At 52.2% G+C, this 277,898-nt stretch overlaps 5 protein-coding genes across 15 annotated transcripts; 2 read left to right on the top strand and 3 right to left on the bottom strand.

Annotated features, from left to right (window-relative positions):
• The first annotated feature begins 38,809 nt into the window (after positions 1-38,809).
• Positions 38,810-62,041, top strand: ADA (adenosine deaminase). The gene is made up of 12 exons (XM_062204247.1): positions 38,810-38,921; positions 49,631-49,692; positions 53,216-53,338; positions 57,325-57,468; positions 57,631-57,746; positions 58,448-58,575; positions 59,162-59,233; positions 59,320-59,421; positions 59,646-59,710; positions 60,744-60,873; positions 61,307-61,409; positions 61,812-62,041. The coding sequence occupies exons 1-12, from the start codon at positions 38,889-38,891 to the stop codon at positions 61,820-61,822; spliced, it is 1,089 nt and encodes a 362-aa protein (XP_062060231.1). The 5' UTR covers positions 38,810-38,888; the 3' UTR covers positions 61,823-62,041.
• A 199-nt stretch (positions 62,042-62,240) lies between these two features.
• Positions 62,241-166,114, bottom strand: PKIG (cAMP-dependent protein kinase inhibitor gamma). 4 transcript variants are annotated; one of them, XM_062204248.1, is made up of 4 exons: positions 166,040-166,114; positions 97,188-97,257; positions 64,664-64,837; positions 62,241-62,961 (listed from the first exon to the last, which is right to left on the bottom strand). In XM_062204248.1, the coding sequence occupies exons 3-4, from the start codon at positions 64,809-64,811 to the stop codon at positions 62,882-62,884; spliced, it is 228 nt and encodes a 75-aa protein (XP_062060232.1). In that variant the 5' UTR covers positions 64,812-64,837; positions 97,188-97,257; positions 166,040-166,114; the 3' UTR covers positions 62,241-62,881. The 4 variants fall into 4 exon arrangements, with proteins under 4 accessions (XP_062060232.1, XP_062060235.1, XP_062060234.1 ...); XM_062204251.1 differs by having other exon boundaries at positions 62,241-62,958; XM_062204250.1 differs by lacking the exon at positions 166,040-166,114 and adding an exon at positions 121,605-121,686.
• A 6,503-nt stretch (positions 166,115-172,617) lies between these two features.
• On the top strand, positions 172,618-191,469 carry SERINC3 (serine incorporator 3). Of its 2 annotated transcripts, XM_062204246.1 has the most exons (11): positions 172,618-172,773; positions 179,736-179,897; positions 180,823-181,016; positions 182,609-182,688; positions 183,320-183,457; positions 185,631-185,800; positions 187,580-187,670; positions 188,414-188,594; positions 189,699-189,926; positions 190,526-190,697; positions 191,031-191,469. In XM_062204246.1, exons 1-10 carry the CDS (start codon positions 172,735-172,737, stop codon positions 190,662-190,664), a joined length of 1,422 nt encoding a protein of 473 aa, XP_062060230.1. In that variant the 5' UTR covers positions 172,618-172,734; the 3' UTR covers positions 190,665-190,697; positions 191,031-191,469. The 2 variants fall into 2 exon arrangements, with proteins under 2 accessions (XP_062060230.1, XP_062060229.1); XM_062204245.1 differs by having other exon boundaries at positions 172,619-172,773; positions 190,526-191,469.
• A 4,065-nt stretch (positions 191,470-195,534) lies between these two features.
• On the bottom strand, positions 195,535-212,758 carry TTPAL (alpha tocopherol transfer protein like). Of its 3 annotated transcripts, none has more exons than XM_062204244.1 (5): positions 212,665-212,758; positions 206,861-207,305; positions 203,549-203,640; positions 200,966-201,076; positions 195,535-199,685 (listed from the first exon to the last, which is right to left on the bottom strand). In XM_062204244.1, the coding sequence occupies exons 2-5, from the start codon at positions 207,288-207,290 to the stop codon at positions 199,407-199,409; spliced, it is 912 nt and encodes a 303-aa protein (XP_062060228.1). In that variant the 5' UTR covers positions 207,291-207,305; positions 212,665-212,758; the 3' UTR covers positions 195,535-199,406. The 3 variants fall into 3 exon arrangements, with proteins under 3 accessions (XP_062060228.1, XP_062060226.1, XP_062060225.1); XM_062204242.1 differs by lacking the exon at positions 212,665-212,758 and adding an exon at positions 210,897-212,329 and having other exon boundaries at positions 195,536-199,685; positions 203,447-203,640; XM_062204241.1 differs by having other exon boundaries at positions 195,537-199,685; positions 203,447-203,640.
• Positions 212,759-252,445: 39,687 nt separating this feature from the next.
• HNF4A (hepatocyte nuclear factor 4 alpha) lies at positions 252,446-277,404 on the bottom strand. Of its 5 annotated transcripts, none has more exons than XM_062204236.1 (11): positions 277,207-277,404; positions 273,433-273,607; positions 272,286-272,380; positions 267,091-267,197; positions 266,205-266,360; positions 262,947-263,034; positions 261,939-262,094; positions 259,621-259,857; positions 259,017-259,166; positions 256,385-256,537; positions 252,446-255,551 (listed from the first exon to the last, which is right to left on the bottom strand). In XM_062204236.1, exons 1-11 carry the CDS (start codon positions 277,319-277,321, stop codon positions 255,409-255,411), a joined length of 1,575 nt encoding a protein of 524 aa, XP_062060220.1. In that variant the 5' UTR covers positions 277,322-277,404; the 3' UTR covers positions 252,446-255,408. The 5 variants fall into 5 exon arrangements, with proteins under 5 accessions (XP_062060220.1, XP_062060221.1, XP_062060222.1 ...); XM_062204237.1 differs by having other exon boundaries at positions 256,415-256,537; XM_062204238.1 differs by lacking the exon at positions 277,207-277,404 and adding an exon at positions 275,474-275,553.
• Between the last annotated feature and the right edge of the window lie 494 nt (positions 277,405-277,898).

Below are 277,898 nucleotides of genomic sequence, written 5' to 3'. Positions count from 1 at the left end.
AGGAACAGGCCGTGCCAGCCCCGGAATCTTCCAGCACTTCGCTCCTGGGCGTCCAGCCTCGCGTTTCCGCTGTCTGTAAGTGACCCAGTCCGAGGTCTGTTGTTAGAGCTCCGAGTGGACCAAGCCGGGGGAGGCAGAAACAGTGGCAGGGAACAGCCCTAGAGGCAGCAGCAGGGTCAGGGGGCCTTGCTCACATGCATGCAGAATTCACTCTGCCCGAGAGCTCGGGAATGCTCTCTCCGGGAGGGAGTCTCATGAAACCCAAAAATGTATTCTCCACTTTGACCCATGCTGCCCAGGGTCAGCAGGTGCACTGCAGTGTCCCCTCCTGAACACGGCACAGATGCGGGGGGGGGTGGGGGTGGCTCATGCAGCCTGGGGCTCCCAGGATTTTTCTTTTTAAGATTTTATTTATTGGCCCGCGCCGTGGCTTAACAGGCTAATCCTCCGCCTTGCGGCGCCGGCATACCGGGTTCTAGACCTGGTCAGGGCGCCGGATTCTATCCCGGTTGCCCCTCTTCCAGGCCAGCTCTCTGCTATGGCCCGGGAAGGCAGTGGAGGATGGCCCAAGTGCTTGGGCCCTGCACCCACATGGGAGACCAGGAGAAGCACCTGGCTCCTGGCTTCGGATCAGCGCGATGCGCCGGCCGCAGCGGCCATTGGAGGGTGAACCAACGGCAAAAAGGAAGACCTTCCTCTCTTTCTCTCTCTCTCACTATCCACTCTGCCTGTCAAAAACAAAAAACAAAAACAAAAAAAAAGATTTTATTTATTTATTTGAGAGGTAGAGCTACATAGAGAGAGGTCTTCCATCCGCTGGTTCACTCCCCAAATGGCTGCAATGGCCGGAGCTGAGCTGATCCAAAGCCAGGAGCCAAGAGCTTCTTCCAGGTCTCCCACGTGGTGCAAGGGCCCAAGCACTTGGGCCATCTTCCACTGCTTTCCCAGGCCACAGCAGAGAGCTGGATCAGAAAAGGAGCAGCTGGGATCAGAACCGGTGCCCATATGGGATGCCGGTGCCACAGGCAGAAGCTTAGCCCCTACACCACAGTGCCGGTCCTCCCAGGCTTTTAATGTAGAGCAATCTTAGGTTAGAACATGAGAGAATGAGACTCTTGCAGCCACAGATTTCCAGACCTGAATGGCCTAAGGACCCAGGATCACTTTGCATGCAGGAACTACCTCTGGAACCTTCTTCGAAGGTGGCCACCAGCCTCTGCTCGTCCCCTCCCGGGGCTAGGGGGCTCATCGCGTCCCCAGGCAGCCTGGGCCCTCCTGGATCCACTCACATCGCTCCACGGCTCTGCTTTGCAAAGTGGGTCAGGCTTTCTCGTTCTCAGGAGCTCCCCACTCCAGGTCTTTGTCACTGTCCGGTGGGGGGGTGTGGGGATGGCCTTGGGGCTGGGCTGGGCTGGCGACCAGGAGCGGGAAATGACTTCAGGAGCCCCTGGACAGCTCTGAAATATCGGAAAGGATAAAGGGCCTGGATTCCAGTCCTGCCCCTTGACCCTGCCCAGAGGCAAGCCTCATCGCCTTGCTGAGTAGTGGTGCCCCCGACTTTCCCATGGGAATAACCACAACAGCAGCAGTACCCGTAACATCTCCTGTGCTGGATTGCTGGAGCATCTGATGGGATAGTAGGTGCTCAGTGAGACCTGGATTCAATTCCAGGCTCCTATTATTTGTACGTCCTTGGGCTGCATAACCTTGAGGGGGAGAGACAGAGAGGAAGGTCTTCCATCCACTGGTTCACTCCCTAAATGGTTACAGCAGCCGGAGCTGGGCCAATCTGGAGCCAGGAGCTTCTTCGGGGTCTCCCACACACGTGCAGAGGTCCAAGGACTTGGGCCAACTTCTACTGCTTTCCCAGGCCATAGCAGAGAGCTGGATTGGAAGTGGAGCAGCCAGGACATAGACCGGTGCCCACATGGGATGCCGGCACCATAGTCAGGGGCTTAGCCACTACGCCACAGCGCCGGCCCCTGCTCAGGACTTTAAAGCTCTTGTTTCCTGATCGTGCACTAAGCACTTGACCCGAATTGAGCAGTCGATCCTCTGGCTATCAGCTACAGCATTTATTGCCACCCCAGCCGCAGTCATGGAGAAAGCTGGGCTCGGTGAGGTGCAGGAACCTTGCCCAGGCCGCCTGGCTGGCGAGGTGCTGGAGCTGAGATCCGAAGCCAGCGTTTTACCCAGTGTGTGCTCTGTATAGCAAGGACCTGGCAGGTCCTAGCTGCTCACTTTGTGTTCGAATGGTCTCGGCCTCCATCTCCCTGCCTCCCCTAACATCCCCGCATCCAGAGCGGGCTTCGCCGCATTCAAACCCGAGTGCCAGCCAGTTAGGAGGTTTTAGGCAGTAGAAGGCCGGACTGACCCTGATTCCCTCAATAAGGACCAGTGGGCAAGAAATCCGGGGGCCGAGGGGCTCCAGGACGGGCTCATTTGGAGGCTCAAGGACGTCACCCGAGACTTGTATTTAGGCTCCAGCACCTTCTGTGTATTGGCTTTAGCCCTCAGGCTTTATCCCTCATGGTCTCAACACGGTTGCCAAATTTCCAGACATCACACACACCATCACAAAACCACTTAAAGTGAGAGAATAAGGGGACTCTCCCACACTTTATAACGGAGCCCAGGGCTTCTCCACACCGCTCCCCTACTCAGCTAACTTTCCTTTTTGCCTCATTGGCCAGAATTGGGTCACATTGTGGAAGATCCAGTGCCCACCAACAGCCACCATCTTCTCTCCTTTCTGGGCACACAGCCAGGTTACACTTCCCAGCCTCCTTTGCAGTGAGATGCAGCCATGTGACAGTTCTGGCCAATGAGATGTGAGCAGAAATGACTGTGGCACTTTCAGATCTGGCCTATGCCCATGTCGCTCCCAGTGCCCCGGCGCTTATCCCCCTGTGCCTGTGGGTCAGAGAGGACTCGGAAAACAGGGAGAGCAGAGCCAGGAAATGTGGGGGGGAGTCCCAGGCCACAGTGGCCACACACGGCAGGCTGGCAGCACTGTGGGGTGAGAAAGAAGCCACTCACGTTTTGGAGCCGTGCGTTAGAGCAGCTGGCGTGACTGACCCTGGCCAAAGTGCACGCCCTTCCTAAAAACCAGCCGAGGGGGCGCCGAACACTGGTGTTCAGCTGTGCACCTGCGACTTGACCAGGGCTCGGCTGGTAGGGGCCCTGGCCGCGACCGTGACTGCTGGCCGTCTCGAGGTCATCAGAATTGTGGAATGCGGCTGGAGGACTGTGAGTCCAAAGGCTCTTAGACCAGTCTCTGTGTGAAGGGTGCGGTCCCACCTGCCCGCTGGGGACACGTGTCCCTACCACCATGCCATTCTCTCTGATTCCACTGCTCCACTGGCTGTGTGGCTCTGGACAAGTGCACCGCCTGCTCTGAGCCTGAGACTGGAGGCTCCACCCTGAGAACCCCGTGACTCTGACAGCATGGCGGCCAGTGGCCCAGGAGGGAGGGTGTAGCTCCCCCAAAGGCTCAGGCTCAGGCTCTGTGGAATGCGGGCTGCTGCCCAGAACGCCCCTCCTGACGCCTGGAATTCCACCGGGGGTGACTCACGCCTTTGGGAAATGACTGCCCTTGGCCCACTGAGTAACAGCAGTCACAATCCCTGGTGGCTTCCCCGTGCCGGGAACGCTCCCACCAGCCTTCCGCATGCTCCTGCAGGCCGTGCAGGTGAAGCAAGGGAGGACCAGAGAGGGAAGCAGCGTGAACAAGGCTGCACAGCTGGCCTGGGGCCAAGCCTGGGGCCACCCTTGTTCCAGCAGCTGCCCCGGACATTTGCACAGCCAGCAGTATTGCTCGTGCTGTTATTCCCAGTAGCCAAACAGGGGAGGGCACCCCGAGGCCCCTCTCGGTGCAGTCTGTCCCCACATGGGAAGATGACATAGCCTTGAAGCGGGAGGGAATCCTGACAACCTGGGTGAATCGTGGGGATGCACACTGGGTGTCACAAGCCGGTCACGAAGACACCCGAGGTGTGCGGTCCCGCCTCCATGCACGAGGCCACTCTGTAGCGCTGTCCAGCTCACAGGGGCAGAGGCTGCATAGCTAGGGGCAGGGCTGGGGGACCTGGGAGCTACTGCGGAACAGTAGGAGAGTGTGAGTTTTGCAAGATGGGAAATGTTCCCTGAATGGATGGTGTGGCAGTGGCACAATCGTGTGACCGCACTCGAGGTCACTGAAGCATACATTTCAAAATGTTAGGAGGATGAATTTTATGTTAGGAGTATTTTGCCAACATCTAAAAATCAGTGCCGCTTAAGAGGAAGATGGTCACGCTGAACATTGGGTCCGGTGACTCAGTTCACCCTGGTTTGTATAAGTCAGGACGGCGAGGCCCCCAAATCCAACTGCAGAGGCAGGCACCTAACCACCGCACCTAACACCCTTCCTTGCCATACACAACCTCCACCTGCTCTGTCTGCACCCCACGCCCAGGGTGAGACCATGGACTCAGACACACTTGGCTGTGACCGGCAGTAGGGCTGCGGGCATGCCAGTGAGCCTCTGGGCGTTCAGCTTTCTCATCTGGGAAATGGGCACAAGAAGAGGACGCACCTAGAGGGGAGACTTTGAGGAGCGTGGAGGTGCTTGGCGTGGTCTAGGGCCTGCTGTCGGGCAGCATGTGGCACCCACGCGGGAGCGGGGTGAGCCTCAGCCACCCCCGGGAGAGACCCCGCCCTCCAGCCGGGCTTGCATCACTACTGGGGAATGGCAGACAGTCGTCTCGCGCCTGGAATACTTTTCTTCCCAATAATCTGTTTTCAATCTCTCATTCTTGATATATTTTTTTCCTTTTTCAAAGCCCTCTTGCCAAGAAACAAGCACGCCAGTGTGCGTCACCCTCAGCCTGGCCAGCCTGGGCTCCTCGGGGGGTTTCTCCCACGTGCATGCCAGCCTCACACCTCAGCAGGCACCGTGCACCGCCTGCCCCGACTGCAGCTCTGCTAACGCGGCCTCCACAGGCTCACCAGCTGGGGGCACGTCTGGAATTCTTGCCTCCCCTAATTATGCAACCCCTCGGAGTGGGGAGACAGCATCGTCTGATGCTTTGGGAAGTCTGAGACGTTAGTGAATTGATAGCGTGCTTTGATCACCACCGCATCCGTGAGAGACTGTGATCGTTACTGGTGCGCCCATTTTGCAGATGAGTAAACAGAGGTCCCGAGAACGGAAGTGGGTCACTGCCCAGAGCTGGGGAATCAGGACCTCTGTCGCCGAAGCCCTTGGGCCACCCAGCTGGGCTGAGCCCACAGCCGGCCTGGACATAAATGAGCCTCAGCGCGGGGACCTGCAGAGACGGCCGGGACCGGCGAGCTCTCTAGACTCGCTTCTGCCTGGACACACAGTGACTGCGCCTCCAGCCGCCTGCTGGTGAGGGGAGGCCTTTGGGAGCCGATTCTGAAGGTGGGTCCCGGCCCCCAGCCCTTCCTGTTTCCTGGCCCCTTTGCCCCAGCTCCACCATGTAGGATTGGCTTGGGGACTCCCCTGTGGTCAACAGGATGGGGCAGAAATGACCCGGCGCTCGCTCTGCGCCCAGGCCCCAGGAAGTCCTGCAGCCTCTCTCCTCCCTCTCCCCCGCTCCCTCCCTCTCTGACTGTCCTGCGGTCACTTCAGAGTCACAACCTGGCCTGATGGGCGCTTGAACCTTCTCTGCTCACCAGGTTCCAGCAGCTGAGGGGAGGGGTGGGGCCACTCCTTCCCTACTGCCCCTCCCCTCCCTGCAGGGGCCCAGGACAGAGAGGGAGGGTCTCCCCTAGCTGCCACCATCCTGGTTGGCTGCCAGCTCTCTGTACCTGGTAGATGTTGCCAACTGTCCCTCTGTCATGGGACACCACTGGGGGCTCCGCAGAGGTGGCCGTCGTGCAGGTCCCCCTCACCCTTGGCCTTGGCCGGCACCGCTCCTCCTGGGGCTCCCTTACCACTCCTTTCTGCTCCCCACCCCAACTTCTTGCTGCTGCCACCCCTCGGCCTCGTCCAGGTGGCCCTGCCAGACAGGACCCAACCCAGACCACTGCCGGCTTCCCACGCCCACATCCCATCCCCAAACCCGCCCAGGTCCCCGCCCAGCATCTGGAAGGGCAGGAGCGCCCCCTGCAGCCTCCTCCTGGGAAGCAGCTGCTCCCCCTGCAGAAGCCCAGCCCCAGCCCCTCTCCCTCCCCCTGTGTACACCCAGTGATCTGGCCCGGAATTTCGCTTCTTCCCTCTGCAGTGCCGCTGGTCGCTCACTTGGATGTGTTTCAACTCTGGGAGGCACCCCTTACACGGTGTTCTGTTGCTTCGCATCACCATTATGGCCTGTCTTCTCGCCTTTGCATACACATCCCATACAGGCCACCTGGGGAGCACGTTTAAGTGAGCAGTTCCGTGGCATTAAGCACAATCACACGTCGTGCAGCCATCACCACGTCGTCTCCAGAGCTCTTTCCGTCTCGCACTAAGTCCCCATTCCTGCCCCTCCCACCTCTGGTGCCACCCTTCTCCTGCCTGTCTCTGGGAACTGGGCCCCAACCCCAGACCTCATCCAAGCGCAACCCTGCAGCCTTTGACCTCTGGTGTCTGTTAGGAAAAGAGGCGCAGAAGAGAGGAGGCAGTGCACGAATTTACAGCCCGACCGAATTCATTCAGAGAAAATAAGTTCTCGGAGGAGGGTGACCAGCTGGCCACATGCAAATGATGGAACCCGGGGCAGAAGGCCCCTTCCCCCAGGGGCTGGGCCGGGGTTGCGGGTGGGGTAGGAGGCAGCAGGTGCAGAGGAATTCCTGGAACTGGTCTTTCAGGTGGCCGTGGTGGGTGGGGTTTGAAGGCAAGAGGGTGTGAGACCCAACTGAGGTTCAAGGGCAAGGAGTACATCCAGTGTTTACCTATCTCCTGAGCAATGAGCGAGAATGGCTGAGGCGATGTCTTTGTTCCATCAGTGTCCGGCGGCTTCCCTGGGTGGCACATCCTCCAGGTGCACCAGGTGTCAGCGTGGCCCCTGCCGTAAGGCTGAGCAGCGGTCCTGCACGTGGCCACAGCACTCTGTGTGCAACCACGTGTCCACCGAGGGACACTGAGCCCCTTCCACCTTTTGGCTTTGGGAGTGGTGCTGCCGCGAGCATGCGTGTGGAACACCTGTTGCACACCCTGCGTTCAGTTCTGGGTTCACACCCAGGAGCGGGATTAGGAGCTGCCATTCTGTCTTCTTTGTGTTTATCCGAGTTTACGCTCCAACTCTTAGTGTGCAATGGTCCTATTGTCTCGATATTCTCTGCCACACTTCATTTTTAAGGTTCCTTTCTTGAAAGAATTACAGTTACAGAGAGAGGAGAGAGAGGAGAAAGAGGAGAGAGAGGAGAGAGAGAGAGAGAGAGAGAGAGAGAGAGAGATCTTCCTTCTGCTGGTTCACTCCCCAAACAGGCACATTGGCCAGGACAAAGCTGGGAACCTGGAACTCCATCTGGGTCTCCCACGTGGGTGCAGGGGCCCGAGCACTTGGGCCACCCTCCGCTGCTTTCCCAGGTGCATCAGCAGGGAGCTGGATCAGAAGTGGAGCAGCTGGGACTTGAACTGGTGCTCCTGTGGGATGCTGGTGTTGCAAGTGGCACTGTAACCCTGCCCTCCCCTCTTTTCCTTCAATAGTAGCCGTCCTAGGAGGTGTAAGGTGATGGATGTGTCTCCAGTCTTTTGCACAGTAACAGCTCCAAGTGCTAATCTCATACACGCATTGTTGTATCTGTCGTTTAATTTCACAAAGTGGGACTGCAGAATCAAAGCGTGTTTTGGGAACTTCCTACAGAAATCGACGCGCCTTCAAAACCTGGCTGCGGCTGCCGTGTCTGGCGCGGTGAATCTCCGTGCGACGATCACACTCCCGAAGTGGGGCCCAGGTGGTGGAGCACCGACATCCTGGCTTCCAACATCCGGGCCGAGTGTTGCCCTTTTGACCTTGTGTCAGTGGAATCGTTCCGCATGACTGCTGCGTGGGTGACTTCTTTGGCTCCACGTTTTGGCTGTGAATTTCGTCTACACTGCTCTACGTAGCTGCTCATTCACTTCCATTGTACTGCGGCATTCCCGGGTATGAATATGCCACAGTCTCCTTGTCCATCCTGCTGCTGGTGTGCACTTGGGTAGTTCCTGGATTGAGGGTATTTTAAATAGTGTGTCTAGTACAGTGCTGTCTACTAAAATACAAGATGATGTACACAAAAGACTTAGTGAATGGACTTGAACAGGTATTTGTACACAAGTATTCACAATAGCCAAGAGGTGGGAGCAACCCAAGTGTTCATCAGCGGATGAATGGAGAAGCAAAAGTTTATGGAAGGGCCGGTGTTGTGGTATAGTGGATAAAGCCACCGCCTACAGTGCCGGCATCCCATATGGGCACTGGTTCTAGTCCTGGCTGCTCCGCTTTTGATCCAGCTCTCTGCTATGGCCTGGGAAAGTAGTAGAAGATGGCCCAAGTCCTTGGGCCCCTGCACCCATATGGGAGACCCAGAAGAAGGCCCTGTCTCCTGGCTTTGGATCGGCGCAGCTCCACCACTGCGGCCAATTGGGGAGTGAACAAGTGGATGGAAGACCTCTCTCTCTGCCTCTCCTTTTCTCTCTCTATAACTTTCAAATAAATACATAAATAAATAAATCATTTTTAAAAAAAAAAAGTTCATAGGAATGTATACTAGGAAAACCCAGTGCCTGGATTTAAATTTGTTTTGCACCAGAATAAGTTTTTTTCCATTAACTTTTTGATTATACAGTGAGACATTTTAAAATCATTGTTCACGAGGCAGAGATGGAACTTTCATCTACTGCTTCACTCCCCAGATGCCTGCAGCAGCCAGGACTGGGCTGCGCTGGAGCTGGGAGCTGGGAACCCAGTGCAGGGGCTCTATGTGGGTGGTAGAGACCCAAGCACTTCCACATTACCTGCTGCTCTCTAGAGTCTGCATGGGCAGGAAGCTGCAGCTGGGCACCAGGGCCAGAAATTGAACACAGGCACTCTGGTGTGGGATACGGGCATCTCAACCCAGGCCTTGACTGCTCAGCCAAGCACCATCCCTAATGGAATGTTCTTCAGTCTTAAAAAAGGAAAGGGTGCTACGGTGCAGAAGGTGAAGCCTCCACCTGCAGTGCAGCATCCCATATGGGCGCAGGTTCATGTCCCCGCTGCTCCTCTTCCCATCCACTTCCCTGCTGTGGCCTGGGAAAGCAGTAGAAGACGGCCCAAGTCCTTGGGCCCCTGCACCTATGTGGGAGACCCAGAAGAAGCTCCTGGCTCCTGGCTTCGGATCAGCACAGCTCTGACCATTGCGGCCATGTGGGGAGTGAACTAGCAGATGGAGGACCTTTCTCTGTGTGTCTCTCGCTTTATCTTATCTCTGCCTCTCAAATAAACAAATACATCTTTAAAAAAAAAAAAAAAAAGGAAGGAAGGAAGGAAATTCTAACATTGTTATACTGTGGATTGACCTTAGCCTAGATAAGCCAGGCACACAGAGCAGATACTGATAATTCCACAGAAGCGCTTCTAGACAAGGAATGTTGATCCAGGCAGAAAGGAGAGCCGTGCTTTCCAGGGGCTCTGGGGTGGGGAAATGGTTTTTTGATGAGCACAGAGTTTGAGTTTTGCGAGATAAAGAAGTTCTGGCGATGGTGTCCAGCGGCGTGAATGTGCCTACTGCTCCTGAACCACACATTTAAAACGGTGCCTTTTATGCTGTGCGCGCTTTACCACAACAGGACAGGAAGCGGGGCAGGTGTTCGGTGCACTGGTTAAGTCACTGCTCAGGATGCCCACATCCCACCTCAGAATGCCTTGTTTGAGTCCCGGACCATCTGCTTCTGATCCAATTTCCTGCTAACGTGCGCCCCGGGCGGCAGCAAGTGATAGCCAAAGCACCTGGGCCTCTGCCGCCCACATGGAAGACCTGCGTTGCGTTCCGGGCTCCTGCCTGGCCCCCAGCCCTGGCTGTGGTGGTCATTTCAGTACTTGAAGCAGCAGGTGGAAGATCTCTGTTGGTCTGTCACTCTGCCTCTCAACTAACATTAAATAAGAAAAATAGAAATCATGGGAAAACATGAATTTTATGCTATGTATATTTGACCAACAATAAAACATAGCCAAACATGCAAGCCATTTCCGTGATTTTAAATTTTCCAGCAGCCGTATTTAAAAAAGTAAAAAGGAATGGGTAGAATCAACTTTAAAAAGTATTCAGCGCATTCCACCCAGAATGTTACCATTTCAACATCATCAATATAAAAGAGGTGTTATTTTACATTTTTTATGTAACAAAAATCTGTAAATATTTTATGCTTCCAGCACCCAGTCACCCCTCATGGCTGGCGGTGACTCCCGCTCGAGCCGGTGCAGGCTCCGCCCAAGGCTTTCGGCAGGGATTGGGATTGCTGCTGGAGGCAGGTGCATCGTTTGTTGTGATGGAGCTCACCAGATCGCCTCCCACCCGGCTTCCATCAAGTTTGAATCCTGCCGGCCGGCCGGCTGTGTAGGAGGGGATGCTCCACGCACCCCCCCCCCCCCCCGGGCTGCTCAGGTGGTGTGGCTTTAGCATATGTTTCTCTTATTGGCAGGGAAGCTGAGCACCTGAACTCATTTGAAAGCCACGGCACTGCCTTTTCTGTGCCCGTGGGCTCCCCTCAGGGAGGGCTTTTTAAACCTCCCTGTGGCCTGGGACCCCCCCTCCCCGCCCAGGGGCTGGCACTAAGCCGGTGGGCTTGCAGGTGAGATGTTTGGGAATCTGGCAGCCGCAGGACCACGGCCAGCTGGGAGAGCCGTTGGACTAGAGGTCCGGGAACACGGCTATCTTTGAGGCCACACCACCCCCTGCTGGCGAACCCGACTTTCTCCTCCTGGAGGTGGACCAAGGGAGGCTGCCCGGCAGGAGGGGGCTGGGTTCAATCTCTCTTCTACCAGTTCCTGCTGGACATGGTCCTGGGTGAGCGACTTCACCTGCCTGGGCTCCCCCGCCCTGCCTCTTCTGTAAACCATTCCACTCACTCTCAGCTGCTGGAGGCACCATCACGTGATGAGACGTGAAGACGCTTAGCAAAGGGTGTGGAACGGAACAGGTGCTCCTCGGTGCTTGGCACCTGGGGGGTCGCCGCTCAGGGAGGAGCAAGAGAGCAAAGGAGGCTGCTGCTACCGCTGGGCCAGCGTCTAGACCTCGGCTTCCTCTTCTGTGAAATGGCCACCTCGCTTTCGAGCAGGGGGATCTGTGTGCTGCAGCGCTGGGACGCCCATGGGTTTGATCCCACGCTCCGTCGGGTAGCCCACAGCGGGCTGGGCACCCCCTAGACTACTGAGCAAATCTACACTCAACGCCCACCGAGGCATCTGGACCCCCCTCCCGGGCATCCGTGGACACCCCAGGTAGGGGCAACCATGCTTCTCCCTGAGGTCCCCCCAGGGAGGCCCCTGATGACCGCCTGAGCCCCAGCTGCTATTTGGCTCAAATCCATCCTCTGCTCTGATCCTCCCAGCGTGCCTCTGCCTGCCCAGGGAGCCTGCACCTCGCCCTGGCATGCAGGGTCACTGCTGGCCTCAGCTTGGTCCGTCTGTGGAGGGGATCCTGAGACACACTCTCTAAACTCCCGCCTCCCTTCAAGCTTGAACTACAGGCTGCTTCACGGGCTCCTCTGTCCGTCAGTCACTCACCCAGCACAGTGTGTGAAGCGCAGGGCTGACTTGTGAACACGTTTGTGAACTGCTTTGTGAAGGCTCGGGCGCTGGGGGAGTGAGACCCCGAGTTGGCGGCCGGCTGCAGCCTGGACGCCTTAGTTTCCTACTTTGCAGGAAGTGGGCCTGTAGATGCACTGCGGGGGGCCTCTAACGGCCTGGGGGCAGGGGGTCGTGCTGGAGAGTGGTCCCCAGGCACCCCAGCCCCGTGGGAAATCCGCATCTCTGTGCAACCAAGGGCTGCCACCCACTGGCTGTGTGACCTCGGGGAGAGCTTTTTCCCAAGCCTCCGACTGTTCCTATGAAGCGGCAGAGGGCCTCCGTGGAGGAGCTGCCTGTGACAGCAGACCAGCGGCAACCGCCGATCTCAACCCGAGCTTGGCTCTCTGTCCACCAGAGGGCACACACACCTTGGACCTGCCATCCGGAGCTCTGCCCTCCACCTGAGACCCCCTCTGGTAGCAGGAAGAGGCTCCCGGCCTAGGTGAGTGTCCTGGCTGCCCATGGAGGGGTGGGCGGCTGCTGGCCCATAAGGGATCCCTGAACCCTGAGCTCCCACAGATGGAAAGGCACCCGGCCCCCACGCCCAAGGCTCCCAGGTCCTTTCCAGGCTGCGTCCCACTGCTCAGGACAGTGTGGGCCAAGGTGCTCCGGGGTCTGGAGCCAGCTCTTGGCATTTCTTTCTTTCTGCGCGACCTTGGGCAAGTGCGTCGGCCTCTCAGACTTCTTTTTCCTTTTCTATAAAATGTTGAGCAGAGCCCAGCTGTGATGAGTTGTGCTGCTGTCAATCAGCTACGGTGTAACCAGATTTTCCTGCTCATCACAAATGTAATGAATTCATTCACTCCAGCATTTTACTGCGTGCCTTTCCCAGGGCAGCCCCAATCTGAGCTTATGAGATGGGCAGAAAGGAAGCTGGTGATGTGTCGGGGTCCGGGTGCCGGTGATAGCATTCCCCGCCTCAGCACCCGCTCTGCTCCAGACTCTGCGGAGTTAAATGGCCTTTACAGGAAAGGAAGGCAGCGACACTGCTTGAGCACCTACTATGTGCCAGATGCATTCATTTCACCCTTCCCCTAACTTCTGTGGACTCCAGGCCAGGGCCAGCCACATCGACGCTGCTTGTCACTGTATTCTCTGTGCCTCGCAGGGCACCTAGCACATAGTAGGTCCTCATCGGGTGCTAGTTTAGTGATCAAAAGGATGTTTTGTGCAAAGCTTACAAATAAGCAAATTGAAGTTTAAGGAGGTGGCAGGGTGCAGGGCCCAGGCCAGAGGGCCCTGGGTCCTGAGGAAATTGTTCCTACTCAGTGCCTGTCCCTCCCCGTCCTGCGTTGCGGAAAACAGCACAGCGTCGAATCCAGGCAGCCTGCCCCTGACCACTGGGCCTCTGGGTGGGGCTGGGGAGGGTGACTCTCATCCTCTTCACTCCCCCGCCCCGCCCCGGGAACTTCTTGCCCTTCCTTGCTTTTCTTGTCTGTGAATCTCCCTGGGGGTGATGTAGAAGCTCTGCAGAATAAGAGCTTGAAAGGCACTGGCTCAAGAACTATTTCTCCTCTCTTTCGTAGGCCCGCAATTGTCATCGCAAACGCACCAGAGTTTGGGAAACAGAAGTGGGGAAAGGTGGGGGGATCTGTCACCCAGAACCACCACCACCACCACCACCACCACCACCCCCGCTCCCAACGTCAGCAGGGGTTTCACATTCCCTGCCTTTTCCAGCCTTGTTCCTGAGCTTGCATGGAGCATGGCACACCATGCAGGGTCACACAGCACCTGCAGAGGCAGCAGGTGCTGGCTCAAGTACTTGGGTCCCTGCCACTCCCATGGGGGACACCTCGGCTGAGTTCCAGGCTCCTGGCTTTAGTTTGGCCCAACCCAATGTTGTAGGCATTTCTGGAGTGAACCAAAGGAGCACCTTCTCTCTCTCTCTACCTTTCAAATAAATAAAATTAATAAGTAAAAAAATTTAGATCAGAAAATTTTAAAAGTAGGGTTGGATGTATTAATAAGCACGTATTAGCTATGATGACTAAACTAAGTATTTATTCATCCTGCTTTTACTCACTTGTCATTGACATTTTCCGTGTGATCACCATTCTTTGTAAGTATTAGAGATAATAGAAGAAAATCAGGAATGACCCAAGGCCTGGGAAGAACCTTTCCCTCCCTCCCTCCCTCCCTCTTTCTTTCTCTCTCTCTCTCTCAGATGCATTAGTGTTTCCACCTTGGGAATGGAGTATTCCAGGATTTGTCTGCTCCTGGATTCCACAGAAGAAGATGGGAATTAGCTGCCAATGAAATGCAAACCAAAACCACAACGTGGCAGCGCTGCATGTCCACCGGGGTGGCCAGGGACCGTGCAAGTGTTGAGAAGGACTGGGGGGCTGGGAGCTCCCAGACGCTGCCACTGGGAATGTCCAGTGGGTGCAGCTGATTTGGGAAGCAGTCTGGTCATTCCGCTAAAACGGTCAATGCGAGCAACCCTGTGACCCAGCAGCTCCACCCCTCAGTGTTTACCCAAGAGAAATGAAAGCTGTCCACGAGGAATGCTCATGACATCATCGCTCCCAAGAGGTGGAGACAGCCCGAGGTCCCTCAGCGGATGAGCGGCTGTCACATGAGGTCTAGGAGCCATTGTTTGGCAGAAAGCAGTGCCATCTGGTGCTCTTTTTTTTTGGGGGGGGGGGTGCAGAGTTACAGAGAGAGAGAGATGTCTTCCATCTGCTGGTTCATTCCCCAGCTGGCTGCAATGGCCAGGACTGGATCAATCCAAGGCCAGGAGCCAGGAGCTTCCCCACCCGTGGTCTCCCACACGGGAACAGGGGTCCAAGGACTTGGGCCATCTTCTGCTTTCCCAGGCCATAGTAGGGAATTGGATCTGAAGAGGAGCAGCTGGGACTCGAACCAGTGCCCATATGGGATGCCAGCACTGCAGGTGAAAACTTAACCTGCTATGCCATAGCACCGGCCCCTTTAGTGAGTTTCGGACACAGTATGCTGAGAGAGAAAATCAGACACAGAAGACCACCTAGGATACGATGATACATGAATGTGAAAAGCCCAGAGCGGGCAAACCCCAGAGATGGGAGGTGGGTTGGCAGCTCCCTGAAGCTGGCGAACTCTACACCTTGAGTGGGTGAGGCACAGGGCATGTGCCTTTTATCTCTGTCACACTGTAGAAGTAACTTTTTTTTAAAGACGGAGGCCCACGGTGACACCATCGTTCACTGGGAGTGCTGGCGGTGAGCCGGGTACGCCTCGGTCTCACTCACCATTCACAATAACTGCGGTAGGTTCTTGCCAATTTGTCAGACAAGGGCACTGAGACTCCAGCAATCCAGGAAGCCCAAGGTCACACAATTCTTTAGTGGCAGAGCTGTGACTGGAACCCAGGTCCAGGCTTGATTTTTTTTTTTTCTAAAATTAAATTTTAAGAAGTCTACTTTCATTTATTTGGAATTGCAGAGAGAGAGAGAGAGAGAGAAAGAGAGACCGACCCATCTTCTATCCTCTGGTTCAATTTCAGCAATAGCCAGGGCTGGACCAGGCCAAAGCTAGGGTCCTGGAGCTTAATCGTGGTCTTCAACATGGGTGGCTGGGACCCAACTACTCGAGCCGTCACCTGCTGCCCACCAGGGCGCACGTGAGCAGGAAGCTGGAATCAGAAGCAGAGCCAAGACTCAAACCCAGGCCCTGTAGCGTGGGCTGCAGGTGTCCCACAGTATCTCACCTGCTGCACCAACACCTCCCCCACCCCCATGCTCAGTGTAAATGCTCCTGTGGCCTCCTTGGCAGGCACCCAGGGCAGGTGCTCCAGGCCGGCTGGACAGAAAAACGCAGTTGGCAGGACATGTAGGGCCCAGGTTCTAGGGTTGCTGTCTTCCCTGCCCATTATCTGGACTGGGCCAGCTGGACTGGCCAGCTCAAGGTCAGAGCTCTTTATCTCTCCCTTAAGCCTCTCCCAGCATCTTCCCAACTGTTCAAGGAGAAACAGAGCTGAGGTCTGTCCCAAGGCCCTGGGATGTGTTTGGAAAGCAGCCAGTTGGCCCCTGCTTCCTGTCCAGATTTCCCAATGTAGAATGTAGTAGGGACCAAGGGCCCCTGAGGCAGGGTTAGAGAAAAAGAATGGGTGTTGGGCAAATTCCAGCAGAAGTCAACTCCTGGGAGGGGGTGGGGCAGGGACACAAAATGTGAGAAAACACGATTCAGAACAGATCCAAGGGAGGGGTAAGGGGTAAGGGTGTGGGAAATATTAGCCAGCCATAGGCCTTCCCCCACCCCCCATAGATCTTTCCCCTACCCACTGTGGGCTCAGAGGTGGGGGAGCAATCCAAAAGCGACCCCCACCGTGTGCTCTCTAGGGAGGGGCTGGTATGTCACAGATAAGGGCAGGGACCCTCCCCCACAGCCCCACGTGAGGCAGCTGTGGGACAGCTTTTGGTTTCTGGAAGATAAAGTGGCTTTGTTACCAGAGAAATTGCAGGGTTTTTGTCTTCGCGCAAGAAACTCTTTCGCACTTTTCTCTGTTTCCATACTGGACAACAAGTCAGGGGAAGCAGGAGGAGGCAACACCATCATCACCAATCACAAAGAGTCACGCATGCGCTCAAAGACTAACGGGTGAAGATGTTCATCATGGCGTTGTTTATAACAGGGAGAAACCAGGAGGAAACGAAATGTCCAACCCTGGGGCATTGGCTACGATGTGACAGAACGCACAGCCTTAAAAATCCTCCAGGGGATGTTTATACTAAGTGAGAGCAGCAGGCCAGCCTCCCCGCCCCCGCCCCCTCTCCTCTCACAACCTCCCCACAGTCAAGCTCCTGTGGTCGCTGAAGCCCCAGGCTTGTGCCCTTCAGGTCTCCTCCCCTGGGGACCACAGGCTGAGGCAGGCCCTGGGCTGTGCTCTCACGGCAGTGGTCCCACTCTGCGACTGGCCGGTCCCCTGACACTGGACTCAGTAAGAAGAGGCCAGGCCGGTCTCGCAGGCTGCTGGGTTCTCGGCATCTGCCTACAGTGGCTTTCTGGCAACCGGAACAGGAGCCAGGCTCCTTCCCACGGGCTGCAGGGCCTTGTGATATTGTCGCCAGAGAGAAGAGCCATGGAAGCTGCGGGGTTCTTGTTTTCATGCAAGAAAGAATTCAGGCGTGAGACAGAGCGCGAAGTGATAAGGTTTTATTAGGGACAGGGCATCGTCAGAACGGAAGGGACAGAGAGCGGACTGGGGGAGAAGAGGTTACATGGTTGAATGGAGAGAGGCGAGAATCCACCTGGGCCGGCAGGTTGGGCGGCTCAGCAGAGAGCGGAGTGCACAGTCATTGTCTGGTTTTTAAGGGAGTCTCTTTACCCCCTCCCCCTCAGGACAAATGATGGGGAGCCCTGGTGGAAGGGTTTTTTAGGTGAAAATTAGCAAATTCCTCCCAGGATGTGCTAGTCCCCCAGCAGAGGGGCTTCCCTTAGGGCGTGTCTGAGGTTTTATTGTTACCAGGTCAGGTGACCGATTTGGTCCTGAGGGGAGAGAATTCTCCTGGGAGCTTGGGGGGGGGGGGGCTGGGAACACCTGGGAGGTTATCAGGGTCTGAGCAGGACTTTGAAGTGCAAAGCCTGGGGCTTCTGGAGCTCCCTGAGGTAGGTGCTGGTCTTCAGGCCGCTAGCACACACAGAGGCTCTTTTTGAACTTCCTACCTAGCAACATGGCTCCCGTCCCTTCTCCAGTGGCTCCCCTATAACCTCCCCCCTGCCTCTGTCCCCGTCTTTCGGGCCTTCTAAGGGGTCCGCCCACATTTCTGCCTTCAGAACCTGGCTTTTGCTGTGCTCTCTGCCTGCACCGAATGATCAGAGGATCGAGACCCAGTGTTCCACCCTAGGAGCTCGGAGCTGGCAGCGAAGGCAGCCTAAGCATCTGGCCCTGGCTGCCTCACCCATAAAGTGGAGGCTGCCATCTGCCTGGTCTCTCGCTCCCCTCCCCACGCTCCCTGCCAGGCCATCCTGAGTGTCCCATGGGGCAGGGGGCGGAGCCTGTCTGGTGAACCATGCCAGGCAGAGCAGATGTGAATGGCTGTTGTTATAGCGGCCTGGAGAGCGGGGGACCCAGCTTCCTGGTGTGCCAGGAAGGAGAGCCAGGCCGGAGCAGACACAAAGGCAGGCTGTTTCCCACTTTGCCCCAGGGTGGGGCCTGCTAGGCTTGGCAGAGCCTGCCCAGAGACCCCTGCTAGCAGGTGCATCCGCCCATTAGCAGGGGCAGCTGGGGCTGAGCGGGACCTCTGTGGGGTCAGGCGTGTGCAGTGACCGCTTCTCTGGCCTTCATGGGCCAGCAGGGCCTGGGGCAGCGCTGCCATCTTTCCCCTTATGGGTCTCTCTGTTGGCCACAAACGTGACTTGCTTTCTGTCCAGGAGGAGCTCCGGGCGTGGTGGGTGCAGAGGCTCCAAATAAGGAGCTCCCTCTGCCTTTCTGACTTTTCCCCTGGGCCCTGGGTACTTAGCCGAGCGGCAAGTGCAGCCTTTCCCGGCCTCATCTGCGCTGCACTGCGGGGCCTTTTAACTCCCGTTTCCCCAGGGGAAAAGCGGATAGGCACGCTGTAGGTTTGTCTGGCAGGCTGCTGATGGCAAATTAAAGCAGTATGTGGGGTTCCTCGGCTGTAACGAAAGGAAACTGAGCCAGGGGATTCAGAGAAGGGAGGCCTAGCGCTCAGCAGGTGCCCAGCATCTGCCGGCTCTGGACACCCAGGGTTGCAGTCAATCCTCCCAGCCATCCATGTCTTCCCGTAGTACGTGAGGAAGCTGGGGCTGAGACAGGTGAAGTGGAGTACCAAGGGCGCCAAGCACAGTGGTAGGTGTGGGACTCAAAGTCAAGTCTGGCCAATGTCCAAAGCCAGCGCCCTCTGCCACAGCGTCTCCCAACTCCGTGCTGAGTTTCAGCTGCACCGCACCCCAACAAGTGGGCCATTTGCCACGCGCCTCTAGAGAGACAACTGAGGCAGTGGGAGAGGAATAGGTCTGCGTCCCTCATCTGGCAAGATCCAGCATTCTGATCCTTGGGGTAGGTTCCGGATTAGAACAGCAGAATTTTAAAAAGTCGTCTTGGGGTGGGCGTTCGGTGTGGCAGTTAAGATGGTGGTCACACCTGCACCCCACATCAGAGTGCCTGGGTTCGAGTCCTGGCTCTGCCTCTGACTCCAGCCTCCTGCTCACGTGCAGTCTGGGAGGCAGCAGGTGATGGTTCAAGTGCTTGGGTCTCTGCCACCCACATAGGAGACCTGGACTGAATTGCCCGCTCCCAGCCACGGCAGGCATTAGGGGAGTGAACCAGTGGAGAGAAGCTCCTTCTCCCTCAGGCTCAGTCTCTCTATCAAATAAATAAGATAAATAAATGTAAATCATAGATATTCTTGTTTACTTTTTTTTTTTTTTTTTGACAGAGTGGACAGTGAGAGAGAGAGACAGAAAGGTCTTCCTTTTTGCCGTTGGTTCACCCTCCAATGGCCGCTGCAGCCGGCTCATCGCGCTGATCCGAAACCAGGAGCCAGGTGCTTCTCCTGGTCTCCCATGCAGGTGCAGGGCCCAAGGACTTGGGCCATCCTCCACTGCCTTCCCGGGCCATAGCAGAGAGCTGGCCTGGAAGAGGGGCAACCGGGATAGAATCCGGTGCCCCAACCGGGACTAGAACCCGGTGTGCCGGCGCCGCAAGGCGGAGGATTAGCCTGTTAAGCCACGGCGCCGGCCTTGTTTAAATGTTTTAATGAGAGAAAAAAGGAGTTCTTGTTTTTAAAAAATTTGTCTAACTCTCATTTTACAGATAAGAAAATAGGATCTAGATAAGGAGAGTGTCACGCAGTCAGCGGGGCCACACTTGGGGCCCTCCCTCTGCACTGAGTGGCTGGATTTTACCCTACAGGGACTAAGCTCCTCACCAGCTTGCCCCAGTACTCCTCCAGCCCTGCTTCGTCAGCCTCCTGCCACCAGGAACACAAGCCTCCGTTTGGTTGATAATATCGAGCCGGTGGGCCTTGCTCATAGGAAGGGGTCAGACCTGATCAGCATTCTCAAGAGAAACTGAGCCGAAAGCAGATCCACAGGGTGCACGCTGGTGTGCGTGTATATTCAAGCGTAGATGGATTCGTACGTACACGGGAGAGATTTTTATTCTGTGGATCAGCTCACATGCCTGTGGGGTTGGCAAATCTACAGCCTGGAGGGCAGCCCCGCAGCCTGAAAACTCCGGCAGGCTCTCCACTTCCCGGCCCCAAGCACAATGCCTTGTTGTCTGGGAAAACCAAGTCTCTGCACGTATGGCTTCAGCCATTGGAGGAGGCTGGCCGGTGCTCCTGAGGGCGAGCGCTTTCCTTCACAGTCAGCGGGTGCCAATGGCCACACATCTACAAAGCGCTTCACAGCAGCGTCTACACTGTTTGACCACACTCCTGAGTGTCGTAGTCTCGCTACGTGGCACGTAAAATTAATCAACTAGGATTCTTCCTTGGAAACACTCCCCCTAGCAGAGGCAGAAGGGATTGGGTTCAGGATGTTATTGTTTTTAAGATTTATTTATTTAATTGAAAGAGTTGACAGAGGCAGAGACAGAGTTATCTTCCATTGCTGGTTCACTCCCCAAATGGCCACAACAGCAAGAGATGGGCCAGTCTAAAGCCAGGAGCCAGGAGCTTCTTCCAGGTTTCCCATGTGGGTACAGGGGCCCAAGCACTTAGCCACTTTCTACTGCTTTCCCAGGCCATAGCAGAAAGCTGGACCGGAAGTGGAGCAGTGAGGACTCTAGCTGTTGCCCATAAGGGATGCTGATGTCACAGGCAGCGGCTTTACCAGGGCAGGGTGTTGGAGAGTGTCTCCAGGAAGGCCTGATGGGACCTTTCTGCTTGTCCTAATAAGCATCTAGAGCTCAAGCCACTCCGAGGACTATCTTGGGCCCAACCTGCGAATGGGGCTGTGCCGATTTGTTAGGTAGGAAGTCAGAAAAGAGCTTCTGTGTGTATGACAAAGGCCTAAGGAATCGACATCTACAGCGGTCCAGCATCCGCATCTCAAAGTCATCCCTTTAACCTTCCAGGTGCAGCCCAGTATCTGCACTTCAAATGTCCTGCCCGGATCCCGACCTTCCAGGGGGTCCTGCCCCTTCTACCCGATAACCATCCTTCCTCTAAGGCGGGCAATGCCAGCCAGGCTTCCCGGCTGATAACTTGGGGGGGGGGGGGACTCAGAAAGGAATTTTTCACATTTACATCCAACAAGTCCTTTGTTCGGGAGGAGAAGGAAAAGAGGCAGGAAGGCAAGACCCACCCACTTAAAAACCCCAGCCTACATGTGAACCATGCGTTCTCCCAGGTCCTGTGTGGGGAGGCGCCCATCCGTTCTTACGAATGTCCCTGCCCTAATCAACCTTGCTATTTTGCTTTCCATTACTCTCTGTCTCACGCCTGAATTCTTTCTTGCTTGAAGACAAGGACCCTTTGCTTCTCCGGTAACAATTTGAAATCTTTTCTGTTGTCCCTAAGCATCTCTTCTTGGATGCATGGGTTATTTATAAATACATAGCTTCATTTCAAGGCATGTGGGTTTTTTTTTTCCTAAATACTGTCATTGATGCCCAATTCCATGGCCCTGTGGTTAGAGGACCTACTCTGGGAGTCCAGTGTTTGGAAATGGGCTCTGGCCCAGTGCAGAAGTCACTTGAACTTGGAGAGAATGTGAGTCTGCAGGTGTTATGGAATGAATGATTTATTTTATTTATTTTAAAGACAGAGTTAGAGAGGTAGAGACACAGAGAGAGGTCTTCCATCCTCTGGTTCACTCCCCAGTTGGCCGCAACGGCCAGAGCTTCGTTGATCAGAAGCCAGGAGCCAGGAGCCTCTTCCGGGTCTCCCACATGGGTGCAGGGGCCCAAGAACTTGGGCCATCTTCCGCTGCCTTCCCAGGCCACAGCAGAGACCTGGATCGGAAGAGGAGCAGCCGGGACCACAACCGGCACCCATGTGGGATGCCAGCACTTCAGGCCAGGGCTTTAACCCGCTGCGCCACAGCGCTGGCCCTGGAATGAATGATTTATGTCAGTCAGGGCAATGGGGAGGCTGGCAGATCTTTGTGTTTTTACTGACTTGCTATTTGGACTAATTGACCAATGACTGAGGAAGAGGTATGAAAATCTCCAGCTGTTGTTACTTGTAAAGTTATGTTCACAGTAGCCAGAAGGTGGAAAGCACCCAGACGCCTGGTGCATACCAGGAACTGGTATTCAGCCTCTGAAAAGAAGGAAATTGTGACATATGTCACAACATGGGTGGACCCTGTGGACACTGTGCTGAGTGAAATAAGCCAGTCACCGAGAGACAAACACTGCGAAGCTCCGCTTGCCCGGGGCCCCCAGGGCAGTGAAGCTCACAGAGACAGAACCATGGTTGCCAGGGGCTTCGCGGTAGGCGAATGAGGAGTCCTTTGATGAGGCAGAGAGACGGAGATAGACAAGATAGGCCGATCTCCTGTCTACTGGGTCACTCCCACATATGCTCACATAGCCAGACTAAGCCAGGCTGACGCTAGGAATCAGGAACTCAGTCCAGACTCCCCTGTGGGTGGCATAGACCCAGCTCCCTGAGCCATCACCTGCTGCCCCGCCTGGGGTGCACATTAACAGGAAGCTGGAATCAATCAGGTACAGAGCCAGGACTGGAACCCAGGTGCTCAGATAGGGGAGGCGGCATCCCACGTGGTGTCTTAACACAGCACCAGACAGGCACCCTAGACTTGATTTTGTAAGAGGAAGAAGTTCTGGGGATCGGTTACCCTACGATGAGAATGGATCCAACATGAGTGAACTGTACCCTTAACAATGGTTAGGGTGGTACTTTCTATGTTATATGTGTTTGCCACAACTAAAACTGTGTGTTGTTTTTAAAAAATCTTCAAGTATTACTGGGACTTCTGCTTGTCCCCTTGATTCTGTCAACTCCCGCTGGGTGCACTTTGAAGTGTTGTTATTGGGCACATAATTCGGACTATCAAAACTTCTTGATTACACTGATTACAGGTCAAGTTGGTATTATTCTCACATGCAAACTGGAATTCCCTCATTCCAGCTGTTTAGTGTGGTGATGAAAAGCAAGGGAGAGAGTCCAGTTCTACCACCCACATGCTGTGTAACCCAGGCAGGTTATTGAATCTCTTTGAACTTCAGTTTCTTCATCTGTAAACTGGGCTTCATAATTTTTTACCGATTTCCTAGGATTACGGTAAAGAACAGCATGTTTAGCACCCAGAACAGGTCCTTGAATATAGTAAGCACTTACTACTTGTTAGCCGCCATCACCACCATCACCACCATCACCATCACCATCACCATCACCATCACCATCACCATCACCATCACTGGCTGGGTGGCTGGGAAATCTTTGAGATGGTGATGAGAAAGGCTTTGGAAGAGGAATCTTTGAAGGAAGCCAGGTCATTTGGGGCTAGGACAAGAGGCTTGAGCACTGCCTTAAGTGTCTGCAGGGGCTCCCATGAGATAGGAAGAAGCAACCAACTGTTTCTGGGGCACTGGGTGATCAGGAGGTGAAGAGGAAGGGCAGCAGGGGTAGCCACCTAGCAGGACTTCCCACAGCCAGTGTTTTGACCCAGGAAGCTGTAGGACTTGGGGAAAAGGTGAGTTCCTCGTCCCTGGAGGTGTGTGCAGCTGTTGGGGAGGATTCTTGTGCTGCTGGAAGGTGGAGGGAATGACTTGCCACTTCCAGTCTTTGGCCTTGGTCTCTCTCCATATGGGTTTCAAGAATCCCTGCCCTAATTGGCCACATAACCAAGCGTTCATAACATAATAACAACATAGTATGCCGTTCAACATGTCAATTTCCCTAATAACATAATAAACATAACATTTAGGTACATTCTGTTACATCTATGGTATGTAGTTACATAAATTAAAATTTGCATGGGTGGTTACACTAGGATGAAAGGTCTCTGTAACAATTTCATGCCCCTCCCTTGGTTCTTTTACTTTTGTGAGGTCATCTTCTGCAGAGAGAATAGCGAGATAACTAAGCCACTTCTCTAGCACAGTTGGCCCCGACTTCTTGCTCTTCACAGTTCAGAAAGGTCCCTTCAGCATCACACTCATTGTTGGTGGTGTCATAAAGTTTTAGGGTTGCTGCCGAATTTAGGAGAAATAAACCTCTATCAAGTTTCTGTCGTACAGGAGCTGTAAGATTTCAGGACTTTTCGTGTGTCCATGAGCACTAAAAGTTGCTTCTGCGGGACACAGGGGTTTGCTACCGTGGCTAAGGCACCGTGCAACACCCGAATCCCACATACACTGCCTGGGCTGAGTCCTGGCTCCTCTGCTTCCAATCCAGCTTCCCGCTCACATGCCGCCCAGGAGGCGGCAAATGATGGCTCACATAGTTGGGTGCCTGCCACCCACAGGGGAGACCCGGATGAAGTTCTGGGCTCCTGGTTTTAGCCTGGCTCAGCCTGGCCAGTTGGAGGTATTTAGAGATGTTACCGGAGAAATTGCAGGGTTCTTGTCTTCGCGCAAGAAAGAGTTCAGGCGTGAGACAGAGTAGTGGGAAGTAAAAGTAGCAAAGTTTATTAGGGAAGGGATAGGACCTAGGAGAGAGTGCCCAGTTGCTTGAACTGGGGGTGGGGGGGAGGTTACATGGTTGAGTAGAGAGATTACACCTGGGCAGGCCAGGCGGGCGGCTCAGCAGAGAGGCAGAGAGCTGAGCGCTCAGTCCGGTTGAGGCCGGGGGTTTTTAAGGAGATGGGTCTCTGTCTTCACACATCTCCTCCTGAAACAAAGGATTTTATGGCTGTAAATATTAAGAAGCTCCTATCTGAGTTTTCCCTTGAAGGTATCAGACAGGAGGAAGCCTAGCTGGCACCATCCTGGGTTCAGAGGAAGGGTGAGCAGGACCGCCTAGAGAATCGGGATCTGGAGCAGGGTGTTTGAGATGCAGATACTAGGCTGCACCTGGGAGATTGTGGAAGATTTGTCAGGCAGAAGGGGCGGGACCTCCACCTGGCAGGTTATCAGGTAGAAGGGGGCAGGGCAGGATTCGAGGGCCAGGCTGCCCCTGAAACATTATTGGGATGACTTTGAGATACAGCATATGCTGGACATAGATGTCTTCTCTTTAGGCCTATTACACACACATAAGCTCATAACGGACTTCCTAGCTAACAGAGAGAGAACCAGCAGATGAAGATCTCTGTCCTCTCTTGTCTCTATCTCTACTTTCAACTAAAATGAAAACAAATAAAGAAAACCTTAAAAAAAGATATTTGCACCAATGCCACCTGTTAGCCAGTTTGCTGCCAGTCTCTTCTTTGCAATGGCATCTTTCAGATCCAGATCTCCTGAGCTGCCCCCACCTAGCACATGGCCCCTCCTGCAGTACCGAAAGGAAGGGGCGTGGCAGGGGGTTGGGGAGGCAAGAGGCAGCATTCTTGTCCATCACAGTTGAGCTGCCTTCCTTGGCACACCGCACCCCAGCACGTGACCCCGAGTGTGCACGGCTCGGCCTCCCTCCCACCTGTGGGAAGGTGCCTGGCACATGAGGGGACTGGGGCTGAAGCTCTGACTGCCACAGGAGGTCTGGGAACTTCCAGGGTGCAGCCTCGCCCCTGCCTTCCCCCTCCCCCCGCCAGTGGCTCCTGGACGTGTGCACCTCCCCCAAACATCACTTCTTCCAGGACAACTCAGCTGCCCCCCCACACACCGCCACTGGCCCCGGGAAGCTGGAGGCCGTGATGCCTCCATCCTTGTGTACCGTCCAGAGAGTTAGGATCACAGGACCTCGTAGGCTGGGGAGGCTGAGGCAGTCAGCTGGGGAACCAACCTGCAAAGAGCGAATGAACAAACAATTGAACAACCTCCAGCTTCCCAGGCTCAGACAAAAAACTTCATTTTATATAAAAAATTTTTAAATTTTCTTGGAAAGTCATAGAGACAAAACTCTTTCATTGTGAGTCAGGCTGAACCCAGGAGCCAGGAACTCTGTCCAGGTCCTCCATGTGTGTGTTGGGGGGGGGGGGGGGCAGGGACACAAGAACTTGACCCACCAAGGGTGCCTTCTGGGTACACAGTGGCAGAAAACTGGGTCAGAAGCAGAAGGGCCAGTGCTCGAACCACGTACTCCAATGTGGGATGTGGGCATCCCAAGCAGTGCCTTAACCAGCGTGCCAAACAGCCACCCCGAGTTCTCCATGGCCTGCCCTTCATCCCTCACCCATCGGGAAGCCGAGGTGCTGCTCGGAGCCCTGCAGCAGGTGCCCCCGGCCGTCCCCTCGCGTGGAGGAGCAGGGCAGTGAGCCTGGGGGTGAACTCTGTTGGCTGTGGAGCGTCCTGCAAGTCCACTTTGCCTCTCTGGACCTCCGGGCCCTCATCCGTAAATGGGCTGATGCCCGCGCCGTGCAGGATTAGTGCTACCTGCCAAGGTGACTGCAGGCGGGCCTCAGAACCCAGTGATCCGCAGCAGGCTAATTTTTAGGTTGACCATCTTGTATGGACCGCAAATGATGTCACAAGTATCCAATGACTCTTGGCAGGAAAAAAGAGCGCTCTGGCCAGGGCTCAGCATCAGCGAGTGGGGCTTCATCTCGCCAAGGGAGGCCTGAGCTGCAGGCTCCCCTCCCCGCCCCGGGTGGGCTGTACCTGTGTCAGCCCCCACTCTCAGCCACGCCCCGGGCTCATCCCAGGCCCCTCCGGATGTCCACGGATGTCCACAGGAGAAGATGGGCGTGTTTGTCATGACGTGTTGCTCACGGCTCCCTCCCTCCTCGTGCCTTCCTGCTGCCCTGCTCTGTGACTTCCTCCTAAGAGGCCAGGCCTTCCTCCCCGCCCGTCCCCAGTGCCCGCGGGGCCTGGGCAGGGCCACACTCAGTAGGTGTTGGCTGAGAATGCGTGGGATGGCCCCCAGCTCCCACGGGGCAGCCGAGGCCAGGGCGGTCATGCCTCGCCAGTGTGCCAGGGTTTTCTGTGTTTCCCTTGTTTCCCAACAGCCCTGTCAGGTGGCTGCCATGACACGGGACCGAGGCTCAGCCAGGAATTATCGCATAAGACATCATTCTCTTCACCCGTGTCACTTTCCTTGGTTAAAATGTAACACTGTGGCACAGGGAAATTGAGTCTTCAAATCACGGGCGCTCTTCTCCCCCAGGGGAGAAACAGTATGAGCTCTGCTGGGGAACCATGTGGCTATGGCTGACGCTCAGCTCCTGGCCCTGCCACTTCTTCATAGGGCTTGGCATGGAGCAGGAGTGCAGTGGATGTTTGTTGAGTGACTATGTGAACACGCAAGCACCTGAGAACTGCCACCTCACTGACCATCGGCCCGCCCTGTAAATTCTCTAACGTTTGGGTGCGATGAGGCTGAAGTTGAGCCCTGGTCCCTGGCACTGTTGTTGTCAACTTTATCAGGCCCCAGACTCCCTCCCTTAGTTTGCTGTTCCTTTGTCCTCACTGCGGTGGTTGGGGGCAGGTGTTGAAAGTCAAACCCTTACTAAAGATTAACTCACTGAATTAAGGGAGTGATCTGGCAGTCAGGATCATTGAGCCACGATGGTGAGACTCGGAGCCCTGCGCTCAAGGCATGGCTGATGCCCTGCGTCAGAGTGCGCTTCCACAGGTTGCAGGAACTGCAAAGCCTCATTACACCGACTGAGAACCAGCACACCTGCTCCCCCCAGACGGGCAGAGCCCACTTGGCTGCCACCGTGGCTTCAGAAGAGTACAGCAGCCGCGTCACTGACCAGTACAGGGCCGCGAGCACCGTGGACCGGCCAGGACTGCTCAATGTGTTTTTAAAGATTGAATTGATTTATTTGAAAGGCAGAGTGACAGACAGAGGGAGACACAGAGAGACCTTTCATCTGTGGGTTTGCTTCCCAAAATGGACACAACAGCCAGGGCTGGGCCAGGCCAAAGTCAGGAGCCTAGAACTCCATCTGGGTCTCCAACATGGGTGGCAGGGGCCCAAGTGCTTGGGCCATCTTCCACTGTGTTCCCAGGCACATTAGCAGGGAACTGGATTGGAAGTGGAGCACCTGGGACTGGAACCAGGGCTCACGTGGGATGCCAGTGCCACAGGTGGCAGCTTAACCAGCTGTGCCACAATGCCGAGCCCTTAACCCCCTTTTTGACCTCTAAGATGCACTGCTCTTAATCCCTGAGGGAGTCCAGAAATGGAGTGAGAGCTGCCTGAGTCCTTGCTCTCTGCATTGCAAAATGAGCACCTACTTACTTCCACCCCCAAGGGGGCGGGGGTAGTGATTGGCTTGCTGTGTCCCAGGTGAGCTGACCCAGTTTTGGGGGTTCTAGAGCAATCCAGCCAGTTTTGGGGGGCATCTATAACTGGACCATCCAACGCAGGAGTCACAAACTGATAAGTGTGACCTTGATGACTCACCAATAGGTGCTTTATAATCCATACAATACTTTTTTTTTTTTTTTTTTGACAGGCAGAGTTAGACAATGAGAGAGAGAGAGAGAAAGAAAGGTCTTCCTTTTCCGTTGGTTCACTCCCCAAATGGCTGCCATGGCCGGCATGCTGCGCCGATCCAAAGCCAGGAGCCAGGTGCTTCCTCCTGGTCTCCCATGCAAGTGCAGGGCCCAAGGACCTGGGCCATCCTCCACTGCCTTCCCGGGCCACAGCAGAGAGCTGGACTGGAAGAGGAGCAACCAGGACAGAATCTGGCGCCCCAACAGGGACTAGAACCCAGGGTGCTGGTGCCGCAGGCGGAGGATTAGCCTAGTGAGCCACGGCGCCGGCCACAATACCATTTTAAAATTTGAACTGATTGCCAATATTTAGTGGCTAGAAGATGTCGCATCAAATCTCAGTGTGGCAGCGATAGGTGAGCTTTTACCAACCCTTCCCTTTGCTTCCTGCCACACAGCTGGACTCTATTTCCCAGCCTCCCTTGCAGTTTGCTGGATCCATGGGACCACATTCCAGCCAATGGGATGTGGGCACAAGTAAAATGCACTCTTTCTTGTCTGGCCCCTGAAGCTTCTCTCCCAGTGCTGCATGCCCCCTCCCCTGTGTCCGGCCAGTTGCAGGGTCCCAGGAGAGGAGTCCTAGGCCTCCAGAGGTGGCAGAGCCACAAAGCTAAAGGAGCAGGGGCTCTTCTGTGGCCACGTGGAGCCCCTGCTGGCTCGTGCTGGGTGGTGGTGACCAAAGAAAAGCTCTCAGGTGTCCTGATTAAATTCCCAATGGCTGGAGAGGGTGCAGAGGAGGAGAGATTGGGAAGTTAATGAGTAACAAGCTATAAGCTGCAAAGAACAAAAGATTGTTTCAGGTTCTTGAATGCATGTTAACACTCCATCCTGCCCCACCCCTAGGTGCCTGCAGCCCCAACCAACAAGTCTACGTCTCCCATGGACTGATCTGTCCTGAGGCTCTCCTGCTTCCTGTGATCCCAGGCCTTACCTGGGGCCTAGGTAGGTTCAGCATCAATAACGTGGGCCCTCCTTTCACCCATTTCCACCGAGCCGTCATCCCACTCTGGCTTTTTTAGAACCTTTGGACACTTTTGTAGCTGCTTGGGCTCAGACACTTGGCAGAGAAAGGACAGGTCCGGCCGGCGCCGCGGCTCAATAGGCTAATCCTCTGCCTTGTGGCGCCGGCACACCGGGTTCTAGTCCCGGTCGGGGCACCGATCCTGTCCCGGTTGCCCCTCTTCCAGGCCAGCTCTCTGCTGTGGCCCGGGAAGGCAGTGGAGGATGGCCCAAGTGCTTGGGCCCTGCACCCGCGTGGGAGACCAGGAGAAGCACCTGGCTCCTGCCATCGGATCAGCGCGGTGCGCTGGCCACAGCGCGCTACCGCGGCGGCCATTGGAGGGTGAACCAATGGCAAAAGGAAGACCTTTCTCTCTGTCTCTCTCTCTCTCACTGTCCATTCTGCCTGTCAAAAATTTAAAAAAAAAAAAAAAGAAAAAGAAAGAAAAAAGAAAGGACAGGTCCTTTCTTCCTGGCTAGCATCTGCTATGGTTTAATAAATCGAGAGATTGGGTTAACGGTGGAAACAGGACAATACACCCTGAGCCGTGGGACTGTTTGTTACAGCAGCCTATACTGACCAATACAGCTTGCATCAAAACTTGAGAACCCTGGCAAGGCCAGGCTCATGAGCCAGAGCATGTGGCAGTGTCCCCTTCAGCCTGGCTGGCATTAGATTTTTTTTTAACCAATTAATTTATTTGAAAGGCAGAGACAAAGAGATAGAGGTCTCCCATCTACTAGTTTAATTCTCAAATGCCTGCAACAGCCAGGGCTGGGCTAGGCAGAAGCTGGAAGCCTGAAACTCAATCTGGTTCTTCCGTGGGGGTGGCAAGGACCTAAGTACTTAGGGCATCGCCTGCTGCCTCTCAGCTGCACTGGCAGGAGCTGGAATCAGGAGCAGAGCCTGGATTCAAGGCCAGGTACTCCGATAGGGTAGGTGGGCATCCAGAGCAGCATCTTCGCTGCAGGGCAGGACGCTGTGGCTGGCAGTTTTGAGCTCGTGTCATCCCTGACAGCAATCTGCCTGATTCCTAGGATGATCTGGTTTGCAGCTCCTGCTCAAATTCTCTTCCCTGCTCAAATATAAGGGGAAACTGAGGCACAGCGAGGCCAAGGGGCCAGTTCACGGTCACCCGTGTCAGGGGCAGAATTCAAACTTGGACTGAGGCCTCCTAACTGCTACTCCGCTGCTCTTTCTCGGGCTCTTTCTGACCCATGAGCAGAGCAGGCTTGAGGAGGGAGGGAGGACAAGGGAGACGCTCATGGCTGAGGGTCTTTCTGGGGTGGAGGGAGAGGTCTGGGCTGAGAGGGGAAGGTGCACTCTGGCAGTGGAGGAGTTCAACAGAGGAGGTGGGAACCAGGACGACCCTAGATCCCACCCTTCACAGAGGGCTTGGAAATGCCCAGGAGGTGAAACAAGGCTCCTGACCCCAAGGGGCCAGAGCCCCATCCTCAGCTAGGTCCTTGCACATCCCTGATCGCTCTCACTCACAACAAGCAGGGACCAGTTTTCTCTCCCTCCCATCAAATCTCGAAACAATCTGTGGAGCTATGGTGGCTGCAGGGAGGGCTCCTCCTCTTCCTCCTCCTCCTCTTCCTCCTCCTCCTCTTCCTCCTCCTCCTCTTCCTCCTCCTCCCCTTCCTCCTCCTCCTCTTCCTCCTCCTCCTCTTCCTCCTCCTCCTCTTCCTCCTCCTCCCCTTCCTCCTCCCCTTCCTCCTCCCTGTTCTCTTATGTGTTTCCACACTGCTCAGAAGACACGCAGCCCCTGGGATTCCCTCGGAGGCCCCTGGGTCTGCCACAGAGATGCCTGGGGGGGTCCCGGGGCTGCTACAGGAGACAGGAAGCCTCCTTGGGCTCCATTATCTCCCCTGGCCAGACAGGGGCACCCACTTGGAGCCCCCACCCCACCAAGGCTTGACCAGAGGGAGGCCCACTTATCACTGCCCACCCCTCCCCAACAGGCTGGGGAAGGCCCTGGGGACTTGAATTTGCAATGTACCCCTCCCCCAGACACCGGCCACCACATTGGAAAGAAGGAGAGGAGAAAGGGAAGGGCCCCCTCAGCCTTCAGAATTGCTTGGAGCTACTGCTGCAGAATGGATGCCCTTCTAGAAAGTTGCGGGGCCGCAGGCGCCTTGCACACAGAAGCTCCGAGTTGCCTGAGTGGCAGTCACGTGGCACAGTAATAACATCAAACCTTGCCCAGGTCGAGTGCACACCTTCAGGGCCAATAATCAAAGTTCGGCACCAAAACCCATCCAGTGGCAAAACCTGACTGGAACAGGTGTTTGAGTATTCACACGTGTTATGTTCTGCAGAAATGTCCACGTAATTCATTCTGGGTGTTCACCCAGGCCCGTGCTTGGTAAGACCCCAATCTCACTACCCCCTGAAGTGTTCCCAGGGCTGAGACACAGGGCTTCCGTGGCAGGGCTGTGGCCTTGCTGGGCAGCTGGCTCGGTGACAGGCACCCTGCTAAGGGCTTGGCATCTGTGATCTCACGCCTTACAATAAGCCTCTGGGGTGGAGCTTCTGTCATTGCTTTTTCCTTTTTGTAGATGAGGAATCTGAGGCCACAGGAGGTGACATGGCCTGCCCAGAGCCACAGAGCACGTGCGGTTGGAGATGGGGGTGGTCCCATCTACTCTGAAGCTCTCGCTGTCTGCCTCCCCTGACATCCGAGGCTGGGTGGCGAAGAGGGGGGAGATGAGCAGGAGGGGACAACCATGTACCACTACGCATGGCCCAGGGGGTGTGTGTGTGGGGGTTAGTCTGCTGTCCCAGCCATTCTCACAGGGTGGCAGCGTCTTCCCTGGCACTGCTGTGGATTTAGCACTAGACACCTGCATCCCAGGAAACTTTTCGGGAAACCAGGGTGCTTGGACCCCAGTTCTCAGTCTCCCAGTGAGGATCATGGCCTATTGGGGGGAGTCTAAGTCCATTGTCCATGGAATGCAGTGTCTCAACCTGTGACAGGGTCCCCAAGATTCAGCAGGGACCCCTGGAGAAAATGCTAACACATCCACTTGCCAAGGGGCCGAGTTTATCTTCAACTGGTGCCTTCTGAAGAAGTTTCCAAGGACAAGTGGGGCTCTGCCAGGCTTCCCCTGGGAGCGTTGATATTGAACCCTATTGTAAAAAATAGGGTTGTGGGGGTCACCTCTGATATCCCAGGTTAGAAATGAGCGGCTCTCATCCCTACCTTTGAATTTTTTTAAAAAAAGATTTGTTTATTTATTTGAAAGGCAGAGTTACAGAGAGGCAGAGAGAGAGAGAAAGAGAGAGAGGTCTTCCATCTGCTAGTTCACTCCCCAAGTGGTCATAACAGCTGGAGCTGGGCCAACCAGAAGCCAGGAGTCAGGAGCTTCTTCTGGGTCTCCCATGTGGGTGCAGGGGCCCAAGGACTTGGGCCATCTTCTACTGCTTTTCCAAGTCATAGCAGAGAGCTGGATTGGAAGTGGAGCAGCCAGAACTCGAATCTGGTGCCCCTGTGGGATGCAGGCACTACAGGCAGGGGCTTTACCCTCTAGGCCACAGCAAAGGCACCTTAACTTTGAATTTTAACTCATTAAAGCCCAAACTGACTTCTCAGGAATGAGCCATCCCAGGACTCATATCCACCTGTCTGAACTCGTCTGGTCCTGTCTGGGTGCAGAGAAGGCACTGCCCTTGGCAAGCAGGTGTGTACCTTAGAGGTGAGGCAGGACCATGGAAAACGTATTATGGAAAAACTAGGCATGGGTTTCAAAAGATTTTGCAACAGAGTAATCTTACCTTTTAAATCTCACTTTTCTGTGAACACTCTGTTTGTGTATTATCCCCACTCCACAGATGAGCAAATTAAGGCTCAAAGAATTTTCCCCAAGCCCCGGAGCTGAGCAGCGAGATGAGATGCAGGTCATCTGCATCGCACGCCTGCTGTGTCAGGGTCTGACTCAGCATCATCGACTTCCCAAGGCCTTGCTCAGGGCTCCGGAGAGCAAGACTCCCACCCAGGAAGAGGAAATACTTGACCGAGGACACATTGTGTCTGACTGGTAGGGCTTGCTCCCCGGCCGCACTTTGAGCAACTGAAGAACAGGAAGAGAGGGGTTTTCTTCCACACGTCAGGGCCTGGTGAAGAGCTGACCTAGGGAACTGTGCTGGGCTAGTGAGCAGTCCTGCCCACAGTCACACAGCCAGAGCCCAGCCAGGATGCAAACCCAGGGCTCCTTCCCTAGTCCTGGCTGCTGTCCAGCCTCACCTGCCTTCACCTGGACAGCCGCAGAGGTCAAGTGCACAGGCTCTGAGGTCTACATACTCACACCCAACCCCAGCTTCACCTGTCAGCTGTGTCTGCTCACAGCCCCAGCTCCTCCCGCAGTGATGGGGCCAAGCACCATGCCTCACTCGCAGGGTCACTGGGAGGACCAGATGAGGTCTCTGTGGGCATCAAACAGTAGGTGTTCAATAAACAGGAGCTGTTGTGGCTCGTGTTTTGTACGAATGTGTATGCGTGGGGGTTGTCTAGGACAGAAATCCTTGCCCTTGGGTATTGCCTGTCCATCCTTATTCCAATGGGGCTGAACAAAGACCTGTCAAAGGCCTGGAGGCTTCGCATGGGCCTGGGAGTTTGAGAAAAATGACCCAGATTACCCATTATCCCCCAAGCTCCTGCTCTATACCTGGTCCTGGGATAGGGCTGGAGATCAGAAAAAAATAGAATCCAGCTACCTGGCTGGAAAAGGCGCGTCGCTTTGATACCAGGAAGATAAGAAGTCTTGTGGGAAGGGGAGTGCTCATTCCCACTCCAGATGTGCTGGGTGCTGTGGAGCTACATTTCCCAGGCTCTCCGGCAACCAGACAACTAGATGTGACCGCGGACTGCGGCCATGTGTGCCGCTCTGAGCTTGGCTTCCCCCCTCCCCCCAACCTCACACTCTTAATTCTCTCTTCCCCACCCGGCTGGCTGGAACAAGGAAGGGCGACACCTGGACAACCTGGAGACCTGCATGTTGAAGACTCAGCTGGACTCTGAAAGGACTAAGAGGCAAGTTGCTTATAACACTTTGTGCTGCGGTAGCCAGGGTGTCCCTAACCAATGCAGATGCCTTGAGAGCCCGATTTGTGTCAGCATGTATCTTTCCGCCACCTCAACTGCAACAGTTCCACTAAGTTGCCAATGTCCCCACCCCATTCTTTGTTTATCTGGAGATAGCAGTCCTGACCAGGAGTCTTTCAGATCAAGATCCCTCAGTTCTCTATTGTCATTCATTTGTGGTTGGCTGGAATCTGATCTTGAGTTTTCCCGGAAGGTTATGAGAGTGAGAATTCCCCCACCCATGTTTGAGAATGTATCTCTGGTGTCTTAACACATGAGGGACAAGATGGATAGGGAATTTGGGGGATGCGGTCTCTCTCCACCCCTCCTCCACCCCTCCTCCACCCTTCCTCTGTAGACCCTCATCCACCATGGGCTGCTGTGGCAAAGCCCAAGACCAGTACAGATCACCCAGGGGCCCAGCTGAGAGCAGGTGATGCACTGGATCTGCATAATCCAGGAGAGTTTAATAGTAGAATTAGCTACAACAGTGTGTGCAGGTGTAGCTGCGACCACAGCATCGACTCTGGCAATACCTACCTATTGCTAACACCTGAGTGCGTGCCACCTTGTCCCCCCCCCCCCCCCACAGCCCCCTGCCTCCTGCAGGTATTTTCTGGCTGCAAAGCAAACCTTGTGGTTGTGTTGAACAAACTAAGAGTGCCAGGAAGTTAATGTTCTGGAAGCACCCTGAGATAGCACCAGAGAGGGGTGGGTGGGTGGCTCCCAAGCTTCCCCACTCCACAGTGAAGCTGACTCCCAGGCAGGTTCTCCATCACCTCTGAGTGCCCCAGGGGGGGACCGAGCTCCAGGTGCCCTGTGTGGACCTGTCCCATTGCCCTCTTCTGTCTCATTTCTGCAGTCCCCTTCGTGTGCTCGGATCACTTATCTTGGGCTTTGCTTGGAGGGAAACCCCAGCCCCAGCCCGGAGAGTCCAGTTTAGGGATGGCAACAAGGGGTGGTGCAGTGCTGGGGGCTAATAACCCATGGCACCACTGCCCTTCAGGAACCTGGAGGGGGAGGGACTGTGGGGTGAGGACAGCCTGCCAGGAGCCTTGACCTTGGTCAAGGTAAGCCAGCCCACTGCAGGGGAGGGCTCAGGGAGGAACAAACAGCTGGGGCTCTCCCTTCTGCCCCCTACTGACCAAACCAAGGAGACGTGGAGGGCAAGAGAGTGTGTGCTGGTACCAGGCACTGCGTGTGGCTTCGGGCAGAGCTGGTGTGGGAGGGGGAAGGCGCCCCTGGCAGGGCAAACGGAAGCCTGGCAGCACACAGGGCAGCTGTGTCCTGTGTCTGTGACCAGGTAAAGGCGTCACGCTGGAGGGCTGGGCAGGTAAGCAGCCAGTATTCCTGTTACCTAGTGTTGTACAACGATCCATCTATGCACAAACATAGTGGCTTGAAATAGCTCCTTTCTATTAGCTATCACAGTTTGGAGTGGGCTCAACTGCTCACTCTTCTGTTCCCCTTGGCTTTGACTGAAGGCGGGCTTCCGGCCAGCAGCTGGTCTGGAGAGCCCAGCGTGGCTTTGCTAACAGGGTTGTGTCCTGGTGGGGATGGCTGAACGACTGGCTCGGCTGCTGTCGATCTCGGTGGCTGCCTGCGAGCTCTAAGGATGCTCTCCAGCAGCTCAGCGTTCCTGGAAAGTCCAGGAGGCCCCGAAGGAAGCACACTCTGGCTCAGATGTCCAGGAATGCTGCTCCCAGCAGGTGCTATCAGCCAAACAAGTGCAAGGGGAGCAAAATTAGACCCCACCCTGCATGTGAAAAACAGCAAAGAACTGTGGTTCTCAATGGACCGGCGTTGACTTGTAATGACCTGTGTTTTCTGGAAATGCCTGCAAGTGCCGGGACTGACATTGGAGAGGGAGTACATGTCACAATAGAGGCTGGGACATGGTCACCCATGGCCAGTGAAGGTTTTAGAGTCAGATCCAAATGCAAATTCCAGCGCTGCCACTGACAGCCCCTGAGCACACATGTGGGCTCTCTGAGCCTCGGCATCTCCCTCCGTCAGAGGGAGGAGCAATGTCCCCAGGCAGGAGGGCTGGCAAGCCTCAAGAGGAGGCTGTGCAGAGCACCAGGGCCATGGGCAGCAGCGGTGACCATGACCCTGAGCGACGAGACGGCCGGCAGAGTATCACGCAGAAGCACTCTGGCCTTCTGACCGACGTCACCAGGAGCCTTTTTGAGCCACTCTGTCCCTCAGGCCCCATCTCCAGCCCGGCTGACTTTAGCTCCTCCTGTCACCACCAGTGCCCTCCTGGATCAGTAGCTTCTCCTGGGTCTCCCACCCTCCCTTGGGCCCCCGTCTTCCCATACAGCCGGAGCTCAGCTCCTCAAACAGCCACACGCACATCAGCTGCCAGGGCACCCCGTGAAGGCGCAGGTTCTAGATGGCTCAGTAGCTCTGGGACAGGGTCCGAGTCTGTCCTAACCACTCCTGGTGGTTCCTGGAGCACTCTCTCAGTTGCTGGAGACCCCATTTTTTTCCAAATCAAAGTTTGACCCTGTCTTGCCTCCACTTAAAACCCCCCACTGGGGCCGGCTCTGTGGCTAACCTGCAGTCTCCAACACCGGCATCCCCTATGGGTGATGGTTCAAGTCCCTGCTGCTCCACTTTCCATCCACCCTGCTAATGCACCCAGAAAAGCAGCAGAGGATGGCCCAAGTCCTTGGGCCCACATGGGAGACCCAGAAGAAGCTCCTGGCTCCTGGCTTTGGCCTGGCCCAGACCTGGTCATTGCAGCCAGTTGAGAAGTGAACCAGCGCTTGGAAGAAAACTCTCTCCCTCTCCCCCTCCCCCCTCTCTAACTCTGCCTCTCAAATCATTCAGTCAATCAATCAAAACAAAACAAACCCTCCACAGATTCCCCAGAGCTTCTAGGTCAAAGACCAAACCTCAGCACATCCCCTGGCTCATGCCTCTTTCTTTCTTATTGATGAATTTGTTCACATATTTGTAATGGAATGAAAAGAGACACATCCCAGCCCAGTACTGGAACCTTTCCCATCACCTGAATGCACCTGTTGGCTCCTCCCCCTCCGTGCCCATTCTTGTCCCATCTGTGCCCATCTTCTTCCCTCGGTCTGAATGTCTCCTGCTGGGGCACGTGTCTAAGACATTTTATAAGGAGCCCCGTGGCACACGTGCTTTCCTGCACCGCAGTTTTCACTTGGTGTTGCTCCTGAGGTGGACCTGCTCTGGCCTGAAGCTCAAGTTCAGTTCCTTTCACTGCTGAGTAATATTCCACTGTGTGATCATCCCACTCTTGTTAGGAGAAATGCAAGAGAATCTTGTCTTGTGCAAGAACGAATTCAGACCTGAGATGGCAGTGGTGAGCAAGGGAGCAAGGTTTAAGGGGATCGGGCACCCATCAGAATGGATGGACCGCTCTCCAGATGGAACTGAAACTGTGCCTAGCCATTGAGAGTGGGGTGAGCAAGGTTACATGGTTTAACGGCGAGAAAACTCCTGACAGGCCAGGCGGGCGTCTCTCAAAGAACGGAGAGAGCTGAGCTGAGAGAAATCATCGACCAGGCAGGCATCTCAGGAAAGACTGGGGCTTGGGGGGGGGGGGGGTCGAGCTCTTCCCATGGTTCTCTTGTTCCTCCAAGGCAAAGGGTTTGCTGGGGGTGAAATAGGAGAGATTCCTCCTAAGGTTTTATTACCCATTGTTATCAGGCCGGGTAGCCCACCTGGCAGAGAGGATCCTCCTAGGGTGCCTTCCTTGGGGGGAGTCTGGGACCACCTGTGAAGTTACCAGGGTATGGGCAGGACTTTGTAGTGCAGATTCCTGGCTGCTTCCCAGGCTGCTGGAGGCGGCTTCATTCTTCCCTCTCAGGTGCGTTGTTGTCCGAGGCTCCTCTCTCACACACAAGCTAATTTCTAACTTCTGCCTGACACTCTGCCTGCAGGCTCTGGGTAGATGGCGCGCGCCGTGCGTGTGCGTGCGTGCGTGTGTGTGTGTGTGTTGCCAGTGTTCTTGTTACTAGGGCCAGCGCTGTTGTGCGCGCTGTACAGGGCTCTGCCTGCACCGGGGCAGGTGTCTCCAGGGTCCATGCGTAAGAGGGGGTTTCGGCGTCTCTTTCACTCCCATTCATTCAGAATGTTCCCCCGCCCGGGCTGCCCGCCTCTGAAAGCTCCCGATCACACTCTGTGCTGTGGATTCTGCCACAGCGCCCGTCGGGCCCAGCAGCGCACAAGTCCCCGAGGCTCCCCGTGCGGGACTGGGGCCTGGCACACCGTGGGCGCCCAGAGGGCGGCGGGAGAGAGGCCGAGCCCGGAGAGGCGGCGGGCGCCCCGAGCCCACCGGTGGCTCCGCCCGGCGTCCCAGGGCGCGAGCTTTCGAGGGGCCCCAGCCCGCCCGGTCCCGGGGTCCGCAATTCCAGGAAATGCTCTGCCCGGGCCGAGTCGGCGGGGCGGGGGCTCGGCCGGGGGCGGGGCTCGGCCGGGGGCGGGGCTGGAGGCGGGCCCGGCCCGGTTAAGAGGAGCGTGGCGGGCCGCGGCCGCCGAGGGCCCCGGAGCGAGCGGACCGGCCACCGACCCAGCGGGATCCAGCGGCCTCGGGCGGACGGAGCAGCGCCGGGGCGCACGCTTGGCACCATGACCCAGATGCCCGCCTTCGACAAGCCCAAAGTGAGCGCGGCCGGGGGCTTCGGGAGGGGCCAGCCCTGCGGGTCCACACCCCAGAGGCGGAGCGGGGCTTCTGCAGCCGCTGTCTGGGCTCGGCCCAAGCCGTGGCCGGCCTCCAGGCCGCCGAGCGAGGGACAGTGAGGGTCCAGAAGTCTCAGGCCGGCTCAGGGGTGCTGCTCTGTCCCTGACCCGGCTCCTCCGAGTGTCGGCTTCGCCATCTGTCAGTTGGGTATCCTGGCACCGCGGTAGCCAGCAGCTGTGGGAGCCCGCGCAGGGGACTTGGAAGGGACTCCCACGGCTAAGCTAGCAGGCACCTGCGTTGTGGCCGGCCGGTGAGGAGCTCTCCGGGAATGGAAGCAACTTTAGATTCGTTAGGCTGCTGGGAGCGCCCGGGAGTCCTGGTTTGTGGGTGCACGGGCGGGAAGAGCCATGAGCCATGGCAAACCGGGAGGGAGGGGAGCCGGCACGCCTCTCGCCATGCTGGGCAGAAAGGCTGCCTGGGCCCCTGTAGGGTTCACTCAGGGTGCAGCTCCCGCCACTGGCCTCATGGGCGAGCCCTCTTGAGGCTGCTCGACATGTTGGGCTTGGTGGGTTGGGGGGTCTGGGCTCATGGGTCCTGCTTGGGAGCCAGAGACTGTCTCCAGGGAGGGAAGGGCCAGGTGTCCCGGGCAGAGTGAATGGCCAAAAGGGTGAGACTGCAGTGGGAAGAGGCGTCAGCTGCCCTCGGCCTCAACTTACCCTCTGGGAAACAGGTGTGAGAAGGTGGCGTGAACCCAGCTGCCTGGCTTCTGCGGCCACCCCTCTTGCCCCCACCCACGCCCTGCCTCCTCTGTCTGCAGCCCGGGGCGTACTCCCTGCTTAATGCTCATTAGCACCTCTTTGCTTTGAAGGCTTTTTATTTTTCTTCTTTTTTGATGCTTTGGGTTCCCTGTGCCCAAACAGACTGTGGAGCCTCTCCCTGGTGTGAGCCCTCGGGCAGTAGGAGAAGCCCCTGGACTGGGGGTGAAATGGGGTTAGGGAGATAAACAGTAGGTTTCCCATCTGCAGTACTTGCAGTTCTGGGCACTAATGTTTTTGTCTGCCCTGTTTTGGCCTCACCCAATCCTCTCATCTGATTCATGCTGCTAGGTCATTTCCTCCCTCAGGGCCTCAGCTTCCACACCTGGGGAATGGGTACCACCTGTTTGTGGGATGCTTGGGAGAAGAGGTGGGGAGGCAGTGTGAACCCCAGGGCCGGCTTCCTGCCTTCCTGCGGGTGGGGCAGAGAACAGCTCTTAGGGGCTGGAGAAGCTTCTGGTGTCAGCCGCACTGACCTGAACGCGTCCACGGCGTTAGTCCATTTGACCCTGCAGTGACCCCGTGAGGAAGCTGTCATCTCCCATTTTATAGATGAAGAAACAGGCACAGAGAGGTTAACTAGGCTCAAGATGACACACGTGGGAGGCGGCCAAGTTGGGGTTTGAGCCCAGGGCAGGCTGGCTGCAGTCCCGTGCCCCTCACCATCTTTCCTGAGCTACTTCTGTAGCTGCCTTGGGGTGGAGGCAGCAGTGGCCAGGCGCAGGCATCCCCAGGACAGGAGCCTCCGGTGACTTCCCCAGGCACTGGCCTGCCTTAAGTCAGAGGAGGGAGGGGCGCATCGGATTCAAATGTCAGCTGAGATCCTCTGACCCCTGTCTAGACTGATGTAGGAGGCCTGGGGGCAGGGTGGTGGGAGATGCTGAGAAGCTAGCACTGACACACACACACACACACACACACACACCCCTACACCCCTACCCCTCCCGCTCCCCAGCAGGCCCTGGGCTAGCGTCTCCTGGACTTAATTGAGTCATTCCAACAAATGCTTCCAAAGCACCTGCTAGGCACTGGAGGAGGCAGGAAGAAGGGCAGAGGGTAGCCCTTCTATGTCTACGTCCCTGCTGGCAGAGCTGCAAACTCCTGCCTTGAAGGGAATGCTGCCCCCATGCCTGTCATGGGAATACCAATGGCCGTCCTTTGAGTGGCTCTGAGTGCCAGGTGCCCCCGGTGATAGGATCTTCTGTGTGGCTTGATGGTGCAGATGGAGCAGCTGAAGCCTAGGTAGGTGAGGGACTTGCCCAATTCTGCACCAAATCCCAGAGCCTCAAAGCTGGCGGCTGGTGAGGGGTTGGCCCAGGATGGATGGCATAGTATCTTGTCTTTTGTTTCCTGTCTTTCTCCCTCTCTCTCTCTCCCTTTTTATTTTTCACATTTAACTTATTTATTTGTAAGGCACAGAGAGTGCTTTTCAGAGAGAGAGATTTTCCATCTGCTGGGTCATTCCTCAAATGGCCCCAAAAGCTGGGCTGGGCCAGGCCTGAGCCAGGAGCCAGGAACCCCATCCAGGTATCCAGTATGGGTGACAGGGGCCCAAGCACTTGGATCATCATTTATTCTTTTAGGCACATTACCAGGAGCTGGCTCAGAAGTGGATCTGAACCCACACTCTCTATGGAATGCTGGTGTCCCAGGCAGCAGCCTAGCCCACTGCGCCACCATACTGGCGCCTGGATGGTGTCGTTTCTGAACCGCCCCTTCCTGCTGCACAGGGGCCTTGGGGTGCATCACCAGTGTGCTTTTTCCTTCTTAAATTTGCACGTTGACTCTGCAACACCGCTGTTACAACTGCTGTGCACCTGTCGACTCAGCTGATGCTCACAGCAGCCAGCTGACAATGATGTGGTTATTATCTTCATTTACATACGGGGAAACAGAGAGTCAGGAATAGGAACCTGACAAAGTCACACAGCCGGAAAGCGACAGAGCTAGACGTGAACCCAGATCCACCTAAAGTCACAGCGGATACTATTACTTGCTCTGCCAATTTCTCCTGCTCTCTCTCTCGCTCGCTCGCTCGCGCTCTCTCTCTCTCTCACACACACACACACACACACACACAGTTGAGACCACCTGGGCCTTGAGCTTTCTCAGATGGCCTGGGGTAGAATCCCTGGGGGCCTCAGGTTGGACAGGGCCCGAGCCTGAGCTTGCTCCTAGAAGATGGCTGTTCTGGGGCTCCTGGGGGAAGGGTTAGGCTGACCGGGCAGGCCCAGCTGTTTCCTCCCTGGGACGCCGGTGGCATTTTCTCACTTCTTGTCTCCCAGACACAAAGCCCCCAGATGCACCACTCTGGGTTTTCTCTGTGCCGTTCAGTTACCAGAGCCACCTGTTAGGCAGAACCCCGCCCTCCCACCCCTGGGGAGGTGTGGCATCTTGACTGGTGTGGCAGTTGGAGGGGGTGGGGCCCCGGGGGAGATGGGGTTGCATGGGAGCATTTTGTTGGCTGAAGAGGAAACCAGGGCTGCAGAGGGGAAGTCGTCTGTGGTCACACAGGGAGTCCTCCCCCAGCCTAAAGGAGGCCTGGGGCCCTGTGGCCAGGAGGGATGTGTGCACCTGCCCAGGTGTCCTGAAGGGTGCCAGGGGTGGGAGAGGTAGGACTGCAAGACTGGCCTTGGACAGGGGAGGCCTGGAGAGGGGTTTGAGTGGGCCCTGAGGCAGGCTCATGCTGTGCTTAGCGTTCTGAGGCCCTAGGATGGTGTGGGGGTGGGGAGGTAGCCTCCATAGTTCTGGTAACCAGCGAGGGAGCATGGCGAAGAGTTTGAACTTGGGCACTAGCTGGAGCAGGTTGCCTGAATCTGAGTCCTGGTCTCCCACTCAGGAGCTGGAGGAGCTGGAAGGGGTTACTTAACTGCACTGTGCCTCTGTTTCCCTGTCTGTGAAATGGGCTTACAGCTGGAGCTGCTTCATGAACCCCAAGAGCAGGCCTGGCTCTGAGCGGGCTGCACCATGTAGGCATCTTGGCCCTGCACCTGTCTGTGCAGGATAAAGGCAGTGCAGAGTCTGGCAGCTTCGTGGCCGTGGGGCTCAGTAGCCTTTGCGACTGCAGGCGGTTCTTAATCTGAGCGCCAGTCTGTGAGCTCCTGGCTGTTGCCCCACAGGGTTTCCCTGGGGAGGAAGACAGACCTTGCCTTCTTAGGAAGCTCATGGCTCGGCAAGGAGACCCCCGGGGACTTCCGCTTTGAGCCTTGGAGCTGTAGGAGCCTAGGCTGAGCACTGCAGGCTTCCTGGAGGGGAAAGGGCTGCTCTGTCTCCTGGCCTCACCCTCAAAGTCTGCTGAGAGGTCATGGGGCACGCAGCACTGACCCCCGCCCTGGTGCCACCCAGTGCATTGCTGACAGCAGCACTAGGAAGTGAAAGGAGCCCTTGCTGCTTAAGCTGGTCATGGCCATGGCTCCCAGGGGCTGGGGCTGGTCGGGCAATCCTGGATGCTGTGTCCCTGTCTGCACCTCCTGCCAGGCCTGGGGAGGGAGATCAGCCCCTTCCTCCCAGCAGGGAGAGGAGAAAACAATCATTTGCTCATTGGGCACACATGTGGTGTGTTTTGCTGTCCCAAGCGCTGTGTTAGACCCTGGCAAGGTCCCTGCTCTTGGGAAACTGCCAGTGGGGGCTGCAGAAGTGCCCATTGGCCGAGCATGGAAAGCCAGCAGGGGGGAAACAGAAGGGAGCCCCGGGCGGTGGGGGTGGGGTGGGGTGAGGGGTCCGTGGGGAGTATGTGAAGGGTGGGCCCTGCAGGTGTGCCTGTGAGTGAGATCTTGGACTATCTGGCTCAGGAATCCAAGACTGGGGTCCTCATCTCAGCTCTGCCACCAACATAGCAGATGACTCGGGGTGTCCTCAGGTGACCCCTCAGGGTATGCACACACCTGCTGCCTGGCATCTCTTGAAGGAGGGTGGAGGACATCCCCGCAGTGGCTCTGTGGTGCCTGGGGAGGGAGGGCTTAGCCAGTACCTGTTGGTGTTGGAGGCTCTAGGAGCACTCCCGCCCTTCTGACAGATGCTGCCGGGCCAGCCGTGAGCCAGAGGCACTGAGAGCAAGGACAGGACAAGTAAGGTGGAAGGGATGTGAGATTCCAGGGAGGCCAGGCAGGGCCACGGAGCCGGGTGGTCTGCCGGCTGGGCTCGAGCTTAGAGACAAGGATTGGTTTCAGCCTGGCTCTGCTGCCCTCATCCTGTGTAACCCTGGGCAGGTCCATGAACTTCTGTGAGCTTAGCTGGCAAGTCCTTCCCCTGTGTGCAGCACGGGCTAAAGGGTGCCTGGGCTAGAGGTCAAGATGAAGGGAGATAAAGGGTCCGATCCTAGCAGGTGGCTGTCGCTGTCCCATTCACTGCAGAGGCAGTGTGGCACAGTGGTTGGGAGGTCAGGAATCGGACACGGGTTTAAATTCTGACTCCGACACTACTGGGTCTCTCTAAGACGTCTGAGTGCCAGCGTCCTCACTTGTAAGAGGAGCAAGGCCTTATGGGGGTGAGCAGCAAGCACCCTCTGCATGTGGGTGGTTTAGCCCCAGGAGGTCCTCAGACAGCCCCTTCCCACCCTCCCCTCCTCCTCCAACCCCCTCAACAGTGCCAGGAGCGCAAGGTCCCCCTCCCCCCACACCCCACCTCCAGTGGGCACCCCTCGATCGTCGGGGTGCAGCAGCTCCTCCATGGCTGCTGAAGCTTCCTGGAAAGTTCCCTGGGAGGCCTCCCTGAGCACCGGCTGCCTGTGGAGTTGGCTCTTGCCTTGGCTCCTCCCCTGAAGCATGTCTGGGCAGCTTCCCAACTGCCCAGGGCGAAGAGCTGCAGATCCTGGCGGCCACGCTGACTCTGCCAAGATGCTCTTCCTGGAGGGGCTGTCCCCTGCCAGGCTCTCTGAGCGCCGCTGTTCAGGCACGGGGCAGCCCCTGTGTCTGGAGCCCAGTAAGGCCTCCCCCTCGGTCCTCATCGCCCATCTGCACCGCCCGCAGCCTCCGCCTCCTGTCCTGGTTTCCCTCCAGCCTGCACCGCACAAAGGCCGGGAAAGTCATTTCTGAGGCAGCTCCTCTTGTATTGTGCTTCCGTGGAAGCCGGAGGAACGTGGCCTGCATCTCCCGGCTCCTCTCTGCTCCACTCTCACCCTTAACCGCGTTCTCTGTTCCCAGCTGATTGCTGGTGCGAACCCTTGGCCAGCACGGTTCCCCCGCCTTGAACCGCCCTCCACTCCTCCTGCTGCATCCCCGCTCTCTAACTCCTTCTGAACCCCCGCCTCCTGTATCCTGGTTCTGCTTCTTGCCCCACCCCACGGGGGCACACTGAGCTCCGAAAGCTGTTTGTTCAGGGACAGGCACGAGAGGCCGGCCTGTGCTGTGGTGCCATCTGCCCGTGCTAAGCGGAGGGGCCTGGAGCCCTGCTCACACGCTGGTCCCTCGCCGTGCTGCATTGCCTGGGAAGAGAGGGCTCTGGGGGCCTGGCCTTGGCATTGGAATGCTTCAGCCCGGAGTAGCCAGGCAGACTGCGCACGTAAGAGTGCCACAGCCCCTAGCGACCACCTCCATGATCCGCTGCCTGGTTTTCTGCTCTCAGGGCTCCTGGTTGTGTCTCCAAACTTCCTCCCTTCCTAGCATCCTGGTGCAACACTCACTCTCAACCAGCCCCTCCCTGTGAGCCTCCACACACCTGGCCCTCCTGCCTCAAAGGAGGACCCCTCTCTCCACACACGGCCTCCACCAGGCTCCCTACAGGGCTGGAGCTGTGGAAAGGGCGGAAGCCTTCTGGACCTCACCTGCAGCTCGCCTTATACCCGAGGGACTGTGCCTCCCACCCCCTCCACCACCACGGGCCTCCAGGGGCTTCCTCCAGGGTGGGTTTTCAACCTTGAGTGTACAAAAAGAAAGGGGGCTTACATACCCTGCCTGGACCACCCCCGGAGCTGGGGCGGGGGCAGCATTCCCTGGCAGATCCACTCCTCCCAGGTCCCTGGGCCTGGGTTCTTGACTGACGGCCGGGTTTTTGCTTTGCTGCCCTTGACCTCCAGCAGGGCCCCTCTGTGCGCCTCCTGTGATGATGTGGTCATTACCACCTGCGGGGAGGCTTCACGTGCCAGGCGCCCATTCCCTCCATTCCGGAGGAGATCAAGGTGCCAGCAGGGCCGCAAGCCCGCCCGAGGCTCCCGGGCAGGAGTCCATTGCTGGCAGCACGGGGCACTGCGGAGCTGCCTCCAGGGGTGTCTGTCTCCGTCCAAGAAGGACACCTGTGACGCGGAGGACCCCCGATGTGTGCTCCCTCCCAGGTATTTGACAGGCAGGCCTTTAGCCATAGAAGGTGATATTTCCAGGTTCTGGGGGTTAGAGGGAGCTTTCGGGGGTCATGGCCCAGCCCCCCATGCCAGCCAGTGGACTGCTGCTATTCCTTGCCCGCTGATGGCCTGGCTTCCTGCGTACCACGGCGCTGTTCCTGCCACCTCTGTCGGAGCCACCAAGTGTGGTGCTGGCACAGCTTCAGCCCTGGTCCCTTCCTCCCCTCCCTGGACACCTTCTCGGTGACTCATTCAAGGCCACACAGCCGCCACCTTCCACGTCCTGCTTGCTGACGCTGGCATCCCACTGCCTCCTTCCATTTCTACTGGGTCTTTCTGGACAACATCACTGAGACCTTGCTCCCCCATCCCCACCCCACACTGACCCCTCTCCCGGGGCTGTCTCAGCTGGTGGGAACCGCTCCCACCCGGGCCAAACCTGAAGTGCTAGCCTCGCCATCTCCTGCCCCCCTGCTTGCCCCTCACCCACTTCCTGTGCCTGGTCCAAGCCACGGTCCTCTCTCACACACATGGCGACGGTACCCTCAAACCGGTCTCGCTATGAGTCATTCTCTCACCTGCTCCACACCCTGGAACGGCTTTTCTGTGCGCTCAGGCTCAAGTCTGGCTCCTTGAGGCTGCAAAGGTTTGTCTGGGTGGTCCTGCCTCGCAGCCTCCCCAGGCTCAGGGCCCCCCTCTCTTCTCTGAACTCACACTCCAGTCCCCCCCCCCCCCATCTCCTGCCACTCAGCTTTTGCACATGCTGTTCCTGCCTCCTGGAATGTTCTCCCTGCCTCATTCCTCACCCTTGCCTGGTTGTGTTGTTTCTTCTTCCTCCTTCAGATTGTAGCCTGAGCTCTGCCTTCTCTGGGAAGCCCTGCGGGTCTGCTGGTTGGGTTTCATTCTCTTGTCGTGTACCCTCTTTGGCAGACTGTACATCTGCTGATCCAACATTGGCTGACACCTCTCACCCAGCTCCACTGTAGGTGCCATGGGAATGGACTTTGTTCCTTTTGCTCAGCTCTGCATCCCTAGCACCCAGCAGGTGCCCAATATATATGTGTGTGTATATATAATTTTTTTTGGTCAAATGGAAAGTCTTGTTTAGCATCTGTGTGCCGAGTACGCCATATACATTACATGGTGGACCTCCACGAGGTCTTGGGAGGAAGGTATGCTATTCTCCCCCATTGACAGGTGAGAATACTGAGGCACAGAAAAAGAGCGACTCCCTTGAGGTCATCCAGGGAGTGAATGCAGTTGTGGGATTCCAGTCCTGAGGGGGTTAAGGTTGAGCAGCTGGAGGCTCAGAGAGGTGAGGTCACTTGCCGGAGGTCGCCCAGCTGGGTGGCGTTCCCTGGGCTGGGCGCCAGCGTCGCTAATGCTGAGTGTATTTTGAGAACCCAATTAAACTTTAGCGGAGTGGGAATTGAACTCATTCTGTCAGGGGACCCAAAAACTACATTGGCCCCAGACCCGGGTGCATGCTCTGCCCTGGCCCTGGGCAGCTGGAGGACTCGAGAGCAGCGGGTGGGAGGGCCTGGCGTGTGGCCAGGGCCGGGCTTCCTCTGCGGGAGTAGTTGTGTAGCGTCTGGAGGATGCTCTGGGGCCAGCAGCCTCCTGGCTGCCCTCTCCCTGGCTGGGGCCGCCACTCCTCGTCTAGGTCTCCAAGTTCGGGGTGTTCTGGCTCTCCCTCTGGCCTGCAAAAAGTTCATGATCTGGAACAGGCAAATGGCCCAATCCTTTCTCACTGTCTCTAGCGCCTGTTGGGCTTTTCCTACCAGCTGCTTTTCTGAGGCCACAGGTGTGCACCTGCATTGTCTTTCTAAATGTTTATTTTTGAGAGACAAAGAGAACTTCCATCTGCTGGTTTTACTCCCCAAATACCCACAATAGCTGCAGTAACTGGGGCAGGGCCAGGCTGAAGTCAGGAGATGGAACTTAATCTGGGTCTCCCACGAAGGTGACAGGGATCCAACCCCTTGCACCATCACCTGCCGCTTCCCAGGGTGCACATCAGCAGGAGGCTGGAATTGGGAGCAGAGCTGCGACTCGGACCCAGGCACTCTGAGGAGGGGTGCAGGAGTCCCAACCATGGCTTAACTGCTGGGCCAGGTGCCCACCCCACCCTGATTTTTTTAATCCTTAAAATTCCTTTTTGGTCAAGGAGGCCAAAAATTCCAGTTTTTCAGTTGAGGACACTGAAACTGAGAGGTCGTGTCTTGTTTGAGATTGCAAGGGGCAGAGATGGGCAGAGCCAGGAGCCACGTCAGATGGGCTGTCTGCTCTGACAGCTGGTGATGTGCTAGGCGTCTCCGGTGTGGCTCAGCATGGGGCAGGCGACCACAGGAGGCCGAGGACGGGTGCCCTCCCTAGCGTGCTGGAAAGATGAGCCGTGCTTCCGTGGCACTTGCTGGCGAAGGCGGAGCTGCAAGTGCCCTTGGAGTCCCCCTGCCCAGAAAGTCTGCGGTCAGCCCATGCTTTGAAAGTTAGACTGGCGGTCAGCAGACGCTGTGGCGCGGGGGCTGGGCTGCTGTTAGGGGACGCCTGCATCCCATGTCGAGCACCTGGGTTGGAGTCCCTCCTCCACTTCCAGTCCAACTTCCTGCCGCTGCAGACCTGGGGAGGCAGCAGTTGATGGTTCAGGCACTCGGTTCCCTGCCACCCACGTGGGAGACCCAGATGGAGTCCCTGGTCCCTGACTTTGGCCTGGCCCAGCCCTGGCTGTTGTGGACATTTATGGAGTGAACCAGCAGCTGGAAGACATCTCTCTTTCAAATAAATATAACTTAAAAAAAAAAAAAATTTGGCCGGCACTGTGGCTTAACAGGCTGATCCTCCGCCTTGCGGTGCCGGCACACTGGGTTCTAGTCCCAGTTGGGGCGCCGGATTCTATCCCGGTTGCCCCTCTTCCAGGCCAGCTCTCTGCTGTGGCCCAGGAAGGCAGTGGAGGATGGCCCAAGTGCTTGGGCCCTGCACCCGCGTGGGAGACCAGGAGAAGCACCTGGCTCCTGCCTGCGGATCAGCGAGATGCGCCGGCTGCAGCGGCCATTGGAGGGTGAACCAACGGAAAAAGGAAGACCTTTCTCTCTCTCTCTCTCTCTCACTATCCACTCTGCCTGTCAAAAAAAATAAATAAATAAAATAAAAAAAAATTTGAAAAAAGTTGGGTTTGGTTTAGTAAAGTGGCTGAACGCGGGAGCTGTCTATGTAGTGGCCGGGGCTCAGCAGTTCCTGTAGGCTCCTGGCTGCTTCGTGGTTGAGACACAAGCTTCGGGGTGGGGCCTGGGTTAGAATTCGCTTCCTGCCACTCCCCAGCTGTGGTTAGGAACACATACCCTAGGATGGAGTCCTGCTTCTGTTACCTGCTTGCTGTTTGACCTTGGACAAGACAGTTAACCTCTCTGAGCCCCAGGGTCCTCTACTGTGAAAGAGGTAGAGATCTCCACTGAGCCGACCCCACAGGTGAGGGCTCGACCTCTGGGCCTGTGCAAATGGGGAATGGTGGGCAGGTCGCCGTGGTGAGCATTAGCATCCATGCTCTGACAGGTGCTTCGGGCACTCACGGGTGTTTCTCTCTCTTCCCTCTGCCCTCTTGCAGGTGGAACTCCACGTCCACCTAGATGGAGCCATCAAGCCTGAAACCATCTTGTTCTATGGCAGGTAAGTCCACTGCCAGCCCATGGTCCTCCTGAGGATGTGGGCAGCGTCCACAGCTCTGCCAGAGGGCCCCTCCCTGCTCCCTCCTGTATCCCTGTGGAATGAAGCCAGTCCCCAGCCAGAGGGTGATCTGTGGGGACATGGGGACCCACTGCCTGGCAACCAGGCCTGAGCAACCTGTCCCCCTGACCCACGTGGCCAATGCAGTGTCGTATGGGGGGTGAGTAAAGGTCGCTCCTGGGGCTAGGTCAGCTGCTGGTTTCTGACTGGCAGGTGCAGGGGCATCTCCCGGTGTGGGGCCAGGCCCTGGGCTCCATCCTCGAATCCTTCCTCACCTGGAGGAGGGGCAGTGCCTCTCCCTTCCGCTGTGGGGGGCGGCTCGGGGAGAGAAAGCAGCTGCCCTGAGAAAAGGATGCGTTCTTGGCGGAACCTGGAGCAGAACCTGGGGTCGTGGCTCCCCGCCTCCGCCCAGCAACGGTCACTGGATCACCATGGTGATGGCCTGCCAGGAGTCATGGACAAGTGACTTCCGTGGGCCCACACCCCCTCATGCTTCCCGCCTCTCCGGCTCTGGCTGGGGGCGTGGGGAGAGGGGCGCCTCTCCCTGGCCAGAACTCAGTTTCTCAGTGGCTCCTCTCGTGGACGCCTAAGAGCAGGGCTGGGAGCCCTGTGGACCTGGCTTTGAATCTGAATGCATCAGTTTTTCTGCAACCTTGGCCTCCAGAGTATGAGGGTATGAACAGGGCCTTCCCGCAGAGCCGCCTGGGAGGTAAGGGCGCGCCTCCCGCCCCACCAGGCAGTCCCAGCTCTTCCCTGCTTGCCCCACGTTCAGCTTGTGTGCAGCAGGGGGGCCTCGCCTCTCCCTCTGTGTCTTGAAGTTCAGCCCTGCACCCTGACTTGAACATGCTGCTCTATGCCAGAAGCCCCTTGGTCATGCAGGCCCCTGCTCCTGGGGACAGAGTGGGTGGAGTGGGGGTGCCAGCGCCCAGCTCTGCCCTGTAGTAGCTGTTGGTTTACTTTCCACTCAGCTGGGAAACGTAAGCACCGTGGTGTTCACTGCACGCCGGGCACTCCCTCCAGGGCATCCCCAGGGTTGGCTTCTCGAATCTTCACACACAACGCGGGGGGCAGGTGATCGCACGGCCCCATCTCACAGATGAGGAGACCGACGTGGCAGGTGGAGTCCCGGGCTTGGCAAGCACAGGGCAGAGGTTAGAAGCTGGCAGGGCTGGCCCAGAGACCATGCCCCTGACCGTTACCCTGCGGGTTCCAGCCGTGCCCATAAAACACTTCGCTCAGGGCCTCGCACACATCAGCGGCTGCATAGTCAGCACTTACTGATGCTGTTATTAATATTAGAACCGCGCGGCTCTTGGCTTATCTTCGCCTGTCCTTTGCCAACCTGAATGACAAGGTTGCCCCAGGGCCCCTAATGAGGTCGCCCGGGTGGGGCACCGATAGCATCTAACCAAAGTGCTGCCTGTCATGGGGGTCATCAAGCGCTCATTAGTGGGAGTGCCGAGGCAGGGGGCAGGAGGGGTGCAGATTAGCTGACTTCCCGGCTCTCGGTGCCACCCTGGCTGGCCCTGGAGAAGGGTGCGTGGCAGGTGCAGCTGGAGTTTGACCCAGAGTCAGCAGGCAGGGGCACTCAGATACCGGTGGCCTATATGTGCTGGGGGACGGGTGGGAAGGAGCAGGGAGCCCTAGGCCCAACCCAGAGGCCCCCGTCTGTCCCTGGGACGGGCCTGCCCCCGTTGGCTGTCCTCGCCCACGTCTTCAGCTCCTGCGACTCTGCCTTTTCCAAGGCTCCTCGGTTTTCTCGGCGTCCTTCATGGCCCCAGCTTCTCTCCAAAGCTTATATGAACCTGGCCGCTGTCTCCTTCACGTCTCTACCCTGCTCTGAGCCACCATGTCCCTCACCTGACTGTGACAATGGCCTCTTGACCAGTCCTAGGCCTCCACACTGGCCTCCCAGTCTGCTGTGTGCGCAGTGCTGTAGTCAGAGCAATTGTCATAGAACCCAGCGGGGGTGGCCCATTTCCCCTGCAGGCTCTTGGACAGCGCGGTGCCAGGTGGGGCCCCTGGGGGTGGCCTTGGGGCGAGCTGGCCAGCAGTGGACAGCCCGGATGCAGGAGCCGGCTGGCGCTGAGCACCTGGCCTCTGGGTGCTGGGATGACAGTGGGGCCCCCTTCTCCCCCGTGGTGTCTTGTGGGGCTCTAGAGTGGCACCTGGGACCCTTTGTGGTCCCTCCTGGGCTCCCTGGTGGGGAAGGAGGCACACCAGGGCCCTCGGGGCACAGGTGTTGATGGAGGGAAGTGTCGTTGTCGTGTTTTAATAACAGAAGCTGGGAAATGACCGAAACACCCCTCGTTCGCATGTCTGGTTCTCCCGGGGTCTTCTCCTTGCGAACTTTTGTCCTTGACTTTCGGATGAGCCAGCCCCCAGCTCCCGATTTACGCTTCTGGGTCTCTGAACTGCTCCTGTCTTCACCTTCTTCCCTTTGTTCTCCTCTCTGCAGGCCTCCTCCCCCCTCCCTCTCCCCTGCCTTCCTTACCCCCTGCCTGTCGCCTTTCCATACTCGCTGAACGTCCCTGCTCCGGGGACCTCCTCATAGGAGGACGCGGCGTCTTCTCGCCTCCTTGAGGGGTCTGTTTCAGGTGGGTCGTTCCCAGTTCTGCTTTGTTCCCTGTGTTGCTTTTTTCCCCCGAGTGCCTTTGCCTCTTCTCTTCCAGCATTTCTTTAGCTCTTATCTTAAAAGTGGGGAAACTGAGGCTCAGGGCGACCCCCCCCCCCCCCAACACACACACAGAGGGGAAGGGGGTATGGGATTGTAGAAGGGAGGAAGCCACTCTGAGGCCTGCTCCCTGCAGCCAGGAGGGGAGGCAGAGACCCTCGCAGGGAGACGGAGGCTCTGGGCTGGCTGTTGTCAGCAGGCTGTGCCGTGCGTGGCCTGTGCCGTGCGTGGCCTGTGCCGTGCGTGGCCTGTGCAGGGGCTGTGGGCAGAGCGCTCTGAGCTGGACGCTAAGTCACCAGCAGTACCTGGGAGCCCGCACCCCGCCCTCTCCCAGCAGCTCTGATGTGCTGGCCAGACCGGGGCGGAGGAGGACGTCCTGGTGCTGAGCCTGCCCCGGGAATTGTGATACTGCGGCGTCCACCCCTCGTGACCCCGGCCTCCGCCTGCTCCTGGGGCTGAGGAGGAAGTAGGGGGCTGACCCTGGCACTCGCCCTGTCCACCCCCCCGGGAGGGGGAGGGAGAGATTGTGGATGTGAGTGTGAGCGCATGAGCTTGTGTGTGTGTTGCACAGACGCCAGCCGGTGTTTACTCCCCTGAAGTTTGCTGACTTGGGCGGCTCGGGAACAGACAGTGCTGCAAGGTTCCGGTCCTGCTTCTCAATGCCCCGGGCCTTGGTTTTTGCTCTGTCCAAGGGAGGGAGTGGGGTGGAGAGATGCCCGCCTTCCCTGGGCGCGGGCCCTCGTCTGCTCCAGCCTGCCCCGGCTGACAGCGCGCCCTCTGTTTCGTGCCCAGGAAAAGAGGCATCCCGCTGCCGGCCGACACGGCGGAGGAGCTGCAGAAGGTCATCGGCATGGACCAGCCGCTCTCGCTCCCCGGCTTCCTCGCCAAGTTTGACTACTACATGCCTGCCATCGCGTGAGTGCCCCCCACCCAGGGCCTGGGCGCCGCGAGCCCCGTGATGGCCCCCAGCCCCAGCCTGTAGGGGCTGTGGCGCGTGCTCTGAGGTCCCAGTTCTGCTTCCCACCAGTGCAGGAAGTCTCTCCAGGGCCTTTAGGCCTTGGTTTTCCCTTCTGCAAACGGGGTGTGATGTGCACTGAAGTGGCCGTGACCGCTGCCCGGGTAATTCAACAGGTTCAGGGAACACGGAATTAAAAGACAAGTTCCAGGCTGGTGTCTGGCACAGTGGTTAAGGCACCGCTCGGGATACCGATCTTAGAGTGCCTGGGCCCGAGTCCCAGCTCCACTCCCGATGCTAGAGCTTCCTGCTGGAAACGGGCTCCCTGGGAGGCCGCAAGTGATGGCTCAGTGGTTAGGGCCCTGCCACCATGTGGGAGACCCGGATGGAGCTTCCAGTTCCTGGCTTTGGCCTAGTGGGGCCATGGCTGTTGCAGGCATTTGGGGAGTGAACCAGGAGTCAGGAGCTCTTTCTTCCTTTCAAAATAAATGAAATAAGTAAAAAATTTAAAACTTTTTTTTAAAAGAAATGCTCTTCAATTCCTTTATTTTTAAGACATTTATTTGAAAGGCAGAGTTACAGAGAGAAGGACAGGCAGAGAGAGAGAAAGGTCTTCCACCCGCTGGTTCACTCCCCAAATGGCTGCAATGGCCAGAGCTGCACCGATCCAGAGCCAGGAGCCAGGAGCTTCCTCCTGTTCTCCCACACAGGTACAGGGGCCCAAGCACTTGGGCCATCTTCCACTGCTTTCCCAGGCCATAGCAGGGAGCTGGATCAGAAGAGGAGCAGCCAGGACCTGGACTGGGATGCTGGTGTCATAGTGCCAGCCCCGCTAAGTATATTTTGATGCCCAAAATCTTAATCTATAAGCGGGCTCTTCAAACTTGCATGAAAAGTGGGTGTTACTGAAAGAACTTTGCATGGACTTCCAAATTTGGTGTCAGACAATCTTTTAATTTCATTTTCTGTAAACCTTTAGAAGTGTTCTCGCACAGAGAAGTAGCAGAATATGCGTTGTTAAGAACACAGATCCTGTCCCGTCAGACCTTCAGGACCTATCTGTCATGCCTGCCCAGTCGCCCTCTCCAGGCCTCAGTTGGCTCATCTGTATAGTGGGGCACATGGGTGGTGTCTGGAAGGGACCCAGCATTGTCCTCAGCGAGCAGCCTGGAGCGGTGGAGTGGCTGCTGCCGCCCGACAGCCAGGCAGTGACTTGTGTGTTACCTTCCACGCTCCCACTGCTTCAGGGTAGGATCTCCGCCGCTCGGCTGATGGACTCCCACTTGCCTACTGTGGCTGCCGACCGTGGCCAGGTAGACACAATCCTAGGCAGAGGCCGAGGTAGAGGCTCAGGGAAGTGAATGCCTGCCTGGGACTGCGGAGCTGGCCAGGGCCGAGCCGACTCCCACCAGGTGCCACCTCCAGCTTCCTGGTGCAAGGCCCGGTTCCCCATAGCAGGCAAGAATTGGGGCCTGGCAGTCAGGGCTATGGGAGCTCAGGGCGGTGTGAGGTTTGGGAGGTGGGGGTGGGGGAGGAGGAAGAAGCAGAGGAGCTGGGTGCAGTCAGGGAAGACTGCCTGGAGGAGGAAGGGTGGGCCAGGCTTCAAGAGGAGAGTGTGATGCTGTTCAGGAGGGTGTTTGAGTGAGACAGAGGCCACTGGCTGGGTAAGTGGCAGGGCCGCTGTGAGGAGGCCTGGGGAGGAAGAGGTGGCCCAGGCTGCTGGCTTCTTACTGGAAGCTGCTGCCCTCAGCCTGGCCTCTGGGGAGCGGACACTCAGGCACACGTGCGTTCCGTCTTCCTGAAGGCTCGCACGGCACCACGCAGGTGCAGGTGGGGGCTCCTGTCCCCGGCTCAGGGCTTCGTGTCGCAGTGCTGGGAGGGCCTGGCTGTGGTGTGGGGAGACGGGGAGGCTCAGGCTCCAAGGTACCGTTTTCCTGTCTGGGTCGGGGAAGCCTCTGCTAGGGACTGCCGAGGCCCAGAGCAGGGATGGGAGCGTGCAGAAAGGCTGGGCCACGGCCCCTTTGACCCGAGCCCGGGACCGGGTCCCAGCTGGCAGCCCTTGGCGTGGATTCCCTGCTCTGGCTCCTGACCCCAGCTTCCTGCTCAGGGCGATCCGGGCAGCAGCAGCGATGCTCAAGGCATTGGGTTCCTGCCACCCACACAGGAGACCTGGATTGCTTCTGGCCTCCAGCTGTGGCCACTGAGGGCATGTGCGGAGTGAACTGGAGACAGGAGCTCATCTCTCTGTCCCTTTGCTCAGTCAGTCCCCAAGCCCAAGCTCTGCAGTGTCTCCCTTAGGGCAAAAGCCGAGGACCCCAGCCTTGGTCCCCGGGCCCGCACCTGCTGCCACGCCCCTCTGCCGCCTCCCTGGACACCAGGCACCCCCAGCTCAGGCCTCTCTGCTTGCAGGGCTGCGCCTTGCCTGCTTCCTCTCCACTCCAAACTCCTTTCCTTTCCCAATCGTATTCAAAATCGCAGCAGCCTCTGTGGCTGTGGCCTGCGGAACGTCTTCCATCTGACCTGCTTCAAAAAGTGCGTGGAAAACTTTCCTGCCTTAGGACAGGCTGTGCATGGAGCGCCAGTGTTTTTGTGGCAACTGTCACCTTGTCTTTTGAGCTCCTTTCTCCATGGACTTGGTGGAAGTGTCTCGTGTGGTTTCACTTTGCCTGCCTGCCTCTCTTGCTGGCCCGTGGGCTTCAGGGTGGGGTGGGGGCAGGGATCTCATCGACCTGGTTGCTACATCCCTGGTGCCTGGATGGCGCAACCCCAGTGTGGCGTGCACAGCTTCCCAGCAGCAGGGCCCAGCGGGGCAGCCAAGCGCCTGCAGGCAGGGTGAGCGCTCTTGTCCCCGGGAGACAGCTCGCCTGCAGCAGGTGGCGGCCAGGGACGCAGGCAGGGCCTGCCCATCCCCATCCCCTACAGCAGCTCGCTGGTGCCAGCAGCCGGTTTCTGCGGGCAGGGCCGCGCCTCCCTCACGTGTTCTCGTGAGCGTCCTGTCTTCACTCTGAGATGCACGCCAGGCCCTGGGCCAGCGCACGTTGTCACAGCTGTGATGCTGGCAGGGGCTGCTCTGCTCTAGGCGCTGGCCCAGGGGAGGGTCGGGTGTGACTCCCTGTCCTCACAGTGACCCCCCGATGCAGGTGGCAGAGAGGGGACTGGCTAGCTTGGGTCACACAGCAGGCAAGTGTGGGAACAAGGGCTCAAGTCCTCGCCTGAGCCAGGGGCAGCCTCTCAGGATGAAGCCACGTCCTCTTATTTCTCTGCCCTGCCGGCCTCAAATGTCTGCTCACAGTGTCCTGGGTACTGTCCTTGTCAAGGCAGTCAGGCCTCTGGAAGGCTGCATCCCAGGTGGGAGATGGGAAACCGGCCAAGACCGGGACCACGTCCTCCACAAGGTGGAGTGATGAGGACTACCACGGGGGGAAAACCAGGAGGAGGGGTGCCCGCCCTGCATGGTGGGGACAGTGGAAGACCGACGGGGGGAAGGGCGGGGACTCGGGGCAGGGGCTGCCATCACAGAGGCCCAATGTGGGGACAAGCTGGGCCGTCCTGGGATGGAAAGGCGGCTGATGGTCTTGGGGTGAGTGTCGGGAGGACACTGAGGGACGCTCCTGCAGGCCATGGGGTGCGGGTTTCCCTCTGCGGTGGGGCAGTGTGCTTTGACGGACATTTTAGGGAGCCTCTGCCAGCTGCTGTGTGAATGGCATTACAGGGGCAAGCGTGGCGCCAGGGACAGTGGTCAGAGAGACCACCAGGGCGGGAGGCCAGAGCCGCATGCACTGTGTGAGGACCTGGCAGGACGTGTGCACACCCAGGGTCTCATCCCGCACCTGCCCAGGGCTGGGGGCTGGAAGCTGGTTGGATCTGCCGTTAGAGGCAGCCTCGCCTGCTTCTGGAGCTCCCAAGGGACCAGGGAGCTGTCCCAAGCTCGCTCTTCCCTCCCCAGGGGCTCGCGAGAGGCCATCAAAAGGATTGCCTACGAGTTTGTAGAGATGAAGGCCAAGGAGAAGGTGGTGTACGTGGAGGTGCGCTACAGCCCGCACCTGCTGGCCAACTCCAAGGTGCAGCCGATCCCCTGGAACCAGGCCGAGTGAGTGACAGACCCTGGGGAGACCTGCAAGACTTGGGCTTGGCCCTTGCTCAGGTGTCTGTCACGCGGGGCCTGAAAGCAAGCTCTGTGGGCTGGGGGCTTCGCTGTCAAAGGGAGTGGGGGGAGGGGTCCTCAGGCCCAGCCCTGCTCTTCCCCTCACAGAGGGGACCTCACTCCGGACGAGGTGGTGGCGCTGGTGAACCAGGGCCTGCAGGAGGGGGAGCGAGACTTCGGGGTCAAGGTCCGGTCCATCCTGTGCTGCATGCGCCACCAGCCCAGTGAGTAGGATGGCGGCCGGGCCTGGGCCTGGGCCCCGGCGTCCTGGGTCCTGCCGTGTCCTGTTAGCCCACCAGGATTCCGGGGCCTCCTGGGCAGACTCGGAGCTTCTGGGTGACACATTTTGCTCAGCAGGAGACTGGGTCAAAACCAAAGGCGCCCAAGGCCCTGTGGGCCCGGCACATCCTGGCCTCTGGGATGGGAGGGGTCTCTGGGGGCCTTGAGCTCCCTGTTGAGGTGCCCCCTCGTGCGGCCTTGGGCAAGTCAGGCCCCTCTTTAGACTTGGTCCCTGTGCGCACCCGGGGCTTGCTCTGTGCAGGTGCTGTGCGCGCGCCGTCCCCTGTGTGGCAGCCTGGGAGGTGGGACTGTGTTTGCCGATTCCCGTCTGACAGATGAGGGCACTGAGGCAGGATGCCAGGAAGCTGCCTGCCTGGGCCAAAGCCTGGGCCCAGTTTCTCCCTCCTGACCTCTACTGGGAAGGAGGCAGTGATAGGCGACGAGACCAGCTCTGCTTTGCATTACTGGGCAGGCCCTCCCTGCCCCCTGCCCCCGGGTACAGCACAGCCTTGCCACGCCCCTCTGCAGCACTCCCATTCATTAGGGGTAAACTAAGGCATGCGTGGTCTGGCCGCAGTGCCTCGTGCCGCGGGCAGGGGTGTGTGTGGCGGGGCGTGCTGACAGCCCTGGCGGGTGCCTTGCCCAGCCTGGTCCCCGGAGGTGGTGGAGCTGTGTAAGAAGTACCGGCAGCAGACCGTGGTGGCCATCGACCTGGCAGGGGACGAGACCATCACGGACAGCAGCCTCTTCCCAGGACACATGCAGGCCTATGAGGTGGGTCTGGGGGCAGGTGGGAGTTCGTCTCCCACCCACAGCTGGGAGGTGTCACAGGGACCAGGGAGTGCGAGGCCCCGAGTTCCCAAGTGTGCCTTGGTTGGCCTGGGAGCTCGGAATGGGTATGAAAAGCCCCACACGGTGGCCGCAGTCCTGTGTTCCAGCTGGCATCGGCCTCTGATGTGCTGTGTGACCTCGGGGAGGTCTCTGGGCCTGTCTGCTCGCCCGCTTCCTCTGTCAGGCAGACCTTGCAAAGGTCCCTCCAGCTCTGTGACGCACTGCGTGTGGGGGGGGCGGAAGAGGGGGCCCTCACTGCCCAGTTCTCCATGGGCAGTGTCCCACGCCTGCTGTTCCACCTTGGTTATGTTGCCCAGCTCCCCTGAGCTCTGCCCCCATAAAATGGCTGGCACCAGGGTTAGAAACATTAGACGATGTGTAGAAACCATTCCGCCTAGTGCCTGGCATGCGGGAGCTGCTGTAAATACAGCTACTCCCCGGGTGATGTGGCAAGAAAAAGGCCCAACTCGGGACGGGAGGATGCTCCCAGGCTGCCGGGACGCCCCTCACCCGGCCCGTCCCCTTGCAGGAGGCCGTGAGGAGTGGTGTCCACCGCACTGTCCACGCCGGGGAGGTGGGCAAATCCGACGTGGTGCAGCAGGTGAGGAGCTGGCCGGCCGCGGGCCCCTTCTTCCTGCCTCCCCCTGTCTCCTGCCTCCCGCCTGCCTCCCCCCTGCTTCTCCACAGGCTGTGGACGTCCTCAAGACAGAGAGGCTGGGCCATGGCTACCACACCCTGGAGGACGAGGCTCTCTACAGCAGGCTGCTGCAGCAAAACATGCACTTCGAGGTGCGGCGACCGGCAGTGGGCGGGCACTGTCCTTGGCTGCCCTGCCCCGCCCCGGGCAGAGGCAGACAGGCTGGGGGGGGGGGTGCACGCGGGAGGGGGCAGCAGGGCACAGAAGTCCTGGGTGTTCAGGAAGCAAGGCTGGCCCCAACGCTGGTTGCCCCAGCCCCGGGGAGGGATCGGCGCGGCCTGGGGCTGTCGTGCCAGCCACCCACCTGCTCTTTCAGGTCTGCCCCTGGTCCAGCTACCTCACTGGAGCCTGGAAGCCGGAAACAGAGCACGCGGTAGTCCGGTGAGGTCTGGGCCTCTGGCCCATCCCGTTTTGTTCTGGGGAAGCCAGGGACGGGAAGCACACTCAGGGATGGGGCACCAGCGGTGCTGGGTCTCTTAGATAAGCGACCTCTGACTCCCCAGGGAGCAGGCAGTGCTGCTCTGAGGTGCTGGGACCTGACCGAGGTCACCCAGCCCCTGAGCAGATGACCCGCCACTCTGGTCCCCCACCCTTGCCTCCTGGGCATAGGAAGATGGTCCTTTCTGCCCCCACATGCTCCCTCCTGCACCTCTGGGTATCGCCCACCCCCTACAATCCAACGGGCCAGGAGTCTTCTGTCCTGTGACTGAGCGCTGGTGGTGGCCTCAGGAGGGCAGAGCTGCTGTCCCTCGACACAGGATGACAGCAAGAACTCGGGGCGACCGTGGACAGACCTGCCCTGCTCTGGCTGCTTGGGCTTTGACGTCCTGCTGACAAGGGGAGCCCGAGGCTGCCATGGGCTGCACAGCTCTGGGGGTTGGAGAAGCAATGGCCCTAGGAAAGACAGAACCCTGGACAGTGACCTTTCTGGACAGGCAGAGGAAAGCTGAAGGTGTGACCAGAGATCTAGGGCTGGGGTCTCGGGAGCAATCCACTGGGTCAGAGCAGGCGCCGGACCCAAGTGAAGCCAGAGCTAGGGAAGAGGCGGCCGGGGCTCAGCCCGCGAGCAGTTCCCATGGTGTACTGGCAGGGCCGGGTCGGGTCCCAGGGGCACTGAGGAGTGGCTGGGGCAGGTGCCGCCACCTCTCCCAGAATGCTGGCTGTGAAGGGGCTGGCAGCTAAAGGCGGTTGCTTTCTTGGCTGGCTCTGGACTGGCCAGACGGGTCTGAGTTCCGAGTTGCTACCTCCCTGGCCTAAGACAAGTCACCTGAGCTCTCGGAACCTGCTTCCTCCTCCGGACCAGATGAGACGTTTCAGGCCTGGCCAGGTTGCCGAGGGCATCAGGAGGGCCAGAGCTGACATGTCAGGCACTCTGAGGCCGCTTCTGCCCTCTCTCCCCTCGCTGCTCACCCAGGTTCAAGAAGGACCAGGCGAACTACTCGCTCAACACGGATGACCCGCTCATCTTCAAGTCCACCCTGGACACAGATTACCAGATGACCAAACGGGACATGGGCTTTACCGAGGAGGAGTTCCAGAGGCTGGTGAGTGGGTGTGAGCTGGGTTGGTCTTGTCCCTGGGCCGTGGGGCCCAGGTCTGCTTTGACATAAGCAAGGAGCCTCCCCACACGTGTTCTGTGCTGACCTCTGGACCTTGGGCCAGCTATTCCACCCTCAAAGAAGCCATGGAGACTGTCGCCCTGCCCCAGGAGGGTGTGACCAGCTATGAAATCTCCAATATGCCCTTTAGGCCACTCCCAGCTCGCAGGCGAGCCAGCCCCGGGAGTCTCCCATGCTCTCCTGCTTCCTCCCCGTCCCTGTGTCCTGTGGGGCCGCATTAAGACCACAGACCCTCAGGGTCGCTGCTCCAGCGCTCACTGCTGTGTGCTCTCAGCCACGTCCCTTCCCTCACCTGCGGTGACGTGGGCCAGCCCCTGCCCCCCTGCCCACGCCCTCCCTGCTGCGCTGGTCTTTCCAGAACATCAACGCGGCCAAGTCCAGCTTCCTTCCAGAAGACGAGAAGCAGGAGCTTCTTGATCAGCTCTACAAAGCCTATGGGCTGCCCCCGCCGGCCTCTGCGGGTACGTTCCTGCGCGACGTCGGCACGCGCCCCCCCACCCTGGGCAGCATCCTCCATAGTGCTGAGCCCCTGGTGACCGCGCCGCGTGCATTTTCTGTGGCCGAGAGGCTGGGCTGGGGCGGGTCCCAAAGGCTGCCCAGAGCCAGGGGCAGGTGGGCCCAGGTCTCCTGGCTGTGTGGCCTTGGCAAGGCATTCCCTTGCCGAAGCCTCAGTCTCGCCAGCTGTGGCAGGGCTCCTTTCTGGCTTTGGAACTTTGTCACGCATACTGATCCTTGCCTCTCTGGCCGGGCAAGCAGGGCAGGACCCCTGAAGAGGCCACGCCGCCTCTATGAGCTCCCGCCCTGTGGGTGGGCTCTTCAGCGCTCTGGGGGATAGAGCAGCGACCCCTCCTCATTCCTTCCAGGAAGTCTATGATTTCAAGTGCCAGCTGCCAAGGCTCTGGATGCCAGTGCCCGCTTCGTGCACACACATACCTCGGCATGGCTGCATCTCTCCTTGGGTCGTCCTGGGCTGGGGACCAGGGCTCTTGCCAGTGGCGTGGATGGAAGCTCTACCCAAGGCAACTCAGGCTGACACCTGGTACTCAATAAAGGGGCCGGTGGCTGGTGTCACATGTGCTGGTGATCGCGGTGGCTGGGCTGGCATGGGGGGTGGTGAGACTGGGCAGCAGGGCCCCGGAGAGCTCCTGGGGCAGGGCCTGTGAGGCCGGGTGAGCCCCTGACGCCCCAGGGCTCAGAGGGAAGCCCTCCCTCGGGGGTTCCGGAGACAGCAGTACACTCAGCCGGAGCAGCCCCCGCGGTGGCTGCTGCAAGGAGACAGGAGCCTCAGCAGGTCACACGGACACCAGCGTTTATTTCCTGGGGCCTGAGCATCACTGATGTGGGCAGAGGGGTCAAGACAAACGCATGTGGTTTTGAGCCAAAATCCTTTCCCTGAAAATGGGCTTGTGAGGCTCCCAGGGGCCTCGGGGCTGCGTGGATGGCGGAGTTTAGCTTAAAAAGGCTTTACAAAAGTGAATCCACGGTCAGTACCCACCCAGTCTGCTGAAAAAGGTTTGAAGGTTTTAAAAAGGTTAAAAGTGTTTTTTTAAAAAAGGGAGAAGGTGTGGACCTGGTTGGAGCTCCAGAGGGGGGGTGGTGTTGGGAAGAGGTCCCTGCCCAAACCATCCACAAGAGGGCACTCTGGGAGGGCGGGGGCAGGCCCAGCCCCTGAACAGGGCACCCACTGAGTGACATCCTGGGGCGGCAGTGTCTGGGGAGCGTACCTGGGCTCAGTGAGGAGGTGCTGGGAAGGCGGAGCCTGGGGCTACCGCCAGAGGGCGTCCCCCGGGGGGGGGGACCCCAGAGGCCTCAGGGGTCGCTCAGTCTGGCCTGGGGCATGGGGCTCAGAGAGGAGGCTGCCAGCCAGGGCTCCTGTTCTGGGAGGGACAGCGGTTCTCTCTTCCAGCCTCCTTGGACAAGGTCAGGGTCAGGCTCAAGCTGAAGCGGTGCCGTCGCTGCTCTGGGGCTGGCTGCTGGCCTCCTTGTCTGCGGTGCTCACCTCCCCCTGGCCTGCTGGAAAGGCGAGAGAGGGACAGGTTTCTCTGGGCACAGAGACGCGGTGGGGGGGGGGGGGGTGGTGATTGGCTAAGCCCAGGGAGCAGGACAGGATGAGGCTGGGCAGTGGTGGCCCAAGGGAACTCGATCTGGTCCGTGTTTTCCCAGGGGAACGCACACAACTGTCAGCGTAACACTTAGGATGGGGGTGGGTGCCCTAGAGCAAGCGGGCCAATGCCAAGTGCCCAATGGGTGCTCACAGGCGCAGGGCTGTGTGGGAGCAGGTGGCTGGGCGGACCTGGAGGTGAACTGGAGGGAGCCCTGCCTGCTGCCTCAGCCACTGTCCCCCCACCTCGCACCTCCTCCCAGGAAGCAGCAGTCTCTAGGTTGTGGTCCCCCCTGAGTGCAGCGTGCCGCCCCAGCCAGCAGGAAGACTCTGCAAGCTGCCCAGCGAGCTCCACCACGCCCTCCCCAGGGGCCCTGAGTGAGTCACTTCATCCCATGCACTCTGCTTCCTGAGCCAGAGAGAGGACGGTGACATGCCCCCAACGCCAGGCTCCTCAGCCATGGGGCAGGCCCTCGGGCACTTCCTTCTGCCACCCGCTGGGGGCCTCGTCTGTTTCACCATCAGGCAAAGGAAGGAAGCACACGTGGTCCCTGCAGGACCCTGCACAGCGTGCTTGGCGAGGCTTCAACAGGACCAGGCCACAGCCTTCCAGGCAGCTAAGACAGGGGCTCCTGGGGCTGTGAGATCGGAATGTTTAGGGTGGCGCCTGGAACTCTGCAGTCCCTCTCCCGAGGCCTGTCACTCCCGCCCAGACTCTCCCCTGGCGGGCAAAAGCCACGGACCCAGAGGACCCACATGCCATGGGTCCCAAGTCAACCTCCTGAGGGCCCGGGGCCAGTGCTAGGGTGGAAGGAGATAAGACCGAGTTTGCTGGAGCCGAGGGTGGGGACAGCGCCTGGAGAGCACCATGGCAGTGTGCCCGGCGGCACAGCTGGGCTGCTGGTCATGCAGTCAGTTGGCAACCAGGCCTCTCTCCCATGTGCCCAACACCACCAGGCACCGAGGGCACGGGACCCAGACCCTGCACTAGAGGTTGAGGGGGAGGGGCCGCATGCCCCTCGCGATAGTGGGGGTGAAGGGGCGGAGGAGGGGAGCGAAGCGAGAACCACGGGCGGCTGTGTTAAGGACCAATAGGGCCTTTCCAGAACGTACAGGGCTTGACTGGAGCAGGGGGAGAGGGCAGAGGCTGGAGACCACTGTGCCTGCAACAGGCAAATCACCCGGCTCCTGTGGCCTGCAGCTTGTCCCTATATAAGGTGGGGGTGAGGGGCATGCCCTGTCCCCACCCGGGCCTCTCCATCCTCTCTATCCTGTTCTCAGTCCTTTCAGGCCGGGGCTTTGCGCTAGGGTTATATGGGGAAAACAGGGTCCAGGTACTCCCAGAACAGCAGGCAGCTGCCAGGCAGGTGGGGGCCACGTGACAGTCACAGCCTGGGGGTGCAGGGAGCAGGAGCCTCTGGCAGTAGCAGGTGTCTTGGGTGACACCAGGCTGGCGGGTGCTGCGTTCCCCCTACACACTCCCTCGGCCAGGAACACAGCACCTGCTGGGCTCCTAGTCAAGCAAGTGACTCCTCACCTGAGACACCTGGCGCCCTCCGCCCTCAGCCCTGCAGACTCTCCAGCCACCCCCAGGCGGCCCCTGCGGCCTCTGACCTGTGCCCTCGAGGGCCAGTTCGCCCATGGCTCCAGCCAGCTTCCTCACGCTCACAGCCTCCGAGTCGCCCTGGATATCGGGGACTGCATTCCGGCGGCCCGTGCGGTCACAGGAGATGAAGTCCGAGTAGGAGGACTCGACCTCCATCACGCCTGTCGCATCGCTCCGCAGGCCTGCGGGGACAGGGACCGGAGGGCAGAGGTGAGAGCAGTGCGCCCTGCAGGCGAGACGCGGTTGGGGATCTTCTGACAGCACGGCAGCTGGTGCCTGAGCAGAAACCCTGGCACAGCCGAAGGACAAATACAACCAGACAAGCACTGTCCCATCGCTCCGAACATGCGGCCGCTCTCGAACCAGCATCACTGGCCCTGGGCTCACAGCTGCGGCCTGCTAGGGGCAGCAAAACTCGGCGAATGAGGGCAGGAAGAGCGTGGTGGATGGAGCAGACCGGGCTAGACCGACCGTGGCTGGGGTCAGAGGTGCCATCTGAGCCGAGACCCAAGGCTGAAGGGTGTTACAGAGAGAGGGGAAGAAGACTACAGCGACGGGAATGGCCAGAGGAGGGAGGCCCCGCCCCCAGTGACCTGCTGGGGCAATCGAGGCAGGATGGATTCCGGATGCCATGTGGAGGACCGTGTGCAGGCAGTGGGGAGTTAGGTGTGGGCCACGGGGAAGAGGAGTGACGGAGGAGGGTCCCAGAGTGGAGCAGGGCTGAGGACTGCAGCTCTCTTGGGCCAGGCCTGAGCCTTCCTGCGAGGGTGGGGGTGGATAGGCAGGCAAGAGCAGAGAGAAGACGCACGCTGTTCCTACAGCGACAGTGGCTGACAGCCTAGGGAGAGAGAACCACAAGTATAAAGAGCCACACCCATGGAGACATACGATGGGCGCACGGTATGAGGGGCTTCAAGACGGCGGTGCCATCACGGGTCGGGATGCCTCTATCCCGTATCACAGTGCTCCCTACTAATCTTCCAGTTGACGGAAGATCTGGCTGTCGAAACTTCTTATTTCTATTTTTCATGGACTCCCCGAAGTCCCCTCACCTACACTATTTCATACCCTACTCTGGAACATGGCACCGTGATTCGTCTATCTGCATACTTGGGTAAACAATGATTGATTTGATCGGCCCCCTAGAAATGAACATGGGCCTGCCTGAGAGCACTAGGGTTCTGTAGAAATCTTTGTGCTTGCTCACTGGTGCAGTGTTGTGTCACAGTGGATTAAACCACTGTCTACAGTGCTGGCATCCCCTATGGGTGCTGGTTCGAGTCCTGGTTGCTCCACTTCCGATCCCGCTCCCTGTTGCTGAACCTGGGAAAGCAGAAGATGGCCCACATTCTTGGGCCCCTGCACTCATGTGGGAGACCTGGATGAAGCTCCTGTGTTTAGTTCAGCCTCAGCCCTTGGGGCCATTTGGGGAGTAATAAAAGCATAGCAGATGGAAGATTGCTCTCTCTGTAACTCTTCCAAACATTTCATATAAAATGAATCTTAAGAAATCTCTGGGGGCTGGGGCTGTGGCGTAGAAAGTAAAGCCGCCGCCTGCAGTGCCAGCATCCCATATGGGCACCAGTTCAAGTCCCGGCTGCTCCACTTCAGATCTAGCTCTCTGCTGTGGCCTAGGAAAGCGGTGGAAGATAGCCCAAGTCCTTGGGCCCCTGCACCCGCGTGGGAGACCTGGAAGAAGTTTCTGGCTCCTGACTGGCACAGCTCTGGCAGTCACAGCCAATTGGAGAGAACCAGCAGATGGAAGACCACTCTCTGCCTCTCCTCCTCTCTCTGTGTAACTGACTTGCAAATAAATCTCCAAAAACAAAAACCACTTTGTACTGATTCCTGGTTATTTCCTTAGAGTATCTTCAAAGTAGTAGAATTCCTGGTGAGACAATTTTTAGCCTTCTGACACATTTCCAAGTTGGCACAGTGGTATAATTATGAGAACTAGGATTAAAAGAATTTTAAGTTGGGGCTGGTGCTGGGGCATAGCACATAAAGCCACTGCCTGCAGTGCCGGCTTCCTATACGGACACTGGTTTGCATCCAGGCTGCTCCACCTCGGGTCCAGCTCCCTGCCAATGTGCCAGGGAAAGCAATGGAAGATGGCCCAAGTGTTTAGGCCCCTGCACCCATGTGGGAGACCTAAAAGAAGCACCTGGCTTCGGATTGGCTCAGCTCCAGCTGTTGTAGACATTTGGGGAGTGAACCAGCACATCGAAGATCTTTCTAACTCTGCCTTTCAATTAAAAAAAAAAAATCAAATTCAGGGTCCAGCATCGTGGCACAGCAGGTAAAGCTGCCGCATATGGGCGTGGGTTTGGGTCCTATCTGTTCCACTTCTGATCCAGCTCCCTGCTAATGGCCTGGGAAAATCAGTAGAGGATGGCCCAGGTGCTTGGGCCCCTAATACCTTGCCTTCAGCCTGGCCCAGCCCTGGCTGTTGCAGCCGTCTGGGGATTGAACCAGGGGACTGAAGATCATTACCACCCCGCCCCATAACTGGCTGTTCCAGTTTGTATTCCCACCATCAGCACACAAGTCTGTCCATTCATCTGCAGCCTCACCAACAAGAGGACACAGCTGTCATATTACTGAAAGGCTACTCTGAAGGGGGATGCTAGGATCATTGAGCATTATGATTTTCCTTTTAAAAAATGTATTTGAAAGGGAGCCAGCACAGCAGGTTAAAGCCCCAGCCTGCAGCACCAGCACCCCACATGGGCGCTAGTTCAAGTCCTGGCTGCTCCACTTCCAATCCAGCTCCCTGATAATGTACCTGGGAAAACAGCAGAGGATGGCCCAAGTCCTTGGGCCCTTGCATCCACATGGGAGACCTGGAGGAGGCTCCTGGCTTCTGATCAGCTCAGCTCCAGCCACTGCAGCCATTTGAGGAGTGAACAAGCAGATAAAAGACCTCTCTCTCAAGGAGTTCCAAGATGGCGGAGCAGGGAGGGAGCTTACTGCTCTAGTCCAGGAGAAGATAGTTTAAAAAAAGTGGAGAGAGTACAGTCTCAGGGAAGTTGGGAAAAAATGGCAGAAGAAATGCTACAGTAATTAGAGACACTGTGCAGACGACAGCCTGTGCACCAGCATTGTAAAGTGAGACCAAACTGCAGCAGCCCAAACCACTGATGCTAAAGCTGCAGGAGCCTAGAGGGAACCTGGCTTGGAGCCTGGGGGGATAATGTACCTGCCAAACTAGAGGAGAAAGAAAAAAAAAAAAAAAAAAAAAAGAGGAGGGACACATTTCTTTCTCCCTGATCACTTTACAACGGTGTCCTGTAACAAGCCCATAGAGCAGGCGCCATTTTGGACATACGTAACAGCTGCATCAGCTTGTGCCTGGGCCCAGCAACCAGCCGAGTGGAGACTCCTGACTCTGGTGGGGAGAAATAACAGGGGGCTGGGGGCTGGGAGCTTGGACTGTGGGAGGCTTCTGCACTGAGACTATGAAAAAAACTGAGGCTGTGTGGGAGGATTCACAGTGTGGATGGGAGTCAGGGCAGTCACTGTGGGAGACCCCACACACTCAGGGCTTCCTGGTTACCTGGTGAGGGACACTGCAGGGGAACCTGAGCTGACACTGAGGACTGCATAGATCCTTTGTGTGGTCTTAGGCCAGAGTGGACAAATATTATGCCTACTGGGGCTAGTCAGGTACTGGCCTCCTTTGAGGTGAGGCACTCAGCTGAGCAGAATAAACTTCCCTTCTGATTAAAAAAAACCTGGGTGTGTCACCTTAGGCATGCCCTTCACCTTGGAGAACTGAACAGAGCTCCCTGGCCACACCCAATACAAGCCTCTACCTATTCACTGAAAACAGACGTTCCACTACAGAGGGTTAGTACAAAGACAAAAGCCACCACAGCAGAAAAAAGAAAGCTGACGCGCACCTCCACAAACACAACAACAAGGCACCAACTCAAGAAACAAGAATAAGGAAGACAACATGACACCCCCAAAAGAACACAACACTTTCAATACTAGATTGTGAAGATGATGAGATGGAAGAAATACAAGAACTGGAATTCAAAAAACTGATAAGATTACACAGAAGTAACCAGAAGCAAATGCATGAACTACTGAAATCCACACAAGACATGAAAGGAAATTTCCCCTATGTATTTGAGATTTTAAAGAGAAATCAAAATGAAATGAAGAATTCAACAAAACAAATTAAAAAAATGCAGTGGAAAGCCTTAGCAACAGAATATGTGAAGCATATTGGACTTAGAAGACAAAGCACAGGAAATTATATAGTCAAACCAAAAACAAGAAGAAGAAATTAGAAAACTATAAAACACTATTGGGAATCTATAGGATACTATCAAACAACCCAACATATGGGTTCTAGGAGTTCCTGAAGGATTAGAAGGCTTTATTAGTGAAATAATAACAGAAAACTTGCCTAATTTGGAGAAAGAAAGGGACATCCAAGTACAGGAAGCACAAAGAACTAATAGACATGACCAGAAAAGATCCTCACCGCAACACATCGTAATCAAACTCACCACAGTAAACATGGAGAGAAGATTCTAAAATGTGCACGAGTGAAACACCAGATTACTTTCAGAAGATCTCCAATTAGACTCATGGTGGACTTCTCATCAGAAACCCTATGGGCTAGGAGAGAATGGCGAGATATAGTCCAAGTCTTAGGAGAAAAAAACTGTCACCCCAGAATATTATACCCTGCGAAGCTCTCATTTATGAATGGAGGTGAAATAATGACCTTCCATAACAAACAGAAATTCAAAATATTTGTCACCACCCATCCAGCCCTGTAAATGATGCTTAAGGATGTGTTGCAGAGAAACACAGAACCATGGTCATTAATAAGAAAGAAGGTAAAGGAAGAAAATCCCTCAGTAAAAGATCAAAGGAAGCTCAAAGTATAAATTAGGAATGTCTTTGGAAAAATGGCAGGGTGAAGTCATTACTTATCAATAGTCAACCTTGGCCGGCGCCGTGGCTCACTTAGCTAATCCTCCGCCTGCAGCGCCGGCACACCAGGTTCTAGTCCTGGTTGGGGCACTGGATTCTGTCCCGGTTGCCCCTCTTCCAGTCCAGCTCTCTGCTGTGGCCAGGGAAGGCAGTGGAGGATGGCCCAAGTACTTGGGTCCTGTACCCACATGGGAGACCAGGAGAAGCACCTGGCTCCTGGTTTCAGATCGGTGCAGTACACCAGCTGTAGTGGCCATTTGGGGGGTGAACCAATAGAAGGAAGACCTTTCATTCTGTCTCTCTCTCACTGTCAACTCTTCCAGTCCAAAAAAAAAAAAAAAAAAAAAAAAGTCAACCTTGAATTTTGTAAATGGCCCTACTCCCCAGTTAAAAGACACAGACTGGCTGAATGGATTAAAAAACAAAACCCATCTATTTGCTGCCTACAAGAAACACATTGCACCAACAAAGATGCACATACACTGAAAGTGAAAAGATGGAAAAAGATATTCCGTGCCAACCGAAACCAAAAAGGAGCTGGTATAGCTGTCCTAAAATCAGACAAAATAGACTTTAACACAAAAATTGTTAAAAAAGAGGCAAAGAAGGGTACCATATAATGATTAAGGGATCAACAGGAAGATGTAACTATTATAAATGTATATGCACCTAATTACAGGGTACCTGGCTATTTAAAAGAATTGTTAAGGGATCTAAGGGAGACATAGACTCCAATACAATAGTATTGGGGGACTTTAACACTCCACTCTAAGCAATGGACACATCAACCAGACAGAAAATCAGAAAGGGAACAGCAGATTTAATCGACACTATAGACCAAATGGACCTAGCAGATATCGACAGAACTTTTTATCCTACAGTTGCAGAATACACATTCTACTCACCAGTGCAAGGAACTCTCTCTAGAATTGACCACATGCTAGGCCATAAAGCAAGTCTCAGCAAATTCAAAAAAATCAAAATCATCTTGGACCAAAATGGAGTGAAGATGGAGATCTGCAACTCAGGAATCCCCAGAGCACATGCAAACACATGGAGACTGAACAACATGCTCCCGAGAGAACAGTGGGTCATGGAAGAACTCAAAAGAGAAATCAAAAAATTTCTGGAAACAAGTAAAGATGACAACACAACATATCAAAATTTATGGGACACAGCAAAAGCAGTATTAAGAGGAAATTTTATAGCAATTGGTGTCTAAATCAAGAAATTAGAAAGGCACCAAATAAATGAGCTATCAATGCACCCCAAGGATCTAGAAAAACAACAGCAAACCAAACTCAAAACTAGTAGGAGAAAAGAATTAAAATTAAAGAAAACAAAATTGAATGAAAAAAATACAAAAGATCAGCAAAACAGAGAGCTGTTTTTTTGGAAAAAAAAATTAATTAGGGATTAGCGGCAAGATGGCGGAATAGGAAGGAGCACATTGATAGTTCAGCAAGACACACAGGTTAATAAAAGTGGAGATACTGCAGGGTCAAGGAAGAGTAGGGGAAGAAACAGCAGCGGAAATTCTTCCGGAACTAGTGATTCACAGTGGACCTGCGTGGAGAGCGTGGGAGCCCAAGTTCGGGACACCAGCGGCAGACTCAACGCACCAGCGCTGGAACGCGAGGTGAGCCGAATCTCAATAGCCTGAGACACCAGCGGGCAAGCAGAAAGAGGAGACTAGAGGGAACGAGGCTTGAAACTCCGTGGGGAAAAGTTCACCAGGCTAACTAGAAGAGAGAGAGGGAAAAAAAAAAACTGATACGGACACGAGTTTCTCTCCGCTCATCCCTCAAAGGCGAGCAAGACAAAGAGCAGGCGCCATTTTGACATACGTCATAAGCAGGGCGACCTCAGGTCTGCACTGGCCCTGAGCCTAGCAGAAAAACCTGACTCTGGGGGGAGGGGTGAAATAACAGGAGATTAGGATCTAACTTGGCAATCCATTGGGAGACTGCAGGAGAATTGGAGCCCACACCGAGGGCAGCAGAGATTCCCTGTGTGGTCCTTGGGAAAGAGCTTCCGATCTCTGGCTCCTGTGGGTATGTCATTTACCTGCTAACTACCTCCAATTACATTCAGCTGTGCGGAATTACTTCCCTTTTGAAGCAAAAAAAAAAGAAAGAGATTTACCACGCCTAACCTGGGAGTGTCATCTTTGACACACCCTTAACCCTGAGGAACCAAACCCAGCTCTCAGTCCACACTTATCTCAAGCCTCTAAGGCTCCACCGAAAGCAGACAGTCCACTTAATATAGAGCCATAGTGTAACAAGAAAAAACACCACAGTGAAGAAACCAAATATCTCCAACATGCCACACAACAAACGCAAAAACCAAGCTAACAAGAACAAGGAAGACACTATGACGCCCCCAAATGAAAAAGACACCCCAATTCAAGATTATAAAGATGATGAGATCGAAGAAATGCAAGATACGGATTTCAAAAAATTGATAAGAACATTAAGAAGTTCTCAAAAACAAATTCTTGAACTACAGAAATCCTTAATGGACAAGATAGAAAATATCTCTCATGAAAATGAAATATTAAGGAGGAATCAAAATGAAATGAAACAACTAGTAGAACGTGAAACTGTGATAGTGACAAAAAACCACAATGAAATGAAGAACTCAATAGATCAAATGACAAACACATTAGAGAGCCTTAAAAACAGAATGGGCAAAGCAGAAGAGAGAATATCAGACTTAGAAGACAGAGAACAGGAAAGGAAACAGGCAAACCAAAGAAAAGAAGAAGAAATTAGAAATCTAAAAAATATTGTCGGGAATCTACAGGATACTATTAAAAAACCTAATATTCGGGTTCTAGGAGTTCCTGAAGGCATGGAGAGGAAGAAAGGATTAGAAGGCATTTTCAGTGAGATACTAGCAGAAAATTTCCCAGGTTTAGAGAAGGACAGAGGCATCTTAGTACAGGAAGCTTATAGAACCCCTAATAAACATGACCAAAAGAGATCCTCACCACGACACATCGTAATCAAACTCACCACAGTGAAACATAAAGAAAAGATTCTAAAAGGTGCAAGAGAGAAACGTCAGATCACTCTCAGAGGATCTCCAATTAGACTCACAGCAGACTTCTCATCAGAAACCCTACAAGCTAGAAGGGAATGGCGAGACATAGCCCAGGTACTAAGAGAGAAAAACTGCCAGCCCAGAATATTATATCCTGCAAAGCTCTCATTTCTGAATGAAGGTGAAATTAAGACTTTTCATAGCAAACAGAAACTGAAAGAATTTGTTGCCACTCATCCTGCCCTGCAAAAGATGCTTAAAGATGTGTTACACATAGAAACACAGAAACATGGTCACCAATATGAAAGAAGGTAAAGGAAGGAAACCTCACAGCAAAAGATCACAGGAAGCAAAATTCCTCTTTGTCATAGAATTAAACTCTGATGCTCTGTTAAAGCAATGTGTTAAAGTAATCTAAAAACAAAAAGCAATTCAAATCAATTGGCAATCTACAAAAAGAGTTAAAGATTTTAAAAGCTATTATTAGAATTGCTATATTGGTCTATTATGCTATGTTATATGTGTGTACATATTGTATGTCCACATAGGAAATTTTATTAAGAGTTTTATTTTAAATGGCTTATAGATAAGATTGTCCATAAATTTAAGCTGCTAAAATCAATCAAAGATACATTTTAATTCGTGTGACCTGAATCTGTGTATCATATGTTTTAAACTTGTTGGTAGAAAGAAACTAAAAACATTTTAGATGGTTGTGCTAAACAAACTACACCATGTTAGATATTTAAGAGGTGTTTTCAAATACATGATTCTTAAAATTTATAGAAGGCATTGGACCTTCTGGTAAATGTTTTCTTAAGTTGTTATCTAATGGTTGAAACGGTTTGCTAAGTATTCATGTAACATTGCTATCGTCAGCAAGCGATCTAGGACTTGCTCCCTCATTTCTCTATTCTAAGCCCAACTTATTCTTTCATTTCTCTATTCTCTTCAAGGTAGGAAACTAATTCTATTATGAAGGAATCTGTAGGACGCACAATTTAATCTTTAGACCTTATAAAAGAGATGGCTAACATTTTTCTGTAATAGCATAGCCAAAATAAGAACTTAAATAATAATCTCATAGCTAGATTCACTTCGCCATCAGCCAAGTATACAGTAAGTAGAAAAAACCTCCCTTTCAGACCAAAGGGAAAGAAAGTTTTAAAGTGAGAATATAATTGTCCTCATGGGCATGGTCTACCTTAGAAAAACTACTACAGAACATGCCTGTGACTATAGACTTGTAGTTCAGGCCACCGAAGATTAGAGATGGGATACAGGCACTCCCTTGACTTGCATCCTCTGGTCTACTTTAACACAAACCAGGAGGAAAAGAAAGCTAGGCATCAGAAGCAATGGGTGGCAGGCCTATTAATGGCTGATCTGTACAGTGATCTGCCCTCAAGGAGACCCAACAGGCCAGTCCACTGCAGTGGCTTTCAATGTGGTAAGCCTGGGCTTCAGCAGAAGTCAGCTTGTGAAGAGCCCTGGCAGCTCTGCCAAGAGTTGGATCACTGGAAATGGACCTGCCCTGGAGTCGAAGGATGCCCAGGTCAGAGCCACAGATCTTATTGGCTCTAAGCTGAAAAGCCCTTCACTCAGCCCAACTTCCAAAGTGACCACCGCAGCTGAGGGTGTGGTCAAGTAGGGTCAGCAACATTGCAGGCAGAACTGTAAATTTCTTGTTAGAGATGCCCCCTGCCTTTACCTGGCCAGCTCTCCTCCCAGGCCAGCCAAGTAATGTAAGTCAACAGAGTGCCTTCCCCTAGGAGGTTCACACCTCCCTTAGGATATACCCCATGTGAAGAGATAGATAGGTCTGGGCCTCTTAACTTACAAGGCCTAAAGCCCACCAGATTATTATCAAGCCCCTTCTATCAGGTTCTATTTGCCTCTCAATCAGAAAACTTAATTGTAGCTTAGACAGCACCTTTCTTAGCTCCTCTAATAATGACTCTGTCCTTTGTTCTAGACCCTGTCTAGCATACTTGGGCCTCATTCCTTTGTAATCATAACCTCTACTCTACCACCAATGGCTCTACTCCCAACCTGTGTGTACTGATGGTCCTCTTCCCCACTTAATGCTGTATAACTGTTCAAACCTGGAAAATGCCACTCTTAGGATCATTGGTTACTATCCTCACTCTGTCTTTTATGACTTTGTCTAAATATGATCAGAGTCGGCAAACTTGGAAGGCTTCCATAGCCTTGGCAACTCATGACAAGAACCTAGGGTGGTTACTGGCGCCATAAACTAGAGTGTCAATTTGTTGGGTCAACAACAAGAGCCACTGTGCAGTTGCTCCTCATGTGGGATCTCTGTCCTTAATGTGCTGTACATTGTGATTTAATGCTATAACTAGTACTCAAACAGTATGTTTCACTTTGTGTTTCTATGTGGGTGCAAACTGTTGAAATCTTTATACTAAATTGATCTTCTGTATATAAAGAGAATTGAAAATGAATCTTGATGTGAATGGAAGGGGAGAGGGAGCGGGAGAGGGGAGGGTTGTGGGTGGGAGGGAAGTTATGGGAGGGGGAAGTCATTGTAATCCATAAGCTGTACACTGGAAATTTATATTCATTAAATAAAAGTTAAAAAAAAAATTAATTAATTAAATTGACAGACCATTGGCCAACTAACCAAAAAAAGGAGAGAGAAGACCCAAATCAATAAAACTAGAGATTAAAAAAGAAATGTAACAGGCCCCACAGAAATAAAAAGAGTCATCAGGAATTACTACAAAGAGCTGTATGCCAACAAACTGGGAAGCCTAGAAGAAATAGATTCCTGGACACATACAATCTACCTAAATTGAACCATGAAGACACAGAAAACCTAAACAGACCTGTAACCTAGATGGAAACTGAATCAATAATAAAGGCCCTCCCTGCAAAGCAAAGCCCAGCAATGGATGTAGTCACTGCTGAATTTTACCAGACATTTAAAGAACTAACTCCAATTCTTTTCAAGTTATTCAAAACAATTGAAAGGGAGGGAATCCTCCCAAATTCTTTCTACAAAGCCAGCATCACCTTAATTCCTAAACCTAAAAAAGATGTAACAGAGAAAGAATTACAGACCAATTTCATAGATGTAAAAAAATTTCATAGATGCAAAAATCCTCAGTAAAATTCTAGCCAATCGAATCCAATAACACATCAGAAAGATTATCCACCCAGAGCAAGTAGGATTTATCTACTTATAATCTACTTATACATATCTTTGGTATGCAGGGATGGTTCAACATTTGCAAATCAATCAATGTGATAGCATCACATTAACAAACTGCTGAACAAAAACCATATGATTATCTCAACAGATGTGCAGAGAAAGCGTCTGATAAAATACAACACCCTTTCAGATGAAAACACTAAGCAAACTGGGTATGGAAGGAACATTCCTCAACACAATCAATGCAATTAATGATAAACCCATGGCCAGTGTCATACTGAATGGAGAAAAGTCAGAAGCATTCCCATTGAGATCCAGAACCAGACAAGAATGCCCACTCTTACCACTGCTATTCAATATGGTCCTGGAAGTTTTAGCCAGAGCCATTAGGCAAGAAAAAGAAATCAAAGGGATACAACTTGGGAAGGAGGAAGTCAAATTATCCCTATTTGCAGATGACATGATTGTATATAGGAATCCAAAAGACTCCACTAAGAGACTACTGGAACTCATAGAAGAGTTTGGTAAAGTAGCAGGATATAAAGTCAATACACAAAAATCAACAGCCTTTGTATACACAGACAATACCAAAGTTAAGATTGAGTTTCTTTTTTAAAGATTTATTTATTTGAAAGTCACAGAGAGGAGGGGCAGAGAGAGAGAGAGAGGCAGAGAGGCAGAGAAAGGGAGAGAGGTCCTCCATCTGTTGGTTCACTCTCCAGACAGCTGCAATGGCTGGAGCTGCGCCAATCCAAAGCCAGGAGCCAGGAGCTTTTTCCGGGTCTCTCACGCAGGTGCAGGGGCCCAAGGACTTGGGCCATCTTTACTGCTATCCCAGAGAGCTGTATCGGAAGAGGATCAGCCGGGACTAGAACCGGCGCCCATATGGGATGCTGGCGCTTCAGGCCAGGGCATTAACTCACTGCGCCCCAGTGCTGGCCCCTAAGACTGAGTTTCTAAGATCAATCCCATTCATAGTAGCTACCAAAAAAAAAAAAAAATCAAATATCTTGGAATAAACTTAAGGAGGTCAAAGATCTCTACAATAAGAATTACAAAACATTAAAGAAAGAAATAAAACACCCAAAAATGGACAAATCTTCCATGTTCATGGATTGGAAGAATCAATATCATCAAAATGTCCATGCTTCCAAAAGCAATCTACAGATTCAATATGATACCAATCAAAATACCAAAGACATTCTTCTCAGATCTAGAAAAAATGATGCTGAAATTCATATGGAGGCACAGGAGACCTTGAATAGCTAAAGCAATCTTATACAATAAAAACAAAGCCAGAGGCATCACAATACCAGATTTCAAGACATACTACAAGGAAGTTATAATAAAAATATCCTGGTACTAGTGCAAAAACAGATGGATAGACCAATGGAACAGAACAGAGACACTGGAAATTAATCCGAACATCTACAACCAACTTATATTGGACCAAGGAGCTAAAACCAATCCCTGGAGCAAGGACAGTCTTTTTAACAAATGGTGCTGGGAAAACCGGATTTCCACATGCAGAGGTATGAAGCAAGACACCTACCTTACACTTTACACAAAAATCCACTCAACATGGGTTAAAGATCTAAATCTACAACCCGACACCATCAAATTATTAGAGAACATTGGGGAAACCCTGTAAGATGCTGGCATAGGCAGAGTTCTCGGAGAAGACCCCAGAGGCACAGGCAGTCAAAACCAAAATTAACAAACGGGATTACATCAAATTGAGAAGTTTCTGTATGGTAAAACAAACACTCAGGAAAGTGAAGAGGCAACTGATAGAATGGGAGAGATTATTTGCAAACTATACAACTGATAAAGGATTAGTAACCAGAATATACAAACAGATCAAGGAACTCCAGAACAAGACAACTCAGTTAAGAGATGGACAAAGGACTTAAACAGAAATTTTTCAAAAGAGGATATTCAAATGACCAACAGACACATGAAAAAATGTTCAGGATGACTAGCTGTCAGGGAAATGCAAATCAAAACCACAATGAGGTTTCACTTCACCCCAGTTAGAATAGCTTTCATACAGAAATCAACAAATAACAAACACTGGTGAGGATGTGGGGGGAAAGGTACCCTAATCCACTGTTAGTGGGAATGTAAACTAGTAAAGCCACTATGGAAGACAGTTTGGAGATACCTCTAAAATTTGAATATAGATCTACTACGTGACTCAGCCATACCATTCCTGGGAATTTACCCAAGGGAAGTAAAATCAGCATATGAAAGAGTTATCTGTACCCTCATGTTTATTGCAGCTTAATTCACAATAGCTAAGACATGGAATCAACCTAAATGCCCATCAACCGAAGACTGGATAAAGAAATTATGGACTGTGTACACCATGGAATACTACACAGCAGTAAAAAAAAAAAAAAAAAAAGAAATCTGGTCATTTACAACAAAATGGATGAATCCGGAAAAACATCATACTTAGTGAAATAACCCAGTCCCAAAGAGACAAATACTATGTGTTCTCCCTGATCTGTGGTAACTAATAGAGCACCTAAAACAAAATCTGTAGAAGTGAAATTGACACTTTGAGAAGGGATGACTTGAGTTGCCCTTGTCTTGACTGTCAAGAAACAGTTTTTTTTTCCTTCATAGTATTTGTTGTACTTTTTACTTAATAGAGTTAATAATATGTGTATAAAGTCAATTGAAAATAGATCTCAGTAAAAAATAAGAGTGGAAATAAGAGAGAAAGGAGGAATTTTGTAATTGTAAAGCTGTATAGTTCTGCATACATTCCTATGGACTTACTTCTAAGGGTATAGTTTAAAAACTTGTCATGGGACTCTAAATCCCATTAAGCTTGGTGGTAAAAATGCCATCTTAATTGTTAAAGTGATCATAGTAAGTGTTAAAGTGAACATATAGATAGGATTAAGTGTTAAAGTTATCATATTGGAGCTGGCGCTGTGGCTCACTTGGTTAATCCTCCACCTGCAGCGGCTGGCATCCCATATGGGCACTGGGTTCTAGTTCCGGTTGCTCCTCTTCCAGTCCAGCTCTCTGCTGTGGCCCGGGAAGGCAGTGGAGGATGGCCCAGGTGCTTGGGCCCCTGCACCCACATGGGAGACCAGGAGGAAGCACCTGGCTCCTGGCTTTGGACTGGCACAGAGCCGGTCATAGCAGCCATTTGGGGAGTGAACTAATGGAAGGAACACCTTTCTCTCTGTCTCTCTCTCTCTCACTGTCTATAACTCTACCTGACAAATAAAAAAAAAGTGATCATATAAATAGGATCAAGTGCCTGGTAATAATAATAGATAGAATTAAAAAGAGAGAGGCCGGCGCCGTGGCTTAACAGGCTAATCCTCCGCCTTGTGGCGCCGGCACACCGGGTTCTAGTCCTGGTTGGGGTGCCAGATTCTATCCCGGTTGCCCCTCTTCCAGGCCAGCTCTCTGCTGTGGCCCGGGAAGGCAGTGGAGGATGGCCCAAGTCCTTGGGCCCTGCACCCGCATGGGAGACCAGGAGAAGCACCTGGCTCCTGGCTTCGGATCAGCGAGATGCGCTGGCCGCAGCGGCCATTGGAGGGTGAACCAACGGCAAAAAGGAAGACCTTTCTCTCTCTCTCTCTCACTATCCACTCTGCCTGTCAAAAAGAAGAATTAAAAAGAGAGAATATTCCAACATGGGAAGCAGTCCACACAGTAGACTCATAGAATGACAATCAGTTTAAGTAGCACTTTGACCTCAGAATCAGCCCTTAAGGCATTCTGGTTTGGCTGAAAATACCAGAAGAGCATTTCAGGCAGGGAAAGCCAAGACATTGTGGTAAAAAATGTCCTACATGAAGGACCTCAGTAAGTGAGACCCCAGTGGAAAGAAGTGGCCATCAAAGAAAGAGGTACTTTTCTCTAATGTGCCATTGTTAAATTAACAAGTCACTGTGCACTAACTGCCAATGCAGGATCTCTGTTTTCAATGAGTTGCATTATGAGAGTTAACTGTAAAACTAGTTCTCAGTTTTTTTTCTCTCTCTGTGTGTGTGTGTGCAAATTGTTGAAATGTTTATTTAGTATAGAGTTGGTCTTCTGAGTACAAAATTAATTGAAAATCAATCTTAATGGAGAATGGGACTGGCAAGGGGAGAGGGAGGAGGAAGAAGGTGGGAAGAATAACTATATTCCTAAAGTTGTACTTATGAAATTTGTATTCCTTAAAAAATAAATTAAAAAAAAAAGACCTCTCTTTCTACCTCTTTCTGTAATTGTCTTTCAAATAAATAAATCTTTAAAAAAATTATTTGAAAGGCAGGGAGAGAGAGGGCGAGAGACAGCGAGCGAGCGAGCGCTCTTCTAGCCACTGACTGGTTCCCCCAAAAGCCTGAAGAAGCGAGGGCTGAGTCAGACAGAAGTCAGGAGTCAGAACTCAACCCTTGAGTCTCCCACATGGGTGACAGGGACCCAGCTACTTAAGCTAGCACCTGCTACCTCCCTGGGGACCTTCCCATTCCAGGAAGCTGGAATTGGGAGTGGATCCATGATTTTAACCCAGACACTCCAATGTGGGACATGGGCATCCCAAGCAGCATCTTAACCCCTGTGCTGAACACCTACCCCTGTGGTTTTCTGAAGCCAACTAAACCACAGTCACCTCATGGGCAGGGGCTGCCAGCAGCCCCTGACCAGGGAGTGGAAGGGATGGTCTGAGCACGGGCCTGCCGGGAGGGCTCACTGTCCAGGGGCAGATGGCCCAGGAACACCCAGTGACCTCTGTAGTGCGGCGGGGTGTACCGGACCAGTCAGTAACAGTAACGCCACTCACTGCCCGTCGAGTTGGGCATTTCAGGAACTGTGAAGCATGCATCAAACAGATGAGCTCGATGTGCCTCTGTCGGTATAGCGAGACGTCTGAGACCACCTGATTGAAAGATGCGGGCTACCAATAGCACCTCATATAAAACTCACTTCTTGGGGGAGAAAGAAAGTAGATACATGAAAAAAAAAAATCTGGGGGCCAGTGCTGTGGTGTAGAAGGTTAAGCTTCCTCCTGCAGTGTCGGCATCCCATATGGGCAATGGTTCAAGTCCTGGCTGCTCCACTTTCCAATCCAGCTCCCTGCTAATACGCCTGGGAAAGCAGAGGATGATGGTCCAAGTCCTTGGGCCCTGTATCCGCATGGGAGACCTGGAAGAAGCTTCTGGCTCCTAGCTTTGGATCGGCCCAGCTCCAGCCCTTATGGCCATTTGGAGAATGAACCAGCAGATGAAGACAGATTCCACTTTCTCTCCCTCCCTCCCTCCTTCTATTTCTGCCTTCCAAATAAATGAATCTTTAAAAATCTGAAAAAGCCCCACAAGTCAACATTGTCAACCATGGTTCTTTGTAAGAGGATCTTTCACTTTCAACATCTGTTTTCGTAATGCTTGAGGTTTTGATAAGCCCAATTATTGTGTAATGCTTTCCGAAGGTAACTGATGTGGGCAGGAAGTACCCGCAGAGCACCCAGGGTGGGGCTCGGTAAGCGCTGGGTGTATGTACCTATGTGTACAGGGAAGGGCTGACCATATGGAGGCTGGGTCCACGGCCTCCACAATACCTAGCTCAGAGGAGACACCTTGAGAATGAATTGGGGGCAGTGGGTGTTGTGGCACAGGTCAAGCGACTGCCTGGGATGCCTGCACCCCAAAGTAGAGTGCCTGGGATCAATTCTCACCTCTGCTTCTGATTCAGCTTCCTGCTAACAAGCATCCTAGGAGGTAGCAAAGCGAGGCTCAAGTCCTAGGATCCTTGCCACCCATGTGGGAGCCCCAGATGGAATTCTGGGCTCCTGGCTTTGGCCTGGCTCAGCCCCAGCTGTCGTGCCATTTGGGCAGCAAACCAGTAGATGGCGAGACCTCTCTCTCTTGCTTTCAAATGAATAAAAATTAAAAAAATATATAGGGGCATTTCAAGATCAGACAGGGAGACAAGGAGGTATCCTGGAGTAGAGAGGAAAAGATGAGAACACGTGACCTCAAACCCCAACTCCCGGGACTGGCTTTGGGGCATGGCAGGTTAAGCCCCGCTTGTGTCGCCGGCAGCCCGTATCCGAGGGCAGGTTTGAGTTTTGGCTGCTGCCTGCTAACACACCTGGGAAAGCAGCACATGTGGGCCACCCACATGGAGACCAGGATGGAGTTTCTGGTTTTGGCTTGGCCCAACCCCAACCACTGCAACCATTTGGGGAGTGAACCAGTGGACAGGAAATAGCTTGCCAGCTCGTGTTCCCTTTCAAACAAAAATAAAAATTAAACAAAAAACAGCTCAGCCACTGACCCTTGGGGCCAGACCCTGTCCTCTGGGACCGTTTCCCTACCTGTAAAATAAAGGTGGGGCCAAACCCCAAGGCAATTCCCTCTATCTCCAGAAGATGGCGCACCCAGCCTACGGTGGCTGCCTCGAGAGCAGTTGTCCTAACCAGGCTCTGTGCTCGGCTGAAAGATTTCCAGAGGTGGTTCCCACTCCTGCTGAAAGCAGGGAGGGGTCAGAAGAGGGGCTCGGCCCGCCGCAGTACTGCAGGCAGGACGGCCACGAGGCGTGCTGCCAAGTCCGGAAGTGCGAGCGCTCACGTCCCACGGCCAGCACTAAGGGCCACAGCAGCTCCAGAGGCAGGTTCCCAACCACACCCTGGTGCACGGCCTACCAGCACCACCGCTCCCTCCGTTCTTAACCTTCCGTGACAACAGGGGTTTCCGTCTGGACCTCGTCAGCCACACTGCAAGGCCTCACCCTGGCCACTGAGCCAGCACGGGGGGCTGCTCAGTCCCCAGCTCCCTGAGCGTCCTCTGAACTAAGTTCTCCTCTGTCCGCCATCCCTCCTCTCCCCCCAGCCTGCCTTTGAGGAGCGAGCCCGGCCAGGCCCCGGGCACCCTGCGGGGCTGCATCTCCAGGACGGCTTCCTGCTGAACAGCCTCCCCGGGGCTCTGCCCTCACCTTTGCTCCGTGTGGTCTCATACACTGCCCAGTGCTGGAAGCTGACACTCCTGGCACGGGGAGAGAACTGTGCCAAGCTCAAAGGCCAGTCCTGGAAAACAGCAGCGGAGCCAACACGCTCTGGCTGTGCCAGCGCTCAGGGCGCAGGGCCCCGAAGGTGAGCCTGGGGTTTCTCCTCTCCCAGGCGCGCTCCGGCTTCACTGTTCTCCCACATCTGTATTCTTCACTCACCCTCTGCTCTTTACAATCAGCACAAGGGGGAAGGAAAGGCTCTGCAGGAGGGGGAATCCCGGCAGACAATGGCCGTCCTCAGACCCACTGCCGCGGGCCCGTCAGGCCTCTTGGGGAGGCTCAGTGCTGGCAGGAACCCTGCGTTCTCCACCAAGTCAGTGCACGGTACCTCATTCCAACGGGCAATGCAGACACGTGGACGCGTTTGGCAAACCCATATTCAAATGAAGTTTCAGGCATCAAAATTAGGTATGAATATTTTTTAAAGACACATATACCTGTTGTTAAATGGGAAACAATTCCAATGATATAATTATACATCAATTATGAGTGATTTATTTCTAAATTTTTTTTACAGGGAAAGTATTCATTTGATTTTTAACTTAAATTTTTGAAAATATATGCAATATTATAAACTTAAATGGTACAGAAGGTACTTGAGTCCCTGCCAGCCGTGTGGGAGACCAGGGTTGAGTCTGGGCTCCTACCCTCAGCCTGGCCCAGCCCTGGCAGCTGGGGAGGGTGCATTTGGGAAGTGGGCCAGCAGATGGAAGATCTCTGTCCATCTCTCTCTCCTGTTCTTTCTAATAAGGTACAAATTTAAAAAGATACATGAAGAAGGGGCTGATGTAGCATAGCAGGCTAAGCCACCTCCTTCAACGCCTGAATCCTATCTGAGGCCACCAGCCACTGCTCCCCAACTGCCAGCAGGGAGCCAGTAAGGAGTGCAGCGAATCCTGTGGCAGCGCAAATCCCCCGCCATCCGTTTTCCATCGTGGTCTTTTCAATTTAGAAACACTTCCAGATCACCCTGAAGCCACCCCAGCACGGATTATACCAAACACTGGAAACAAACCCAGAGTCCCTAAAGCACTACACATTCTTTTTTTGGCTGTTTGCTATCGTGAGGTCTCACCAATTCAGTGACTTCCCCACTGAGGGACTTCGGAGTTGTTTCCACAAAAGCAGAACGCCCACATCGGAGGACCTGAATTTTAAAACTGCACTAGGATTGTCAGGCTGCCCTCCGCAGAGGTGAGTTAAGACAGCTCGGCCGTTTTGTGCTACGACAACCCAGCACCCGAGACGGGGTCATCTGTACAAATCAGGGACTTCTTACTGTTCTGGAGACAGAAAAGTCCAAGATCAAGTTCCAGTTCATGAGAAGTGTGTAACAATCTCAATGAAGGAGATCCCAGAGCTCATCCGGCCCATGGTTCCTCAAAGCAAGGTTCCCAACCCTGGTCCAGAGTTCCTCCTCCCGACCCCCACCCCGGGGCCGGGAGTCCCAGAGAGAACCACACATCTGAGGTGGGTGCGTGGTGTGTGGAAGGCGTACGTGCAGTAGTCCCAGCAGCGACACCGCAGCTCAGAGCTGTCGTGAAGATCCGACGCCTTGACGCCGCACACACACTGCGGAAGTCACAGCGGGCACGGGAGGCGTGCAATCAGTAATCATAGCACTGGCCCTCTGCAGATGACAAAGTAAAATTTCCCTTTTGACATTTCAATCAACTCCGCTGTTGTTTCTTGCTACAGAGGCCCAAACTTCTACTTCCACAAGCGTCGGGCCCCTGGCTCATGTGCACTGCTACAGTCGAAAGGCCTAGTTGAAGTTTAATGAATATTTAATGAATGAGTAAATAATAGAAGATGCTCTAAATTCTCAGGTAGAAAGGCTGTGCAGCCCTGTGTCATAAAGGTGGCTGCAAGACCGGCTCCACCCGCACGCAGCGCGTGACCTGACAAAGGGTCCCTTCTTGGTTCCCAGCTCCCTCCCCCCATCTGCAGAATGAAGGTTGAAATATGACCACAAAGTCTCCTCCAGTCCTAGCAGTTCATTCACTGTCTACTGAGCGCCTTCTAAATCCCAGGAATTGTGCCAGGTGCGGCCTACACATTAGATGCTAAAAAAGTCACTTAGGACCTGACACGAGAGAAAAGGCATTGAGCCAGTCAAGGAATGGATCGGCACACGTGGCGATATATGCCAGGCAAGAACAGGAGAGGGTTCTCTGCAGGCAGACGGGCTGTCCGAGGTCAGATGGTTAGGGAAGGGTCCTAAGGAGGTGACTCTGGGCTGAAACCTACAGAAAAGGGTGAATAAAGGGAGATGCAGGCAGAGCCAGCAGACAAGGCGAGACCGAGAGCGATCGACGATCTCCTATCTCAGCTCAAGTCCCGGGTGCTAGAGAATGAAGCTGTCTCTCTCCCTTGTCTCAGGAGGTCTGGCACCTTTGTGGGGTCTGGATGCTTGTATGGCTTCGGGCTGACTCTGAATGCCCAGGATGGCAGAGAGAAGCCCCGGGTCAGAGGCTGTGGCGCCTGCAGGTGCCTGCTCTGGCCGTAGGGTCTCCCCACAGGAAGCCACTTCTCCCCGGGGTTTTTGATGCTCCCCTCACCCCCAGCTTTGTAAACTGAAGAGCCCCGGCTCTGCCAAGCGCTCCACGGCCGTTCCAGTCAGTGGCTGTGAGTCTTCATTGCTCAGGCAGATTCCGTTACAGCTACAAGCTGCTTTCCAAATATACTAGAAAGGTCATTTCCTGTTGTTTTTTCTTTCTAAAAAATTCAATATTTGCAGAAATCACACAAAAAACAAGCAGGCTTTGCAGAGGACATGAGCACAGAAGCGGGACTCGGTCCCAGGAGACAGGACTCGTCAGGGGTGGGTCCAACGTTCTCCAAGTCTTCCTGGATGGAAGAAGGGGCTGTGGAAACCTGGTGGCAATGCCAGGGCCCACTGAGCGGGCACTCCCCAGATTCCAAGGGCAACGGCCTCTCTCTGTGACGGGAACCCAAGAAGCAGGGAAATGCTGAGGGGAGCGGAGGCCAGGCTCCACGCTGAGCACACGCCCAGAACCTGGAGAGGGCAGGGCTGCTGCCTGCAGCCATGTGGGGAGGCTCTGGTTCCCCGGGGCACGCCCAGAGCAGAGGCACACCCAGGGCAGGGTCATCGCAGAGGAGCCTGTCTCCCGCCAGGACAGAAAGCCTGGGCCCTGGCCCCTGCACTAGGTGCAGACGGAGGAGACGGGCTTTGAGAGGGCGTGTGGGGAGTCCTGCTCCCCAGAGGTTCTCGTCCTTTCCCCTAGGTAGTACCTGCTGACGGCCCCCAAACAGCCCCAAGGCCCCGAGGAGAGCTCTGGATGTGTGATCCTCCTGCTTACCATGGCTCTCCCACCAGCCTCGCAAACCGCCCCGTGCCAGCTCCCCTCCAGCCTTCCCCAGCTCGGTGGAGGCCCCACCGTCCGATAGGCTGTGCAGGCTCAGGCTGGGCACCTGAAGCCGTTTGTGAGCCTCCTCCTTCACCACCCCCAAACAAGCCACCACCAGTGTCATCCTATGGCAAAACAACTTGGATTTGCCCTGACCTCCTCCACACGCATCGCCCACCAGGTCCCGGTACGTCTCACCTGGCCCCTCCTCCACACGCATCGCCCACCAGGTCCCGGTACATCTCACCTGGCCCCTCCTCCACACGCATCGCCCACCAGGTCCCGGTACGTCTCACCTGGCCCCTCCTCCACACGCATCGCCCACCAGGTCCCGGTACGTCTCACCTGGCCCCCAGGCAGAGCCCCTCACGGCAGTCCTGCTCCCGTCTCACCTCCAGCCCACCTTCTACACAGCAGCCAGGAAACGCTCTCGATGCAGAAACTGGGTCATGGGACTCCCCTCCCTGCTCCATCCACCCGTGGCTGCCTTTCCATTCCACATCTAGCGGCGCCCCCATGCCTATGTCCGCCCCTGAAGTCTTGCATTTTCTGGTCCTGCCTTCCTCTGCGACATTTCCTCTTGTGCCCCGTCTCTCCCTGGCCCAGCTGCTCTGGCTACAGTCACCTCTCCCATGCCTCAATGGAGCTAAGTTCTTCCTGAGCTCAAGGCCTGTGGTGCTGTCCCCTCTGCGGGCAATGTTCCCCATCACCCTGCTCTCCACAGAGCCTCAGAAGTGGATTCCTGGCCTGGCTTTGCGAAATCTGCCCTGGAACCTGCTCCAGGGGCCAAGCAGGGCTGGAAGCCTGCAGCGTTCTCCTGCACGCACCATCCTGTCCCACGGCACACACGGCCAGGGCACCACTCCTGTCCCACGGCACACACGGCCAGGGCACCATCCTGTCCCACGGCACACACAGCCAGGGTACCATCCTGTCCCACGGCACACACAGCCAGGGCACCATCCTGTCCCACGGCACACACGGCCAGGGCACCACTCCTGTCCCACGGCACACACGGCCAGGGCACCATCCTGTCCCACGGCACACACAGCCAGGGCACCATCCTGTCCCACGGCACACACAGCCAGGGTACCATCCTGTGACACAGCACACACAGCCAGGGCACCATCCTGTGACACGGCACACACGGCCAGGGCACCACTCCTGTCACACGGCACACACAGCCAGGGTACCATCCTGTGACACGGCACATACAGCCAGGGCATCATCCTGTCCCACGGCACACACGGCCAGGGCACCATCCTGTCCCACGGCACACACAGCCAGGGCACCATCCTGTCCCACGGCACACACAGCCAGGGCACCATCCTGTCACACGGCACACATGGCCAGGGCACCATCATGTCCCATGGCACACACGGCCAGGGCACCATCCTGTCCCACGGCACACACAGCCAGGGTACCATCCTGTGACACGGCACACACAGCCAGGGCACCATCCTGTCCCACGGCACACACGGCCAGGGCACCACTCCTGTCACACGGCACACACGGCCAGGGTACCATCCTGTCACACGGCACATACAGCCAGGGCATCATCCTGTCCCACGGCACACACGGCCAGGGCACCATCCTGTCCCACGGCACACACAGCCAGGGTACCATCCTGTCCCACGGCACACACAGCCAGGGCACCATCCTGTCCCACGGCACACACGGCCAGGGCACCATCCTGTCCCACGGCACACACGGCCAGGGCACCATCCTGTCCCACGGCACACACGGCCAGGGTACCATCCTGTCCCACGGCACACACGGCCAGGGCACCATCATGTCCCACGGCACACACGGCCAGGGCACCATCATGTCCCACGGCACACACGGCCAGGGCACCATCATGTCCCACGGCACACACGGCCAGGGCACCATCATGTCCCACGGCACACACGGCCAGGGCACCATCCTGTCCCACGGCACACACGGCCAGGGCACCATCCTGTCCCACGGCACACACGGCCAGGGCACCATCCTGTCCCACGGCACACACGGCCAGGGCACCATCCTGTCCCACGGCACACACGGCCAGGGTATCACTCCTGTCCCACGGCACACACGGCCAGGGCACCACTCCTGTCCCACGGCACACATGGCCAGGGCACCATCCTGTCCCACGGCACATACGGCCAGGGCACCATCCTGTCCCACGGCACATAAAGCCAGGGCACCATCCTGTCACATGGACACACAGCCAGGGCACCACTCTTGTCCCATGGCACACACAGCCAGGGCACCACTCCTGTCCCACGGCACACACGGCCAGGGCACCATCCTGTCCGACGGCACACACGGCCAGGGCACCACTCCTGTCCCACGGCACACACGGCCAGGGCACCACTCCTGTCCCACGGCACACACAGCCAGGGCACCACTCCTGTCCCATGGCACACACGGCCAGGGCTGTGCAGGCTCTATTTTTCCTCTACACCTGCACCAGACCGTCGAGGCCTCTTCTGGGAAACAGGAGTGCTCACCAGTGCCGTAACAGGCGGTCGTGGGGACGAATCCCAGCCAGTGCTTACAGCCCTTTCTGCATGCCAGACTGTGCTGAGCATTTCACAGAAAACTTGTATTCCAGCAGCTCTACAAAATGGGAAGTGTCGTCATGGCTGCTTTACAGAGGCCACGTACCCAAGAGTGTGGAGCAGGGGAGCCTGGACTACTGACGCTAAAGCACGGGCATGGATCAGCAGCAGCCTGGCACAGTGAGGGTCTGGTCAATAGTGTCCATGCGTCCACTCCCCTTTCTGCTCTTCCTTCTCCCTGTCCCCAGCCTCATTATAGACTAGTTCTAAAGGAAAGCCAAGAGAGCAGAAGTCTCACGAAAATCCACAGTCTGGCTAAACCACGTACCCAGATGCATTTTACCTGTGCTTAAGCAAAAGTCTGATTTGGATTTTCAGCTGGAAGTAAAAAAATCTTTAGAATCTTTTCAGTGACGCTGGGTTGACTCTCTGATACCTGCTCCCAAATTCTATTTTTTGGTATCTAACTTCACAGCAATAGTAAAAAGAATTATTTAGGGCGATAAACTCTCACCCATTCAGCAGGATATAGGATATAGATAGGATAGAGATACACACAGGATATAGCCTATCCTGAGGCAGGGCAGTGCGACTCCGTTATGTAGCACCAGGCTGGAGACCGGACTCAGGACACAAACTCTTCACTCCACGAGAGCCTGTGCTTCCACAGAGGTCTTGGGAAAGGACTAGAATGGTCCTGCTGGGTTACTGCTCAGTGTCAGGCACACTGGGTGCCTATGGGCCTCCTGCCGGTACCACTCGGTGGCCAGGCACACTGGGTGCCTGTGGGCCTCCTGCTGGGTATGCACAGTCTAACGCTGGAGAGGGCCCACTGCTATGAGAGGTTCCCAGAGAGAAGGGAGGGCCAGGAAGAGAGGTGAGAGCACTTCCAATCAGGCCTGCCAAAAGCCTGTGGCTGGGCTCAGCTCCACCGCCACCAATGCCAGGCTGCGTGCCTCTGGGCAAGGTTCTGCCCTCCAACCTCAGGGGCCTTGCATGAGGATGAAATGAAGGGGTAAACTGCACATGGCTCTGGTGGCCTTGAAACCGTTGGTTCTTGGACAGCACTCGTATCGACAGGTGTAGTCCAACGCGAACCCTCTTCAGTGCCTGGTCTTGGGGGATCAGCTGGCTTGCTCTTGGACAGTTGCCTCTGGAGCTCAGAGCTGCACATAGGCAATTTGGGGCTGCCATGCCATGAGGAAGTCCAAACTAGCCCATGCGATGACCATAGGGAGAGGCCTCAAGCCTGCGTGGAGCGACACAGCCAGCCCCAGCCACTCCCCCTCTAGCCGCCCTACCTACCTTGGACTGTGGCAAAGCTCCAAGTCAGAGCTATGCAGCCAAGCTTCCCCCAAATTCCTGACCCACAGAGGCATGAGAGAAGGCACGATTGCCATTTGAAACCACCGAGCACTGGGGTGAGGAGCTGTGCAGTGGGTAACCAGCACACTGTAATGTCACTGCCAGCTCTGGGCTGCCCCTCCACTCTCTCTAGAATTCTATGAAAAGCATCGCCAAAATACACGGTAGAGAATGAAAAGAAGTAAATATTCTCTCTATAATACTCATTCACTCAACAAAGTTTTACTGATCACTCTGTGTACCAGGCTTGGGACAAGATGCCACAAATACACAAACAGCCACCTTCCTGCCCCTGCGGGAAGTTCACAGTCTGATTACAGAAGTGGACGCCCACACCCATTGTTAATTAGTGGCAGTGGGGCATGAGCGGCACAAACCAGAATCCCTGGGGACACTTACACACCGTTCCCCCTGCCTTCCCCAGCGGCAGGCCAGGCTGGCGAGCTGGGGAGCGGGGAGTGATGCCCCTCGGCAGACGGTCCTTGCCCTTGTCTGCCTCTGTAACTGTCCATCACAGCCTACACACGTGATGAAAGAAAAGTCTAGGGACCGCTTTGCATATAAATCTTTAAAAATCTTGGTAGCTGGCCGGCGCTGCGGCTCAATAGGCTAATCCTCCGCCTAGCGGCGCTGGCACACCGGGTTCTAGTCCCGGTTGGGGCACCTGATTCTGTCCTGGTTGCCCCTCTTCCAGGCCAGCTCTCTGCTGTGGCCAGGGAGTGCAGTGGAGGATGGCCCAGGTCCTTGGGTCCTGCACCCCATGGGAGACCAGGAGAAGTACCTGGCTCCTGCCATCGGATCAGCGCGGTGCGCCGGCTGCAGCGCGCCAGCTGTGGCGGCCATTGGAGGGTGAACCAACGGCAAAGGAAGACCTTTCTCTCTCTCTCTCTCACTGTCCACTCTGCCTGTCAAAAAAAAAAAAAAAAAAAAATCTTGGTAGCTGATGTCTGTGCAAGGCAGAGGGTGCTCGGGAGGCGGTCACTTCTACAGGTCACTAATTCGAAGGAAGTCACCCCGGGGCCTCCTTCCTTTCTGGTTACCCTGTTGTCCAGCACACACTGGGACTCAGCAGCCAACTAAAAGGCCCCACCCCCAGGAAGCTCACATTCCAAAGGAGTAACTCGTACTAACAAACAGAGTGATGTCTGGTTGCACAAGTGCTATGGAGGCGAGACAGGAGGATGAGATCGTCTAGCGAGAGGGCAGAGAGCTGCTCAGACGGGACACTGATGCAGGGGCTGGAAGGCAGCGATGAGGGGACTGGGGGGATGCATGGTATCCAGCAAGACTATCATGGAGGCCACAGGGCTGGGGAGCAGGGAGAGCAAGGGTGGAACGTGGCTGGGAGCTTTTTAGGGTGCTGGTGGGTAAGGGCAGGCTTTGACTCGGCACTGATTTTTTTTTTTTTTTTTTTTTTTGACAGGCAGAGTTAGACAGTGAGAGAGACAGAGAGAAAGGTCTTCCTTCCATTCGTTCACTCCACAAATGGCTGCTATGGCTGGTGTGCCGCGCCATGCTGATCCAAAGCCAGGAGCCAGGTGCTTCCTCCTGGTCTCCCATGTGGGTGCATGGACTTGGGCCATCCTCCACTGTCCTCCCGGGCCACAGCAGAGAGCTGGACTGGAAGAGGAGCAACCAGGACAGAATCCGGCGCCCATATGGGATACCAGCGCTGCAGGCGGAGATTAACCAAGTGAGCCACAGCGCTGGCCCCGGCACTGATTTTGATGTTACAATTTTCACTGGCATTTCCAAATGAACATGTTATGCCTCCCTTCCGTTCTAATTTCAGGGGCTTCTCTCTAGTGTAGGGGTGAGTGAAAGCCTGGGAGGCTGAGAGGGGATCTCTGCACATGCTGCTCCCAGGCACAGACACTGGGGGCTCATGGGCAATGCCAGCAGGAGTTGGGGTCCTCCTGTCTCAACTGAAGGAGAAACCAAGTTCTCCTTCCATTCTTCCCACTTCACGGCAGAGGCAGAGTCCAGAATCCAGAACACAACACATGGGTAAATACTCATTAAATGACAGCCCCTCCTGGAACCCGGAAGAGCAACACCTCCAAGTCAGGGCCCGCCATTCCTGGAGCAGGTGTGGATGTTGCCTGTACTTCTGGGCCACACGGACTCAGTCCACACAGGACCCCTGGTGTTCTAGGCCTCCACTCCCACCCAGAGGGACGCAGTCTTTACAGGACTGCCGACCCCCAGCTCAAGAAACAGAAGAACATAAGTGAACTGATTAAGGGCTGGTGCTGGCATCCCATATCGTTGCCGGTTCAAGTCCCAGCTGCTTCACTTCTGATCCAGTTCCTGCTGATGGCCTGGGAAAGCAATGGAAGATGGCCCAGGTGCTTGGTCCCCTGCCACCCATGTAGAGGACCCAGAAGAAACTCTTGGCTCCTGGCTTCTGATCAGCTCAGCTCAGGCTGTTGTGGCCATTTGGGGGAGTGAACCAGTGGATGGAAGACCTTTCTTTCTGTCTCTCCCTCTCTCTGTCTGTAATTATGCCTCTCAAGTAAATAAATAAATCTTTAAAAAAAGAACTGATCGATCAACCAATCCATTAACCAACAAAGTAAGAACTTAAGGATATCTACATTCTCAAATGTAGTTATCTCAAAAGTCATTACAATACTGAGTCCCTTTTCTTCACCAAATAAATAATAACACTGGCAATTTAAAATAAAATAGCAATTTTAGTTAAAATTCACTAAAAATAAAATCAGAATGGCTACCCTTAGGGGGCTGCATCCACACATCGGCTCACACAGGCTTCAGAGCAGCCCTGTGTCATCAGATGCTTTGACGCACAGGGAACCTGTGTGGGAGCCTGGCCTTCAGCTGGGGAGACAGAGGCAGCAGGGGATCCTGGGAAAGGTGAGCTGCAAGGAGCCGAGGCAGCAGGAGGGAAGTGCTCGGAGCTCATCCCGTCCCCGCCCAGCCACAGCACCTGCTGGCTGTGCTCTGGCATTGAGAATCACAGGACGTTCCCTCTCTCCTTCAGTCATGCTCTTGTCATTACTAAGTACACCCTGTCTCTGGCGGTGATCCTGAGGCACGTCTTCAAGGCACTGCATCATGGGAGCTTGAGTGCTGTGCACCACCCGGGTCCTTCTACCAGCTGCTGGCGACCTGGGACTTGGGCTTCCAACTCTCCACTCCTTTTGTGTGCTGCAACAGTGCCCAGCATGGATGCTGTGCCCTGTCTCCTCTCTATTAGAGGACGGTTCTGTTACCAAACTCCCTGGTCCTCTGGCTTTTCTCAGCTCCAACAGCCATGAACTAAGCCTCCGCACTGTAATAACAGTTGCTGAGCACCTGGAGGGATTCACTGAGCACCTAGCACCGTGCTCAGTGTGAATGCCTTCTAAATGCTTCCTAGAGGAATGAACCAGTGAGTCAGGGGAGACACGTGATTGGTATGACATGCAACATGAGACGGCTCAGGAGAGCACCCAGTTATCCGTCCTCTGGGTGCCTGCCATTCTGGAGGGACTAATGGGTTGGTGTGTTCCCGAGAGCCCTTTCTGTCCACAACTACAGCAAGACAAGAAAGAAGTCGACCAGGGATTCAGACGACAGAAAGGCGATTCCGTGCAGAGCAGCCCCAGGTCTGACTGCAAAGGAGAAATGTGGCTCCCACACCATCATTATAATTAATAGCCATTCACTGAAAAGGCCTATTTGACAGGAGAAGCTGATGGGTGGGAATTACTGTCTCCTGGGCATGAAAACCCCAAACCTAAGCATATCAGACCCATGCTTGCAGCTTCGTAGCAAATAAAGCCTTTTTTAAAATTTATTTTGACTGATAGAGTTAGACAGAGAGACAGAGAGATAGGTCTTCCTTCCACTGGTTCACTCCCCAAATGGCCACTACTGCCAGAGCTATGCCGATCCGAAGCCAGGAGTCAGGTGCTTCCTCCCGGTCTCCCATGCAGGTGCAGGCGCCCAAGCACTTGGGCCATCCTCCACTGCCTTCCTGGGCCACAGCAGAGAGCTGGACTGGAAGAGGAGCAACCGGGACTAGAAGCTGGTGCCCATATGGGATGCCGGCGCCGCAGGCAGAGGATTAGCCAAGTGAGCCATGGCACCGGCTCCAAATAAAGCCTTTTAAACAGTACATTCAAGGGGCTGGTGCTGTGGTGTAGCGGGTTAAGCCTCTGCCAGCAATGGCATCCCATATGGGCGCTGGTTCGAGACCTGGCTGCCCCACTTCTGATCCAGCTCTCTGCTGTGGCCCGGGAGTGCAGTGGAGGATGGCCCAAGTGCTTGGGCGCCTGCACCTGCATGGGAGACCGGGAGGAAGCACCTGACTCCTGGCTTCGGATCAGCATAGCTCCAGCCACTGTGGCCAGTTGGGGAGTGAACCAGTGGATGGAAGACCTCTCTCTCTCTCTCTCTCTCTCTCTGTAACTCTGACTTTCAAATAAAAAACAAAAACAAAAAAATAGCACATTCAAGTCAAATTTCATTTGTCTAATTACTCCAGAAAAGGACTCCAGAAACCAAGATTCCCACACTGGTACTGGTACTCTAATACTTAAGTACGCTTAAGTATCTGGAGGTAGAAAGCTGATTAGCCACTACCTAGGGCTGCAGAGGAGGGAGAGGTGGGAGGATATGGCTATAGAAAATCAGTTCTCAAACTGATTGCGGTGATGGACACACAGCTCTGACTGCGTATATGAAAGGCCGCACTTTGAATGGGGGAACTGCACCGTGTGTGAAGTCTACTTCAATAAAGCTGTAAGAAACAAACCCACGGCCGGTGCCGCGGCTCAATAGGCTAATCCTCCACCTAGCGGCGCCGGCACACTGGGTTCTAGTCCCGGTCGGGGCACCGATCCTGTCCCGGTTGCCCCTCTTCCAGGCCAGCTCTCTGCTGTGGCCAGGGAGTGCAGTGGAGGATGGCCCAAGTCCTTGGGCCCTGCACCCGCATGGGAGACCAGGAGAAGCACCTGGCTCCTGCCATCGGATCAGTGCGGTGCACCGGCCACAGCGCGCCTACTGCGGCGGCCATTGGAGGGTGAACCAATGGCAAAAGGAAGACCTTTCTCTCTGTCTCTCTCTCTACTGTCCACTCTGCCTATCAAAAAAAAAAAAAAAAAAAAAAAAAAAAAAAAGAAGAAGAAACAAACCCACATCCTGAATGCCAGTGGGGGGTGGGGGGTCTCCCGTGCTGCGCTGATGCCTCAGCCACCCCCTCTGCTCAGTGACTCGGGATACCTGCTGCGAATGCAGTTTTTCCTATCAGACGCCACACAGCAGTGGTCTCAGGATCGCAACACGCAGGGCCGTCCGTGCTACATATCTGCCCTGAAGCTCACTTTCAACTAACGCCTTGGCAGCTAAGCACGCGCACTCACGCCACACACGACCTACTCACTACGGGTTGTGGGCTCTCAGGCGGGCCACTCCGTGTCTCGGTGTCTCCGTATGTAAAGCCGGAGACCAGGCTCACTGGGGCACTGTGTGGCTCACAACAGGCAGCATGTAGCAAGCACTAATGCTGTTCTTGCGAGGGGAGCCAGACAGAGCATGCGCTCTCAACACTTCTCCCTGCTGTCGGTGTTGCTGCCCACGGCAGCTCTCCTGAGTTCTGGACCAGCAACCAGAAAACACGTGTGTTCGGGGCACTTGGTGTGTTCAGCAAGACGACAGGGGCTGCACTCTGGGACACTGCACAGGCCAGCTGTGAGCTGCAGTGGTATTGGGCAACTTATCCCTAAACAGGACCCCTCTAGAGCCCAGAGAGGCCTCCTGACATCTTGGAGGCTGGAGCCCAAGGGCACACAGTGGCCCACACACCCTGCAGTCTCTCTAGACCACTGCTTCCGAAACTCCAAAGGTCACCGACATTTGAGAGCAGGAGGAACTCGCAGGCCCTCGGCTCAGCAAAGTGTACGCACATGATGACGGGGGTGGGGGTTTGAATCCAGAAGGCCTAGCCAGAAGCCCCTGGTTCAAGACCCCAGCTCCAGCCTGTACGCAACCCCAGCTCTCAGGCGCTGGGCTGGACGCTCCCACAGCAGCTAGACACAAGCCCTCTGGAGGCCTGCCAACACCACCCCCACTCTCCACCCCCGGCTTTGGCCAGAAAAACAGTCCCAAGAACAGACTGCCGCGTCCCAGCCGCTGTGTCCATCTGCAGCCAGGGGATTCCCAGGGGCCCGGGTCAGAACAGGATGCAAGCTGGTGGCTTGAGAAGCTACTGGAGGGCAAAGCCCAGAAGACTCGCTGATAACAGCCGGGGAGTTCCAACCTCAAGGCAGCTTCCTGCCACGTGAGACCCTCCCTATGCCAGCAGGGAACAGGAAAACTCAGGCAGGGGAGCCAGGGGAGGGAGCGCGAGGAGCTGAGGGGCTCCCCAGACTCCAGGACAGAAAAACCAAGGCTCAGGACCCTGTGCCAGGTCCGAGTGGAGGCAGCCGGGGGCAGGCGGGGACAGGGAAGGCAGGTGGGCTCCGGACCAGGCCCCCGCACCACCAGCTGTGTAACGTCTCTGACCCTTACTTTCTTCACCTGTGAGACAGAGACAACAATCCCAACTCTCAGGTGGTTGTGAGATGAAAGGAAACTCACTGGGCTTTTTCTGAGTCTTTGTCTCCCCGACGGACGCAGCAGTAAGGAGTGAGGATGACCAAGATGAAGGTGAGCGCTGGCTCTAGTCTCAGAGGAGCCTTGGGTTCCAGTCCTGGCCCTGCCACCTAGTTAAGTCTTTCTGCAAACAGCTTTACCACAAACACTCGGGGGCAGAAAGGCCGGCATCACGCCCAGAGTTGGACACTAACTCCTGTGCGTGACGCCACCTGCTAAGTGTGCAGCTCAGGAGCCCCTGAACCCTCTTCTGACGCAAGGACTGTGGAGCTGCAGCGTGACGTCACACAACTTCCGAAAAGAACCATCCTGCCTTAGCTTCCTGGGGCCCAAAATTCCTCTCTAATTTCATTCGGAACCTATTTCACTTCTTCCTTCAGATAGAAAGAAACAGATATTTAGGTAAAAATTGCTGGCACTATGGTAGCATGGTATGAGGGCTGTGGCTGCCCACCTGGTTTAAGTTCTTTTTCCAGCTTGCATCTCCTCAGATTCTTCAAGGTTGATCAATCAGTGTGGAAATTCTAAGGAAACAGAAGAAAAAACAAAAACAAAAACAAACATCAGACAGACTCCAGGGTTGTAAACTGAAGCGATCTGGGAGGGCAAGTCAACAAAATCCATTCTGTGAGACATTAAGGCATTTATGCTACAGATGTATTCCCATAAACAGGACAATCAGTGAGCACACTGCATAACAGCAGAGAAAAAGGAAATGATTTACATCTGTGTCAACAGAACAAGAATTACAGTGTATCAGTAGGAGAAGTTATACAGCTGCTTCAAACAATGAGGAAGACTTCATCATACTGACATGGGAACACGTACACATTTGATAATTACACTGTAAAACTGCATAGATGGTCCAAGACGTGTGCACATGAATTTATGATTAGAGAAAGTCCAGCATTTGTATACATATACACTTTTAAAGGTATACACACTTTACACTTTAAAAAATTTTAAGGATATGAGCATAGTTTAAAAAGTCCATGGGAAAATCTGATAAAAAAGTGTTTTATTTCTTAAAAAAATAGAAATATAATTTTAAACTCTTCCAAGAGAGCTGGAGGAGGATGGGGGAAAATATGTTTATTTTGGTGCAAAAGCATTTGAAAACTACATACACTTTTTCCATAATACCCATTTTCCATGAACGCTTAGAAGACTCCTTGTATGTAGAAAATGACAAACAGTAAGTGGTAAGCAAAGGTTCTCTCTGGGACTAAATGAGATTGTAGGGAATGAAATGATAGACTGTTACCATACACACAGGCAGTGACAGACTGTCCCAGCGTACACAATCTCTGTTTTGACTGTAAACTTAGAGGCATGTGCAACCTTCCTAATCACGATATGCTGTCCATGTAACATTCCTTCTCCAGAGAAAAGATCAGGAGGGAAGGCAAAAAACATCTTCAAACAAAGATTGGGCAAATGTACCATTACAGACCTTAGACACGCTCTCCAATAGAAAGGACGCTGACCACAGAAAGTGAAAATTTACAATCAACAGTGAGCAAATAAATTTGCAAGCATTTGGTAAATTTAAAGCAGCACTGTTTGAATAAAACTAATCAGAGATGAAACCAAATTGGATGACATTAAATATTCAATAATAAAGATATTGAGGATGATGGAGCAGTCAAACTGTGAATTTCCTCAATTATCCAGGACGAACACAGAAGCACTGTTTATGGAAGACAGTATACCCAGATGTACAGGAGCACTTTAGGACAAAAACAGGAACGCCATTTTATTTCAGGTAACATACCCATGATATTATGTTAAAATTTTAAGTATAAGAATAACAAAAGTAGAAATAGACTACATATGTGCCAAACCAGTTAGCATATTTTTGTGCAGAAAAGCCTAATTATCAAAAAATGTCAATCCTTCCTAAGCCATTACATAATTTTCATGAGATTTCAATATGAACACCAACTGGTTTATTTTGAAGGAGAGGAATGAATACAACTATAATTTATATAGAATAATACATGTCCAAGAAACTAGCCAGGAAAACATCAAGAAAATTATGAAAAACGGAGGATTTAAAAATGTACTATAGAAACGAGGTGTTAACATGAGAACAAATAGGTCTGTGGACTATAATAAGTCTAGAAATAAGTAAATAAAGGAGCTTCTTTTTTTTTTTTTTTCCCCAGGCAGAGTGGATAGTGAGAGAGAGAGACAGAGAGAAAGGTCTTCCTTTTTTTTGCCGTTGGTTCACCCTTCAATGGCCGCTGCGGCCGGCGCATCTCACTGATCCGAAGCCAGGAGCCAGGTGCTTCTGCTGGTCTCCCAAGCGGGTGCAGGGCCCAAGGACTTGAGCCATCCTCCACTGCCTTCCCAGGCCACAGCAGAGAGCTGGCCTGGAAGAGGGGCGACCGGGATAGAATCCGGCGCCCCAACCGGGACTAGAACCCAGTGTGCCGGCGCCGCAAGGCGGAGGATTAGCCTGTTAAGCCACGGCGCCGGCAAGGAGCTTCTTTTTTAAAGAGGGATTTCAATGCAAAAGAGAAATGAAGATTTATTCAGGAAATGGTGTTGTCACACTCAGAACAATTCACGACCACCATCTCTTACTGGATGTAAACATAAATTGCAAAGGGATTCACAGTTCTGGATTAAATTAATTAAGACAATAAAAGTATTATTAGGACATTTTAGGAAAAGATTTATATAACTTTGGGGTGGAGACGTTATTCCTAAACAAGGAAGAAATCCTGACCCTCTGAAGAGAAAAACAACAGGCATTCATTTTACAAGAAAAATTCTATGTTATATAACAAGAAATAAGAAAATGATACATTAGGAAAATTATTAACACATATGAAATCATTAATACAGAAAACATAAAGAGCTCCTAAAACCACTTGAGAAAAAGGTGAACAACCCATGAGAAACAGAGGTAGAGGTAATTCACAGACGAGGACAGTGAAATAGTTAACACGAACCAACGTTCACTCTCACCAGAAGTGAGAATACACAACATAAGCAACTGCGAGGCAACATCTTCCCCTAATAGATCAGAGATAAAATAAATCAACAGAGAGAGGGAGGGAGGGAGACGGGATGGAAAGAGGCAAGAAGTTGAAGAAGGGAGAGGATACTGGATATTGGTAAAGACTTAGGGAAGCCCAAGTACTCCTATATTGCTGGTATATATAACTTTGTAAAGCCGGCATTATTGCGGCACAGTGGTTAACATGCCACCTGCAGTAACAGCATCCCATATCAGAGCACTGGTCGGAGTTCCGGCTGCTGCTTCCAATCCAGCTCCCTGATAATGCGCCTGGAAAAGCAGTGGAAGACGCAACCCACATGGGAGACCAGGATGGAGTGCAAGTTCCTGGCTTTGCTATCGGCCCCGGCTGTTGTGACTGTTTGGGGAGTAAATCAGAGGTGGAAGATATCCTCTCTCTCTCTCTCTCTCTCTCTCTCTCTCTCTCTTCCTCTCTCCCTGTTTGTTACTCTGCCTTTCAAATACATAAGTACATTAAAAAAAAAAAAAGTAGTATAATGTCTATTAAAATGTGAAATACAAATATTCTTTGACCCAGAAATATTAATTTTGAAAATATGACCTATAAAAATAAAAGTACTAGTAGAAAAGGATATGGATCTAAATATGTTTCATGCAATGATGTTTCTAGTGGGGAAAAAAGCCCCAGGGTCAGCCCGTTTGCTGTTACTGTAACAGAATACCCAGATGGAGTCATTTATAAATCAAAGGTTTCTTCTGGCTCAGGGACCTGACTGTCCAGCAGTGTGGCCCAGCATCAGCTCAGTTTCCAGTGAGGGCCTCACGGGAGAGCAGAAGGGGAGGAAAGTGAGTGGAGGGCAGGGAGGAGCTGTTTCCCAACAGCCCACCCTGGAGACAGTGAATCCACTCCCCTTAGGGCCCAGCACTCCACACTGCTACCCGGGGATAGACCACGGCCAAACCTGGCGCCTGGTAACTCGGCTTTCCGTCAAAGGAGAAGCGGCCGAGTACGTGGTGGCACTCCTAAATGGACAGGCCGGAAGTTAGATCTGTACCTACCCATGATGTGCTTTCTAGTGAGAAAAATAACCTGCAAGGTAACGGATCAAATAGGATTCCGCCTGTGAAAAACAGTCACATACACCCTAAACCGTACATGCATTTAAATAGCAGCTTTGAAAAGGTATGGAAGGACAGACAGCACACTGATAACACAACCTGTCTAATAAGGATGGAACAGGGAGTAGGAGGGAGGAGAGAGGTTACAGCTTTCCCTATGTAGCTTCGAACTGTTGGCTTAGGGACAAGGAGCACATGTATTACTTAAGGGAAAAATTAATAAATAAAAATAATACCACAGAAATATAAACATATGAGAGCAAAGACAGAACACTAGTAACCTATGCCAGACACTACTTTTAAATTTTATTTATTTATTTAGAAAGGCAGAGTGATAGAGGAAGAGGGACAGACAAAAACATCTGCCATCTACTAGTTTGCCCCCAGATGCCTCCAACAACAGAGGCTGGGCCCAGCTGAAGCCAAGAACCTGGAATTCAACCTGAGTTTCCCACGTGTGTTGGGGAGAACTCCAGTACTTGAGTCACCACCTACTACCTTCTGAGTGCATTACCAGGAAGCCAGTGCTCTGGTACAGAGGGTTAGGCCATCACCTGCAGAACTGGCATCTCATGAGTGACAGTTTGAGTCCTTGCTGCTCCACTTCCAATCCAGTTCCCTGCTAATGGTCTGGGAAAGCAGTGGAAGATGACCCAAATACTTAGGCCCTTGCCACCTACATGGGGGACCAAGATGAAGCTCCTGGCTTCCACCTGGCTCAGCCCCAGCTGCTGGGGCTATTTGTAGAGTGAACCAGCAGATGGAAGAGCTCGCTGTCTGTTCCTAACTCTGCCTTTCAAATAAAAAAATAAATAAATCTTAAAAAAAAAAAAAGTAGGTGGGACTTGATCCTGACATTCCAACATCCCAAGAGATGGCTTAAGCTGCTGAGCCACACTGCCCATCCCTACCTATTTACTTTTATATGGAATAATAGGATACATTTATTATTGTCCTTTAATTTTTGGGGGGTTAAAATAGAAGAGTATTGTGGCGCGGCAGGTTAAGCTGCCATTTGTGATACTGGCTTTCCACAGCGCAGCAGCTGATTCCAGTCCCAGCTGCTCTGCTTTTGATCGAGCTTCCTGATAACGCACCTGAGAAGGCAGGGGAGGATGGTCCTGGCCACCCACAAAGGAGTTCAAGCTGGAGTTCCTGGCTCCTGGCTTCAGTTTGGCCCAGCGTGTGAACCAGTGGAAGGAGAACTGATCTCCACTCCCCCCATTTTGTCTCTCCCCCTCTCTCTGTAAGTAAAGTAATTAAGTAAGTAAGTAGGTCAATAAATAAATAAATCTTTAAAAGAAAACAGAACAGGCCTCCCAACATGCTGTTCTGATAGTTGGAAGCAAGGGGAAAAAAGCTCATGGGAGAAAAAGTAATTTATTTCCTAAGCATTTATGACTTTTATTTTTAAAAGGTGAAAAAAATCCTTACTTAAAAAAAAATTTCCCCCTTTCAAGTCCAAAAGAAAGCCTATAGCTTTTGTTTGAAACTGCTCAGTGTTCAGATGGTGTGGGGGCTGACTCCGGGCTGTTTTCTGATCCCCTTCATTCCCTCCAAAGCCAATTCTCTACTCTCTAGGGAGCGACTGGGAAACAGCCCCACCAACCGCAGGGGCTCTGGCATCTCTAGCACAGGGGGCCAGGAGTCCAGGCAAGTGAAGTAAGGTGTTCTGGGAATCACCTTAATGGGAGGAGAAAGGCAATGAGGACATACAGGGGAAGAGCAGGAGAGCATTCCCAACAGGCCCTAAGGGACACCGCCTCTGCTAGATGTGCCACTTCACAGTTACCAGGAGGACGCCTTCCACCCTCCCCTGCTGGAACGCTTCAAGGCTTTTTTTTTTTAAAAATGTACCTGAGAGAGAGGGAGAGAGGGAAGGAGGGAGGGAGAGAGGGAGGGAAAGAAAAGAAAAAGAAAAGAAAGAGGGACAGGTAGAGAGCTCCCATTTGCTGGTTCACTCCAGATGCTTGCAATGATGACTGGGGTGAGCCAAGGGTTGAAGCCAGGAGCCAGATTCAAGTGTCTTATGTGGTGGCAGGAACCCAATTACTCACGCCATCACCATTGACTCCCAGGGTCTGCGTTAGCAGGCAGCAGCTTGAACCAGGAACCAAAAATGGGTATTGAACCTGGGCACTTTGAAATGGGTGTGGGTATCTTAATTAGCACCTTAACTGCTAGGCCAAATATCTATCTCTGCTTTTAACTTTTTAAAATATATATTTATTGGGGGTGGTGCTGTGGCACAGCAGGTTAACACCCTGGCCTGAAGTGCTGGCATCCTATATGGGCGCTGGTTCAAGACCCAGCTGCCCCACTTCCAATCCAGCTCTCTGCTATGGCCTGGGAAAGCAGTAGAGGATGGCCCATGTCCTTGGGCCCCTGCACCCACATAGGATACCTGGAAGATGCTCCTGGCTCCTCGCTCCTGGCTTCAGATTGGCGCAGCTTTGGCCATTGTGTCCAATTGGGGAGTGAACCAGCGGATGGAAGACCTCTCCCTCTCTCTCTCTCTCTGTCTCTGTCTCTCTGCCTCTCCTCTCTCTGTGTAACTCTGACTTTCAAATAAACAAATCTTTAAAATTTATTTATTTATTTGAAAGAGTTACAGAGAGGGAGGGAGAGACAGAGATCTTCCATCTGCTGGTTCACTCCCCAAGTGGCCACAATGTCCAGGAGCCAGGAGTTTCATCAGGGTCTCACATGGCTGGCAGGCACCCAAGCACTTGGGCCATCCTCTGCTGCTTTGCCCAGGCCATTTGCAGGGACTGGATCAGAAGTGGAACAACCAGGAAATGAACCAGCACCCATATGAGATGCCAATGTCACAGGTGGTAGCTTTACCCACTAAGCCAACATGCCAGCCCTAGCTTTATTTTTTTCTTAATATTTATTTATTTGAAAGGCAGAATTACAGAGATAAAGTCAGAGAGAGAGAGAGGGAGGTCGGACTTCCATCCGTTGGTTCACTCCCCAAATGGCCACTATGGCCAGAGCTGGGCCAATCCAAAGCCAGGAGTCACTTCTGGGTCTCCCACGTGGGTGCAGGGGCCTAATCACTTGGGCCATCTTCTACTGCTTTCCCAGGCCATAGCAGAGAGCTGGATTGGAAGTAGAGCAGCTGGGTCACAAACCAGCACGCATATAGGATGTCGGCACTGTAGGCGGTGGCTTTATCCACTACGTCACAGTGCAGGTCCCCAGCCCCAGCTTTTAACTTTTAATTCTACTTTACTGATAACAAAGGTTTCACTGAAGTAACAATACTCCTGATTCCCACAGGTCTTCCTGTTTTACAAAGCACGTTTTGCAGCAGCAACTTTTTTCTGCTCCCACTCCTGCCTTCTGATGCACTCTCAAACAGCAAATACCAACCACAAAAGCCTGTATCCCCGGGCCCTGCCCACTTCTCTTCCCTTCCCCTAACCCTCAGCTTTGCCCATCTTTCTCTTCCCTCTCCCTCTGTGCTTTAGCCACAGCGATGGCCTCTGAGTTGCTCCAACCTCTGCACGCTTTCTTGTCTTGAGCCTGTTCCCCCAGATAACTCACCCTGCCTGCAATATTCTCCCCACTTCGTAGCACCCCTCTTTCCCCTCTCTTCCTTGGTTCTCATAAGAATTGGCTCTGCACCTCAGGCTAAGAACCATGTCAAGAAGGAAGCCCCATAACCACACCACAGCCTCTTCACTCACCCAGTTTACCGACTTCACACCACCACCATCTGTCCTTGTCATAGGGTCATGCCTATGGTATTTAACATCATCCACCTATCACCTTGCCCAGTGCCTGGCAGATATTAGGTGCCCAATGTATACCAGCTGAATACAGGAGAAATCAATTGACGTGAACTGAGGGCTCAGGAACCGCTCCTCCACCTTCTTGCGCGTTCTGTGGCATTGTACCCACCTCCCTTGGGGCACATGATCATACCTGGTAGTCACCCAAGTCTTGTTTTTCCTACCACACTGAGCACCGTTTCCCACAGCACCCTGTAAAATGCCCAACACCCCAGAGTTCTTAACAGTGGACATAGATGAAGGCTGCAGCCCCTAACCAGTCCCAGATGGAGCTTCTCCTTCCCAGCAGACCGCAGCACAGCAAGCCAGCATCGGATGGGATGCAGACCAACGCGAGGCTCTGCCCAGGAGACACTGAAGCTAGAGCTAAACTGGAAACGCGGTGGCGTGCGTGGGTGGGGGATGGGGAGACAGGCCCTTATCCAAAAACCAGAGAAGGGAAATCACTGAGTGGGGACTTATTTTAAGTATGTTTCTCTGTACTGTCTAGCCTTGCTTCCTTGAACAGGTTCTAATTTTATAATCAAGAAAAACCACAATAAATGTTATAAAAACAAACCAACAGAAAATCCAGCCATGATTTCAGACAGAATCACCCAGCCCTATGCTGCTTCCTTACTGCACCTTGGGATTCTCTATTCCAGGCCTTCTCAGTATCTCTACTCTGTAAGAGCGCTTTTCAGTCCTCTGAGGCCACGGGGGACAGGAAGGTGCTAGGAAGAGAGCTTCAGCAGGGGGCTGCTTGCAGTTGCTCCCCATGCGCAGGCTGGCCAGCTTTGGGTGTCAGGAATGGGAGAGGTGGGGTGGGAGGAGTGGGAATGACCAGCCAGCTCAAGACCAAGGCTGGCACCCGAGCCAACCCCCACTGACTGGCACTCTGGAGCACCCCTGCTCACGGATTTCTCTGAGAGCCCTCTCCACTTGCCACTGTAATGATTCATCCACTCGCCTACCCTCCCCCGTGCAGAGAATTCAACAGTACCAGGGGCTGCATCTTTAATCACCCTGTCCATCTAGCCCAGTGCTTAGCAGGACAAGATCCTCTCCACACGTCCACTAGATGGTCAGCCTGCACCCATAAAGGACAGAACCTAATAACTGACCTGGGTCTCTGGAACACAACAAGAATGCACAGACCTCTAAATACTTCATCTCTTTAGTGCCCTGAGGGTCTATTACTCAGCTCTGGAGCACCAAGTTGAAGCCAGCAATATCTTGCAAGATTAAAGAGGCTTCCGGGGCCAGTGCTGTGGCGTAGTGGGTAAAGCCGCTGCCTTCTGCAGTGCTGGCAATCCATATGGGTGCCAGTTCGACTCCCAGCTGCTCCACTTCTGATCCAGCTCTGCTATGGCCTGGGAAAGCAGCAGAAGATGGCCCAAGTGCTTGGGCCCCTGCACCCGTGTGGCAGACCTGGAAGAAGCTCCTGGTTCCTGGCTTTGGATCGATGCAGCTCCAGCCGTTGTGGTCAACTGGGGAGTGAACCAGCAGATGGAAGACCTCTCTCTTTCTCTGCTTCTTCTCTGTGTAACTCTTGACTTTCAAATAAATAAATCTTAAAAAAAAAAAAAAAAGAGGCTTCCTTTAAAGTTAGAGAATGCAGGCTTCCTCAGCAAGAGCAGATAGTTTCTTTTTTCTTTTTTAAAGATTTATTTATTTATCTGAAAGTCAGAGGTAGAGAGGTAGAGAGAGAGAGAGAGAGAGAGAGAGAGAGAGAGAGAGAGAGAGGTTCTCCATCCGCTGGTTCACTCCCCATCTGGCCGCAACGGCCAGAGCTGCGCCAATCCGAAGCCAGGAGCCAGAAGCCTCCTCCGGGTCTCTCACGCGGGTGCAGACACCCAAGGTCTTGGGCCATCCTGTACTGTTTTCTCAAGCCACAGCAGAGAGCTGCATCAGAAGTGGAGCAGCCAGGTCTCAAATGATATCCCATATGCCCATATGGGATGTCAGCGCCTCAGGCCAGGGTGTTAACCTGCTGTACCACAGCACCAGCTGAGCAGATACATTCTAATCTGCAATGCAGAATCACTCAGGGATAGGTGTGTGGCCTAGCATTTAAGCCCCCACTTAGGATGCCAGGGGATCCTTATTAGAATGTCTGGGTTTGAGTCCTCCCTCCCACTCCCAATTCCAGCTTTCTCCTAAGGCAGACCCTGGGAGGCAGCACTTGTTGGCTCAAGTAGTTAGGCCCCTGTCATCCATGCAGGGGGCCTGGACTGAGTTCTAAGCTCTCAGCTTTGGCCTGGCCCAACCCCAGCTGTTGTGGACATGTGGGGAGTAAACCAGCAGATGCGCAATTTCTGTCTCTGCCTCTCAAAAGAAAACAAAAAATATTCTTAAAAAAAAAAAATCAGCATTGCAGTTGACTACAGCTTCCCAAGGAACCACTCTTGGAAGGAGCATGGCTCAAAGTTTTCATAAAGCATTTCTGATGGGCTTCCAGGAGGCAGTGAGCTCAGCCACAGGTCAGGATTCTCAATCTGTTCCCAAGAACTTTAAGTTTTCTACCCCTGTCTCCACTTATCTGGTCCCTTGTGACACCCCTCAAGGTTCATTGGGTGAGCTCAGCTTCTTGTCACACACAGCACCTGTTACCAGTTTCTTCCTTAAGTGGCTGGGCAGGGTCCTCTGGACCCAGGAGGAGCACCCATTTCTGCTTTTGACCTTAGCACTGGCTGGCTGGTTTAAGGTTCATTTACACCCACTGGGTGATGACAGGAAGCAGCACTGAGGCTTGGTCAAGAGTCAAGCAGCTCCAGGGTCCATCACAGGTGCCTTCAAACTCATAAGGTCAGAGGACTTCAGGTGTTCAGACAAATGCCATCCCACAACTGAGCACCTACGACGTGTGCACCTGGCTAACCTTCTCTCTCTGGAAACTGTAAAGCAGCTAAGCTAAACCTGAGCACGTATGTTTGTACCGAGGAGGTGCGCCACGGGCCACATGCCGTCTCATCCCCGGGTGCCTCTGTGAAGTGGGGACAGCTGTGGCTCTGGGAGGCGGTGTGACTTGTGCCCGCGATTTCCCAGCCAGGAGGTGATGAGGACAGAGCTCTTCTTACCTGCTCTCGCTAATCTCTCATCTCTCGCTGAGTCCTAGTTTCAGTGTGTCTGAACTGACACACTGCAGACCCCAAATGCCCTCAGGGGCCAGGGGCCAGGCAGGAGGCTAGAGAGCATAATAAACCTAGGAAGACACACCTCAGGGCATTCAAGTGAAAAACAAAATCTGACTCCAACTTCCGCCTCTAGTCAATCGTCCTCATTTGGTAGCTGGAGAACCCGAGGTCCAGGTTGGTGCTGTGGGGAGGAGGTACAGTGCGACAGGACCCCCATCACTCCTTAGTCACAGCGGCTCTAGCACTGAGACCTTGCACAGTCACATCACCTCTCTGTGTCTTACATCACTTCTGCGAAGATTAAAAGGAGTCAGCATATCCAAGGTACCCAGCCCTCTACATGACCCACATTCCAAGATGCAAAAGCCAAGTAAGAATTCTGGACACAGCAGTCTCTCTAGAAACCACCTCCACCCTCCACCATGCCCTCAGCTCACTGCCAGCGTGGAGGGCTAAGGAGAGGTGTATCAGCAAAAGCACACTGACTCAGCACAAATGAGGGACCAGTCGCCCTCCTGGGGTCCATGAGGGTCTGCCCTGGGGGCTATGCGGCATTTCACCACATCGCCATTCCTTCCCTCCTAGCAGGGACCACAAAGTCCAGGCCTCTTCCTTAGAGAACATCACCCCTTCACCACCACCTTAGGAACAGGGATGACTTCCTTCATTATCCAGTCTCAAGACTGGGGGGGGGGGGGGGGGGCTGGAGTGAGACAGGAGGAAGCCCGGGGTTCCCACTGCCCGTGCCAGCGGCTGGTTCCACACAGCAGGGGGCTGGGAAGCCCTTAGAGACAAACACCCCTTAAACCTTCAAGCCCTGGGACCTGGGAAACACAAAATCCAAGCTCTGACTTCTGCTGTTCTTTGTGCTGAGGGCTGTGGTCACCTTCCCCTGCAGCAGTGTGGCTAGGCTTGGGTTCAAAGAAGCGAGCAGGGAGGCCAATCTCTTGCCAAACTAGGAACAAGGCGGCAGGCCTGTGGTGAAAATTGGGTGAGCTGTATTCCTGTGTACCCATGTTCCAGGCTCTCCACATGACCACGGGCCATGTGATGGGCAGGACAGACACACACACACAGGGTGCACCCAGTCAGGGGAGACACAGGAAATGGAAGTTTTGCTAATAATTATGTACACTTTAGGCGAACACTAGGAAGGCGCTCATGTGTGGCAGCATGTAGTAGACAGGGGCCTGCAGTGAGCGAGGTTAGGCAGTGAGAATGCTGACCACCCAGTGTGATGGAAATGGCAGAACAGAACACAGGGCCTGTCTGCTGCAGTGCTCAGTCGTATTCTCTCCTCTCTGTTCAAGCGTGCCTGCTGGTACATGCAGGTACACACACACATGTGCACACGCACACACACCCCGCTAAGACTTGTTCTCATTCTTCAGAAACACTAAACCTGAAAAAAAAAATCACTAAAACTTAGAAGTAACTTAATAATGCTGTCTGCTTCTTGTCCTTTTCAAAAACTGAACAAGTCACCAGTTTGTAGCCACTCTGAGATACTGAAAACTCTGGATACTTTTACTCCTGAAGCCACAGGAGTTCCCAAGGGGAAAGAAATACAGAGTTCACATCAAGCTAAATTTAGAAACATCAAAGTTGTCTCCCCATTTAGGTGCAAAGGAAGAAACAGATCCAGAGAGGGTGAAACACTTGCTCAAGGTTACCTAGTTTCCTTGGGTGGCCCTTCTGATACACAGTAGCTTTTGCTTTTTTAAAGTGAAATCTTTCTCCATTAACTAGCACTTCTCACTAACAGCGGAGGTGGGTCCCAGCATGCACAGGCTACTTCCAGCCTTGGGAGAGCCCTCAGCTCGAGGACTTGCCAGGAAGGGCCCTTTATCTTTATGCACAGAGTAGCTTAGCTGCAAATCCGGAAAACAGACAGCAACAAACAAATGCCTAGGAGCTTAGGTGTTCTGTTTATTTTCTAGGCATAAACAGCGCAATTTTTTAAAAGGAAGCAATAAAAAGATCAGAGCCAAAGTTAAAGATTTCCAACCCTCCCTCTGTCTTGGAGACCCCACCACCCAGCCACCACAGCGCTGGGGTCATCTGTGGCGACTCTGAGACCTAACCCCACCTCTAACAGAAGCTTAGCACAGCAACCCTGCTGTACCCGTGCGAGCAAGGTTATCAGGCATCTCCACTTTCAGAGACACTTCTTTCTAGAACGTTTAAGATTTTCTGTAAGATGTTTGCAATCAGAAAAAAGGGGGGGTTTTACAGGCACCGCCCTCCCAGGCATGATTTATTTCTTCCCCTCTATTTGGGGCAAGGAGCTGCTCTGAGGCTCTGGGTGCTCTGTCAAAGTTCTTTGGTAAGAAAGTCAAACAGCAGCTGAAGGGAGCCCAGCTGTGACTCCTGAAGCCCCAGCTCTAGCCCTGGGCTGTTTCAGACCAAGCTCGCATAGATTATAACATAAAAATAGACACTGTGTGACCAGCAGGCTGGAGAGCGAGCTCTCCAGAGAGCTCCGCGGAGCAAGTTAACTTTTACTTACAGGAGCACTTTCCTCAAAGCCCAAGAGGAGACAGATGTCAGAAAGCAGGAGTCAGAATCCGCAGGCTGCCTGGGCTGCGGGAGGATCCTCTCGCCCTTTCTCCCTCCCCTGTGTCTCCTAAATGAAAAGCGCTTCGAGGTTTTAGAGGGTGTTTCCCACGTCTCGGGCCAACTAAGTCCCCATTTGTTGTAACCCAACACTCGGCCTGATGATGTCAACCACTCAACTCACTTGCTCAGTTTCCACTTCTCCGTCCACGGGACAGATCCATTTCCCTTGGACAATGAGCCGGGGGCTGTAACTGCATCCCAGGCCCGTCACAATTGCCTAACATCCTTCCTTCAATTTTCAACCCCGCAGCCCCAGTGACAAAGGCTTCCTATCTGCTCACCGAGCCCGGGCTCCCAGCGTAAACCCTTGTGCCTCTGTTACTGCCGGCTGTGGGCTACCTAGTTTGCTCAGCTGTGCTTTAACTCATTTCTCTGGTGCTGAACACACTACATAATAATATAAGAGGAGATCGACACCCCACCCCATCTCCGTCTCTTCTTTCTGTGCAACTTCCAAGTAGTTAAATTTCTCCATAAGTTTCCTAGGCACAGGCTGGGCATGACGTGTGAGCCTGTCCTTGGGCCCAGAGGAAAGGCTTGGAAAGAGCACAGCTCTGCTGCCTGGGGTACTGGATGCGACCCTGGTCAATCCCCAGCTGGAGGAATGGCCTCCACCAAGGCAGCTCCCCCTCGGGACCCCACCTTCCCCATCAACAAAACAGCCTTACTGTTTCCCACTTCGGAAATCCCAGTGCCCGAGGAGCTCATCAACAAATGCCTTAGAAGGCCTTTTACCAGAAACTACCCAACTACAGGCTTGAGGGCGGGCAGAACCCTGCAGGAGAGAGGCCACAGCCCCAAGATACAAGGCTCTGCCCAGCTCCTTTAGGCCCCTGGGCAGTGGAGCAGAACTATTTCTCTGGGAGAGGACGAGTCCCGGAGAACACCAAGAGAGGCAGCATCACTACCAGACTGAAAAGGACAAGGATAAGAACGGAACCGTCCTTAGGGGCCCACGTGGAATAACCGTCATCTCTCCGTGGAGTGCCTGGTGGTGAAGACGCACAAAACCTCTCTCCCCACCTGTGTGTCCCATGGGAAGCAATGCGGCATGCAGGAGGGGGACATCTCACAAGCTGGAGATGAAGATCTGTGTCCTGTGTGACTTAGTTTCTCTGAATTTCAGTTTTTAAGCTGCAAAACAGGCCACGGTAGTGCTTCTATGACCGTGAGACTTAAACACCACAGGTAAGGGGACTGAAAGTGGCACATACGAAGTGCTGAAGAGATGTTAATAACTGTACATAACCTCACCTGATTCTCCTAACACCCTTAGGAGAATTAAGTACCCAATCTGTCTTGGACAGGAAAACGAAACACAGAAGTAACTTGCCCCAGGTCACACAGCTCAAAGTGAAAGGGCCTGAGTTAGAAATGGAGTCTCTGAACCCCTAACTAGGTCAGCACCCGCCCCCAGTACCAGAGATCTCTCTCTAAAGCGTTACTCTGCCCAGCCTGAGGGCGGAGACACTTCTGCCGCTGGGTGGAGTGGCTGCCTACCTTCTTTGCCAGCAACACACGCGTGCCCTAATGCAAGTCCCACTTCGCTGCCTGTCCCAAAGGGGCAGATCTGAAGCCGCCCATGCTGCTGGGCTGGGGAAGGCAGTCAGGGCTGGGTCTGCTCAGAAAGCAGCTCCCGCCCAGGAGGGGCAAGGCCGCGGCAGTTTGTGACTTAACAAGCACTTCAATTTGTTCTCAGAAAACTCTGATGCTACCCAGGGAAGGTCCAAGCAAGGGGGCTTTTCTACCAAGGTGAAGGCTTTTCAAGCCGGTGTAGGCAGGACTGTCAGGGAGTAAAAAGCGCATCCAGCTGGGAACTGTCTCCCGCTTTTAGGTCTGGCTTTCCTCTGGTCCCCCGGGGTTCTCGTGCGAGTTGGCACACGCTGTAAATTCACAAATCCGCACAACAATCCGCTGCCCAGTCTCCGCAGCAGGGACACTACTTTCTAATCCTGACAATTTCACGTCCTCTGCCCTGATGGTATGACGATGACAAAGTCACGAGTGCCAAGTGGTAGCTTTGGGATCCGCATGGAGGGAAGGCCTACACTTCCGGGAATGGAGAAGTCCCTACCTGTACTTGCGGGGAGGAAAAGTCCTTGTCAAGGTCCCTGCGGGTGCCTAAAGGTCAACCAGTGAGGATCAGACCGCCTCAACCTTTAACCCCCATGCCCTGACTCTATAAAAGAAGCTCTCCCAATCTCTAACGCGCGACTCCTTTCCCCTCCCCCCCCCCCCCCCCCCAAGCTCTGTTGCTCTGTTGGGACCAGGGAACCTGGGAGCGAGCGGAATCCCAATTAATTGATTCGTCTGCCTGGGAAGATTTGTTACGTGCCGGACACCTTGCACTGAGGACGGAGGAGGGGCCTGTCCTCTCCAGAAGGGAGAAGAGCGTGCTCTCTGAGCGCGTCAGGCAAGCTGCAGGGACCACACGTGGCTGCGCCTTTACTCCAGACCCCGGGCCCTTAAGATAGGCGACTTTACACCTGATGCTTTGAATTGTATTATTTGAACAAAAACAATGGTAACGAGCCCATTCATAAAAACAACAGTACCATACACCATTTTCCTCCAGGACACGTACTCAGTAACGCTTGCCTCACGGACGGAACAACCCCACAGTTGTGGCAGGATCCGTGAGCACAGGCACGCTCCTTTGGGATGACCAGGGACAACAGTGGATACACACTGTGGACTGGGCCCCTGCACTGTGCCGAGCACGTCACGAACACCGCTCTGCAGCACCCTCCCAGCCGTCAGGCACAGGACACGTTACCATTCACACCTCCGGCTGCGGCAAAGACGCAGGCGAAGCTGCCCAGGCTGCTCAGGCTCAGGGCTGCCTGGGGCCGGGCTGCATCGGAACTAAAAGGGCTTTTCCACAGGAAATGTGGGCTGTGCTTCAGACAATCCCAGGGTGCAGGAGGCAGGCTGCGTGTGTGCGCACACGCAGCCCCGTTGTCCCCCCACACACACCAGGACCAGGTCTTCCCTACCTCTGAACGTCCTTACTCCTCACATGTCTCTCTTACGAAACATATCCCTGGGGCAGGGGTTGCAGTGCCCACATCCCATACTGCAGTGCCTGCTCCTCTTCTGGTCCAGCTTCCCGTAATGTGCCTGAGCAAGCAGCCCGCCACCCATCTGGGAGACCTGGATGGAGTTCTGGGCTCCTGGCTTTGGCCTAGCTGCTGCGGGTATTTGGGGAGTGAACCAATGGACAGGTGATCTCTTGCTCTCTGTCATTCTGCCTTTCAATCAGATTTAAATATTTAAAAAACTAAAGAAACATATCCTTTTCTCCTCTGAGACATCTATTTAGTTCTGGGCAGGTCTTCTGCCTCTGCTAGCATCTGATCTTAAGGGAAAGATCTGTGTCTAAGTTAGCAGCATTTTGTAAATATTGAGGCGCTTAAATAAGGACATCATAAACAAACCCAAACTTCTACTGAATGTGAGCCATGTGCAGGTAATGTTCTCATTGCTTTATATAAGTTATCTCACTTAATCCCACAGCGATCCTGATGCGGTAGGTGTGATTTTATCTCCACTCGACACATGGGGAAAGTCCAGACACAGATGAGCCCAGTAATTTGTTCAGCTAGAGGATCTGTTGAACGGAACGCATGAATTAATCGATTCTGCCCACCATGACCCACTTTCCAGCACAAACTGCTGCTGTGAACTGCAGTCGGCCCCTGCCGTCGCGACACTGCCCCCACTTCCTCACTCTGCCATGGTCAGCCCGGCCTTGCTTTTTCTAGTCAACTGGGAAGCATACTCACGGAGATTCATAAATCTTTTTAGATTTAGATTTTTTCTTTTAGGTTTTGTTTTCTTTCCAATTACAAGAAGTGCTTGTTGTAAAAGAGCAAATACACAGAACAGGAAGAAAGGGAGGAAAACCATTCATTATCCCACCACCCAGAAACAACCAGAGTTAACCTCCTAGTGCAGCGCCCCAGAGGAGGAACCACACTTATGCTCTGCTCAAGATGGTTTTGAAGTCAGAAACCTTTGTTATTTTGCAGGGGCAGGGAGTGGAGGAGAACCAAGCACCCCCCCCCCCCCACAAGCCACGTCTGCTGAGTGTACGTAATGTTGGCTTCCGAGGGCACTTAGCGGTTTACAGTCAGGTGCGGGGTTCTGAGGCTCTGCTTCCTGGCCCCCAGGAACTGCTGATGCAGTGTGTCTGACGGACCGCTGGCAGGAGCCAGGAGGCCTGACCCCAGCGAGCCTGCACCCAAAAAATGCACACCCTGGAAGACTGCAACACTGTCGTCTTCTTCTTCTTCCCTCTTGTTTTGTTCAACTCCTGCTTGGTCATCAGATCTCAAATTCAAGGTCACTTCTTAGGGATGCCTTCTGAGTCACCTTGGCTCCCCCTGCTGTACTGGTCCCATGTTCGCTCTTCTTCACAATCCTTAACACACGTCACTGTCAGTACAAACTGTGTGTTTCCCTCCTGGACTTTAAGCTTCATAAGGACAACAACATGTCTCCCTGCTTTTCTGACGGATCTGATCCTGTGTGCCTATAACAGTACCTGGCACAGAACAGGAAACCCAATAATATTTTCTAAACATACATACACACACACACACACACATGCATGTGTGCAACCCCCCCACCCCCACATACACACATAGTCCAGGCTTGGAATAAAACAATAACATGCTTTAAAACAAAAAAGGGCCATGACTTCCAAACCAGAAACTATTTTCCCTCTTGGAGAGGATAATTACAGAGTAACCGAGTTCATGTTAAATAACTCCCGAGGGACAGGAGAGATTCACAGAAGCCCGATGGCATAGGGAAGCTTAAGTTCAGAGCACAGGGACAAGAAAGCCCCAATGCAAGTGGCTGTGTGGGGCCCAGGGAGCCCTGGTCTGGAGAGAGCAGGTATGGAGACAGGACTTAGGAGAAAGGACAAAAACAGACATGGCTCTTTTTTGTTTTACAGCATGCTATTGATTTCCTCCAGACCTGGGCTACTGTGTGTGTGCATGTGAGTGTGTGTGTGTAGAAAATACTACTGGGTTTCCTGTTCCGTGCCAGGTACTGTTGTAGGCCCTCAGGCTCAGATCCGTCAGTGAAGCAGGGCGACGTTGCTGACCTCGTGGAGGACCCGCTGAAGGTCCGGTGCCGCTTCAGCCCCCACCCAGGGCACACAGGGGCCTGGAAGCTCTATAGAAAGCACAGGTAGTGACCCTGGCTGGCTTCCTCTGACATTTGAAGGCCCCCGTTCATGTGCCCCACAGCAAAGTACAGCCTGCCACTCGGTGCAGGGAGCTTCCAGCAGCTCCCCAGGCAAGGAGAGGCCCGTGGGAAAACCAAGCCCTTCCACAGGAGAGCAAGGCCTCGCCCCTGCAAGGAGTCTTTCATGACCAAACGTGAACAGCCAGGAGGCGCACCACAGGGCATTAGAAGAAAATCTACAGCGTGGCCAAGACTAAAACAAAAAGGAAACAGACTCTACAGAGAAAAAGAAAATTCACACAAGAAGTTTTTAAAATATTCTTTAGTTTTCAGAGATTTTGAAGATATCTATCCATAAAACATAAAGGAATAAATTGATTAAAAACAAGCTCTTACTTAGGCCTCAGAATCAGCCCTTAAGGCATTTGGATCTGGCTAAAAAGCCCACAAGAGCATTTCAGGCGTGGAAAGCCAAAATGGTGGCAAAAAATGACCTACATGAAAGATCTCTGTGAGTGAGACCCCAGTGGAAAGAAGGGGCCATCAAAGAAAGAGGTACTCTTCTCTGAAGGGAGGAGAGAACTTCCACTTTGCTTATGGCTCTATCTAAATAATGACGGAGTTTGTGGACTCAAGAGGCTTCCATAGCCTTGGCAGCTCATGGCAAGAGCCTTGGGTGATCACTGATGTCATAAATAAGAGTGTCAATTGTTAAATCAACAACGGGAGTCACTGTATACTTGCTCCCCATGTAGGATCTCTAGTTGTACTGTGAGAATTAACTGTAAACTTGTCTTCAAGTCGTACTTTAGACTTTGAGTGTCTGTGTGGGTACAAACTGTTGAAATCTTTACTTAGTATAGAGTTGATCTTCTGTATATAAATATAATTAAAAATGAATCTTGGCCGGCGCCGTGGCTTAACAGGCTAATCCTCCGCCTTGCGGCGCCGGCACACCGGGTTCTAGTCCCAGTTGAGGTGCCGGATTCTATCCCGGTTGCCCCTCTTCCAAGCCAGCTCTCTGCTGTGGCCCGGGAAGGCAGTAGAGGATGGCCCAAGTCCTTGGGCCCTGTACCCGCGTGGGAGACCAGGAGAAGCACCTGGCTCCTGGCCTCAGATCAGCAAGATGCGCTGGCCGCAGCAGCCATTGGAGGGTGAACCAACGGCAAAAAGGAAGACCTTTCTCTCTGTCTCTGTCTCTCTCTCTCACTATCCACTCTGCCTGTCAAAAAAAAAAAAAAAAAAAAAAGGGCAGGCTTGCCAAAATAAAATAAAATAAAAAAAATGAATCTTAATGAAGAATGGGATTGGAGAGGGCGTAGGAGGTGGGACGGGAGTGGGTGTGGGAGGGCGGGTATGAGGGGAAGAACTGCTACAATCCAAAAGCTGTACCTATGAAATTTATATTTATTAAATAAAAGCTTACTAAAAAAATCTTTGATGACATACAACCTGATGCAATTAACATCCTATTTTGCTTAATAAACTGATAAATTATACTATCTTCAAAAAACAAAAACCAAGCTCTTAGAAATTAATGATATGAATTCTGAAATTAACAATCCAGTAGAAAGACTAGAAAATAAAACATCTTTCAAAATATAAGGGAAAAATACTCATAGAATAAAAAAGGATCTTGTTATAAAGCAATAATCTAGGAAGTCTAACATCAGATTAAATAAAATTTTCAGAAAAAAAAAATACATGTAAGAAACAAAGAAATCTTCTAAGAGCTAACGGGAGACTTGAATATTCAAACTGAGAAGTCCGAAAAGCGTAGGAATGTAGCTAGACTGCCTCTAACCTTCCAGAATTCAGAAGAAAACAATTCAAAAAGCTTCCCGAGGGACAACAGCCTGCTTCAAAAGAAAAGAATCAGATTGGTATCAGACTTCTTAGCCCCAGTACTGCTACCTGAAGACAATAGAAAAGTCCTAAAGGAAAATTATTTGGAACCAAGAATTCTATGCTTAACTGGGCAAGATAAAGGTATTTTTAGCTATGCAAGGACTTGGAACAATTGATTTCTCATGCACTATTTTCTCAGTAAGTTCCTGGAGAATCTGTTTCCCCTAAATGATGGTTTAAAGTTAGGAAAAAGCAGTGGTTAGAAAACAGGGCACTAGCGTGACAGAGGTGAAAGGAATGCCAGGATGACGAGGGCAGCTCTGGGCTCAGCGGAGCCTCTGGCCTGGAAAGGACCTGGCTGATTAGAGCAGGAGGACAGAGGCTCCAGGAAAACCCAAGTGACAGACTCCCCGGCAGGTCTACACACAGTGACGTGTGGAAAGGCTAAGCAACGAGGAACCAGGAAAACCAAGCAAACAAAAACCAAGCTATTATTGAAGTCTGGGAAAAACAAAGTCATTCAGAAAAGAAAAATAATTAGGATGCTACTGGCTCCAAATTAAATAATATTTATAATCCCACAACTGTAAAACACTGAATACTAACTTTAACTAGAAACTGTGATCCTTGGAGGAAAGGGGGCATGAGGGGGGTTGTGTGTTCACAAAGGAATGAAAGCCTCACAGCCATTCTACAAGTCAGCAGGCAACACCTCTACTGACAAGTTAGGAAAAACGTGTGGTACTTGCTTGGATCTGATTAGAGAAAAAAAATCCATTAATTGGAAATTTTTGTTAATAACAAGGGGTTAATTATTAATAATTTCATGGGTTACTGGAGTAGTGCAGTTGTATTTAAACAAGGGCAGTCCTTATTAAGTAGTTATTGATGGGGGCCAGTGCTATGGCATAGCAGGTAGTTATTGATGGGCACAGGTTCTAGTCCCAGAGGCTCCACTTCCGATCTAACTTCCTGCTTATGCACCTGGAAAGCAGCAGCAGATGACTCAAGTTGTTGGGCCCCTGCTATCCACAAGGGAGACCCAGAAGAAGCTCCTCACTCCTGGCTTCGGATTGGCCCAGCTCCAGCCACTGCAGCCATTTGGGGAGTGAACCAGTGGATAGAAGACCTCTTCGCACACCCACCTCCCCACTCTGTAAATCTGCCTTTAAATTAAATAAATAAACCTCTTTTTAAGAAGTAGTTATTGATGAACGGTCTGTCTAGAACTTACTCCAGAATTACCTAGTAGCAGGGGGAAAGCGGCAACAGGAGCCAAGGAAGCAGGACTGGTCCCAGGCTGCTGATTTGGGAGCTGGGTAACTGTAGGTGAGGGCTCATTACAGAATCTCTAGTTTTACACGTTTAAAACATAACAAACCTTTTAAGAAAACAGAGAGACGGCTACATAGAATATTAACTAGCTATCTGGAGAGGAACACTGGATTCAACAGTGACCAGAATCTGTGGTGTGTGCTCTTGGGAAGAAGACTGGGCGGAAGGTAAAAAAGGATGAGCAAGGGGATGAGCTGCTTTTGGGTTTTTAATGATACTGACTGTTAGAAGAACTAAGCAAAACTAATGCAAACGCCATTTTGGGAAAAAAAAATTTAGAAAACAAATAGAGGGGCCGGCACTGTGGCACAGCAGGTTAAGCCTCCACCTTGGACACCGGCATCCCATATGAAGGCTGGTTCCAGTGCCGGCTGCTGCACTTCCAGTCCGGCTCCCTGCTAATGCGCTTGGGAAAGCAGCAGGAGATGGCTCGAGTACTTGGGTCCTGAACCCACAGGGGAGACCTGACTGCAGCTCTAGGCTCCTGGCTTCAGCCTGGTCCAGGCCCTGCCAATGTGGCCATCTGGGACGTGGACCAGCAGATGGAGGATGGCTCTGTCTCTCCTTCTCCCTCTGCAACTCTGCCTTTCAAATAAATAAAATAAATCCCCCCCCCCCCCCCAAAAAGTAGAAGTGATATCAGAGTAACCAGCAAAAGAAGTAAATGCAGAAAATAAGTCGACTGCCTCGGGGCAAGAGGTAAGGAGGTGGGAGCCTTTCTGGACTCAAGACTTTTTTTCTTCTTTTAACCAAGTTCAAGTATTACTTTGATCCTAAAAAGTCATCTATTATTATCAGTTACTACTATCAGCTTTTGGTAGGGCCCTTAGCTAATCCCAACACCTTCAAATTGAATGTTTCTGAAGGTCTGGAATCCTAAATCACCGAGGGGAGTACCTCCACATTAAGTGTAATAATTACCATCACTGCCATTTCACTACTGTCGCGTCTGTCAACGCTTTATGCTAGTGCATGTTCTTAGAACACTCCTAGGAGGAAGGTACTGCTATTCTCATCTTTCAGATGAAAACACGGAGGCTGAAACATGAGCCATTTGCTTGAGGTCAGAGCAGAAGGCCAGGCCAGCCAGACTCTAATGCCAAACTCCTTTCCCTACCCAACCTGTCCTCCCCCTTCCCCGAGTACTAATCCAAAAGCACTTTGACATAAAATTTCTCATCAACTCCATGCAGCAGGAGAGACAGTCTACCCTCACTTGGCAAATGAAAAAACTAACGCTAAGAAAAGCCAGGCAATTTGCTCAGGAATCCAGGTCTCCGGACTTTTTTTTTCTTTAAAGATTTATTTATTTTAATTTGAAAGGCAGAGTTACAGAGAGGGAGAGACAAAGACAGAGAAAGAGAGAGATCTTCTATCTTCTGGTTCACTCCCTAAATGCCCACAATGGCCAGGGCTGGGCCAGGCCGAAGCCTGGAGCCTGGAGTTTCTTCTGGGTCTCCTGTGTGGGTGCAGGGGCCCAAATACTTGGGCCACCTTCTGCTGCTTTCCTGGGTGCATTAGCAGGGAGTTGCATTAGAAGCAGAGCAGCTGGGACTTGAACCAGCACCCATATAGAATGTTGGCATCACAGGCAATGCTTAACTGCTGCTACGCCGCAACACCAGTCCCAGGCTTGCTGACTCTTAATCTAGTATTCCCACACCATGCTTATCATGTGTCCTCTCCCCAACAACAAAGTGCCCAGTTATTCAGAACCTCCCACAGGCAGTTGACCTAAGAGTCACTGTAAGTGAACGCAGCTGAAGCAGGAATTTAAAAAGAAAAACCAGACATATTTTTTCCAAAGGAAATAGAGTAATAAACCATGGAATGTCCTCACTTGCTCTACTGTCAACATTTCGTATGAGTCCTCAAAAGGGCTCCCCGAATGCCAGCAGCCTGCCCGCCTGGCACACAGCAGATCAGCGCTGGCACAGGCGGCGCGGCGCGGTTCTAACAACCAGCTCCACTCTTCCTGGCTCCAAAGACACAGATGAGCTGTGCGTGCCTCTGCCCGAAAAGCGAACGTCTGTGCCTGCTCAGTCTTCACACATTGGCCATGTGGCTCCAGGGCTTTAAATAGTGCCAGGAACCTCAGCTCCGTGCTTCTCTAGAACAGAGGCGAGTTGACAAAGCTGTACACCAGGCTGGGGTGGGGGGAGCCGAAGTGGGGGAACCTCTGGAGAGCTTGTGTCTCCCAGGTAGAGAGGCAGCCCAAGATCTGAGCACAAGTGCCTGGAGCCTGGTGTGAGATGCTGCGCCCCAGCCTGGGCTGGCGTCTGAATAATGGCCACACAGCAGCTTGGGGGAAGAGGCTGTTTACTTGAGTTTAAACTATTTATAGCACCGGCAATCTGCACATATTTGGATGACGAATCTCTGGGCTTCAAGTGAGCGGTGCTTTGCTCCTGGACAATTTCACCCAACACATTCTCTCCCCACACCACCCCGGGCCCCTTGCTCACACACATTGCCCTCGGGATGTTTCATTTGATTTGCTAAGTTTAAAAAAGATTATAAAAAGAAATCACATTTAAGGACAAGTGACTCAATCTATTTGTCTACGAGTCTGAAGTATGGAGCATTCTCTTTTAGGCTTGAATCAGAAATTAAATTCTAATACACGTCTGTTCTATCAAAAATACACAGCTCTTCCATAAAGGGACAAAGCCGTAGTGCACGAGCTGTGTAGCCTAACTGCACCATACTGCTGACCTCCGCTCGAGACCGCACAGAACACACTATTCCAGCACAGCTCAGAGGACGGTACAGAGCGCTCAGCTGAGACCACAAACAGTGCGCGAACACACACATCCCAAACAGACAACACAGGTCTTAGTACCCACCGGCTCCGGGGCAGCAGCAGTCGCAGTGTGGGTCTTCACCAATGGCCTGCCCTAGCGCGTCCCACACAGGAGAGGGCTCGACTGTAACAAGATGTGCAGAGCCTTCTGCAGGGTTTTAACTCACAGAAGGTGTCACAGCCCTGACAACGAGCTGTTTGGAAGAACCAGCCTACCTCTAAAAGCTGCCTTGTTTTCACAGCAATAGCGATGCTGGTCGGCACCTCCCCAGAGCCAGGCATTACCTAATTCTAAAGATGGAAAAGTGGTTGTTAACCAACATGAACTCTGGCTACAATGCCGCAGGCTTCCAGTCTGATCACACAACGCAGGCAGGAATGAGCACAGAGAAAAAGGTCCATGCAGGAAGAAAAAGGTTTCTGGGGGTAACAGGGGATGGAGGACTGTTTAGGGAGAGGGAACAGAATGGATTCCTCAAAGGAGCCGACTTGTTTTCTTATCTTTTCCCTGGCAAATGAAGGCCATTAGAAGACACACGCAAAAGTCCCTATGACAACATTCAACGACCCCACTTTTATTTCTATTTGTTCATTTTCATTTTATTTGAAGGGCAAACAGAGAAAGAGAGAGAGAGAGAGAGAGAGAGAGAGAGAGACAGACACGGAGAGGGAGAGATATCTTCCATCCACTGGTTTACCCCTCAAATGCAACAGCCAGGGCTGGGCCAGACTGGAGCCAGGAGCCAGGAACTCAATCTGGGTCTCCCACATGGGCAGCAGAACCCAAGTTCTTGAGCCATCTTCTGTTGCCTCGCAGGTACATTAGTAGGCAACTGGAACTGGAAGCTGAGGCAGGCCTTAACCCGGGACTCCGATTTGAAATGTGGGCATCCTGGTGGTGTCCTTCCCACTGAGCCGAAGTGCCTGCCCTCAGCAGCTCTATTTTTTACTATAAGGAGAAAAGTTCTGCTGAGAGTGAAGGACTGACGCGTTTCTACATGTGGAGAGAATGTAAATTATTTTCAGCTGCTTTGCAGGACACTGTCAATACTACACTACAATTTTTAATGTATGCATCTTTGAGCCTGTGATCTCATTTCTGGGAATTCCAAGGAGGTAAGAACATCCTTGTCACTCAGACTTAAAGCTAAAGCACTTGAAGTTAAAGCACTCCCCTGACCCATGCAACCTAACGATGCATCTCTCACATTCTCTTTCCATAGCTGCACAGCACCACTATTTTTCTTGTTCCCTCATTCGTTCTGCTGATACCCCATATCCCCATCCTACACTAAAATGCCAGCTCTGTGGAGCAGGGCCTGGTCTTGCACCCCATTTTTCCTACATGTTGGACATAACTGGTGCGTGTGACTACAAAGCCCAAGCTCTTAACCATTCCTCTCAGAATGAACCAAAAGTTCAAACATACACACCAAGGAATTCTATTTGTGGAAATTTATCACACAGAGATTATCAGACAAGAACACACAGTTAGAGACATCTCAGCAACTGCACATTGCTTATAATAGCAAATATTAGCAACAAGCTCGGGCGAGTCACTGGTCAGCCAAAAGCCTCAAGCTTACTTTATGGTAAACAGCCCTGACCCCCTCTCAAGCAGCTCTGTGAGGACTTAATGAGATAATGCACATTCCTGGATCACAGGCAGTTTGGTTGCTGTTGCCACATACATTTAAACCTATGAAAGGCTATACAAGATACCAAGTTGTTCACAGAGGCTATCCTGGACAGTGGGTTTACAGAAAGAGTGTCATTAAACTGCATAATTCCATCTTGTTCTAATTTTTATAAAATGCACATTCATGTTATATTCGTTAAAAATAAAACTGAGGGCCAGCATTGTGGCACTGTCGGTTAAGCCACAGCCTGCAATGCCAGCATCCCATAAGAGCAATGCTTCACTTTCAACCCAGCTCCCTGCCAATGCACCTGGGAAGGCAGTGGAAGATGGTCCAAGTGTTTGTACGTCTGCCAACCATGTAGGAGACCTGGGCGGAGTTCCGGGCACCTGGCTTTGATCTAGCTCAGCACGGGCTGCGGCAGCTATCTAGGGAGTGAAGTGGCAGACAGAAGATCCCTCTCTCCCTTTATCTCTGTAACTCTGCCCTTCAAATAAATAAAATACAACCTTTTTAAAAAAGATTAATAAAACCAAAGAAATTTAGAGGAGGAAACTCAATTTATGAGACAGTGATGAAAACTAGTTAGTAGATCTCAAAGTAAAGGGCTCCTCCTCTTTCGTTCTATGCATGAACAAGATTGTCTATGTGCTGACAGGGTCCACAGCAAGGGCTGACACTGACAGTGAAGTAACAGCGTCTCTTAATAAAAACACAGCGCTGAGGGCTGGTGCTGTGGCGTCACAGGTTAGGCTGCTGCCTGGAGCACCGGCATCCCATGTGGGCACCAGTTCGAGTCCCCACTGCTCCACTTCCAGTCCAGCTCCCTGCTAATGCACCTGGGAAAGCAGCAGCAGATGGCCCAAGTGTATGGGCCCCCACGCCCACTTGGGAGACCCAGAAGAAGCTCCTGGCTCCTGGCTCCCATCTCGCCCAGTCCTGGCTGTTGTGGCCATTTACAGAGTGAACCAGTAGATGGAGGCGCTCTCTCTCTCTCTCTCTCTCTCGGTGTCTCTCCCTTTCTCTCTCTGTGACTCTGCCTTTCAAATAAATAAAATGAATCAAATCAAATTAAAAAACAAAAAACAAAAAACAAAAACATAGCACTGGGGTGGCACTGTGGCATAGCAGGTAAAACCACTGTCTGTGACACCAGCATCCCATATGTGCACCGGTTTGTGTCCTGGCTATTCCACTTCTGATCCAGCTCCCTTCTAGTGGCCTGGGAAAAGCAGCAGAAGACTGCCCAAGTGTTTGGGCCCCTGCCAACCACATGAAAGACCCAAATGAAGCCCCTGGTTTCTGGCTTCAGGCTGGCCCAGCCCTGGCCATTGCAGCCACCTGGGGAGTGAAACAGTAAGTGGAAGATCTCTCTCTCTGTCTCTCTCTTTCTCTCTATAACTATGACTTTCAAAATAAATAAATTAATATATATATATATATATATATATATATATACACACACACATAGGGGCAGGTGTTTGGAGCAGTGGTAAGTCACCACTTGGAATGCCCACATCCTGTACTGAAGTGTCCGGCCCCTCCACTTCCAATCCAGTGCCCTGACGCTGTGTACTCTGGAAGGCAGCAGGGGGGGCAGCACTTGAGTCCCTGGTACTCTGCAGGAGACCTGGACGGAGCTCTGGGGCCCTGGCTTTGGCCTGACCCAGCTTCAGCTGCTGCAGGCATTTAGGGAGTGAGCTAGCACATGGAAAAGCTCTTTGTGCCTTTTAAATAAAGTGAAAATAAATAAAATTTTGAAAATAAATAAAATGTATATACAAAAAGGAAAAAAGTTCACGTAATTGTATCTGCCTCCTAAAGAGAGGCTCCCCTCACGGGGATGGACTTCTAGCAGTGACGCCTCTGGGCTGACCTATGCAAACACCACACACACACACTGGCAGCTGCTAAGGAGCTTTGCACCACACAGAACGAAGAACTAGGACTCCAGGGATAAACCTGATCTATCAAAGCTGATAATGCCTTTCTTTAAAAAAGATTTTTATTTATTTATTTACTTGAGAGGTAGAGTTACAGAGGCGGGGGGGTCTTCCTTCCGTTGGTTCACTCCCCAAATGGCCGCAACGGCCAGAGCTGCGCCGATCCGAAGCCAGGAGCCAGGTGCTACCTCAGGGTCTCCCACGTAGGTGCAGGGACCCAAGGACTTGGGCCATCTTCTACTGCTTTCCCAGGCCACAGCAGAGAGTTGGACTGGAAGTGGAGCAGTCAGGACTTGAACTGGCATCCATATGGGATGCCGGCACCACAGGTGGAGGATTAACCCACTGCGCCACGGCGCTGGCCCCTGATAATGCCTTTTTAAAATTTATTTATTTTGGGTCGGTGCTGTGGTGCAGCAAATTAAAGCCCCAGCCTGAAGCGCCAGCATCCCATATGGGTACCGGTTCAAGTCCCAGCTCTCTGCTATGGCCTGGGAAAGCAATAGGAAATGGCCCAAGTCCTTGGGCCCCTGTATCTGCATGGGGGACCCGTAGGAAGCTCCTGGCTTCAGATCGGCTTAACTCTGGCCGTTGCAGCCATTTAGGGAGTGAACCAGTGGATGAAAGATCTCTCTCTCTCTCTCTCTCTCTCTCTCTCTCTACCTCTCTCCATAACTCTGTCAAATAAATACAATAAATCTTTCAAAAAATTATTGGGGCTGGTGTTGTGGTGTAGCGGGTAAGGCCACCGCCTGCAGTGCTGGCATCCTTTATTGGCACTGGTTTGAGTCCTGGCTGTTCCACTTCCGATCCAGCTCTCTGCTATGGCCTGGGAAAGCAGTAGAAGATGACCCAAGTCCTTGGGCCCCTGTGCCCAGGTGGAAGACACAGAAGCTCTGGGCTCCTGATTGGCACAGCTCCATCTGTTGTGGCCAACTGGGGAGTGAACCAGCAGATGGAAGACCTCTCTCTCTCTCTCTCTCTCTGCCAATTCTTTCTGTGTAACTCTAACTTTCAAGTAAATAAAAAAAAAAAACTTTTAAAAAAGTATTTATTTATTTGCAAGGCAGATGGAGAGAAAGAGAAAGAGAGAGACAAAGACAGAGACAGCAAGTGAGCTTCTCACTCGCCACTGTTGGTCCACGCCCCAAATGCCTTCGATGACCAGGGTTGGGCTGAGACAAAGCCAAGGTTTTCCACATGGGTGACAGGGGCTCAAGCACTTGGGCTATCATCTGCTGCCTCCAAGGGAGCATTTATAGGAAGCTGGAATCGGGAGTGGAGCCAAACCCAGGCACTCCAGTTTGGGATGTAGGTGTCCCCCAACCAGAAACTTTATGGCCAAGTGCCCAACTGATAAGGTTTGTAAATGCCTTTTGTGAGTGTATTCTTTATTCTTGAAGAAAACCAAGTATAGGAGTGAATTTCAATTCTGGACTGACAGACTGAAAAACAGAAGGGCCTTATATAACCATGAGCCCCTTATATAACCCTTTGCCTCCTAAAGATTCTACAGAATCTTGGGGAAACTTTGACTCCCAGAGGGTCTGAAACAAGGGGTCAAGCTGATCTGACCTGGATCTTAAAGTGCTGAGACATCTGGGTCACGTATATTTTATCTATCAAGTGGATCAAGGAATAATTGACACATTATATATGTATATATATTATCTATACATTATATGTATATATACATATATAATGTATATAATATATATTATATAATGTACACAATATTTATATTTATATAATATACATTATATTATATATTTATATATACATACATGTATATAATATACATATGTACACATGTATATATACATATATGTATATAATGTACCATATATACATTATATGTATAATGTATATATGTGATATACATTACACATATATACATTTTATATATATATGTAAGTTGGCTACCTCACACTACTGAACAGCTTTTCATATTTCTGTAGTGATTCCTACTCATTTTAGGTCACATATTCCTAATGAAATTATCTAATGAAAGCTAAGATCCTTCTCTGCAGAAAATCTTCAGATGAATATACTTGCAGGAGATTTGGGGAGTGCCTGAAGGCCATCTTGGGATCCATTACAGGTCTACGGACCAAGTTCAAGAACACCTGTCCTAGGGAGATTGCAACACAGTCATTGCTTGCTGCTGACAATGCGTATCATAAGCCATTGTATAACCAGAGTTTATACAGAAGGCCTAAGAAGCAACATTCATTCATGCACAAACATTTTGGGGGACCTGATACACCGGATCCTGAAGGGATAAAGATGGATGCAATGTGATCTCTGTACAGAGTAAACAGTCAACTGAGAAGTAAAAAACACAACAGACTGCTACAACTCAGCGGGATCAGACGCACCTCACCCCTCAGCTTGCTTCTTAGGCGCCAGTACCTACCAACTGCACATGAAACAACAGGTGGAAATGACTGACATGAACACTGAGCACAATGGCCAGCACACTGATGCCATTGTCAAAGAGCCAGCCTGCTCTTCCTGTTGACTTTTGACTTCCCCCTGTGACTACATTAAACAAACTCAAAACAAAACAGATCTTTTTGCTTTAACAAACCATAACCATGAGGTACAGGAGGTGGAGGAAGCGGAGGAGTGCCATGTCTTCCTTTCTCACAGAGGAGTCAAGAGGTTCAGAATGACAGGGGTGGGCCTGCCACTTCCGGCGAATGTGATGCAACTCAGCAGCCCCGAGCCCTCCTCCCCCAACACCCTCACCCTGGCAAACACGCCAAACGCATGGATGAGCTTCAGAGCCAGCAGGAGCGGTTTTCTGAGGCCACACGAGAAGCACAAATCCAGCAAGAAAAGCAAGTAACAGAGTTCCAAAGACATCTCAATTCTAATCCTGCAGAGCTGCTTACTGAAGTGACTGTCAAAAAGACAAATGGGGGAAAAAAAATCACATCTGCTTGTGCTTTTTTTTTTAGAGCCTGGAAGGTGACCATCACAAATACGAAACCAGTAAACTGAAAAACAAGTCATTTTTAGGGGAAGGCCTGTGGAGGGCGGGTGGAGAGAGAGAATTGTTTCTTTGTACTTTCTGTTCTTTCTGAATATTCATTTTTGCATACATGTATGACTTTTAGGATTATTATTAAGTTGGAAAACAATGGAAGATTGGCAGAACTCAGCTATCACCAGCCACAATCAATAACAATGAGATGGATAACATAAATAGGAATTTCAGAAGAAAGAAAATTCAGTCTTCTGATGACTGGACAAGGTGAGCATTAGCTAGGATTTCTTTTTAATGATAATACCCAGTGTTGTGGGGATAGGGAGGTGGAATGTAGGTGAGAACAGACCACCACAACCTTCCTAAAGGGCAGCTTGAGGTCCCTAAAAGTTACCCAAACAGGGTGCATATGGACACACTCTATAGTTGTCTATCAATAAACTGGCTTAAAAATAAAGTTTATATATATAATATATATATATTTTAATTATTTTAATTTTTTTATTTTTTGACAAGCAGAGTGGACAGTGAGAGAGAGAGACAGAGAGAAAGGTCTTCCTTTGCCGTTGGTTCACCTTCTAATGTCGCCGCGGCCAGCACACTGCGGCCGGCGCACCGCGCTGATCCGAAGGCAGGAGCCAGGTGCTTCTCCTGGTCTCCCATGTGGGTGTAGGGCCCAAGCACTTGGGCCATCCTCCACTGCACTCCCGGGCCACAGCAGAGAGCTGGCCTAGAAGCGGAGCAACTGGGACAATCTGGAGCCCCGACCGAGACTAGAACCTGGTGTGCTGGCGCCGCAGGTGGAGGATTAGCCTATTGAGCTGCGACACTGGCGCATATATATATATATATATATATATAAACAAACTATCTGCCCAGGGGCCGGTGCTGTGGTGCAGTGGGTTAAAGCCCTGGCCTGAAGCGCTGGCATTCCATATGGGCGTTGGTTCTAGTCCTGGCTGCTCCTCTTCCGATCCAGCTCTCTGCTGTGGCTTGGGATAGCAGTGGAGGATGGCCCAAGTCCTTAGGCCCCTATGCCTACGTGGGAGACCCAGAGGAAGCTCCTGGCTCCTGGCTTCGGATCGGTGCAGCTCCGGCCGTTGCAGCCATCTGGGGAGTGAACCAGTGGATGGAGGACCTCTCTGTCTCTGCCTCTCTCTGTAACTCTGTCTTTCAAATAAATAAAATAAATCCTTAAAAAAAAATAAAGTATCTGCCCTTTGACTGAGTCCTTTCATTCCTAAGCATTTAACCTAAAGAAATCATTAAGATTGTCTGTATGAACAACTGACTCGAAGCTGTTCAATTCAGCACTGTTTCAAACAGTAAAACACTACGGAAAACCCCTAAAAGACACAATCATGAAGTGGCTACACGAACCATAGTGTATCTTTAGGATGCAATATCATAGTCACAGTGTTACTAGAGAAGAATGTCTAACATTTAAACGTTAACGTACACATGTTTGGGGCTCACAATTACAAAAGGGAAAATAGCATTTTGCATAGAAAAAACATAAGAAACTATTAATCAATAATATTTCTGGGTGATGGCACAGGGTGATAACATATCATGAAGATTATTTTTATAATAAAAACGTGGTATTATTTCTACAAAAAAATATTGTTATGTTTAAGTTCTTTTGGACAACATATACTAAATGCTACAAATATGTGCATACTCTTTTAAATAAGAGAGACATTTATAGAAGAGTTAGTTATTACAGAAACAATCAGAATATCAAACACATCGTCTGCCCGACAGCCCTCCTGCCCTGGCCTTGCCCAGAAGCTGCGGTGCCCAGCACAAAACCAAGCACACAGAGGCCTTGATGAGAAGCAAGAGGGAAGCCCTGGAAGCTGCACCTGCAAGTGGGAGGCAGTGCGCTCTGTGCTTTGCTGGTGCACCTCAGCCATGACGCAAGCCGCTTGACAGAAGTGACCAAGACAAGCCAAGGACAGCAAAAGAAGATCAAGAGAGGAGTACAAAGTCCCTGGAAAACAAAACACAAGCGAAGTCGGGTTTTTTAGAGAAGTGAGTAGAGATGGTGCAGGGTACAAGGCAGGACTCTGCTCCCCGAGCAGCCTCTGGGCTCCAGACCCAGGAAAGCCCTTTCGCAGAAACTTCTGATGAGACGGTCACAGAGACTGAGACACCGGAGCCTTCTTCCCATTTCCTGGGGTGGACCGCACTGCTCCTGGCAGCTCCATGAGAACCGTACATCCAGTGCATTTCAAATATCACGAGAGAGAGGATCAAGAACAAGACTACCAGTCCATGAAAGAACTAGAGGTCACTTGGATCCGAATGAGTGCCAGCACCATGAATCACAGCACAGACCATTCACTAGAGAGCTGCCGCGACGCTGCTGTGCCCACAGATGGGAACTCGCAGCCAGGAAAAACCTCCAAGCCTGAAGCAGAGTGGTGTCTAAGAAGAGATTTGCAGAAGAGAAAAGGGATGCTCCCCTCTCCTTTGGGCAGGACAAAGGCTGCAGGCTGAGAGACAAGAAAACTGTAGATATTTACGGCTACATTAAAAGATCCAATATGGGGGCCGGCACTGTGGAGCAGTGGGTTAAAGCCTTGGCCTGTGGGGCCTGCATCCAATATGGGCACCTGTTTGAGTCCCAGATGCTCCCCTTCCGATCCTGCTCCCTGCTAATGCACCTGGGAAGGCAGTGGAGGATGGCCCAAGTACTTGGACCCCTGCACCCATGTGGGAGATTCAGATGAGGCTCCTGGCTCAGCTCCAGCCACTGCAGCCATTTGGGGAGTGAACCAGTGGATGGAAGACCTCTCTCCCTCTGTATCTACCTCTCTCTGTAACTGTTTCAAATAAATAAAATAAATCTTTCAAAGAAAAAAAAAAGATTCAATAAGAAAAACAGAAAGAAAGGTGATTACTTGAACGTAAATTTAAGCACAAAGATTAGAAAGAGAACACCAGCACATTGGACACACCTGTTAGACCAACCAGAGGAAGCAGACTAAAAAGATTATTAAAAAGGGGAGTTTGAAAACAGAAAATCAGACGGGATAACACTGGGACGTCTCCATCAGGTGGATCCCCTGGTAGAGGAGCCTTGTAAGACAGGGAGTAACAGCCAGAAGACGAGTGTGTGGACTGCACTTACTGCCTTTCAAAGAAGAAAAGAGGAAGAGAGTCAGACCCGAATTATGGCCCTTATAATCCTTTTTTATTTTCTAATCAGAAAGAGGGATAAGGTCTTTTTATTTAAGATTTTTTTTTATTTGAAAGGCAGATTCAGAGAGAGAGGGAGAGACAAAGAGAAAGAAAATTTTTATCCGTTGGTTCACTCCCTAAATGGTTCTAACCGGGAGGCAGGAACTCCATCTGGGTCTCCCCTGTGGGGTGGCAGGAGCACAAGCATTTGGGCCATCTGCCATTGCTGTCCCAGGCACATAAGCAAGGAGCTGGATAGGAAGGGTAGCAGCCAGGACTCAAACTGGTGCCCATATGGGAAGCCAGCTTTGCAGGCTGCACCACAACACCGGCCCCCTGGCCCATACAGTGCTTGTATCCAACTACAAACTGTATTTGCAGATATCAGCTGGGTGATTTACTGACTCAACTGACAAGGAAAACTCTGGTCTCTCATTACTTGTCAGCACCCATTAGTTTCTCGCTATATCCCAAGAGTATCCAGACGTATGGCAAAGAGTTTACTGGATTTCTAAGAGAACCTTCTGTGAACCAGAGACGCCATCATCTGAAGTTGAAGACTATGAGGGACAATTATCAGAACAAAAGGCAAGAATAAGGTTAGAAACAGAACCAATGATTTCTTTGGACTCCAGCGCTGAATTTTTGACTGAAGGGGCTGACTGTCCCGAATCTTAATAAAGACTCCATACAAGAGTGCTTCAGAAACTTCCGGGAGAATTGTAATTAGAAGATTAACTTATTCGGATGCAAAAATTTTTGAAAATCAGGGCTGGTGTTGTGGCCACTGCTTTCAATGGTAACATCTCATATGGCTGCAGGTTCATGTCCTGGCTGCCCCACTTCTGATCCAGCTCCCTACTAATGGCCTGGGAAAGCAGCAGAGGATGGCCCGAGTGCTTGGGCTCCTGCCACTCACACAGGAGACCAGATGGAGTTCTAGGCTCTGGGCTTTGGCTTGCCCAACCCCAGCCTTTTCGTTTGTTTTGTTTTTTGTTTTTTTGTTTTTTGACAGTCAGGGTGGACAGTGAGAGAGAGAGACAGAGAGAAAGGTCTTCCTTTGCCGTTGGTTCACCCTCCAATGGCTGCTGTGGCTGGCGCGCTGTGGCTGGCGCACCATGCTGATCTGAAGGCAGGAGCCAGGTGCTGCTTCTCCTGGTCTCCCATGCGGATGCAGGGCCCAAGTACTTGGGCCATCCTCCACTGCACTCCTGGGCCACAGCAGAGAGCTGGCCTGGAAGAGGGGCAACCGGGACAGAATCTGGTGCCCCGACCGGGACTAGAACCCGGGGTGCTGGCGCCACAGGTGGAGGATTAGCCTAGTGAGCCGCGGCGCCAGCCAGCCTTTTCAACCATTTGGGGAGTGACCCAGCATGTAGAAGATCTCTGTAACTTTGCCTTTCAAATAAATAAATAAATATTTTTAAAAAGACTTATTTATGTATTTGAAAGTCAGCATTACACAAAGGGGGGGGGGGGGGAGGAAGAGGTCTTCCATCTGATAGTTCACTCCCCAATTGGCCACAATGGCAGGAACTATGCTGACCAAAGCCAGGAGCCAGGAGCCTCTTCCGGGTATCACACATGGGTGCAGGGGCCCAAGGACTTGGGCCATCTTCTACTGCTTTCGCAGGCCATAGCAGAGAGCTGGATCAGAAGTGGAGTGGCCGGAACTTGAACCGGCACTCATACGGGATGCTGGCACTGCAGGCCAGGGCGTTAACCCACTGTGCCACAGTGCCAGCCCCTAAATAAATATTTCTTAAAAAAGAAAAGATGTATTATGAAAAAAACCAGACATTTCTGAACACGAAACTGATAGAATTTGAAACTATATTTGACTATTCATTTAATATTTTTATTCATTTATTTTATTTGACAGGGAGAGAGAGAGAGAGAGACAGAGAGAGAGAGAGAGAGACAGGGCTCCTATGCACTGGTTCATTCCCCAAATAATTGCAACAGCCAGGGCTACAACTCAACCCAGGTCTCCCTTTGGGTAGTGGAGACTCAACTTGAGTCATCATCCACTGCCTTGCAAGATCTGACTCTTAGGCAGAAATGGAGTGAAGTCAGAAGTCAAATCCAGCCACTCTAATATGGGATGTAGATATATGGGATGCAGGCATTTTAATGCTAGGCCATATGCCCATCCTGTTATACACATTTTTAAAATTCTTAACTTGAGAACATTAGACAATTGCAAATTATGTCTTTAACTTGTTAAATTTGATTTAAGTGTTCTATTATTTTGGAACAATTAATTATAGCATTATAGAGATCGAACACTTATAAAATAATCACATTAAACCTAAAGTTTTTGTGTAATTATGTTTGCTGAAAAAACTCAAATAAAAATTTAATAGAACATTAGGTATAATATATAGATTGAATTACACTTATTTACACTATTGTATGTCTCCACTGCTTAAAGTTTGCCTATAGATAATGAACAAATCCTCACTGCAGCATTCAAGATATTCACAATCTGGTCTTGATCCACCTGTCATGGGCTGAATTATATTCCCTCCAAATTCCCATGGTAAAGTCCCCACACCTCAGAATGAGACTGTGAGTGGAGACAGGGCCTTTAACAAGGTCACTAAGTAATATAAGAGGTCATATAAATGGGTGCTAATCCAGCATGACTGGTTTATGTATAAATTGTGGTTAGCACACAGACCAAGAAGACACAGCAAGAAGGCAGCCAATGTAAGCCAAGAAGAGAGGTGCCAGGAGCAACCAAACCTATTAACAGCTTGATCTAGGACTTCTAACCTCCAGAACACTGAGAAAATAAATTTCAGTTGTTAAAACCACATAGTCTGTGGTTCTTTACTATGGCAGCTCACGCCACCTAGAACACCACCAACAGTCTCACTGTAATCGTTCCGTTATAGGTACTCCAGACCCTAGTATTCTGGAATAATCACTAGTCAGCCCAGCCCATCACCAAGACAGTCATGCATCTATGCCCTTGCACACATTCCTTCCTCTGCATGGAAGAGTCTTGGCTTACACAACCAGAAAGCCCCCCTGCAGTCCCTTAGGAGCCAGTTCAAGAGTCTCGTCCTCATTAGCCCAGGCTGAGTGGTCGTGTCATTATGACATGAGACGTAGATGGCCAAGGGAGTAGATTGGCTCACTCAGCACCCCTTATAACTCCCTCTGGACTGCCTTCCAGTGCTGTTTAAGCTTGGGGAAAACGCTGTGCTCCCTAGCAACTGGGGGTCTGATGTGGCCAAGGTTCCGAATGACCAGGTAGAAGCAAACTGTGAAGACGGACTGGGTCTCTGGACGGGCACCGTGGCAGAGACATGTAGCTCTCACGGAGCTTCTTTGCCGAGTATCTGGTGGCCAGGCCCTAGTGTCACAGATGCTGAGCAATGACTCAATAAGATTTTCTCTAGGAAAGTCCCACAGCGTCGACGGTCTTCCCTGGCCTGTATTCCACTGGCTGGTTGGCTCTCAGTCAGTAGCACCTGGGCTCAGTTCTCTGGACCTGCATGAGATTCTGTAAGCCCCCTAAATTTTTCTTAACAAATGTTTTTCTGCTTAAACTACCTCATCAGTACCTGAGAACACTGAGAGTTTGAGCAGTCAGAACCACAAGTGACTGCAGATAAGATTTCTAAGGAAATGGAACACAGCTTGGATAACTCACGAATGGAACAAGCCTCTTCATGTACCTATGGGATAAGACTGATTGGCAGTTCAAAAATCAGTCTAGTAGACTGGGACTAGTATATTTAAAATACGTGTGTGTGTTTACACATATATATACGTGTGTGTGTGTGTATGTATTTGAAAGGCAGAGCAACAGAGGGACAGAGGGAGGCAGGCAGACACACCCATCCACACCCTCACACACACACAGCAGGGGGAGGTGAATGAATCAATCTTCCATCTGCTGGTTCATTCCTCAAATGGCCCCCAGGCCAAAGCCAGAAGCCAGTAGTCCTCTAGGGTCTCCCACATGGGTGGCAGGGACCCAAGCGCAAGCACTTCAGCCATCTGCTGCTGCTTTTCCAGGCCCATCAGCAGGAAGCTGGATTGAAAGTGGGGTAGCCAGGACTTAAACTGGCACTGGCTATGGGATACTGGCATTTCAAGTGGTTTAACCCACTGTGCCACCCACTGTCTACCCTAGGACTAGTAGGGTATTTTTATAAAATGAAACCAAATAGACTAAACAGAAGAGACCATTTCATAGTGTACTGCAAACACTAAGTAGTAGTAATGTTGTTTAATTTATATATATTTGGGTATGTGCATGTATGAGTATTATACATACTATAATATAAATTGTACATATTCTTGTGACTCACAGTTAAAATTTTTGGAAAGAAACTGAACTATCTACTCTGCTGGATTTAAAATCCAGGGGGAATTCAGTTAGCATTAGAACTGGGTGGCAGGCATTTAGTCTATTGATTAAGACACTCATGTTCCACATGGGAGTGCCTGGGTTCAGCGTCCAGCCTTGGCTTCTGATTCTATGTTCTTGCCAGTGTGGACCAGGGGAGGCAGCAGGTGACTGAGCCCCTGCCACCCATATGGAAGACAGAAACTACATTCCCAGCTCTCAATTTCAGCCTAGCCCAGTCCCAGCCATTGTGCTTGGGGTAAATGAACCAGCAAGTGGAAGCCTGTGTGCAAGCTTGCTCTCTCACTACCCCCTCTGCCTCTGCCTCTCAAATAGACTTTTGACAAAGAACAGAGGTTGGTAAACACTTCAGGTTTTGCAGGCCATTTGGTCTCTATTGCAACTACTCAACTGTGCCTTGCAATACAAAAGCAACAAGACAAGGTGTAAACAAGGCAACAGGGCTGTATGCCAATAAAACTTAATTTACAAAAACAGGCGGAGGGCTGTATTTGGCCCATGGGCTACAGTAGCATGATCTCTGCATTACAGAATGAATGCTGATAGCTGATCCCCGTGATGGTGAAAAAGTTTTAAAAATAATCACCTATGATCACTTGACATGAAGAACAAATTGAAGGCAAGACTATTTTAAACTCAGTGGTTGTTGCTACAGAGCATAAAGGCACATAGATTATAAACTGGGCTAACTACATCTAACAGCAATAGAGAAGTTTAAAGAAAACTGTAAGCCCATGTTCTAGACTGTTCTGAGGCATAGTTTCTGATGTCCAATACCTAATACCACCCCGTGAAGAAGTGAGCAACAGCAGCAGCGATGTTCTCTCCAGAACAGTGCCCCTTGGTGTGGTTGGCCATCTCTCAGGCAAACGCCATCCCTTGTTGCTTTGTTTCCATCTGTGTAACACCCAAGCCCAGATCTCTCATCTTGTTCGAGACTCTAAGCCATCTTTCTAGCTTAGCTAGAGTGGACTCTGACATCTGCTGCTAAGAATCCTGGCCAATACACAACCCCATTAACACAAACAGAAGGTACTTAAATGAGTACAGATTAACAGACATAGAAAAAACACAAACAGATGAAAACTACTGCTTTAGGTAGAGGGGTGAGATAAGTAATTCAAAAATAATGTTTTAAAATTGTTTCTTAAGTGTCTATCAAAGACACTATCATTTACCCATGATCTACCTTTTGCGTACTTTTAAAGATTTATTTTATTTATTTATAAGTCAGAATGAGAGAGAGGGAGAGAGAGATCCTCCATCTGCTGGTTCACTCCCCAAATGGTTGCAACGGCTGGGACTAGTCCAGGCTGAATCCAGGAGCCAGGAAATTCATCTGAGTCTCCCACATGGGTGCAAGGGACCAAGCATTGGGCCATCCTCTGCTGACTTCCCAGGCAAATTAATAGGGCGCTAGATCAGAAGTGGAGCAGCTGGAACTTGAACTGGTACCCACATGGGATATCAGTACTACAGACAGCAGCTTAACCTGCTGTGCCAAAAGCACTGGCCCCATCTTTTCTATACTTCTAAAAAAGGTTTATTTGCTTATATTTATATACTTGAAAGGCAGAGTGACAGTGACAAAGTGACAGAGAGAGAAAGAATGAATGAATGAGATATTTTCCACCTGCTGGTTCACTCTCCAAATGCCTGCAACAGTGAGGCTGGGTCAGGGTGAAGCCAAGAACCCAAAACTATCTGGTCTCCCACATGGGTGGTAGGGACCAAGCACTTGAGCCATCACCCGCGACTCCCAGGATGCATTAGCAGGAAGCTGGATCAGAAGCAGAGTAGCCAGTACTCAAACTGGCACTCTGATAAGGGATTTGGGCGTCCCAAGCTGCAGTCTAACCCGCTGTACTACAACACCAGCTCTCACTTATCTTAGACTAAGTCTCAAATGTCAGAGAGGTGAAGCTATGCATTTATGTCCAGGACAATGGCAGGAATTGAAATCATGCTTAGGAAGGTATGGGTCTTCCTGTGCTCATAGCCTAGTTACAATTTAACAAATAAATAGTGAGGGAAAATTACAGAAAGACCACTGTCTGAGATGGATTTAGGATTAGTTTTTAAAAAATCAGAAAGGAGGGCCCTCTGAAAATAATCATAAAACAATGGTTAGAATTCACCGTGACCCATACTATGCCACAATTTAAGAGAGCTTCTAAATAAAATGAAGCTGTATCTTTTTATGATATCAGAAGACAATCACTTTAAAGTGGAACAAAAGTGAGATCAAAATTATGTCTCTCTTCAAAAATTCTTAATATGTCATGAAGTCAGTGACACTGCAGTGCAGAAAGTTCTGGGAAATACTGAGTGAAGGCTCAGGTTTAAACTGCTTTTCCTGGCCGGCGCCGCGGCTCACTAGGCTAATCCTCCGCCTTGCGGCGCCGGCACACTGGGTTCTAGTCCCGGTCGGGGCACCAGATTCTGTCCTGGTTGCCCCTCTTCCAGGCCAGCTCTCTGCTGTGGCCAGGGAGTGCAGTGGAGGATGGCCCAAGTCCTTGGGCCCTGCACCCCATGGGAGACCAGGAGAAGCCCCTGGCTCCTGCCATCGGATCAGCGCGGTGCGCCGGCCGCAGCGCGCCTACCACGGCGGCCATTGGAGGGTGAACCAACGGCAAAAAGGAAGACCTTTCTCTCTGTCTCTCTCTCACTGTCCACTCTGCCTGTCAAAAAAAAAAAAAAAGAAAAAAAAAGAAAAGAAAAAAAAAATAAACTGCTTTTCCCAGAGCAGTGGGAAGACGGAGCTTTGACTTCAGGTGCTCAGTCGACTCCTTTGAGAAGAAAGGCAGTAAAGGGAGGAACTCCTCACAACCCCATATTCCAGGACAGGACCAAGACATTTCCATCCTCCAAAAGCAGCTCCTGGTCTATCTATGGATTCAAGTAGGAAAATGAGAGCCCATGTAAATATAAAATGGCACATTTTATAATCTCACAGTGGGGAAGGCCTTTTTCAACCTATGATATAAAACCTAGAAATCACTGAAGAGAATATGAATAAATTTGACTATCTATAAAAATATTCTGCATGGCAAAAATTATGATAGCAAAGAAAAATCAAATGTCAAACTAGGAAATGCTGCATTTCATAACAACAAATAGCCCATTTCCATGATTCATAAAGAGCCTCTAGAAATTGGTAAGACAAAGACCAACAACCCAGGGGCTTGATGACAAGCGCGCCCTTGAGTCCTCCCAGCTGAGGCTCAGAAGACACTGGGACAGAGACAAGCCTCCATTGCCCTCTGCATAAATTTCTGACCCATACATTCCCCGAAATTAAAAATGGCTGTTTCAAGCCACAACATTTTTATTAGTTTGTTCCCCTTCAATATGAAATGGAATGTTGGATTTTGCTTTGCTAATACACAGTTCAGTATTTTTTATATTCATGAGTAAAAGCCTATTAATTTTTCGTTCCTCAAATCATCTTTGCTACACTGTTTTGTTTTGCTAATTTCTTTTTCTATTCTTAGGGGGGGCATTTGTGTAATATTTCTTCTTTCTCTTTTAAGTGCGTGGTATAGCTTCCTAGTAAAGCTAACTATGCCTACAGTTTTCTCTGGGGTAGGTTTTCACTGCTAATTTAATTCTTAATAGTCATATTACCAAAAATTTATCAATTCACATAAATTTTCAAAATTTTGGCTTAAAACTGTTCATAACATCTTATTGTTTTGTTGATGATTACACTATCCCCTCTTTTCATTCGTGACATTGATTATCTGTGCCCCCCCCTTTCCTCATTCCCCTTTCTAGATCAAATTCATCACAGTGTTATATTTTAAAATCTCTTCCAAGAACCAATTTTTGGCATCATCAATAGTCTATTATATTTTTGTATTTACTTTATACTTCATTATTTCTTCCCCTTCATTTTCTTAGAATTACTTTGCTGTGCTTTTGCTGACTTTTTAGGATGAATGTTTTCAGAGCTGGCACTGTGGTGTAGCAAGTTAAGCCTCTGCTGCCACATGGGTGCTGCTTCACTTCCAATCCAGCTCCCTGCTAACACACCTGGGAAAGCAGCAGACGATGGCCCAGGCATGTGCCCTGTGGAAGACCTGGAGGAGGCCTGGGCTCCTGGCTTCGGCCTCGCCCACTTGGGGAGTGAACCAGTGGACAGAGGATCTCTCTTTTTCCATTTCTCCTCCTCCTCTCTAACTCCATTTTTCAAATAAAATAAATATAGATCTTTTTTTAAAAGAAGAATGCTTTGTCAGTTTTTAGACTGCCTCCTTTTCTGTAATCTTTATTGTTTTGAGTTTTGTTTTTATAGCCTTTCCTGCTTTCTCTTTCGCACTGCTTAACAGGTATGTTCTGAAAAAAATGTAACAGGTGATTTCATCATTGTGTGAATACCGGTTATTTACAAACCTAGATGACACAGCTTATTCCACAGGAAGGCCACCTGGTATAACCTACTGCTCCTAGGCTACAAAACTGTATATTATCGTATTAAAAACTGTAGGCAATTACAATACGCTAGTATTTGTGTATCTAAGCATTTATAAAAGTAAAGTAAATATATTGGGTGATAGGAATTTTTTAATGATTGATTTATTTATTTGAAAGTCAGAGTTACACAGAGAAAAGGAGAGGCAGAGAGAGGGAGGAGGTCTTCCATCTGCTGGCTCACTTCCCAACTAGGATGCCGACACATACACACACCCACACACACACACACAGTGGGAGGACCAAGAGGAAAGAAACAATTGCAGAGCGTGAGCAGGATGCCTTTCAGAAGGACTTAACCATCACTAAGAACTGTGGAGGAGCTTAAATCACGTGGGCCTAAACAGCTCTTTTATTTGCCTAAAACCAACATGATGATATCTCCAAACAGTCACGGAAACAGACAAGGCAGTTTGGGTACTTACAAAGATTTAGATTAAGGCTAATGTGTACAAAAATACTTATAAACTTATACAAAACCTATACAGAGCTGGCAAGCTTTGGAGAAACAAATTTAAAAATTTGCTGTAGATCTATTTGGGGGTGTTTTGGCAGTAAACTATTTTTAAGCACTACTCCAAGTTTTGTTTTGTTTTGTTTTTTAAGATTTATTTATTTATGTGAGAGGCAGAGTTACAGATAGAGAGGGGGAGAGAGAGAGAAAGAGGTCTTCCATCTGCTGGTTCACTCCCCAAATGGCCGCAGTGGCCAGAGGTGGGCCTATCTGAAGCCAGGGGCTTGGAGCTTCTTCCGGGTCTCCCATGTGGGTACAGGAGCCCAAGAACATGAGCCATCTTCCTCTGCTTTCCCAGGCCATTAGCAGAGAGCTGGATCAAAAGTGAAGCAGGGGCTTGCGCTATGGCATAGCAGGAAAAGCTGCTATCTGCAGGGCCGGCATCCCATATGGGAACAAGTTCAAGTCTCAGCTGCTCCACTTCCACTCCAGCTCTCTGCTATAGCCTGGAATAGCAGCAGAAGATGGCCCAAGTCCTTGGGTCCCTGCACTTGTGTGGGAAACCTGGAAGAAGCTCCTGGATCCTGGCTTCAGATCGGCTTAGCTCCGGCTGTTGCAGTCATCTGGGGAGTGAATCAGCGAATGGAAGACTTCTCTCTCTCTCTCTCTCTCTGCCTCTCTGTAACCCTGCCTTTCAAATAAATAAATAAATATATATAAAAAAAAAAGTGAAGCAGCTGGGACTCCAACCGGTGCCCATATGGGATGCTGACACCGCAGGCGAGGGTTAACCTACTACGCAAATTTTTAAAAAGGAAAAAAAGGAGGTGAAGAATAGACCTAGATCTCTCAAAACATTTTCATGTCTCCTTATTTGTTTTTAAAGCAATTAAAAGATTTCCTAATTAGAAACATTGAGGATAATTCTTTACTCAAAATGCAGGCGCCATGGAAGTCCTTCCAGGGAGACCTTGAAAACCCAGGCTTTTGAGTCACTTAGGATCCTACAAATCACTTAGGGGTTGCTCCTCTAAAAACATCCTAGGAAACCCAAGATCCTGGCCTGTTCTCAAGTCAAGGCTCACCAGCAAATTATCACCTACCAATTCTGGCCCTGTCCCACCCCCAGTTCTTGGCTAGCGATCGATTGGCATCCAATTGCTCCCAGTATCAAGTTAAAAGTCTTAACTTTTAATGAGGTGCTTGTATTTGTCACGAGCATTTTAGAGTATATAAGATTTACCTGAGCTAGCTAGCTAGCGAATTAACTGACCTACAATGCTCTGGTGTAGCCCCTCAAATTTCTCCAAAATTTACCTTGTGCCAAACTCTTCCCCACACGGTCCTTTCAGCCACTGGAACGTCTCTCAGTTCCTCCAAGACGAGCTCTGCCTGCTACACCAATGCCTTCACACTCATGGCTTGTACAGCTGGTAACTCCTCAGTCACGCTGGCTGAGCCCTGACTCCTTTCTCCTAGCTACCTCCTCTCATCCCACCGGTCTCAGCTTGAGTGCTTCCTCCAGGAAGCCTTCCTTCCTTCCTTCTCCCTCATGCAAAAGCACATGTTCATATGTTCAGGTGCCCCCTTAGCATTTATACAAGGACGCACAAGAGTGTGAGGCCAACGACGGTGGGCACCGAGTATTTACTGCTCATTGTAACTCTAGCACCTGGCATATCTCAGAGGATCAGGAGATACTCATGCAATCAATGTCAAATGAAGGCATAGTATATATACGAGTCATTCTCATCTATAAACCTTCCCCACTTAGCTGATTATAATATGCTGTCTAAATTCTGTGTCTGTCATCACAAATCCATCTGTGAAGGCATCAAAGCTCTGGCTCTAATTCTGTTTGGGTTTCCTATCTCAGAAGAGGAAAATTTCCAGGTTTAACAGAACTTAAATGTTGAAAATACAAAGAACAACATGTGTTTTTTTAAAGATCATTTTTTAATTTGAAAGACTTATTTATTTTATTTATTTGAAAGAGTTACAGGGGCCAGCGGTGTGGCGTAGCAGGTAAAGCTGCCACCTGCAGTGCCAGCATCCCATATGGATGCCAGTTAAAGTCCTGGCTGCTCTACTTCTGATCCAGCCCTCTGCCATGGCATGGGAAAGCAGCAGCAGATGGCCCAAGTCCTTGGGCCCCTGCACCTGTATGGGAAGACCCGGTGGAAGCTCCTGGCTCCTGGCTTCGGATCGGCTTAGCTCAGGCTGTTGCTACCAACTGGGGAGTGAACCAACTGATGGAAGACTGACCAATCTCTCTCTCTCTCTCTCTCTCTCTCTCTCTCCCCTCTCTAATTATGACTTTCAAATAAATAAATAAATGATTTTTAAAAAAAAAGAGTTACAGAGAGATGGGAGAGACAGAGAGGTCTTCCATATACTGGTTCACTCCCGAGATGGCAACAGCAACCCAGGCTGGGCCAGGTGGAAGCCAGGAGTCTGGAACTCCATCTGGGTCTCCCATGTGGGTGATGGGGCATAAGCACTTGGGCCATCTTCCTCTGCTATCCCAGACCCATTAGTAGGGAGCTGGATCGGAAGTGGAGCAGCAGCAGTACTTGAATCGTGTTCCTACGGGATGCTGGTGCCTCAACAGCAGTCCAGTGTTTATTCATAAGGTGCACACTTCAGGCACCTGTCTCATCTCTCAGTCAATGGAACTGGTTTGCCTAGAGCAGGTTTTACAGTAGATGTTTGGCTAGGGTGCTGGTCATGCAGGCCACAGAAACTTCAGCCTTACCTGTGATGGAACTAATGACGCAACACTTCAAGACTCATTGGAAGGAAAGAAACACAACGGGACGGCATCTGGCAAGGGGTTAAGGTGCCACTCTAGACACCTACCTTCCACACCAGAGGGCCTGGGTTCAAGTCTCAGCTCTGCTCCCGATTCCAGCTCCCTGCTGATGCACATCCTGGAGGCGGCAGGTGATGGCTCAAGTATTCTGGTCCCTGCCACCCACATGGGGACTTCAGATGGAACTGCAGACTCCTGACTTTGGCTTGGCCCAACCCTGGCTGTTGCAGGCATTTGGAAGTGAACCAGCTGATGGAAGATCTCTGGCTGTGTCTGTCTCTGACATTTTTTAAAAAAGATTTATTTATTTTTATTTGAAAGTCAGAGTTACACAGAGAGAGGAGAGGCAGAGAGAGAGAGAGGTCTTCAATCTGCTGGTTCACTCTCCAGTTGGCCTCAATGGCCGGAGCTGTGCTGATCCGAAACCAGGAGCTTCTTCCAGGTCTCCCACGCAGGTGCAGGGGCCCAAAGACTTGGGCCATCTTATACTGCTTTCCCAGGCCATAGCAGAGAGCTGGACTGGAAGTGTAGCAGCCAGGTCTCGAACCAGCACCTATATGGGATGCCGGCGCTTCAGGCCAGGGCATTAACCCACTGTGCCACAGCGCCGGCCCCATCTCTGACATTTTTTAAAAAGTAAGTCAATTGAATTCCTTAAAAATCCTCTTCCTTGCAAGGTTGTTAGGAGGTGGTGGGAATGCAAATGAGAAGGATGAGTCAGTGTGAGTCAGTGTAAAGAAGAAAGCTCTGCTCTGGTAAACAGTTTGCTCTTTTAGACAGGCTTAGGATTACTCGACTCCCATTGCTAAAAATACACAAACAACAGGTGGTATACATTATATAAGTAGCTCCAACACGGAGGCTCAGGAAACAGTTCATTAGCAACAGGCCAGGCCTGCCCAGAGCCTGCTCCTCCTTGGAGAAGCCCCAAGACTAAGTCAGCATTTCCTTAAGACAATTAAGATCCTAAATGCTCCCACTACTCACACAAGTGGCCTAAAGGAATGAGTGAGCTTCTCTTACAACACCTACCACTTCATGCATACCTACTGTGTGCCAGTCATTTCATACAATTTATTTTCAAACTTTACAGCAATCCGGTAAGATGAATATTATTGCCAACATTTTATAGATAAGGAAGCTGAAGGTGACGGAGGTTTAGTGATTTATCCAGGGTTGCAGAGTGGCAGCGCCCGGAGTTGAACTCAGATGTGACTTGGAAACGCTTGTTTCCCTGTACTCCAAACTGAACCCAGCCATTGATATGAATACATGCAAGGCAGCATACCAGGTGCCACAGGGGCTACGAGGGAGGAAGAGGCCACTTCAATTATTTTTAAAAACACATATTTACTTATTTGCAAGGCAGAGTGACCAGAGAGAGAGAGGGAAGGGGCTGGGAGGTGGGGGAGGGCAGAAGGGAGAATGGAAGGGAGAGAGAAGAGAATCTTCCATCTGCTGGTTCATTTCTCCAAATGCACGTAACAGCCAAGGCTGGGGCTAGGTCAGCTCTGTCCAGGTCTCCCATGTGAGTGGCACAGACCCAACTACTTGGGCCATCATCTGCTTCCTCCCAGGGTGCATCATCAGGAAGTTTTATCAGAAGTGCAGCAGTTAGTTAGGGCTCAAATTGGCACTGTGATCTGAGAGGTGGCTTACACAGTGGCTTAACCCACTGAGCCACAACACTCATCCTGCCATTCAAATTACTGACAAAGAAACCAGTGAGTCCATCTAGGAGGGATTTACTTCCAAAATCTTGAACAAGACCTGTCCCATGGGGGTTGCCCAGCAAAGTACAACTGAAATATGTGGAAGACAAGGGAACACACAAGCAAACGTTAGCTAAGGCAGACCGCGGTGTCGTAAGACAGAATATTCTATGGGATTTAGATTATATCCTGCTGCAGGCTCCAAGGAAGAGTTGTGAATGCAGTGGCATCGGAGAGAACTCTGACAAAAAGACTTTGACAGGCAACGGTGAAAAGCAGAGCGCTGCGGAGTGCGGGAATGATCTACGTCAGATGAACTCTAGCACCTCTTGCAGAACAGGATGGAATAAAGCGGTACAGACAGACTTAATACTGGTGTGGGCCTCCAGTCTGCTTCAAGTCCCTTGAAAGCACAGGAAATCATAGTTATTTCCTAGCTGTTTCAAATATATGGGGAGACAAATCAAAACCTGCTATACAGCATTTCTGGATCAAAGTGATGGTGGTGTGGGAGAGTATAATTAAATAAATGAATATATGCATGTACATCTAGATCATGTGTGGTTCTCCAATAAAAGGAACATTATAAGTGGTAAGTTCTACCACCTTCATTACCTCCACACTGAATCACTATAATAAGGGTCCTGCAAGTGTGCACTTTCTTTCGGTCTAACCTACAGCTCCTTCATTAGGGCACTGGAGAAGCCAATGACACTCCACAGGCTGTTTGCTAGAGGGCTTTCTGGAAGTGTGGGGGATGGAAGGCTTTTTTTTTTTTTTAAGATTTATTTAATTGAAGGGTAAAGGGAAGGGAGGGACAGAGAGAAAACAAGGAGGGATGGGGAGGGGAGAAGAGAAGGGAGAGAGAGATTGAGTGCATGCTGGATCCATCTGATGGTTCACTCTTCAAATGGCCTCTGAAACCAGGAGCTCAGAGCTCCATCCAGATTTCCCATGGGGGTGGCAGGGACCCAAGGATCTGGGCCATCTTCTGCTGCCTTCTCAGGCTCATTAGCAGGGAGCTGGATTGGAAGGGGAGCTGGAACTCAAAAACCAGCACTCTGATATGGGATGTGGGCACGGTGGCAGCCACAACGCAGGCCCCTGGTGGAGCATTCTTGGGTGTCACAGGATTTGACTGCTTGTCCTCATTCAAGTGGACATTTAGTAGGTGGCACCAGGAGTTACAGAGCCAGCAACCTGTGAAGCAGTCTTACGGAGACAACCACTGTCTCTTATCCTGCTTAGCTTTCAAAAACCAAGAAATTTACATAGTGAAAAACCTCTTTACAAAGATCTGAGCCTAGAACTTAACTCCTTTTTACACGGAACAAAGCATGTCCGCGTGGTTTAAGAGGCAATGTGTTTTCCAAGAGTGCACCTATCATGTAAGATGGAGATGCTTTGTTTTTGGATTCAGCGGTGAATTATGATGTCCCTAATATACATCCAGTCAACAAGTTGAAACACAGGCACAAACAAAACACATGTGGCAACATGTTAACAACGGACCCAGCTGTTCATTGTACTCTTTCAGTTTTTTCTGTCTCAAAGCTGCAGGGGAAAATCCATCTGGTCCTTGCTATGGGAGAGGTCATAACAGATGTCCTGGGCTCTACGATCTTAGTGAAGTTACTTTCCTCTCCCTGTGCCCAGTGTCCCCATCTGTCACATGGAAATAACAGTAATGCCAAGCCCACATAGTTGGTGCAGGGATTAAATGAATTACTAGATGGAAGCAGCTGCTTACGGCCTGGCCTGGCTCACAGAAGGCACTGCTGAAATCATGGCTATTCTCAGCGCACCCTGGAAGTAGTCACCCCTGCACCACCCAGACTGATCTCTACCAGCAGAAAGCTTAGGAACTCTGACCAAGAGTCATGTTCACACTATTGCCTTCCACGCAGACCCGTTCCCTCTATCCCATCAGATCCGACTTAGGCCTCTGACCTCGGAACCTCCCATCCCACCTGAACACCTTTTTCTCTTTCCTCCTCCCTAATTCTATTCCTCCTTCAGGATGCTGGTCAAGAACCAGCTCCTTTGTGAGTCTTGTCACTTGGCTGTCCTCTTCTGGGGTCCTTCTCCCTGTAACATAGGACACGCCTCTCAACCTGAAGATACCTTTCTAAACAGACTTTAAGCTCCTTAAAGACAAAGGCTAGATCTTCCTTTGCTATTTATTTTCATAGGAGTCTCACACTGTCTTGCAGAAGACGATGGTGAAATCTTTCTCAGATCTAGTCTGTTGCAATCGGCGTCTGAAGGACTGGCCCTTATTTTTAACCCTGCCTCACATAAAACTTGACCCAACGCTTTGCCCCAAACACTTCACTTGACAGCATCTTCGGTGCTCACATAAATCTGAGGGCGCCCAAAGAATGCCGAGCCGCGTGTGCCGCATGATTGTCGGCGGCCAGGGTACACTTCAGTGTGATCTGGGGCACACGGTTCCTCCCCCTGAACATACCCAGTGACTACCACATTCCACGTGTCTTCCTCTCCCTCCCAAGAAACCCACCACTCTGCCTGGATTCCCTGCTGGAAGGAGCAATGTGATGTGAACAGAGGGTAGTATTCTAAACCAGAGTCCTTTCCTTCAAATGGTCTCCAAATTCCCCCCAGTATATGTTTAAATCAAAGAATAAAATGGATGCAGGGTGGGTGGGTGGGTGTTTGGCATAGTGACTAAGCGCCTGCTTAGGGTACCCACATCCCATAGCAGAGTGCCTGGTCCGTGTCCCAGCTCCACTCCTGATCCAGCTCCTTCCTAATGTGCACCCCTGGAAGCAGAAGATGATGCTTGGGTCCCTGCACCCATGTGGGAGACCCAGACTGAGTTCCAGGCTCCTGGCTTCAGCCTGGCCCAGCCTGGCTACCGCGAGCATTTGGGGAGTAACCAACAAGTGAAAAACCTCTCTCTTTCTCTCTCTTTCTCTCTCTCTGTGTGTGCCTTTCAAAAAAATTAAATGAGTAAAAATTATAATGAAGTAATAATGATCCTTAAGTTTCAGTACATAAAAACAGGTACATACAACTCGGGCACTAGATAGAATCCCCCCATTTCTTCATAAGTTAAAATGAGTTCCAAATTTCACTTTTAAATTACTATCAAGAAAGATCAAGAAGTAGATTTAGAGCCAGTTTCTGACTTCTTTTTCACCACAGAAAAAAATCTATCAGAGAAAAGCAAAGAGTTCCTGTCATTATATATAAAAAAAAGTTTAACTTGTCAACCTTCTCAAATGCAAGTTTAAATTAGAAGTAATTGTAAAACAACATTGGCTCAATGACCACTCGAAATGATTTGTGCTGGATCCTCTGGAAAGAAGTCAACAGAATACACTGGAATTCCATGCAGAATAATTAAAAAAAGAGACTTTGCAGTAAGACACTGAAATAGAACAGTCTATGGGAAAGAGAACTAAGAATTTGTAAGTCATGGGGGTCAGCTGGTGGCATTAGGACTCTGCTCTTTGAGATAAACTGTATCTTGCATTTGTTTGTTTTTGTTATTTGGGGGTATAGAGTGGGGATTTCGTCTGTTTGGATGAAGCTGTTTGTAAATGCACAAGGGGATATAAATTACAAATGCTGAGGCCAGGTTTTTACTAAGTGAAACAACAAAAATCAAACCTACATGGCAAATGATCATTTTAAAAGTTTTAAAAGTTCTTGAAAACTGAAGTCCAGGACACCGACTCTCTGGCCCAGGTTTACGGAGCTCTCATGCCAGGGATGTGACAGCTGACTGTCCTGTCCAAACACACACTGTGGAAACTTACCACGGCCTTCAGGGATACTCCATTTCTCTTCCCACAGTACCTAAGTCTTATCTCAGACAGCTATGTGTATGTATGGTTTGGATGAATACTCTGCATATTCAGAATTCTTTGCAGTACCAGACTAAGGCAAACTGTTTAAAACTTAGTCTTCATTCAAAAGAAAGCCGATTTTCTAGAGAAATTCTGAGTTTGGGCAAGTGGCTAAGTGATCTGCAGAGTGCAGAGTTATCTTTAATTAGGAGCTGGACAAACTTTAGGAGAAAAATCTAGAAAAATAAAGGGAGCTTGTATTTCAAAGATGGTCAGATTCTGCTACAAAGTTTTTCCAACATTAATCTCCAGCAAATGGCTCCTTAGGAAAGCTATTTTTAGCCCTTTATCAACTTGGCTGGTAAACATTTCGGGTCCAGTACATAAATGGATAAGGAAGGCTGTTTCCATGCTTTAGAAACAGACATTTTTGTACATGGAAATGAAGCTCCCTGTGCTATAATGTTTATCTGCTAGGCTGACCCTGGGGGTGAATGTCATCAAGTCTCAGGCTCAGAATCCCTAGTAGGAACTGGCTTGATCCCAGAAAGGCTGCACACCCAGGGTCCCTTCAGACCAGAACCTCTCTGGAATACTGGGATTAATGGTAACTTACCAGAACACAGACATGGTTTCGCTCCTCTGTGGCGTGACACGCTATTCCTAGTCCCATTTCTCAGATGGAGACACGGCAGCTCTGGAAGGCTGGTGTCTACGTGCAAGCACCCTGGGTTCCCTCGAGCTGTGCGTGGTGACGGTTATGGCAGTGGCAGCAGCAGCCGCATAAGCTGCACTCACCACAAGCTGGGCATTGCTCTTTGCACTCGAACGTGACTCATGAAACCTCCCCTCGGCCCTAGAATAAAGGTGGGCAGGTCTGTCTTTGAACCACCAGCCTCCTCTTTCTCTTCCCTGCCCGCCATACAGTACTGTTCTGCTTCTCTCGCCACAAAATCAAAACAGATTCTGCAAAGTCCTGTTATCTCCACATCCATCTCAGATCAATATTTGTTTGCTTGTTTGTTTTTTGGACAGGCAGCGTCAATAGTGAGAGAGAGAGACAGAGAGAAAGAAAGCTCTTCCTTTGCCGTTGGTTCACCCCCAAGTGGCTGCTGCGGCCGGCGCACCGCGCTGATCTGATGGCAGGAGCCAGGTGCTTCTCCTGGTCTCCCATGGGGTGCAGGGCCCAAGCACTTGGGCCATCCTCCACTGCCTTCCCGGGCCACAGCAGAGAGCTGGCCTGGAAGAGGGGCAACCGGGACAGAATCCGGCATCCCGACCGGGACTAGAACCCGGTGTGCTGGTGCCGCTAGGCGGAGGATTAGCCTGTTAAGCCACGGAGTTGGCCAGTATTTGTTTTTTTTTTAAACTATCTCTTAGTTTTACTGGTATTTTCTAATGTCTTTCCAGCTTTTTTTTTTTTTTTAAGGTTTTATTTATTTGAGAGGCAGAATTAAAGAGAGAAATAGAGACAGAAAGGTCTTCCATCTGCTGGTTCACTCCCCAAATGACCACACCAGCTACAGCTGGGCTGATCTGAAGCCAGGAGCTTCTTCCAGGTCTCCCACATGGGTGCAGGGGCCTAAGCACTTGGGCCATCTTCCACTGCTTTCTCAGGCCACAAGCAGAGAGCCGAATTGGAGAGGAGCAGCCGGGACTCAAAATGGATATTGGCACCGCAGGCAGAGGCTTAGCCTAAGTCACAGTGCCGGCCCTCCAATATTTGTTCTAAGATACAGATAAGTGTTGAAGCTGAGTGATAGGTAATAGGAGTTTCTTCATGCTATTTCACCCATTTATGTTTGAAATTACCTCACAAACACTTAACAATTTCTGCTCTGACATGGACTCCGATCTACGGAAGAGGATGGAAGACCGGCTTCAGCTAACAGTGAGTCCACAGCAAGTGTTACTGAAGATGGTTATGTAATGAGAGAAGGCAGTGACACGGACCCATACGCCCACTGCACAGACATTAAGCGGAACACCCGGTATGTGGCAGGCCATGCACAGGCCCAGCACAGGATGCATTTGCAACAAGCTAAGCGATCAGCAGCAGACAAAATGAATGCAGAAGTAATTATGGAGGAGGGCTATTTCCAAGAACTGATATGAAAAGTTCAAACAAAGTGCTATGTGAATTGGAAAAATACATCACATCAGAACAAATTCCACTTCACTGAACTGCCTGGCACACTCCAAACTTTTTTTGGTCTATTAAACATTCTTTAACATTTGAGTGGTCCACAGAAGGAACTAAATTCAAAAACAAAATTAAGAACGAAACACCCATGCCCTCTTCCATGGGATTATAATGGTTCTCAGACTGAAATCCAGGCCTCTTGGTGAGGAGAGTTCTCCTGAATTCTCTGGATCAAAACTTATGAATTAGAGAAGATTTAACTGGAAGGCAGCTCAGAGCACCATTTACAATAGTTGAAACAAAAAACTAACAAACATCCAACAACAGAGGTTGGTGATGTTGTTCATTTCAAATGAGGCACAGTAATGCATATATACGCAACATCTTGCACATTTACAAACAGCTTCTTGCAAACAAATCCCCATTGTATATCCCCACATATAACTATATATAAAAAAACAATGTAAAAGAAATTAGGTTTAAAAAATTTTTAAAGAGTTATTTATTTATCTATTTATTTGAAAGGCAGAATCAGAGAGGGAGAGAGAGAAGTCTTCCATCCGCTGGTTCACTCCCCAAATGGCCACAATGGCTGAAGCTGGGGGCCAGGAGCTTCTGGGTCTCCCACACGGATACAGGGGCTCAAGCACTTAGGCTATCTTCCAATGCTTTCCCAGGAACATTAACAGGGAGCTGGATTGGAAGTGGAGCAGCTGGGACTTGAACTGACACCCTTAAGGGATGCTGGTACTAGAAGCTGTGGCTTTACCAGTTGCACCAAAGTGCTGGCCCTGAGTAGATTTTTTTTAAAAAGCCTTATCAGGTCTTTCAAACTTTCAACTTATTTTCCACAAAAACAGTGTCTATCTTTCATTTTTGCCCTCATATTTCATTAGCAATTACATTTATTTAGCAATTACAATAAGTAAAATTCAAACAGGCTGGGGAACAAATCCAGCTGACTTTTGATCATCATCATCAATACCATGACAAGTATTAAAATACACATTATACTGTGACCACCACTTTACAAATAAAGAAACTGAGGCAAGCTGAGGCTAAGTAGCTTGCCTAAGGTCACACAACGTGTACATGCAGGATAAGAACTCACACTCACGTTGTCTAGTTCCAGGGTGGTGACTTTAACCACCACGCCCTAAGGTCAACCAGATGAGAGCTGCAGTGTTGGCGCTCTAAAACGGCACGTGCCCGTAGAAGTTTCTGCTGTGATGGGGCTGGCGCTGTGGCTCACATGGCTAAGCCTCCGCCTGTGGTGCCGGCATACCATATGGGTGCTGGGTTCTAGTCCCGGTTGCTCCTCTTCCAGTCCAGCTCTCTGCTGTGGCCCAAGAAGGCAGTGGAGGATGGCCCAAGTGCTAGGGCCCTGCACCCGCATGGAAGACCAGGAGGAAGCACCTGGCTCCTGGCTTTGGATTGCCACAGCGCCGGCCATAGTGGCCATTTGGGGGGTGAACCAACGGAAGGAAGACTTTTCTCTCTGTCTCTAACTCAAATAGATAAATAAAAAAAAAAGAAGTTTCTGCTGTGACGGAAATGTTCCACATGTGGGCCGTCTAACAGCAACCACTGTTCACATCTGGTTACTGGGCCTGAGACACAGAATTTTTCATTTAATTTGATTTTGATTTAAACAGCCATACGTGGCTAGAAGCTAGCAGAGAAAGCGCAGCAGGCCATGAGAATTACATACTAAGACTTATAATGAGAATGGAGAGACTGGTTTGTATGCTTCTGCATATTAACTGATATGAAAAAATACTCATGAGCTGTTCCATAAGAAACATGGATTAAGAAACACTATGTAAGATATGATCCCATTTTTATTAAAAATAATGAATAGGAAGAAATTAAACATATAAGGGGACTTCAACATGTTAGTGGAAAGTAAAAAGAAATACATTTTGGTGCAAAAAATTGAAATTCATGCACGGTTTTTTCATAATACACATTTTTCATGAAATTAAGTTTTTTTTTGTAGGAGTGGGTGGCTAATCTGGTGATTAAGATACTAGTTCTGACGCCCAAGTCCTGCACTGGAGTACCTGGGTTCAATTCCCAGCTCCAGTTCATGATTTTAGCATCCTGCTAAAGGAGTCCCTAGGAGGCAGTGATGAAGGCTCAAATAATTGGGTTTCTGCCACCCATAGGAGATGTGGATTGAGTTCCCAGCTCCAGGCTGTAGCCTGGCCCAGCCTAGCCGCACCACAGCCACTGTGGTTATGCAGGGAGAGAACCAGCAGACGGGACCTTTCTCTCTCTGCCTCTAGACAAAGAATGAAGCCCAGGTTTCTATCATGAGCATCTTATTAACCATCAGGCTAAATGTCTACGCCCATAAGCTTCTTGAAGGCCCTTCATGGATTTTTAAAAAATTATTTTTGCAAAATTTATCTTTCAATTCTATTTTCCGTGAATTTTTGAAGTTTGGTTTCTTCCAAATGGAGAGGGCAGGAGACACTGCTGGCAACCTCCCATGATGGGCACTGCATGCTGCCGGGCCTATAACCCTCCTCCCTCTCTTCTGTAGCAACAGAAAACTGGTTCTGCCCGGGGACAGCAACCCATCCAACTAAGAAACCACATCGCCTGCCTCCTTCACAGCTAACAACGGACAATGAGATGTAAACTAAATGTGTTGGCTGGGACTTAAGGAACTTTAAGGGGTATCGTTTGCCATTCCCTTCTCTATGTTTTCCTGCCACAAGGACTGTTTTGGTGAACACCTGGAAGCCAGCTGTGACTACACAGTGACTGTGAGTGAAAGCTACGTGATGAGGATGGAGTAGCAGAGAGACAGACAGATTCAGACTGCTCAGTGGCCCCGTGGGACTGCCACGCCAGCAGTGGACTCGACTGCCCACTCAGAGCACGGAACCAGGAACTGGTTCAGGAATGGGCACACAACTGAGTCCAGGCCAGTGAGATTCTAGAGTTAGAGGAAGAGATGATCTTGCTGTCCTTTCTCCAGATGCCACACATGGATCTGGGCCCAGGATGGCTGCAGCTCCTGGACTGCCAGCCTGAGGATGAGACCAATACTTTGGGAAGGGTACAACCGAGACAAATTAGGAACAGAAGTCTGTGACAGTGGATTCAGTTAACCTTGAAGTCTGTCGTACAGATGTAGGACAAATGCAACTTTCATGAGCCCCCAGATATTCACATTACGGGGTGACCATCCTAGAAGCAATGAGTAGGTGCTAGGAGTTATCAACTATCTTGAGAAGGCAAGAAGTCAGGTCTTCCCAGTGGGCACGCAAAGCTGGACACTGTCTTCAAAAATATTTCTGTGTCATTTCCATACCAACCCTGATAAAGAAGTTATCATATAGCAAATTCCCAAATATTGAGTTATTTTAAGGAACTTTTTGCCCAGGCCTTTGTAAAATAGGTTACTAAATAAACGTGAATGTTCCAAAGGCCTCATAATAAATGCTTATAGATCTAGTACTTGCTACCACCAAGCCTACACTGAGCCCTTTATTTCACATGATTCTCACAAGAAATTAGAACTCGTATTAAAATGAAGACACTAAGCTCCAAAACTCAGGTTAAGTACCTGTACATGAAAGCAGAAAGGGCCGAGACCAAGACTTGAATTCATGTCCAAAGGGCTCCAGTGCCTTATTCCTAACCATGACTTTGTACTGCTTTCTTAGGGACACATAAAGAATTTCCTTGAGACTGCGCTACCCACTCCAAAATATTCTCTTGCCCCTCTAGGTGTATTATACTCATCACACCATGAGCACCAATTTGGAGTTTAGAAAATATGGCTACCACACTCAATATGTACCACATGTAACACGCAGAGATCAAAACCACTAAAAGTTACACCTTATGCCACAAGAAAATGGCGTTATGTTTAAATGACGTTGAAAATTAGCATTAGATATTTTTGGTGCCAAGTAAAAGTATGAAGCAGGTAAATCTGTGGAGTCATGATTAGGAGCAAGGAGGATAACTCAGATTGATTAGGCCCCTCTAGTAGCCAAGTTTTACAATATGCAACTTTCAAAAGACCCTCAAGCAACATTTTACAGATAAGGGAACCTAGACTCCCAGACCTTGCCCAAGGTTACCCTCGTCCACCTGAAACCCAGGTTCTTGGTCTTCCCATTATAAAATTCTGCATTCCTGGGGCCGGCGCTGTGGCGCAGAGGATTAATGCCCTGGTCTGAAGCACCGGCATCCTATATGGGCGCCGGTTCGAGGCCTGGCTGCTCCACTTCCAATCCAGCTCTCTGCTATGGCCTGGGAAAACAGAAGATGGCCCAATCCTTGGGCCCCTGCACCTGTGTGGGAGACCTGGAAGAAGCTCCTGGCTCCTGGCTTCAGATCAGTGCAGCTCCGGCCATTGCAGCCAATTGGGGAGTAAACCATCGGATGGAAGACCTCTCTTTCTCTCTCTGCCTTTCCTCTCTCTGTGTAACTCTTTCAAATAAATAAATACATCTTTAAAAAAAACTCTGCATTCCTATGAGTTCCAGCACTTTCCAAGTATTAACTAACAAAGAAAAATGACCCTGAAGCCATGGGAAAGCTACGCATCTAGTTAGCCCCACTGGAAATACCATTTAAAGTTAAGTTCCGTTTTCTTCAATCCTGGTGCTTGCAGCTTTAACAGATTACATATAAGAAAATAACCAACAGTGAAAAGATATGAAGCCCCATTTTTAACTTAAAAACCACAGGAAGGGGCAGTGGGTTAAGGGACTGTTTGCAATGCCAGCATTCCACACCAGAGTACTAGTTTGAATCCTGGATGCACCACTTCTGATCCAGCTGCTAATGTGTCTGAGAAAAGCAGCAGAAAACGGCCTAAGTACCTGGGCCCCTGCCACTCATGTGGGAGACCTGGAAGGAGTTCTAGGCTCCTGGCTTTGGCCTGGCCCAGTCCAGGCTGCTGAGGCCATCTGGGGAGTGAACCAGTGGATGGAAGATCTCTGTCTCTCCCCACCTCTCTGAATTGCTCTGCCTTTCAAACAAATAATTTTTTAAAAAAATCCCACAGGGAGGCAGATATTATGTTTCAGATAAACTAACTTAAAATAATACAAGAATGCGTGTTCAGTCAAGCAGTCACCGCGGCCTCATCCCGAATCAGGGTGCCCAGGATTGATGCCCAGTCCAGCTCCTGGTTCCAGCTTCCTGCCAATGCAGACCCTGGGAGGCAGCAGTGGCAGATCAAGTAACTGAATTCCTGCCACCCACATGGGACACCTGGATTGTACTCCCAGCTCCCAGCTTCAGCTCTGGTCCATTTGGGAAGTGAATTGAAGGCTAGGTGCCCTATCTCTCTGTCTGCCTCTCAAATAAATAAGTAATTTTAAACATAACAATATGTATTTATTATTTTATGTAGTAAAATACAGTAAGTAAGCAAGCAGAATGCTATGCTTAGGCACAAATATCCAAATAAAAACACAGTCTAGCCTCAAAGTACACTGCCCATGCAGAATCACTTAAAAAACCACACCACCAATCTAATCTGTCTCCGTACAAATAAATAACATAATAAATTGTTTATGAGAACTTACAAGTTGTATATATTTTAAATTTTATTATTTTTTGGAAAGGCAGAAAGAGCTAGACAGAGCACTTCCATTTGCTCGTTTACTCCCCAGATACCTGTAACAGCCAAGGTTGAAGTAGACCCAAGCCTGGGCTCCCATGTGGGTGGCAGGGATTCAACCACTTGAGCCATCACTTGCTGCTTCCCAGGGTGTGCATTATCAGTAAGTCGGAATCACGAGCAGAGCTGGGGCTTGAACCCAGGCACTGCAATACGGGGTGTGGGCGTCCCAACAGGCAGCTTAACCGTTTGGTCATCACCCACCCCCATAAGTTACATTTGTAAATGATATATGTATATGATACTGGTATTCTGCAGGCAGTAGAGATCCCCAAAAAGAGAATGTTAGAGCACAGAATTTTAAGTTTTATTGCTTTGATAAAAATTAAAATGGAGGCCAGCACTGTGACTTAGCAGGTAAAGCCGCCACCTGCTGTGTTGGCATCCCATATGGGCGCCAGTTGAAGTCCCGGTGGCTCCACTTCCAATCCAGGTCTCTGCTATGGCCTGGGAAAACAGTGGAAGATGGCCCAAGTCCTTGGGTCCCTGCACCCCTGTGGGAGACCCGGAAGAACTCCTGGCTCCTGGCTTTGGATCGGCCCAGTCCACTCATTGCAGCCATTTGGGGAGTGAACCAGTGGATGGTTCTCTCTCTCTCCCTCTTCCTCTCCTCTCTCTGTGTAACTCTTTCAAATAAATAAGTCTTTAAAAATTAAGGAACTCATTCATAACAGAACATTCAGAATATTTTCAGGATATGGTAAAGATTTGAAATTTGACTTCCTCACTTACCGGCTGATTCTGAGCAATTCACCTTCTCCAAACTCTAACTTCTACAGCTTTAAAATGTTAACTTGCTCTGTAGTCCAAAACCAGTATTCCCTAGTCCCTCATTCCTGCCACTGGCGCCACTAAATACCTGACCTGCTCACGTCTTAAAGCGCCCTGGTTAGGACGGGAGCAGTACTAGGGCCACTCTGGTTACCGCCCTGTGAACGGGAGCTCTGCTTTCCCTCCACCGGAGTCCCACGCCCCAGCCGCCGGCCAAGGGCTGAGTCTGTTTCTCCACCTACTCATTCCTGCCCAGCCCTAACATCTTTCCCCCTCCCAACCAGTTACAGGTTGACCATCCCTCATCTGAAAAAGCAAACTCCAACACGTTCCAAAATCTAAAACTCTGAATGCTGACATGCCTCAAATGGAAAACCAAACCATAAAACCCTGCTTCGTGTATAAAATTATTTCATATAGGGGCTAGCACTGGGGCGGTGTGGGCTAAGCCTCCACCTGGGGCACTGCCATCCCACAAGGGCGCCAGTTCACGATCCTGGCTGCTCCTCTTCCAATCCAGCTCTCTGCTATGGCCTGTGAAAGCAGTAGAAGATGGCCCAAGTGCTGCGTGGCTTTGGATCAGCCCAGCTCTGTCTGTTGCAGATGTCTGGGGAGTGAACCAGCAGATGGAAGGCCTCTCTCTGTTTCTCTCTCCCTCTGTCTGTAATTCTACCTCTCAAATAAAAAAAAAATCTTAAAATTATTTCATATATTGTATGAAGTATACTTTACATATTGTCTCAGACATAAATATAGCAGAAAAAAACAAAAATTTTAAAAAATAAAGCTTATTTGTACTCTCAAAGCTCACATGTACTCTGATTTTTTTGTTGCTGTTCTTTTATTTTAAAAAATACTGGAACCCCTCCCACAAATGATTCCTCAACCTACTAGTGTGCAATACCCAACAGCTTGAAAAACATCGACACAGGCAACCCTTTCATTGAGTGCTTCTGCAATTACCCAAGACCAACCCAGGAAAGCAGCCAGTGTTGGACAAAGCTACAGTTCTGGTTCCTTTTTAACAGACGAGCTCCTCATTGAAGGATTTCTCTCCACTGACCAGAATGGAGAGTACATAACAGTATGTAAAGGACTCCGTTCATTAGGTGACAGTGGGATTCAACATGACTTGGCATCAGAAGACCTGGATTCACTTTTTAACTCTTAATGAAGGAATAGATCTAGGCAATAATCATCAATAGCAGCTAAAGCCATTCTGTAAAAGACTGAAGAGAAGTTTATAAAGGCTGAATCATGCTAAGCGTTCTAAGAAGACCTCAATGATCAATCACAGTATCACACAAAGAGTAACAAGACCCAACTGCCTTCTGACGTGACGTAACAGGAAGTGTACAGAACCACCCGTAAAGTATAATGGCTAAAAAATAAAAGAAGCAGTAGATGATGGCCCAAACACTTGGGACCCTGCCACCCATGTGGGAGATCCAGATGGAGCTCCTGGCTCTAGGTTTCAGCCTTGCCCAGCCCAACTGTGGTCAATTGGGGAGTGAACCAGAAAATGGAAGATCTCTCTGTGTTGCTTTGCTTTTCAAGTAAATAATTTTTTTTTTTAAAGGAGAGAACAGAGGAACACATTAAAGGTATACAACTGTCACATCTGCAATGTGAAAAGCTGTAAGGGCAAATGACCTAATTTTTTTCAACAAATAAATAGCAAGGGAGGTGTGGAAGAGGAAAAGTTTCTATTGAATAAGAGACTCAAGAGATCACCAATCATATGTAACAGAGATTTTGCTTGAATCCTAATTCAAACAAACCAACTATTAAAAAAATTATGGGGGCTGGTGCTGTGGCAAAGCAGGTAAAGCCACCACCTGCAGTGCAGGCATTCCATGAGTGCCGGTTCGAGTCCCAGCAGCTCCACTTCCGATCCAGCTCTCTGCTATGGCCTAGGAAAGTGGTGGAAGATGGCCCAAGTCCTTGGGCCCCTGTACCTGCATGAGAGACCCCAAAGAAGCTCCTGGCTCCTGACAGGCGCAGCTCTGGCTGTTGCAGCCAATTGGGGAGCGAAGCAGCAGATGGAAGACCTCTCTCTCTCTCTCTCTCTCTCTGCCTCTCCTTCTCTCTGTGTGTAACTCTGACTTTCAAGTAAATAAATAAATCTTTCTTAAAAATTATGAAATTGTTAAGGAATGCGAATGCCAAATGGATATAAGGTAATATTCAGGAATTGCTACTATTCACTTCTTAGGAATCACAATGATACTGTGAAACGAAGGAGACAAACTCTTTTCCTCTTAAATATGCATGCATACTGAAGTATTTATGGGTGACATGTTTAGGGCTTGCTAACTAATAATTAACAATCTAAGGCAGGAGAGAGTAGAGTACAGATTAAATAAAACTGACCATATGCTGATAAACTTAAACCTGGGGAATGAGCATATAGGTATTTCTGTATTATCTTCCCACTTTGCATGTTTATAATTTTATCTAACAAAAGGCTAGTATAAGAATAAAATAAGGGGCTGGCGCCATGGCTCACTTGGTTAATCTTCTACCTGCAGCACCGGCATCCCATATGGGTGCCGGGTTCTAGTCCCTGTTGCTCCTCTTCCAGTCCAGCTCTCTGCTGTGGCCTGGGAGGGCAGTGGAGGATGGCCCAAGTGCTTGGGCCCCTGCACCTGCATGGGAGACCAGGAGGAAGCACCTGGCTCCTGGCTTTGGATCGGTGCAGCTCTGGCTGTGGCGGCCATTTGGGGGGTGAACCATCGGAAGGAAGACCTTTCTCTCTGTCTCTCTCTCACTGTCTATAACCCTACCTGTCAAATTAAAAAAAAAAAAAAAGAAAAAAAAAAAGAAAGAAAGAAAGAAAATAAAGCCTGGATTCAAACTCTAGGACATACTAGATTTAGGATCTGGAAGGAGTCTCTTGAATGCTCGGATTTTTAATAATCTTAATCTGAAAATCTCTATGTCATCAAATTGTTGGGAGGACTGAAATGAGATCACAGATTTATATCTTTTGGAGACGTAGCTGTTATAAACTACAAAGCACAATCTTTAGCTCCCCCACTCTGTAACACTAGGGAAGCAGAGAGAGATTACAGGTTTAAGGGATTAGATAAGGGTGATGGGCTGCATTCATTCAGAGCCCAATAATTTTTTTCTGTAATAATTCCTTATTGTGACATTGTATTTTCTATCAGCTCCTTTCTCTCAAAAGGAAAGTATCAACGGTACTTTCAATAAATTGAAGTTCTCAAAGATATGTTGTTTATATTTGTTTATTTTTCCAATTATTCATACTCCCCCTCCTAAAGGTAGAAAGTAAATTTACAGGAATCTCTTGTTGAGATGAAACTGAACACAATGGGCATTGCTGTAATCTAAATTAAGACGCTCAAAATATTCTAGGTGCTTTAGAAGAGTCAATATGCATCTTTCAGCAATAGGTTTTTTTTTTTTTTTTTTTTTTTTTTTTTTTTTACAGGCAGAGTGGATAGAGAGACAGGGAGAAAGGTCTTCCTTTTTGCCGTTGGTTCACCCTCCAATGGCTGCCACGCTGCGGCCAGCGCATCGCGCTGATCTGAAGCCAGGAGCCAGGTGCTTCTCCTGGTCTCCCATGGGGTGCAGGGCCCAAGGACTTAGGCCATCCTCCACTGCACTCCCGGGCCACAGCAGAGAGCTGGCCTGGAAGAGGACTAGAACCCGGTGTGCCAGCGCCACAGGCGGAGGATAGCCTAGTGAGCCGTGGCATCGGCCAGCAATAGTGTTTCATCTCAAAAGGGAATTATCAGAGGTTCACGTCTAAGTAACCCATGGAGGTATTGGGTACTGTCTGGCTTCAGCTTGTAGAATGGGTTGGAGGGAACCTGAGTAATCTTTCCATATGCAAATATGATTAAGTTATTTCCTTTCAATGGCTTCTTTCTACCTCCTGGGAAAAGCTCACTGCTGAGCCAAGATGCAGAGGGCTCTCCAATGCTGTCCCAGTCCTGCAAGGGGACACCCCTCACCGCTCCAGGCTTCATCACCCCCTTTACCCCAAGTACCAGTCCAGTTGTTTCTGAATCGTCTCTCAGATCTGCCCTCTGTTCCATTCCTGCTGCCACTGCCTTTTCTTACCTTCACTCCCCGGCCTCCTAAATAAGATATATTCTGATTGCTTTTTCTGATTATGAAAACTATGTATGTTCACACACACATAGAAAAGAAATCCATGCCCATAAAAAATAAGGCAATGGGTAAAGGAATAAACATTTCCCCACGACCTCACAGTACACACATAAAGAGCTCGCCTTTCTGGCACACTCATGTTTCACGGTAGCATTATTCACAGTAGCCAGAAGCCGGAAGCAACCCGAATGCCGTCAACAATGAAGGGATTCACAAAAGGTGCTACCAACATGAAATGGAATATTATTCACCCTTGAGGACGCTGTTCTCAGTGAAATCAGCGGCCACAGGAGACAAATACTGCACGATTCCACTTACACGAGGGGTCTAAAATACTTGGGCTCAGAGCAAGAGAGTGTAGAAGGTGGTTGCCAGGCTCTGGAGGGGTAGGGAAGTGGGAATCTGTTTGTTAAACAGAGTTCAAAATCTCTCGAGATGAAAAAGTTCTGCAGACTGTTGCACAGCAATGTGAGCAGACTACAGAACTGCACACTTACAAATAGTGGAGATGATGAATGTTTGTATAATTTTTTCATAATACACATCTACCGTGAACTTTTGGAAGACATCTCGAATGCAAGGATTTCAACATGTTTGCACCAAAACATCTTTTAGTCCCAATTTTCCACAAATTTTTGAAGTTCCTTCAAACTTTACCACATTTAAAAATTTAAAGAAATAATACTTAAACACATTTTCCATACAGAAATGTATGTACACACTTTAAAAAAGCAGAGGTAGGTGTTGGGCGCAGCAAGCAAAGCTGCTGCTGAGGGCGCTTATGTCTGACACGGGAGTGCCTGGCTCAAGTCCTGGCTCCCCTGCTTCTGATCCAGCTTCCTGCTCGAGTGAACCCAGGCAGGCAGCAAGTGACGGCTCAAGTACTTGGGTCCCTGCTCTGGCTGTTTCAGGCATCTGGTCTGTGAACCAGCAAATGGAAAATAGCTCTCTCTCTCTCTCTCTTTCCTTCTGTTTGAAAAGGAGAGAGAGAGAGAGAAAGAATTAAGAAAATTTTAAAAACATGGCATACAGATGAGAGACTACTTTAAAAACAAAACCAAATAACACTGCAAACAGCTTTTTATATCTAACTGTATGATTCAAGCATCTTTCTAATAAATATAGCTGCTACTTAGTGGTTTTAAATGTCTGATAATTCCTATCACATGACCATGCCATAATTTAGCCAGGCTATTTTCAGTTTTTCAATAACCTAAAGCATCAGCCAATATCTCTGTATACTTTCTCATTATGTCTTACGACAGACACCTGCTTTTTACCTGCCCATTTCTGGAATGAATACTCTGAGTTTTCCCATGGAAAACTACCTTCTCTTTACCCTCATACCCACCCTGTCCTCCCACCCCAACCTGCTTTTCTTTTTTCTTTTTCTAATTTATTTTATTTGAAAGGCAGAGTTATACAGAGAGAGGAAGAGACACACAGAGATTTTCTATCTGCTGCTTCACTCCCCAAATGGTCACTGGTGGTAATAAATGAATACTTAGAAAAAATACTTGGGAAAAAAATAAATACTTAGAAACAAAAATAGATGTGCCCAGCCTGGCCACATAGTGTGAGAGCTGGCTTGGGGCAGGTGGGAGGTGGGCAGTGCGGTGCCATCATTGCGGCATGGGGGTAAAGCTGCCTCCCACATCCCGTATGGGTGCTGGTTTCTGTCCCAGCTGCTCCACTTCCAATCCAGCTCCCTGCTAATGGCTTGTGAAAAACAGTGGAAGATGGCCGAAGTCCTTGGGCCCCTGCCACCTGTGTGAGAGACCTGGAAGAAGCTCTTGGCTTCTAGCTTTGGCCTGGCCCAGACCCAGCTTTGTAGCCATCTGGGGAGTGAATCATCGGATAGAAAATCTCTCAGTGTCTGTCTGTCTCTCTCTCTCTCTCTCTCTCTCTCTCTCTCTCTCTCTCTCTCTGTGTGTGTGTGTGTGTGTCTCCCTTTCTCTCTGTAACTCTTTCAAATAAATAAATAAATCTTAAAAAAAAAAAAAAAAAAAAAAGTCAGAGCTCTAGGCCCAGGCAGACCAGGATCCAAACACTGTGTCATCTAGGATGGGCCTTTGCCCTCGGCTTCCTCGTCCACAGAGTGGGGACTCATGACAGAACCCACCTCGCAGGGTTGTTATAAATAGCGTATTATTCATTGAGATTAGTGTACAAAATGAGCTTGGCACCACACTAGCTCCACAGACGCCTGCTGTCTGGCGATAATGGAAACGTGACTGCACATGCGTAATCTCTCCTTGATGGGTTTCTGAGCTCACGTCGGTGACCACCTTGCATCCCGCCTTTCCAAAATCTAGAAGCCAGCAGATCCGGGAGCTTATCCACTCGCACCTGCTCGGGAATGCTTTCTCCTGTGTCTCTCCATCCTCTCCACTGGCTCTTTGCCAGCATCTTTAATCTCTCTCTCAAGCTTCAAAGCAGCTTCACCTGTTCCCCAACAGCTCTCCAGCCCTCCCTCTCCCCACTCACAGCCGAACTTCTCTGAGCTGCCTACACGGCACCTTTCTCACATCCCACTCCTAACTCAGCCCGCTGATGCATTTACACAGAACCTTCGGAAGCGGCCGGGATTAGATTCCGCCCCCCCCCCCCCCCCACCATTTCACGAAATCGGCCCAGTGCAGTCCCAAGTGGCCTCGACCATTATTTATCCAAACGACACGCTCATCTTCCTCAGTGGAGCTCCTCTGGCCTTCGCCGCTGCGCCCTGCCGGCTTCACTCCCAGATCTCTGGCTTCCTCTTCCTGGTGTGGCCTCAGTGACTTCTTCCAAGACCATCCAGTGCAGTGGTCCTGGGCGGTCTGGACTTTTCCTAATCTGCCTGTCTGTCTGGATGCCTGTGTTCATCTTTAAGTTCCAGCTGCAGTGGGCTGCTTCCCCCTCCGTGAATGTACTTCTGAACATCTGGAACGTGACACCTCCAGCCCCAGCTCCAAAAGCAGCTAACTCAGACTGCTCCCTCTGGAGTTTTATCAAGACCCTGCCTGAAGCCCCAGACTGGCTGGGGTCATCCTTACCCTGCGCCTTCTTTCACAAATCCTATCACACTGTCATCACGCTGGGTGCATTCTTTCCTATGATGGCTGGGGACTCTTCCCTCACTACCTCCATCATCACAGTGCCTGGCACATAGTAGATGCTCAATTGTGGTGGTGGTGGTAGGGGCATCACCGTCAATCAGGGGTGTGGAATGCCCAGCCCACAGGCCATAGAAGGCCCACGAATTCTTTCGGTCTGGCCCTGTCAAGGCAACCACAGGAGAGACTCGAAATCCCATACATCTACACAGCAGGCTGATTCTTAAGCTGACAATTTTGCGTGGCCCCCAAACGTGGCCAGCGAATGTTATACTCAAGTGGCCCTTGGCAAAAAAAAAAGCAGTGCGTTCCCCATCCCTGCCGTAGGTGAACACTTTTAAGTGCAAAACAGATAAGAGCGATGAGATCAAGAACCACAAATACAAATCAAATGCACACGCAACACACCTCCCTCTCTCTGCCTCCAAGATCACGTCCCAACTCCTCAAAACTTCGACACGCACGCTTTCGGGAAGGCCATCTGCTGGACTCTCGAACGGCGGCCGGCCAGGCCACTTCCAGCCCGCAGAGTCTGCCCTACAGCAAAGGCTTGAATGCTCACAGCTGCCCAGGAAGCCCGCGCGTCCTGCCCGGGGCTGCGGCCATACCCCGCCACCGCCACACCGGGCACCTCTCCCCGGCCAGCACCTTCTCTGGCAATGCGGGTGACTGCTCTGTGCACGACTGTCCGCCGCCCGCCCAGAACCCCACGCAGACCACAGGGTCTCCCCCGCACGGCCCTGAGGACACGCACTTACTCACTCACTTTCCACCCGTGGCCAGCAGCCCGGACCCTGGCTCACGACAAACGCCCAGCGAAGTTCCTCGTGGCAGCAGAGAAGAGAAAAAGCCGCCCGGTGCTGAGAACTCACCTGCAAGGGCGTCGTGCGCACCGAGCAGGTGCGGCCGTTTGCCCACGCTGCAGGGGCGAGAGGCGGCGCACGAAGCAGCCGGTCCCCTCGGGTCCCCGCGGGGTCGCACCCACACGGACATCGGCGGCAGTTTCGGGCGATTCCACGACCACCGCCTCCCCCTCCCCGTCAGAACGCTCTCGTCTCTCTTTGGGAGACTTTCGAATGAGGCCAACGTCCACACACAACAGTAAAACCATCCGAAACGCACTCCGACCAAACGTAGGGCGGGGTCAAAGGGTACCGGGGGCGCCACCCGCGGCGCGGCCGCCGAGGCCCCGGGGACGGGGGTGCAGCCGGCGGCCCCAGCCCCTCGCCCCCTGCGCCCGCTCAGCCGCTGCTCACCTGCCTCTCGCCACCTCGCCGCGCCGGGGCCGCCGGCCTGCAGCGCCTCCCCGGGGCCGCCCGGCACCCGCCGCCAGCCGCGGAGCCGTTGCCGTGGCGACCGGGGCGGCCGAACTCCCGCGGCGCCGGCGCTACGGCGGCTCGGATGGGACCAGAGAGATCGGCGTCGCCTTCCGCGGCCGCAGGGCGGGCGGAAGTGGGGATCGCGGTCCTAAGCGGTGAGGGCTGCGGGCTGGGTCTGCGGGCGGGCGCTTAGGCAGGTGAGTGGAGAGGGGGCGGGGATGGCGGGACCAGAGTCCGCCTCAGAGGCTGCCCGTGCCTCGGTTTACAGCCCGCGATGGCGACTGTTTGAGGAGCTTCAGGTGGTGGCTTGTTCGACGGGGAGTAATTAAAGTCTCCTTTAATTTAGAGTTTCCTCCCCCTCCCAATCTCTGAAGAGCTGATGTGGCAGAGTGAATAAACGTGTTTCTCTGGGCGAGGATCAGATCACCAAATATAATTTCAGTTTGGGAAGTGGTTTGATCTGTGAACAGCAGATAGACTTCGTGGAACGTCCTGCATAGGAGGTGGAACCCGAGCACAAAGGAGATGCGCTGCTTAGTTGTTTGTAAAAGGAACAGGGTTGAGAACAGCCTAGATGTCCACCAGCAGGGAACTGAGTGCGTAAATTACGATACAGCCGCAAGGTAGGTGACTGTGGCCGGAACTAAGAGGGACGCGGTCTCCCTACAGACCTGGCTGCAAGGTGTGCAGCGGTGGAAAGCAAGTCTCCCAACCAGTCCTGCCTTTGTTAGTATTCTGTCCCCAGCCCTACCCCACCCCTGCCCAGTCTGTACTCCAACCAGCAGCCAGAATCATCTTTTATTTATCTTTTAAGATTATATTTTTTTGAGAAGTAGAGTTACAGAGAGAGAGGGAGAGGCAGAGAGAACGGTCTTCCACTCCTGGCTCCCTCCCCAAATGGCCACGACGGCCGGAGCTGCGCTGATCCGAAGCCAGGAGCCAGGAGCTTCTTCCAGGTCTCCCACGCGAGTGCAGGAGCTCCAGCACTTGGGCCATCGACTACTGCTTTCCCAGGTCATAAGCAGAGAGCTGGATCGGAAGAGGAGCAGCCTGGACACAAACCGGCGCCCATGTGGGATGCGTGGCGTCACAGGCGGAGGCTTAGCCTACTAGTCACAGCGGCTGCCCCGAGAATGATCTTTTAAAATGTGAAAAGGGGTCGGCGCCGTGGCTCACTAGGCTAATCCTCCGCCTTGCGGCGCCGGCACACCAGGTTCTAGTCCCAGTCAGGGCGCCGGATTCTATTCCGGTTGCCCCTCTTCCAAGCCAGCTCTCTGCTGTGGCCCGGGAGGGCAGTGGAGGATGGCCCAAGTGCTTGGGCCCTGCACCCCATGGGAGACCAGGAGAAGCACCTGGCTCCTGCCATCAGATCAGAGCGGTGCGCCGGCGCAGCGCGCCAGCCGCGGCGGCCATTGGAGGGTGAACCAACGGCAAAGGAAGACCTTTCTCTCTGTCTCTCACTGTCCACTCTGCCTGTCAAAAAAATAAAATTAAATTAAAAAAAAATGTGAAAAGGATCATATCCTTTCTTGATCAACTCAAGCTCAGAAATTGTAAAATTGTAAAGGGGAGGAGGTCTCAGGAATTGCAAGTCGGGAGATACAGACTCAGATAGCTGGGAATGAGCGTTGCGAGGAAGGCAGGGGAAGTGGGAGCTGATCCTGTCAAGCAGTATTGGTGTATCACTAAGAGGTAAAAATCCTTTGATGGGATTCTTTTTGAGAAAGACAGGGCTCGCATGACCAGAAGATAAAGAATGTATTTGCCTACTGGAAACTGTCCATACATCCAGAGTCCAGTCACCTTGTGACAAGCATCTGGAGTCTCCGGACACAGTGTTATTATCCGGTTGTTCCAGGTAGGGACCACAGTTCACAGTGCGTAGGTCCTGCTCCCTGAAGGACCTCCCAAGTTGGTTTTGAAAGCTCAGCGTTGCTTTCATGGCGAAGTTCCTGTTTATTTTTACACCTTCCCCCTGCTCAAAGCCATCACATTTAGAATAACATCCAGAGCTGTCGCAGTTAACAGCTTCCTGAGTGAACTGCCTGCAACCTCGCTCTCCACGTTATCTCGCTTGTCCATGCTCCTGCCACGCTGGCTTTGTGCTTTCAAAGTCAAGCCGGCTTCCAACTCAGGGCTTTTGCTCTTGTTGGTCTGTATTGCAGCCATTCCTTCTGCAGATAACTTTTTGTCCGGCACCCTCACTTCTTTGTTCTCTATTCCAATGTCCTGCGTTCCAGAAGACCTGCCTGGCTACTCTAAACTGTTTGCTCCTCCCCCAGCTGGTGTCCGTGTCCGGCAGCTCTGCACTTGTTGACGGCTTGTCTCTTTGCACTGTAGCATAAGCTCCTCCAAGGCAGGCACTTTGTTTTGTTCCCTGCTGTTTTCTCATCATTCACAACAGTGCCTGGCACATAGAGCTTGGTAAATATTTATTGCATGAATGAATAACTGAATAAAAAAGCAATGTGCAACACCATGTGGTTGGGATGCCACCACGTTTAAAAGAAGTGACAGAGAAGACACACAATGCTGGCATATGCACAAACACACTCTGCAAGGTCATCTGGGAGACGGATGGGGGGGGACGAGAAGGACACTTCATCTTCACTGTATGCTGTTTTTAATTTTTAAAAAGTGTTTATTTATGCGAGAGGAAGAGAGAGCACGCTCTCATCTGCTGGATCACTCCCTACATACTTACAACAGCCGGGGCTGTGCCAGGACCAAAGGCAGCTGGGAGGAACTCAGTCCAGGTCTCCCATGTGGGTGGTTGGAATCTGATCACTGCTGCCTCCCAAGGTTTGCATTAGCAGAAAGCTGCAGTCCGGAGCCAGAGCCAAGAACTGAATCCAGGTCCTGTGATGTTATTCACCACTAGGCTAAATCACTGACTCCCTATTTTTTTTTTTTAGATTAATGTGATAATTGTGTTACCGGAGAAATTGCAGGGTTCTTGTCTTCGCGCAAGAAAGAATTCAGGCGTGAGACAGAGAGTAGTGGGAGGTAAAATAGCAAGGTTTATTAGGGAAGGGACATCCGTAAGGACGGATGGGCACCTCTCCAGACAGAGCCTGAGAGACTGGGGGGCGGGGGGGGGCGGGGCAAGGAGCGAGGTTACATGTTGAGTGGAGAGATTACACCTGACCAGGCCATGCGGGCGACTCAGCAGAAAGGCAGAGGGCTGAGTGCGCAGTCCTGTTGAGGCCGGGGGTTTTTAAGGAGATGGGTCTGGCTTCCCCACCTCTGCTCCTCTTGTAACAAAGGGCTTTTTGGATGTAACAAGGACTTTATGGATGCAAATGTTATCAGACAGGAGGAAGAGAGCAGGGTGTTTGAGATGTAGATACTGGGCTGCACCTGGGAGATTGTGGAAGATTTGTCAGGCAGAAGGGGTGGGGACCTCCACCTGGCAGGTTATCAGGTAGAAGGGGGCAGGGCAGGATTCGAGGGCCAGGCTGCCCCTGAAACATTATCGGGATGACTTTGAGATGCAGATGCATATGCTGGACATGGATGTCTTCTCTTTAGGCCTGTTACACACACATAAGCTCATAACTGACTTCCTACCTAACAATTGTGCATAACAGAAGGTACATTGTGATTTTTTGACACCTGAATACAATATGCATTGATCAAATTACTATATGCTCAGGGTTTTGTTTAAACAAAGTTCATGTATTACCTTTTCAAATACTATATGAGGGGCCAGCACTGTGGTGCAGTGGGTTAACACCCTGGTCTGAAGCACTGGCATCCCATATGGGTGCCGGTTTGAGACCCGCTGGCTCCACTTCCAATCCAGCTCTCTGCTATGGCCTGGGAAAGCAGTAGAAGATGGCCCAAGTCCTTGGGCTCCTGACCCGCGTGGGAGACCCGGAAAAAGCTCCTGGTTCCTGGCTTCAGAGCAGCACAGCTCTGGCCGTCGTGGCCATCTGGGGAGTGAACCATGGGATGGAAGACCTCTCTCTCTCTCTCTCTCTCTCTGCCCCTCCTTCTCTCTGTGTAACTCTGACTTTCAAATAAATAAATAAATCATAAAAAAGGAAACTTCATTACTTTAAAAATTAAAAAAAATACTATATAAGGAGAAGTTTTGAGTAAGAACATGTGCACGTGATGAGGAGCTGCCTTGGGGGACAGTACGTTCCCTTTCTTGGAAGAACTATTGTGGGGGTCCCTGCATGAGGTGGACGATCGCAGGATCTGCTCTGCTCCGCTTTGCCAATGAGAGGTGTTATGGGCATAACAGGACTTGTGTCACCAAAACTCATACAACATGTTTAAACTCTGATGTCTTTTTTTTTTTTTTTTTTTTTACAGGCAGAGTGGACAGTGAGAGACAGAAAGAGGGACAGAGAGAAAGGTCTTCCTTTGCCGTTGGTTCACCCTCCAATGGCTGCCACGCTGCGGCCGGCGCACCGCGCTGATCCGAAGCCAGGAGCCAGGTGCTTCCTCCTGGTCTCCCATACAGGTGCAGGGCCCAAGCACTTGGGCCATCCTCCACTGCCTTCCCGGGCCACAGCAGAGAGCTGGCCTGGAAGAGGGGCAACCGGGACAGAATCCGATGCCCCGACCGGAACTAGAACCCGGTGTGCTGGCGCCACTAGTGGAAGATTAGCCTGTTGAGCCACGGCGCCAGCCCTCTGATGTCTTAATGGTTAGTGGATCAAGGATGGAGACATGACCTAATTATGGTGTCTGGGAGATGCTTCTGGTGGGACGTGTTTGGGTCACTGGGGGTATGCCCTTGGAGGGTGGTTCTCCAAAGAAGGTTGGGTATAATTTTGAGTTCAAGTTTGACCCAGGTTTTCTCTCTCTGCTTCTCCACTCACATGTGGCCGTGCCTCTGCACCTGCTGTGACCAGCCTCCACAGATGCTAGACCTTGGGGTTGCCCAATCTTGAACTGTTTTCTCTAAGCTTTAAGCTGAAATAAACCTTTTCTTTCCCAAAAAGCTTCTCTCTGTTATTTTATTTAAAGTAACAAAAAGCAGGCGACTACAAGAGGAGACACATTTAATCATTTAGAGTTAGAAACACCAAGAGGTGGGTGGGATGTTATATTCAGGGATGAAATGTTTGCAGGTGAGCAAATGAAAACCTGCGGAGCTGGCTGCTAGACCCCCTGTTCTGAATGTAAACATTGTTCACAGAACAGAAATAAGTACCAGCCAGCTCTGTAGTTGGAATCAGAAACAAAACCACCCCAGCACCACAAATAGGACTCAACTCCCTCCTCTTCTGACTGGCCTGAGTGAGTCCACCTTCTTTTCCAGTGACAAATCCAGCCCTGCTTCAATCCTCCACCTGCTGGGAACAATTAAGATACCTAATCACAGAATTGTCCCACTTCTTGACCGTGTCCAATCCAAAATGGTTGCTCCTTCCTTAGACTATCTAGAGCTGTCCAGCACAAACCCAAATCCAGAAATAGGCTCCTCCCAGTATCTCACCAAGACACCTCAGAGTGTCTGTATTATGTGACATACAGTGAATAAACCCAGTTCCTTTTGACTACAGGCGTGTTCCCGGTGGGATTTGATCAACAGGCTTGGTCACAGTCTGAACTGCCATCAGCCCAGTCAGGCTGTATCCAGATAGGAAGAAACAATCAGTGATCCTGAAGTAATCTGGCTTGGGGAGGGGTGGGGGTGGGCGTGAGAGGAGAGAGAAGGGTTGCCAGCCTTTGGGAAGTGAACCTCAGATGAGAGAGATGTCTTTCTCTTTGTCTTTTGAAAATTTATTTTTATTTTTAGAATCTTTTTTAAAAAGATTTGAAAGGCAGAATTACAGAGGGAGAGGGACACACACACACACACACATCTTCTACCCACTGGTTCAATCCCCAAATGGTTGCAACCCAGGTGGAAACCAGGAGCCTGGAACTCAGTCTGGGTCTCCCACGTGGGTGCCAATGGCCCAAGTACCAGCTGTTAGAAGTCCTCATGCTGGCCTCAAAGGACTAGCCTGCTGGTTTGAAACAGGACGCTGCCACTCTACCGTTCAGTGTTACTTAAAGTCCTTTCAGTTAGCCCAAGTGGAGTACATCTCACATTCTAGGAAAAACAATGCCCATCTTTCCTTGGTTAGAGGACTCATCCGTCAGTTCTCAAATTATATGTAAATTATTTAGAGATTCTACCAAGACTACTCCCCAGCTAAATCACTTTCCTCTTACACGATAGGCTATAACTATTCTCTTATTGAGAGGGTATTACCCCCATAATACTTCTTCACAGTACTTATCACGCTACAGGATGGTGCATTTATATCTCCTCTTAAGCAGATCACAAATTCTGTGAGGGCAGATCTGAGCATCCGCGTACCCCCTAGGTCTCTGCAAATAAGGAGCAGCCAGTGAACACAAAACAGAATCCAGCCTTCCCAGCACCTGCACCCCGAGGCTGGCTTAGCCCCGCCCACGCCCTCCTCAACCAATGACAGGTGCCCTCGGCCGCCGCGGAAGGGGTGGTGGGCGGGGCCGCGCGATGACGTACGCCCCACGTCCAGGGAGGGGCGGGCCGTATTTCCGGCCCGGGGAACCGTCGCGTTTCTGGGGCGACGCCTCAGCTGGCAGTTACCACCGCGCAGGAAGCCTCCGGACAGGTCACCTCCAGCCGCAGCGTCACCATGGGGGCTGTGCTGGGCATCTGCTCCCTCGCCAGCTGGGTGAGTTCGGAGCGGTGTCCTGGCCGGACCCGCGGTGTGAGGACGAGGGCGATGGAGACCCCAAACCTAGACCCCAGCGGTCCTCGGCCCCACAGGCCCCGGGGCATGGGAGACTGGGGCGGGCCCGGCTGTTCCCGGCTCGCGAGCGTGGGCCCCGGGCCGCGACGCCCGGGGGCCGGGGGCAGGCGGCTCTCCTTCCGGGTAGGGGGAGAAACGTCGGAAGCCAGGCTGCCATTGTTTACAGTTCCGATTGCCCCGCCCCGCGAACCTTCCAGACTCCGGGTTCCTCTGGAGCCGGCTGGGACGGAGGAATGACAGCTCCCGGGGCGGGCTCTGCTGGGTGCTTTTCCTAGCACCCCCTCGGATGGCGTCATTTAGTTCTGGTTGGCTTGGCTCACGTCCGCCCCCATAGCTCGGGATTCGCCAGAGCAGCGGGCTGTGTGGCCGAGGAGCCGTTCTGATGCGAGGGAAGGGTCTTGTGGATTGTTATTCGGAGCTGGGCGGCCATGGGCTGTACATTTGGGGCCCTTTGTGTGAGAAATGACCCAGTGGTGCATTTCCATAAAAGACTTAGGTTAGCCTTAGCGCAAGGCCGTGATACCAGGCCTCGGTAGCCCCTCGGATGGAGTTGCAAAGACGCCAAAATAGGTCAACTGCTGAGTTTGCACCACTTGTTATCTTTTTTTAAAAAGATTTATTTATTTATTTGAAAGTCCAGAGTTACAGAGAGAGGCAGAGAGCGCCAGTGGGAGAGAGCTCTTCCATCCACTGGTTCACTCCCCAAATAGTCCCAATGGCCAGGGCCAAGCCAGGCAGAAGCCAGGAGCCTGGAACTCCACCCAGCTCTCCTGTGTGGTTCAGGGGCCCAAGCACTTGGGCCATCTTCCGCTGCTTTCCCAGGCACATTAGCAGGAAGCTGGATCGGAAGTGGAGCAGCCAAGACTGGACCCTGTGCATGGCCATGTGTGATGCTGGTGCCTGCCCCACCACTTGTTATCTTTGTAACCTTCAGTAATTCTGTAATCTGCGGCCACTGGGTGCTTGTTACAAAGTGCTCTGGTGTCTCAATTCCTGGAATTGTGCCAGCCTTGATGTTACCAGAGTGTAAGTCCTCTTTTTTCTCCTGTCTGCCCAGCAGCTGGTCTGGGCACCCACTCCTCTATTACCCCATCCCACCTAGGTGCTGTCGGGGTCTAGCTTGGACCTACTATGATGCTCTGTCATTGGAGAACTGGGATTAAAAGAGCTGAAATTATTATTTTTTTAAGATTTAGTTATTTATTTTGAAAGTCAGAGTTACAGAAAGAGGGGGAGAAACAGAGGTCTTCCATTTGCTGGTTCACTCCCCAGATGGCCACAAGGGCCAGCCCTGGGCCAGGCCAATGCCAGGAGCTTCCTGTGGGTCTCCCAGGTGGGTGGCAGGGGCCCAGCCACTTGGGCCATCTGTGCTTTCCCAGGCACACCAGCAGGGAACTGGCTCAGGAGTGGAGCAGCTGGGAAACACAACATGTGGAATACCCAGACGGCAGGCGGTGACTGAACCCCTACATCACCTGCCCCCAAAGAGCTGAATTTCTGAGGGTGGTGCCCACTTTCAGTGTCTGGTCACACTCTCAAGACCAGGAATCAGTGAAAGCCTCTCTTCTGCCTCCTTCGTGTTTGCTGAGTCCTTTGTGGTAGGTGGTCCTGGGTGGACTTATTTCCCACATTGATCCCTGAAGGTAACTACCCCAGCATTCCTCCTCTCCAGAGCTCTTGTGAGGACAGAGTGAATAAATGAATTAAATCACTGTATTAACTGTCAAGGAAAATGTAGGCTCTGTGAAAGGGAGTGTGTGGCTCTTCTTCCGTACCTGCCTCAGAGAAGTATGATTCCTTGAAGTCTCTCCTCGTTTCCTAATTCCCCAACTGATGTGATTAACCAAGAATTCAGCCTCAGCTCATTCCACTACCATTTCTTAGAGACAGAGTGCATTTCCCACCCTTTAAAACTGTTAATCTTCAATTGTCATTTAGGAGAGCTGGGCCGATTTTTTTGGCCTCGACTTAAAGTAGGAAACACATTTTTCATAGTTAACTAACGTACCCATTTAGACCTGTTAGGTTCTTGTCTTCATGCAAGAAAAAATTCAGATGTGAGACAGAGAGCAGTGGTAAGCAAGGTAGCAAGGTTTATTGGGTTAGGGCACCTGTCAGAATCGGAGAGAGTGCCCAGTCACTTAGACTGAGGAGCAAGGTTACCTGGTTAAATGGAGAGAATGCACCTGGCAGGCCAGGTGGGCAGTTCAGCAGAAAGCTGAGAGCTGAGCGCACAGACTGTATTCACACCAGGTTTATAGGGGAAATGGGTCTAGTTCTTCCCATTGATTCTGGATCAGACGTGGAGCAGCTGGGACTCGAACCAGCGCCCATGTGGGATGCCGGCACTGCAGGTAGAGGCTTTACCTGCTACACCATAGCATTGGCCCCTACCGTATGGTCTTACAGGTTTCGAAAGACTTTGGCTTTCAGTGGGAATCCACTGCAGAGTTTGAAAGAGGAGTGCTAGTGCTAGTGCATTTTTTTTTTTTTTCAATTTCTATTTATTTGAGAGTCAGAGTTCCCATCCACGGGTTCATTCCCCAAAAGACCACAGCACCCCCTCAACATAAGTTTTGGAGGGACACAGTTACTTGAGTTGTGTCTGCTGCCTCCCAGGGTTTGCATTAGCAGGAAGTTGCAGTCAGGAGCCAGAGTGGTTATTAAGGCCAGGCACTGCCGTATGGGATGTGGGTGTCAACAGCTGGCCCAAGGCCCACCCCTGATCTTTTTAGCAAAATTAATTCTGTGGTTGCTGTGGAGAATAGATGGTTGAAAAGTGAGGGTAATGCTGTATAGAAAAGGAAAACTTTTTCTTCTACCCTCTTGGAGTCAGTTTCTGAGGGCCTGCAAATTAAACTGATAAAAGGTTAACAAGAGAAAAACTTCACTTAAGTGTGCAAGACACACACGACAGGAGGGCTCAGTGATGAGTATGAGGGGCCGTTGGAGTGTGGAGCATTTCCCTGCCCTAGAAGAGGAAGTGGACTTCCATGGGAAGACCAGGAGGTTTCTTCAGGGAAAACAACTGTGTTTTTAGGAGAATGAAGGGAGATAAGATTGTGATCTTGCCTGTTTATGCAGGTTGGAGGCCTTTTGTCTTTGATGGCCTTAAAACGCACCTGGAGAGGGGGTTTATGGCACCCTCATGTCCCAGAAGCCCCAGCTTTTAGGCAGATGTGGCAGCTCAGTGGAGGTATGTTTTTCCCCTGCAGCTATTGAATCGCAAATCTCTTCAGCTGGAAATCATCCTGTGCTATCTCCGAGGTTCACAGCAATGGAATAGGAGCTAATGCGGTTAATCCAGGGGAGTGTTATAGCAGTGGTTTGGACTGAGATGAGAGCCAAGGATGCTGTGAAAGTGGTCAGATTCTGCTGCAGTTGGAGGATAGAAGATGTGCTGACAGATTGGAAAAAACAGAAGGCATCCAGGATGACTCCAGGATTCTGGCCCAAGCAACTGAGGAATAGAGATGTTCTTACTGAAATAGAGAAGTGACATATAAAACATAGAACAGGCTTGTTGCATGGATAGTTACTGATTACCAGCTGTGAAAAGGTACAAAAGATAAAACTGTACAAGGGTCTGGCGCTGTCAAAATAATTGAGGGGGCTGGTGTTGTGGCCCAATGGGTGCTGGTTCAAGTCCCGGCTGCTCCTCTTCTGATCCAGCTCTCTGCTATGGCCTGGGAAAGAAGTAGAAGATGGCCCAAATCCTTGGGCCCCTGCACCCACATGGGAGACCCAGAGGAAGCTCCTGGCTCCTGATCACCCCAGCTCTGGACATTGTGGCCGTTTGTGGAATGGCCAGTGGATGCAAGATTCTCTCCCTCTCTCTCTCCCTCCCACCCCCTCCCTCCCCTTCCTCTCTGTAACTCTTCCTTTCAAAAAAATAAACAAATCTTAAAAAAAAAAAAAACCCTCTGTAAAGGCAGTCTCTTCCTCAAGGTATTTACAACAGAGACAAGTAAGTGGGTGTGGTAGTTAGAGCTCTGTAACAAAGTGCTACAGATTGGGTGTCTTAAAAACAGGAATGTATTGTCTCTCAGTCCTGGAGACTAGGCTGGGTTCCCTCCTAGGAGTGCTGAGGGAGAATCTGTTGCTGCCTCTCCCTGGCTTCTGGTTACCTATCTTTGACATCCCCTGACTTGTAGGTCTCTGCCTCGTCATCACCTGGGTTTGCCCTCTGCTGCCAGTCTGGGACCCAGTTCCTCTTTTTAGAAAAACACTCGTCATATTGGCTTAGGTGCCTATACTAGGCCACTAGGGTTCATCTTGGCTGATCATGTCTGCAGTGATCCTGTTTCCAGATATAGTCACAGTATGAATTACTGGGAATTAGCGCTCAATGTGAATTTTGGAGAGACAGTTTCACTGGTAATGGACATTAAGTAGGCAATAACTATGAAAAAGTGGCTGGCGAGCTAGGAGTGTGAGTGGGTGGATGAAATAAACCTGAAGCATTGTTTTTTGGCTGTAAAACATTTGAAATTCTGTTTCTAGATACAGACTTCCAATTTGGCCTCTGCCTCATTTTAGTTAAAAATTGGAGACTTTTCTGGCTGGCCAGTCTCTCCTTGCTGCTGCAAATGCAAATAGTCATGGCCATTATGATGTATGGAGCCCTTTCTATGTCAGGCGTTATGCTAGTACTTTATATTGCTGATACCACCTCATTTTTCATACAGTGACCCTGTTCAGGTAGGTGGTATTATGCTTATTTTCCAGATAGAAAGTTAAGCTTTTAAGAAGCTTAGCAGCCTACCCCAAACCACAGAAAACCAAGGTAAAATTAACCCAAGGGGCCACAGAGTAGATTACTGGGGCCCTATTATTAAAGCCAGTCATACATTGTTTACTTCCACCTCTGCTGATTCTGAATTAGTCTGTCCTTGTAATGTGACTTGGTAACCTCACCTGTCGAAGCAGTTGAGGGGGCCAGTGTCGTGGCCCAGTGGGTTAAGCTGCCACCTGTGACACCAGCATCCCACGAGTGCTGGTTGCAGCTCAGCCCTGGCTGTTGCCGCCATGTGGGGAGTGAACCGACGAATGTAAGAGCTCTCTCTTTCTCTCTCCCTCTTTCTCTGTAACTCTTGCCTTTTTTTTTTTTTTGGATAGGCAGAGTTAGAGGGAGAGAGACAGAGAAAGGTCTTCCTTCTGTTGGTTCACCTCCCAAATGGCTGCTATGGCCGGCGCACTGTGCTGATCTGAAGCCAGGAGCCAGGTGCTTCCTCCTGGTCTCCCATACAGGTGCAGGGCCCAAGCACTTGGTCCATCCTCCACTGCCTTCCTGGGCCACAGCAGAGAGCTGGACTGGAAGAGAAGCAACTGGGACAGAATCCAGTGCCCCAACTGGGACTAGAACCTGGGGTACCGGTGCTGCAGGTGGAGGATTAGCCTAGTGGGCTGCAGCGCTGGCCTTGTCTTTCAAATAAATCTTTTTTTAAGAAAAAGGAATTTGGCCGGCGCCGCGGCTCACTAGGCTAATCCTCTGCCTTGCGGCGCCGGCACACCGGGTTCTAGTCCCGGTCGGGGCACCGATCCTGTCCCGGTTGCCCCTCTTCCAGGCCAGCTCTCTGCTGTGGCCAGGGAGTGCAGTGGAGGATGGCCCAAGTGCTTGGGCCCTGCACCCCATGGGAGACCAGGAGAAGCACCTGGCTCCTGCCATCGGATCAGCGTGTTGCGCCGGCCGCAGCGCGCTACCGCGGCGGCCATTGGAGGGTGAACCAACGGCAAAAGGAAGACCTTTCTCTCTGTCTCTCTCTCTCTCACTGTCCACTCTGCCTGTCAAAAAAAAAAAGAAAAAGGAATTTGAGAAATTCCCTAATCCTGTATAAGAACATTTGAAATTATCACCTGTCTCCCCCAGGATGCTGAGCAGATTCTAGCTGACCAGTGAGCCGGGTTCTGTGTTTTAAATTCGTAGAATTAACCATTTTAACAGGAATAACCCAGCAGCATTTAGTCCATTCAGTGTTTGGCTGTCATCACATCTAATTGCAGAACATTTTCATCACCCAAAGAGAAACCCCATGCCCACTGAACAGTCACTCTCCATCCCCTCCTTCCCCCAGCCCCTAGTCTTCTGTCTCTGGATTTTTCAGTTTATATTTCATATAAGTGGGCTAATACATGACCTCCTGTGTTGCTGCTTTCACTTAGCGTGATGTTTCTGAGGGTAAAGGTGGGCCGTGTACAGTGCAGCTTCCTTTGTAGAGCTGGCTGGTCCATTGTGTGGAGATGCCGCATTTTAGTCATACCTTGCGTGCTTAGCAGCTGATGGACGTGTGGGTCATCGCTACTTCCAGAGATTGTACAGAGTGCTGCGGTGGACATTCTTGTGTTCATCTGTATGGCTCTGTTGGAACAACTGTTTCACTGAGGTGGCTGTGAGGTATACACTTAGTTGCATAGCTAGATCATAGGATAATTCTGTGTTTAACTGTCTGAGAAACACCCAGGTTACCCTAGAATGGAGGTAAATTACGCTTCCTATCATTATTTATAAGAGGGGTTCTATGTAATGCTGCTTTATGCTATAAGACCAACTTTGGTAACTAGAATTCTCAGTAAACAGCAAGTAGAGGTAGGTTTTTATTTTTCTCATTGCTTTAACATTAAGTATGCTTTGCATGTGAATATGATGTTTATTGGGCTCTTACTGTGTGTTAGGCACTGTGTTGAATGCTCAGTTAACAGCACAGTCTGAGGAAAGAAAATTCTATTATTGAGTTTGCTTTGCAGAAATAGGGTTAGATTACCTAACTCACAGAGGTAAAGGAGCAGAAATCATACTGACTCCATAGCCCACGGTTCTCTCGGTTAAAACTGTCGAAGTGTGGCTTGCCTTAGCTTCTGCTCAGGTGGTCCGCGTGTTCTTGCAGGTCCCGTGCCTCTGCAGCGGTGCGTCGTGCCTGCTGTGCAGCTGCTGTCCCAACAGTAAGAACTCCACTGTAACTCGTCTCATCTATGCCTCGATTCTCTTCCTGGGCACGATCGTGTCCTGTATCATGCTGGTGGATGGGATGGAAGCTCAGCTGAAGAAGGTGAGTAGAAGTAACAGAACCCTTCGGACTCCTGTGCTGGTTATTTTATTATCGCTCACAGTATTTTGGTAATACTTATTCATACCGTTATACTCAATGAAGGTCATTGTAATTTTGGGTTTTCAAATGATTTTTGGGATATCATCTGGACACTAAAATATAAAGATATTAGTCCTTTTCTAGAAATAAATGTATACATAACAAACATCTTCAGGGTTTTGCCTAACTTCTCAAGAGAAAACAGTTTAGAAGAGTGGACCCAAAGCGTTAAAGGTTAAAGATGTAAGCATCTAAACCAAACAAGTCCTTCACCGTGGGAAGGAGTTGTTTGTAGCTGGAAAACTTGGGAATGTGGGAGATAACCTCATTGTAAAGAGAGAAAGAAGAGCACTTCTGATTTTTAAATGCCAAGTGTTTACACAATCTGGTAACAAGACAGTGGATGTGGAAGACAGAGGAAAACCTGACCCATCAATCTTGCAGTTGCTGAAGCGGTCAGTTTTATTACTCTGCTTTCCTGTAGTGGAATAGAATGTCTGATTATAAAGTTTTTAAAATTTTTAAAATTTATTTGAAAGGCAGAGAGACAGGGAGAGAAAGACAAGACAAGACAAATCTCCCATCTGGTGGTTCATTCCTCAAATGCCCACAGCAGCTGCGGCTGACGCGCTGCAGCCAGGAGCTCACTGGGGATCTCCCACATGGATAGCAGAGAGACCTACCTGCTTGAACCCTCACCTGCTGCCTCTCAACGTGCACATCATCAAGAAGCTGGAATTGGGGGCGGAACTGGGATTTGAACCCAGACACTTCAGTATGGGATGACGGCCTCCCAAGTGGTGTCTTAACCACTACAACCAATGCCTGCCCCAAATCTCTGATTAAATGTGGGTGTTCCGATGGCATTGACATTACTTTTTTCTAGATTCCTGGATTCTGTGAAGGAGGATTCCAAATAAAGATGACTGAAATAAAGGCGGATAAAGATTGTGATGTCCTGGTTGGTTATAAAGCTGTTTACCGGATCAACTTTGCCTTGGCCATCTTTTTCTTTGCCTTTTTTCTGCTCATGTTAAAAGTAAAAACAAGTAAAGATCCCAGAGCAGCAGTACACAATGGGTACGTAAGATGAATTATTAATTTATATTAGGCTGTGACTCGTCTCCAGCAGTTAATGTTGCTGATCTGATGGAAGGTATAGAGTATATAAGTCAGTGGCCCAGATGTATTTCTGATCTATTATACAAATGAAATTGTTTCAGTATCATTTCCAGGAGCCCCCTGCTTTTTTAAAGATTTATTTATTTATTTGGAAGAGTTACAGAAGAGGAGACAGAGAGATCTTCCGTCCACTGGTTCCACTGGTTCACTCCCCAAATAGCCACAACAGCTGAGACTGGGCCAGGCTGAAGCCAGGATGCCAGCATCACTGGCAGTGGCTTAACTCTCTGCACCACAGTGCTAGCCCTCTTTTTTTTAAGTAACGTTTGTTTCAAGTACCTAATTTTTTTTTTTTTTTTTTTTTTTTTTTTTTTGGACAGGCAGAGTGGACAGTGAGAGAGAGACAGAGTGATAGGTCTTCCTTTGCCGTTGGTTCACCCTCCAATGGCCGCCGCGGCCGGCGCACTGCGGCCGGCGCACCACGCTGATCTGAAGGCAGGAGCCAGGTGTTTCTCCTGGTCTCCCATGGGGTGCAGGGCCCAAGGACTTGGGCCATCCTCCACTGCACTCCTGGGCCATAGCAGAGAGCTGGCCTGGAAGAGGGGCAACCGGGACAGAATCCGGCACCCCAACCGGGACTAGAACCCGGTGTGCCGGCGCCGCAAGGCAGAGGATTAGCCTATTGGGCCACGGCGCTGGCCTCAAGTACCTAAATTTTTATTGAACACCTGTCAAATAAATTAGATGCTGTGTTAGGCACCACACACACACACACACGGATACATACACACTCATGGTTATTTTTCTTTCTGTTTATATATAGACGTGTACCTGATATATAAATAGCATACAAAAAAAAAAAAAAACCAGTGATGATATATGAGTCACTAATTTAGGTATTCTGTTATTTCCCGCTTCTCATCCCCAATGCATATAGTTCTTGTTTGAAGGCTGAAGGGAATTTGTAAATGTTAGGCATCTTATAATTAATTCCCTTTGTGCACATGGAGTAACTGAATTTCAGAGAGGTTAAATGAGTCAGCTGAGACCCCTCAGCCAGCGAGGGCTGGAGCTGGCATCTCCAAAGCCTCATTCTTTCCACTTTGCCGTCCAGGCAGTCGTTACAGATTCTGGCCTGAAACTCAGCTTTGGTCCTGGATTTGTCAGTAATGAGCTGTAGATTGTGGGCCAGATGCTTATGTCCTGTGTAGTACAGGAAGGCTTTGGTGAGAATAGTCAGTGACTCTGTACAACTAATGCTGTTAGAACTCCTGGGAACTCGAGAAACGCCTACTTCTGCATGCAAAGAGTAGGGAGACCTCAGTTTTGGTGTTTCTCTCATTATGAATGTGAATGACTTATTCCCTGTGCTAATATTATTTCAATGAAATGCTGAGTGAATGAAGCAGCCTTGTGTTGAATGAAGAAATAAGCCCAGACAATCCTGTTGAAAATGATGTTCAAGCTTTAGTTCTACATTTCAGAAGTTCTTGTTTCTCAGTGTAAGGATGAAAATTAGCATTTGTAAATGCATGTTTGTATTTTACTAGGTTTTGGTTCTTCAAAATTGCCGCCATTGTTGGCATCATGGTTGGATCCTTCTACATTCCTGGGGGCTATTTCACCTCAGGTATGGCTGCCTCGTGCAGGCTTCATTACAGGATACCACGCACCGCGCACGATTGCCTTAGCTACATTGCATTGCTCGTTTGGCAGAGCTGGCAGTTAGATAAGATGACGTCAGTTACATGACTTGGTATTAATGTAAGACGGTGACTGATGAAGGCCAGAAGGCATTCAGCCCATTTCTGAACTTTTCTCGAACCATACAGTTGTGATGGACTTAATGTATTTTGCCAATATTTTAAAACAGTTTACTTTCTCTCTTGGCAAAATGCAGTTAGAGAGCTTATCAGCAGGGGTCCTTGGAGCTCTTGTGCTCCATCATCCCTGTTTTAACCTGCTTCCTTAACATGTTGGCAAGGGGCAGCAGGCTTTCCACTGCGGTTTTTTTTTTTTCTTTTCCCTTTTAAAAGTAAAGAAAAAGACTTACAGTATCATTTAAGAGATCCGAAACCCAACAGAACATTCTTGGAGAATGCCTTTGAGTTGGAATTGTAATAATCTTGCTGTACTGGTAGAGACAGAGTATCTTACTCCCTGTCTCTTATTTGAATTGAAATCTGTTCAGAATGTTGGACACCAGATTTCTGAAATGCTGCTTCTATGGTAAAGAATAACTCTATCCTTTTGATTTGCAGTGTGGTTTTTTGTTGGCATGGGAGGAGCCGCTTTCTTCATCCTCATCCAACTGGTGCTCTTGGTAGACCTGGCTCACTCTTGGAATGAATCATGGGTAAATCGTACGGAAGAAGGAAACCCAAGGGTCTGGTATGCTGGTAGGTATCTAAACTTGCCTCCGAGAGCCATCCTGCTGCCTTAAGCACAGTGTTTAATGAAATTGCCATTGATTTAAAAGTATACATTTCCAGTGTGGAGCTGCCTTTTAAAAACTGCTAAATCCCAGCTGAGTCAGTTTCTGAGTTAGATGCATCACTGGAAGTAGTGGCATAGTTTTGGTTTTGTGCACACGGAACTCAGACGGGGTCTACAGGACAGCTGCCCACACCTCATCAGATGTGGGTGAGCAGTCCTGACTGCTTCCTTCAGTGTGGCTCCACACCTCCAGTGATAGGTCCCTGCTGCGAATAGGAGCCTATGGAATCATGGGTAGGACACTTTTAGCCTTCTACCCATTAGGGACAATGACCCAGCCGTACTTCATTTTAAAAACTGACAGTTGCTGAGTTTCTTCACCTCCAACCCCTTCCCATTATAAAAATAATAGATAACTCTGTGTCAAAAACTTGGAAAAAAAACCCAGAAAGAAAAATTCTCCCATAATCCAACATCTAATACTCACTGTTAACAAGTTGGTATATATTTATTCTTCTAGTCTTCTAAGTGTACATATGTCTACAAAAGGAAGAAAAAGATTACTGAAAAATCTGTACAATTTATTTTTAAATGTATTATACATTTGAATATTTTAGTTTGGCTTTTTTTTAAACTTAGAAGAAACTCATGACTATATTTTGGTTTATGGTCCAGTAATAAATAGCTAATCATATTTATTTGAGCACACATCTGATTATTTTCTTGGGCTAGATTTCTGAAGCAGAAGTGTCAAAGATAGGAATGTTTTAAATGCTTTTAGTACATACTATCGAAATGCCCAGTTTCATTTTTATTTAGCTTCTTTAAAATATATATATGAAAAAGAATGCTATGTTTACTATAAACACAAGTGATAGAAATTTATAAATAAAAAAATGCAAATCTCTACCCACCTGCAGTCCATTTTTCTTTCCTAAATGCAGTCACTATTACCACCCCTTTATGTATTTGTGTGCAGACACATTTCAGTAATTAAATTAAAACAGGATTATTGTTCTATGATCTTATTTATTTAACATCTGCGTGATATTCCATTCCATACAATTACTTATTATTCCACAGCATGGTATATCAATTTATTTGACCTTTGCCCTATTTTCGGACACTTAAATTGATAATGGTGACTATTTCTTTCAACAAAGGGTTTTAAAAATAGTATCTGTCATTTATCATTATGAGTTGGGAATCCTCAAACTTCTCCTTTACTTTCTACCTTTTATTTTTTTGCCTGTTTACTTCTGTTTTCTATAATTCATTTAGGGTTACACAACTCTACAAGAATTTAATAATGAGTTGTAGATTGACCATCCTTTCGAGTAACTAAGTGTACTTATAAATCTTGTGTACTCAGACAGAAAAACATTAGGAACTGTGCTAGCAAGTTACTATAAAAATTTTAATTTTAAACATGCAAAATCCATTAAGTAGAAAGTAGTTTTCTCAAGTAAGTCTGTCCTGAACATGAGTTAACCGAACTCCAGATTATTGTAATGTGTCTTGGTGTACTGTGTGCTCTGTTTCATGTATTCTAATTTTCAGAGTTACACAGCTAATCATTCATTTTCCATGTGAATGGAAAGGAACACTTCCTTAGATATTTGAAAGTAGCAGATAAGCCACTTTGCCATCCCAGGGATATAGTCTGATTGATTTTGATGGGAAATGAATTTAGGTAGCCAGCAGCTGCAGGAAAACTGCCATGAAAAATGCATGTTTTGTTTTCTCATAACACCATCCTGCCGCATAGCTTGCTGTGGAGCAGGCCATTTGGAAGACCAGGAATCATCTCCTTTTTCTAACAGAAGCTTAAAGTGTGAATTACTTAGCAAGTAACAGCCATGATGCTCAAATATCTAGCTAACAATATGTGAAATCAAATAAAGTAATCTTGGAAGTAAGTTCAGTTGCTTGGTGGATTTTGGAATTTAACATTGATTCACTTTAACACAGCCTGAAACTTTGATCTTGGGGGTGACATTTTGCTATGTAATGCATGCTGTATTGATCACCAGAACAGTAGAATGCTGCTTCTTCATTTTTATGTGGAGTAGAAGAAATTCTCCTCCGTGTAAGTGAAGTAGAGTTGTGACATTGCTCCTGGTTTCTCTTTTCCAGCTTTACTGTCTGTTACAAGCCTTTTTTATATCCTGTCAATCGTGTCTGTGGGGCTGCTCTACACATACTACACCAAACCAGATGACTGCACAGAAAACAAGTTCTTCATCAGTATTAATCTGATCCTTTGTGTTGTGGTTTCTGTTGTATCCATCCTTCCAAAAATTCAGGTATGGTTGGCTCCTACTTCTTTCTTCTGTGAAAGAATTCATGCAAAGCTTATAACCTGGGAAGCTTGTACGTGAGTCTTTGTCTGATTTTTTTTCCACTTTCTCATATTAAAGTCTTCATAATTATAACTTACTAAATATCTAATGTGCCACTGAGTGGTAATGCCTGTATTTTAATGAAATGACTAATTTCCTCACCATTAAAAAGAAAACCCTAGGTGACAGGAGAATTCTTTTTTTTTTTTGGACAGGCAGAGTGGATAGTGAGAGAGAGAGAGAGAGACAGAGAGAAAGGTCTTCCTTTTTGCCGTTGGTTCACCCTCCAATGGCCGCTGCGGCCGGCGCATCTCGCTGATCCGAAGGCAGGAGCCAGGTGCTTCTCTTGGTCTCCCATCCGGGTGCAGGGCCCAAGGACTTGGGCCATCCTCCACTGCCTTCCCGGGCCATAGCAGAGAGCTGGCCTGGAAGAGGGGCAACCGGGATAGAATCCGGCGCCCCAACCGGGACTAGAACCCGTTGTGCCGGTGCCGCAAGGCGGAGGATTAGCCTGTTAAGCCATGGCGCCGGCTAAGAATTTAATTCTTATAGAAGTGTTTAGATCATGGCAATGATTCTAATGTGTCATAAGCTGAGATTTGTTAAGAGAATTAAACTAGAAAGGTTTTTGCTATTTAACTAAAAGGGTTTTACTATTTAAAAACAAAACTAAAGCGTCTGAGTTTCATCTTAAATGCTATATGGCAAAAATTCATGGTATTTTAGATAATGAATTAGGAAAGAACATTCGGATATCACATATCCTTATTTTTTAAAAAAGATTTATTTACTTAGAGAGATTGATCTTCTATATGCTGGTTCACTCCCCAGATGACCACAGTGACCAGGACTGGGTCAGACCAAAGCCAGGAGCTTCTCCTGGGTCTTCATGTGGGTGGCAGGGGCCCAAACACTTGGGCCATCTTCTGCTGTTTTTCCCAGGCCACTAGCAGGGAGCTGGATTGGAAGTGGAGCAGCTGGGACTTGAACTAGCACCCACATGGGATGCCAGTGTCACAGGCAGCAACTTTACCTGCTGTGCCACAACGTTGGCCCCTTACCTTATCTTTTTAAAAGGGGGAAAACTGGAGTCTCAAAAAAAGTTATCTAACTAGTTAGTGGCAGAGCTAAGCTATACTTTTTCTGTTATATCAGGGAAGTAAAAATCAGAGCTTTTATGTCAATCAAAGACTTTCCAGGATGATGAAACGCCTTGAGAATCAGTAGTACGTGCTTTGTCTTTTTGATTTGTTTGCAAGCTAACTCAGACAGAAAGGTGGTCCTCTGTCAGTGTCAAGCAGGTCCAGAAGGTTCTCAGTCACCAACAATTCACTGAGTCCCAGGGAAGACTGAGTTTTAGAAAATCAGCCCTGCACTGCCAGCATCCATATGGGCACTGGTTCAAGTCCTGGCTGTTCCACTTCCGATCCAGCTCTCTGCTATGGCCTGGGAAAGCAATAGAAAATGGCCCAAGTCCTTGGGCCCCTGCACCCACGTGGAAGACCCGGAAGAAGCTCCTGGCTCTTGGCTTTGGATCAGCCCAGCTCCGGCCGTTGCGGCCATCTGGGGAGTGAACCAGCCGATGGAAGAGTCTCTCTCTGTCTCTACCTCTCTCTCTGTCTCTGCCTCTCTGTAACTCTGCCTTTCAAATACATAAATAAATCTTTAAAAAAAAAAAAATGGAAGGCAGGAAGGAAGTCAGCCCTCACAATACCTGCAACGTTGTTTTCCTTTGACTCCTAGGAACACCAGCCTCGCTCTGGCCTCCTGCAGTCCTCCATCATTACCCTCTACACCATGTACCTCACGTGGTCCGCCATGTCCAATGAGCCTGGTAAGAAATGGCAGGAGCAGATGCATTGGGTGAACAGAATAGGAAATTACCCCATTTGTGGGTACAGAAAACTGAGCTGGAGCAAATGTAAAATAAACAGAAACTTACTGAAACGTATACTATGCTGTTCACTGTAGCTTTGCTGATACCTACCTTTTGGTTTTATTCTCTGTGCCTGTTCAGAGTTCATAGAGACAGCCTGAAGGGCTGCAGTCTTGTAGACAGTCTCAGTCCACCTAACGGGGCTTTTGAAACTCGTGAAGAACTTTTGTAGTTATTGTAGATCATTTCTCAAAAGGATATTCTGTGATCGCACATCCTCCCCCATGACAGTTTTTATTTTCTTAAGGAATTATGTGAAAGCAAAACTAGGGTGAAGCTCGTGTGCTTAAAGCCTTGGCATGAGAGAACTAAAAAGATTGATCACTTAAACTATAAAACTCATAAAATAAGATTGACATTTATGAAGTTTGATATAACTAGTTATGATACATAGGGTCTTCAGAATGTTCACGGGAAATGTGTATTATGAAAACCTATGAATTTATGTTTTCACTTTTTAATTCCATGTTAACATGAACTTTTGAAGTGCCTGGTATGGTACTGACTGCTGAGTGTCAGGTTCTTCTAAGCGTCTCGTTGCTCTGTTCCATGTGATGCCTGAGTGGTGTGCACGCAGCCCCTCAGCTCCCTTCTTGGAGCAAGATGAGCTGTGACGAGGCTGAAGAATGTCCCACTTTCAGATCGTTCCTGCAACCCCAGCCTGCTGAGCATCATCACACACATGGCCACTCCAACCCTGGCTCCTGGAAACTCAACAACCGTGGCCCCTACACCTGCTCCACCATCAAGGAGTGGGCATTTCCTGGACTTGGAGAACATTGGAGGGCTGCTAGTCTTCGTTTTATGCCTTCTATACTCTAGGTAAGTTAAAAAGCACTTGGGATAAGGTTCTCATGAAAGTTAATAATAACATGAAGAAGTAATTTTGCTTTCAAAACAAAGTGAGAAATTAAAAAAAAAAAAAAAAAAAAAACTTAGCTCAGTTAATTGCAAGTACTTTACCTCAGACCCAGCTGAGAGTGTGAGAGTGTTTTATAAAGGTCAGCGAGTAATTTCTTCTAATCTTAGACTCCCTTTCCTCCTATAGGAGGATAAAATCCTCACCTGACCCTAGATGACCAAGACTAGCGGCCCTGAAAATTATGCTTTTAAAAAATTTGTAGTTCCTGATCATTATAAGTAACAGTTAACAACTACAAAACTGTACAGAAGGACTTCAAAAAGTCCATGGAAAAGTAGAAACCAAAGATGTTTGTTTTATGCAATTTTTTTGAAGTCCCCTGAGTAGTTTTTTCATAGTGCACATTGTCCATGGACGTGATGACCTCTTTATGTGGTTTGAGGTAGGAGTCCAACAGGTTTTTTTGCATGTGGATACCCAATTGCCCCTGTACCATTTGTAACAGACAGTTCTTTCCCCCATTGAATTGTCATAGCATCCTTGTCAAAAGTCAGTCAATCATAATGTACTTATTTGTTTCTGGACGCTCAGTTCTGTTTTCATCGATTTGTCTGTCTGTCCTTATGCCAGTGCCACACTGTTTGGATGACTATACCTCTGTAGTAAGTTTTGAAACAGATGTGTGAGTCTTCCATATTTGTCCTTTTTCAAAAGTGTTTTGGCTAATCCCCTATCAGAGTGTTGGTTCAAGTTCCAGCTGCTCTGTTTCCAAGCCTGCTTCCTGCTAATGTATCTGATGGTCCAAAGACTTGGGCACCTGCTACCCTTTTGGGAGACCAGGATGGATTTGCTGGCTCCTGGATTTGTCCTGGCCTAGCCCTGAACTGTTACTGAAGTTCTGTTTCTCTCCCCCTCTCTCAATTGTTCTACCTTTCAAGTAAGTAAGCCTTTTTAAAAAGCTGGCTTAGAAAAAGAAAGAAGGAACCTTCATGTAGACAAGCCAGGGGCAGCGGTTCATTTTCATTGCCCCCTTCTGATTTGTTTTCCTGGGGATCACGTTCCAGCATCCGCACTTCCACCAATAGCCAAGTGAACAAGCTGACTCTGTCAGGAAGTGACAGCGTGATCCTCGGCGATACAGCTGCCAATGGAGCGGGCGATGAAGAAGATGGACAGCCTCGGCGGGCTATAGACAATGAGAGGGAGGGAGTGCAGTACAGCTACTCCTTCTTCCACTTAATGCTCTGCTTGGCTTCCTTGTACATCATGATGACCCTGACCAGCTGGTACAGGTGAGCGATGGTGATGAAACTAATGGACACCTGCCCTGTTGGACTGCCTGTCAAATCCCTATCCACCGTCCCGAACCTCTTCCCTTACCCATATGCTGAAGCTGTGTTCAGTGCTCTTTTCTGAAATACTTGGGACTTTTGCTCCTCTTACATGTGAAACCCAATTGGAATTCTTCATAGTGGAAGTCACTGGACTTGAGTTAATCAAGAGGAAAAAAAAAATCATGGCAGACAGTAAGCAGAGCCGTCTTCTGTTTACTGATTTTCTGTGTCTAGAGATAGTCTTATCAAAGTAGTAGTGTGCTAAGGAAGGAGAATTCCAGGGAGGCCATTTTGGCCTAGGCTTTTGCCGATAACTAGAATAGGCAGATGTTCAGAGAATAGTCAGGGGCTTCCATTCTCTCGAGAAGGAAGCAGTCACCTGCGAGGCACTTAGTCCCTTGCTCTAAGAACTGAAATTAGCAGCTTCTCCAGGGCCCCTCTAAACCTCACTGGGAAGCAGTGCCAGGCAGGTTGCACTGGGTAATTTCTTGGCTGTGGCTGGCAGGGCGCAGGAAATTGATAACAGACTCCTTTTCCTGACTCTCTTATTTTCTTAGCCCCGATGCAAATTTCCAGAATGTGACCAGCAAGTGGCCGGCTGTGTGGGTCAAAATCATCTCCAGTTGGGTGTGCCTCGCCCTTTACGTCTGGACCCTTGTGGCTCCCATTTTCCTCACCAATCGGGACTTCAGCTGAACCTGTGCCGTGGATCCACTGAAGTTCTTAAAGGTCTCCTTTGCTGAAAACTCACAGCTCTTTTAAGTTTGCTTCAACTAAAATATTTAGTGAACGCTTGGCAAGTTTGACTAAATCCAGGTTTCTATCACAAGGCAAGATTGACTAATGCGTGATGCGGGATTGGAAATTTTCATTATATGTATATGATGTTGACTTATAAGGATATAGCACAAAAGGAATGTTTTTGTGATTTAAAGTGAACTACAGCTGTGCTGTGAAGAGAGTTCTTTATAAAGATCTATAGGTTCCTACAACTTTGGTTTAAGATTTAAGATAGAAAAATGTTGGATATTTGAGGCCATCATTAATATATTTCTATTGCAGTATCCTTAAGAAACAAACAAACAAACAAAAAACCAACAAAACGTGTTGATATGACGTCTTCCTCTGTGAGAGGCCTTACTTCTGGGAGCCAAGCACTCTGGTCAGTACTTGCACTCTGCAGAGGTGTAGTGTCACAGCTCGGGGGAAGGATCGTGTCTGGGTCTTTCCCCAGAAGAGCGGTTGCTGATGTGGCCACTGCTTCTACATTGTGAGTTTTTTATTTACTTTTTTAATACTACAGCATTGATGCTGCTTGATTCAAGTCTGTAGCTTTGCTGGATATTTTAATTTCAATAAATGCTTTGTAGATTTGATTAAAATGAAGATTCACTTGGGAAAACACTGCAATGTCTATGTAATGATCTTGTTATGAGTATGTTAAAAGTGAAATGCATGTGACTATTATATTTGCACTATAAAGGTGTTTGATTAAAATAGACATTAAGCTTTTAAGGCCCTTTCTTTGCAGCTGTGAGGAGTTGGCAGCCATTCTTGGTCATGTGGACAGTCAGGTTTGTCAAGCATCTAGCCAGGATGCTCCTGTTTCTTCTAAAACTTCCAGTCTGACTGGGGAGCAAAGTCTTGAACTCGTTTCAGAAATTGTCCTAAATACCTTCTGGGAGACACTTCGGTAGATGAGAGACAAGGCATTGTCAAAAAAATGTATTCACGAGAGGCAGCATGCAAGGAGGTGGAACAAAATATTGTTTTTCATCAAAGATTTCCCGAGTGTCTCTTCTGCACCAGGCTTTGAGGTTCTGGGCTGCAGCTTTAAACATGGCACACCATGTTTAAACATGGCTCTTCCATCTTGGACTTCAGTCTAGAGCAGAGTGAGAACAAGCCGCCAGGCAGCTGGAGCCTGGGTGTGTGGGGCTGTGCTCTGGGAGTTGCAGAGAACTCCAAGGAGAGCTCCTTGGAGTGGCGGATGCCACTGCAGGCTCCCTGCAGAAAGTGGTGTCCGAGCCAAGGCTGTTGGGAGGAACCCGAGAGAGAAATGGGAGAGAGAGGGTAGACGATGTTCCGTGGAGCTAGACTGGGAGAGGTGCGCAGGGGCTGAGCCACGAAGGCCTTTGTGAGCCCCACTGAAGAGTTCGGACCTTACACTGAAGGCAGCCTAAGGCATGTTCAGAGCCGCAGGAGCAGACTGCGTCTTCAGTCACTGGCTGACAAAGAGAATGGATTTACAGAATACCAAGGCCGATCCGATATTTGAAGCAGGAAAGCAGAAATGGGGATGGAGAGAAACTGACAGCTGAGAGCCACTTAGTCACTAGAATTTTAACCCTGGCAGTTAATTATGTACGGGGGACACGGTGGACGGCGGTTCCACTTATTTACATGGGAAACACCAAGAACAGGCTGTGTTAGAAGGGAGGTGGTCCCTGCAGAACTGTTAGTAACCTGGGGGTCAGACTGGGTTTGCATCCGGCTTTGCCATTTTCTGCTGTCAAACTGGCTGGCTGATTTTTGAGCACTCACCACGCTTTACTGACCTCGGGCAAGTGACGCTACCTCTCCGCACCCCAGTGTCAGTGCCTAGTATGGAAGGTTGCTTAGAGGGCAAGGTTACTGGGCAAAGTGCTTGATCCATTCTGAGCACTCTGACAGTAGCTGCTCATCTCTCTGAGGCAAGATGATATGCAGAGGTCAGAGATGTTCAGCCAGAATCCGGCGGGTTTTTTAGATATTTGTACGGAATTAAACAGGTGAGCATAAAAGGGACAGGCTTTATGGGTGGGGCAAAGGTAGTATGGAAGCGGGGTTTGATACGGGTTGTTGGAATCAGTGGCTTATGTCAAGGTAGGGAGATAAGATTGCAAGAGATTGGAGGGGCAGACAGGGTTAGCTCTTTTGTCAATGGAAATGAGATGCCTACAAGAGGAGGAGCCAGGTTAAGCGCTTTAAAGGTCCTGAAATTCAAAAACATTACAGTGCCCTCCTTCCGCCTTATGTAATTCAAACAGAAGCAATACTAACCTGTAAAATAACAAAGTCCAATAAAATTTTTACTTTTTCTCATGACAACTTGGATATTAATTTGAAATACTACTCTTTAACAGTCGGTGGTGGGGAGCAGTGTCACTGCTGTGCTTGGTCATATGCTATGTCTTCCCGGCTGTATCATGCATAAACATAAGTAATGCCAGCATTGTGAGCAAGCCCAGGACCATACTTCAAAGCAGGGCATAATTTGTGAGTCATCAAATGTCATGGTGTCATCTCTTGCGTTGAATCACCTGGTGTTTTGTCACGATGAACAAGCCTGTGCACCTCCTAGGACTGTGGCTGGAGGCCTGGCACAGAGGGTGCTCGCTTGCTCTAGGAATTCTTCAGCCACTAGTAACAGCTGGGAGAAGGCTGGGAAGCCTGATCCTGCTGGATTAGGTTACTTTCTAGGTTGGGCTTGCCAGGTAGTACTTGGGTAGGAAATACAACTTTCTCTTGATACTCAGGCTCTCCCAAAGAATGGCCACGGACTAGGTTCTCAGTGTAGCTTTTGATATTCTGGGCCAAACCAGAACTTGGGTCTGATGTAAGGTAGGCAGCTTTTGGTCCATTACAAGTCCTTGATTGTGTTCTTCTCTACACATCTGCCTAGAGTGAGTGTTCAGTGGCGTCAGCGTGAGTCATGCGTTGGCTTCTGCAAACTGACAGCAGATACCAGGCTTATGCTCATTCCTGGGCACCTGTTCTCTGATGCATTCCTGCCAGCCTGTTTGTCCTGGCACCTAGGCCGCCAAATCAGCCAGCCCATCGGTGATGGCCTAACAACTGCAGAGGGGCTCGAGCCACACGATGCCTTTGTCCTCACGTCAAGAACAAGTAATCCGACAAAAATTCATAAAAATGGAATTAGAGGACATGTTTATTTTGGTTTAAAATTTTTTTAAACCATAGGTTTTAAAAATTATAAATATTTCTCTGAAAGGCAGAAAGAGGAAGAATCGGATCTGGGGCCAGCGCTGTAGCATAGGTTAGGCCTCTGCCTGCGGCACCGGCATTCCATACGGGCACCAGTTTGAGTGCTGTTCCACTTCCAATCCAGTTCCCTGCTAATGGCCTGGGAATGCAGTGGAAGATGGCCCAAGTGCTTGGGCACCTGTACCTATGTAGGAGACCAAGAAGCTGCTCCTGGCTGCTGGCTTCAGATTGGCCCAGCTCCAGCTGTTGAGGCTGTTTGGGGAGTGAACCAGCAGATGGAAGACTTCTGTCTCTCCCTGTCTGTAACTCTGCCTCTTAAATAAATAAATAAATCTTTATAATCTTCCATCTGCTGGCTCACTCCCCAAATGGCCACATGAGGAACTCCATCCGGGTCTCCCACGTGGTTGGCAGGGGCCCAAGCACTTGGGTCATCTGCTGCTTTCACGAGCACGTTAACAGGAAGCTGGATCAGAAGCAGAGCAGCCAAGACTTGAACCAGCGCTCCGATGTGGGATGCTGGTATTCCAAGCAGTGGCTTAACCCACTACACCAGAATGCTGTGCCCTAGCTTTGTCCTGATACACATTTTCCATAAACTTTTTGAAGCCCTCCTTGTTGATACCATATAAACTGCTGCATGTCATAGGCAGTGAGCAGCCGTCACCTCCACCCCTGAAGGTGGCGATTATCTTTCTTATATTTCCCAACTTCATTGCTCAAACTGAAGCTTTGAGAAGCAAATGACTTGCCTGTGGTTGCTTAGTAAGAAGCAAAACAGAGACACAAACCCAGGCCTTGTTGTGTCTCGGTCCATAAGGAAGACAGACTGCTTAGAGGCATGTAGGGGAGTTCACTGGCTCCCTACACAAGCCTCCCTCATAAAGGAACGTTGGACACCTGAAGGCACTAGCTGGGATTTCACTCTGTCGCTGGATTCTCGTACGAGGCACGAGGTCAGTAAGAACATGAACCGCTGGTAAAATAAAAATCCTCGTAAAAGTGATGCCCCGAGGATCTTCCTCCTCCCCGCTCACACACAGTTCCATGAAGCTCGTGCTGCCGTCCGTGGCAGGTGTGCCCGAGCAGCCCTCCTTGAGGTAGGCGCTGATAAAGTGCCCTGCTGTGAGCTCTGCTTTTCCCGACGCAACAAGCAGGCCAGGCCTGAGTTCCACAAGTCCAGGACCTAGCTCTTGTGCCATCGAGAGGCAACAGTCAGTGGCAGAGAGGTTCTCCGGACTCGCTGCCACACGCCGGACCTGCCACGGGCACCTAGCTTTTATGGCCTACTCTGGGGCAGAGTGTGTGCTGTTCTCGAAACAGACGGGACCAGTGGAGAAACTGCACGCTGGTGACAACCAGAGTCGATCCAAGCCACATCCCAGTGGCTCTCAAGAGTCAAGCTTGCTTCCAGAAATGTTCAGGTGCCTCTGGGTTTCCGAGGTTAAGGACCCCTGCCGTGTAATCTCGAAGAAGCCAGATCAGAAGCCAGTTTCTGGTGCCTTTTCATTCTGTAATAAAGAGTCCCTCCTCCTCTTCCTTCCCTACCACTGGGTGTAGCTGGTCCATTCTCCCTTAGTGTACTGCACACAACCTGGGGAAGCAACCTGCCACATACGGCACGTGCCATGCTGCCTGCCACTGTGGCCCTCCCGGTGAGCACCTCGGAACTTCTATACACACTGTCCTCGTCACAGAAGAACTCCACACACATTCAACCTTAACAGCAGTTTTTATTGTTTGAGACCCAGTCATGCATACTAAAATGGACATATATTTTCACCACTTTGACTTAGAAAATGCACTAGAAAAATAAACCTTTGGTCAAAACAAACACTGAAGTAGATGAGTCCACCACACGTCCCTAAGCTCAGAACCAAACTGAATTTCAGTTTGAAGCAAGGAATGAGGCCAGAGGCGGAAAATGGTGCCCCCAGCTGGCCAGGAGATTCGCGCAGCTCCCACCCCGTCAGAGTGCCCTCAGAGGTTCCTGGCCACCGAGGAAGTTCAAGTATCTCACTTGTGACAGGTCCCTACCTGCCATGCCAGGAAGCCCAGGTGCACCTGCCAGAATGCACACCGGCCGCCGACACTGCGGAGCGGGGTCTGTGCCGTCCCACGAAGCCAGCTCCCGTTAGGAGGACATCTGCCCAGCGCACGTTCATCTGCACGTCAAGCAAACGGCTTCTCAGAGGCCAGACAGCTGGAAGGACCTTCCTTCAGATTGGCAACACGAACAGATCCCCGTCCCGAGAGGCCTTCTCAGAAGCTGTTCTTTCCCCAGCAGCCAGCACGCTTCTGGGGGCACTCTCCACCCTCCCCTGGGCCCAGGAAGACCACATGCACACCGTGAGCTTAGCCGACCTTGCACTCCCTCAAAAAAAGCAGCTTTCAAAGCTGAAAACTTTCAGATGGGTCTCAGAAGGATGTCACCACGTACTAACGCCTCTGCTGCCCACGACGACAAGATGTTCCCACGACGGACGTGAGGCTCGGTGGTGTTTAAAGCTGCCGCCCACCCAGAAGGATGCGGAGAGACCCAGTCGATACCTCTTCGCGCCCTGACCGGGAACAGTGTCTCGTAACCTGCGCACTGACAACCCTAGAACAAGAGCTCCCTTGTGAAAGCAAGGTGGGGGGTATCTAAGCCATCTTCACAAGACTGAGAAACTCCAGATGTGGAGCCAGGGTTGCCCTTCCATAGGTTCTGCCCAGCCCCTCCCCATGGAAGCAGATGTGGTTTCTAGGAAGAAACACAACTTTCCAGAATGCTCTGTGGGACACGGGGGAAGGGGGGAGGCAAACTCCCAGAGACCTGACCCTCTGGACCAGTCTGAAAGCTTTAGGTGTCAGTTCATCCAGACCTAAACTGCCTAAGTAACAACCAAACTGGGGGGTGAGGGAAGGCACCTGTAAACACAGAGCACAGTGTCCCTGAAGCAGTAAAGCAATGAAGTGTCAGGACGGGGGGCGCAGAGCCCAGGGTGCAGATCCCTTTATTGTACATGCTTCAAGAGTGTGAAGTCACTCATTCAGAGCACAGAGCAAGGTAGAGCTGAACTCGGTCTCCTCCCTCCTCCCTCCCCAACGCTGTGCTACCCTGGACTTGGGGGAGAGGTAATTTGCAGGTTTGTGAACTGGCTGGAGCTTTGCCCTGAAGGAAAGCACTTCCGAGTTCTCAGCGTTGTCTGGTTTGCTTCCCACTACTAAGAATCCCGTGCACCCCTGACCCTGCTGGGGCAACCACACAAACGCCCCGCTGAAGCCACACAGAGGCCGCCTCCACGGGCACCCGGTGATGTCCTGGTTTGCAGCTTGGCGCGAGCCTCCCGAGATGCCGAGGTTCAGGGCTCTCTCTTTGGAGGCAAAGCAAAGCAGGCAGCTCGGCGAGGCTGACAAACCCGGCGGACTCCTCTGCAGAAGCCGCAAGACACAGCTTCTCCGCTGGGAAACGGACAACACACTGTCTGCCTGAGATGCTCCGCAAAGCGTGGCCATCACGATGCGAGGTCACACAGCCAAGGGCCACTGGCCAGGAATGTGGGGTCGAACTTAAACCTCAGGAACTGGTGGAGCTGACCGAGTCATTCTTCTCTCCGTCTCACTGTTTCTGTGGGTTTTTTTGTTTCTCCTCTCTTCCCTCTATGGGCCTTAAGAAAGCTTCTAACCATTTCTTGGGCCCAGGTTGTCGGGTTCCGGACCCTCAGCTTCAGCCATCCTTGCCGTCCTTGGGCCTTAAGTCATGCAGGTCACATCCCCGTTGGGGGGAAAATACAGGCAACCAGAGGTGTGTGTTTTGGCATTTGTAGCTCAACCCAGACCCTAGAGGATCCAGGGTTAGTATCTGTGGTTGTGAAAAGAACTTTCCCTAGAATTGGCATTGATGAGGTAAAAAAACTAATTCCCACCAGCAGCTTCTCCAGACCTTTGTAAAAGTGCTCTAAAGATGAACGGCTTCGTTAACAACAGGCTGGCCTTTGAACTTGAGAGCCCTGCTCTCCACAGCTGTCTCCTCCAGCCTTTGGTCTAACAGATGCACAGAGAATGTACACACACACGTGTAGCACTGGCCGCCATGTCCCACTACGGTCACATGGAATGAATGGGAAGGGCAACAGGTCAAAAGCCATCTCATGGACCACCTAATTGATGCTGGGGCTGAGGCCAGCATCTTGACAGCGAGGGTCTAAAGTGCCGAAATGCGGGGTCCTTCCACCCTGGAGAGAAACTCCCGCGAGTCTGGGAGAGCTGGCGCCCGGAAATGAGCCAGCCAGAACCTGCCCCTCTGTTCACTTCCAGGCACCAAATCTTAAGAATCTCAAGCACTGTGTGCCCACCGCAGCCAGGCTTACAAGGCCATGCGAGATCCTGGCCTCCACCGGCCTCAGGAAAGTCATCCTTTTAAAGCTGAACCAGCACTCTATGAAGGCAGTAGGTAGCAGGGTCCTGGGAACACACACAGTATTTTCCCTGAAGGCAGGGCCAAATGGTGGCAATCCCTCCTGAAATCCACAGGCAAACAGGATCCAATCGCTTGTCTCCAGACAGTCATCTTTCCAGACAAAAACTGAACATTCAGGAGCTAAACCAAATCCCAGAACCTCAGCAGCCAGAAGAGCCCTGGCTGTACCTTTCATCAGGGCCTTGTTCTACCCACAAGAAAGCTGAGCCCACAGAAGGCCATGTGTTACATTCACACTGGGGCCCAGGTCTCCGATTCCTGGGCCAGAATTCCAGCTACACAGACTCGGAACCCAGTGCTTTAGGTGGGAGTAAAAACATGTACTTCTAGGACCCTGAATGAGTCTTTTGAGAACCGGGGTAAACGTTTATGGGTTTGGGAAAATCCAGGTTTCTATTACTAGGGTTAGCCAATGAACTCCAGAGGAGCTCCAGTCTCTGGCTTCCCAAGTTCACGGGGAAGTGCTGATTATGTCCTGCAGCTTGCATGATTAGGCGAAGGTCCCTTCCAAACCCAGTGACAGCAACTGGGGCCTGGACCTCGGAATTCATTTCCTGATGAGCAATAGTTGAGGTCCACGAGAAAGACACAAAGTCCCAAAGCCAAAGCTTGCCATCTGGCCATTGTGCAGGTCTGACCACATTGGCCAGGTGGGTGGTTTTCTCCTGCAAAATGGGCTCACAGTGCCTCAGGCCCTGATCTGTCTCGCTTCAGAGGGGCATGGAACCAGACACGGCTTGCAGATTAAGAGTTGCAAACCAAGATTCCAAACATCTGGAGATCACTGGGAACATGTCCCACGTCTTACACGGAGAAATTCAAGTAAGCGAAGTTTCAGCCGTGATGGGCTGTCAAAGCTCTGCGGGCTGTTCCCCAACACTGTCTAAGTACAAAGAGTGAGACTGAATCCTTGGCACCTTCAGTTCTCCTCGTGTGTCTCCAGAGCAAAGGGAGAGGACTGGCAGATGGCGGCGCTCGCAGGGGGCTGGCTAATAGCAGGCGTACAGCTGGGACTTCCCAGCTCGCACGGAGTCGTCGCACTGCGCGTCGGCAGCCAGCCCCTCGGGCAGCAGCGCCGGGCCCTCGACGCTGTCGCAGGCAGGGACAGGCTGGCAGAACTCTCTGACAAAGTCGTCCTCCGAGGCCAGCAGCAGCGCGTTCCAGGTGGCAGTGTCCAGCTCTCCAGCCGTGCCCCCGTACTCCCCGGGGAGAATGCTCCTTGGGAGGTTTGTGTGGAGAGAGTTCAGGTCAGACCCGTGGAGGAAGAACTAGAGGGGAAGCAAACGAACACACGCACGCTTAAGTGAATCCCCAAGGCAGCGCTCTGCGTCCCGGGGCGAGCTCCAGTGTCTGGAGAATGACAGGGTGGCAGCGCCACCATCTCGCTTCTCAGGCCCACAGGTTTGCAGTATCCGAGATCCTCCTTTCCCTCTACTGCACGTCCTCCTTGGCTGGACGTGCGAAATATATCCAGGATCCAAGTACTTGGCAACCACCCGAATGGTACCGTGCTGCCCTCACGTCCCCCTGGCTTCCCACCAGAGCCCCATCGCAAACAGCTCTCGCAGTCAGTCAGATCACGCCACCCTCCACCTAGAACCGCCATAGCTCCCGGCTCACACGTGAGGAGCTTGAGGCCGGCCCGTGGCCCACAAGGCCCATCACAACCTGGTCCTGTTACTCTCCGACTCCACCTCTGCCCCCCGCCCCGTCTGGGGCCATCTCTACACTGGGAGTATCCCGGAGGCAGGGTTTGGGTCTCTTGCTCATCTTGCACCTACTAGCTGATGAAGTATTTTTGGGTGGATGAACATACAAAGGGACAAATGAACAGCATCATGGGCCACAATTCACAGATACAAATGCCTGTCCACGGGGCGGCTTTGGTCAAAGCTACAAACAGGGGCCAATGTGATTCATAAACCTAGCTGTGCCTCACAATTACCCAGGGAGATTTTAAAAGCACAGATCCCTGGGCTCCATCCCTGAGCTGATAAATCCAAATCTTCAGGGAATCTGGATTATAAATTCCAGCCCTTGTAACCTTGGGACTATCTCAATCTCACTCTGCTACCTCTTAACAAAGAGGATGAAATCCAAGGCCCGGTCCGTGGAGTGACGCAAGGTTCCCAGGCCTGGGAAGCAGGGGGAAGGGCACCCCTGCAGCTCAGTCAGCAGCGCTGGGCGAGGGGAACCTTGAACGGAGGCGAGCGAGGCAGGTCCGAGGCTCACACGGCCCTCTGAGCCCCCGGGTGCTGCCGTAAGGAGTTAGCATAGTTCTTAAACTGTCTGCCCAGTGATGAGCTTTCGCTCCTCTTTGCCACATCCTCTTAGGAACAAAAGGCTAAGTGATTACAAAGCAGGGACGCCCTTACCCACGTCTCAATTCTGCTCTCTTTGCTAGCAAACAGTACATTCTTACTCACTTTGTCTTCCCCTCACAACAAGAACTCTTTGTGTTTTTATCTAGAACCTTCTGCTCTCCAAATGAGTAGTCTCAGGGCAAAAGTAGTAAGGAGGGAGAAAATCAAGTCTGCCCAGTACTTACTCTGTTTGCTATTTTCTCCTTCAGAAATGGTTTGATGATGGCAAAAATGCCTTTAAATATTCGCGGTTCGTTCACGACGTGGACTGCCTTTATCCGAATGGGGAAACCATCCTGAGGGGAAGGAGGGAGGGGTTAGAGCTTGGGGAGAACCTGAGAACTCTCCCTTGCCATTCTGCCGCCCCCACTGAGATCTCCACTGTAAGTCCTAGCACCAGTCGGGTAGTGTTCTCCTCCGAGACAGCCCACACCCTTGGGGAACGAGGCTCTCCTGGGCCCCAAAGCTGGCTTGGAAGAGAGGCAGGCGAGCAAGTGGACAATGATCTTGGGCTCCGGGCAGCTCTGGCATGATCAGGCCTTCCGCATCAGGGTTGTCTAAGGCGTCTTCCTCGGGACGCTAGCAGGCCATGCAGAAAGGGGTTTCTGGAGGTAAATGGGTAGGAGACGTCTGACGGAGGAACAGCCAAACGTGAAATAAGCCAAGCACAGAGAAGACAAACCCTGCTCATGCACAGGTGGAGCCCGAGAAAGGCAACCTGCGAGAGGAGAGACGTCTCAGGGTGGCTGCCGGAGCCAGGCGAGGCAGATGGACGAGGTAGTGACTGACAGACAGCAGCTCTGGGCTCTGCTGCACAGCAGTCACCACAGAAAATGCACAGTACATTTTTCTATTAAAAAAAAAAAAAAAAAAAAAAAAAAAAAACCTAGGGGCCGGTGCCGTGGCGCACTGGGTTAATCCTCCACCTGTGGCGCCTGCATCCCATGTGGGCACCGGGTTCTAGTTCCGGTTGCTCCTCTTCCAGTCCAGCTCTCTGCTGTGGCCCGGGAGTGCAGTGGAGGATGGCCCAAGTCCTTGGGTCCCTGCACCCGCATGGGAGACCAGGAGGAAGTACCTGGCTCCTGGCTTCGGATTGGCGCAGCTCCGGCTGTTGCGGCCATTTGGGGAGTGAACCAACGAAAGGAAGACCTTTCTCTCTGTCTCTCTCACTGTCTGTAATTCTACCAGTCAAATAAATAAATAAAATCTTAAAAAAAAAAAAACACCTAGAAAGTAGGATTTTTAATGTTTTGACCATAAAGAAGTGTTTGAAGCAGATCTATTTACCCTGACTGGACATGATACAATGGATATAAACATCAAAATGTCAAGTTACTCCATAAATATGTACAACATCTGTCAAAAACTTTTAAGGAAAAATAAAGAAGGGGCTGGCATTGAGGCATAATGGGTAAAGCCACTGCCTGCAATGCCAGAAACTTCTACGGGCGCTGGTTTGTGTCCTGGCTGCTCCACTTCTGCTCCAGCTCCCTGCTAATGGCCTGGAAAAATAGTGGAGGATGGCCCAACTATCTGGACCCATGCCACACACGTGAGAGACCCAGATGAAGCTCCTGGCTCCTGGCTTCGGCCTGGTCCAGCCCTGGCCATTTCAGCCATCTGGGGGAATGAACTAGTGGATGGAAGATCTCTCTCTCTCCCTGTATAATTCTCTCTGTAACTCTTTCAAATAAATACATCTTTAATAAAAAATGAATCTATATCAATGGATTTAACTACAGCCTTTTCAACAGCCTTTAATGTGGAAATGTTTATGGTGAAGTTCCCAGGAAAGGGGCTAGGAAACACTGACCCAAACTCTCCCCTGACACTTGAATCTCCATGGTATTCAGCAGGAGGCCTCAGAAGACTGGGAGCTAAGGAAAGCCAGAACTCAAGTTTATGGGCATTGATTCATTCCAACAATAAACCTGGTGCCAGCAGGGGCGCAGACACACCTGTGGAACCCAGTGAGAACCGCCGTACCCTTGGTGCCCACGGTTCACAAGGCGGGTCAGAACGAATAGGGAATCAAAAGCTACGACAGCTGTCACACTGGGGCCGGGCTCCATCCTCTCTAGGCTTCAGGTTCTCCGTCCATCCCATAGGAAAACATTCTCGCCTTGCATCTCAGAGGATTCTCTGAAGGACTGAATGGGTATCAGTGACTGTAAAAGCGCTCTGCAAACCCCTAAACATGGTACAGTTATGTAAGAAGCTTCCTGGTTCCCAGGGACCTGTGTCCTGAAACACAGACCAGGAGGTGTGACGCCTCTGACCCAAACACATTCCGACAGTGCTCAGGTCCCCAGGGCCTTGCAGGCAGGCGGGCAGGCGGGCAGGTGGGCAGGCGGGCAGGCGGTACCTCAGGCAAAAGCACCACTTCTGTTTGTTAGAACTCCTCCCCTGCCTTCCAGGCAAAAACCAAACTAACACACAAAAACCCAGGGAAGGCATCTCCCTGGCTTTTGGAAATGACCGGAGACCCTGATGAGATGGCTGTAAAATGGGACGTGGAGATGTCTTCCCCCAACACTTTGTCTTCCTCGGCTTGCACACCTGGGAGGCGGGATTTGTGGCATCTTCATGAGACCTGGGGTAAACGGACAGGGCCCGGGGAAGCCAAACCAACCACAGAAGAGGCACGCGGCAAACAGGGGCCATACCTGGAGGATGCCAATCACCTTTTTGGCTATAAAAGGGCCAAAATGAGATGCTTTCGATAAGCTCACGCCTTTGTAGTCTGCGAGAATCACAATTCCATTCACCTGGGTTTCTTCAGACTGAATGAGCTTTTCTAAGGTCAAGTATATGGCGCGGATGTTCTCAGTAATCGGATAGTTGCTGGGGATCCACCTGTCTGAGGTGACGAGAGACGGACAGCACGTCACAGGAATGCACAAGGCGGTGATCAAAGCTTTACCTCCCGAGACCGCTGTTTCCAAGTGGAAGGGGAGATTCTTTCTATTTCGGTTACACGTGGGGACCATAAGCTGTGGCTACTGCTCTGAACTCCAGGTGCAGCAGCACGCTCTGAAATGGAAATGCAGTTCAGGGAACGAGGTTCAAAGCATGAGCTGTGAATCCAGACACACCAGGGGGATGGAACGTTCTAGATGTGTGACCTTGGTCAAGTCACTTCCTCACTGTGGGCACCACCTCCTTCTCAGCAGAGCAGGACGCAGTACTTACCTGCAGGGACAACTGCACGCTCGTCCATCAGGAAGTCCCCCTTCTACTTATGACACCACCCTCGTTCTCCTTGGGGAGCCACCTCTCCCCATTCTAGCCGCAAGTTTGGCTAGAATGGACTTGACTCCTGACTCCCGGGGCGGGCGAGTATAGGGAACTGAACCAATTTGGCATCACATCCTCTTGTGACCTAAGCCAGGTCACACAGAGCCAAGGCGGCTCAATTCCGGGACCTTGGCCTTTGGAAACAGAACACCTCTGCTCTCTTACAGTGGCAAGGCTGTCAGCTTGAGACTCAAGGGTCCTGTGATGCCAGGGCTGGCCTGAGAATGAAGCCCAGGCTGGGGACAGCAGAGGTGGGGACAGCTCTCCGGTGCCCCTGAACCTACCTGTGCCCAAGCTCCAGTGCTGTGGGCAAACGAGCTCTTTTTGGTTCCAGTCCATCTGAGCTGGCTTCCTGTTGCTTGTGACACAGCTGAGTCACAGCTCCCGTACCACCCACCGGAGGCGTTACAAGGATGGAGCCTAATGCTGTGGAGGCTTCGCACCAAGGGCCCTTTCTAGGGGGATGCTCCCATTTACTCGAGGAGCCTTGTTTCCTCTTTGGGAAAAAGATGAAACTGGCAACTTTTGGGTGCTAACTGCTAGCCTCAAGAAAATCCCACCAAGATCTGTGCATCCCTGCCTTAGTAAAAACAGGACTTCCAGTTTGCCCCTAAAGGGACTGAGTCATATGTGTGACACTCCCATGAAGACTCTGTCCACAGGCAGCCCTGGTTTGCCACTTGCTGTTGGCTGATCGCCATCTGCCTCAACGTGCTGGGTGCTGCCCCTTCCCACCACACGGCTCTAAGAGCCTACAGGATGGCGAAGCCGACACCCAGGTGGGAACAAGACCTGTGGACACCTCTTCCTTAAAAGCTGTGTCAGTGGGGCCGGCACTGTGTGCAAGCCTTGGCCTGCAATGCCAGTGTCCCATATGGAGCTGGTTCGAGTCCCGGCTGCTCCTGTGCCAATCCAGCTCTCTGCTATGGCCTAGGAAAGCAGTGGAAGATGGCCCAAGTGCTTGAGCCCCAGCACCCCATGGGAGACCTGGAAGAAGCTCTTGGTTTTGGACTGGCCCAGCTCTGGCTGTTGTGGCCATTTGGGGAGTGAACCAGCAGATGGAAGACCTCCTTTCTCTAACTCTACCTCTCAATGAAATAAATAAAATCTTTAAAAAAGAAAAAAAAAATGTGGGTCAGTGAGGAGAATCCAGATATGCTCCAGACAACTGGGGGAAAAACAATGCCTCACAAGCAAAGTGGTGCAACCAGTGTGGAAGCAACTGTGTTTTGCAATATTCTAATGAGCTGAGTACAGAGGAACAGCAGAAAACCCACCTGCTGGCTGGCTTCTAGGTCCCTGGTTCTCCTGAGACGTGCACGGCATTGCTCATTTTAGACTAAACACCCTTGAACGTGGGAGAGCGCCTGGGCGGGTCAAGTCGTTGGAGGGGCCTGGTATGTGGTCAGGGCTGGAGAGACTGGTTCCGTCTCCTCAGCGGGTCTGGTGGGTGACTCATGGGAACAGCGATGTGCGCCTGCAAGGCCGAGGGAGGCACTCGCAGGGGTTTGTGCTCTTTTGAGCCATTTGCACGCAGAGCAGGGGAGGGCCGCCAGCACGTCCTTGGTGTCTGGCTCGCGGATGAACACTGTAATCTTACTTCCAGATCTTTCCTCAGCTCCATCTGATGGAAAATGCTGAGGCTGTGGGCAGAGTGGGGAACACGCCTAGGCTGATGCTGCCCTCGGTGTTGCCCAAGGGCACAGGGTGAGTTCCAGCATCCCCCTGGCCCCGTGTCCCATTTCTGAACGCTCTCTGTGGGGAGCTGCTAGGCAGCTGCTCCCAGCTAGAGACTACAGGCCAAAGAGAGGGGTCCTGGTCACTAGTGCTAGGACCCAACACTGAATCTAAAGTGAGTCCTTTCGGTGGCGTAAGACAGCCAAGGAGAGGGTAGAGGAGGCAAGGCGTAGGTGCCCGGCCTGCAGCCCACTCACACAGGAGGGCAAGAGGGTCGTGGCCCCCAGACTTGGGTCCTGTCCTCAGCCGCTCTCCTCTACAAATCCAGGATTTGCAAGGAGGGAACTCCTTGGGTGGCCGGCGGAACCTGAGGGCCGAGGCTGCCAGGCCTCCCTACTGCACAGAGGTGTAAAAGCCGCCTCTAGGGGCAGGCTCGCGGCACAGTGGCGAAGACACCACATCGATACCTCGCCACTGCAGTGCCTCGGTTCAAGTCCCGGCTCCACTTCCAATTCAGCTTCCTAACACACTAACACACTCACACTAATGTATACCCTGGGCGGCAGCAGGTCATGGTGCAAATAGTGAGGTGCCTGCCACCCATGTGAGAGACTCAGATGGAATCCCGACTCCTGGTTGCAGCCTGGCCTAGTCTTGGCTGTTGCCAGCATTTGCGGAGTGAACCAGCAGATGAAAGATCTCTCTGTATCTCTCTCCACTTGTCTGCTTTTCAAATAAAATGAAAGTAAATTTTTAAAAATTTTTAAAGAAAAAAGCATGAAGGAGATAGGCAGAGGAGCAGTGATGTGTGGCAGGGGCAGACGCCAAGGCAGAGACGGGGAAGAGCCGTCTCAGCTCCTAGGGCGCTCTGGCTCTGGGTCCTAAGGCCTGGGAAGGGCTGCCATGTTCCCAGCAAGTTCTGGGAGGCACGTCCAGGTCCTTACACTAAGTCCTTGAGCAGGTATTCGTCACCCTCAATCAAGAGCCTTGATAAAACAAGAAAGGGTAAAAAAGAGAACAGGAAAAGCGGACACGGTGCCGGACAGGCACAACCCAGAGCAACTCTACCCCCACGGCCCCCCTGCCCCAAGAGCTTGGGAAGATACCTGGGCGGATTAAGACGACGTGGCAGCCACGGGGGTCGGTGTGGGGCAGCACGGTGAGGAAGCCGGAAGCCAGGACATCCTTCAAGGCCGACGGCCTCAGGTTACTGAAGACTTCCGGCCAGCTTCTGCGGCAGCTGTGGTAGCTGACCAGGAGCTGCAGGGCCCGGTCATAATCGAACTTGCGGGCTCGGAGGAAGCGCAGCAGGAAGGCGTCGTCCAGAGAGGTGCTCAGGGTCGGGTGCTCCTTGCGCACCATGTCCCGAAGGGCCTGCACGTCCCGCAGCCTCCACTCCGGCTTCTCCTGCAGCTCTTCCCGGGCTTTGGCCACCAGCTCTTCGGACAAGGAGCACACGTAGCCGGGAGGCAGCTCATTCTCGGAGAGGGAGGCCGCGGACGGGCTGGTTCTCTGAGAGTCGCTTCCTCCGGACATTCGCTACCAGGGTCCCTGCAAACAGAGAAGCCCAGAGGAGCTGTTAAAGCCCGCCGCTGCTCGTCTTAACCCCAGGGCAGCAACACTTCTGTCAAAAGCCAGTAGCTCTTAACCAGGAGACTGAACTGGATCTGAACCCCAGAATCTTCTCGAAGGGGCCAGGGCTGGGGAGCAATAGGGTAAAGCTGCCACTTGTGCTACCAGCATCCCATACTGGAGCGCCAGCTTGAGTCCTGGCTTCTCCACTTCTGATCCAGCTCCCTTCTAAGTGTGCTTGGGAAGGCAGCTGGAGATGGCGCCAGTGCCTGGGCCCCCACCACCCATGTGGGAGACCAGGATGGGGTTCCTGGTTCCGGGTTCCGGCATGGCCCAGACATGGCTGTTGCAGCCATTTGGGGAGTGAACCCGTGAACAGAAGAGGTTTCTCCCTCTGTCTCTGTCTCTCCCTGTGTTCTGCCTTTCAAATAAACAAAATAAGTTTTTTTTTTAAAAAAAAATCTTGCAGGTACGCAGGCAGAGATGGCCAATGAGCATGTTCCTCACTTTATCGCCGCGGCCTTGCTTATAAATGTGTGACAGGCGCTCAACATGACTCGTCATTCAATACGGGTGAATTAAAACAACTCGAAGATTCACTGTGGTACAAGCAGGAAACAGGCACTCCGAGGAGCTTGCTGCTGGTGGAGGAGAAACTCACACAGCTTCTCTGGAGGGCAACTTGTCAGTACCTATCAAAAGTTAAAGGGCCGGCGCCGCGGCTCACTAGGCTAATCCTCCGCCTTGCGGCGCCGGCACACCGGGTTCTAGTCCCGGTCGGGGCACCGATCCTGTCCCGGTTGCCCCTCTTCCAGGCCAGCTCTCTGCTGTGGCCAGGGAGTGCAGTGGAGGATGGCCCAAGTGCTTGGGCCCTGCACCCCATGGGAGACCAGGATAAGTACCTGGCTCCTGCCATCGGAACAGCGCGGTGCGCCGGCCGCAGCGCGCCTACCGCGGCGGCCATTGGAGGGTGAACCAACGGCAAAGGAAGACCTTTCTCTATGTCTCTCTCTCTCACTGTCCACTCTGCCTGTCAAAAAAAAAAAAAGTAAAAAAAAAAAAAAAAAAAAAAAAAAAAAAAAAAAAAAAGTTAAAATCACATATCCTTGGGGCCAGCGCTGTGGCGCAGCTGGTTTACGTCCTGGCCTGAAGTGCTGACATCCCATATGGGCACCAGTTGAAGACCTAGCTGCTCCACTTTTGATCCAGCTCTCTGCTATGGCCTGGGAAAGCAGTAGAAGATGGCCCAAGTCCTTGGACCCCTGCACCCACGTGGGAAACCCAGAAGGAGCTCCTGGCTCCGGATTGATGCAGTTCCGGCCATTGAGGCCAATTGGGGATTGAACCAGGGGATGGAAGACCTTTCTCTCTGTCTCTCCTCCCTCTGTGTAACTCTTTCAAATAAATATATAAATAAATCTATTAAAAAAAAAAAAAAACACACATATCTGGAGGGGCCGGCCCTGTGGCGTAATGAGTAAAGCCACCAGCTGCAGTGCCGGCATCCCATATGGGCGCTGGTTCAAGTCCCAGCTGCCCCACTTCCGGTCCAGCTTTCTGCTATGACCTGGGAAAGCAGTGCAAGATGACCAAAGTCCTTGGGCCCCTGCACTCACATGGGAGACCTGGTTTCAGATCAGTGCAGTTCCAGCCATTGTGGCTAATTGGGGAGTCAAACAGCGGATGAAAGACCTCTCTCTCTGCCTCTCCTTCTGTGTGTAACTCTGACTTGCAAATAAATAAATCTTTAAAAAAAAAACCACATACTGGGGCCAGCGCTGTGGCTTAGCGGGTAAAGCCGCAGGTACAGCCACAGCCTACAGTGCTGGCATCCCATACGGGCGCTAGATCAAATCCTGGCTGCTCCACTTCCAATCTGCTATGGCCTGGGAAAGCAGCAGCAGATCTCCCAAGTGCTTGGGCCCCTGCCCCCGTGAGGGAGACCCAGAAGTTCTTGGCTCCAGGCTTTGGATTGGCCCAGTTCTGGCCACTGCAGCCATTTGGGGAGTGAACCAGCTGATGGAAGACCTATCTCTCTCACTTTTAAATAAAATAAAATAAAATAAAAATAAAAATAAAAACCCACAGACCCAGGGTGGGTGGTTGTAGTCTCACATGGAGTGCTTGCTCTGTTTCCAGCTTCCCTCTAACGTACACCCTGGGAGGCAGTGAGGATGCCTCAAACGACTGGACTAGGTAGGCCTGGACTGAGTTCCTAGATCCCGACTTCAGCCCAGCCCAGCCTGGGCCACTGTGGGCATTCGGGGCCGTGCGATGGGAACTCTCTGCCTCTCAAACACCCTCGCTACCCCCTGTCTCAGCAACTCCTTTCTGGTACATATACTTGTATACGTACCATGTGGTCAGTACAAGTACTGATTACAAGGATAAAAGACTAGAAACATCTCAAAGGCACATAGCAGGAGACTGGTTAAATAAGATTACCATGTGAACGGAGTGCCCTTCAGTCATGACAAGGAATTAGGCAGATCTTTACATGTCGAGGAAAAAGAACAGGCTGCAAAAGGGTGCACAGAAGATCACCCATGTGTTAAGATGATCTCATTCTGTTTGTGAATGCACAGAACATTTCTGGAAACAACAGCAGGCTGTTACCAGTGGTTAATTCTAGGGAACAGAAATGGACAAGCACACATTCAGGGTGAGAAAAAGACTTTACTATATGGCTTGAACTTTTTACCAGGTACTCAAGTCATTGGTCACCATGGAAACACACTGGGCAGATCCGCTGCTGGGGAAACGTAACTGACAAATGGCCCCAGCTGCATCCTCTGGATCCACCCTCCGATGGGCACGCTGTGCGCAGGTCACTGCCGGCCAGTGATGGAGCGAGATGTGGACTCCTCGACAGGCAACCTAGGCTCAAGGACCAAAGCTCGTTCCGACGTCTGCTCCCCTCCCTTTCCTCCTACAGACGCTGCCTCTGGTAGGGCTCCTGCGTGTCTAACCTCACCCGCGTGTCGGCTCTACCACGCTTACGGAGAGGAAAACGGGAACAAAACAGCGGCTAGAGGTGTCCCAAGAATCGGGCAGCAGCAGGACAGCCGAGTTCCAAAGCCACACACGTGCCCGCGGCTGTCACTGATAAAGCGAGACACGACATTCTGAGTTCAACAAGGAGAGCAGAGACCGTCTCAGGGCCTCCTTCCCACACACCTGTGTGTCCTGACTGCACATCCCCAGGTTCTCCCGTCCACCACATCCGGAGTGACAGGGTCACACCTCCAAATCGCGGTTTTGCCTGCTCCTTTCCTGTGCTCAACCTCCAGCCCCACCCAGCTTCCTTCATTTCCTTCTCAAAGTGTGTTCTTTCATCCTGCCCTGTGCACACCCTACTTCCCCAACCGGGCACGCTCTTCCTCCAGTTCTTCACCGGACCCACACCGAGCCACCCTGCAGGCCTGAGCATTCAACACACACCACTGACCTTTACAATCTACCCAACCTCTCCCTGGGGCTAGGCCTTCGAGCCTAGTGGGAGAAAGAAGTCTAAAAGCAAAATAAACAGCGTCATCTACTACGAGGTGCAGAGAACAGGGCCGTGAGTACCTGAGAGAGGGGCTGCAATTTTAAACAGCGTGGCCACGAAGGGCTTCCCTTAGGCGACATTCGAGCCAAGAGTTGGAATCCAGGAAGCAGCCATGCACAGCTGGGGGAAGAACAAGCGCAAAGCTGGGGGCAGGAGCGCGCCTGGCTTTCCGAGGAGCCGCAAGGCGGCCCGGGTGGCCCAGCCCGATGAGCATGGTGGGCAACACGAGCGATGAATTCAGACCCCGGGGGTCCAGTGGCCAGGGCTTTGCAGGCTGGGAGGAACCTGGACTTTGAAGGGTTTTGGGAAGAGTGACATGCTGTGATTTCTATTTTAGAAGGATCACTGCGCTGTGTTGAGAATGGAAGGGGGGGGGTGAGGACAGGAGCAGAGCACACCTAGAGGCTACGGCACTCGTTAATCCAGTTAATCCAGGTGCGAGGTGACGCAAACTCGACGCAGTCAGCCACGGGGCGCTCTGGCACCGCACTCGCCCACGCCATGACCGCAGGTGATCTGCGGGCAGGATCTATGTCTGCCATTCATCACCTTAAATGCAGCACCTAACGTGGCCTTAGACCCACAGTCTGCATTCCATAAACACTGCTTGGCAGAGGTCTGCTGGGTGAGGGACAGAACCCCAGGCTCTACTGCTACGCATCACCAACACATGCTTGCAATCCCAAGCCAGGGTGTACCTGGGAGACAGAGCGCCGAGGCCACGAGCTACGGCCCTCACCTCCAAGGCTGCTCTGGCCTCATCCCGCACTTCTCCCCTGCCAGCCTAAACAAGCCAACGACCCCATTCCCCCAGAGCCTCATGCACTTGTCACCTCTGCCTCGGATTTCCTCCCCTCGTTTGCCCCCAACCAGACAACTCACTCTCATCAGGACCCAACTGCAACAGCACTTGCTCGGTGAAGCCTTCCCCGACTGCTCCAGGGGGCCCCTCCAGACTCCCACAGCTCTGGGTTCCCATTTATCTTTCAGACATGGCAGTCCAGTGTCGCTGTCATCGCCCATTCTCTGATCAAACTAGGTACTGATCACCAACCAAATCTGTCAGGCACGGGCTCATGGCCGCTGGGGACACAGCAGCAAACAATGTCATTCTGGGCCTTACGAAGCTCCCAGCAGCCTGGCACCGTGAAGCGAGAGGTAAAACATGGACTGTTTTACCGCCTACCAAGCGCTCTGCTTTCTCATTTCGGGTGAGAACACTGGTGCCGTTCCCATCTCGCTGAGGACATGGAGATGTCAGAGGGCAGAGCACCTGCCTGCCAAGTTCACCGCCGGCCCCAGTGCCTGGCACAGGGCCGTGTTCGGGAAATACTCGTGGCAGAGTGCAGGTGGCGCGCCGCGCCGGGGCACACCAGGTGAGGCAGCGCGAGGTCGCATCCAGCCCCTCCCCGGCCTCACCACCTGCACCTGCAGCGTCCTGCGACCCTGCGGGGCCTTGGGACCGACGGGAGGCAAACACCATCTGATGCGGGAGCCGGGAACCTTCCCCACCCGGGGCCCGGCATCTTGCAGGGCATCACCTGCCGCCCCCCCCCCCTCGCTCCCCAGCAACGACCGGTCAGGACGCCCCCTCCCCTGGAGCCCCGCAGCCCCCACATCCCGCTGACAGCCTTCCGACCACCCCCGCTTCCGGTTGTCACCCCTTCCCCAGGTGTCCCCATTTCCTGGGGTCTCCCGCGCCTCGGCCCCCACTTCCGGTTTTTCTCCATTCTCAGGGGTCCCCGTCCTCGGCCCGCGCGCTACACGCCTGGGCTCGCGGGCACTCACCGGCCCGGCTACGGGACGGAGCGCGGGTCAATCGGCGGCGGGAGCCTCGGCTGGCAGCGCGCACAGAACAGACCCGCACTCCCGGCCCGGCCGGCCCGGCCCCTCGCGCCGGAAGTGACGTGCGGGGCGTGCCGGCGCCGGGAGTGCGCATGTGTGGCACCTCGCTGCGATGCCGGCCCTCTGGCGCCACCTGGCGCCCGGGACTGCGCGCTGCGGGCCGGGGCTGGCTGAGAGAAACGGCGGGAGGCGCTTGGCGAGCCGTTCATGAAGGGGAAACTGAGGCCCAGAGAAGGAAGGGGCGAAGCCGCCGTTGCCTGTGAACGTGCTACCGTGAACCGCGCGCGCTACAGCCATCAGCCCGTCAAATCTGCGTGTTTACGCAGTGTGCCCCCTTCGTGAACCGGGAGACTGGCAATCGGTCAAACCCAGACCTCAGGACCGACTGGCCGGAGATGCCAAACCAGATTCCACCCTGTCATGAGCCGCGTGACCTTGGACAAGGCCCCGTTCCCCCGGTCTAGCTCCTCATCTGTAACCTGGGCCCGTCCTCTGTCTTGGAAGCTCCGGTCAGACAGTGTTAGCCTGAGAGCCCGTCCCAGCCCCGTCCGTAGCCAGCCCTGCATGCAGGTGCACACACACCTGCACAGCTGTCACTCACGCAGGTCTCCTGGGTCCCGCTCCCAGGCAGGAAGACAAAGCCCATCCCTGGGGAGCTGTTCTGGTATCCAGGAGAATTCTGAGCCCTGAGACACTTCCTTTCCCTGCCCCAGAGACAAGACGGGGCCCAGAGAGATGGGAAGTAGCCCACAGGGCCACAGGAACGTGGAGGTTCCTGCCACATGCGAGATTGTGGGCGGGCGGTGGGGGGCGAGGGGCGAGGGGAGGGGGCCGGGAGGCCTGAGTTCTGACGCCTGTTCTCAGCTCCACCGAGGTTGCTGGGTAAAACAGCAAGCCCTCAGTGACATCATATAAACAGCCATCTTTTTAAGTACGTCTTCTGCAACATTTGGGCCACACTGACACTTTAAAACTTGTTTATCAGAACTTTAAACGTAACTGGGCATCCTGGTGTTTGCTTTTGCAAAACCTTTGCGTTAGTTTTCTATGACTGCTATAAGAAATTTCTACACACGTACTGGCTTGGAACACCACGAATGCATCCTCTTACGGTTCTGCAGGTCGGAAACCTGAAAGCAAGGTGCTGGCTAGGTCGCATTCTCTCTCAGGACTTCGGGGGAGGAGCCATTTCTTTGCCCCTTTCAGCGTGTGGAAGCCACCAGCAGTCCTTGGCTCATGGCCCTTCTCCAAAGCACTTCAGCCTCTTGCCTCTGCTCTCATGGCCTCCGCCGACTGAGCTGCCAGTGTCCCTCTTATAGTCCTGTGATTACACCGTGCCCACCCGGACCACCTCCTACATGGCAACATCCTTACCTTCACCCCTGTTACCGTGTAAGGGAAGATACTCCCAGGTTCCAGATATTAGGATGAGGACATGGAGGAGGGCCACGCTTCAGCCTACCAAAACCTGGTGACCCTGCTACCAACGGGGGGGACCTTGGCCAAATTATTCAAACTCCCAAAGCCTGGAGTATCTTACCGGCAAAAAGCCAATGGAATGAACTCAGAAAAAGGAAACACCTTTGCCAGGTAAGCAGGAAGCTCCATAAGCGGGAGCTCTGCGGCCAAGGGCTAAGGATAACTGTTCAAATCGTGCGGGTTTGGGTGCTGGGATAAGCCCCTCCCCTAGCACAAACTCAGGATCTCTCAGAGGTGCGGAGCCCAGACTGCAATCCCAGATGCTGCCAGCAGGAGGAGAACAACTTGGTTTCAGGGACAGGGCCGGCCTGGGGCGCGGGTCCGAGAGGCCCCAGGAGTCCTGGCAGACCCTCAGTGGAGGGCCATATTTCTGGTTCCTCCGGGGCTCCATTTTAGAGAACTGAGTTGTCTTGAGGTTGGAAAGCTTTCAGGTAATTAATGAAGCCAATAAAAGATTTCTACGTTTTCAGCCATTATATACTCATGTCCGCCAGGCACTGGCCCAGGAGCTCAAGACTTGAGCTTGAGTCTGTGGGACTCCAGGTCCCAAGGTCACTGCCTCCCTGTGTTCACAGGTCTGGAAACGGGCTCAGAGGACAAGGCCAGGCCCACGGTCTCCTAACTACTAAGAGGTCAAGCCGGGATTTGAACTTCTGTCTTCTCCTCTGCTTTGGACACGCAGAAGTAACCAACTCTGAACACCCCCCACAACCACCACCTTGTGTGTACAATGGGAATGGACCCCTCGTTGGGGGGAGGGGGTCCTTGGGAGGATTCAGTAGGATGGCAGGTGCAGAGTCCTGGGACCTCATGTCGTGAAGTTCTGCTTATTGGGTAGCATCACCTCATTCTGAAGCAGGCAGCTGGCCGGAGGGCAGCTGGCCCTGCGCCTTGGGCTGGAAGACTCCAAACAGCCCACTCTCCTCGCTTCAGCCAACCTCCAGGGAAAGGACGCTTCACGCTGGGTGCGTGCCAGAGGAGATCAGCAAAGCCTGTGATGCAGGGCCCTAGGACTCCTTGGTGGCACTGACCCTAAGGTGAGGCTGATCGAGGGTGGCTCCAGGGTGTAGAGCGTGATTCTCAATTGCAGTGCTGTTGACATTTGAGATAAGTCTTTGCTGGGAGCAGAGATATTGTCCTGTACATTGAGGACATTTAACGACATCCCTGGCCTCCACCCACTAGATGACAGTAGCACTCCACACTCACAGCAGTGAAAAACAAAAATATATCCAGACATTGCCAGACATGCCCTGGGGGACACACTGTCCCCGGCCGAGAACTGCTATCTGACCAGACAGAGCTGAGCCTAAATCTTGTTTGTGTCACTAACGAGCTGGGTGTGCACTGGAGCACCTGTTGACCGCTGTAATCCTTGGGGTTGTCAACTACAAAATTCTGTGCTAACAGCTGCTGGTGACTGAGCGCTTCTTCCCAGGCGAGGTGATGAGTGCTTAGCATGGCTGCCATCACTTGTTGTCAGGAACAGAGCCTGAAGGGACAGTGACAGGCAGAAGCTGGGGAGGGAGGCTGGGCAGCAGGCATCAGCCTGGGCGTCCTCCGGGTACCATGCACAAAAACAGGTACTCACGCACGTGCCTCCCTCCTCTGTCACTAGGGGTCTCCCCCGGGGGCTGTTTCCTGTGAAATATGCTGGCAGGTGGGGGATGCTTGAAGGCAGAGGAAGTGATGTGCAGCATAGATTTTTTGTTTGTTTGTTTTGAGATGGGGTGGGGGAAGAGAGAGAGAGAGGCAGACAGACAAAACTTCCATTTGCTGGTTCATTCTTCAAATACCCACAACAGCCAAGGTTGGGTTAGGCTGAAGCTGGGAGCCAGAACTCAATCTGATCTTGGATGTGGGTGGCAGTGACTCAATTATTTGAGCCATCATCGCTGCCTCTCAGGGTCAGGAGTTGGAGCCAGGTGTCAAGTCCAGGTACCCAATATGGGATGTGAGGTCTTAATGGCTAAGCCAAACACCTGCCTCATGGCGTGGACTTGAATCCCCTTCATTCCCCACGTGCAAGCAGACAGGGCTTGCAGGGTGGGAGGTGAGCATTTAGCCTAATGGTTAACATATGTGAGCCCGTATCAGCGTGCCTTGTTCCAGTCCTAGCTCGCGCTCCTGGCTCCAGCTTCCCGCTAATGCAGACCGCGAGCCATGGAGGAGGCTGTCCCTGTGACTCGGCTCCTGCCACCCCACTTGGGAAATCTGCATTGAGCTCCGAGCTCCCAGCTTCTGCCTTGGCCCAGCCGCAGCCATTTTGGGCATCTGAGGCGTGGACCAGCAGATGGGAACTCCGGCTCTGGCTCTCAGATAAACAAACAACGACAACAAAAACCGAAACGAAATTCCAGAAACACATGTGCAGCAAAAGTAGGTGACAAGCGATCATCAGGAAGTCCAAGAAAACAAATGAATGAGGACAAATCACCAGCAGCTACCAGGCCGCCCGGCCTCTGGCCTCTGTGCGGTGGCGACAGAAGACAGAGCTTAGGAGGGGAACCCTGGAGTGGCAGCATGTGCTCTAGGGAAAGCGTTGGGCGGGGCGAGCTGTCTGAGATGAGCAGCTGGAACCAGCGAGGGGTGGGCCAAGTCCAGGGGGCAGAGCGGAGAGGGCTTGCCTTGAGGCCGCCCCAAAGGCTAACGAATGTAAGCTTCTGAATTCTCCAGGTGACCGCGGAGAAACTGCTGCAAAGGAATCAACACTGGGCAGTGTAGGGAAAATAGCAGTGCAGGGAAATGGTAGGGCTGAGTCGAAGCAGGGAGGGGACAGGGATCCAAAGCGCATCACGGTATTTTCTCTCTCTCTCTCTCTCTCTTTTTTTTTTTTTTGTATTAGACTTTATTTATTTGTTTATTTAAAAGGCAATGTGACCGAGAGAGGGAGGGAGAGAGCGAGTGAGCTTCCGTTAGCTGGCTCATTCCCCAAATGGCCTCAGTGGCCTGAACTGGGCCAGGCTGAAGCCAGGATCCTAGAACCCCATCCGGGTCTCCTACATGGGGAGGAGGGGCCCAGGTACTTGGCGCATTCTGTGCTCTTGAGGTGCCTTAGCAGGCAGCTGGACCGGAAGTGCAGCAGCCGAGACTCGAGCTGGATCCTTTTTTTTTTTTTTTTTGACAGGCAGAGTGGACAGTGAGAGAGAGAGAGACAGAGAGAAAGGTCTTCCTTTTTGCCGTTGGTTCACCCTCCAATGGCCGCTGCGGCCAGCGCGCTGCGACTGGCGCACCGCGCTGATCGATGGCAGGAGCCAGGTGCTTCTCCTGGTCTCCCATGCGGGTGCAGGGCCCAAGCACTTGGGCCATCCTCCACTGCACTCCCTGGCCATAGCAGAGAGCTGGCCTGGAAGAGGGGCAACCGGGACAGAATCCGGCGCCCCAACCGGGACTAGAACCCGGTGTGCTGGCGCTGCAAGGCAGAGGATTAGCCTAGTGAGCCACAGCGCTGGCTTAGAGCTGGATCCTTGACATGGGATGCTGACTGGTGTCCCAAGTGGCTTCGTAACCCAAGCACCACAACGCCAGCTCCCCTGCAGTGGGGAGTGTCATTATTAACAATATGGCAAATACTAACAGGGAGAGCTCTGTGGAGCTTCCTTCTAAATGTTCACAAAAACAAATGTCACATCAAAGCAAGCAACAGGAAAGTGGACAGTCATGTTCTGGGAATAAGGGAGGGGGCGAGAATAAGGAGTAACTTTCGAATGGGACAATTTCAACTGCAACAATGATACCTGCAAATGATTGAAACTTGGGACCAGCGCTGTAGCGTAGCAGGTAAAGCTGCTGCCTGCAGTGCTGGCATCCCATATGGGCACCAGTTTGAGTCCTGGCTGCTCCACTTCCCATCCTGCTCTCTGCTATGGCCTGGGAAAGCAGTAGAAGACGGCCCAAGTCCTTGGGCCCCTGCCCCGAGGTGGGAGACCTGGAGGAAGCTCCTGGCTCCTGGCTTCCGATTGGCACAGCTCTGGCCGTTGTGGCCATCTAGGGAGTGATGGCAGATGGAGGACCTTTCTTTCTCTCTGCCTCTGCTTTTCTGTGTAACTCTGACTTTCAAATAGATAAATCTTTAAAAGAAATGTGTTTGGATTTCTGAGTTGTGATGATGATGAGCAAAAGCAATAATTCATCACTGGGGAGCCAGCGCTGTGGTGTAGAGGGTAAAGCTGCTGCCTGCAGGGCCAGCATCCCATATGAGTGCCAGTTCAAGACCCCGCTGCTCCACTTCCGATCCAGCTCTCTGCTATGGCCTGGGAAAGCAGTAGAAGATGGCCCAAGTGCTTGGGCTCCTGCACCCATATGGGAAACCCAGAGGAAGCTCCTGGCTCCTGGCTTCAGATTGGCACAGCTCTGGCCGTTGTGGCTATCTGGGGAGTGAACCAGCAGATGGAAGACCCTCCCCACCTCTGTCTCTGTCTCTCTGCAGTTCTGCCTTTCAAATAAATAAATAAATAAATCTTCTAAAAAATTGATCACCTGAATATAGCATGGGAAGAATATATTCTGGAAAACTAGGTAAATAGCCCCTAAAAGGAAAATAATCAAGTATTTTTCCTACCTTTTCTTTTCTTTTCTTTTCTTTTCTTTTTTTTTTTTTGACAGGCAGAGTGGATAGTGAGAGAGAGAGAGAGAGAGAGAGAGAGAGAGAAAGGTCTTCCTTTTGCCGTTTGTTCACCCTCCAATGGCTGCTGCGGATGGCGCACCGCGCTGATCCCAAGGCAGGAGCCAGGTGCTTATCCTGGTTTCCCATGGGGTGCAGGGGCCCAAGCACTTGGGCCATCCTCCACTGCACTCCCAGGCCATAGCAGAGAGCTGGCCTGGAAGAGGAGCAACCGGGACAGAATCCAGCGCCCCGACCGGGACTAGAACCCGGTGTGCCGGCGCCACAAGGCGGAGGATTAGCCTGTTGAGCCACGGCGCCGGCCTCCTACCTTTCCTATATGGATTGCAGCACTGAGTAAAACAAATGTATTAAAATTATTACAGGTAGTATATGAAAGCAAAAATGATCCAATATTGCCATGTTGTGACCAGCAATGAATGAAAGCATCCAGTCATTGTATACAATGGGTGCTAACATCCAAAGAGGAGTAATCTCCAGCGTTACCTATCATCATGCCGAAAGACCAGAACCAGGGTCTGAGCCAGTTGCTCGTTTGCAGGCAATGCCAAGGTCAGAGGGCCATGTCGTACTGTGCTGTGCAGATGTGACGAGAAAATCCAGCCGTTTGTCAGCTCCACAGGTCATGCAGCCCAAAATCTTCAGCAGGTTCACTGCAAGGGAAGGACTGGGCTACAGGGGGAAACCGGAGATAAAGACAGGCTTAACAGTCTTACCAAGACTTTGAAAAATGAGCAAGACCAAACTGGGAGGTCTGGGAATGCATACTCAGGTAACTGAGCCATAAAGAAATACAAAGAAGTAACTGCTATGGAAGTCAGATTAGAAGTTACTGTTGAACCTTGCAAGACATTGGCACAGGCAAAAATTCCTTGGAAAAAAATCCCAGAGGCACAAGAAATCAAAGCCAAAATTAACAAATGGGATTACATCCAATTGAGAAACTTCCATGTGGAAAAGAAATGCTCAGGAAAGTGAAGAGGCAAACGACAGAATGGGAGAAATTATTTGCAAACAATGCAACTGATAAAGGATTAATAACCAGAATATATAAAGAGATCGAGAAACTCAACAACAACAAAACAAACAACTCAGTTAAGAAATGGGCAAAGGACTTCAACGGGCATTTTTCAAAGAGGAAATCCAAATAGCCGACAGACACATGAAAAAATGTTCAGGATCACTAGCCATCAGGGAAATGCAAATCAAATCCACAGTGAGGCTTCACTCACCCCAGTTAGAATGGCTTTCACACAGAAATCAACAAACAACAAATGCTGGCGAGGATGTAGGGGAAAAGGTACCCTAATCCACTGTTCGTGGGAATGTAAACTGGTAAAGCTGTGGAAGACAGTATGGAGATACCTCAGAAATCTGAATACAGACCTACCATGTGACCCAGCCATCCCACTCCTGGGAATTTACCCAAGGAAATGGAATCAGCAAATGAAAGTGTTATCTGCACCCCCATGTTTATTGCAGCTCAATTCACAATAGCTCAGACATGGAATCAACCCAAATGCCCATCAACTGAAAACTGGCTAAAGAAATTATAGGATATGTACACCATGGAATACTATACAGCAGTAAAAAATAAATCTGGCTATTTGCAACAAAATGGATGAATCTGGAAAACATCATATTTAGTGAAATAAGACAGTCTCAAAGGGACAAATACCATATGTTCTCCCTAACCTGTGATAGCTAATAGAGTACCTAAAAGGCAGTCTATAGAAGTGAAATTGACACTTTGAGAAGCAATCACTTGAGCGGCCCTTGTCTTGACTGTTGAGGAACCTTTTTTTTCATACTATTTGTTGAACTCTTTGCTTAACATAGAGTTAAACATATGTGTATAACGTCAGTTGAAGGGGCCAGCATAGTGGGTAAAGCCGCCACCTGCAGTGCTGGCATCTCATATGGGCACTGGTTCGAGTCCTGGCTGCTCCACTTCCAATCCAGCTCTCTGCTATGGCCTGGGAAAGCACTGGAAGATGGCCCAAGTGCTTGGGCCCCTGCATGGGAAAAACCAGAGGAAGCTCCTGGCTCCTGGCTTCAGATCGGTGCAGCTCCAGCAGTTCTGGCCATTTGGGGAATGAACCAGAGGATGGAAGACCTCTCTCTCCCTCTCCCTCTCCTTCTCTCTGCATGTAACTCTTTCAAATAAATAAATAAATCTTTTAAAAATAAAATTGAAAATAGATCTCAATAAAAATAATCGTGGGAATAAGAGAGGGAAGAGGAAGAAGGGTGGGAATATGGGTGGGACGGCAGGCACAGTGGGAAGAATCACCATGTTCCTAAAGTAATTGTGAAGTGTATGAAGTTTGTAAAGCTGTATTGTTCTTCATATATTCCTACTTCTAAGGATACAGTTAAAAACCTGCCGTGGGACCCCAAATCCCCTTAAGCTAGTTGATAAAAATACCACCTTAAGTGTTAAAGTGACCATATGGATAGGATTAAATGTCTGGTAATAGTAATAGATAGAATTAGAAAGGAGTGAATGATCCAACATGGGAAGCAGTCCACACAGCAGACTCACAGGATGACAATCGCTTTAAGTAGCACTTTGACCTCAGAATCAGCCATTAAGGCACTCTGGTCTGGCTGAAAAGTCCGCGAGAACATTTCAGGCAGGGAAAGCCAAGACACTGTGGCAAAAACTGTCCTACATGAGGGACCTCACTCACATGAATGAGACCCCATTGGAAAGAAGTGGCCATCAGAGGAGGAGGTACTTTTCTCTAAAGTAAAAAGCTTCTGGGCCAGTGCTGCAGCTCACTAGGCTAATCTTCCACCTGCAACGCTGGCACTCCGGGTTCTAGTCCTGGTTGGGGCACCAGTTCTGTCCCGGTTGCTCCGCTTCCAGTCCAGCTCTCTGCTGTGGCCCGGGAGTGCAGTGGAGGATGGCCCAAGTGCTTGGGCCCTGCACCCGCATGGGAGACCAGGAGAAGCACCTGGCTCCTGGCTCCAGATTGGCACAGCGTGCTAGCCATAGCGGTCATTTGTGGGGTGAACCAATGGAAGGAAGACCTTTCTCTCTGTCTCTTTCTCTCACTGTCTAACTCTATCTGTCAAATAAAAAAAAAAGTTTAATTATGTCTAAGTGCTCGCAAAAGATGTATCATTCTTGGGTGCTTCTTTAAAGTTGAAATTAAGTTTCTAGGCTGGCATCGCGGCTCAATAGGCTAATCCTCTGCCTGTGGCGCTGGCACACTGGGTTCTAGTCCCTGTCGGGGTGCCGGATTCTGTCCCGGTTGTTCCTCTTCCAGTCCAGCTCTCTGCTGTGGCCCAGGAGTGCAGTGGAGGATGGCCCAGGTGCTTGGGCCCTGCACCCGCATGGGAGACCAGGAGAAGCATCTAGCTCCTGCCTTCAGATCAGTGCGGTGCGCCGGCCACAGCGGCCATTGGAGGGTGAACCAACGGTAAAGGAAGACCTTTCTCTCTCTCTCTCTCTCTCTCTCTCTCTCTCTCTCTCACTGTCCACTCTGCCTGTCAAAAAAAAAAATTAAGTTTCTAAAAAAGTGAAATTAACTTTAAGATGCAATGACTTTGAACAGCACTTGTCTCGACTATTGAGGAACAATGTGTGTGTTTGTGTGTGTGTGCAAATTGTTTAACTCTTAGTATAGTGTTTGTCTTCTGTGTATAAAGTTAATAGAAAATGGATGTTAGTGGAGAATGGGAGAGGGAAGAGGAGGAGGAGTGGGAGTGTTGGTGGGAGAGCAGTGTATGGTGGGAAGAATCACTATATTCCTAAAATTGTACTTATGGAATGCATGGTTTGTATTATTTAAATAAAAGGTTTCTTTGGGAAGGAAAAAAAGAAAAAAGAAATATACATTGCAAATATTTAAAAAAGAAAAGAAGTTATTCTTGGGGGAGGGTTGTGATTGGGTTGTAGCACGTGGCAGGGTGGTTGGAAGGGGCACTCCTGGAGCCTGGAAAACTTAGTTTCATGACCTGGTTGGTGGTTGCAAGGGTGTTTGCTGTGAAACGGCTCATTAAGCTATAGTTTTCATTTGTGTGATTCTGCATCTGTTTTATTTTTATAACATAGAAATCTTAAACAATGAAAACAGAAGTATCTGTCTGTGTGGGCGCATGTGTGTGTGAATTCATGTACATACACATGGCCTTACATGGTGGCTCCCAGCAGCACCAGGTACATAGTAGGTGCTCACTAAATAGGACTTCCATGTGAACGCTATCCAAAGCCCTCATCCGTGCTGTTACAGCACCATAACTGTCTTTATTATTAACCATAGTTCATGATTATTAGGTGGTTACTGTGTGCCAGACATTGTTCCTGGTGCATCTGAGTCCTCACTACCAAAATACAGGTGTTCAGCAGTTGCCTGTGGCCACATAGGTTTCGAGCCCAGGCTGGCTGCCTCCTGTGTTTGCGTTCTCAGTCGCTGCACTGAGTAGACTGTACTGTTTTCTATTTGGGGGCTATTGCCCCTGATCGCGATAATATCCCCCGTATTAGTCTGTTTTCTGTTGCTATAACAGTGCCCGAGATACATTATAAAGAAAAGGGGTTTACTGAGCTCACGGTTTGGGAGGTTCAAGAGCTGCCTTCTGCTCAGCTCTGGGGAAGGCCTCATGGTGTGAGTCCACGGGAAAAGGAGAGGTCCACAGTGGACAGCAGTCGGAGAGTGGGGAGAGCTGGTTTGCTCTTGATAACAAGTCCTTGTACAAGAATTCATGGGGCTCATGAGAAATCTGTTCATGCCTTCTGTTGATTCCCCAGAGGACAGTGCCCCAGGGTCTCCTGCTAGGTCCCACCATCACCTCCTACGCCAGCATGTTGGGACCTTCAACACATGAACCTTGGAGACATGCTAAGCCATATCCAAGCCATCGTGTGCACGCACACACACACACACAGAGTGCCTGCCAATGTGCGTGCTATGCCCGTAACTCCTTCCTCAAGTCTCACAGCTGCCCTGGACACACCGAATCACATCCAAACCATAGTGCATGCGTGGGCACATGTGCACACACGCTCACACACACACACACGCTCAGTGTCTGCCAGGCTGTCACTCTCAGTCTCTCGACTGCCCCGACCGGCAGAGGCACTTGTTGATCTACACTGGATGAACGGGAACACGGGCATCTCAGAGAGGTGAAGGACCTGGCCCAAAGTTACAAATTAAGTAAGTGGCGTGGGGGGTGGAGGTGGGCAGGGGGGTGAATTGAGGCTGGGAAAAGTTCATCCTCTGGCTCTTAGAATTTGAAAGAACAAAATGTTCTATACGCTCAGACAGTGCTCACCTGCCAGGGCTGCCAGGCCGAGGTCATGCATTGCCCAACCAGTGGCCTGCAGCCTGGGGTGGCTTGAGAAGTGTGCAGACCGGGGCTGACGCTTGCCAAGCCCCAGACAGCCTGACCGCAATCCGAGGGTCATGTGAAGCTTGTGATCCATGAGCCTGGCATGCCTGAGGAGCCAGAGACTCGCGCTTCTTGGTGTGCCAACCCTGCTGCGCTCGCAAGGCTTGGGATCAGGACCTAGAACAGAGCCAGCCAGCAGCCAGCAGGCTGGGGTGAAGCCATGCCCAGCTGTGCTCTATGGTCACACGCCGATTTCCTAACCTGAATCGGCATGGCTGCTGGGAGGGACAGCATTGTCCTCTCCATTCCCAAGGCCCTGGATTCCAGCCAGGCTGAAACATTTCTAAAACAGGGCCTGGCAGGGAGGGGTCCCACCTCCCCTGCTCCATCAGCAGCAGCCGCAGAGCCCACCCAGCCCACCTCGGCTGCATGTGTAACTCCCAGCGTGGTGCTAGGCCCTGACAACCCATTTACTCCATCAGCCCCATGGAGATGCTATGGACTGGGGGCTCTCATGGGCACCGTTTGATAGAGGAGGAAACAGACCCAGAGAGGCACAAGCCCCTTGGGAATGGCCAGAGACGGGACTGCAGGTCTGTGACTGTGGAATCCGAGCGTGTCTGTGAATTCGCTGTATCTCTCAGCCCTGCATTGTCACTGCACCAAGGATACGAGAAAATCTAGGCTCAGGGAGGTGGGTGCGATGTTTCTAGAAGGTTCTGTGCTGACAACCAGTGATCATCTTGCAAAGGCATAGTACAAAGCTTACAGCTGCTAAAGTGTGGCTGTGGTCACTGAAAACTCATGTCTTTTGTTATCTGTGGGGTCCCGGGGCCTGGTGTGGGCAGGGGTACCTGGAGGCTGGGAAACGGGTTGCACACTGCCCCAGTGAAGGAGCTGCAGGGTGGATATGCTGTCCGTCCATGCTCAGGGCGGTTCCTGCTAAAGGCTACTTGTGTGTCTCCCGCGGACCTGCCGTGTGCAGAGAGAACCCACGTGAGTGCGCCTACATGGGGTCAGCTTGGGTCCTGTCCCGTAGTTCCTCCTGGAGGGACAAGGGGGTGACACAAAAAGAAGCTGGAATTGGCTCCTAGATTCCTACGGGCCAAGAAGGGAGTTACAAGGGAGCCCCAGCAGGAGAGGTGCACCCCCAAGGGTGAGAGGGACCCTGCCCATCTCCCTGGAGACCACAACGGTGTCCCATGATAAATGCCTGCTGGGCAAAGACAGCTGGAAGCCAGCGAGGATGGTGACAGCTGAAGGGAGACCCTTCCTCTCCCTTCTTGCAGGGGAGGGGAGGGAAGAAGTAGAAAAGGACACCCCCCACACACCGCCATGACTGCCTCTCCCCCATGGGTCTTAACTGCGGGAGCAAAGAAGGTTGAAACCGAAATCGGACTGGGAGTTTGATCAGTAGCTTGACCCGATGTTCTGATTTCTAAGCTGGGATGTGGTCGTGACAGAAGTAGCCACAGAACTGTCTGTTCTCTGAGAGGGAGCTGAAGAGTGGGGGTGAGTTTGCACCCAGAGGTCGGGAAAGTATTTCTTCATGGAACACATTCAGAAGGGGCATCAGGAGACAAAAATAACAGCGCAGGGCTTGGATTACGTCACAGGTCTGTTCAACCTGCAGGTCACCGCGAGACAGACTTCTCCAACATGAGTCTGGGAAGTGAATGTTCCAGAATGTTCTAGAACTTGGCTCAGGAATGTGGGTGCCTCTGGAAGCACTTGATTCCCAAGAATTCTATTTTTAGACACTTCCCTGAGAGGAATGAGCACGTGTGTCCTCGTGAGCCCTTTGTGGGGCCAGCACACCCATCCCCCTCGCTGCTCCGTTCCTGGCTGTGTCCCCGTCTCCTGAGAACTGAGCCTCAGGAGTCACTTCACCCAGCCAACACGGATGCCGCTTAACTTACCACGCGGTTTCGCACTGATGGACCCATCGGAAGCTCAAAGTATCATGAATTGAAGATGCATTTGAATCCTCAAACATCCTAGCTTAGCCTAGCCTGCTTTTAACATGTCCAGAACACTCAGGCCCTAGTTGAGCAAAGTCATCTAACACAGCCTGTTTTTTTTTTGTTTGTTTGTTTTTTGTTTGTTTTTTATTTTTTGACAGGCAGAGTGGACAGTGAGAGAGACAGAGAGAAAGGTCTTCCTTTGCCGTTGGTTCACCCTCCAATGGCCGCCGCGGTAGGCGCGCTGCAGCCGGCGCACCGCGCTGTTCCGATGGCAGGAGCCAGGTGCTTCTCCTGGTCTCCCATGGGGTGCAGGGCCCAAGCGCTTGGGCCATCCTCCACTGCACTCTCTGGTCACAGCAGAGAGCTGGCCTGGAAGAGGGGCAGCCGGGACAGAACCGGCGCCCCGACCGGGACTAGAACCCGGTGTGCCAGCGCCGCAAGGCGGAGGATTAGCCTAGTGAGCCGCGGCGCCGGCCTAACACAGCCTGTTTTATAATGAAAGACTGAACCCATCATGTAGTTAGCGAGTATCGTCGTACTGAAAATGAAAAATAGAACGGTTGTGCGTGTATGCTTTCCAACCATCTGAAGTTAAGAAATTGTAAGTTTGGGGGCCGGCGCTGTGGTGTAGCTGGTAAAGCCACCACCTGCAGTGCTGGCATCCCATATGGTTCAAGTCCTGGCTGCTCCGCTTCCGATCCAGCTCTCTGTTACAGCCTGGGAAAGCAGTGGAAGATGGCCCAAGTGCTTGGGCCCCTGTACCCACTTGGGAGACCCAGAAGAAGCTCCTGGCTCCTGGCTTCAGATTGGCTTAGCTCCAGCCATTGCAGCCAATTGGGGAGTGAATCAGCGGATGGAAGACCTCTCTCTCTCTCTCTCTCTCTACCTCTCCTTCTCTCTTTGTGTAACTGACTTTCAAATAAATAAATAAATAAATCTTTAATAAAAAAAGAAATTGTAAGTTGGGACTGTGTACATCAATACTATTTGGTGACAAAAAGGAGCAAATTATTGGTACATGCAACAATATGGATGAATTTCAGAACAGTTATGCTGAGTGAAAGAAGTCAGATGAAAAGAGTACACACCAACGTCCCATTCCTATAAAATTCCAGAAAGTGCAAACCATCTCCAGTGAAGACGGTCATGTGTAGCCACCATAGTTGCCTGGAGGCGGGGAGGTGGGTGGAGCGGAGGTGCCATACAAAAGGGCATGAGAGTGAGGGGCTTATGGAGACATTCATCATTTGGATGCTTCCATGAGGTAGGTCCCTTCGTGGAAACTCATCCAATTATGCAATTTAAATATGAACGTTTATTATACTTCAATTACACCTCAGTAAAGCTGTTGCTCCCAAACCCTTCCATGGCCAGAGCTGGGCCAATCTGAAATGGGGAGCTGGGAACTCAACCCATATTCTCACCTGGAGGGCAGGAACCCGATTATCTGAACCGTCACCACTGCCTCCCGTGGGTTTGGATTGGCAGGAAGCTGGAGTCAGTAGTCAGAGCTGGGAATGGAACCCAGGTACTCCAATGTGGGGTGTGGGCAGCTTAACTGCTAGGTTGGCTTGCCGGCTCCCTCAATAATGCTTAAAAAACAAAACAAAAAACTAGAGGCTGTGTTAAGTCGCTGCTTGTGGTGCCCGCATCCAATATTGCAGTGCACTGTTCTGCTTCCAATCCAGCTTCCTGCTAATGCGCCTGGGAAAGCAGTGGAAGACGGTCTGAGTGTTGGGGCCCTGCCTCCATTCAGGAGACCTAGATGAAGTTCCTGGCTTTTGGCTTCGGACTGGCCCAGGGCCATTTGGGAAGTTAACCAGCAGTTAGAAGATTTTCATCTCTTTCTCTCCATCTCTCACTCTGCCCCTTCAAATAAATGATAAATAAATAACTCCAAAAAAATGAACAAAACAAAAACAAGACCCCTGGAGAGTGACACAGTCAGGACCTGAACGCAGGTAAGTCTGACATGAAGCCACGTAGGGGCTGGGGAGCGGCTCCCTTCTTGACCGGAGGTGGGGAGCTGGTCCAAGTGGCACCCTTTGTGAGAAGCCCCCATGGAAAGGACCGCGGCTCTTGAGAAACTGCCCGCTAGGTGGCCTTGGCCCACACACCCTCCTGCCTGCCTGCAGGCTTCCTTGGGGGATCCTTTCCCCACTTGGAGGACCTTGCCCTGTGCCCCTGACTGCTCAGCGCCAGACTCCAGACCGCCTGGGTTTTGAATCCCAGCTCTGCGCAGACAGCAGCTGTCTGACCTTGGACGTGCTCCTTTGCCTCTCCGAGTTGCAGGTTCCTCATCTGAATAATAATTGAAGCCACCCGGGGTTGCCTCAAGGATCAAATGAGAGCCAGTTCATGTTAAACAATTAGCATGGGGCCTGGCGGGTAATAAAGCACTCAATAAATGTTAACTATTACTGATCTTCACCTGCACGGAGGCTGCGGACTGTTTGGTTCTCAGCCTTTGAATCAAGTCCTTACCGACCCAGATAGAGTTATTGACATGGAAAGATGCCCAGAGTGCGCTGTGGAGGGGGAAAGCAGGCTATGGAACAGTATATACTCCCCAGGTCATTTTAAAGATGAAAGGAACAAGTGGACCTATACGACGTGACTTCAAAAAGTTTATGGACAAACATTTATTTTGATGCAAAGAAATTTCCAAATCCAAGCATCTAAAGGGTCTTTAAAAAGTTCATGGAAAACGTGTTTTATGAAAAAGCTATGCACAGATTTCGAAGTTTTTTGCACTTAAATAAGCTTATCTTTTAGCTCCATTTTCCCATGAGCTTTTTGAATTCCCGCTTAGTCGGGAGCCTGGCACACAAGAAGTGGTCAGGAACGCTGGGTGGGACGGTCGTTACTGTGAAGCCCTTGGTACCTTGTGCAATGGCAGTTTCATGTTCTGTGGAGACTTCCCGTGAAGCCAGATCCTGTTCCAGTGGCGCTGGAGCTCGGAGGAAGTAGACTGTGTGTTACCCTCTGCTTTCTCCTTTGTGACACCACTCAGGGGCTTGTTGTGGGCACGGTTTGAGTGGGACTTGGGACCTGACTGGATTTTGGTACCTTTTTTTTTTTTTTTTTATAAGGTCCTGGAACAAAAGAAAAAAAAAAAAAGTGTTGCCCTTTGCAATAGAAACTTCAAACTTGGATTAAAGATGTTGCTGGCAGTCACTGAGATGCTGTGACAAAATGTAGACACTTGAGGGCGCTCTGATCGATTTGCAACAGAAACAGGAGGTGATAATGACTGCAGCTGTCTCATTAAACAATGGCCACCATTTATTGAATTCTTACCATGAAGTCCTAAAATGTGTTAAGAGTCACAAACTTCTTCTCATTTGCCCATCCGAGATCACTACTTAAGATTTTGTTCATAGAATGTATTGTTCTTTTGAATTTTAAAAATATTTTTATGAGGCCAAGTATTGTGCAGTGTGTGAAGCCGTAGCTTGGGAGGCCCACACCCTGTATGGGAGTGCCTGGGATGGAGTCCTGCCTCTGCTTCCGATCCAGCTCCCTCTAGTGCACCTGGGAGGCAGCAGATGATGGCCCAAGTGCTTGGGTCCCTGCACCCTGCCTGGGAGACCTGGATGGAGTTCCTGGCTCCTGGGTTTCACCAGGCCTGGTCCTGGCTGTTGAAGATGTTTGGGAAGTAAACCAGTGGATGGAAGGTCTCTCTGTCTCTCTCTCTCTCTGTGTCACTCTACCTTTCAAATAAATAAAATGTCTTTAAAAATAGTTCCATGAGGTTATAATTACTGCATTTTAAAAAGTGTGAAAATCCCAGTGTAGTGCTTGGTGAATTGTTTGCACGCAGGTAACTTCCACTGAGATCATGATGCAAAAGTTCTCCATCTCTCTTTTTTTTTTTTTTTTTTTTTTTTGACAGGCAGAGTGGATAGTGAGAGAGAGAAAGAGAGAGAGAGAAAGGTCTTCCTTTTTGCCATTGGTTCACCCTCCAATGGCTGCCGCAGCTGGTGCACCTCGCTGATCTGAAGCCAGGAGCCAGGTGCTTCTCCTGGTCTCCCATGTGGGTGCAGGGCCCAAGGACTTGGGCCATCCTCCACTGCACTCCCGGGCCATAGCAGAGAGCTGGACTGGAAGAGGGGCAACCGGGACTAGAACCTGGTGTGCCGGCGCCGCAAGGTGGAGGATTAGCCTGTTAAGCCACAGCGCCGGCCAAGTTCTCCATCATTTTTACTCACCTCCCACCCACACCACAGCCAGCCACTGGCCTGACTTCTCTCACCATTTATTCATTTTGCTTGCTTGCTTGTTTGAAAGGGAGAGCGAGCGAGTGAACTGATCTTCCATCTACAGGTTCAATGCCCAAATGCCTGCCACAGCTAAGACTGGGCCAGGCCAAAGCTAGGAGCCTGGAGTTAAATCCAGGCCTCCGACGTGGCTGGCAGGGACAGAAGTACTTGAGTCATCACTTGCTGCCCCAGGGTGTGCAATGACAGGAAGCTGCATTGGAAACAAAGGTGAGACTTGAGGGGCTGGCGCTGTGGTGTAGCTGGTGAGGCCGCCGCCTGCAGTGCCGGCATCCCTTATGGGCGCCGGTTCCAGTCCCGGCTGATCCACTTCTGATCCAGCTCTCTGATGTGGCCTGGAAAAGCAGTGAAAGATGGCCCAAGCCCTTGGGCCCCTGCACTCATGTGGAAGACCTGGAAGAAGCTCCTCGCTCCTGGCTTCAGATCAGCACAGCTCCAGCCATTGTGGCCAATTGGGGAGTGGACCAGTGGATGGAAAATCTCTCTCTCTCTCTCTCTCTCTCTCTCTCTCTGCCTCTCTCTGTGTAACTCTGACTTTCAAACAAATAAATAAATCTTTCAAACAAAAACAAAGGTGATTCTTGCACCCAGGCACTCTGATAGGGGATTCGCATTCCAGGCAGCATCTTAGCCACTGCAGCAAATGTGCGGCCTATTTTGTTTTTGGGCTTCATATAAACATAATCATTCATGTGTCATATTCACAGTTGCCAGCTTTAGCATATAAAACTCCAGGACACCAGGTAGATTTGAATTTCTCCTAGAATGTACTTAAACTCAAATAATTATTGATTGTCTATCTGAAATTCAAATCCAGTATTTTTATCAGGCAACTGTAGTAGTCTTCTGTGAATGGCTTCTTTCAACATAGTTATGAGATTTTCCCACGTTGCTGTTATCAGCAATGACTATTTTTCATTGCCGTGTAGTATTCCATACAAACCCCATTTCCTCCTCCTGCTGTTGATAGGCAAGGTGGGTTACTCTTGGAAAGGCAATGTGGGGAAAAGTGAAGCAGGTGCACTCTGGTGTCAGAAGCCTGGAGCACTGGAATCCTAGCTTTATCTCTTTCTGTTTGTGAGGCCTCGGTCCAGTAATTGAATCTCCCTGTGCCTTGACCAGTTCGACTTTTTTTTTAATTGACCAATAAAAATGATATATAGTTACAGCATACAACATGACGTTCATTTCATTCCACTTTTATGTGGCCTAATAATAGTACCCTAAGGGCTGCCATGAGATTTAAAAGACAGGCTACAGACTCACAGCGACCACTTAGCACTGGGCCAACAGAGTTAGCGCTCAGGAAATGCTGCCCACCTTCAGACCCATTACATCTCAGGGAAGAGTGAAGTTCAGAGGCAGGAAAAGACCAGCTCACAGCCAGGTGTCCTGTAAGCAGCACAGCCCTTTGGCCACTGATGTTGGCCAAATTTGAGTCACTCCCTCACCACTTTTTTGAGCATCTGCTGTGTGCCAGGCTCTATTTCAGAGCCTGAAGTCACAAAATGAGTAGAAGCCAAGTCCCGACCATCAGGAAGCATGCTCATTGGCCGCCAGGTGTTTACCTGTCCCTCGTTAGTCAATAGAATATCATCAAGAGGCACTTAGCATGGAACTCCCCACCACCACACACACATTATTGCTCCAGACACGGCAGCCACTGGCCAGGTAGTGGCCTCACTCTGATGGACGTCAGACGAGGAAACTGATCCTCTGGTAGGGAAAGGGACTGACCCAAGGAGCTGCAGCCAGTCCACGGCAGAGCCAGGAACCAAAGCCACATCAGCTGGCTCCGAAGCCCCCTTGGAATCCTCCATGCTTGATTTTCAGTCCTGATGAGCAGGTGGCTGCAGCGTGGGACGAAACCCTTACTCCGGAGCCAGGCTTGGGGGCTCCAGGCCCAGGTCTGTGGCCTCGGGCAAGCATTTGGCTGCCTGGGAACCCCAGTTCCTCCTGCTCTGGGCTGGAGGGTCACGGGATGGCCTGGGGACCTGAGAAAGCTCTCACGCAGGTGGAGGCAGGACAGAGCACACAGTGGGGACACTCTGGTGGTGCACCAGCAAGGAGGGGCCTCCAGAATGGGCAAGCTGCTCAGCTGTGAAACCAGAACCCTGCTTCTGGTCATGGGAAGCTGCCTACGCTATCTTGCGGAATATATCTTAACATGCCAGGTCCCACAGCAGGCCCCTGCCTGGCAGTTAAGATGCCCAGATCCCCATATTAAAGTTCCACTCCACTTTCTAGCTTCCTGCAAATGCAGACCCTGGAAGACAGCAGTGATGGCCCCAGTGACTGGGTCCCTGTCACCCACATGGGAGACCTGGGAGTTCCCTGCTCCTGGCTTTGGCCTGGTCCAGCCCCAGCTGTTGGGGGCATTTGGGGCGTGACTCTGTCTACTGTTGAACAAACATCAGGTTGTAAACACACAAGCAGGCACGGGGCCTCATGTGAGGGCCACACTGAACGCTACTTTGGTGACACCTATGTCGGGTACTGTCCTCAGCCCGCCGTGAGAAATGACACGTTCCTCACCATCCCGTGCGGCAGGTGCCGCCGCTACACAGGGCTGCAGGGGGAGACTGAGGCCGAGCAGTGGCCACACAGGCAGCTGCAGGCCAGCACGTGGACCAGGCCCGGGGCCTCCAGGGCTGTGTTCCTGACCACGTGGCTCTGAGACCTCTGCTGAGGTCGAATTTTGTCTGGGCAGTAAAATGTCAGTGTTATGAACTTTCTTCTCTGTATCATTTGAGCTTCGGTGGGAAGTAGGTTCTGTTTTTTTTGTTTGTTTGTTTGTTTTGTAAAAACAATGCTGGGGTTCTCAGGTGGGATTTGATGCCTTTGGGAATTAGCTGCAGGGCTGGTACTGTGGCATAGTAGGTAAAGTCACGGTCTGTGGTATCATATGGGCGCCAGTTCAAGTCCTGGCTGCTCCACTTCCCATCCAGCTCCCCACTAATGCTCCTGGGAAAGCAGTGGAGGATGGCTCAAGTCCTTGGGCCCCTGCACCTATATGAGAGACCCGGAAGAAGCTCCTGGCTCCTGTCTTCAGACCAGCCCAATTGTGGCTGTTGTGGCTATTTGCAGAGTGAAGCAGCAGATGGAGAACCTCTCTATCTCTCTTCCCCTCTCTGTAACATTGCTTTTTTTTTTTTTTTTTTTGACAGGCAGAGTGGACACTGAGAGAGAGAGACAGAGAGAAAGGTCTTCCTTTTTGCCGTTGGTTCATCCTCCAATGGCCGCTGCGGCCGGCGCACCGCACTGATCCGAAGCCAGGAGCCAGGTGCTTCTCCTGGTCTCCCATGCGGGTGCAGGGCCCAAGCACTCCCGGGCCATAGCAGAGAGCTGGCTTGGAAGAGGGGCAACAGGAACAGAATCTGGTGCCCCAACCAGGACTAGAACCCGGTGTGCCGGCGCCACAGGGCGGAGGATTAGCCTATTGAGCCGCGGGCCAGCCAACACTGGCTTTCAAATTAAAAAAAAAAAATTCTTTATATATATTTTAAAGAATAAGCTGTGAACACCTTTCACCAAAGGGACAAGCCACTAAGTCTTTTTAGAGGTGGTGAGACCACGGCCTTGGAGCTGGGGACATAGCGTGCAACCCTGGCTCCCCCCGCCCAGCCTCTGTGACCCGGGGTGAGTCCCTGGTGTCCATGGCAGAGAGCAGCCCTCACTCAATGTGCACTGGATACAGGAAGAATGAATCACTGTCCAGCCCCGCCCTGCCTGACCCTGCCTGCTCTCGTGGCCCTGGAAATGCACGAAGGAGCCACTGTACAGTGCTCATCCTTCACAGGTTTGGGAAGGCAGTGCCAAGAGATGCCAGACTGGATGAGATGGCTGACCTGCGGCCACCCACTGGGCTGGGCGGTGGCCTTCTCGGAGGCCCTGAGGTTGCTGCCCGGGCTGTGCGGGCGAGAGGCTGCTGGGAGTTTTCTGCCTGTGACTGTACTCATGACCCCGGCTCCTATCACCACAGCAAAGGCTGGGCCTCCAGGGCCATAAATCGCCGCTATCGTCCATCGCTATCTACTCGGAGGTTTTTCAGGAGCCCAATAATTATTTTTTATCACGTACAAGTCCTCTAATTATTTTTATCTTTTTTTTTCTCACAGTAGCCTTGCAAGCAAGACTAACTCTGCTTTTAGTTAGGATTAGGGGGGAGCCGGGTCTTGGGGGTTTCTGGGGGTTTCCTGGGGGTGCCCAACGCTGCAGAGAGGGCACCCCCAGCCCCGAGCTTCAAGGGGCGAGGGAGGAGAGCTGTGCAGAGCCAGGAACCTTGGCTGCTCCCCGGCCCTGTGACCTTGGGCACCTCCCTTGCAATCCCTGTGCCCCGGTTTCTTCCCCGAATGAGGAAGGAATAACAGCGCTCACCGCGGGAGTTAGCGCAGACGGACTGGCCCTCAAGTCGTGGAAAATGGAATTAAAAGCCAACTTAACTCTGGCGCAGAAACACTTGACCCCTGCGCGTCCCTTAGGCGGGAAGGACCCCTCCTGTTCAGTGCCGGAGGCCCCGCTGAGTCTGCAGCTGGGACCTGGGTCTGACCTCAGCCTCCCGCCGGCCTCCCATTGGACCAGGATCACTGAGCTTGGGATTCCCCAGCTGTCAAATGGGCCTCATCGCTGGCCTCACCCCTGCGCCCAGTGGCCTTCTTCCGGTCCTCAAACCGCCGGGACTAAATGCGACCGCCCAGCCCTGGCTGGTTTCGTTGGCTCCCTAAGTCTTTTGGGAGCACCTCCTCTGTGCCAGGGGGAAGCTAAGCTAAGCTGGTCTCGTCCCCCTGCCACAGAGACAGACTGCACGCCATCAAGAGGAAGAAACTCAAGAGAGCAAGGCGGTTACCGGGGCGCTCGCTGGCCAGGGAGGACTAAGGACTACTGTGTTGCAAGAGGAAGTCATGGCAGCCAGCGGCCTTTCGGAAAGGCCTCTCCAAGGTGACACTTCGGCTGCCATTAATCATTTATTTGAGGCTGCCCATGGTGCAGAATTCAGGCCGTGCACTGTGTCCCGCAGCCTAAGCCCCTCCCTGCCAGCTCCCTTGTTCCCAGCTTCGCAGCCTTCCTCCCAAGAGGGCCCTGTGTGGCCGGGTTCCTGGGTGTAGGTGACATTTGTACTGACATCTGAGCCACATGAAGCAGCGCTGGTGATGGGGAGTGAGGGGAGTCCTGGCCGAGGAACCAGCGAAGGCTCTTAGCTGCACCAGTGTGGCTGCCAGTGTGGGCCCAGGGATGGTGGCGAGCATGGGAGGTCACTCTGGAAGACCTACGTGTCACTTTCAAGTCGGGGCAGGGTGGAGTTGGGGGCGGCAGCTTCTGCTCTCGGTATAGAAACACCCTGGAGAATGGACACATATGGGGCTGGGAGAGCTGCAAGGATGCACACATGGGCTTGGGGGCGAGTGGAGGTGCTGAGGCGTGGTCAGCTTGGCTGTGTGCGAGGTGAGGCTGAGGCCAGAGAGGGTCTCGGGGCCCCTGGAACCCCTCACACCCTGGCCTGGTTAGAGGTCACCACACTGTGGTTGTTGGATTTGTGCGACCCCCGGCACGAGGGAGCCCTCAGCACACGTGTGTTGCAGGGCAAGGAGAGGCCTTGGAGAGAAGGTATGCCCACCCTAGCTCCGTCCTGCCCTCTGCACCTGCTCTGGCAAACAGAATTCTGGGCCTGCGGCACAGATGGGTAAGCTGCCACCTGTCTTATCCTGGCTTGAGTCTGGCTGTTCTGCTTCCAGTCTAGCTCCCTGCTAACGTCCCTGGGCCCCTGCCATCCACATGGGAGACCTAGATGAAGCTCCTGGCCCCTGGTTTTGGCCTGACTCAGCCCTGGTTGTTGCAACCATTTGGGGAGTAAACCAGTGGATGAAATATTCTCTCTCTCTCTCTCTCTCTCTCTCTCTAGTTTCCTTCTCTCTGTAACTCTGCCTTTCAAATAATAATAATTTTTTTAAAAAACTTAAAAAAAAAAAAGAAAGTACAGCTTCAACCTTCGGTTTCTCGTACTCTCACAGCCATGGAACACTATCTCCGTGCGAGCTTCATTTGTAAAATAGAAAGTTACAACTTCCAGTGCCTAAGAGCTGCATGAAAGCAGGGAGCAACACAGATGTGAACATTCACACCAAGGTTGCGGGAGAAGGCGGTCGCCTATGGGAGCGAGGTCTTTGTTCAGCATCGCAGGTTCAAGCGCTGCGGCCGAGAGTGAGCTGCGGCCTTGTCACATGTGCAGTGGTCATCCCATGCTTCCTGCACGTGGCCTCTCCTTCTCCCAGTGCCCGACACAACCCTGCTTCACCCAGAGAAACAGCTCCAATAGTATTGGCGGGGGCCAATGCCGTGGAAAAGCAGGCAAAGCTGCCACCTGCAGTGCCAGCATTCCATATGGGCGCTGGTTCGAGTCCTGGCTGATCCACTTCTGATCCAGCTCCCTGCTATGGCCTGAGAAAGCAGTGGAAAATGGCCCAAGTCCTTGGGCCCCTGCATCCACATGGGAGACCTGGAAGAAGCTCCTGGCTCCTGACTTCGGATCAGCACAGCTCCAGCTGTTGTGGCCAATCGGGGAGTGAAGCAGTGGATGGAAGACCTCTCTCTGTCTCTGTCTCTGTCTCTGTCTCTCTCGCTCTCTCTGCCTCTCCTTCTCTCTGTGTAACTCTTTCAAATAAGTAAATAAATCTGTTTACAAAAGTGATAATGGCTTCTGTGTATATGTGCTTCAAAGAACGTTAGGAGATATTTGAAACACATGTCTAGGAAATGCACAAAGCCACGTGTTGCACTCAGGGAGTTGTCACTAAGAGAACAGCACAGTGTCCCTGGCACTTAGATAAAGAAACAGAGCACAGGGGCTGGCGCTGTGTAGTGGGTTGAGCCGCCACCTGCACCGCCAGCATCCCATATGAATGCCAGTTTGTGTCCCGGCTGCTCCACTTCCAGTCCAGCTCCCTGCTGTTGTACCCGGGAAAGCAGCAGAAGATGGCCCAAGTGCTTGGGCCCCTGCACTCATGTGGGAGACCTGGATGGAGTTCCAGGCTCCTGGCCTCTATCTGGTCAAAGCCTTTCCAAGCTGTTGTGGACATCTGGGGAGTGAACCAGTAGATGGAAAGTCTCTCCTTATGTCACTCTGCCTCTCAAATAAATACATCAATCAAACTAAAAAAAAGAGAAAGAAAAAAGAAATAGAGCACAGCCAGTCTCCCCCCTTTTCCCATCACTCCCTCCCTCCCCTCCCAGGATAACCACCGCCCCGCCTGCAAACCCCAGCACTGGCTTCTGCCTGGGTTTGGGGTTATAGGGATGCCGTAGCACTTTTGTGTGTGACTTCCACTGTGAGGTTCATGGTGTGGAGCTCCTCGTGTGGCTGGGCCACAGCCTCAGACAGTGAGGAACAGCTCGTCTGGTAGACAGAGAACCCGGGAGCGGGGGTGGGGTGGGGTGGAGGCTGGGTCTGGCTCACAAGTGAGTTCTGTTTCTTGCACCTGCTGTTCTGTTGAGCTGTGTTTGGGTTTGAGTCGTGTTTCCTGCACCTGCTGCTCTGATGTGCTGTGAGTTTGCCGCTGTTAAAGGTGATGTCCGCTTTCTCCCAGAGGACCTGACTTTGCTAGGCCTCACCGCCCCTTCTCAGCACGCCCATCCCATTCCCATTTTGCCACAATCCCCACTGCACCTTGTTGCCCTAACATCGCTCACCAATGCTGCCTGCCTGGCCCTGTAATCAGATGGGTCCTTCCCTCTGCCTTTAATTCAGCAGAGACGTCTACCCAACAACGGGTCAACCTGGCAGCCCAACTTAGCATTCAAGCTGTCTCCACTGGGTCAAACTTCACAATGAATAACTGAGAGCTCAAAAATGTTATTATCGCCATTCTGATTTCAGAAAATATTTTTAAATATCTTTCCCTTACTCTCTTTATTGTCATCTTTCAAAAGATGTTTTAAAATTCACTGTTTCAAATGTATAGTAGCAATTATGATTAAATATGGGAGCTCTGGACCCAGATGGCCTGGAATCAAATCCCGGTTCTACAGCTCAGAAGCTGTGTGACCTCAGGCAATTAGGGAGCCTCTCTGTGTTGCCATATAAAGCAAAATACCGGCCGGCGCTGCAGCTCAATAGGCTAATCCTCCGCCTGCGGCGCCAGCACCCCAGGTTCTAGTCGCAGTCTGGGCGCCGGATTCTGTCCCGGTCGCTCCTCTTGCAGTCCAGCTCTCTGCTGTGGCCCAGGCGTGCAGTGAAGGATGGCCCAAGTCCTTGGGCCCTGCACCCCATGGGAGACCAGAAGAAGTACCTGGCTCCTGGCTTCGGATCAGCGCGGTGCGCCGGCCGCAGCGGCCATTGCGGGGTGAAGCAACGGTAAAGGAAGCCCTTTCTCTGTCTCTCTCTCACTGTCCACTCTGTCAGAAAAAAAAAAAGCAAAATTTGCCTTGCTGGGCTCTTATGGAAATTAAATGAGCAAATGCTTGTAAATCCATTAGAACCTCAGAACATGCAATAATTGTTCAGCATATGCCAGCTCTTTTGAAATCTTTAAAAATGTTGTGGGCTGGTGATCATTAAACTCTCGCGGGGCACCAACTGTCCCAGTGTTCCCAAGACTGGCAGCAGTGGAGGGCGGGGGAGGAGGTTCAGGACAAAGAACTTTCAGTCTGAAAACTGGGAAATTCCTGGGCAAGGTAAGACAAGGCGAGCTGGTCGCCCGAGGCCTGCTTGGTGGTTGCATTTCATGTCATTGAGCACATGGGTACTTTCACTTTCATTAAATTACGGATTTGAAAGTGATATTGCAATCGCATGTTGTGGAACCCCCAAAGCACCCCCATGACATGGCTTGCATGCAACACTGAGCTCACTGAACATTCTCCCCACTTTACAGGTGTGGGAACTGAGGTGCAGGGGTGCAAAGTAGCCCCACGTTAGCGGCAGAGTTCTTTCCTAGTCTCTGTCTTTTCTTTGTTTAAGATTCATTTATTTGAAAGGCAGAATTATAGGGAAGCAGAAAGAGAGAGAGGAGAGAGAGGAGAGAGAGAGGGGAGAGGGAGAGAGAGGGAGGGAGGGAGGGAGGGAGGTCTTCCATCCACTGGTTCACTCCCCAAATGGCCACAAAGGCTGGAGCTGTGCTGATCCAAAGCTAGGAGCCAGGAGCTTCTTCTGTGTCTCCCACATGGGTGCAGGAGCCCAAGGACTTGGGCCATCTTCTGCTTTCCCAGGCCATAGCAGAGAGCTGGATTGGAAGTGGAGCAGCCGGGACTCGAACCAGCACCCACATGGGATGCCGGCACTGTAGGCGGCAGCTTTCCCCCACTACACCACAGCGACAGCTCCTCGTTTGTTTTTATTTACGAGAGAAAGAGAATCTTCCACCCACTGTTTCACTCCTCAAATGGCCACAACAGCCATGGCTGGGCCAGGCCAGAGCCAGCCAGGAACTCCATCTGGGTTTCCCACATGGGTGGCAGGGACCCAGGTACTCGAGTCCTCCTCTGCTGTCTCCCCAGGGTGCGCGTGTGCGACAGCGTCCACCCCTCCAGCCTCCATCACTGTTCTCCCCACTTCCTTCTGACAGCGGTGCTAACCACGTGCTGGCCGACATGCTAAGGACTTCCCACTACGTTTATCCTCCCAACGGTCTTGGGCAGTGGGTTGTCCTGTTACACCTGCTGCAGGGCTGGGCCGTGAGTGCCTGCCGTCCCGTCTGCCCAGCCACTCTCTCCCCGGGCCATCGTTCATTCACTCGGCACATTTCTTGCTCACCTGTGGTTTCCTAGTAACTTTGGTTATAGGGAAACTGGGTCTTTTCGTCTCTCACCATTAAGAAGAGCCCAGAAGCCGGTATGTGAACCAGGACACCACAGCCCGGGGCTGAAAGAGCAGCAGAGGTCGGCAACCTCCAGCCATGAGTTTTCGAGTCCAGGCAGAGAGCGGATGGAATCCCAGAGACATGGCTTGGGGTTTCTCAGTCTCAGCACCACTGACATTCGGGGCTGGATAATTCTCAGTTGTGGGGGCGTGGAGGGTAGGGGGCTGTTGGGTGCGGGAGGGTGGCTTAGCATCATCTCTAGCCTCCTTGCCATCTGCCAATTGAAAATGCCCCGGGGCATTGCTAGCTGGCTCCTGGCTGAGAACCACTGGATCAACAGAAGGGAGCCAGTGGGTCCCCAGGCCCCTGCACCCACGTGGGAGATCCGGAGGAAGCTCCTGGATCCTGGATTTGGATCGGCGCAGCTCTGGCCGTTGCGGTCAACTGGGGAGTGAACCAACGGATGGAAGACCTCTCTCTCTCTCTCTCTCTCTCCCTCTCCATGTAATTCTGATTTTCAAATAAATAAATAAATCTTAAAAAAAAAATGCAAGCAGTGGTTTCACGGTGAGCGAAGGCCAAGGGACCCCCACCTGGGGTGGGAGATGTGGACAGCGTTCTCATACTGAGGATCAGAGAGCGCGGGAGCCTCTCTGCCACACTGAAGACAGCACGGGGCGGGCGGTGCTGGCGCACACTGTCTCCTGCCTTTCATCTCCCGTGGGCTCCTCTCTTTGGCTTAAATACAACAAGATGTCTGAAGTCCTGGGTGCCTACTGGGGGACAGAGCAGGGTGGAAAGTAGGTGGGGTGCAGTCGGGGTGGTGGGCGAGCAGACACGAGCCACCCTGGGAGGTGGAGTGGGCCCCAGCAGGCAGGACACTTGGGCACGTTTCGGGGGGTACGTCGGGCTTTCCCAGGTGCAGTGGTCTGGATGTGTCCCCAACATTTCCTGTGTTGAAAACGTGGTTCCCACACAACATTGAGAGGCGAGACCCGCGGGTGGGCTTGGGCTGTGAGGCCTCTGGGTTAATTCAGAGGATTGACAGACTCACGGATTACTGGGGCATCGGAAGAGTGGCCTTGTTACTAAAGTGAGCTTGCTCCGCCGTGGTGTGATGCCGCGAGAAGCCCTCACCACGTGCCAGCACCGTGCTCTTGAACATTCCGGCCTCCAGAACCCTGACCTACATAAACCCCTTATCAACTAGCCAGGACCGGGGTTTTGTCATTGCCACAGGAAACAGACTAAGGCATCAGGAAAGGGTATTTGACCAGAGGGAACAGCCTGCACAAGGGCACGGAGTTGCAAAAGAGCCTGGCGCTGAATTGTTTATGGAATCGTGCTGGTTTGTTTGATTGATTGGCTCCGTTCTGTGTGCACTTGGTGGAAAGAAAACATTCAGAAGGTACAAAAGGGCGTAAAACAGAAAGGAGGGCGTCCTCCCACACTGACCGCAGCCGCCCAGCCCTCCTTCCCGGAGGCCGTCTCAGTCAGTCCCTCACAACCTTCCAGAAATGGACAGTGCACCTGCTAGCTAGCAACAGATGCGTGTGAATGTGTCACTTACACTCCTGCTTTGCCTTGATTCCGCTGACATTAGGGGAGCCCCCACTGAGTGTGAAGAAGTGGGTTAGGGGCTCCAGTCTTGGATTCCGAGCCCAAATCCCCCACTGAACACGGTGTAGCTACAGGTGTACCCCTTTGGACCCCACATGGTCTCCTCCAAACACTGAGGAGATCTCCAAGGGTCCTGCCAGCTCTAGAGTTGTCCATAGTCATGAGGGTACTTCAAAAAGTTCATGGACAATGGAACTGATAGGGGCCGATGCTTTAGGTTAACTGATAAAGCCGCTGCCTGCAACACCAGCATCCCAGTGGGCGCTGGTTCATGTCCCAGCTGCTCTGCTTTCCATCCAGCTCCTTGATAGTGGCCTGGGGACGCAGCAGAGGGTGGCCCAGGTTCTCGGGGCCCTGCTACCCACATGGGAGACCCAGATGAAGCTCCTGGCAAACCAGGAAAACTGAGGTGTGGAAGAGAAGGCTGGGGGCACGTGTGAGGTTGAGCATGGGAAACGCAGAGTGACATCAACGGCATTTTCTGTTGAATTACGGAATCAGAGACCTCGGATTCGTGAAACGCGGGAATGCTGGGCTCTCACCGGTTACCCGTACAGCTCCCCACCCCCTTGTGCGCACCATACCAAGGAGGAAAGGTCTCCCTTGGCCTTCTCTCCCCTGGGCTCTCGTTCCAGCCTCTCCTCCTTTCAAAACCTCGCATGGCAGCAGAGTCCTCTTTCCAGATTACCAAGCAGACTCTGTCACTCTCCCCCCTTAAAACCCTTCATGGCTCCCCTGTGCCCTCAGGATAAAGTTCAAACTCCTGGACATCAGGTCACAGTCTCTGGACACTTCATTTCCCCACCAGCTCCATATCAGCTCACACTGCACTTGCTCTAGTTCGCCAAACAGGCTGCTTGCTTTCTCTCTCCCTAACCCCAGGGCCTTTGCTCTGGCTGTCCTCTCACTTGGAACGCAGTCTACACCAGCACCCTCTTTTCGGGGTGAAATGCCCTCTCCTCCTCTTTGCCCTGGGAAGTTGTTGTTGCTCACTTCCCTCCCAGCCCCCACGTCTGACCTCAGCCCCTGGGCTTATCCGCAAAGAATGCTCCCCGTGCCCAAGGGCTTGCCTCTGCGCCCATCGGCTCCTGAGCCACAGGAGGGCAGAAATGGGGGTGATCTCACTGGATCCCTAGCTGCCAGCACTGTGCCTGGCAGGGGAGAGTTGCTGAGAACAGATATGTGTTGATAAATGAAGCACAAGACGCTAGAATCATAGAACCACAGAGCTTTAGAATCATGGACTTGGGGAAACAGAGCCCCAAACCTCAGAATCAAAGACTCTGAGGATATTAGAAACACAGCAACTGGGAATCCCGGGAGCTTAGGCTCTCGGAACGGCTGGCATTGCTCGTGAGGTTGCAGCGGAAGTGCGAGGGTGGGGCCAAGATCGCCTGCGAGCTCTGACCGGGGCCGGGGAATCCACCTCCAGGCTGGTTCTCATGACTGGCAGGTGCCGGGAGGCCTCCGCCCCTCTCGGTGTGGTTCTCATCACTGGACTGTTTTCGTGTTCTCATGACACAGCTGCTGGCGCCCCTGGAGCAAGGGATCCAGGACAGCGAGGTGGAAGTCACAATGCCTTCCGTGATTCAGCCTCAAAGGCCACACCCACCATTTCCACACTATCCCAGCCCTGACGCACAGCAGCCCTGTCCAGTTTGGGAGGGGCCTCCTCAGGGGGCTGAATACCGAGGTACAGGGACCCCTGGGGGCCGTGCTGGAGGCTGCCCACTCCAGCAGCGTTGAACAGGACTGTGCTAATGGAGTTAACAGTCTAGAGAGCAGAGAGGGGAGGAAGACAATAAACTGATGAACAAATACGTTGTTAAGTGCCATAAAGAAAATCAAACAGGACAACGCATGAGAGCCGTGGCTGGCAAGCTACAGTCATGGCCAAATCCAGCCAGCTGTCTGCCCAGTGCAGAAAGCTCTGTGGGAACTCAGCCACGCCCATTCACTTTCCGGTTGCTCATGGCTACTTTGGAGGCCTGGAGTAGCCGCAGCAGAGCCCACAAAGGGACCCCCGCCAGGGAGGACTCTCCAAGAAGCAACATCTGGGCAGAGAGCTGAATGGCTAGAAGGAAGTGGCTTTGGGGAGAGCAGAGGAAAGAATGTTCCAGATAAAGGGAACATCACGGTAAAGACTGGGAAATGGGAACAGCTTTGGTGGATTAAGGACAGGGAAGAGTCCAAGGGGCTGGAACGGAGTGACCACAGGGAGACCACAGAGTAAGTGGTCAGGACCCAGGAAGTGGAGGGTCGTGGCCACCCCCCAAGGCAGCTATCCCCAACTCCTCATTTTTTTTTTAAGATTAATTAATTTATTTGAAAGGCAGAGTTACAGAGTGGGAGAGACAGAGAGAAAGGGAGACCCTCCTCCCACTGGTTCATTCCCCAAATGGCTGTAACAGTCGGAACTGGGCAGAGCTGAAGCCAGGAGCCTGGAACTCCATCCAGGTCTCCCACATGGGTGGCAGAGGCGTAAGCACCTGGGTCACCCTCTGCTGCCTTCCCAGGCACATTAGCAGGGAGCTGGATCGGAAGTGGAGCAGCTGGGACTCAAACCTGCTCCACCACAACACTGGCCCCAGCACTTGCTGGTCTCGACAAGACCCAGGCCATGACCTGCGGCCTCAAGTCTTGCTCAGGCCTCAGCAGTCTCTCTGACCCGGAAGTCTTTCCTCTGACCCACCTGGGGCCTCTTGCTGCCCCCGCCCTTCCAGCTTCCGGATCTGAGACCTCTGTGAAGTCGTGTGGGAGCACTGATTCTGAGCCCCAGACTCCAGACTCTGCCCAACCTGTGACCAAGAGTCAGGCAGCCTTCCTGGGTCTCTCCCAGCTGGCGAATAAGGTCGCAGTCAGTCTCGGCCCCAGGCCAGTGGACGAGAGCTGAGGCTGTACTGGACACCCAGGAAGAGCACGCACGGGCGGGAGAGGCCTTGGCCGCAGCGGGGATGCCACTGCTGAGGGGGGCAGTGGGAAACAGCGGGGCCTCAGCTCACTGGGCACAAGCCTTCCTGCACACCCGCCCCTGCTTGAGTCCTGAACAACAGGACAGTCCACGGGGTCCCAGAGCCCCCTGGGACAACAGAGTTGTTTGGCTGGGGGCAAGACCTCTGAGGAGGAAAGGCCTGCGGGCTAATCTTCCTCTACCCCAGCCTTGGATATGTAGAGAGAGCACAGGATCTGCTGCCATCATTTGTGCTCCATGGCCTCTGCTACCTCAGTTTTCTTGTCTGTGAAATGGGAAAGGCTGACCCAAGATGCTTCCAGCGAAAGAGGCCCTAGCACCTTATGCACCACGTGGAAAGAAAACACACTGCCAAGTACCCCAAGGACCTGGGGCTGCCACCTGCTGCCTCCCGGGTGTGCAGTGGCAGGGAGCTGCAATTCTGGAATTGGAAGTGCAGCCAAGACTTGCAATGCACCAGGCACTTGCATATGGGATAGGGGTGTCCGAGCAGGACTTTACCACTGAGCTAAATACTCCCTCCCTTTCTTGCTCTTTTCAGAAGACGACAAAGGGAAATTTCAGGAAACAACCATGCTCTGCCCGCAAATGGTCCTCAAGTTGTTTGCAAGGAAACACAAAGCAGTGGGCCAGCCAGGCCACTGGCAATGACAGCCACAAACAAGGAGGCTGTGGCCGTCACCTGATCAGACCGGCAGGGATTTGTGCAATGCCGTTGACTTAAAGACACATCCTGACTTCAGAGATTTTTCCTGATGGGAACAAGGGTGCGTCATGGAATTTTTAAATTTAGCAGTAACTGCTGTCCCTTGGGGTTTATAGGAGGGTGAAAGGTGAGCCTGAGACAGGCCCTGACCGCGGCCCCCCACGCGCTGGGCTCGGCAGGGCCACTCCCTCGGCGTTACTCAACCGTCTCCTGGCTCCTCGCAGCCCAGGGCATCACCCTTGTCCAGCTCAGGTTTATGGCGACAATCGCTGCCCCTGCCAGACATGATCTCAAAGCCATAAAGGCCTTTACAGTTTCACTCTCGCCCTGAGATAAGCCCACGCAGCCCTTCCCAAGGCCGGGGAGCAATCTCAGCGCCCCGGGGGGAGGGGCAGGGCACGGCTTGGGGCGGGGAAGAAATGGAACAAGTTTTATGGCCCCAACTTCTCTAAAAATACCACGTCCTCATATGCTCAGCGTGAGTGCCCTGGGGAAACTCAGCCCTGGAGCTCGGGGACATGCGTTCATCCACTCGCTTGCTCTCTCGTTCACTCGTTTGACAAACAGGCAACTGTGCCCAGGACATGCCAGCGTGGACTTTGTCACGCTGCCTCCGCCATGCTGAGTGTGGCCCCGGAAAAGTCTCTTCCCCTCCTCTAACAAGGCTGTCCATGCACTTACCCCACACTGCGCATAGCTGGCTTGCAGCAACAGAGCCCGTGTCCGTCCCTTTGGGCCGCCACCTTGCGTTTGCGTGGCTGGCTTTGCTTCCTCTTCCCAGGCGCTGTGGTTCTTGGGCCCGGAGTGAAGCCCTCACCTGGAACCTGTCTGCTGCCCGACTCCCTCGTAAGCGAGCTCTAATAACGCTCTGCCTCTTATTTTCCTTCCTTTTTTTAAATTCAAGAATAAATTCTGACTCTGGCTTTTTCATTCCACCTAGTGCATCTGAGAGATCATACAGCTTGCGCCAGTGGTCTGCTGCTTTGTGTGTGTGTGCGCAGTGGTTTGACTTCAAAAAAATATTTATTTATTTTCGAGGCAGAGAAATTGCTCCCATCAGCTGATTCATTCCCCAGATGCCCTCCATGGCCAGGGCCAGAGCTGAAGGTTGGGAGCTGGGAATGCAATCCAGGTCTCCCACGTGAGTGGCTGGAGCCCAGTTCCTTGAGCTGTCACCTGCCACCCCCACCCCCCACCCCCCACCCCCAGCTCGGGCTTAGGAGGGAGCTGGAATCAGGAGCTGGAGCCAGGAGCTACCACATGGGGCCTGGGCATCTGAGCTGCTCAGCCCATGCCTGCTGCCCTCATCGGACTTTTTTTTGACAGGCAGAGTAGATAGTGAGAGAGACAGAGAGAAAGGTGACCTTCCTTTTTGCCGTTGGTTCACTCTCCAATGGCTGCTGCGGCCTGCGCACTGCAACAAGCACATCGTGCTGATCTGAAGCCAAGAGCCAGGTGCTTCTCCTAGTCTCCCATGGGGTGCAGGGCCCAAGCACTTGGGCCATCCTCCTCTGCACTCCCAGGCCATAGCAGAGAGCTGGCCTGGAAGAGGGGCAACCGGGATAGAATCCGGCGCCCCAACCGGGACCAGAACCTGGTGTGCCGGCGCCGCAAGGCGGAGGATTAGCCTGTTGAGCCATGGCGCCGGCCCCCCATTGGACTTTAAAGCTTCCTTTTGGTGCTTCAGGCTTGGACTCTGTGTTATGAAAATCCTTTTTTAGATTGTGATGTGCAATAACTGTGCATACGTATCTGTGGATACTGCGCTGGGCTTTGTAGCTATAGCCCCACTTTTCCCCTGCGCTCCGTGGCAGGTTCTTGGCAGCCCTTATGTTCTGATCACCTCTCGCCACCACCTGTATTCATTTTCCATCGCTGACAATGACACCCACGTGTGATCTCACGGTTCTGCAGGCCAGAATCAGGCTCTGGTCTGACTGAGTTCTCTGCCCAGGGTGTTATCCAGTTGAAATCAAGACGTCAGTTGGGCTGTATTCCTACCCCCAGGTTCCAGGAAAGGATCCAAGCTCATTCGTGTCACCGGCTGGTTGTAGGACGGAGGCCCCCATTTCTTTGCTGCCTATTGGCCCTGGGGTTAGGGGTCGGTCTCAGCTTCTAGCAGCTGCCCTTGCTCCTTGCCTTGGGGCACCCCACATCCATCTTCAAAGCCCGCCCAAGACTCCCTCACATGGCCTCCTTCTCATACTTGTAATTTCATAGCCAGAAAGAGCCTAATCCCCTTTAAGGGCTCACCTGATTAGGTCCTGCCACTTGGGATAATCCTCCACTCTAAAAAAAAGTCAGCTGGTTTGGGACCTTAATTACATCTCTCAAATTGGACTGAAGAATCGAGGGCAGGTGTGTTTAGACCTGGGCCGGACTCTGGGGGACTTGCCTTAGAACTCTAGTGGCCGCACAGCCCCCGCTCAGAGAGCCATCGGCCCTTGCCGCGGCACCACACAGCTTCCTGTGGGCTCATCACCTTCCACTCCTGTCCTGCATCGATCCCTTCGCTCCCAGCAGGAGACGCTGAAGCCCATCGGATCCCCCTCCCTGTTCAGCAACGACTAATGAGCTGGGTTCCCTCGTTTTGCCGTTGCTCCTAAAATCAACCCCAAGCTCTCCCTCACGGCCTGGGAGGCGCTGCCTGGTCTCGCCTCTCCCCATCTCTCTGACTCGGACAAACGTTCACGGCGATGTAGGCACTTGCTGTGTGCTTGGCGAATGATGAGTGGATGAGCATCTTGGGAGTTGGTTCCTCCCCTAGTCCGCTGCTGCTGTCTTGGTGCAGACCTTGCACGGTGAGTCCTCGGTTGTCTGATCACGGGGGGAAGCCCCTCCATTCTGTCCTCCACGGGACAGAAGAGATTTCATTCTCTTTAAATCTATGTTTGCTTTATTTATTTGAAAGACATAGAGACAGAGACAGAGGTAGAGACAGAGGGAGCGTCCATCTTCTGATTCACTCCCCAAATGCCCACAACAACCAGGGCTGGACCAGGCTGGAGCTGGGAGTCAGGATTATAGTCCAGGTCTCCCCCATGGGTAATGGGAACCTAATTACTGGAGCCATCAGCACTGCCTCCCAGGGTACGCATTCGCAGGAACCTGGAGTCAGGAGCGTGCTGGGACTTGAACTTCGGCTCTGTAATATGGGGTGCAGGCATCCCAACTGCTGCTCCAAACTCCCACCTGGGGCGACTCTGCAAAGATCCAGACCTGCCCACAAATTCTCTGCTCTCCACCCTCCAGGGGCTTCCTTTTTCCCATGAAGACCTTCCAGGCACCTGTCTCCAGTATTTGGGGCCCTGTCACCTGTGCACAGACCAGCCCCTTAAAGAAAGAACAGAACCTTCCCTGGAGCAACTCTCCCTGGCTGGAGGTTAAGAATATCAGCTCCCTTTCACTTTAGTTTTTAATCACCTCATATTTACAGTAAGTATTATTGGGCTCCTGTTTACACCTGTGACCTAAAGTGTGACAAGAATGCATATCAACTGGTTAAAAAAAAATTAAGTGGGGCAGGTGTTTAACACAGGGCTAAGATGCCACCTGGGGAACCCACATCCCATAATGAAGTACCTGAGTTTGAGTCCCAGCTCCTCTTCTGATGCCAGCTTCCTGCTAATGCGCACCTGAGAGACAGCAGGTACTTTGGTCCCTGTCACCCATGTGGGAGACCCAGATAAATGCCAGGCTTCTGAGTCTAGCCTGGCCCGGTCCTCGCTCTTGCAGGCATGAGGCGAGCAAACCAGTGCATGGAAGATCTTTTTGTCTACCTTTTTCCCTCTTGTCTCTCTGCCTTTGAAATAAAAACAAGTAAGTAAGAAGATACCATTAAAAAGGCTTTAATCCCTGCAAGGTGCAGTGGTCCTTAGGCACAGAGGGTTCTGGGAGGCGTCGCGATGGCTGAAGGTTGGGAGACGCTGGCCTCCATCCCCAACCCAGCACTAAGCAGGCTCCAGCTTAGTGCTCCTGTCCTCCACCTTGAACCTGCTTCTGCCTTCCTTGCCTCATTCTTTATAATTGTTATTATTTTCATTTCTTTAAAAGTCAGGGAGACAGAGACAGAACTCCCATCTGCTGGTTCTCTCCCCCAAAGGCTGGGCCAGGCTGAAGCCAGGAGCCCAGAACTCTACCCAGCTCCCCCATGTGGGTGACAGGACCCAAGGACTTCAGCTGTCACCGGATGCCTCTCAGGAAGCTGGACTTGAACCCAGGTACTCAGGTATGGGATGTGGCACCTTAACCGCTGCCCCAAAACCCGGCCCTTTCTGCTTCACTCTTGCCTCTGAGTGCGCTCCTCCCAAGTGCACACCACGCCGTTCCCCAGACCTCGGCTCGGCACACTTTCCGTCCTTGCTAGCTCGCGGGCCGTCGCTCACTCCTTGGTCTGTGACTTTCCCCTCCAGCTGTGGCCCACGGCTGCAGGGGGAAGCATCTGGGGTGTGGCTTCTTTGTAATCCCACAGTGCCTCCTCCTGGGGCTTTGCCCACGCATTCATCAAATGATGACCTTTCCACTGTCCCCTTTGCCTCCGAGTCAGGCCGAGGGGCTTCGGTTTGCTGTCTCTCCAGCTAGGTCCTCCTGGAAGCCGCTTTCTGCTTCTGAGCCATTTCCTCCTTGTGAAACAGAACAAGAAGGACTGCCCTGGAGGCCTGTGGGGGATTCAGTTGTGTCCAGCACAGTTTGGCCAAGAGGAAGAGTCATCAGTGCTGTCCTTGGAGCTGCATCGTCTCCCAGCAGCGGCAGGGGATCCTAAGGTCGTGTCCTGGAATTTACATGTGATGCACCCGGGCGATGGGCTTCTGCAGAGGAGGGAGCAGGGCAGTGTCACCAGTGTGGGGTGGGACAGGTCAGTCACACTGTGTGGGACCCTGGGTCCTGTCTACTTCGAGTCCCTACTCTGAACCCTGGGGCTCCGCTGGGGATGATGGAATGAGAAGCTTCGAGTAGCACGACTTGGGCAGCAAACTTAGCAGAGGAGTGAAAAGAAGGTGCCTGCCTCGAAGTCCCAATTCCTTTTTTTTTTTTTTTTTTTTAGGATTTATTGATTTATTTGAAAGTTGGAGTTACACAGAGAGAGAAGGAAAGGCAGAGAGAGAGAGAGGGAGGGAGGGAGAGAGAGAGAGACAGAGAGAGAGAGAGAAAGAGAAAGAGAAAGGACAGAGGGAGAGAGAGGTCTTCCATCTGCTGGTTCACTCCCCAGATGGCCTCAATGGCCGGAGCTGTGCCGATCCGAAGCCAGGAGCCAGGAGCTTCCTCCGGGTCTCCCATGCAGGTGCAGGGGCCCAAGGACTTGGGCCATCTTCTACTGCTATCCCAGGCCATAGCAGAGAGCTGGATCAGAAGAGGAGCAGCCGGGACTCAAACCAGCACCCATATGGGATGCCAGCGCTTCAGGCCAGGGTTTTAGCCCGCTGCGCCACAGCGCCACCCACCCCCCCTTTTTAAGATTTATTCTATTTATTTGAAAGTCAGAGTGATGAGAGAGAAGAGGGGGGAGAGGAAGAGAGAGGGAGAGAGATCTTCCATCCGTTTGTTCTCTACCCAAATGATCACAGTGTTGGCCAGGGCTGGTCCAGACTGAAACCAGGAACCAGAAACTCCATCCGGGTCTCCCACATGGGTGGCAGGGGTTCAAGTACTTGGGCCATTTTCCACTGCTTTCCCAGGCACAAAAGCAAGGAGCTGGATCGGAAGCAGAGCAGCAGCGACTTGAACAGGCGCTCCGATATGGGATGCTGGCGTTGCAGGTAACGGCTTAGCCCACTGCACCACCACGCCATCCCAGGAAGTCCCCCTTCGCCGTCAGGCCACACGGGTTGGTAGAAGCAGCCTGGGCTCTGGTGCTGGGCGCTAGCTGCGTAGCCCTGGGCACGTTCTTTCACCTTTCTAAACCTCGACTTCATCATCTCTAAAATGGGGATCTTGTTGTTTGTTATCTATGTTGTTTAGCAACTGAAACGGAAAGCAGATGTGAGGCCCTGGCCACCCACACTGAGATTCGAGATTAAGTGGGGCAAAGGGCTGCCGAGGTGGAGGAGCCAAGGTCGGAGGCATTTATGGCCACCCGGGGTTTATGGTTTTGATATAGATTTATTAAGCACAGTTTAGGACTGAACTAGCCTCCCGCAGCCCCCGCCCCCTCGGCCATGCTGGCGGTGGCGTGGGCAAGGCGTCCATTGCAACAGCGAGGGATCCACTTCCTGGTTTCTGGAAGGGAGGGGTGGCCCCGGGGACCTGGCCGGCAGCTGATGGGGGCTCCTAAGGCTGGAGAACTTGATGGTTAGCGCCTCCCTAGGAGGGGATGGTGTGATGGTCCCTCTGCTCTCCTCGCAGGCTGGCAGCTCTCGCAGTGACTACTCGGTCAGTTCCGTCCTGATGTCCCTGAGGGAGGTGCCCCCCCTGCTTTCCAGGCGAGGCTTGGAGAGGCAGCATCGCCTGCCCAGCGGTACACTGGCCCCCAGGACATGTGGCTCCGACGCCAGAGCTGTTGTCCCCTCTGTTTGGGAGGAGCTGAAGGGGTCCCCTGCCCTCACCCCTGAGTGTCCACTCACCCCTCCCCTCTTCAGGAGGATCCACTTTCTCATACCCAGATGACTCAAAAAGTTTGTGAAAAATGGAATTAAAAGATAAATTTTGGATACAAAAAATGGAATTAAAAGATAAGTATTTGGGTGCCATGCTGTTCATCTTCCGCGAACTTTTTGGAGACCCCTCGTACGGAGTGCTTGCTGTCAGGAAACCAGGGTGAGTTGCACTCCTGCATCTCAAGAAAAATTGCTTCCTGTGGGCCTCGGTTTCCTTATCTATAAAGGGGAGATAACCCCCATGCCTGCATGAACGATGGCTGTGAAAGCATTTCACACCCCCGCCGAACCATCGTCCATCCTCACCCTAATCACAAACAGCTGAAAGCAAGAACGGACACCCGTCCAAGGACTTAGAAAACATATGTGCCATTTATTTTGTTTTATAAACTTTGTTAAAACATACAAGTAAGAAATGCTTTTTTGCTTCTTTGCCCCATTGGGCGGCAGTGATGGGGCTCAGGGGTCGGCATGGGACCCGAGGACATTCACAGCCACGGGAAGACACAGGTCGGCCCGGCGCCACCAGCGCATTTCCACAGTTGCTTGATGGCGACTTCACAGTTCTTCTTACTCAGGGCAGATCACAGGAAAGTCTGGGAAAATAATGGCTTGGGCAGCACAAGAAACTGAGCACTCGTTTCTGATTGCGTCCACTCTCACGGGAGCCGGGTGGATTCTAGAAGCTCCTGGGGGCTTCCTGAAGGGGGTATCTTGGTGGAGAGATTAATGTGCCCATGCTTGCCCCTCCCCCCAACAACCCTTTGTTAGCCCACCAGGTTTTATGTGTTAGGACCACTACTCAGGCAGAAAAAAAAAAATCTCCAGTGTGGTGTCTTCCACTTGGAACGAGACCATAAACGTTGTTTTGTTTCCTGCCTGGCAATAAAGCTCACAACGGGAAATGGACTTCTCGGGAAAGGGTGGAGTGGGAGCACAGACCCATTGAAGGCTGCTGTGCAGTCCACTCTGCCCCCTGGGAAATTCTCAGCCGTGTTCCAAGACTGCGGCCAGGAGGTGGAGAGCCCAAGAGTGGGTGACCAGAGTGAGCAGTGGGTTCCCCGCCTCCCCGGCGGGGCACAGGCCAGTCTGAGCCAGCTGGCTGTGACTCCTGGGGCGCTGGAGTGAGTGAGGGTAGCCGAGGCAGGCCTGCGACTCTGAGCTGGGAGCAGCAAGCATCTGCTGGGACCAGAGCCTGGCTCGGCGGAGCTGGGGAGGCCGCTCCTGACCACTCTGGGGGTGTGGATTCCTCTTCAGCCTACGGCCTAGTGCTTCTCCGTGCCTCTTTGGCGAACAGTAACAGTGGCGAATGGTGGGCCCTGGCACTCTGCCCCGTCCACTAGGAAGGGGCACCCCTGGGCGAGAGAACCTGAGAATTCAATTTCCTTTGTCATCACACTTCCGGCTTCAGGACACACCCCTGTTAGCCCACCAGCCAGTGGCAGTTTCCAGACTCCCCAGAGCCACCAGGATTCTGCATAAATGAAGTGCCAGCTGCTCCGCGCCAGGGCTGGATGCTCCCAGGATGCTCCTTGGATGACACAGACCCCACAGCATCCCTCAGACCCAGGCCATCTCACCTTGTCCCTGTCACTCATTCAAACTCTCCCACCCACAGGTGGCCGGGCCACAGGGGTCTGTCCTGCTGGAACCAGATCCCTGCTGCCTGCCCCCAGACTTGGGGGAGAGACAGCAAAGGGGTGAGGAGCCGAGAATTCCCCTTCCTACTTAGCAGCAAACAGGATTCTAGACCCTATGTGAGTTTAAGTGCAGCCTGAAGCCAATCTCCGTGCTGGGAGCGGGCGGAGCTCCTGCGAAGAATGAGCTTTTGGTTTCTGAGGCTGGTGAAGGGATGGAGAAGTCAACTCCACCCTCAGCTCCACCACGGGGGGACAGAGGAGCCTCTTTGAGCGCCCCTGTTCGATCAAGGGGGACCAAGTTCAAGTCCTGACCCAGCCACCTACTTACAGTGTAAGTCCCCCCCCCCCCCCCCCGATAAAGATCACTTAACCTCTTAAGGGTTCATCTTCTGCAATCGTGGTTAGCCAACAGGGAGGATGCAATGCGATGATGCCTGCCAACTGCCTAAGGCAGTGCCTAGGAGCAAGGAGACAGTCCTGGGAGACGCTCCCGCCTCGTAGCCCACCCAAGGACTCCCCCACCCCTTCCTCCGTGTCTGCAAGCCTCATCGCTCTCACCGGCGTTACACCTGACCCTGCCGGAGCTCCCTGCTTTCCCCCAACCTTCTAACCTCCACAGGACGGCCATGTTCGTCTTCTGAAATCCCAGCTCAGTGCACAGCCCTGACTACTCCTGGCCTCAGACCGACACTCAAGGCCCCCTGCTCCCCAGCTTGCCCTGTGGACTCCAGAGAGCCTGTTCCGCTCGTAGCACCATTCTTCCTGCCTCAGGGGCCAGGCCTTCACCCAGGCTGCTCTCCCTTGGGATACCCCGTCTCACCTGCGCTGCCATTCAGAGCCCTCCCCTCCCTCAAAGGCCTGTGCCTCTTTCCCAAGGCAGTCTCTGCACAACCCCCGCCCAGGTCTCCCCCTGAGGTCCTGTTGCGGCCGTCATCCTGCGATTGTTCTCTCATTCTGGAATGCCTATCGTGGTCACCCCTCCAAACAGCCACCCAGCCCAGGGAAGGGAAGCGCCCATGCAGTTGGAAGAGGAGAAGGGTGTGTGCCTTTCAACAGGTTTCCCGTGCTCTGCCGAGTCCCAGCCAGTGCTTCTGGAATGTTCCTGAGATGACTTGGGAATTGGTGCTGAGTCTTACAGAGAGACGGCTTTGGGGAAGACAGGATGGCTGAGGCCGGTGACAGTGGAGGGTGGAGAGGGCATCTGGGGTTGGGGCAGCAGAAGGGGGAAGGGCGAGGTGCTGCCATCTGACAGGGCTCTGCTTCTGGATGCCACGACCATCCTGGGAGAGCAGAGATGCCGGTGGAAGAGGCGGGAGCAGCGCTGGAGCAAGGTCCCATAGTGTCCCGGACAGCCGACCTTTGGGGGTGAAGAAGCTGGGGGAGGTGTGGATGAAGGCGAAGGCAGTGGCTTCAACATGGAAAAGTTGTCCAAGGCAGCAGAGAACTCTCCAGCTAAGGGCTCCCCAAGTCAAAGCCCCACCATCCAGGGCTCGGGTGCTAAAAGGCGGCCATGGGCTGTGGCCCTCAGCCCACACTCTTGGGCCCTTTGCCTTTTCCCCTACTGCTCTGGGACTGGCCCTGCTGTCATGCCTCCCTTTGCTGTGACCGGGTGATCACCAGGCACTCTCTGAGGGGGCTGGGGGGAGCCAGCAGAGCCCCCGACCCCCGGCTGCTTGCTAGATGACTTCTTGCTTGGTGATGGTTGGCTGGGGGATGGCAGAGGGAGGCTTGACGATTGTGGCGATGGCCCCCGGCAGGAGCTTGTAGGGCTCGGACCCTGAACCGCCTGGTGGTGAGGGCTGTGGAGTCTCAGGGGTGGCTGGAGGGACAAAGAGACAGAGATCGCTCAAGATCCCGGCCTGTGGGGAGCAAATAAACTCTGAGACTTAGTCTCCTCTTCTATAAGTTGAGAACATTAAGCTAGATAACACTTAAATTAACATGAGACCCAAGGCTCACTGGCTTTAAAAATACCACTTCTTTGATATTTAGGAGATGAGCAGCAGAAACTAATTGGTTTCATCTCCACTGCAGGTTTAGAGTTAACTCTAACCAAATTGGCCAACTTCATTCAATGGACAACTTACCCCAAGAACAACCTCTGTGAAACGCCATCTCATCTCAGGGACTGCCTCTTTCCACCGCTAATCTTATTTTTGACAGGCTTTCAACAATGACGAACTCATTCTTCGGAGAGTTCACCTCTAACCCAGTGGGCATCCCTATCTGGTGCACTGTCTCCAACCGTGTAATGGACGGCCTTACACAGCCAGGCAGCTTCACTTCGATGGACAATTGTCACTAGTGAACTGTGTCACTAATGGAATTCTCTCCCAGTAACTATCATCAGCCAGTGGATGATGAAGTGGCATTCATTATTATTCATTATTATTCATTATGCATAATTAATGAGCAGACTGCCTCTTCCCATGATTCCTACCCAATACGCTCACCCAGTGGATGGCTTCACTCAGTGGAGGTTGTCAGTCACCTCACTGAATAAACCAAACCAACAGCCAATCAGCCTGCCCTTTCCCTACTTGGAGCACAGAGATCTGCTGTATCCAGTGCCGCCTTCTAGCCTTAACCCTCTCCTGCCCCCACTCTAGGACCCATCCTCACCCATTGCAAGGGAGAGCCCAGGTTGCCCACCTGCCTGCCCCCTGGGCCGGGGCCACTCACACATCTGTCCATTGCTGAGGTGAGTGGGCATCGTGTTGGCCACAATGACGTTGGTGCCCATGTGTTCCTGCATCAGGTGAGGGTGCAGGGGGTGGTGGGCATGGGGTGCATCACTGGAGGACCCTGCAGGCAGAAAAGGAAGAAATCAGGGTACAGTCTCAGCTGGGACCAACTATAGGCCCCAAGCACCCCCATCTTCTTCAGGTGTGGCCCATCACCTGTCCATCCAACATCTTGAGTACCCATTCCTGGGTTAGTAAACTTGGGCTTCATGGGGCATGGAGAGGACCCCAAAACCAAGAGGACAAAAGTGATTTGAAAGAAACAAGGAAAGGGGGCTGGTGCAGTGGCACAGCAGGTTAAAGCCCCAGCCTGCAGTGCTGGCATCCCATATGGGCACGGGTTCAAGTCCCAGCTGCTCCACTTCTGATCCAGCTCCCTGCTGATGTGCCTGGGAAGGCAGTGGAGGATGGTCCAGGTCCTTGGGCCCCTGCACCCATGTGGGAGACCCGGAAGAGGCTCCTGGCTCTAGCCATTGTGGCCATTTGGGAAGTGAACCAGCAGGTAGAAGACCTCTCTGTAACTCTTTCAAATAAATAAAATAAATAGATAAAAAGAGACCTCTAAAGTCCAGCTGTTTCTGTGATAACCAACAATTACTGAGCACCTATCACATGCCTAGGACTTCTTTTTATTGTACTTTTCATGTTTTACATAATCCAATCCTCACAAAAATCCTACAGAGTGGGCACCATCATTACCCTGTTCTTTAACAGGTGAGCTAACAAGCAAAGGGAGATGAGCTTATCCAAGTTCATCTGGCAACAGACCATAAGCTCCTGATCCTGGTCTCACGGACACCTGACTCGCCATAACCCATGTTCAGAGTCAAGGTGAGGATGAAGTGAGCCACATGACACTGGCTCTCCACCTGGGATGATTTCATTAGACCTGAACACAGTTTTTGGCTGTGACCACTTGGGAGGTGCTATTAACATCTCGTGGGTAGAAGCCAGAGATGCAGTTAAACCATGCACAGGACAGTCCCTCCCTCCCAATAACGAAGAATTGTCTGGTCCCAAATATCAACAGTGCTGAAGCTGAGACGCCTTGCCTTTGGCCATGTCATCTCCAGGAACAGTGTCACTGCCAAAGCCTTGAGTTTGAGCATCCTCACTTTGATTTCGCCTCCTATCCACCCAGCTCACTTAATCTAGGACTGTCACTGCAAACGTTCTTCACTCACCTCTGCTCGTCACCACCCATCACCCCATCTTCATTTCGGTTTGAGTCTGGCTGCAATTCCATGGTCCATCAGTAGAGTCACTCCCTTCTGGCCATCCTCAACTCCCTCCTAGCTCCTCTTCCTAGCAAAATGTTTCCAGGGCTGTCTACTCCAGCTCCTTGTCTGCACCTTCCTTCTCACTCTGTAACCATTCCAACCTGGTCTGCATTTCCATGGCCATATGACACCACTGTCAGCGCAGTTGCCAAGAGCTTCCCTGTTGCCAGTCCCATGGACACCTCCTTCTTCCTCTACCCCCTCCACCTCTCCATCCATTCCTCTCTATCTCTCCATTTGTAGAATGTAAACCTTGCTCTGCTCCTAGATTCTGCAACTCCCCAGGTTTGCTCCTCTCCCGCTGGCTTGTCTTCCTCCATTGCCTTCCAGGGCACCTGCTCTTTATCTGACTCCTGGATGCTGGAACTTCACAGAGTTGCATGTTTGAGCAACTGACTTGTGCATTCAAGTGCCTCCTTGATAACTCAGCCTGGGTAGAGAGAGTCATCCCACAGGTAACCAAGGTCCAAGGCCATCTCTGTGGTCTCCCTCACCACCTCCCCATGCCCAGCCTCAAGCCATTTCTTCTGTCCTCCTCGTCTTGGAAAGTTACTCTAGCACCGCTTCTGCTGTTCAAGGCAAAAGCCTACACTTAATCCTTGGTTCTTCCTCCCCACATCCAGTTGATAAGTGGTTAGGATTCTCCCTCCAACAGATGACCAAGAGCATCTGCCCATTGCACGCCCACAGCCCCAGCCTCCGGGGCTTCCCACGAGCAGAGGTAGTAGCCTTCTGAGGGGTCTTTTGCTCCACTCTGTACCCTTCCCACAAGTCACTATCTACCCAGCAGTCAGAGTGGTTGGCTGATTCCCACTCTACTTACTGTAGTTGTCATGAGACCACAGTCCATGGCCTACAAAGCCATATGCTTGTGATCTGGTTTCTGCCCAATCTACACCTTCATCTCATCCAGCTGTCCCACCTCACAGCTTGTCCTTTCCAGACACACACTTCTCCTGCCCCACAACCTTGAACTAGCCACTTCTGCTTGGTACGTTCTTCTTTTGGCTTTTAAATCTGGTTTTACATCAGGTCCTAGCACAAAAGTCAACCTTCAGGGAAACCTCCTGTGGCCAACCTTTAAGGCCTGCTTTTAAAATTCTACCACAGCCAACATTGTGATGTCGAGGGTCAAGCAGCCTCCTGCAATGCTGGCATCCCAAATGGGTACCTGTTCGAGTCCCTGCTGCTCCACGTCCAATCCAGTTCCCTGCTAATGCATCGGAAGACAGCCCAAGTGCTTGGGACCCTGCCACCCACCTGGGAGACCTGGAAGAAGCTCCTGGCTCCTGACTTCAGCCTGGCACAGCCCAGGCCATTGTGGCCATTTGGGGAGCGAACCAGCAGATGGAAGATCTCTCTCTCTCTCTATCTCTCTATCTCTCCCTCTCTCTCTCTCTGTAACTCCGCCTGTCAAATAAATAAATACATATTTAAGGAAAAAGACCTCTACCATATTACATGTTTGTTTCAAAATCTGTAATTGTCTTCTTTATTCTATATTTGTTTATTGTCTGTTCCCAGGACCCTTTCTACACACACACACACACACACACTCACCTGCGCATGCACACATACAACATCCAGGAGGCAAAGATGTTGTTCCTTGTTAAGTCTCCAGCACCAGATACAGTGCCTGGCACGGGCTAGGCTCAGTGCCTGCACACGAGGACCATTGCCCCTGCTCCCATTTTTCTGATGGAGAAACTAGGGCACGACAGGTTCAGCAAGTTTCCCAGAGCCACACAGTGAGGCAATGATGATGCTGCCAAGGGAGCGCAGGTGAGGCTGGTCTCCCAGGAGGGGCCCCTTCCCCCTCCCCAGCCCCAGCCCCACTCCCATCCCCATCGGGGCCAGGACGGACCTCCTAGCAGCATCTCCTGCAGTAGGTTGTCAATCTTGGCCATGCCGAAGAGCTTGATGAACTGGATCTGCTCGATCATTTGCCAGGTGATGCTCTGCAGGGTGGGCAGCAGCAGCAGCAGCTCGCCAAAGCGGCCGCGCGAGTCATACTGGCGGTCGTTGATGTAGTCCTCCAGGCTCACCTGCACCTGTGACCGCAGCCGCTTGATCTTGCCTGGGTCACTCAGCCCCTTGGCGTCTGCAACAGGAGGGCGTGTCAGGAGCACTGGGGAGTCAGAGCCCCCATGTTCCCGGACTCTTGGGGCCCAGACAGGGACCCCTGGTGGCCTGAGGTCACTTGGGAGCCTTCAGCAGCCCTAGACCGGAGCTCAGAGTCTCAGCAAGCAGAGTGTGCAAGCACAGCATGGCTTCCTAAACTCTGGTAGGTAAGACATGGGCTTGACTATAGATAGGTAGAGATTGATGGAGAGCCAGAAGTTCACATTCAAGCTCTGCCGTTTCCTGGTGGTATGACCTTGGGCAAGGCAATCAATCTCCCTGTGCCTTACTTTCCTTATCTGTAAAATGGGGATCAAATAATTCCTCCCTCACAGGTATCTTGTTGTAAACTAATCCACATAAAGTGTTTAAAGTGGTGCATTATGGGATGGTGCTGTGGCGTAGTAGGCTGGGCCTCTGCCTGTGGGGCTGGCATCCCACATGGGCACCAGTTCAAGTCCCAGCTACTTCACTTCCAGTCCAGCTTTCTGCCATGGCCTGGGAAAGCAGTAGAAGATGGCCCAAGTGCTTGGGCCCCTGCACCCGCTTGGGAGACCCAGAAGAAGCTCCTGGCTCTTGGCTTTGGATCAGCACAGCTCTGGCCATTGTAGCCATCTGGGGAGTGAATCAGCGGATGAAAGACCTCTCTCTCTGTAACTCTACCTCTGAAATAAATAAATAAAATCTTTAAAAAAATAAAATAAAGTGATGCATTAGCGAGCATTCAGTGGTAAGTGGGGGTCATCTTCTTCATTGCTATGATTCCTAGAGATGAGCTCTGTGCATTCAGGGCCCTGGCCCTAGGGACGGCTCTCAGCACACTGAAGGCCACAGGTGGCAAGACAAGAAAAAGTGCATCAAAGCACATAACTGGGGACAGGTGTTTGGGCTACTGGCTGAGATGCCGAGTCTCACATCTGAGGGCCTGGGTTCGATTCCTGGCTCTGGCTCCTGACTCCAGCTTCCTGCTAACGCAGACCCTGGGAGGCAGTGGTGATGGCTTAAGTGATCGGGTCCCTGCCACCCACGTGGGAGACCTGGATATTATCCTCAGCTCCTGGCTTTGGCCCTAGCTCAGTCTTTTTTTTTTTTTTTTTTTAAGATTTATTTATTTATTTGAAAGGCAGAGTTACAGAGGCAGAGGCAGAGGGAGAAAGAGGTCTTCCAACTGCTGGTTCTCTCCCCAAAGTGGCCACAACGGACAGAGCAGCGCTGTTGGACCCTGGAGTTCTTCTGGGTCTCCCACATGGGTGCAGGGCCCAAGGACTTGGACCATCTTCTACTGCTTTCCCAGGCCATAGCAGAGAGCTGGATCGGAAGAGGAGCAGCTGGGACTCGAACCAGCACCCATATGGGATGCCAGCACTGCAGGCGGCGGCTTTACCTGACACACCACAAGCACCAGCCCTCCTAACCCAGTCTTAACTACTGCGTGTAGTTGGGGAGTGACTCTGTGTGCCCACGACTCTCAAATAGATAAATAGACTTCTAAAAAAAAAAAAAAAAAAAAAAAGCACATAACTGAAAGTTGCAAAGGTAATCAAGAGAAGCATAAAATAACCCAAAATTAACTGAACTGGGAGGATGGCGGAGAACAGGCGGGGCGGGCGGTGAAGAGCAAAATCCTCAGCATTCACAAGAGGAAAAGTGCTACTGGAGGCGGAGGAGTCGAGACATAGGAGGTGCATCCAGTCAGAGTGGCCAAGGCTGCTGCCCACTTCCGATCCAGCTCTCTGGCTGGGAAAGCAGTAGAAGATGGCCCAAGTGCTTGGGCCCCTGCACCCACATGGGAGACCCGGAAGAAACTCCTGGCTCCTGGCTTCGCATCAGTGCAGCTCCGGCACTTGCGGTCACCTGGGGAGTGAACCAGCGGATAGAAGACCTCTCTCTATGTCTCTACCTTTCTCTGTAACTCTTTTAAATAAATAAAAATAAGTCTTTAAACAGAGTTGATAAGGAAAACCTCTCCTGGTTGTCATGACAATGAGATGAGGCTGGGAACTGGCTGAGGTCTGGCAGAGGCACTGGAGCATCAGGGACGGGGCAGGGGTGGGGGTGCACCTGGGTCGAAGAAGATGATGGCTTTGAGGCAGGCATACTCATTGTCGTCTATCTGTAGCTCCTGGAAGGGCAGCACCAACTCATCGAGAATGCGCATGGACACCCGGCTCATCTCCGCCAGCTCCGGGCAGTGCCGAGGGATGATGTAGTCGTTGCCTGGGCGGTTGGGGAGGGAGACGGGATGGGACAGAGATCTTGGTTGACCCCTCTGCTCTAGATTTGGTGTAGTCGGTGCCCACCCAAAGAGATCTGTGCAGATTTCACGCCCATTTTACAGATGAGGAAGGCGAGGCCCAAGAGGGTAAATTGCCCAAAATCATCAGCCTGGGCTTGGAGGTTGGCTTTCTAGGACTCCTCTGACATGACTCAGGGTCCATTTCCCAACATGACTCACAAGGTGGATGACGTTCAAGGGCCACACGGGAGGCACGCAAGCATCAAGGTTAAGGGACCAGGTTCTAGGACTGGACTGCCCTCGTTCAATGGCTCTGCCATTTACAGCAGGGTGTATTCTGGGTAAGTTACTTAACCTCTCTATGCCTCAGTCTTGCCATCTGTAAGATGGGGTAAGTAATAAGACTTCCCCACCTGGGCTGCTGTAGGAAAAGAGGCAAGGTTTGTCAAGTAGTATGCAAAGTTAGCATCGAGTGGAGGCTGCATAGCATTTGAAACACTAACTACGTCATGGGGCACAGGGCACATGGACTGGGGTCTGCGCCATCCCTGGCTACCTCTTGCACCCACTCCAGAAGAACACCAGAGTGCAGGTGTAATTCCAGGGACGACCCAGAGTGCGTTCTCACTCGAATGCCCAGGGGATTCTGTCTGTTGCAGTCCTATTTCTTGCATCCAGCTGAGACCTGAGTTCTGGAGTCCTCCAGTGGCAAGCCCCAGGGCAGGGCCATTCTCAGTCCTTCTGCCTGGTCCCTGCCCGCCACCATGGGAGTCTTTCTGCTGAGCACCCCCACCCCCACCCCAAGCCCTGGCCGGGACAGGCGGCCTCCTCACCCAGGAGCAGCACGTCCTTGAACACCATGGATCGCTTGGTGGCTCCGAGCAGCAGGTGCTCACCGGCGTGGGCTCTGAGCAGGGCTACCTGGAAGAGGAGAGAGATGGTGTCTGGCATCTGCAAGTCCGCTTAAGGCTCCGTCCACCTTCCTCTGCCTGAGCCACAGTAAGATGGGCAAGTCCCGGAACTGGCAGACCCAGGGACCTGGAAAAGACTCGGCAGAAACCTGGACGGGGAAAGAACCCGCTCGCAGAGCTGGGAGACCTCGCGCCGACCCTGCCCTTGAACTGCTGTGTCCTTGGGCCAGTCGCTCTCCCTGCATGCCTGGTGAAACTGCGAGCAACATTCTGAGTGTGCTTGCTTCAGGATGGCGGCTCCGAGGTGCCCGTCAGATTCTCCCATAGGCCTGTGAGCCCCCAGAGTACTGACACCGATGGCCCAAACTCCAGCCCATAGACCCCCCCATGGAGAAATATGAGGGGTGTATTAGGAAAACTCAGATTCTTAGGCCCTACTAGCAGAGGTTCGGAATCCGGGGGTGAGGGCCGGACCCAGGGAATCTGCATTCAACAAGCTCCCCAGGGATTCTGGAGTGCAGGTGTATGGGGGTCACCGTGAGCCCCCGCCCCACCCTGCCACACACACACCCGACTCTGTAAGATTCTAGGAGTGGAGAGAACACGGCAAGACCTCAGATGAGGATCTGGGATCTCAGGCTGGCCCTGTTCAAGGCAAAGGCGGAGCCTGGTCCTCGGTGGGGGACAGGCGGGGGACAGGCAGCCGTGCAGACTGAGTCGGAGGTGGGGGTACAGCTTGCGGAAGCCACCGCCCGCCCTTTCAGGGCCATCTGCCTCAGCGCTCGTGGGAGGACCCAGGGTGGGCTGCTGCCCACAGGACCACCAAGCCCGTAGCCTCCGGACCCTGTCTGCGAGGTCAGGTTAGGGAGCCTGTGGCCCCGTAGCAAACCCAGCCAAGGGTTAACAAGCTTCCTTCCCCTCACTCATCTGACGTTCGCTCCTTCAGCTATGGCATTCACAAGCCTGCCAAGCGCCAGTTACGCTTTCAGACAACGGGGACACCGTGGTGGAGAGAGACAAGGGCTCCAGCTTCACAGAACGCCCCTTCTGTGGGAGGACAGAGAACGGACCAGGAAACAAGTGGAGGAGAGCGGACCGAACAGGAAGGGAGGAAGGCGAGGCTGTGTGGGGAAGAGCAACTCGGCTGCAGAGTCGCAGGAGCTGCCTCCCCAGCGGGGTGGACTTGTCTGAGGCCTGGCAGATACCTGGTAGAGAAAGCACGCGCTACGGGGCCGGCGCTGTAGCGTAGCACATAAAGCCACCTGCCCACAATGTGGGCATCCCATGTTCGAGTCCTGGCTGCTCTACTTCTAATCCAGTTCCCTGCTAATGCGCCTGGGAAAGCAGCAGAGGATGGCCCAAGTGCTCGGGCCCCTGCACCCACATGGGAGACCCGGATGGAGTTCTGGGCTCAGCCCCAGCTGTTGTGGCCATCTGAGAGTAAACCAGCAGATGGGAGCTCTCTCGTTCTTGCTCTCGCTCTCACTCTCTTTCCATCCCCCCCCCCCCCCACCCTGCCCTGTCTCTTTCTCTCTCTCTGGAACTCTGACTTTCTTGTAAATAAATTTTTTTAAAGCACCCAATGCATATTCATTTGAAGGAAGAAATGATCAGATGTCTTTGCATCCGTGTGTCTCACGCCTTCTGCCCCCCCACGGTTAGAACCTCATAAGGGAGGCAGAAAGAGGAACAATGGGCCGCAGCCATGGAGGTGAGATCCTGGTGGCCCGCACGAAGGGTGCTCATTCCCGGGCACCTGCTGGATGCCGGGCGCTGTGCAAGGTTCCCCCGGTTGCCCCAGCGGCTCTCCAAGTGCCAGAGAGAGGGCCTGGTGTGAATCCTGGCTCTGGGGCCAGCTTGCCCGTGCCTTCAGGCCTGTCACTTTCCTCCTTTCGAGGCTTCAGTCCCCTTATGTAATGGTATCCTGCCTCTTGGGCCTCAGTGGATTGATGTCCAAAACAAATCAAGAAGCGAGCCAACTTGGAAGCTGGTTCCTGGGACAATTTTGCCAGACTGGGCTGTGCTTTGGAGGATGAGGCTCCCAAGTCTCCCAGGTGTGCCTCACCCCCACCAGCCAAGATGGGCTCTGCATGTACCTCCAGTGGGTTCCCAGGTTCAACCCTGTGACATGGCGGCTGTTCTGGGGGTGGGCAGGCGGCAGGGCGGGGAGGGGGGACAGTTAATGATTGTCTTGTGTTACCGGCCACCCATCACTGCCCTCTGAGAATGCTCTGAGCCCTGGCCAGGGAGGTTTGGGTGGGAAATCGAGGTTAGCAATTGCCCAGCTTGGGGGTGTCCTGTTGTCCTGCTGAGCCCTGGGAAGGAACAGGAGAGATTAAACATTAATGCAGACCCTCCAGCAGGGGGGACCTGAGCACAGGGGCAGGGGAGAGGGCAGGGGCAGCTTGGACAAGATCCCTGCCCCACCACTCTGCGGACCGAGCGAGGGATCCAACCCCTGTGGGTTCACAGAGCGTCCCACCATGGGGCACAAGGCTGGTCCAGCTCCCATGACACGGAGCAGCTGCTGGGCCACCGGCTTCTCCAAAGCGCTAAGATCTAGCTGCCCCGCCCACCTCTTGTGCAGGCACACTGGGAGCTCCCTCCAAAGCTGGGAGGGTGGCCCGGCCCTGCTCCCCTCTCCCAGGGAGGGAACACATCTGTGCAGGCCAGCCGCCTGTAGGTGCTCGGTCGTGAGGCTTTTCACTGTCCTAGCAATGTGCTCAATGCCCCCAAAGCACTCTGAAGGGGATATGATCATTCCCACTTCGCAGAGAAAGGAGGCTCAGAGACAGGAAGTGATTTATCCAGGGTCACCTAGGGAACAAGTCTTAGGGCCAGAGTTTAAGCTCGAGTCTCCTGATCCCTGGCCCTAGTCCTTGTCCAGCATTCTCCCTCCCAGGAGAGCCGCGTGGGCATGGGTTAGGAGCTTGGACTTTGGAGCTCTCCTGTCTGGTCCTAATCCCTGCTGTCTTGGATTCTGGCTGTGTGACCTTGAGCGAGTTACTTAACCTCTCTGGGCCCCAGTTTCCACACCTGCAAGATGGGAATGACAGTACCTGCCTCCTAGAGTCCTGGAAGGCTTAAGTGAGCTAATATTTGCAAAGTGATTCTGCAGTTCCGGGCACACAGGTCCAAGGCCCAGGGGGGCCGGCAGGGCCCCGTCCCCATCGCCCTCACCTGGTCGTCCAGGGGGAGCTCACAGAAAGCCGGGATGTACTTGGCCCACTCCACGAGCACCAGCAGCTGCTCCTTCATGGACTCGCACACGTCCGCAATGCTGGCGATCTTCTTCGCGCGGATGTCGCCGTTGATGCCGGAGACGGGGGAGGTGATCTGTGCGAGACGGGGAGATGCTGGGGGGCCGGGCCCCTCTACGCTCTGTCGCCAGCATGGAGCCCCTCCCTGGAAAGCCTCCATGTCTGGAAGAAGCTGGACTGCGGGTCCTCCGAGCTCTGAGCAGCCGTCAGAGGAAGGGGGCAGACGGGAGGGCGAGGGCTCCCCCTGGGCATTTGTGCCCTCTGCCCCCTCCACTGCCAGCTCCTTAGAGCCCCCAGGACTCCTCGGCCCTCGAGGAACAGCAGAGCAAAAGCCGTCATCTTCATCTGATGGATGAAGCCACCACGGCCCAGAGCAGGCTGTGATGTGCCCAGAGCCACACAGCAAAGGGTTGGCTGAGCGCCCGTTTGCTTCCTGTGCCCTTTAGAACATTCCTCCGGGGTCTCCCGGCCAGGCTGATCTCAGGCCCCTGTAAGAGCAGAGCCCCTGTGTGGCCTGTGGAACGTAGGCAGTCATATGAACTAGAAAGACCCCCAGAGTGCTGGGTTCGAATTCCGTCTTTGCTACTGAAGTGGCTGTGCAACACTGGACTTGGCTTCCCCTCTGGGGTAGCTGGGGTTCCTTCTGTGTGCTGGCCCAGGACCTGGCTGGGGAGGACAGAGAGGAGGGGGAGAGACTCCTCTGCTGTGTGGGGGTCCCTGGCGGGGGTGGCAGAGTGGGGGCGGCCCCCAGTACCTGCTGGGGGGGTCCCTAGTGGGGGTGGCGGGGTGGGGGCGGCCCCCGGTACCTGCTGGGATAGGAGCTCCGCCTGCAGGAGCGCGTTGATGGAGGGCAGGCTGCTGTCCTCGTAGCTGGATCTCCGAGTGCTGATGCGGTCTCGCTCATTCTGGACGGCTGTGAAGAGGCAGAGGGAGGTGAGGGGGCAGGGAGGGGACAGGGAGTGGCCTGGCACCGGCAGGTGCAGACGAGGTGCAAGAAGAGAGCCGGACCCAGGAGGAGACACCTCAGGCTGTCCTGGAGCGAAGGAGGCACAGTTAGAGGCAGGAGTAGGGGGAGGCAGCCCGGAGGACAGAGCCCAGACTAGCTGGGGGAAGTGGTGAGGAGGGAGTCTAACTCAGCTTGTGGAAGAACTTTCCAGACACCCTGAGGGAGGGGCCCACCCATCACTGGTGGCAAGCAGGTCAGAGACGGCCCCACAGCCCTGGAGGTGGATTCCAGGGCCTCTGACCAGGCTACAGGTCTTCAAGCTCTGATTCTAAAATGAGTCTCTTTCCAAATGAATGGCTCTGGCGACACAGAACTGGCCCAGGGATTCCTGCACAGGGGGTGGAGGCCTTGGACCAGGGGACGCACCCGCCCTGAGGCCTTGCCCATCAGCAGGGGCCAGGGTCCCATCTGGGCTGACCTTCTAGAGAGAGCAGGGGCAGGCCGCCTCCCTGTCCCCTCGCACAGGGCTTGCTGCTGCTTCCCATCACGCATGTCGCTGTGCGAATGTCGCTCTCTCAGACACCCTCTCCGGCCATCCCCCCCTTTATTTTTCTTCAAGGCATTTATTGCAGAATTATCAGGCGATTTCTCTACTCTCTGTCTCCCAATGGAGATGGAAAGCTCCAGAAAGCCAGCCCTTCATCCACCTTGCTCACTGCTGAAGCCCTGGCACCTAGGACAGAGCCTGGGGCACAGCAGGTGCTCATTAAATGTTTGTTGAGCGGGTGCAAGAAGATGCAGGGTGAGACAGGCTCTGTGTCTTCCCAGCATCCTGCCCACGCCTGCTCGCCCCAACCCCCAGCTCCTCGACCTTCTGCCAATTTCAAATGCGGTTAAATCCGAGTGTAAAACCAGCCAGTCTAGGGGTCCAGCACCATGGCTCACTTGATTAATCCTCCACCTGTGGTGCCGGCATCCCACATGGGCACCGGGTTCTAGTCCCAGTTGCTCCTCTTCCAGTCCAGCTCTCTGCTGTGGCCTGGAAAGGCAGTGGAGGATGGCCCAGGTCCTTGGGCCCTGCACCTGTGTGGGAGACCAGGAAGAAGCACCTGGCTCCTGGCTTCGGATTGGCGCAGCGCTGGCCTTGGCGGCCTTTTGGGGGGGTGAACCAACAGAAGGAAGATCTTTCTCTCTGTCTCCCTCTCTCACTAACTCTGCCTGTCAAACAAAACAAAACAAAACAAAACAAAACACCCCAAAACAAACAGCTAGTCTACACGAAAGCTGGCAGGATCCCAGGGTGGGAGATCTCCTCCAGAGCCCACAGGCCATGTCTGGGCCCTGGCAGTAGGGCTTGCCGGCTGCCTGCACCCACCAGGGATCTGGTGGCGGAGGTGGGCGGAGGGAAGGAGCTGCCGTCAGCTCAAGGCTAGGCCGGCGTTATCAGGCCCGGCGCGAGCCCAGTCACGGAATGATGTTTTCCAAATGTTTGCTCAGTATTAGCAGGGTCGGGGACCTAATGTAACTTCTATTGAATATTAACCAGCTGGGCAGAGGCAGGAGATGAGCCTGTCTTCCCAGGGAACCCCTGGGTGGGGGTGGGGGCGGGGCCCATCAGAAGCTCCCACCACCTCCCCCCACCCTGCACCACCTGCTCTGCTCTCTGGCCTGGGGTTTGGACACTAGAACCTGGATCTCGGTCCCGGACTGACAGCTGAGGCCCGGCAGGTGTCTGCCTGGCCTCGGGTTAGAGGTCAGAGGTGGCTGCTGGCTGTTGGGCTCAGGGACCCCAGGATTTGCCCTCGGGGAACCCCCTATGGCCTGTGATTTAGGGCCCTTCCCTGCAGTTGAGAGAACGGTGCAGGGGTCTAGACCACAAGATGCCCCCCACACCAATCGCTCAAGTTCAGTCCCCTGGTGCCTGCCCAGCTCTGGGGGCCTGCACTCCACCTCTGACTCATCACATGGCCTCTCTGGCCTCAGTCTCCCTCTCTGTAGAGTGGGGAGAGGGGAGAGTCGATGACGTCTCACAGCCCCAGCTGGTCCGTAAATCCTACGCTTGCAGCTCACACTTTCTGGTCCTTTTGGGTTTCAGTCCCCAGCTGCTCCCAAGGCCACCGAGAGAAAGACACGAACACCTGTGCCCCTCTCCTGACCAGAAAGGCTCCCACGGACAGGTTTGCTTGGCTCTGGCAATTTCCCATCAGGCTGGGGGGGGGGGGGGGGGGGCGGGCCCTGGAGGACTTAGAGCCAGTGAGAATCTAACTTCCCAGGGCTTCAGCACGGCGGCCACAGAACACGGTACTACCTTGGCCCTTCCTCAAAGCGACCCAGTGGCTGCCTTCCCATTAATCCAGGCTTGTGTGGGAGCCCCGGCCTTTTACTAGTGCACACTCTCCAGCCTCCCTACACCAAGAAGCAAACGGCTCTTCTCGGGGCTGAGCCAGGGCCCAGTGCCTGGGGCTCACTCCCCTTCCAGGCGCTGGGGCCCTGCTGGCTGTACCTCAGCTTGGTGGAGGACTGGGGGACAAACACGCACACACACTGTGGGTGGTGTGGACAGGTGCGCCCAGGTAGGTCCTTGGCAGCACGGCCAGACCTATGGAGTGGGCAGGCATCATTACCTAACCCTCCCTTTTAGGGGTAGGAAAGTGAGAGCCACGGAGGGGCAGAAAGTCCTCTAAAGTCGCACTGGTGACAATGACTCTGCAAGTTTAACAAGGACTGGCCACACGCAGGACCAGCCTAGGTAGGTGGCCATCTGCTCAGGTGGGCTGCCCGTCCCTCTCCCACCTGCCCGTCACAAAGCCCACAAGTTCAACATGAGAGCCTTGGTCTCCCAAACCCAGTGCCCACGGGACAACATCTGGATGCTCTGTGTCCAAACCAAAGTGCGTAAAACAAGCAGACCGAACGGCTGCAGGTGCTGTGGAGACAGCCCCAGGGTTCCTGAGCACAGTGGCTGACTCCTGCGTCACCTTAGCCCTCCCTGTGAGAACCACAGGACGTAGGCCCTTAGGTCGCAGGTCGCAATCTTTTGTGTGTCTTCCGCTGTCCATCACACATCACATCCCCATTCAGAACATTTCCCATGCTACAAAGTGGTTCTGAACTTGGACGTGCGAGTGGGTGCGAGAGGCTCAGCCCCATAGGAAAGTGGGTAGGGAAGAGGAGGGGGGTTGGCGATTGGAGAAAGCTCCGCCTCCACGTGGAGGACCCCTGAGGACTGGGCACTGGGGTCCTGGTGTGTGGAGCAGGAGGGGGGCCTTGGAGACCACGCACTCCTTCATAAACATCAGCAGGCTCTGGTTTTCCAACAGAACTCATGCGCTCAGACTGAGGCCCTGCAGGGGTGAGGCACAGAAGGTGTTTTGGGAGCCAGCATTGTGCCACTGCAGGTTATGTGGCCGCCTGTGCTGCCAGCATCCCATATCAGAGCACAGGTTCGAGTCCTGGCTGTTCCACTTCTGATCAAGCTCCCTGCTAATGCACCTGGGAAAGCAGTGGAAGCTAGTCCAAGTGCGTAGGCCCCTGCACCCACGTGGGAAACCCAGATGGAGCTCCAGGCTCCTGGCTTTGGCCTGGCCCAATCCCGGACATTATGGTCATTTGGGGAGTGAACTGGCAAATGGAATACCTCTCTCTCTTTCTCTCTTCCTCTCTCTCTCTCTCTCCCTCTCCCCCCTCCCCTTTCCCCTCCTTCTTTCTCTCCCTCCCTCTCTCTTCCTTTCCCTCTCCCCCTCCCTCTCCCCCTCCCTCTCCCTCCCTCTCCCTCTCTCTTCCTCTCCTTCTCCCTCTCCCCCTCCCTCCCTTTCCTTCTCTCTCCCTCTCTCTCCCTCTGCCTCTCCCCCCCTCTACCTTATAAGTAAATAAATTTAAAAAAAAAATGTGTCTGAGAGAGGTGGCAAAGAAAGCAGGAGCTGAGAGGCAGAGAAGGGTTCGGGGGAGGCTGCCAAACTGTGCTTGCCTTCTTCCTCCTCCTCCTCCTCTGCCTCCTTGGTTGGCGGGGAGGAGGCTGGGTCCCAGGCTCCTGCTTCCGGGCTGGGCTGGGGTCGGGGGGGGGGGGGGGGTATTTGTGCGGGACCGGACTGAGGCTTGGCCGGTACAGCACAAAGGCCGGCTGTTAGTGAGGGTCAAGGCTCATCTCAGCACCAGGAAGGGTGAGCAGAGGAGAGAAGGAAACGAAAAGATTTGCAAATGAACTTGGGTTACTCTGAAAAGAAGCGAGGATTTGTGCTTCCAGAGCGTGGGCTGGAAACCGCTCTGAACGCTCCCGGGGTGTGCAGGGCACACAGTGGGCAGCACGGAGCTGTTCTCCGGGCAGCAAGGAACTCAGGGTTCCAGCCTCAGCCCTTCCCATGGGCCCTGGACCAGCGGCCTGTCCTTTGAGGGCCTCAGTTCCCTCCTCCACGACAAGCAGGGACCGGAGAGAATTCCGGCTGCCCCGCAGCGAGTCGTGAGAACGAACTGAACTCTCAAAGGCAGAGGAGGCTCAGCCCGGGGATGCACCTGCTGGAAACAGACCTCACAAAAGCTGTCTCCCACTGTCCCATCCTCAGCCAGACAGAGCGAGCCTGACACCTTGTTCCCGCTTTCTAGAATGTGAAAGCTTTGGTGGTGACCTGACACACAGGGACGAAGGAACGCGGTGCACCTGCCGCTGCCAGGCCGGTCCCATCTGTGACGGCCGGGGTAAGCATGGGGATGCTTGCAATGTCACACTCCACCCAGTTCCTAAAGCTCCCACGGCCAGATGAAGAAGAGACCCCTGTTGCCTGCCTTGGGGTGGCGCAGGCAGGCTGGTGGGGGAGAGGGGGTGGCTGCTGGGAGCCCGAGGAGCTGAGAGTGGGAGCTTATCTCGCCGAATCGTTCTCAAGACCCAGCCCAGCCGCTCCCCATGGCCAGATCTGCAGGCCCTCCCTCCCTTCAGCCATTAGCCAGTCACCCAGGGGCCTGTGGCCGAGCCATAAAGTACAGCTCCAGTTGTAAATGGCTGTGGGCGGTGTGGGCGTGGGCGTGGGCATGGGCGGGGCAGTGGGGGAGGCTGAGGCTCACCTTCCTTCTTCATGCCAGCCCGGAAGCACTTCTTGAGCCTGCAGTAGCGGCACTGGTTCCTCTTGTCTTTGTCCACCACGCACTGCCGGCTAAATCTGGGGAGGGCTTTGGATGGTTGGATGGAGAAGACACAGCCTCCAGACCCCCTCTCAGGACTGAGCGAGGCCCCCGGCCTCCTTGCCTACACCTGCATACCCGGGGGTACTCCTGCTAACCCACCAGCAGCTGCAGGGGGCCCCAGAGAGTCCCACCTGTCCTGCTAACCACGAGGAAACCAGGGCTCAGAGAGGCAACACGTGGCCTCGGGTCACTCAGCCGGTTGGAGGGACAAGTGAGCCAGGAAGCTTAGCTCCTGGAGTACCAGGGCACTGCCAATCCGGACACATGCTAAAGGAGCCCAGGGCCCTCAGCAGGCTCCTGGTTCTGGCTCCAAGTCCATCCTCGGGCCACGCAGCCTCTCTCTGGATGGGGTTAGGAGACAGCAGTGCCATACAGAAGTTGGGGTGGGGCCCAGAGGAGTAGCCCTGACTCCAATGTTGATTCAAGTGGTGTGACCTGGGCTGAGTTCCCAGCCCTCCCGGCCACAGCTTCCTCATCCATAAGATGGGAATTATAAGCGTGGCCACCACAGAGGGGTGTGACAGGTGACAGTCACAGATGGGCTCGGCACAGCATGTACACTGGGCAAGGGCTCACCATGGGTAGCTGGAGTAGGTGCACCATTGTCGTTACCCAGAGCAGAGCGGAAGGTGCATTTGAAAGAGGGGGTGCCTACGGCTTGGGGAGCCCCTGGGCAGGTGGAAAGGCATGGAGCTCATTCCCACTTGTCCCAGGCTGGGCTCGCTGCTAGGCCTCGTGGCTCCCCACAGCTAAGTGGGGCAAATAATTATAGGCGCCCAGAGACTTGGCGTGGGGCCTGGCAGAGGTCCACGCTCAGTGAAGGGCAGCTGGCAGCTTTGGGATCACTGCATGGGGTTCCCAGGAGAGATGGACTCACGAGGCCCAAGAAATCAGAGAGCCTTGAAGGCCTTGAAGGCTGCATGCCTCTCGAAGCCACTCAGAGAGAAGACAGACCCCAGAGGGAATTGAGCCCATGTATGTCCATTCCCTAAGCTGGAGAAACTGAGGCCCAAGGGGGGAAGCTCACCTGCAGGAGTACATGTGGTTCTTCCTCACGCTCCTGCGGAAGAAGCCCTTGCAGCCATCACAGCTGGAGGCGCCGTAGTGCTTGCCCGTGGCCCTGTCCCCACAGATGGCACACAGGGCGCTGACACCCAGGCTGTTGGGTGCGTTGAGGTTGGCGCCTTCTGATGGGGATGTGTCTGTACAGGAGAGAAGGCAGAGGTCTCAGGAGGTACAAGACATCAGAAACCCTCTCCCACTTTGCGGGCACTGTGCCGGGCCTCGGCCAGACCAGGGGGCGTGCTCTCCCTCCCACCATGGCCGCCTTTTGCACTGTGACGTGGCACGGCTGTAACGCTGACTTCGAAGTCTTCCGTGCTGGGCTGCTTCTCCCTGCCCTAGAGGCTGGTGGCCCAGCTTCCCCGGGAAGGTGTGGAAACCTGGCCACCTCCTGGGGCGCATGCGACCTTGTGGACGCCTTGTTGGGCAGAAGGAGCTGCGGAAGGGACAAGCACACCCCCAGCTCCCTCGTGGAAGGAGTCCTGTCGCTCACTTCTCACTGGGTGACCAGGCTGGGGTCTTCAGCGGACTCCTTGGGAGCAGGGAAGACAGGCAACAAGAACAAACCCTTGGCTGGGGGCAAGACCTGGGATCCACTGTGGCTGGAAATTCTTCCCTTTCCCACAATGCCTCTGGCCGCTGTACCTGGCAACCCCCGTGTGAGCCCACAGCCCCAGCCAACCCCACAAGGTGCTGGACACCCCTCCCGAAGACTTCCTGTCTCAGAGACCAGCGGGGCAGCTACACAGATGTGCGAACAGGGAGGCAAGGCTGGTGGCCGCGGACAGCTCCCTTTGGGCAACAGGGCTCCCTCGTGCCAATGCCACCACTAAGTCACCTGTATGTGGGCCTCAGTTTCCCCAGCTGTCAAAGGGAGCAGTTGGGCTGGCCTGGCTGTTTGTTTTTAAATTTTCACAACACTTTCAGCAGCTGAAGTCCCTTTCTGGCCAGCAAATCTTCCACCCAGGGTAAGCCCTCTGGAGAAGGTGCACACCACGCAGAGTCCACACACACGTGTTTCCTCAGACCCCTGCCTCAGACCCTGGACTCCTAAGGGATGTGCAGCTAAGAACCAGAGGGTGAAGCCACCGCCTGTAGTGCCGGCATCCCATGTGGGCACTGGTTTGAGTCCCGGCTGCTCCACTTCCAATCCCGCTCCCCACTAATGCGCCTGGGAAAGCAGCAGAAGATGGCCCAAGTGCTTGGGCCCCTATCACCCATGTGGGAGACCTGGAAGGAGGCTCCTGAATCCTGGCTTCGGATCAGCCCAGCTCTGGCTATTGTGGCCACTTGGGGAATAAACCAGTGGATGAAAGGCCTCCTCTCCCTCTCCCTCTCCTTCTCCCTCTCTCCTCTGTCCCCTCCCCCCCCCTCTCTACCCTCTCCTCACGCTTGCCACACAGCAAGCAGTGCCTTGGTATGGGTGACACGATGCCAGCACCCAGCCCCCAGCACCTCTCCTTCCTGTGGTCCCTAGCTTAACACCTGCTAAGGCTCCGAGTGTGCCCAGAGCCCGGCCCCTCCACTGGGTGAATAATTCCTGGAGACGGGGATAATTGTTAAGCCGCATCCATGCCCTTTCTCCCTCTGCCTCTCCACCCCTGACCCCTGGGCAGAGCTGACCCCACATCTCCCAGGCATCCAGGCAGAGGCTGGGGAGGGAGCTCCCCTGCCCTGGGTGGGATGGGCTGGGTGCTGTGCCCACCGAGGCCAGCGGGTCACCCATTGTCCAGGCGAGAGGCAGGGAGCTCAGGGAGGACAAGGGGCTTGTCCGTGATAACACAGAGCTGCGTTGAAGGCCCAGGCACGCTCTGGCCACGCTCCGCGTGTTGGGGCGTCTGCAGGGTCCTTGTTGCTGCTGCGGAATTTGAGGGTGGGTGGGAGTGGAGTCATCCTTGGAGCTTCTGAGCCCCACATGTACACGAAACGCTCTGGGGGACGCCTTCGCACGGCCCCCACTCTCCACAAACCCTTCCCACAGCTGCTCCAAGCCTGGGGTGACTCACTCAGGCGCCATCTCCGACTTCTCCCCTGGTTGGCCCTGGGAACCAGGTGTGCTTTCACCCCCATTTGGTAGATAAGAAGACTGAGGCTCAGAGAGGAAAATGGCAGGAAGGATCGACGCCAGACTGGAGCCCAGATCTTTCTGGCCCCGGCACCATAAGTGTCCCATCTTCGGGACCCCTAGGTGGGGGGTCTGGCCTCTGCCTCAGGAGCCCAGGGTTCCAGGGCTCTAAGTGATGACAAGGCCGGCCCCAGGGAGCAGCCTGGGGCTGGGCGGCGGCCAGGGAGGGTGGCAGCACACACTGTCCCTGCAGGGTCACAGGACACCCCTCATGTGATCCCAGGACACTTGTAAAAGCAGCCAACCAGCAGGCCTGGGTCACGAAGTCCTTGCTGCAGAAGACAGCAGGGGCCGAGAGAGGAAGTGACGCGGTGCACAGTGTGGGGGCGGGGGAGCAGCAGCCACGCTGACCCGGGCCAGGAGCAGGGCCTGGCCGTTGTCTGCTCTTCTGAGCTGAGCCGACCGCAAGCTTTCCAGGCCTCCTGACACCAGCGTGTGGCTCCGAGCCATGGGAGCAAGGCGGGTGGCAGGCTGACCTCGGCCCCCGTGAGGGCCCTTCCCCCACCAGGAGCTTCCTGGCTTCCAGGCCTCACCCCTCCCCCTCTGCCTTGTGGAGAACGGTCCACCCCAACAGATGTGCCACCAGCCATGGCGGAATGGACACAGGCGGCTGAGACAAGCAGACACGCAGCTGGTGGGAATCTCGCTTGGCCGATGGCAATGTCAAAAGCCTTCCCTTGGGTTCTGCAGAACTGTGGACAGCCCAGTGCTGGCCCCCAGGACAGGGAGCTGTACACACAGCAGGCACCAACACAGGCACCCGGCGAGGTGCCCACGGGGATGCCCATCCAGAAAGCACAGGGCACACATTGTGCCCACATCCACAAGCCTATTCCGTCCATGACCCACACTCACGGCACGTGTGTACAAATATCCACACACACACACACATTCACAGCACTCCCACACATGAGCAAGATGTGGGCAGCCCAAGGAGAAATGCACACACACAGATCCACCATTGAACAAGTACAACTGGAGAGAGAGCACACGTGCGCGAAGGAACATGAACAGGCACATGTATCCGCACAGGCACACGTTTGCCCGTGCAGCACGCGGCCTTACACGCACTTACATGGACATATGTGATAGTACACCGGCGCACACACGCACAGTGCACGCAGCTGTCAGCCCCTTCGTTAGCAGAGCCCTTTTCCTAAACTCCAATTCCTCATGGGGGCTCCGAGACACCCCGAGGGCAGGTGTGCCTCCCACCACCGTCTGGGGACAAGGGCAAGGACATACCTCTCCATCTCTCTGCACCTACGCCCATAGGGGCCAAGAAAGGGCTATGCTGGGCTGCATTGCTGGAGCCGGATGCCAACAGGCAGCTCACCATTGTGCCTCTGTCCCCGTGACCCCCGGCAGAGCAGCCGGGAGCCAGCGGGGACCGGAAGGGCCTGAGGGAAAGACCTGGGATCTACTTTGGCTGGAAATTCGCCCTTGATGGGCTTCCCTTTCCCACAATGCCTTTGGCTGCTGTACCTGCCAACACCTGTGTGAGCCCTTAGGACCAGCCTACCATTTTCTATCATTCTCCTCCCACCCCCGAGTTGAGGGCCAAAGTGCCACTCCCGCACCTGGGCACACCTGGGTGCACCTGCCCCCACCTACCATTGCCCATCGCCAACACCTGCACGTTCTCAAATTCCAGGGTGGTGTAGGCCGGGTCCAGTGCAGCGCTGTAGTCGGCCATGTCCATGTCGACCAGGGTTTTGGAGAGGCGCATTCTCCCCCTGCCTCCACGCCTCGGCCACCTGCCCTGCCCAGGGTGCCCACCCCGAAGGCTCCAGGCGAGCCCGGCCCCCCGCCCTCCGCCCTCCCACTGCCTCCTCCCAGGGGCCCTCTCAGCCTCCCTGCTGTCCAAGCCGCCCTCTGGGAGGATCTGCGGGAGTCTGGGCCTAGCCTCTGGTGGGGCGGAGGCTCTGGCGGGGAGGGGTGGGGGTTAATGGTTAATCGACGGCCCAGTGGCCGGCTGGGGGAGAGACTGGGCAGTGCGGCAGAGATTTGGCTGTTTGTTGCTTTCTGACTGACGCCCGGGGTGCTAATGACAACTGTTGGGGCCCCAACTCAACAACAGTCAGTTCTCCAGCCTGCAAGGCGGCCACCCTCCCAAGCCGTGGTCACCCCAAATTGGGTACTGGCAGTCCACCTCCAAGGTGCCCTGACTCAGTAACAGCTAGATGGCCGGCTTCTAGCCTCTAGGCGCCGGCCAAGATAAAGCGGCGAGCACACCAGCCGGCCACCCAGCCTTCCGATCTTCCTTCAGAATGGGCCGGAAGCTTGTCAGGGCCAGGGCCACCTGT

Source organism: Lepus europaeus, chromosome 10 (genome assembly GCF_033115175.1).
Source record: "Lepus europaeus isolate LE1 chromosome 10, mLepTim1.pri, whole genome shotgun sequence".
Lineage (NCBI taxonomy): Eukaryota > Metazoa > Chordata > Mammalia > Lagomorpha > Leporidae > Lepus > Lepus europaeus.
This window is presented reverse-complemented; position numbering and strand designations above follow the sequence as displayed.

Excerpts from the sequence above, each read along its gene's own strand:
- ADA (XM_062204247.1), top strand. The coding sequence starts at position 38,889 with ATGACCCAGATGCCCGCCTTCGACAAGCCCAAA. Across the intron at positions 38,922-49,630 it reads CCGCCTTCGACAAGCCCAAA|GTGGAACTCCACGTCCACCT; the intron begins GTGAGCGCGGCC and ends GCCCTCTTGCAG. Across the intron at positions 57,469-57,630 it reads ATCCCCTGGAACCAGGCCGA|AGGGGACCTCACTCCGGACG; the intron begins GTGAGTGACAGA and ends TTCCCCTCACAG.
- PKIG (XM_062204248.1), bottom strand. The coding sequence starts at position 64,811 with ATGGAGGTCGAGTCCTCCTACTCGGACTTCATCTCCTGTGACCGCACG. Across the intron at positions 62,962-64,663 it reads ACTGGCCCTCGAGGGCACAG|CAGGCCAGGGGGAGGTGAGC; the intron begins GTCAGAGGCCGC and ends TCGCCTTTCCAG.
- SERINC3 (XM_062204246.1), top strand. The coding sequence starts at position 172,735 with ATGGGGGCTGTGCTGGGCATCTGCTCCCTCGCCAGCTGG. Across the intron at positions 179,898-180,822 it reads TGGAAGCTCAGCTGAAGAAG|ATTCCTGGATTCTGTGAAGG; the intron begins GTGAGTAGAAGT and ends ACTTTTTTCTAG. Across the intron at positions 182,689-183,319 it reads TGGGGGCTATTTCACCTCAG|TGTGGTTTTTTGTTGGCATG; the intron begins GTATGGCTGCCT and ends TTTGATTTGCAG.
- TTPAL (XM_062204241.1), bottom strand. The coding sequence starts at position 207,290 with ATGTCCGGAGGAAGCGACTCTCAGAGAACCAGCCCGTCCGCGGCCTCC. Across the intron at positions 201,077-203,446 it reads AGGTGATTGGCATCCTCCAG|GATGGTTTCCCCATTCGGAT; the intron begins GTATGGCCCCTG and ends CCTTCCCCTCAG. Across the intron at positions 199,686-200,965 it reads AGGAGAAAATAGCAAACAGA|TTCTTCCTCCACGGGTCTGA; the intron begins GTAAGTACTGGG and ends CTTCCCCTCTAG.
- HNF4A (XM_062204236.1), bottom strand. The coding sequence starts at position 277,321 with ATGCGCCTCTCCAAAACCCTGGTCGACATGGACATGGCCGACTACAGC. Across the intron at positions 273,608-277,206 it reads GGTGTTGGCGATGGGCAATG|ACACATCCCCATCAGAAGGC; the intron begins GTAGGTGGGGGC and ends TCTCCTGTACAG. Across the intron at positions 259,858-261,938 it reads CATCATCTTCTTCGACCCAG|ACGCCAAGGGGCTGAGTGAC; the intron begins GTGCACCCCCAC and ends CTCCTGTTGCAG.